This window comes from Schistocerca americana, chromosome 2 (genome assembly GCF_021461395.2).
Source record: "Schistocerca americana isolate TAMUIC-IGC-003095 chromosome 2, iqSchAmer2.1, whole genome shotgun sequence".
Taxonomy (NCBI): Eukaryota; Metazoa; Arthropoda; class Insecta; order Orthoptera; family Acrididae; genus Schistocerca; species Schistocerca americana.
In genome coordinates this window covers 645,296,179-645,514,450 of record NC_060120.1, presented here as the reverse complement: position 1 = coordinate 645,514,450, position 218,272 = coordinate 645,296,179, and the positions used below count along the sequence as shown (strand labels likewise).

The 218,272-nt window shown below is 43.6% G+C and overlaps 1 protein-coding gene and 1 non-coding gene across 2 annotated transcripts; both read right to left on the bottom strand.

The window, feature by feature from the left end:
- Positions 1 to 7,690: 7,690 nt before the first annotated feature.
- Trnat-ugu lies at positions 7,691 to 7,765 on the bottom strand. Its single transcript has one exon. It is a non-coding gene; the product is annotated as a tRNA-Thr (tRNA).
- A 48,558-nt stretch (positions 7,766 to 56,323) lies between these two features.
- On the bottom strand, positions 56,324 to 165,245 carry LOC124594269 (toll-like receptor 2 type-2). The gene is made up of 7 exons (XM_047132633.1): positions 165,144 to 165,245; positions 152,726 to 153,265; positions 127,285 to 127,616; positions 111,408 to 111,924; positions 92,608 to 93,117; positions 71,893 to 72,082; positions 56,324 to 58,343 (listed from the first exon to the last, which is right to left on the bottom strand). The coding sequence occupies exons 2-7, from the start codon at positions 153,124 to 153,126 to the stop codon at positions 58,089 to 58,091; spliced, it is 2,205 nt and encodes a 734-aa protein (XP_046988589.1). The 5' UTR covers positions 153,127 to 153,265; positions 165,144 to 165,245; the 3' UTR covers positions 56,324 to 58,088.
- Between the last annotated feature and the right edge of the window lie 53,027 nt (positions 165,246 to 218,272).

Genomic DNA, 218,272 nt, shown 5'->3' with positions numbered 1-218,272 from the left:
GGCGGCGCACAGCACAGGTTTCAGATGTGCCGTGCATTTGTGTACTGCCAAAGTGCTAAATAAAGATATCCTGCAAATCAACTGCACTATTGGTCATTCAAAATTGCAACACCATGAAAACTAGACGCAAAGGACATTCCATTTCGGAAATCGTTCCGGAATTCAATATTTCGCGATCCAGAGTGTCAAGGGTGTGCCGAGAATATCCAATTTCATGCATTACCACGGACAAAGCCATGGCCGACGACCTTCACTTAACGACCGAGACCAGCGGTGTTTGCGTGGAGTTGTCAATGTTAATAGACAAGCAACACTGCGTGAAATAACTGCATAACACAATGTGGGACGTGCGACGAACGTATCCGTTCAAATGGCTCTGTGCACTATGGGACTCAACTGCTGAGGTCATTAGTCCCCTAGAACTTAGAACTAGTTAAACCTAACTAACCTAAGGACATCACAAACATCCATGCCCGAGGCAGGATTCGAACCTGCGACCGTAGCGGTCTTGCGGTTCCAGGCTGCAGCGCCTTTAACCGCACGGCCACTTCGGCCGGCAAAAAAACGTATCCGTTAGGACGGTGTCGCAAAATTTTGCATTAATGGGCTATGACAGCAGACGAGCGGTTGGAGTGCCTTTGCTGACAGCACGACATCACCCGCAGCGCCATGTCGGTTGGAATCTAACACCGTCTTCAGACCACGAGTGGCCTACCGGGACCATCCGACCGCCGTGTCATCCTCAGAGGAGGATGCGGATAGGAGGGGCGTGGGGTCAGCGCACCGCTCTCCCAGTCGTTATGATGGTATTCTTGACCGAAGCCGCTACTATTCGGTCGAGTAGCTCCTCAATTGGCATCACGAGGCTGAATGCACCCCGAAAAATGGCAACAGCGCATGGCGGCTGGATGGTCACCCATCCAAGTGCCGGCCACGCCCAACAGCGCCTAACTTCGGTGATCTCACGGGAGCCGGTGTATCCACTGCGGCAAGGCCGTTTCCATGGTTGGGATCTAGACGACTGGAAAACCGTGGCCTACTCAGATGAGTTGCGATTTCATTTGGTAAGAGCTGATGGTAGGGTTCGAGTCTGGCACAGACCGCAGTATGCCATGCACCCAAGTTGTCAACAAGGCTTGTTCAAACTGGTGGTGACTCCAGAATGGTGTGTGCTGTGTTTACATGGAATATACTGGGTCCACTGGTCCAACTGAATAGATCAGTGACTGGAAATGGTCATGTTCGGCTACATGGAGACCATTTGCAGGCATTCATGGACTTCATGTTCCAAAACAACGATTTCATGTCACCAGTGTATGCGACTGGTTTGAAGAACATTCTGGGTAATTCAGTGAATATTTTGGCCACTCATATCACCCGACTTGAATCCCATCGAACATCTATGGCACATAATCGAGATGTCAGTTCGTGCGCAACATCGTACTACGTCAACATTTTCGCAGTTATGGACTACCATAGAGACAGTGTCGTTCGGTATTTCCGCAGGGAACTTCCAGCGACTTGTTGAGTCCATGTCGAGTTGCTGCATTACACTGGACAACGGAGGCCCGGCACTATTATAGGAGGTATCCCGTGACTTTTGTCACTTCAGGGTATAGTGTATATCGTCAAGTATATACTGTATGCTTGGATACGCTAATGACTAGCAAATCAGCGTGAATGCGCAAAGTAGGTAGGAGTAGAGCCATTCACGTTCTGTATATAAGGAAAGATTAGGGAGCCAGATTATCATTGAAAAAAAAAAACATTCGAATGAAAAAAACGCATTTGTATGTTTGTTATTTGCGAGGAGATCGCTTCACACACTGTGTAAAAAGAATAAATGTCTACTAGCACATGCTGGTATTCGTTAGAGGCAGGATTGAAACCTATCGAGATTGTGATTTAGCGTTTCCCTATATTGTTCCTCACATTGACTGTGATTTCCCGACTGTCACTTGAGTCGACGGCTTCCAGATGGCCATATTCAACCACGTGCAAGAGCTCAACGACCCCACGTGACCAGTGCCCGATAGGGCAAACATATGGTTAACTCGGACATGCAGGATCATACAGATACATCACGAACACTAAGTCAGGAAATGGACTGGTATCCACCGAGACACACATCAACATGGACAGTTCGACAAGATCTGGAGCACCATGTACTGTCACTTGAACTGATGGCCTCAGAAAGGCGATAGCCAACGCCATGCAGAAGCTCAACAGCCCCACGCATCAAGCGCCTGGGACAGACATATGCTTCACTCAGACATGCAGCATCATACAGATACATCACGAACACTGAGTCAGCAAAGGGACTGGTATACAGTGAGACAAGTATCAATATGAACAGTGCGACAATGTCTGGAGCACCGTGAACTGTTAGCACGACCACCATTGTTGTGGCTTGCCTTGATGCTGCTGCAAAGAGAGGTATTTGATAGTCGTCCATCTAACGACAGCACCAGCTGCAGGAGCGGCACTGCATCTTTTATCTAGGCGAGTACAACATCACAATGGATGTATCAGTGCTTAGAGGCTCCGACGAGAACGAAGGTTGCCACATGGCAATCAATAACTTCATACAGACCCAGCACCTGGCGTGATGGTTAGAGATGGGGGATCCGCTCTTGAACTAATTCATAGAGTTGAATCTTTCAAAGGAGTGAACAATCAGTGATTCAGAAAAAAAGAACGGTAGCTCCAAACGTTTCCCACGGCAGAGAGAGAGAGAGAGAGAGAGAGAGAGAGAGAGAGAGAGAGACGGAGCATATCAGCAGCGCCTCTGCTGGTCAGAGCACAGTGCACGCCACACAACACAGCCAGCGCCGGCCTCTGCCCTGCTTCTACCTTGGCTGCCTGCATTGTGCAGTGCCCCATTGGATTTTGTGTTTCACATATGCCGTGCCGTCTCTGTGCGTCGTCTGGTGCAGCTTAACTTCGCATCGCACTCTGTCGGCGATCGTTTCAGTCGCACGTCCTGCCCTCTGGGCAGTTGATGCGAGCAACAGGACAGAGAGCCACCTAGCGGATAACATAGGAACTACTTGCAACAACCTGCTCGCAAGGGAACGGACGATTTGTCTCGGAGCGGGTGAGTTCACCGCTCCCCCCACCCTCGGAACTCGCCCGCTCAACGCTCACCCCACCGTCTCGACTCTAGCCAGAGCGTTGAGCAAAGCGACTCAGGTGTCACTCTGGTCTCTGCGGTCTCGGCTCACGCAGTAATACAGCTCGCGGCTCGACCTGCTCGACTCAGCGCCTCTGCATCGGAGTTCGTCCCTACTGGATATTGTTCTTCGTAGTAATACCGCTATGTATATTACATTATTATGTTATGTATACATCAATTGTTTTTATTTTATTTTTATTTGTTTAAACTGATTAGATTAGGTTCCTGATGACTCCTCTTACTATAGGATTTTTATTATGGACACTCGAATTTACGCTTTAATTACGAGCGAACCGATAAACGTATCACAAAATGTGATACACCAATATTTTCCTTGTTTTATTCTGCGTAAGGCTATATGCAGCACTTTCGTTTTACAGTCAAATTTATATATATTTTTTTCTTATTCTGGTACGGATTTTGCGATTTTAGGCGTCTTCGGAAGGAAACGTTCACTTTAAAAATATATGGCTTGCGATGTATTTGTATGAGGTTAATGAAATTTTAATACATTATAGCCAAATATATTGTTAATGTAAATCTCAAGTTACAACATTTCCCGATCACCCAAAAAACCACGATAGTGCAAAATAAATCAATAATCAAAAACTTTGTCATATCGTGGAAATTTCAATAAACAATACAAAATTCTTACTCATTATCTGTGTTACTTCAAAATAGGATCAAATAAGATCAAAATACAGGTATAGTACTGGAATAAACCAAGTTTAAAGTGCAATGTGCCTTCCATTTATTTTCTATTGTAAATGAATGGTGAGTCATGAAAAAGAGCTAATTCATTTCAGGGAGTGAACAGTTCTGATCCAATCTCTGAAAAGAACAGTTTTGCCCATCTCTAGTGATGGTATGCGTTGCCACTTGCTGCACAACACGATCACCTTTTGTTCGCACGGTCGATAATGTGGAAAGCAAGCGTCACATTTCTAATGTTTTAAGACCGGTGGCTGCATTCAGTCTGCCAGGTTACTTGACTTTATTTTTCAACAAGATAATGCAAAACCGCACTTTGCCCTTACAATACTGACAGGATACCTTGACGTATAAGGTATTTAAGGAAAAGTTCGAAATACTGAGGCAAATACGAAAAAGCGACAGGGAAACATGGGTAATATACAACACGTACACGACCCAAGAAGGAACTGGAAGACTGGAAGATCAAGAACGAAAAGCTCGGATTAAAAATGATGTAAGATAGGGATGAAATCTTTCTGCCCTACTGTTCAGTCTATACACCGAAGAAGGAAAGACAGGAATAAAAATAAGGCTCAAGAGTGGAATTAAAACTCAAGGTGAAAGGATATCAGTGATAAGACTCGGTGATGAACATTATTATCTTCAGTGAATGCGAGGAAGAATTACAGGATCTGTTTACCTTGGAAGCAAAATGACCCATGGTGGACGAACCAAAGAGGACATAAAAAACAGGCTGGCACAGGCATAGAGGGCAGTCCTGGCCAAGAGGAGCCTATTGGTTTCAAATATAGGCATTAATTTTAGGAAGAAATTTCTCGTAATGTGCGTTTGGAGCACAGAATTGTACGGTAGTGAATCACAGGCAGTGGGAGAACGGGGGCAGAAGAGAATCGAAGCGTTTGAGATGAGGTGCTACAGAAGAATGTTGAAAATCGAGTGGATTGATACGGAATGAAGAGGTTCTGCACAGAATCGGCGAGGAAAGGAATATACGGAAAACAATGAGAAGAAGAAGGCAACGATATCCAAGGATGCCGACTTTCCAAAATTTCTGTGGGTGCATGACAGTGGCGGAATGTAGTTTTTTTTTTTTTTTACGTTGGAAATGCCGTGTGGCTAGGGCCTTCCGTCGGGTAGACTGTTCGCCTCGTGCAAGTCTTTCGAGTTGACACCACTGCGGCGACTTACGTGGCGATGGGGATGAAATGATGATGATAAGGACAACACAACACAGTCCCTGAGCGGAGAAAATCTCCCACCCAGCCGGGAATCGAACCCGGGCCATTAGGAATGACATTCCGTCGCGCTGACCACTCAGCTACCAGGGGCGGACACAAGTACGTTGAGACCGCCCTAGCTCAGTCTGCAACACAGCTGATTTAAAAGCAACAGAAGTGATATCAAAATCGGATTCAAATGTACTTGGACGAAGCCACAGACCCAGTGGCGCAAGGTACGCGATACGGGGCCAACCTCAAAAGTAAAAATCCTGGCGCTTTAACATAAAATGTATGACCTATCATTAACTAACGTAACTTTCATTGCAGCAGGTAGAAAAAGAAATTTAATGGAGTGTGTTGTAAAAACCCATGTAATATAAGTAGAGAGATCATCGCTTACAACACTCCTGGAAATGGAAAAAAGAACACATTGACACCGGTGTGTCAGACCCACCATACTTGCTCCGGACACTGCGAGAGGGCTGTACAAGCAATGATCACACACACGGCACAGCGGACACACCAGGAACCGCGGTGTTGGCCGTCGAATGGCGCTAGCTGCGCAGCATTTGTGCACCGCCGCCGTCAGTGTCAGCCAGTTTGCCGTGGCATACGGAGCTCCATCCCAGTCTTTAACACTGGTAGCATGCCGCGACAGCGTGGATGTGAACCGTATGTGCAGTTGACGGACTTTGAGCGAGGGCGTATAGTGGGCATGCGGGAGGCCGGGTGGACGTACCGCCGAATTGCTCAACACGTGGGGCGTGAGGTCTCCACAGTACATCGATGTTGTCGCCAGTGGTCGGCGGAAGGTGCACGTGCCCGTCGACCTGGGACCGGACCGCAGCGACGCACGGATGCACGCCAAGACCGTAGGATCCTACGCAGTGCCGTAGGGGACCGCACCGCCACTTCCCAGCAAATTAGGGGCACTGTTACTCCTGGGGTATCGGCGAGGACCATTCGCAACCGTCTCCATGAAGCTGGACTACGTTCCCGCACACCGTTAGGCCGTCTTCCGCTCACGCCCCAACATCGTGCAGCCCGCCTCCAGTGGTGTCGCGACAGGCGTGAATGGAGGGACGAATGGAGACGTGTCGTCTTCAGCGATGAGAGTCGCTTCTGCCTTGGTGCCAATGATGGTCGTATGCGTGTTTGGCGCCGTGCAGGTGAGCGCCACAATCAGGACTGCATACGACCGAGGCACACAGGGCCAACACCCGGCATCATGGTGTGGGGAGCGATCTCCTACACTGGCCGTACACCACTGGTGATCGTCGAGGGGACACTGAATAGTGCACGGTACATCCAAACCGTCATCGAACCCATCGTTCTACCATTCCTAGACCGGCAAGGGAACTTGCTGTTCCAACAGGACAATGCACGTCCGCATGTATCCCGTGCCACCCAACGTGCTCTAGAAGGTGTAAGTCAACTACCCTGGCCAGCAAGATCTCCGGATCTGTCCCCTATTGAGCATGTTTGGGACTGGATGAAGCGTCGTCTCACGCGGTCTGCACGTCCAGCACGAACGCTGGTCCAACTGAGGCGCCAGGTGGAAATGGCATGGCAAGCCGTTCCACAGGACTACATCCAGCATCTCTACGATCGTCTCCATGAGAGAATAGCAGCCTGCATTGCTGCGAAAGGTGGATATACACTGTACTAGTGCCGACATTGTGCATGCTCTGTTGCCTGTGTCTATGTGCCTGTGGTTCTGTCAGTGTGATCATGTGATGTATCTGACCCCAGGAATGTGTCAATAAAGTTTCCCCTTCCTGGGACAATGAATTCACGGTGTTCTTATTTCAATTTCCAGGAGTGTATATTCAAAGTATTAAACAAAAATTATTAATACCGATAAATGTTATTAAAAATTAAATACATTATAGTGATTCACAGTCAGTATCAATAAGCATAGGCCTGTAGTTCTATCTGTTGTTTAATTGATTTGTACTTATAATACCTCACTGCACTCACCTTGACATCTAGTGAACTAGACCATGCGGTGTATTTCTGTGTGATGGAAGTTATTGATTATTTCACTGGCACCAGTAGATCACTTTGGATGTTGTGGAGACTGGGTTCACTAACTCCGTCTTTGGTCACAAAATTTCACAGATAGTTCTTCATAGGAAGGAGCTTCAAACATAAGCTTCAGCCGAAGAAATAGCAACAGGCATAATCAAAAACAGGTAAAATTTTGTGCATTAATCGGGAACGCTACAGCTGCGGTTGAAGTCATTGTTACTAATAATTTGTTAATCTAGTGAGGCTACTCATATTCATCAATTGAAGACATAAAGTCTGAAAATGGGTCCATGATCATATTTTGGCGCTTTATTTTACGGGTCAGTCTTGATCACACAAACTTTTGCACTTGGCTATTATCAGTTTCGGATACTGCCATCTTCAGATCATAAAATATTCTTATGTAGTATCAAAGTCAAACTAAGCATGTATGGTACATAGTAAGGACACTTACTATGTACCCACATGTTTCGCTTGAAATTAGAATTATATTAATACTTCAACTGCTAACGGGCGTTGATATATATCAACGGGGACAGGTGAAAATGTGTGCCCCGACCGGGACTCGAACGCGGGATCTCCTGCTTACAGGGCAGACGCTCTATCCGTCTGAGCCACCGAGGGCACAGAGGACAGCTCGACTGCAGGGACTATTTCGCGCACGACTCCCGCGAGACCCACATTCTCACCTTGTATGCCCACACACTACATTCGTAGTGTCCCAAGGAGACTCAAGAAACATGACAGTTTCTTCCACGTATACCTCGCGAGATGAGCATGATGGAAAAAATCAGAGCTATGAGGTCATGCGGGGAGTTACCGACGTGGGTTCTTCACATACACCATCTGCGAACGGAACAGGAGAGAGAGGCAGCGTTAGTGGTATGCGGAATACCCCCAGCCACACTAAAGGCGGACCTCATCCAAATACACATGTAGGGTCTGTTCTGTATTTAGTGCTATTCCTTGGCCACTTGAGAACATTTTAGTTCCGCCGAAATCGATCCTGTTTCATACCATTGCGGTGCCGCAATGGGATTCATGATCTATGTTGCAATTGTCGCGTATCTGGTATACGGTTTATTTTTGTCGTAAAAACATCTTGCAATAGTGCAACTTCCGTTGTCCTATGGCGTAAGAAGTCCGCGAAGTCTTGAATTTTTAGTGATGTGCTCATTTTCTTTATTTTCACCGTGACAACTTTACAGGCTATATTTGCCTGCCTGCTCATTTATTTATCAGTCGGTACTGTAGTATGTTTCCATGTGGACATCTTTCTGGCTGTTGTCTCTTCGGTCCTGTGACAAGTTGGAGCTGTGTTTCTTTTTTTTCTTCGCAGTTTTGTCTATCATTTTCGTCGTTCGTGTCCGTTCGTCGTCTGTGTTTTGTCGCTTTCTCGGTTTTTCACTGCTTCCCCTGTTCGACGACTTTGCGATGACGTCGTTGTTCTGGTTCAGATTTGATACCTTTCTCAGGCGGTACGTTTCTCCTTTATCCAGTGCTCACAAGTCCGCGGCACGGTCGGGACAGAGCTCCCGCCCGCGGGATGCGTCGCGTCGATTTGCATGCTTTCCGCGGCCTGTTGCAGCTCCAGTTCCTCCTGCACCTGTTGCGGCGTGCGCGCGGTCATCAACTGACCTTGCTGCTCCGCCTCGCCCGAGCTTCCGTGGCTAATGTGCCTTTTTTTCTGCGTTTCGTGCCGGCTGGCCCCTGTCAGGGACCGGTTCACCCTCGGCCCAGGGAGAGGGAGAGGGCCTCGCGGCCGCCGCCGCTGGGCTGCCGTTGCTCACGTTTTCCTGCGGCTGTGTCCGCTCTGGCGCTTCCGCGTCCCTAATCGAGGGAAATTCGGCGACGAGATTCTGTGGTCCCCCAGAGTACGTATCTTCTCTGAGCAGCTGTACTAGTTTCTTTCGGGGGCATTCGTTTCTCATGTGTCGAGTAGCGTGACAGGTGGGGCAGGTCTGCCGCTGTCCAGTAGACAAGACGAGACCCCTGTGCCCGAAAACGTTTATGAAAGACGGGATATGTTTTCTAAGGTCGATTTTAACAGTTCGGACGCCCACCTGTAATCCGCAAGCACTCTCCCGTTTTTCTCCGGTGAGTCCAAAAACATTCCCATAAAGCCCACAGCTTTTTATGATTTCTTCGTGTGGTACTTCGAAAGGTAAATTGTAGATTCTGACATTCCGGATATCGTATCCAGAAGGGAACCCGGGCCCGCTGCATGGGGGCAAACACGTTAACAATCAGCTAAGCAGGTGGACACCAGTACTTGAAAAGGGAGTGAGACGGAACTACGGGCTTTCCGCTGTGTTACTGAAATGTGCACTGAGCACGCAGTAAAGGAAAGGAAGACGAGATTTAGAAAAAGAACTACAGTTCACGCAGATGAAAAACTTTATCGTTTCCAAGTAACATTTCTAATCCTGGCAGAGGCAACAAAGGACTTCGAAGAGTAGTTAAACGGAAAGGACGATATCTTGAAAAGAGGTTAAGCTAAAGCAAGGGTAATGAGGTGTATTCGAAGAGAGAATTACATTAGAAAATGAGACATTGAAAGTAGTAGACGTATTTTGCTATTTGGACAGTAAAATAACTAACGATTGCCGAAGCAGGTAGAATATATAATGCATACTGCCAATGGCGAGAAAAAAGTTTTTCTAACTAAGATTTATTTATTAACATCACATATGAATTTAAGAGCTAGAAGTTCTTTTCTGAAGAGATTTGTCTCAAATGTAAAGAAGTGAAACATGGAAGATGAACAGTTCAAACAGTAAGAGAATTGAAGCTTTTCAGATGAGGTATTACAGAAGAGAGCTGAAGATCAGACCGGAAGATCGATAACTAATGACGAAGTAGTGAATCGAATGGAACGGAAAGTAAAGTTTACAGCAGAACACGAATGATACCATTCTAGAAATTTCTTAGATCTCACAATTCTTAACAATAGGAAAACAACTTTTACATCTACGGTAAGCCAGCCTATACTGATAACCACATTACACAAATCGTCACACCATCCAAATATACACAAGTATGCTGTTTTTAGATCCTCGTTGAACAGGCAGTGCCGGTCGTTGTGGCCGAGCGGTTCTAGGCGCTTGAGTCTGGAACCGCGCGACCGCTACGGTCGCAGGTTCGAATCCTGTGATGTCCTTAGGTTTGTTAGGTTTAAGTAGTTCTAAGTTCTAGCGGACTGAGGACCTCAGATCTCAAGTCCCATAGTGCTCAGAGCCATTTGAACAGGCAGTACTACTAAAGGCCGTAAGCACCAACACAAGGAATTGACCCCATCAAAACAAGCGCATTGAAATACGGGTACAAAGCAAAATCAGTTGATACAATGTCCTACAAAATACAACAAAATACAATCCAATATCAGATGCCGTTCTCCTGCTCTGGAACAAGCTATCCTGCACCCCGCGCACAGTTAAATGTCGTGTTGCTTTTAAGAAGAAATTGAATCAGTTCCTTTTGTCACCCTCATAATGGTTCCCCAAAAATTAATCGCTAATGGCCAGTTTTGCCAAACAATAAACCAAATCCTTGCATCTTCTTCCACTAACGCTTCTTACTGTTTTTATTTCGCAGTCAGCCACGACACTTCCTTTTGCCATATCTTCATAGTAGTGTGTTTTATCACGTTCGTGTTTCTCTCTCTCTTCCACCGCCTTGTCTCATTTTCATTGTAGCTGCTCTCATACTTTTTAACTACCTCCCCTTAACTTACCTGTGTTGTTGTACTCAAGAACTAAAGTAAGCAGTGCTTATTTATTTCTGTTTCCACACTGTAGTATTTACTTTATGTTTTCTAATAATATAGGCTAGATATAACTTATATTTATGGTAATGAGTATAATGCAAAAAAGTTAGAATGGAGTATAATGCAAAAAAATTAGAATGCCAGTTTAGATATAACAGAATGGCTGACAGACGTAATGTCGACACACAAAAATGAGTTTAAGCATGTGTGTGTGTGTGTGTGTGTGTGTGTGTGTGTGTGTGTGTGTATGTGCATGTTCCATATCTCCTACCGCATCATGCATGACGTTTAAATTTATTACTTCTTTGCTACTAATTCTATTCGCAACACAGTTTGCAGACAGTATCCACATACATCGGTGACTGCACCTACAAAATTATATCATTGTATGCCGCATAGATACGGATATCTCTGGGTATCTGAGACTACACGGAAGTTCTGCAATCGTTGGCCATCTGTTGCCCACCTGCGTGACGCCTTTGTTAGAAACATAAGATCATAGGAAGCAGAATTTTTTAACATATGCTACTTTCGAACGTTATGAATTACCGCTAAGAAAACGAACTATTGACACAGAGTGAACACGGATTAAGAAAATATTGTTCTTGTGAAACACAATTAGCTCTTTATTCACAAGAAGTGCTATCGAAAGGGGATTCAAATTGATTCCGTATTTCAAAATTTCCAGAAGGCCTTGTAACGTTGCTCTTGGGGGGCGAAAAGGAAAAGAATTGTTATTTTATATTTTTTTTGAAAAATGTGGAAAAAGTCAATATTTCCATGGGCCACTTGGCAACAGAATTAGGGATTGATTACACTATTATAATAACATACGTTGAGCATTAAATACCTGAATAAGAGCAGCAGATTGATTTATTTGAGATCGCTCGGAAGACACATTATTATTTCTGTGCATTTTTATAGTCGCGATGTAGTCATACCCGGAACAACACTAAGGGACCAGAAGATTTATAGACTTTAAAAGAAATGCAACACTACACAATTAAAAAAAAGAATTGATTCAGAAATAATAGGAAAACGATAATGTTCCTTCTGCCTCATGCTGCGTTCGGCCCATCAGCGTGATCGTAATTTCTGGTGATGAACTAACACAAAATAATTATCATTCAAGTAAATGAGGAGACGGAAATTATCTAGGTTAATTTACTAAAATAAGCACACTTATCTTTAACACACATTTTCTAATGCTACATATCTTTTCATATTAAATTACAATAGATGACCATTGTGGTTAAATACTTTATACATAACAGTCAAAATGTCCTCTTGATGCTGTCTGTTCGTAATCAGTTACAAGAAACTACATGTTTTCTGATTGGGAAAATAACAATTAGCATATTTACTGAATATTTTCACATAAAATATAAAATACCGATGCGGAACGCAGCAAGTCCGCGTCCACCTTTCATGGAATACAAACAGTAAAAGGTGAGGCGCCCAATGCCTCATTTGTCTTGAAACAACAGAATTCTTTTTTGCATCATTAATCGATACATGTACATAGAGATTTACAGGCACCGCGCAAGAACGGCAAAGATAAAGAACAATAGATTCTGTCGCTGCTATGCGATGGTTCATTTCTTTTACTTTACAATTGTTCGATAACTTTAGGCCATCAGGCGTTTACTATTGAGCGTATATTAATGTTTGTGAGGCGAAAATTACTAATATTACAGCATTTAACACCGTTCCTCACAAGTGATTTCTAGTCGCATTGGGTGCCTATGGAATATCGTCTTAGTTGTGTGACTGGATTCGTCACTTCCCGTCTGAAAGGTAACTGACGAGAAGTCATCGACTAAAACAGGTGTGATGTCTGTCGTTTCAAAAGGAAGTGTTATAGGTCCTCTGCTGCTGCTACTCTGTACAAACAATTTAGGAGACATTCTGGGCAGACCTCTTAGATTGTTTGCATATGAAGTTGTCGCTTATCTTCTAGTAAAGTCATCATAATATCAAAACTATTTGCAAAATGATTTACACAAGATAGCTATATGAGTAGAAGGACAAGGTTCGCGTCAAGACACGCTGCATTGTTGCCAAATTTATTCAAGATGGCGGTGATGACGTCATGCAAGATGGCGGCATGTAGACTTGGCAACATCGCATGAAGTAATCCAAGATGGCGGATTTTGGCGGGAGAATAGTCCAATTGTGCTACATCCACTAACCTAACCTCGAGAAAAAATGGCGGGAATTTTGAATTTTGGCGGGAAAATAGTCCAGTTGTGCGATGTCCACTAACCTAAGCCTCCAGAAGAAAAAATGGCGGTAAGTTTCAATTCCAACAGGATAATGCATGCAAAAAAAACTTACTTTTCTTTATTATTATTGATTATCATTTATTGACATTCATTATTATTTATTATTATTTATTATCATTTATTATGATTTATTATTATTGACCTGCCTCCACTAGAAATTCCCTCCAAATTCAAATTCCAACACGAGAATGGCTGCAAAACCTTACCTTTGTTTATTATTATTCATTATTATTTATTAACATTCATTATCATTCATTGTCATTTACTATCATTCATTACCATTTATTATCATTCATTATCATTTATTATTATAGGCCTACCTTCACTAGAAAATTGCGCCAAATTCAAAATCCAACACGATATTCTCTCGAAAACTGAACTTATATTTATAATTATCATTTATTATTTATTCAAGATGTCCGATTTTCTCGGTGAGAAAGCCACTACAATTGTCTGCCTCGGAGCTGAATCACACAAAGGTCGACCGTTCGCTGCCACACTTTTACGCCTCGTCCAAACCTGTCGATGCCAACGCTCACCGTCCACCACGTGTCCCTGTGCGAGCGAGAACGCAGTGCTACACTGTTGGCGGAAAACTTTGCTCGACAGTGGAATCCGCCATGACTATATAACAGCACGTTTGGACCACACTAGAACGCCTGCTAATTGACTCGCTCTCGCGCGCGCGTAGTAACTGTACAATAGCTGCTCTGCCGCCCCGCTTACGTCATACACCCTCCATACACGCGACGGACATAGCCTTCTGTAAATACCTGGAAAATGACTCTTTATTTCAGACATTACGGTCATGCAGGTGTGTCCCAACTGACTTCTCCATGCTCACACAGCGGAACTCCAGAGCGCAGCTGACGTATACGCGACCGGCTGAGCCCGCTCCATCGGCAGCTCCCTGGCCGGCTGACGTCAAGCGACTACCGCACACCCTCACGGCCAGCGCGCCAGGTAGGTGGCGGTGAGCGGCGCCCAAGGGTCCCGCCACAAACGGTCAGCCACGCTAGCCTCAGAGTCCGACTACGTAAACATCTGTCCACGCCCGCGAGCACTTAACGCTGGACAGGATGCAACCTGTCGACCGCGTGCCGGACAAAGGATACATTTGGCGCCAGAGTTTGACTGACAGTGGAATCCACCATGACCGTATAACAGCGCATTTGCTCGTCGCGAGAACGCTCGCTAATTCACTCTCACCACCCCGCTATATTAAATAATTGAATTTACAATTTCATATACGTATGCAAACGTGTTCAACTCCCTAATTTCAACTACTTTTCGAGGACCAGACCGCCACCTCTTCCTCCTAGGAACCAGCGCCAAGTTTGAAATCTGCCAGTAAACAAAGCTCACTTGTGCTTCCGCTACCAACCTAAGAAAATTGTTTCAAACTAAGCCACCAGCACCCAACCTCTTCCTACACGTTTCTGGTAAATGGATTCACCCTGCACTAGGTCCATGGACCGAGGAACGAATTTACTTTATTTAGGAATGGAGTATATGTATCACACCGACATGTCCCACATAATACAGACCTGCAAAACACTCCTACATAACTCATTTATAATGTTCTAGACACACGCTTGCTAATTGTAAACAGTTAAAAATAACTCATAGCACAGCCTACAGACATGCGAACCGCTCGTAAATAATTCAAAACATTTACCACCAAATAGTCTACCAACTGCTAATTTTCGGAAGTAATTTCAGTGCATAGGCTGATGGAAGGAAGAACGAGTGTACTTTATTTAATTGCGACATATCTTTTTGAAACTTTTACTTCTCATAGGTTTCGATATGTAAGGCTGACATAAGGCTGTTTCTGAAATCCAGTAGTGCACTACACTTGGCAACACAACCACACCCATCAAGATATTCATTCCAATCCAGACCTGTAACTCCTCTACAGATAAATTTGTCCAGTTATTTGTCTACTCACTCACATTCTGACCAGATTGCCGTTATTGCGCAAAAACAGCTCAGACTGCGCTGTGCTGCTCGAGGAAGTAAGGAAGGGCTGCACTCTATTATTTGGAGCCCTTTTATTTAGAATACTGGAAAAAAATATACCTTCAGCAACTTGTCCTTCTCTAGAATAAATGAGCCAACGTTTGAATCGTACCTAGTTGCAGCTCTGTCTCAATCGATCATCTCGTACATCCTCTGTTATGATTTATCACAGATGTGAGTAAATTTAGGCGTGAATGATTCTCTGTCCTCCTGAAAAGCATCAAATACAGTATTCAACTCGCGTGTATCACTGCTACCTCAGTAGACATACACTATAATACGAACTCAACGAGAAAAATTGACTGCCTTCCTTATTCGGCTCGCTTCGAAGTCATCGTTTTCCTGCATTCCTCTTGTTGCCGCATACTTGACTCCATGTACAAATTCCTCCTTGTGAACCAGAAATTAAGCAAGTGCGTTCTCATTTTCACCGCATTTCGGTGTATATTAGGTTAGTTTATATCTATGCACTAATCAGTTTTCGCAGCGTGTATCACTGCTACCTCAGTAGACATACACTATAATACGAACTCAACAAGAAAAAATTGACTGCCTTCCTTATGCGGCTCGCTTCGAAGCCATAGTTTTCCTGCATTCCTCTTGTTGCCGCATACTTGACTCCATGTAGAAATTCCCCACTGCGAACCAGAAGATAAGCAAGTACGTTCTCATTTTCACCGCATTTCGGTGTATATTAGGTTAGTTTATATCTATGCGCTAATCAGTTTTCGCATTTCTTTCGATTTTATGTTAGATCCATCCATGCGACCGCGACGTAAGTTATCGTTCTGTGTTCTAAAATTGTCTCTAAATGTAACCAAGGCGTATCCAGTCACCTCCACATTCGGAGAGCGCTTGCTCTGTTTTCTGTTTCTCTTTGCACATGCACGCCTCGCGGAAGGCTACCAGGACCGGCGGTAGAGTAGTGTTAACGTTCGAATGAGGATCCTCCACGAGTTATATGGAGCGCGCTGTTCAGATGCGGATCCACAATACGCCGCGCACGGGGTAGTGTTTGAAGGTGGATCCGCCTCGCGCAAGGTAGGAAGATGTATTTGAATGCAGATCCACAGTATCCAATACCCGAGTTAGCGTTCGAGTGTGGATCTCCTGCGTACTATATATCCGGAGCTGTGTCTCAGAGGCGGATCCACCATATGCAGCATCCGTGATAGGGTTCGCGGGTGGACCAAGCAAGCGTTACGTCCGGACAAGTATTCTATGCTCGAAGTTTGGTCCACCAGCCGATGGGACTGGGTCCTGGGAGCCGCCTGTGAGGCGTGCATGTGCAAAGAGATACAGAAAACAGAGCAAGCGCTCTCCGAATGTGGAGGTGACTGGATACGCCTTGGTTACATTTAGAGACAATTTTAGAACACAGAACGATAACTTACGTCGCGGTCGCATGGATGGATCTGACATAAAATCGAAAGAAATGCGAAAACTGATTAGCGCATAGATTTAAACTAACCTAATATACACCGAAATGCGGTGAAAATGAGAACGTACTTGCTTAACTTCTGGTTCGCAGTGGGGAATTTGTACATGGAGTCAAGTATGCGGCAACAAGAGGAATGCAGGAGAACGATGACTTCGAAGCGAGCCGCATAAGGAAGGCAGTCAATTTTTTCTCGTTGAGTTCGTATTGTCGTGTATGTCTACTGAGGTAGCAGTGATAAACGCTAGTTGAATACTATATTTGATGCTTTTCAGGACAGAGAATCATTCACGTCTAAACTTACTCACATCTGTGTTAAATCATAACAGAGGGTGTACGGGATGATCGATTGAGACAGAGCTGCAACCAGGTACGATGCAAACGTTGACTCATTTATTCTAGAGAAGGACAAGTTGCTGAAGGTAGATTTTTTTTTCCCAGTATTCTATTTGGATGCTTTAGTCACGTGATATAGCCAGCGTTCTAGTCGTATGCGGCTACGTGTTCGGTATGTGGTTTAAAGCGCTGTCTATTTGCGATTGTTAACGGTGAACCCGTCGGTCATCAGAAGACTTCCATCTCATGTGTGATGAAGGTTGACACATTGCTCTAAATGCACTTTGATTTACGCGATACCCACCCTGTCGCATGCTTGGTGTAAAATCGAGACTTCAGCGTCATAACTAAGTTAGCTGTGGGTATTTGTGAGGGGCTGTAATCATTGTGTACACACTTACCCGACAGATGGGTGTTTACAGAGTCGGTGACGGGAGACTTTTAATTTTCACATGTTGGACGCTGCTGTTATACGTATCTGTTTGCTTGTAGGATGTACCGGGTGTAATAACTAACATTTTTTATATAGACCTGATGGAGTAATAGTATTATTTCTGACTCGTGATCTGGTGTGATCATTGGGTACTAGACGCTTGGGCTCGTATTATAGAAAGGAAAAGTTTTACGATTTGGGTAGAGATAGCTCAGCGTAAGGTGACCGGGGAGAGGGATTTATGTGTGACAGGACGGAAAAGTAAGCGATGTAAGGTTATTGCCCGTTCTAGTCTTAGGAGAGTGTGTGTGTTTATGTTCTCTCTCTCTCTCTCTCTCTCTCTCTCTCTCCCTCTCCTATCGGAACCTTCGATGCACCGATCATGGACTCTAGAACAATACTTTACACATGATAGATTGGATGATTTGCTTAAAAAACTATCGAACTACGTTGTGTATAAATATCGCTCCGTTCGTGTTCTTCTTAACTGTGTGCTATTAAATTAAGGCACTTTGAGATCTGTTACTGTAGATCGATATGGTGTGCTAAGCTCCAAGACTTGGTTACATTTCGAGAAATATGGTGCACTTGGATGGATTAGGACTAGGAAAGCTCTATTCAGTCAAGAGAGGTGGAGTGCAGCTGTATTCGTACGCTCGGTTGAGGAATAATTGGATAGCGATGTTGCGGGGCAGGTAGGTCAATGCCAAGATGAGGATGGTCTTTTAACGTAAGAGGACTAGATAGCTCTGTGACCGCCATACGCAGAGAGATTGATCGAGTACTATGCGCGAGGTCTTAGAAATACGAGTATGTACAGCGTTGTCTGGTATAATTTGATCGTCTTCATGTGTTCGAGAATTAAGTGTGAATGGACGTGCTGAGCATCTATGAGTGGCCGCAATGATACTCGCAAAGGAGAGGATGTATGGCTTAGCTATGATACTGAAATTAAGAAAACAAGCTGTCACATGATTGGCCAGTGTTGGACTTACTGTAAAATTTTTCACGATATCAGCTGTGATGGATAATATTACAGTAGATAGGTGGTGTCTTATCCATCGCATCTGTGCATTGGGTACAACAGAATGCTTGAGTTGGGGGACAGATTTTGGTTGATGGACCGCAACTTCCAGGGTTGCTAGCACCGAAAATGGTGATCCTGTACTTGTGTGCAAAAATGACCAATCACTAGAAATTGAATGCAGAGCTATAAAATATTCGGTCACTGCGACATATGGGTTTAAATGTAGAGGTGGTCAATCACTTTGGAAGGAAGTGGCTACAACGCCAGCAGGTTCTTCTATTTTCCTTGTGTTGTGGGTGTCCTTTATTTAAAATCATTCAATGTTATGCTATCAACTGTAAGAATATGATTTGTAAGGTGCAAGGTATAGTTTCCTGTGAGAGACCGTGCATCAGTCTGTGTTAATGTCTGTTTAGAATCAGACAATGACTTTGAAGTCGTGGCAGAAAGACGAAATGCTCGGCAGTGTGCAAAAAATGGTTCAAATGGCTCTGAGCACTATGGGACTCAACTTCTGAGGTCATTAGTCCCCTAGAACTTAGAACTAGTTAAACCTAACTAACCTAAGGACATCACAAACATCCATGCCCGAGGCAGGAGTCGAACCTGCGACCGTAGCGGTCTTGCGGTTCCAGACTGCAGCGCCTTTAACCGCACGGCCACTTCGGCCGGCGGCAGTGTGCAAAAGCGTGTTAGAAAACACTGAACAAGGGCCAGAGGCAGCTTCTCATTCGCTTAGAGTATGAGTGATCAAACTTTAAAGGTGTCTCTGAGTGTGTGTTTATTTAATATGATCTTGTTCATATGGGCATTTGTAGTTTGAGGTGTTGGATTTGGTGAGCTGTTAGGAATTCTTGGATGGTTGCACTCTGAGTTATTCGGGGGGAGTGGTGTGAATTCCGTTTGTCCGCGCTGGAGGTGGATACCATTGGTGCCTTCGTGACTTTTTCACTGTTTGATGGTAGAGGATAAAGATGATAGGGTATTGAGGATCTGTTGTACTTGTACCTAGTTTGAGGCGTACAACATTGCACGCATTTCCGGCGAATGGTCAAAACAAGGTCCTGTTGTAGTAAATGAGATCGTTCTGTTTATAGACAGGCTGCAGAAGGTAACAGATATGTATTTCTCCGACTTAAATTGCAGAGATCAGATGGGTGAAGATAAATGCATACTCATCTATGCTTAGAAAGGGAGAATGCTTTTTTATTATTAAGTGAGTTTTGGCAGGAGTGAATATGGTTTTATATATGCGAGTGGAAATTATCAGCGAAGGTTGAATGACGTCGGGTTCGCTGGCTGGGGAGACACTGTTTACATGTCCTGTTGGAGATGCAAGGGGGAGATAGAGATCTGCGCTATTCAGGAATCCATTTGTGCACTGTATGTCGTTAGACAATAGCTGGAGAACAGGTATAGGGAGAGCCCACTTCAGCAATATGGTCCTGGGGCTGAGTGGACGGCTGTTTAGATGGACAGCTATGTGGCTTTGACATGCCGCCGGCGGCGCTCGGACACTCACTTTGTAAGGCGCTATGGGATTAGTTTGTGCATTTAGTACTTGTTCCAGTGGTTACTGGATTAAGAACTGTTATATTGAAGGTCATGTCCTCAGCGAGACCGCTGTGTAATTGAGTAAGTATGTTTAGGTATTTGAAGATATGTTTCGCGAATGGTGATGTTAGGTTGATGGCGCAGTTTAGCTACCACTGTAAAAAAAATAGCTGTCTGCTGCTGAAAGAAGGAAAGAATGGAAGAAAGGGGTGACCTTGCCCCCAGACCTGATGGATGAGTTATTAGATAAGAGCAAGTGATAGTTGAATGATGCTATGTGTTCGGATATAGGAGTCTCTAAACGGCGGGGCGAGATTTTTTTAAATGTGGAAATTTATGCAATATATAGATAGTGATATTCGACCGTTAGTGACAACAGTTAAGAGCGGAAAAAATAGGTACAAATCGAGCGTTGGTAGAATGATGCGGCAATGGTAATAATATTTAATGGAAGGTGGAGGTGGTAAATATGGACCAGGCTTTGAATATTGGTGTGAGTGTCGTATGTGCTTGATGCTCTGTATAAAAGTTTGAGTCTTTAATTGCGTTTGGTATTTCTGGGTGTGTGTAAAATTAATTGTACTGTTGAAAGTGCGAGAAAGATGAGTTGATTGGTGTTTAGATAGAGGCCACGTTTGTAATTCGAAAAGATGGGATGAGAATGGTAAATTGATTGATGGGCATGGTTTGTGGGGTGATATATGAGTGTCAAGATAGGGTTGAGGACGTTTGCGTATGTTGATGGTGGGACGGGTGTGAGGTTATGTGCGGTGGGAGGTGTAAATTAGATCTTATTAAAAAAATGTTGTAAAGTAAGAATAATATTGAGAAGGTTTTTAGATGGCTGGTCACACGACGAGGCGAGAGCAGGGATGTGTAGTTATGTTTAGTTAACGGGCCGTGTAGTGTCGTGTGAGTTGCAACGTGCAGTGTGCTACAGTGTCATAGGAGGTAAAGACATCTGCTGCTATGATGTGTCTAGCGTATGGAGGCTGCGCTTTGGAATTATGCTACGTTGATATAAAGTTGACTTTCACCCGCGTTCGGTGGTCGCGTCTCGGGATCGCGGTCCTGGACGCACCTATGTCTGTGCTTTGACCACTGACGAGCGCGTTGACCGCGCCAACTCACGCTTGCCGAAGCTGAGCAGGGGCTGTGCGAGGTCTGAAATCAGACGGATGGGTCACTTCACGATCCTGTGGGCAGGGTGCAGAGTGGGGGTACCTGCGCACGTCTGCTGAGTTACTTTGCGAGTGAATCTGCAGGCTCTGCTATTCGTTATTAGGATAGTTTACGAGTACTGAGCGTATCTACACATCTATGTGATGTATTATTTAGTAGCAGTTTGCTATAGTGTGTACTGAAATTATGATTGGGTGCGTGTCTGTGGGCTGTGCAACATGGCCCAGAGCACATCTGGGATTGGTGTTTTGTGATAGCGTGATAGATATACTGTATGGTTAAATAGGTTGTTCGAAAATAAATAAATAGAGTGTTCTCAATGATTACACGCGCCTGCAGCGCAGATCAGAGTGATTGGTTTTCCGTCATGCGAGTAGTAAATGTTTTCCCGGCCGCGTTAATCGAGTGTGTCAATGAGGTATGAGCTATTCTGCCAATAGACGTGAAGGCAGGTCCAGACGTGAGACGCCGGCGGTATACATTAGAAGAACAATGAAGCTTTGAAATGCGTCGGCTGTCACGAGCGCTCGGAAGCTGAACTTGGCCGGAGACTCTGGAATCCCCTTCCCCGCCAACCGCACGCGCTCGCGGCCTGCCTAGGAGCGTAATCTAAGGCGCATAGGCGATAACAATTTCTCCGGTGATAGGTGCGAATGCGACTGTGTTGAGGTCATGTTTGGAGGAGACCGAACTGAGACTTTTGGTCGGTTTGGCAGCTGGTGGTGTTTGGGCGCGTCTGTTGCACTATTTTGCGAGCATGTCTGTGCATTGTGCGGTGCTTTACTTGGAGAGTTTAAGAGTACAGAGCTCGTCTGCTGATACTGTGTACTGCATTATTTAAGAGCTGTTTGCTATTGTGTGGTGAAATTAGGAGTTGTTTACGTGTTTGTGGCCTGTGTCAGATGACCACAGTCGGATCAGTGTGGGTGTTTTGTGACAAATATACCCCACAACTAAATAAAAGGACTCCGAATAATAGAGTGCAGCCCTTCCTTACTTCCCCGAGCAGCACAGCGCAGTCTGAGCTGTTTTTGCGCAATAACGGCAATCTGGTCAGAGTGTGAGTGAGTAGACAAATAACTGGACAAATTTATCTGTAGAGGAGTTACAGGTCTGGATTGGAATGAATATCTTGATGGGTGTGGTTGTGTTGCCAAGTGTAGTGCACTACTGAATTTCAGAAACTGCCCTATGCCACCCTTACATATCGAAACCTATGAGAAGTAAAAGTTTCAAAAAGATATATCGCAATTAAATAAAGTACACTCGTTCTTCCTTCCATCAGCCTATGCACTGAAATTATTTCCGAAAATTAGCAGTTGGTTGACTATTTGGAGGTAAATGTTTTGCATTATTTACGAGCGGTTCGCATGTCTGTAGGCTGTGCTATGAGTTATTTTTAACTGTTTACAATTAGCAAGCGTGTGTCTAGAACATTATAAATGAGTTATGTAGGAGTGTTTTGCAGGTCTGTATTATGTGGGACATGTCGGTGTGATACATATACTCCATTCCTAAATAAAGTAAATTCGTTCCTCGGTCCATGGACCTAGTGCAGGGTGAATCCATTTACCAGAAACGTGTAGGAAGAGGTTGGGTGCTGGTGGCTTAGTTTGAAACAATTTTCTTAGGTTGGTAGCGGAAGCACAAGTGAGCTTTGTTTACTGGCAGATTTCAAACTTGGCGCTGGTTCCTAGGAGGAAGAGGTGGCGGTCTGGTCCTCGAAAAGTAGTTGAAATTAGGGAGTTGCACACGTTTGCATACGTATATGAAATTGTAAATTCAATTATTTAATATAGCGGGGTGGTGAGAGTGAATTAGCGAGCGTTCTCGCGACGAGCAAATGCGCTGTTATACGGTCATGGTGGATTCCACTGTCAGTCAAACTCTGGCGCCAAATGTATCCTTTGTCCGGCACGCGGTCGACAGGTTGCATCCTGTCCAGCGTTAAGTGCTCGCGGGCGTGGACAGATGTTTACGTAGTCGGACTCTGAGGCTAGCGTGGCTGACCGTTTGTGGCGGGACCCTTGGGCGCCGCTCACCGCCACCTACCTGGCGCGCTGGCCGTGAGGGTGTGCGGTAGTCGCTTGACGTCAGCCGGCCAGGGAGCTGCCGATGGAGCGGGCTCAGCCGGTCGCGTATACGTCAGCTGCGCTCTGGAGTTCCGCTGTGTGAGCATGGAGAAGTCAGTTGGGACACACCTGCATGACCGTAATGTCTGAAATAAAGAGTCATTTTCCATGTATTTACAGAAAGCTATGTCCGTCGCGTGTATGGAGGGTGTATGACGTAAGCGGGGCGGCAGAGCAGCTATTGTACAGTTATTACGCGCGCGCGAGAGCGAGTCAATTAGCAGGCGTTCTAGTGTGGTCCAAACGTGCTGTTGTATAGTCATGGCGGATTCCACTGTCGAGCAAACTTTGCCGCCAAAAGTGTAGCACTGTGTTCTCGCTCGCACAGGGACACGTGGTGGACAGTGAGCGGTTGGCATCGACAGGTTTGAACGTGGCGCCAAAAATGTGGCAGCGAACGGTCGACCGTTCTGTGATTCAGCTCCAAGGCAGACAATTTTGGCGGGAGACGTGCGGAGGCGACGAATACACGTGGTGAGCGGACAAGGGGGCGCTGTGATGTCAAACACGACAAGTTCCAGTGTGTCCAGCGAAAACATGTTTACGACGTTGGAGCGATCGCTGGGCGCGCCCCCTGCGCTAGTGGCCAGCCGCCTCACGTGACAGGCGTAGACAGTGTCTCCGCGCGCTGGCCAGGGTGTGGCGAGGATTTGAACTAATTCAGTTGGAGCGCGGTGACTGTACTGCGATATCAAAGATGTGTGTCCGGACTGTGTTGGAGAACAAGTGATGACCGTACTGCTTGACATAAAGTCTTCAGTCCCTTCCCCCCTGCAAAATCAAAGGACTTGAATTACGTTACTATAAGAGCAGTTTATTATTTGACACGATTATGATAGGCTACCAGTGAAAAAAAGATAAGTGAGGGAGAAAGTTCGTACGTGTGATCAATTATGGTGTTGGGATTTGAACTTGTGATAGATTTTTGTTATGGATGTAAGGAAAATGGCTTTCTCACCGAGAAAATCCGACATCTTCAATAAATAATAAATGCTAATAATAAATATAAGTACAGTTTTCGAGAGAATATCGTGTTGAAATTTGAATTTGGTGCAATTTTCTAGTGGAGGTAGGCCTATAATAATAAATGATAATGAATGATAATAAATGATGATGAGTGATAATAAATGACAATGAATGATAATGAATGTTAATAAATAATGATGAATAATAATAAACAAAAGTAAGTTTTGCACCCATTATCATGTTGGAATTTGAATTTGGAGGGAATTTTCTAGTGGAGGCAGGTCAATAATAATAAATAATAATAAATGATAATAAATAATAATAAATGATAATAAATAATAATAAATGATAATAAATAATAATAAATAATAATGAATGTTAATAAATGATAATCAATAATAATAAAGAAAAGTAAGGTTTTTTTGCATGCATTATCCTGTTGGAATTGAAACTTACTGCCATTTTTCCTTCTGGAAGCTTAGGTTAGTGGACATAGCACAATTCAAAATTCCCGCCATTTTTTCTTGAGGTTAGGTTAGTGGACGTAGCACAATTGGACTATTCTCCCGCCAAAATCCGCCATCTTGGATGACGTCATGCGATGTTGCCAAGTCTACATTCAGCCATCTTGGATGACGTCATCGCCGCCATCTTGAAGAAATTTGACAACAATGCAGCGTGTCTTGACGTGAACCTTGTCCCTCCACTTGTATGATGCAAAATATGGCAATTAACTATAAATAACGAAAAATACGATGTGATCCACAGGGTTACTAAAAGGATTACATTAGATTTCGATACACGATAAATCACACAAATCTAAAGGCTGTCAATTCAACTATTTACCTAGGGATTACAATTATGAACAACTTAAACTGGAAAGATCATACAGATAATGTAGTGGGGTTAGGTGAACCAAAGACTGCCTTTTAATTGACAGAAGACTTACAAACGCAACAGATCTATTAGAGAGACTAATTGCACTATGCTTATCCATCCTCTTGTGTAGCAATGATTCCCCAACTTTTCCTCTGACAGAACACTTCCAGAATCCTGGTACTCCGGTGGAAGGCTTTGTTCATTTCGAAAGTTAATAACATTTTAAAAAGTTAGAAAAATTGGTTTTTTTCAGTGATTGCTTCAGTTTTAAATCATAATTAATAACAACATGTTGTTGTTGCCTTCAGTCCGAAGACTGGTTTGATGCAGCTCTCCATGCTACTCTGTCACGTGCAAGCCTCTTCATCTAAGAATATGTACTGGAAACAGTAACACAGAAATCATAATAAAATTAAAAAGTTAGTATCGTCAAAATGTCGAGAAGAAAAGGCCATTTTATTAGGAGTTTTATGCGGAGTACTTATTTATTTCCCTTGGAACTGAGTTTGGGAAAGCTTCTTATGGAGTATGATAATGAGGCTCACATTGACAATAAAACTTTGGCGCAATTTTTAGGCCAACATCCGGAGGCTGTACGTATTAATGCTGATGGTTCCAAAACCAGTCCACCTGTTGGAAGCGCATATTGGACACCATGTTTGCTGAATTCTGGGCTATTCAAATTACCAAATTACTGTGCGGTGTTGGATCCTTACCAGATAGGATTGACAGAGGACATCAAAAAAGTTCAAACAGGAGCAGTTCATTTTGTATTGTCGCGAAACAGGGAAGAGAGTATTATGGAAGGTGATTTTCGTTGCGGCGAGATATTTTCATGAAATTTCAATCGCCATCTTTCTTCTCTGGAAGTGAAAATATTTTAATGGTGACAACCTCATAGGGAAAAATGACCACTGTAATAAAATAAGAGAAATCAAGCACTTGAAAGTGAATTGTATAGTGTTCATGTAGACAGACTTTTCCACGCGATGTAGTCAATGGACTGCATGAAAGAGTTATATAAATCTCGATTATGCACTGGTTACACGATTCTGGTCTATTTGTAACTACATATGTTGTATCAATACCTGCATATTTTATGCAAATGTGTGCTTGTTGTATAGTGTAAGCTAATGGTCAACAAATTCGATAAAAAAAAAAGAAGCTGCCTATGTCCGAGGTGTCAAATTATGCCTACTATAGGGAAGATTTTCTTACAAGTTACTGGAGCTAGGAAGATGAAAATTTTATATTAAGTGAACAGATATGTAATAGTAGTACTGAAGAAAAACAGTTTTTAGTCAGACTTATTATATAAAGGACTCTAGAACTATCTAAATCTACATGGATACTCTGCAAATCATACTTAAGTGCCTGGCAAAGGGTTCATCAAATCATCTTTACAAAAATTGTCTGTTATTCCACTCTCGAATAGCACACGAAAAAAAAACAACACCTATATCTTTCCGTGCGAGCTCTGATTTCTTTTATTTTGTTATGATGGTCTTTTCTCCCTATGTAGATCGGCATGCACAAAATATTTTCGCATTTGGAGGAGAAAACTGGTGATTGGAATTTTGTGAGAAGATCCAGCCGCAACAAAAACCACCTTTGTTCTAATGATGTCCACCCCAAATCCTGTATCATGTCCGTTACACTCTCTAGTTACTCAGTGGTTTACAGTGTGGTCCACCTCGCTAAAGTTTCAGGTTTCTAGAGAAATAATTTCCAGTCCATATCTTCGGAACTATACTGTGCGAGCGATATTGCTGTGTGCTTTGATATTGAGAAGTATCACGTAAATGCTATAATATTTTGGCAAACCATGTCAAAATACATGTGTTCTTCTAAGTCCAGAGTCTGGAGATGGGTGCAGAAAGCAAGAAAGCAGGTTGGGGCCAGAAACACTAACGCCTTTGGGCCAAGGGGAAATGAGTCCGACTTCGGTCCGCTGAGTGCACTCTGGTCATGCATCGGGGCGGATGACTTGTGACCATTGGCTGCAGTGGATGATGGCCCAACCTTGCAGGAAAATATCTAGTGCTTATGGTGTCTGTCTTTGCAGTATATGTGCAAGTGTCTTGCGGTCGATAGCTATATGCATGATGCAAAACAGACGATTCGATATGGTGCAGGATACGAATTGTATGTTCACTACATCGACATGGTATGTGGTGATATATTGCTAGGCTGGAGATCGGTTTCACGCTCTAATTTTCAAGCTTCCGTCCTCAGTGACAGATCAGTGTAACTGAGCAAGAGTCTTTCTGTATTTGAAGATATGTAGGGCACTTTTGCAGAGTTAAACTGTCAGTGCAATATGCCGATCTGTACAAAATAGTTTTGCCGCTGAAAGACTTATCTGCAGAAAGAAAAAGGTGGACAGTGATTCCACACTGGCAGCATCCATAATTTGGTGGGTAAATTCAGTAAGAGCCAATCACAATGCTCCATTCATTCACAAGACATTCTTTGAGCTGGGACCTAGGAGCCTTTACACAGTGGTGAGAATGTTTGCGTTTGAGAGATATTTGTTGAAAGCTGGACTTAACGATTTCCTGGAAGGGTAACACGTGACGGATGGGGTGCCACATTAGGACCATCACAAGGGATGCATTCAGCATTATTCTGGGCTTTTTTCGTAAATGGGTTCTGTTAGGACAAGAATTTGCATGCAGACAAACTGAAGACATCACGAAAGCTCCTACAAAAGCGACCGTTAACTATTTCTGTGACATTTTACAATTTCTAAGAGGTAGACTTGGCTCTTATTTACATAGCCATATAATGTCAGTATAACATTGAGAACCTTTTAGATGCACCTGCATGGCTAAGCTGCTATTCAGACATCTCTCGCTTGACACTGGACTTGCAGGTAGACATCAGTCACAGTAAACACATGTGCAGATGGAGGCATCTCACATGTCCTGTTAGGATTGCTATTCCGGGAAGCATTGCAACTGATTTCTATATCGCAACCTGTTACGTCAGTAACCACATGTGGACGCTCTCAGTGTATACCCAAAAACTGATGCAACTTCCACCTGCTTGCTGTAGCTGATAGCGGCCTGAGAGCAATGGCTCGTGCTCCTGTGCTGGTCTGTCCAGTGGAGGTTTACAGTGGAATCGGCATGTGCACGTGTGCGCGTGTTGGAGGCTCTGATACATTGTGGTTGACGATAGTATGAAAGTGCTTTTTAAGTGCACTGAGTGTTTGTGCACTACATTATTTTCGCCTGTTTAATCGTTGTAAGCATGTTGGCAGAGCGTTATATATGCATTATATCGTCGATTTACGAATAGTTTGCAGGTCTGTAGGCTATGAACTGCATTACTTGGACAGTTAAGAATTAGTGAGTGTGTCTGCAGAGCGTTTTACACGCGTTAGTTTGATTATTTACGAGTTGTTTTCGTGTCTGCACATCAGTGTACTGCATTATTTCGGTGATTTACGAATAGTTTGCAGGTCTGTATGCTGTGTACTGCATTATTTCGGTAATTTTTTTAAATTTACGAGTTGTTCTCGTGTCTGCATATCAGTGTACTGCATTATTTTGATAATTTAGGAGTAGTTTGCAGGCCTATAGGCCTTGTGCTGTATCGCCAAGCATGCTAGAACGCGTGTTTTGTATCAATGTAAAAAATAAACTATGTGAAATCCATGAGTAAATAAAGTGTTCCAAAGTAAATAAAGTACACTCCTTCCTCTCCCCAGGAGCCCAGCACAGGCTGAGTCCTTCTCCCGCCAAACCCCCCCCCCCCCCAGACTGCCATCTTGGATTACGTCACAGAAGGAACGACAGCGCCCTCTGGTGGTGCTGTGAACTAGTTCAGTTGGACTCCAGACTTCATGGTGAACACACTGGATGGAGCTACTGCCTCAAATTGTTTAAATGTGCACTGAATGCAAAATAGACACTTACGTCGATCCTATGCAGCAGCTCAGGACAGGCTGAGTCCTTTCCCCACCAATTCCTAGGAAGAGGTGGTGGTCAGATGATTAGTTAGTTTACGTTAAATGTACAAATGTTGTTACAGCAATGCTGGAAACTGTTGTCAACCTTCCACATACAGTGTGAAAATTATTGAACTATATGCAAAAAAATCACAAATTCTGAATGGTGAAGACTTACTATGTGAGTAATATAACAGCCCAACCTGCGGCTCAAAGGAAGTTTGCGAACCGGCCGCAGTGGCCGAGCGGTTCTAGGTGCTACAGTCTGGAACCGCGTGACCGCTACGGTCGCAGGTTCGAATCCTGTCTCGGACATGGATGTTCGTAATGTCCTTAGGTTAGTTAGGTTTAAGTAGTTCTAAGTTCTAGGGGACTGATGACCTCAGAAGTTAAGTCCCATAGTGCTCAGAGCCATTTGAACCATTTTAAAGACAGGGTATACAGCAATAACGTCAAAACCATTGCTGAGCTGAAAACAGCCATTCAGGAGGTCATCGATAGCATTGATATTGCACTTCAGCGGGTCATGCAGAAGTTCGCTGTTCGTGTGTACATCATTTACAAGCATGGTCGACATATCTAACATGTCATAACCTAACTCTAAATATCTGTAGTGACGTTTACATGTTGAATAAAGATTGTGAACGCCGTAATTCGTATGTAATTTACGCTTTTTCATATAGTTCAATAATTGTCACCCTGTAAGTAACGAAGTTATTCAGTTCAACATTAGAATACGGTGTACAGAAAAGCCTTCATGTGCAACTGAACATAGGCATAACTCACCGAAAGTTAATGTGATATGTGCGATGTCAGCACTAAATTTGGAACACCCTCAAATTGTGATATGGAGGTTAGAACATTTTTAGATCCGCATCTTCCAAACCGTTAGATCTCCAAACCTCACACCCATGGATTTCTTTTAATGGGATTAAGTGAAAGACCTGTTGTATGTTCGTCCCTTGCCGGAAACAATATCAGTATCCTAAATGCGCATTTCTAATACACACGAGTCTGTGGAAATAAACTACGCCTATGAGGTATGTAAAAAAATGAACTTTCTTTTACATTCTCTGTAATTCTTATCGATGCATCGGTATGAATTAAATAGGTATAGCCATTCTCAATCGCTATATTAATTTTGAATTGCTCTGTAAGTACAAAATTTGAATTTCAGGTCAGAGAGGGTCTTCAAAAATAAAGGGAAGTAAAGCGCATGTGGCGGATGAACAAAGGACATTTTGGAGGAACAAAGAACCATTTATTTAGTAAATGAATCCAAAGCAGCCAACCAGTTGTAACAAAAAGTGGTTTTTTAAACTTTCGACCATGGTTTCGGTGGATGTAAACCCCGTATTCTTCAGGAATATATCTAATCTGAAGACAACGTAACAGCAATAATTACAAACTCGGAAACGTACATGTCCGAATTATATGTCATAAAGACATTAGATACCCACAAAGAGATGGGAATATCGCCTACATCATGAAACATAATCAAAACAAAAATAGCTAGTACTTACTAAAATTTCACATTGTAGAAACACCAAATAATGGAGCTATCTGTCATTTGTTCAAATATGTGTATGTGAATTCCTAAGGGACCAGACTGTTGAGGTCATCGGTCACTACACTTACACACTACTGAGCTTAACTTATGCTAAGAACAACACACACACACACACACACACACACACACACACATATATATATATATATATATATATATATATATAATTGTATATATATATATATATATATATATATATATATATATATATCCATGCCCGAGAGAGGACTCGAACCTCCGGCGGGACGGGCCGCGCAATCTGAGACATGGCGCCTCAAACCGCACGGCAACTCTGCGCGGCCCTGACATTTGTCCAATAACAATATGCTGTCAGCGCTTATCATTGTACACATTAATAAATCTGCTGGTCCCTACGATCAGGGATTGTCAAGTAAGAAATTAAAAGCCAGATACAAAATCAATCAAATAAAATAACAGGTCATGTTATGAGGTGTTTGCCGATTGATAAAAAGAAATGTCGTGTAGCTAGGGCGTCCTGTGGGGTAGATCGGTCGCTTCGTGCAAGTCTTTTGAGTTGACGCCAATTCGCCGACTTGCGTGTCGTTGGGGATGATATAATGATGAAGACAACATAACACCGAGTCCCTGAGCGGAGAAAATCTCCGATTCTGCCGGGAACCGAACCCGGGCCCCTTTGCACAGCATTCGACCGCGCTGATCACTCAGCGAATGCCGACTGATAGGAAACGCAGAGCGTGACCATCAGGAAAACAAGACAGATGGCGCATGCGCCAATATCGAACCACGTCTACGGCATAAACTGCCAATAAGTGAACAAACATTGAGGGGAAAGGGGGGGGGGCAGTAAGAGAACACTGAGAAATAAATAATGTTAAAGGAAGATGTTGTAAATTAAAATACGCAAACACTTATAAGACCACAAGCACATTATCGTACGAGCAGTAATAAATTTAATGCGTCAACACGCTGTGATAAACATAGGCGATGGTGAAATAGATTAGTAAATGGATCATCGTAATGAGAGTGGGTACATTCAGTGTCCTCACAAAATCTAAAACGGGGAAAAGGACATGGCTGCCGGTAGCTTTTGCGAAATGCTCATTCGTCAAGATTCTAATATACATTATTTGTGCATATGTGTTTGTTTCCCCTGTTTCATATCATTCTGTGTTTTTATTACAGAGCGTGGACGGTCTCCTGACCGAATACGTTGAACTACCGTGCCGACTACCACTGAGCTACGCGATCGGAGAGCGACTGTAATACTCTTTCCTATTCACGGTCGCTCCCATCAGCCACCGCACCAAGAATCAACTTAGTTTGCGCGGACAGTACTTAAAAACTACATTTAGGTTAGCACCTAAGAAACAACATGAGATATACAAGCACGATAACCCTTTTTAGACATGTAGCCTGTTTTTATGAAAGTAACAGTTTTAAAATAATCATTTCGTTTAGATACAGGCACACCCAACTTAAAAAAAAAAGGAAGCACGAACAGGAGTACAATGAAGCAATTCAGGATTTATTTCAGCGAAGTAGGACGCAGTGTGTGTGTGTGTGTGTGTGTGTGAAAGAGAGAGAGAGAGAGAGAGAGAGAGAGAGAGAGAGAGAGAGAGTACACACATGCGAGCGTTCGGGAAGAATTACACAAGTACAGCGAAACTTCCGCCCTGTCTTTCAAACTGTTGCTCTGTGATATCCACTAGCAGGGGAAGAACAGTTTTCATCAGCATGCTGAAATAAAACTAGGAAGGGTTACCCGGAGTATCATGAGAAGTCGATAAGGAATTATTTCATGTCCTGTTCAGGGACGTCAACATGAGAAGCTAGCAAACAGTTAGGAACTTCCACGGTCCACTTACAACTTCAGCGATTGCATCCTGATTACTGGCCACAGTTTCGAAGGAAGTCAAAGCGCACTCTGATGTTCGCCAGGTGACGTGGCATTCAACTGAACAGTGAATCACCCGCTTTTGTTATTTTACTTTTATTTAGTTTGTTTGTCATTGATTTGATATTCACATAAACTTATCACATATTATTCAATTACCACTGTTACCTACAGCATATATTCACGAAATAGTTATCCTACGACCATATTCTTCCTCAAATGCATTCCCCGCTCCCTCTCTCTCCCCCACCCTCTCTCTCTCTACACACACACACACACACACACACACACACACACACACACACACACACACATGCGCAAGAGCGCGTGCGAGCGCGTGTGCTCGCACGTGCTCGCGGCACGTATTCTCATAATTCTTAATCTTGCTCTTCTAGCGCATAGCTCACCACAGACTTCATTGAATTACACACAAACCTCCGTACCCTCTACAGTGGTGCTTTGTGGTCTCCTGTATTCCAAGGTCATCAACTGACAGAATCGTAATCTGTAGCGCGTTTCCGTCGTTGACTGGCGGACATAGTATCGTGGTTAGTGTCCTCTCGCTCTTCACCTACAATGAGGCGAGTCCACTTTCAAGCTTTTCACTGTAAGACAACATTAGCTTCCATAAGTTTCCGAATATCTCGTGCCTCTTCCGGTTCTCCTACTTAGATTTGCTCTTCTATTCTTGTCATTCAACTCTCTGAATTTTATGTAGCGCGGTGGAAGTTATTCGAGATTGTAGTCCCACTCAAACCTCTGGCGTCAGTGCAACGAAAAGAGTGCCAAAGAACGAGTCAAAAGTAAACCTCATGTTCACTGTCCTTTGATTACTTGTTTATTTTTACTGTAATGATTAGGAAGTTGTATAGACCAATCGAACAAACGGTGAGTGCATTATTTTACGTCCAGACACTCAATAGTTCCAGAAAAAAATTCTGGCGCTTTCAATCAGAAATCGAAAAGGCATGGGGTCTGCTCCATAATAACTCTTTGAACAGTACTGAGTAAATATGAATGAATTTTTGACTAATAAGAATATTTCAAGTATTTCCGAACGACTCTACTGTCTACATAATGTCCCATGTGATATTTTACTTCTCTTTCTTTGAAAATTATAAAAAAAAAAGGCGACAGAGTACAAGTTGAACTCTAAATGAATTCGGAAAGAACCATCCTGTCATTTACGTCAGGAGATTTAAGGAAACTATACATGCCATATTTACAGCCATAAAGGTTATAGAAAAGAAATGGGAATTTGGGAAAGACATCGTAGTTGTGTTCTAATATATAAAAAAGGCTTATGACACTGTCAGAAGGGAGGAGATATGCTGAGGTCTAAATAGACTGGAACTGTCAAAAGGAATGCAGCTGAGAATCAGTAACATGTACGAAAATACCTAAATTGTGTTATATTAGACGACAAAAAAATCAGAATTTTTTATAACAGACATAGAAGTTCGGTGAGGAAGTATGCTCTCACCAGTGCTTTTCAGTATACCAGGTGATCAAAAAGTCAGTATAAATTTGAAAACTGAATAAATCACGGGAAAATGTAGATAGAGAGGTACAAATTGACACACATGCTTGGAATGACACGGGGTTTTATTAGAACCAAAAAAATACAAAAGTTCTAAAAATGTCCGACAGATGGCGCTTCATCTGGCCTGAATAGTAATAATTGGCATAACAAAGTAAGACAAAGCAAAGATGATGTTCTTTACAGGAAATGCTCAATATGTCCACCATCATTCCTTAACAATACCTGTAGTCGAGGAATAATGTTGTGAACAGAATTGTAAAGCGCGTCCGGAGTTATGGTGAGGCGTTGGTGTCGGATGTTGTCTTTCAGAATCCCTAGAGATGTCGGTCGATCACGATACACTTGCGACTTCAGGTAACCCCAAAGCCAATAATCGCAATGACTGAGGTCTGGGAACCTGGGAGGCCAAGCATGACGAAAGTGGCGGCTGAGCACGCGATCATCACCAAACGACGCGCGCAAGAGACCTTTCACGCGTCTAGCAATATGGGGTGGAGCGGCATCCTGCATAAACATCGTACGTTCCAGCAAGTGTTTATCAGCGAGGCGGGGGTGATGCGATTCTGTAACATATCGGCGCACCACTCACTCGTCACGGTAGCAGTTTTGCTGTCCAGCGCCATCTGTCGGACATTTTGTGAACTTTTTTTTTTGTTCTAGTAAAACCCTATGTCATTCCAAGCACGTATGTCAATTTTTACCTCTCTATCTACATTATTCCATGGTTTATTAAGTTTTCAAATTTATACTGACTTTTTGATCACCCTATAGTTCAAATGGCTCTGAGCACTATGGGACTTAACATCTGATGTCACCAGTCCAATAGAACTTAAAACTACTTAAACCTGACTAATCTAAGGACATCACACACATCCATGCCCGAGGCAGGATTCGAACCTGGGACCGTAGCGGTCGCGCGGTTCCGGACTGCAGTGCCTAGAACCGCTCGGCCACTCCGGCCGCCTGTTCAGCGATGACATGAGTAATTAGGTTGATATCAATCGAAAGGAAACGCGATGGGAAAGAGATAGGAAGGAAATAATAACTTCCGGCCACACAGGGCATTGTGGCAATGCAACGGCGAGAAATGAAAATTTCTGCCGCACCGGGACTCGATCCCGGATGCTCCGCTGTTCTAGAACAGTTGCCTCAACCGCCTCGGAATTAGGACGCGCTTGCTGTAAAACTAAAATCCCCGTCTTCCTATTCGCCGCCCTTATGACGTTGTCCATGACTACATTGAAAAGCACTGGTGGGAGCAGATTTCCTTACCGAACTCCTCTGTCTTTTATAAAAAAAATTCTGATTTTTTGTCGACTAATACAACACAACTTCGCCGGCCGGAGTGGCCGAGCGGTTCTAGGCGCTTCAGTCTGGAACCGCGCGACTGTTACGGTCGCAGGTTCGAATCCTGCCTCGGGCATGGATGTGTGTGATGTCCTTAGGTTGGTTAGGTTTAAATAGTTCTAAGTTCTAGGGGATTGATGACCTAAGATGTTAAGTCCCATAGTGCTCAGAGGCATTTTTTGAACAACTTAACTTCGGTATTTTGTACCTCCACCTATTAACCCCCTACTCGCAAATTTCTGATTCCCGTAGTAGTTCGGACGTTGGTTGTCCGTCCCCACTGACACTTTTTCGTCAGACAGCCGTCGCGCCCGTAGAATTATAGAGATAAAATGTAAAATGTCGTGTGACTAGGGCCTCCCGTCGGGTAGACTGTTCGCCGGGTGCAAGTCTTTCGATTTGACGCCACTTCGGCGACCTGCGCGTCGATGGGGATGAAATGATGATGAGTAGGACAACACAACACCCAGTCCCTGAGCAGAGAAAATCTCCGACCCAGCCAGGAATCGAGCGCAGGTCTTTAGGATTGACAATCTGTCTCACTGATCGCTCACGTACCGGGGGTGGACATTATAGAGATGAGTGGTGCGTGCTCTGTGGGTCATGTTCGACAGAACAGACACCATTCATGTCTATAGTTAAGCGCTGAGTCTCTCTTCTGTTTGTGGCCGTCAGACCGACAACGCCAATGTGTTCCTTTGACGACGCGGTGGAGTGTCACAGGAACAGCGATTCGTGAGACCCGTACCTCTCCAGTTCCTGGCATCAGGTTGTGGGCAGTTACAGGATAGACGAGGGGCGTTCCATACATAATGCTATACTATTTTTTCTCCGGTGATTTCGGTTGAAAAAATGCGTGATTTGTTGTGGGACATCTTGGAATATCTGAAGTTCCAATAGTTGGCGGCACCATACGTAGCCTTCAAAATGGCGCCTATAAGGGATGTAAGTTCCAAGCAGAGAGCTGACGCTCAGTTTCTTTTGGCGGAAAACGATGGCGTCGCAGATATTCATAGGCGCTTGCAGAATGTCTACGAAGACCTGGCAGTGAAGAAACGGACGGTAAGTCGTTGGGCGGGGCGACTGTCGGAATGAGGTTCATCACTTCGAATTTGAAACAAAAAGGCAGTCGATAAAGTGGGCCGGCCAGAGTGGCCGAGCGGTTCTAGGCGCTACAGTTTGGAACCGCGCGACCGCTACGGTCGCAGGTTCGAATCCTGCCTCGGTCATGGATGTGTGTGATGTCCTTTAGTTAGTTAGGATTAAGTAGTTCTATGTTCTAGGGGACTGATGACCTCAGCTGTTAAGTCCCATAGTGCTCAGAGCCATTTCAACCATTTTTTTCGATGAAGTGGCGCCACCTCATCTCTTCTCTGAAGAAAACGTTCAAGATCACACGCTCAGCCGGTAAAGACATAGGCGAGGGTCTCCTGGGTCACTGAAGCGGTTATTCTGTTTGATGTCCTCCCACATGGTGCAACGATCAACCCAGAAGTGTACTGTGCTACCCTCCGGGAATTGAAGAAACGATTTGAGCGTGTTCATTACTACAAAAAATACAAACGAACTTCTCCTTCTTAATGACAACAAGGGCCTCACGCAAGTGGGAGACCGAACAGGTTTGCACGATTTGCCTCGCCCAACGACTCACAGTGCTTTTGTTCAATGCCAGGTCTTCGTAGATATTGTGCAAGCGCCTAAGAATATTGGCGATACCCTAGTTTTCCACTAAATAAAACTCAATGACGTTTCTCTGCTTGGAATGGACCTCCGTTACAGGGGCCATTTCGAAGGCTACCTATAGCGCCGCCACTTATCTGAACTTCATGAAACTAACTATAGGGGCAGAAGCGTGATTATTCCAATGTGTCGAACAACAAATTCCGCATTTTTGGCGGAAATTGGGCGAAAAAAAAACAAGTGTTGCATTACTTGCTGAACGCTCCTTGTAAATTGCGGAAAAGTCTGTACGGATTAAAGCAAGCCTCAAAATGCTGGTATGAATGTCATGTTAAATTTCGCAGTGAATATAATTTAAGGGAGAGCTGTCCAGATGCATTTATGATCTTGAGTGAAAATCTAATGCTGTTTTTTGTATGTTGATGACTGTTTGATTATTGTCTTTACTGACGTGGCTAATAAATTCATTGAACAACTGGATAAAAGTTTTCAGATCACCGAAGAAAATGTTGATTACTTCTTGAATTTATAAATCAAGGAAGTTGACAATACTACTCAAATAAATCAGTTTACATATGTGAAGAACATGTTGGAGAAATATGATGTGATGGCTGTATTTTTGATTCATTAAAGCCGGCCGCTGTGGCCGAGCGGTTCTAGGCGCTTCAGTCCGGAGCCGCGCTGCTGCTACGGTCGCAGGTTCGAATCCTGCCTCGGGCATGGATGTGTGTGATGTCCTTAGATTAGTTAGGTTTAAGTAGTTCTAAGTCAAGAGGACTGATGAGTTCAGATGTTAAGTCCCATACTGCTTAGAGCCATTTGATGCTTAAAATATATGTTCTTAACGGCCTGTATATGGTAACAGGAATATTGTGTTGAAGCATAATGTGTGGAACGATCGTAAAGGCTTAGTTGTATATAAGGCTTATCGTAGGCTACGACTCGTTAGTAGAATACTAAAAAACAACGGTTTATCTGCAATGGAGACTGCATACGAAACACTTGTACAATCTTACTCGAACACGGCAAATTACATGCGGCCCATGTTAGGACGTACAGAGAGGAGGGCGGAGCGAATGGTGACAGGCTTGTCTGAGTAGTGGGGGAGTGTAACAGGAATACCAAAACCACTTAACTGAGAGACACTCTAAGAAAGATGTCGTACATCTCGTGAAAACCTGCTTCCTGGATCTTCTTTCGGGGTAGATATTAGGAATGTTATTCTGATAAATAAGTATAGATCTGGTAGCCATCTTTCATGCCACACGCTGTTCATATACGGAGTGGGAACTAACGTTAATAAATGGTAAAAAAAAAGTATCATCTATAAAGCAGTTCCCAGCGATTGGCAGAATATAGATACTGAATCTCCGTTTACTGAACATGTGAAGTTACATTGCACAGTTTAGTACGTACATGAACAAGTGTGTGTTCAGTCATTGCCTGTTAAACGGTTATCACGTCAGTTCTTCTGGCGAAGATGAAACTCAGTGGAGATGCTGATGTGTCATGGGGCTTTTTATCCTGTTTTGTGATCGGATCATTAGTTTGGTTGTTAGAAATCCGAACACAAGCATATTGTAGACAGTGGATTGTTTTTCGGAACAGTTAAACATTACGTTTACCGGTATGATAATGGTACTGTTCTTTAAAGCGAGGACTAGTCGATCGTGGATTACTGGAAAGTGGATTCGCTGGTCTGGATAGCTCGCAGGTCCAACGTGAAAACCTTTTCACCACCTTTAAGAAGATGTAACGCTGCAAATGCGCGTATTCGTCCAAAAGCTAGGAACAACTGTTCGCCATGCTGAGCGAAGAATAGGAACAAATACCGCTTTGAGCGCATTAGAATGAAGTGGAAAGCCTTCCCCCAAGGTTGAACCTTCCAGTAACAGCAGCAGGAGTTGACACATGGCAGTAATTACGCCAATTGCTTGGCTGCTGCCTTCAGGGTGATAAGCAAGTGGGGGAGTTGTGGACATGTAATGAAAATAGCTGCTTCATGTTACTTAAAACCGCCGTGTACTGAAATAGGGAACTACTTTTCTGTAAGAAACTCACGTTTCAAAGCTGTGACTACTGTGGTACAATATTTATTGGTGCGGGCAATAGGTAAATATTCTATTGGGGGAACAGTGAACTTTGAATGAAAGAATATTGAGCAGACTTGCCATTATATTAATAGAGATTTAATAAAATAACTGTAAGTTTTAAAAGTTCAAGTTAAATAATTTATTTCGTTAACAATATGAGGAAGCATGTTGTTGCACATAATCTATATTTCCACATTTTTATTACTATGAGTAATTTGCATTATATATTAATATATTGTTTCTTTTCTTTTCTAGGTAAGTTATGTTGATAATACTCACACAAAAGCTGCGAACTGGCCTCATCCCTACTAAATGTGCGAGAGTTAAAAGCGTCAAAGGTAAGACTGGCACTTGCATACCGCAACGTAGATTCTACTGAACCGCAGAAGGCCACTACAACATGTTTGTGGCCAAGCAGCAGTGATCCACAACCACTTCCTTCCCGATGCCGACAGGACCTCTTCGCCGGCCGGTATGGCCGTGCGGTCTAGGCGCTTCAGTCTGGAACCGCGTGACCGCTACGGTCGCAGGTTCGAATCCTGCCTCGGGCATGGATGTGTGTGATGTCCTTAGGTTAGTTAGGTTCAAGTAGTTCTAAGTTCTAGGGGACTGATGACCACAGATGTTGAGTCCCATAGTGCTCAGAGCCATTTGAACCAGGACCTCTTCAAACCTACACGAAGTTATTCTCTTGATTTGCATTATCAGCTGATTTAATGTGTTCCTCGAAGCATGAAGTTTTGAAGTTCACACACTGATTAATACAGGAAGACCCATTCGCCAATGGCATTCCGTCCGATGGAGCGTCTAACAATACCACCACTTGCAAAGTAGGTTAGAAATCAGATTAATAATGTTGCTCACGCAGCATATGTTCGCTTTATCGGGCAACAACAAAGTTATTGACTGTGGATGGTATCGTCAGAATGGAAATATTGAAGTCACTGTAAAAAAGTAATTAATTTTGGCACTTATCTTGAATGGATTCCCACGTAGATTTCGTCGAAGTTGTTATGGCTCATCTTGTCGATTCTAGGGTGATTCCACTTTGACTGCTAGAAGGTCCAGATCTGTATTTTAGCAATATTTGAAGACCTAACAAATGCGTTTTCAGGAAATTCTTAATGATCAAACAATCCCAGATCAGAACAATGGTATGGCAGAAATAATTTTTGACTTGGTGTTCACTATCCACATTTTTATTAAACTTCTTGTAAATTCACATATACGTCTTAATTGTCACTACATCAAGAAAACAGTTTTGTATCAATCTTCATATATTTAATTTCCACTTTAACCAAAGACAAGACTTGACTGTTCTTTTACAGAGCGAAATAACAACTTAACTTCTGCAAAGTGAAACAAAGACTGCTCTGTGCGCATTCGCGCCAAAACGGTTACAACTAAGTCAAAGATTATGACAGTCTCACAGAAATGAATACACACAAGAACCATATCACTGTAATATATCGATACATCCGAGTACCTATACATCACTAAAACCAGATGTGAATATTATCACAAAAATATGTCTGTTACTTCGCAGAAAAATTGTACGATATTACTGGTATCGATAACTGGGTTGGAGTGCCGTAATGGTCACGTAAATAAAGAACCATTACAAGCGGAAAACGTGAATCTTCTGAGACGATGACTTGTCGCCACTCATTGGACGACCACTTGCGGTATTCTCATGAAATTTCCAGCCTTCGACGCCGATGAACAGCCGCAACAACACAGCAACGTTCACTGAACAGTCGTTGACGAGGCTCTGTTTGCAGTCCCTTGGTTCGTCTGGGCGGTGTGTTGCTCAACAGCTGGACGTCTTTCCGCCCGCACACATCTCCACAGCCGTCGCTGACCACTGTCATCTATGCCGCGGGGTGCATCGCAGTTGCCTCGTCCGCGGTTCTGGATAGCGCCATTTGTCATACACGGTATAGTTTAACCTCGGCGGCACGCGAATAATTTATAACCACGGCCCGAAAGCCAATGATTATCCCCTTTTGGACGTCAGATAAATTGCTCCGTTTCCGCATTGAGAGAACGACTGCACTTTTTTCCGCGTCCTCTCCTCTCCCCGACACGCTTTGCACACCTTCCGTTGCTAGTACTGCCACCTACCGTCTATGGGCTGACGCCGAAAATAGGCGATGGTCACACCAGATATTACAAGCATTAAATAACAAAATAGCAGCGGCAGGTAGTTTCTGTGACCTGTCCAACTCATTTTATTGTGTGAATCGCAGTATACTCCTAGATAAATTGATGTTTATGGGATTGGTGGTATAGCCAACGAATGGATCATGTCATAGCCAACCAAAAGAATGCAGGAAGCTGTATTTAGTAGTAATTCAACCAACAGAATCCACGGACATATTTCTGACAGGGAAGAAATTACGTAGGGGGCTCCCTAAGGCTCAATCTCAGGCCCACTACTGTTTCTCATATATGTAAATGATCTACCGTATAATGTACAATAAGCAGAATTAGTTCTTCTTGCAGACGACACCAGTATTGTAATCACTCCCAGTGTACATACATAAATGGAAGAAATGGTGAACAAAGTTCTCAAAAGTACCATTGACTGGTTTTCTGCGAATGGTCTCATCTTGACTTATCACGAACAGTTCTGCTCCTCTGGAGGTATTTCACCAGTGATAAGTGTAACACATGCTAATGATATAACACATTGGATGGAAACTTCTAAATTCTTAGGTGTCCATATTGATGAGAATTTAAATTGGAAAAAACACATTTTGGAACCCCTTAGTTCAGCCACACTAACAATTAGAATCATAGCAAATTTTGGGGAGAGCGAAATCAGTAAGCTGACATAACTATTTTGCTTATTTTCATTCAGTAATTCCATATGGAATAATGTTCTGGGGTAACTCATCTTTAAGAAAGGTCTTCATTGCCCAAAAACGTGCTAAAAGAATAATATGTGGTCCTCACCCGCAATCACCTTGTAGACATCTGTTTAAGGAGTTGGGCATTCTGACTACTGCTTCACAGTATATTTAGTCCCTCATGAAGTTTCTTGTAAATAATCCATTACAGTTCAAAAGGAATAATGAGGTATATAATTACAACACAAGAAGAAAAATGACATTCATTGCTCAACATTAAGGTTGTCTTTAGCACAGAAAGGGGTGCACAACCCTGCAACAAAAAATTTTGACCACTTACCCAGCGATATAAAATGTCTAACAGAAAGCAAGGTAAAATTTGAAGATAAACTGGAAAACTTTCTCGTTGACAAGTCCTTCTATTCCGTAAAAAAAAATTTCTGTGTTTGCAATTCGTAAAAGAATTTCCGTGTTTGTAATGTGTAGCAGGTGGTGGGTAGGATTTTCTAACTCAATCTGTACACCATCTTTTCATTTTGGGAAAAAATAATAATAATATGGTAGTGTTTAGAGTACAAATAGATGTACAAATTAATTTTCAATATGAATGTAAAATGATTCGTTCCACATCATGATGATTTATCAGGCAAAAATGATCCATCGAACATGGAAGTAACTAACTAACTAACATTAATGTGAATGGGCCATGCATTTCTCATGCTGGTAGCGACTTGAATATTGTTTACTGTCGGCACAAATGTAAAAAGTACACATTGTACAAAGTATTAACATTCTGTCCAATAAACTGATACCTACAGTTTGTGCAATAAACCCAAAAGCCGGCCGGAGTGGCCGAGCGGTTCTAGGCGCTACAGCTTGGAACCGCGCGACCGCTACGGTCGCAGGTTCGAATCCTGCCTCGGGCATGGATGTGTGTGATGTCCTTAGGTTAGTTAGGTTTAAGTAGTTCTAAGTTCTAGGGTACTGATGACCTGAGAAGTTAAGTCCCATAGTGCTCAGAGCCATTTAAACCAAACCCAAATCCTAATTTGAAAAGGCTTATTGTTGTTGTGTAACAACATGTATCTGCGAGCTCTTAGCTAAAATATCGATGCTCTTCAGAAAACAAATTCAGTAAACAATGAAGTATGACGATATGCACGCTCTCAAATAAAGACTTTTTCTCTTTCTTATATGCCGTTCAGTAAATGTGTGTGGTTACCACTGTTGTTATATGACTGTGGAGTCCCATGAAAACAATAAGAGTACGCTTGCATACTTCTAGAAAATTTCGCAGGATTCGTCAGTTCTTTTTAGTAAAGCGCTCTGTAGTAGTACCCAGATGTGGAAAATAAAGCGGATGGGAAAATATTGCTGCAACTGACGCGCAAATGAGCTTGGTTAATGACCTGGAGACCAGTCCACTGCAGAAAATGTTGGAAACCGTGATTTCGATGCAGAAATAAGTTGCTGTCACATGTCTGCCCTTGTGCATTTCCCGTATGCTCTGTACGGAATACATTACCGTGTCATTCCGTTTTTGAGTGATTGAGAGGAGTTAAGTGGCCACTTGAATGCAACATAAAATGGTGCTCACGATAAAAGAGCGCGAGCTTAAATTGTTCAAATGGCTCTAAGCACTATGGACTTAACATCTGAGGTCATCAGTCCCCTAGACTTAGAACTACTAAAACCTAACTAACCTAAGGACAGCACACACATCCATGCCCTAGGCGGGATTCAAACCTGCGATCGTAGCTGCCCCGTGGTTCCGGACTGAAGCGCCTAGAACCTCTCGGTCACACCGGCCGGCTGAGAGCGAGCTCATTGTCACGTTTTGTGCGAAGCACAATTAGAGGAAAACATGTGTGGAAGTGTTTGCACAAGAGGTTAAGTTTGGAGATGTTTTGGTAAATACTCCAGTAAGTCTGCAGTGCAGAACACAGTGGGAGAATGGCGCAAAACGGACTCTGCAGTGAACAAAAACCGTAACTGTCAGTAACGGGTTCGTAAACCAGACAACATCGCTAGAGTGAAGAGAAGCCTGGGATAAAGTCCGAACAAATCTCAGTATCGTTTATCTGTGCAAATGGAAATTAAGAGACCGTCGTGTGGAGACATTATCAAAAACGATCTACATCTGCATCCTTACAAATTTGCTATTTTACGTGAGTTACAGAGTCTAAACTGTCGCGTTTCATACTATATAGACCTGGATCAGTGTAACCTGAGGTAATAGTTTAGAGACCAAACGACTTGAGTTAGAGACAAGATGTTGTTATCCTATATAGCAGACCAGAGTTTTAACTCAGAAGCGAGGTTTTTCCTCCAGAACTAAAACCAAATAAGCAGTCATAGAATTACACTAAAAAAAATCGACTGCCGTGTCAGTTCTGCTTTTCACAAATATACACTATGTGATCAAAAGTGTCTGGACACCTAGCTGAAAATGACTTACAAGTTCGTAGCGCCCTTCATCGGTAATGCTGGAATTCAACATGGTGTTGGCCCACCTTTAGCCTTTATGACAGCTTCCACTCTCGCAGGCATACGTTCAGTCAGATGCTGGAAGGTTTCTTGGGGAATGGCAGCCCATTCTTGACGGAGTGCTGCACTGAGAAGAGGTATCGATGTCGGTCGGTGAGGCGTGGCACGAAGTCGGCGTTCCAAAACATCGAAAAGGTGTTCTATAGGATTCAGGTGAGGACTCTGTGCAGGCCAGTCCATTACAGGGATGTTATTGTCGTGTAACCACTCAGCTACAGGCCTGGCATTATGAACATGTGCTCGATCGTGTTGAAAGATGCAGTCGTCATCCCCGAATTGTTCTTCAACAGTGTGAAGCAAGAAGGTGCTTAAAACATCAGTGTAGGCCTGTGCTGTGATAGTGCCACGCAAAACAACAAGGTGTGCAAGCCCCCTCCATGAAAAACACGACCACACCATAACACGACCGCCTCTGAATTTTACTGCTGGCACTACACATGCTGGCAGATGACGTTCACTGGACATTCGCCATACTCACACACTACCGTCGGATCGCCAGATTCTGTGCCGTGATTCGTCACTCCACACAACGTTTTTCCAATGTTTACACTTCTTATACCAAGCGAGGTGTCGTTTGGCATTTACCGGTTTGATGTATGGCTTATAAGCAACCGCTCGACCATGAAAAAGTTTTCTCACTTCCCGCCTAACTGTCATAGCACTTGCAGTGGATCCTGATACAGTTTGGAATTCCTGTGTGATGGCTTGGATACATGTCTGCCTATTACACATTACGACCCCCTTCAACTGTCGGCGGTCTATGTCAGTCAACAGACGTGGTCGGCCTGTACGTTTTTGTGCTGTACGTGTCTCTTCACGTTTCCACTTCACTATCACATCGGAAACAGTGGACCTAGGGATGTTTAGGAGTGTGGAAATCTCGCGTACAGACGTATGACACAAGTGACACCCAGTCACCTGACCACGTTCGAAGTCCGTGAGTTCCGCGGAGCGCCCCATTCTGCTCTCTCACGATGTCTAATGACTACTGAGGTCGTTGATATGGAGTACCTGGCAGTAGGTGGCAGCATAATGCACCTAATATGAAAAACGTATGTTTTTGGCGATGTCCGGATACTTTTGATCACATAGTGTATAACACTTTGTGCTGGAGAGCTCCCGTGCATTCTCGTGGCATCTGAATTTAGATAGTACGATACAATATTACGCTAGAAACACATTACTTGTTTGCTCGCGATTGGAATGAAAAAGTCTACGTGCTTGATTCTGTACAATTGATGCGTTAGATCGTCAAAATCCCGAGCTGGCTGCAGAGCCCTGCCCATAATGCTCCAAACGCTCTCAGTCGGGGAGAGATCCGATGACCTTGCTGCCCAGGATAGGGTTTGGCAAGCACGAAGACAATAAACAATAGACACTCTCGTCGTCTTCGCCCTGGTATCTCATTGAGTGGAGTAGAAATCAGTGATGAGTGCCGCCCCGGACAGCAGTGGGATACCAACCTGCTTACCGCTCGCCATACGGCCTGGTGATGGTCTGTGGTGCCGTTGCTTTGAACAGCAGGACCCCTTTGGTTGTCATCCACGGCACAGCGGTACGTCGACGATATTCTACGCCCCGTTTAGTTGCCCTACATGGAAATCCATCCTGAGCTTACATTTTAGCAAGATAATGCCCGCCGGCACACGGTGAGAGTTTCTACTGCTTTTCTTCGCCTTTCTTGGCCCCATCTTGACCAGCGAGGTCGCGGATCCTTCTGCAGTTGGGTGGGGCCCTGCAACCAGCTCGGGATTTTGACGATCTAACTGCTCAATTGGACATAATTTTGCACGATATATCTCAGGAGGACATCCAACAATCAATGCCAAGCCGAATAACTGCTTGTATAAGGGACAAATGTTGACCAAAGCATTATTTTCCTGCTCAATTTGTGAAACTCATTCTCTTGAATAAATCATCCTATTTTTTAAAAATATATAATGAATCGCTTTCCGGCCAAATGTTCTTTTAACCAAGGGAACAGGTTATAGTCACTGGGCGCCAAGTCAGGACTATAGGGTGAGTGGGTGATTATATTCCACTGAAACTGTTGCAGAACAGCAACGGTTTGCTGAGTTACGTGTGGGGGAGCGTTGTCAGGAGAATGTGTACGCCCTCACTCAACATTCCTCTTCTCCGGTTGTGAATTGCCCGTTTGAGTTTTTCCGGAGTCTCACAGTACCTGTCAGCGTTAATTGTGGTCCCAGCGATTCAGCTCCGACGACGAGGTGAAAGAAGAGGTTAATAATTTTCTGAACAACATGGGCGTACAAAAACTGCAACAACGCCTACAGAAATGCATCGACAGAAATGGTGATTGTTTCGAAAAATTGCTAAATGTTCAAGCTGTAAACTGATGTAAACCATTGCAGAAATAAACAGGTCTATGTGCTTATAAAAAAAATTGGAGACCTTACTTTTGTGATTACCCTCGTAACTTACTTTTTGAAATGCTCTCGGAGACGCCAGCATACACAACAGTTTCGAAAATACTTCCGCAGACAACATGACTTTTTACAATAATTTCGATAATCTCAGCAGCTGACTTAACACAAAAAGTTAATGGTTAGAACTAAAATCCAGCCAGTTGACGAAGTGCGACTCGCAGTAATTGGTAATTAATGACAATGAGGATGACCTTAAAAGAGGGCGAAACTGGGTACAAAACAAGTGATCTAAATGGTGTTTTACTTTTTACTCAATGGAGGTGGTCACAGTGCTCTCTCATCACTACGTTTTCACTAATGAAAGTGTATCCAGTCCAGGAAAAGAGAGATGTGTGTAAAAATGTGTGTTGTGGATGCTAACGTAAAAGACGGACTGTTAAATTTATGTTCGGCAGGTTACACAGAAAAAGTACTACAGAGTACATTACGTGTGAACACAATTACGTGATCAACAGAAACACGCCGATGTACAGATCGAAAGTTTACCATATCAGTTAAACCATGTTGTGGCGTAACAAGCTAGCTACGCCACACTGAAAAGGGAGCCGAAAGGCACGCGTACACACACGCCGACTGGCGTCAAGTCTGGAACAGGATACGTTATGACTGCTATAAAGAAAATACGTAGCTTTGGAATATACTTAACTTTTAATCACTCCTTGTGATACATCTCTCTTGACTATACAAATGAGACTCGTAAGATACATGCACTGTTACAATTGGCGCCTTGCTAGGTCGTAGCCATTAACTTAGCTGAAGGCTATTCTAACTCTCTCGGCAAATGAGAGAAATGCTTCGTCAGTGTAGTCGCTAGCAAAGTCGTCGTACAACTGGGGCGAGTGCTCGTCCGTATCTCTAGACCTGCCTTGTGGTGGCGCTCGGTCTGCGATCACACAGTGGCGACACGCGGGTCCGACATGTACTAAATGGACCGCGGCCGATTTAAGCTACCACCTAGCAAGTGTGGTGTCTGGCGATGACACCACAAACCAAGTCAGAAGTTCGAAAATTTAGGGATCAAGATATGGTGGCTAAATGTTGATGTTGGTGCAGTCGTTAGAGGTGTTGGAGTGTGGAGGTATCAGAGGTCGTTTTGAGTGCACGACTAGGAAGACAGTACGGAGTTCACCCAAAGTCTGAGGGCTTTCCAGTCCTCCGTAACGGACGTATACCAGAACCATCACGTGAACCCCAGACACTAGTCATTCACTTTCTGTGCTTTCACAGAGTGTAGGGCACTGACACTTGGCAAAATGTTTTGTAAAACTTGGAAAAAACGGCACGAAAACATATGAAATTTTGTGACAAGCCAGCGAAAGAAACGCTGTGTCCTCTTCATAAATTCTTTCGATGACACAACGTCTTCTGGGGGAAAAAAGGAGATGCCTAAGACGATCAACTTCCGGATGCTGTTTAACGCACTTCTTAGTTTCCTAAGGATCATTCTTTCATTCGCTGTGTAAGATGAACGTTGTTTTCGTTCCTCTTTAAATTGATTCTACGATCGATTAATTTAACTTGGTATCATATTATGTTTTTCACCTGTGTTCATTGCTGTGGAGTAATATTGATACCCAAAGGAAGTGTCCGCTTAACCTGCGTTCTATTTTTAATTTTTTAGTGTCCCTTCGGATCAGCAAATCCCAGTTTGTCGGTTCACTGTAGTGCATGAGTGTGTACGTTTAGCTGAGTTTTTCTTATGCCTGCTCTGCCCTGGTGAGGGAACGCAGGGAGGTACTGTTAGGTTTCGTAACACAATAGCGAAATTTACAGGCGAGGCGTTTCATTGGTCCGTCCGATTCCTCGGGAGAAGTTTCTAGAAGTTCCTGTTAGCTTTCTCTCGGCAGAAGGGCGCCAAAGAAGATGTATCCCTATGAGCTCTTCTCGGGATCTGATAGGCCTGTACTGTCGCGCAGAAAAGCGTGACAGAGGATTGGTCGGTGTCGATTGCGAAAAAACGCGTGCAAGGTGGCATCTTGGCCGCTGTAGTAAAGACAGGTACCTTTGGCGACGCAAGGACGGCGGTCGTGTTAGCTTTGTGGGACGCTGAAAGTGCAGTGAAGATATCTGTGTAATTAAATCGGGAAATTATAGAAATTATGAAGAATAATTTCATTGCAATGTATGGTCAGATAAAAGCTGGGAGTTGATTCAATGCTAATGTTCTCAGAAAAAATTTGGTGTGCTTCACAAAGCAGATTCATGTCAAATGTAGTAGATGAGAGATGGAAGACCACAGGGGTCGCTGCCGTCCAAAGCTGTTCCAGCCAGCACGCTGAAATAGTAAGAAACAAGTACTTGCAAGTGTGGCTAGCTACGAGTTATGGACTGCGAAGTAATTGATAGCTTCAACAGCACTTTCACCTTTCCTCCTTTTGATGACAAATTATGAGAAGATTTAGAATCTTGGTTTCAGCTCGTGTGAGTGTACGGTTTGTTCTTTCAGAACTACTTTGTCCCAGAATAGTCCATCCTGTTATTAACTGCGGATGCTTTAATTAGCGGAGCTTCAACTCCTTTAGTTTGTTTCGTACATGCTCTGGAGTTTTAATTGCTAAAATATCAGTGTTCGCTTTCGTGTCTCATATTTTCCTTAAACGGAGCGAGTCTCGTATTTGCCTGATTAACATCCCCTCCAACATTATCCCCGTTCCCTCCGTGCACACAGTACACCCCATGCTGATTTTTCTCCCACTTCGTTTCACTCAGTTGTGAATGTGTACGGGACAATTAAATGAACTCACTTTACGTTCGTTTACTGTCAAAGTCCATGTCAATTGGACATGAAAATGTAAATAAACGCTTTATTTTGCAATGCTCCTTTAAAATTACCAGTTTCCCAGTACTAACGCGTATAGTTGGATTAAGATCTAGCCGGCTTGGGTGGCCGAGCGGTTCTAGGCGCTACAGTCTGGAACCGCGAGACCGCTACGGTCGCAGGTTCGAATCCTGCCTCGGGCATGGGCGTGCGTGATGTCCTTAGGTTAGTTAGGTTTAAGTAGTTCTAAGTTCTAAGGGACTGATGACCTCAGAAGTTAAGTCTCATAGTGCTCAGAGCCATTTGAACCTTTTTTTTTTATTATTAAGATCTCTCGGTTATGAATCAGGGCTTAAACACTTCATTGTCTGTAGATACAACTTGGTACGGCCATTGCACTTAGCTTTGACGAAGGATTTAAAATTATAACAGAATGGTTGGGATGCCTGATGAGGGAAGATATTGATATACTCACATAGGACAGGAACGATTACCTGCTAACTCTGCTCAAGTTTTCCCACTGATTACCCCCAGACATCTACGACAATCTGTACTACTGTCAATCGTAATAAAACAAGTACCTTTCACCTGCTTCCCTTTTATCTAACACCACACATGTTCACAGATATGCGTGCATTCCAACACGTTTTTGAGCAGTGTCGATGACAGCTTGAGCCATAATACCAGGATAGTTCTTTGAGGAATTGTGTCGACAACAGGCAGTGTCAGCTGATGATGTTAATTGAATGGAACCTGTAGTGACGCAATAAGTGTAACTTAATACAGGTGTGGTGATTTGTATTAATATTAACGTTAGGTGACAGCTTATGTCCATGAAACAATAACTGGCGAGCGGACACAGCTGCTCGATAGCGTGAAAACTGGTATGAATAATCTATAAGTTACACGTTAATAATAGTCATCAAATGTTCAACTTATTTAATCCCCGGTAACACTGCAAGTGCGTTGCTAGAACACTTTCTAAACGCGAAGTAGCTTCACACATTCCAGTCTGTAAGTTCAAAACACCGTGGTCAAATGTTTGTCTCAATGTGAATATTCAGAAATAAATCAAAGTCCATACGCGATAGCCTATGCTGCTGCAAAGGCTAAGACTTACCTGTAAATCCTGACCAGTTCCATACTAGTATCAGCGCCAAACAAAGAACTGTGTGCGGTGACTATCGATAGCGGGAATCATAAGATCGACCGCGATTCTGACGTGTGTTAGCGTACTCGAAGCTAATGACTGTTGTGCTTTCTGTAGACTATATCAAATGGCACATCACCGTGTTGACATCCGAACGAGTGAGTATATCGTGGTCCATCCAACGTTATGCCCAAAATGTCAGTTTTCTTTTTATTTATATAATGCATGCTCAGATTGGCTATTGAAAGATATACATCATGTTTCAATATTCTTTTAACATATTATTTCTTTTGTGTTGTGTTATTGGCTTATTTATTTGTTTATGTCGATCTTACTGTCTTGAAAGAAGGATATATGATGAACATCAACAAAAGCAAAACGAGGATAATGGAATGTAGTCGAATTAAGTCGGGTGACGTTGAGGGAATTAGATTAGGAAATGAGACACTTAAAGTAGTAAAGGAGTTTTGCTATTTGGGGAGCAAAATAACTGATGATGGTCGAAGTAGAGAAGATATAAAATGTAGACTGGCAATGGCAAGGAAAGGGTTTCTGAAGAAGAGAAATTTGTTAACATCGAGTATAGATGTGTCAGGAAGTCGTTTCTGAAAGTATTTGTATGGAGTGTAGCCATGTATGGAAGTGAAACATGGACGATAAATAGTTCGGACAGGAGGACAATAGAAGCTTTCGAAATGTGGTGCTACAGAAGAATGCTGAAGATTAGATGGGTAGATCACATAACTAATGAGGAGGTATTGAATAGAATTGGGGAGAAGAGGAGTTTGTGGCACAACTTGAAAAGAAGAAGGGACCGGTTGGTAGGACATGCTCTGAGGCATCAAGGGATCACAAATTTAGCATTGGAGGGCAGCGTGGAGGGTAAAAATCGTAGAGGGAGACCAAGAGATGAATACACTAAGCAGATTCAGAAGGATGTAGGTTGCAGTAGGTACTGAGAGATGAAGAAACTTGCACAGGATAGGGTTGCATGGAGAGCTGCATCAAACCAGTCTCAGGACTGAAGACCACAACAACAACTGTTGATGAATGTGTGGAAGGCATACGTGTCCTGTCTTAAATTTTTGGTCGAGAGGTAAGTAAGATGTTGATGTTTTCACCGGCCGGTGTGGCCATGCGGTTCTAGTTGCTTCAGTCCCTTAACCGCGCGACCGCTACGGTCGCAGGTTCGAATCGTGCCTCGGGCATGTGGGTGTGTGATGTCCTTAGGCTAGTTAGGTTTAAGTAGTTCTAAGTTCTAGGGAACTGATGACCTCAGATGTTAAGTCACATAGTGCTCAGAGACATTTGAACCATTTTTGTTGATGTTTTCCCGCATCGATCGACGCATGCGCTATATTAAGATAGAAATACTTGATTAGTTCGTAACCGTGAGTATTGCCTGGAAATACACCTGTTACAGAAGTAATACAGCTTGACTTTTGTTTTAAAACATTAAAATACATAACCAGATTACACAACGTGAAGCTAACAGGTGCACTTCATCGGCACTCAGACTCGCAAAGTTCCTCTAACCAACACTCGTTACACTGTTCTGTTCTATCTGATTCGTACAAACTCTTATGGAGGGCCTCTGTTCTTTTAACTGCACCAGTGAGCAGTTTATTTTACATAACTTAAGCTATAGAACTAATAGTATATCAAAATACACGAAAATAAGCACATTGATGTGTTAATAAGCCAACGGCCTTACCGCAGTGGCAACACCGGTTTCTGTCAGACCACCGAAGTTAAGCGCTGTCGTGCCCGGCTTGCACCATGATGGGTGACAGTTTGGTCTGCCGAGCGCTGTTGGCAGGCGGGTTGCACTCAGCCCTTGTGAGGCAAATCGAGGAGCTACTTAAATGAGAAGCAGCGGTTCCGGTCGTGAAAACTGACAACGACTGGGAGAGTAGTGTGCCGACCACATGCCCCTACATGACTGTATCCAGTGACACCTATAGGCTGAGGATGACACGGCGGTCGGTCGCCAGTACCGTTGGCTCTTCCGAGACCTGTCCGGACGGAGTTTAGTTTAGATGTGCTTATAAAAATGGTGTCAACAACATAATTTTCCCACACCAAATGATGTAAATTCTACGTGTTCTCATTAAACGTGATTTTTTTGAACTGTAAAAGAAACTTGTGTAAAACTGACAGCAGATATACTGAAAAGATTCTTCCTTGCCTTTTCTATGGTGCCTGTAATTAAATATTCGTCCTTATGTTCCATAAATGTGTAATTATCTCAAGAAAAGGTGACTCGATAAATATGAAGCTGTGTTCTTACTAGTGTGTGCTAATCTTATCAACTGCTGTAGCGTGTATTTGCGTCCCTGTACTTAATTGGTTGTAAATTATATATTCAATCTCATTACCCTTGTGCCACTTCCGACGGCTAATTTAGTTGCTGTATCGTAGACATCTCAAGAGGATTCGATAGCGCTCAAGGAGCGTCATTCATTGTCACAGCGGTGGCCGGTGTCAGTTTTAGTTTGACAGAAATTAATTTTGTAGCTCAACTCAACTAGTCCGATAGTGACTGCTGTTATTCTTAAGTCCAAAGACTGTCTTAATGCAGCTCTCCATGACAGTATGTCCTATGCAGTGTCTTCGGTTCTGCCTAACTACTGCAACCTATCTACGGTCACCTGAGCTTCCTACTGTGTTCAAGCCTTGGTCTCACTCTACAATTCACCCCTATCTTCCATCTTCTCCCCCCCCCCCCTTGTCAATCCACTCCTAACAAGCGCACAGACTTACTCACTCACTCTTCCCTCTTCCCCCCAGTGCCAAATTAACAATTCCTCGATGCTACTGGATATATCCTGATACATTGTACCTAACTTTAGTCAAGTGGCACCATAAAGCTCTTTAACACTCTACATCACATACCTGTTCTAACAATTTTCCGTAAGTGCATATTCCCAGAAATAACACTATGTACGTGTATTTTAGAAAATCTAACAACATGGGTGAACATTCTGACACTGCAGCTTCGATCTGAGGCCTTAAGTAAATAACTTTATTTAAATTAAAAAAAACAATAACCACAAAAAACCATCGCAGAAATGTTGCCTTCTGGAGAAACGTGTTTACAGGTGTGAAAGACGAACTCATCACCGAAATGTTGCTTATAGCGCTGGCCAATGCTGTGGATTGTATCCCGATACAGCACTCTACTCGAAAGTGATGACAGGCGTCCGAAAGCAGGTACGTGATGGCGGACCAAAATATATGATGATTCCCAACCCTGCTGAAATCGTGGAACTGCTTGCCTGAGGTGTGCCTATGCACCTGGCCACCTCTACACTTTTTTACAACGATCATCAGGGGTCTAACAAATCCTGCTCTCGTCACTGAAGGGAAACTGACACCACCGAGTCAGGTTACATTACAGTTATTGTTACCCATGTTCTTCACACAAGGTAGTAGGGCTTTTGAGTTGTTCTGTGTTATGGCCGCCTGGAGTACAGCGTATCGTGTGGAGACGCCTGCTTACTGGGTGGCTCTAAACAATCCCCACAGTTGACAGCAGAAAGAAAGTGCGCGCTACCGTCGCAATTTCGTCAGAGTGCATACGAACCATAATTTGTAACTAACACTCATGAGCTTGTGTTGTTGACTGTCGACGATTACTACGAGGCAGAATTTCGATCTTTCGCGGCTGATGATGGCAGCCGAATGTTCGAATGACGTGATTGTGGCGTATGCCAATTCGGTGACCGAATCTTCTTACTTCAGAAACAAAGCGCTGAGGATCTAAGAGTGAAATGAGCATTAGAGCAATGTCGATAGACAGCATGGTGTAACAAGTCGCATTGTCCGGTTCACGGCTAGAGACGCAGCTCGTTCCATCGAACCATACGGTAAATTCAGGTTTACTTTAATCTCCGTGACAGAGGTAGCTGGACGTAGTGGTCTCCAACGAGAAAAACGATTTCGTTAAGGAAAAAAGTATACAGACATGAGGATACTCCAAAACTTTTTGAGCATTTTTCCTGATTGATTTGTTGTGTATTGGAAAAGTCAGTATAGTCGCGAGCCTAGATTTCTGTAATTAAATTTAACTTAGGTAACTTCAGATAGCAAATTTCAGGAACATGTTGTGGTGGTACATGGTCACCTCTAGAGAATCAGAGAGGCATAGCTAATCACAGTGATCGTACTTCATTCCACATACCTCTTGAGAAGTTGCCATACAGCCGATTCAGAACATGGGTTGAAATATTTGCAGCACAGGATGACAGTCGCAAAAGCATTTTCAGTGGACTGGACAAAGACTAGACATAAATAGTAGACATGGTTCTGAAAGCCGGCAGGTGTGGCCGAGCGGTTCTAGGCGCTTCAGTCTGGAACTAGGCGATCGCTACGGTCGCAAGTTCGAATCCTGCCTCTGGCATCGATGTGTGTGATGTCCTTAGGTTAGTTAGGTTTAAGTAGTTCTAAGTTCTAGGGGACTGATGACCTTAGATGTTAAGTCCCATAGTGCTCAGAGCCATTTGAACCATTGGTTCTGAAAAAGTCACCATTGAAGATTTTCAGCGCTGTTGTGGCTAGTGAGAGTAAGTTGAGTACACTATATGTACTCGGAACGCTTGTACGGTCAAAACTGATTGCTGTATTTCGGAGGTTTGGTCGATTATGGAACAGAAAACAGTGTGCATAATGACACGATTGCTTCCAGACGAAAGCAGAATTTGGTTGCCTACTCGAACATATATAGTAAACATAGTGCATGTGCAGTACTTGAACTGGTCGTTTTTCATATGCAAACGTACAAGGCTATGAAATTAAAGAAACTGCAGCCCTTTCGTCTGAGTTACAAGCCCGGAACCGTGCCACGAGGCGCATTGGTTAAAACCTACGAGTCGCATCTGGAGTTTCATTACCCTTCCAGCGTATTCCACGATTACCTTAAAAAACTTAAGGCAAAATCTGGTATATTTCCTTTAAAAATAGCTCGGCCGATTTCCGTACCCAGTCCAAGCCGGTGCACCATCTGTAATGACTCTTCGGTGACGGACTTTTAAAACTCTTAAATTCTTACCGTGAGATCATGCCAAAAATAAATGTACCGATAAAACAGGGTGAGGGGGGAGTAAATGCGTGAACTCAGGTTCAGAGGCGTGAGCGCTAAAACCGACACGAATGTAAAAGGAAAACATTTAAGGGTTAGCATTTTTTTTCCTTTGTTGTTCTCCCGTCCTCGTCTCGTTACACAGGCTGAGTTAGCTGGTAGAGGTACAAAAGACATGCCATTCTCCCATGATATTTTATAAATAAGAACCCAATAATAGTATATAATACACATATTTTAAAAATGGTAAATACAAATGCGGTTACAAGTTTTATGATTTAATTTTAATGTCATGATTCATGGTGGTTTACAATAAAGTTTGACATAGTTTTGTCGGTTACGGAAGATGAAGACAATAGCGATTAGTGGTATCAATAGGAATATTTCTAGTGTGTCTCAGCAGCCAGTTTGGGAGATTTACGTGTAGATCTTAGGTGGAAGGTTTTGAAGTCAGACGGAAAACAGGTCACAGAAGTCATCATGTGGAAGAGGAGAAACGGCCAAGAGTTGGTAGGATGGACGGACAAAGGTATACATTTCGTGGGCTGCGAGGAGAAGGTGCTTGACACATTACAAAGAGAGGATGCCTGGTTTGTGTTGGTGAAAGGTTGCAAAGTTGAGTTGGGGAAGATGTGGGAATTGTACATTTATTAAGTTTATCGGAGGTGTGGAGTATTCAGAAGTGTTCAATGTGGGGAAGAAATAAATGTGATAAGTTGGTTAAGGACAGACGTTGGAGAAGGTAAACTAATCTGGAAGGGAAGGTGGAGCACTTGGTAGTCAGTGATATGGAGGTATCTGTAGAATTTCGAATCTGCAGAAAATTATGCTGCACTGACAAAAGAAACGATGGGATGGATTAGAGTTGTATGCGTGTAGAGTATGGTGGAAGAGTTCAATTCCAATATTCATCCAGTAACTGGTTTTACTCTTTTGTTGGTCCTCTTTACGTGATCAGTGATTGGTGGTTCAGGTCACTTTAGTGTTAACGGTTACTCTGAGAAGATTTAATATGTTACTGAGACAGGAATTATGGCAATAGGCGATCGGTAGAATGGATATGACTCTTTACAGTGTAATGAAGTGATTGTGATTTATTCGGTTTGTTAGTGCAGTCACCCCTGTTTCCGTGAAAATACCTTCACAGCGAAGCAATAAACACAACTGCAACACACAACACAGAGGTATGCATCAATCCTCAGAGAGATGAAACAGTACTGTGATGTGGTTTGCCGTCGCTGCGGGAACAGCCCACCACTGCGTCGTTGTGTCGCTCTTCCATTGCAATCAGTGAACCTATACACGAGGTGCCCGTCGGTCAATGTTTCATCAGCAAACCTATTCACAGTACTGCTGTTTTTCATTGTTAACGCTGTTGGAAAATAAAACCTTAGACGGAACCCAACAGTACTGAATGCAAGCCGAGTTGAAAAGGGCATCACGGTTGTCAAAATCAGGTAGAAATAAGATACACACACAGTGCATATCTTCGACATTGCACTGTTGTGCACTATTTTAGATACAAACCTATTTGGGCAAGAAACCGAACAAAATGCAATAGCTTTAACGAGCCGTCAGAGACCCTGGACCCCTTCTACCAAAATAGTGAAAAGGTATCCACGAACAGTAACAATGAAGTTCTGGTTCACCCTGTATAAGCGTAGTGTGCATGAGTTGTAGGAGTAGGAAGAAGATGGAGCCCTTAGGCATGAGGTGAAGGGACAGAAGGAAGAATAGTTGTTGGTCATAACAGAGGTAACGCAATAAGGCAGATATAGGAAACTGGAAGTGGAAATATTTGGAGCTTGAAAGTGAGACCAGAATACTATACATGGTCGTAGGCTTTCTGGACATCAAAGGGTACAAAGGTAATGGATTTTCAGTAGTTACGTTGATGGGAGAGCAGGTGCGTGGCCCAAAGGCTTTGTTCATCGGCAGATAATCCCTTCCGGATAGATTCTGGGTGGAATGCGCTAACCGCTGCCGTCCAGATGGCTCTGGCAGTGAGGTGACCGCTGACACAAATGCTGTCAGCAGCGGCTGACGTCAGAGCAGGTGAAGCAGCTGGCCCCCAGCGCCCTCTTGAGTCTGCGGAACGCCTGCTCCTCGTACTGGACGTCGCCCGCCTGATGCCACTCCACGTAAGTGCGGGTATCCATGAGGAAGCGCAGGTGCCGCGGCAGCGCCGAACGTTCCAGCGGTTCCAGCTCCAGCAGGATGATGAACTCGCGCTGCGACGGGTCCAGCGTACGGTGGTTCGCCAAATCCATCTCCCACAGGCACCACTGCAACAGCCGGCGTGCGCATGGCTCACGTTGTTCAGATCACTCTCCTCGGGTCAGTAAGTTTACAAAATCAGTCAAGGCATCGGGAAACATGCTGGCGACAGCTTCGAGCGACCTGCTGAGGTGGAAGATATGCTTTGGATAGTTTCCTGATTAGCTCCTTAGCATCACTGCACAGGGTGGCGATTTGTCTGGAAAACCAGGAAATTCTGGAAGTCTAAAGGGAACTTGACTAACTGGAAAATTTTGAGGAATTTTAGATAACTCTGAACGGCTCAGGAAATTCTAAGAGACCTAAGGTAAGTTAAGTTGTCATTTTATTACAATTTACTCTTAGATTCTGCTTCCAAATCTATCGATTGTAGACTTGTATAAGAAAAGATGAAAGAGAGCATTGAACTTATGTAACGTTGGTAAGCGATCGTGGCTACCTCCGGCATGTCCTTCGACATGAAGGATCTTCGTTATCATGTTCGCTCACCATTCCATGATTATGAATGCGAGTAAGAATTTCTGATGTAGCTGTAAATTTGTCCTTCACACAAAAACAAATGTAAATTCCTTGTTTGCACTAGACTGTTTTATAGATCAGTATTCAATATACATGTTTCAGTTCTTTTTTGCTAGTTTCCGTTGACAGTAGCACTTTCCGCGCTTTCTCACGTTTTCATGTTTCAAGTTAACAGTCAACGTAGTGAGAAAAGCGTTGCGTCCTTGCAATCAAACCCTATTGACATTAAATTTCAATGAGAACAGTTAGAAGTGTGTTCCTGAGGAGATTTGTTATCGCAGTATGGCATGGCACGCCAAGGAACGGTGACAGACGACGGCAACGAAAGAGTTTGCAGCGGCAGCAGTGCCCTGTAACTTACGAAAGTTCTGCTAAAACGGCAAATCCTAACTGAACTAGGAATGATCCATAATAAATAACGTGTCTACTAGAAAAATTTCGTTTGCGCCAATAAAATGTAGTAAAGTAGAACCTGCTCTTCCATAGAACAAAAATTGGTTCAGGGAAATTTGAAATTTCAAGCAGAAAAATCTGAAAATCACAGGGAAATCTTTTGATGAGACAAAATCACGAATTTGTCACGAGGAAAAGAAAAAAATGCTGTTATTACACTGATACGTCAGCTAGGCACATTAACTAGTCACATTACTAATACGTACGGCTTTGCTGACACAAAGAGACAAAAGCGTCTGGTACTAGTATTCATGCGGATACAAGTAACTGTGGGTCATTGTTCCATAAACGTAATGTAACGAATCTATGGAACGGCAACTCGTTCTAGTTTTGAAGCTGGACAGTAAACTGCTTTAGGTATCGCGGCTCGTTGGAAAACAGGAAACTCTAATTTATTAACTGCTGACTTGCAGACAGCTCGTGACGTTCTAGGAATATGGGGACAGTGTTGTTGACAAATAACCATCCTCCGTTCGTATGGGGGGCCAAATACAACTCACCTAGTCAGCAGTGTAAACAGCAACTGGGTCTGCAGATTGCTTAATCGTCCCTCTGTAGGTGGCATTTATGGATAAAGGGCCACGAGAACACGTCTAAAACGTCACAGAAGCACCTCCGTTTGAACTACATCCTCCATACTCTGCATTTTTTTTTTACTTTTTTATTTTTGCTTTGGACAGCAATGAACATACAACCAGCAGTAGTTACAATGGAGCCATGTTAACGTAACTAAAAATTTCACCGCAAAACAATAATGAGACTCTGACGTACTAACATAAGTTCGTAAAATCAAATAAAACCCACAGGGACGAACATCATACGGGCAGCAGTAGCTACATTAGTGCGAAGTTAACGGAATTGTAAAATTCACAACAGAACAATGACGAAAGCTTGACGAGCAAAGGTAAGTTCTGTTCGTAAAATGAAAACACACCCCAGTTTCCGGATCGGCCTGGTTTCAGGTGGGGATGAAATCTACTGCAACGTATAGTCTGAAGCTGGACACCGGCATCTTCTAAACAGTCCGCGAGCAAAGTCTATTAAATATACGGCCGCGAGGTGACCGGTGTTATAGTGCTGGGATATGTGCCACTTGCAGTTCCATAAGCAGCTTTCTGAATCGTAGATTTGAGATCCATATAAGGGATCGGTGTTGGGCCTAATTGTCCTTCCGTAATGCTCCTCTTGGTTAGACGGTCAACAATTTCATCATGGCGAATACCGTGGTGCACTTTTATCCAGAGGAAGCGAACGTCTGTGCTCAATGTCCGCGCGTCTGCTATGGACGCCAAGATATCCGAAGCATATTCGTTAGTCTTTTATCAAATACTGGATATTAGAGTTTCCGCAACGCACTTTGGGAAGCCCGTGAGGAGCAGTAGGAGCCCTAACGTCTGTTGTGTGCTGTGGCAAATGGCTTCCCTCATGACCAGTGACGCCGCCGTAAAGACAAACGATTCAGACGAAAGTGCAAACAATTGGCAGAAGCCGCTAGAGGGGCTGAAGAACGTATATGCCACAACCGCCTCAGTTCTAGAGCCACCCATGTGGATGCAAGCGTAATATGGCCAATGTCGGATAAGGAGATGCTCTAGGTCGAGGCTGACGTTCGTCTCCTTTCTGAAATCGGACGGCAAGTACGACGCGAGGGCTGGATTGAAGGAAATGCCAAACGAAGAGGGAAAGGAAGGGACTTTTGTGTTTTGTAGAATTAGTGGTAAGAGATGTCGCCATTTCTTATAGCTGCGGACTAGTAAGGGAGTTCGGTTCGTTTTTCTTCTGTCAGGTACCAGTGTGAGTCCACAGAATTGAACCACCGCCTTGAGAGTGGCACAATCAGGTATCGAAGACCGACTAAAGAGAAAAGTCACTCTGCTGTTTAAACGCCTCTTTGGAGTTTCGGTGCACGCGAAGCCTCGCATCACTTGAAAAGAAACAGAATCTCGACCCATCCAACCTCACTATATGCCTCCACTGGGATACTGTCCGGTTTCTGTGCTGTTTGGCCGACTGCAGAGGTGACCTGTGAGAACATTTTGAGAGGTACCTGTTTCTAAATGTCCGTTACTTGCAGTTCACTTCGCAATATTCGTCCGGAAACCGGCTGAGATGGAACTGCTTTCTCCAACAGCAACGATCTCTGTCTGATTTGAAACTACTGTCGTTGGCAAGACGTTCACTCTTTTTTGGTTCCTCTGGTTGTGACCTTTTTGCGGCTACTGTTCAAATGCCTTGTTAGATGACTGCGAGTGGTACATCATTCTTTGTATACATGTTGTGCTCGCGACTGTGAGAAATAAAGAGTTCTGGCAACTTCATTCACGGTTTCGTCATGGGCACGTCAAAATATGATAACACATTTCAGCCATTCTGTAACGTCCCCGAGAAACAAATTAATGCGCTGATTCCCTACAGCCAACTGGCGTCTAACACCACTCCACTCACACGATTTACGCCAGCGGTGGGTGATCATATAACCATCCTGTGCCAGTTTTACACCACCAACAGCCTCAGACAGAGACCAGTGTTCCCTTCTGAGGGGTGACTGTTTCACCACTGGATGGGTTCCACTATATAATGAGACACAATGTTAATTTCACAGTAATATCTCAGAAAATAATAAAGGCAAGAAATCCTTCCTGCTAACACCCATATTTCTAGCGACTAATACTCATAGCATTAGGTTGGTGCGTAAGTTCGTAGCGTTTTCTTTTGCATGTTGGCATCCTGGTTGCTGTGGGGCTATTTATCGAATGCCATCTTTTATTTGTAAACCACTGTCATTAGCTGAATTTACATTTGTCGTTTGGAGATAGTAAGTGAAGCTATGGACACTAGAAAATGGAGCGCATCGGAGCATTTCCGACCTATTCTTCTGTTTGAGTTCAGTAGAGGGGTGACAGCAGCGGAGGCAGCCCCAAACATTTGGGCCGTGTATGGGGATAGTGCCATTGGAAACAGCACGGCAAGAAAATGGTTTCCTTGTTTTAAGAAGTATTGTTTTGACATTGGTGATTCTCCACGTTCAGGAAGATGTTCGGGGTTTGATGAAGATCGTTTAAACGCTATAATCGACAATGATTCATGTCAGTGTACTCAAGAACTGGCAAATGTGTTGAACTGTGATCATTCCACCATCGTGCGACATTTTCGTTCAATGAGAAAGGTTAAAAAATCGGGTATATGGGTACCGCATGCTCTAAGCCAAAATTACGAAAGCCAGCGGGTGGTCAGGTCTGCATCTCTGCTTCCTCATCATCAATTGGCTCGTGAACAGCACCAACCATTCTTATCCTGTATCGTTACTGTTGGCGAAAAATTGTGTCTTTATGCTAACATACGGAGAAGAAAGGAGCGATTGAGTTTAATGAAAGCAGCAATTCCCCGTACAAAGACCTGCGTGCATCCGTGAATAACAGTGTTATGCTTCTGGTGGAAAAGCGACGGTGTGGTGTACTACGAATTGCTTCCCCGCGGTGTAACCATCACCGCTGATATTTATTGTTTTATTGTCAACAACTGAGACGGCTTGCAGACACAATCCGAGAACAACGAAATGGAAGACTGTGTGAAGTGATGCTACGCCACGATAGTACCCACATTCTGCTGAACTGAGAAAAACCACTACACAGGAGTTGGGTTTCGAAGTCTCTGCGCTCACTTTATTCACCTGATCTTGCACCCTCAGATTTTCACCTTGTCTGCTCTCTATCGAACAGACTTCAAGGAACTTTCCGGATGAAAAAGGGCTCTGAACACGGTTCGACGAGTGCTTCGCCTCCTGATTTCTACAGTTGTGAAATCGAAAAGTTACCCCAGCGTTGCCAGACTGTTATGTGATCTGTTGTGTTTTATAAACTTAATGGAAAAACGCTACGAACCTGTGCAGTAAACCAAAGAAGAGTGTGGAGGTGAACAGATACCAATATACTCCTACCACGGGTTCAGCAGGGATCTGGTCCATCCATGTTTTGGGATGGCATTGCGTACATATGTCGCTAGACTCCCATCGCTCTCGAGGGCGATTTGAGGGCTGCACCGTACTGGAACAAAATGAGCCATTCCTGTAGACAACATTTCGACGATGAGGTCCCACATCAGTGCATGACCCCACACTCATGAACGCCTCCCTCCAGCAGGCTGGAAGCATCCGAATGCTATGGCCAACGGAATGTGCTGACATGAACTCGACTGAGCACGTTTAGGGCCAGTTGACATCGGAGTGCTTCGTCACATTAGGGGAATCGCCGTTGTCGTGTAGTACGGCTTGAGCAGCAACGTTCGACCACATTTTGCACAGCATTCCCAGGAGGACTCAAGCTTGTTGCAAAGCACAGGGTGGAGGAATACGGTGTTGAATTTAGCTACCCACAGAACTTGATTTCGCATATGTGTATTAAGATGGGCTTTCTGGCCAGAGTGTCTTTAATCTGGTTACTGTTTTTGTTTTTACGCTTCTGGCTATTAACAGCGCAACATCAGGAAGGATAGTAAATAATGAAGTTTTACTTATGGTTAGTACACAGTATACTAGGAAGAACACACGATTTAATTTGTACGTGGTTTGGCGTATCCAGGTTGTGAAATTTACTATACAGAGCAACAGAGGCTCTCAGCTGCATGGGCATGGGTTCGAATGACAGACACGTTATGTCATTGGATGCTGCTTCAGCTCTATCCCAGAAGGTTATCTGATGTAGTGGCTAGCAGGTGATGTCGGTCTAGTCTCTCGGCAACCCATGAACAGATTTAGTGGGTAAGGCGTCTCATAACACCTTCTCTATCAAAGTAGGTCAGAAAACTGCAAACTAAATGCGGTCATGTGCTACCACGTTGAAATACAATGTTATAGTGGCCTCGAAGATGGGCAAAGCTACCGAACTTAACACTGAAGAAATATAAAGGCTGCTGCCCACATAACCGTAACGTGAACCACAGGTGATTATGTTGTGTTCTCAATGACATCCCATGCCATAACTTTAGCTACTGAGCCCATATAATGTTGTTGTTGTTGTTGTTGTTGTTGTTGTGGTCTTCAGTCCTGAGCTCTCCATGCTACCCTATCCTGTGCAAGTTTCTTCATCTCCCAGTACCTACTGCAACCTACATCCTTCTGAATCTGCTTAGTGTATTCATCTCTTGGTCTCCCTCTACGATTTTTACCCTCCACGCTGCCCTCCAATACTAAATTTGTGATCCCTTGATGCCTTAGAACATGTCCTACCAACCGGTCCCTTCCTCTCGTCAAGTTGTGCCACAAACTTCTCTTCTCCCCAAATCTATTCAATACATCCTCATTAGTTATGTGATCTATCCATCTAATCTTCAGCATTCTTCTGTAGCACCACATTTCGAAAGCTTCTATTCTCTTCCTGTCCAAACTATTTATCGTCCATGTTTCACTTCCATACAAGGCTACACTCCATACAAATACTTTCAGAAACGACTTCCTGACACTTAAATCTATACTCGATGTTAACAAGTTTCTCTTCTTCAGAAACGCTTTCCTTGCCATTGCCAGTCTACATTTTATATCCTCTCTACTTCGACCATCATCAGTTATTTTGCTCTCCAAGTAGCAAAACTCCTTTACTACATTAAGTGTCTCATTTCCTAATCTAATTCCCTCAGCATCACCCGACTTAATTTGACTACATTCCATTATCCTCGTTTTGCTTTTGTTGATGTTCATCTTATATCCTCTTTTCAAGACACTGTCCATTCCGTTCAACTGCTCTTGCAAGTCCTTTGCTGTCTCTGACAGAATTACAATGTCATCGGCGAACTTCAAAGTTTTTATTTCTTCTCCATGGATTTTAATACCTACTCCGAATTTTTCTTTTGTTTCCTTTACTGCTTGCTCAATATACAGATTGAATAACACTGGGAGAGGCTACAACCCTGTCTCACTCCCTTCCCAACCACTGCTTCCGTTTCATGCCCCTCGACTCTTATTACTGCCATCTGCTTTCTGTACAAATTGTAAATAGCCTTTCACTCCCTGTATTTTACCCCTGCCACCATCAGAATTTGAAAGAGAGTATTCCAATCAACATTGTCAAATCTTTCTCTAAGTCTACAAATGCTAGAAACGTAGGTTTGCCTTTCCTTAATGTTTCTTCTAAGATAAGTCGTAAGGTCAGTATTGCCTCACGTGTTCCAATATTTCTACGGAATCCAAACTGATCTTCACCGAGGTCGGCTTCTACCAGTTTTTCCATTCGTCTGTAAAATATTCGCGTTAGTATTTTGTAGGTGTGACTTATTAAACTGATAGTTCGGTAATTTTCGCATCTGTCAACACCTGTTTTTTTTGGAAATGGAATTATTATATTCTTCTTGAAGTCTGAGGGTATTTCGCCTGTCTCATACATCTTGCTCACCAGATGGTAGAGTTTTGTCAGAACTGGCTCTCCCAAGGCCGTCAGTAGTTCCAATGGAATGTTGTCTTCTCCCGGGGCCTTGTTTCGGCTCAGGTCCTTCAGTGCTCTGTCAAACTCTTCACGCAGTATCGTATCTCCCATTTCATCTTCATCTACATTCTCTTCCATTTCTATAATATTGTCCTCAAGTGCATCGCCCTTGTATAGACCCTCTATATATTCCTTCCATCTTTCTGCTTTCCCTTCTTTGGTTAAGACTGGGTTTCCATCTGAGCTCTTGATATTCATACAAGAGGTTCTCTTTTCTCCAAAGGTCTCTTTAATTTTCCTGTAGGCGGTATCTATCTTACCCCTAGTGAGATAAGCCTATACATCTTTACATTTGTCCTCTAACCATTCCTGCTTACCCATTTTGCGCTTCCTGTCGATCTCATTTTTGAGACGTTTGTATTCCTTTTTGCCTGCTTCATTTACTGCGTTTTTATGTTTCCTCCTTTCATCAATTAAATTCAATATTTCTTCTGTTACCCAAGGATTTCTACTAGCCCTTATCTTTTTACCTACTTGATCCCCTGCTGCCTTCACTACTTCATCCCTCAGAGCTATCAATTCTTCTTCTACTGTACTTCTTTCCCCCACTGCTGTCAATTGTTCCCTTATGCTATCCCTGAAACTCTGTACAACCTCTGGTTTAGTCAGTTTATCCAGGTCCCATCTCCTTAAGTTCTCACCTTTTTGCACTTTCTTCAGTTTTAATCTACAGTTCATAACCAATAGATTGTGGTCAGAGTCCACATCTGCCCCTGGAAATGTCTTACAATTTAAAACCTGGTTCCTAAATCTCTGTCTTACCATTATATAATCTATGTGATACCTTTTAGTATCTCCGGGATTCTTCCATGTATACAACCTTCTTTTATGATTCTTGAACCAAGTGGTAGCTATGATTAAGTTATGCTCTGTGCAAAATTCTACCAGACGGCTTCCTCTTTCATTTCTTACCCCCAATACATATTCACCTACTATGTTTCCTTCTCTCCCTTTTCCTACACTCGAATTCCAGTCACCCATGACTATTAAATTTTCATCACCCTTCACTACCTGAATAATTTCTTTTATCTCATCATACATTTCATCAATTTCTTCATCATCTGCAGAGCTAGTTGGCATATAAACTTGTACTACTGTAGTAGGCGTGGGCTTCGTGTCTATCTTGGCCACAATAATGCGTTTACTATGTTGTTTGTAGTAGCTTAGCCGCACTACTATTTTTTTTATTCATTATTAAACCTACTCCTGCATTACCCCTATTTGATTTTGTATTTATAACTCTGTATTTACCTGACCAAAAGTCTTTTTCCTCCTGCTACCGAACTTCACTAATTCCTACTATATCTAACTTTAGCCTATCCATTTCCCTTTTTAAATTTTCTAACCTACCTGCTCGATTAAGGGATCTGACAATCCACGCTCCGATCCGTAGAATGCCAGTTTTCTTTCTCCTGACAATAATGTCCTCTTGAGTAGTCCCCGCCCGGAGATCCGAATGGGGGACTATTTTACCTCCGGAATATTTTACCCAAGAGGACGCCATCATCATTTAACCATACAGTAAAGCTGCATGCCCTCGGGAAAAATTACGGCTGTAGTTTCCCCTTGCTTTCAGCCGTTCGCAGTGCCAGCACAGCAAGGCCGTTTTGGTTATTGTTACAAGGCGAGATCAGTCAATCATCCCCTGCAACTACTGAAAAGACTGCTGCCCCTCTTCAGGAACCACACGTTTGTCTGGCCTCTCAACAGATACCCCTCCGTTGTGGTTGCATCTACGGTACGGCCATTTGTATCGCTGAGGCACGCAAGCCTCCCCACCAGCGGTAAGGTCCATGGTTCATGGTGGGCATATAATGATAACGAATACATCTGGCAACGTTCGCATATAATGATAACGAATACATCTGGCAACGTTCGCTCTTCTCAGAGCTTCCATACACGGATGCGTCCATTGTGATGCCGTACGTAGGAGTGGGACTCGTCTGAAAAGACGACGTGCTGCCACCCATGCATCCAGTATTGTCGTTGGCCGCAACACACGCTGCTGCCATGTGAAGGGTACCGCAACACTGGTCGCTGTGCTGACAATCCATGTTTCCCCGAACACAGCCGCTCTGAACGTGTGGGCAGTTGTCTTGCTGGAGGCAAGCTCATTTCCTGACACAATACACGTGGCGTGGCTCTACAGTCCTGCATGGCCGAGTTAACAGTGTGTCTGTCCTCTCCGGCGCTAGCCGTGTGGGCGGTATAGATTCTGCATCCTATTGAGTATCGCCTTCGCAGACTCATGCATTACAGTCGTGGGATCCCAGACCATCGTGATCACTGATACCGTGGAACGAGAAACTACTCACTCAATAGGTCACAGTCCTGCTGCTGCTGAGTATCAACACACACTGGTGAGTGTTTCTGCTTATTACACGACGCATAATATGACCTTCCCATATTCTAATGCGTTTTCTGAATGAGAAGCACACTATTTTATTTCCTCCTCAATTGTAGGTTCTGTATATCCTAATGTACTGCTTTTCTTGTAGACCTGTCACCTGGTCTTTTCTCTTTTTCTGCTAGAAATTCTTCAAAATGCTTTTTCCTTTGTCCAATAGGTATAGATTGTATTGTGTGTGTGAGACTGCTAGTCGCTTTATTCTTGTTTATCATCTTCCGTGCCTCCATCAGTCTCCTATATCCGTTTCCCCACATACTTTTGCCCATGCCTCTTCCTTACACTTCCTTGTTAATTCGATAGCTTTCTTCTTTCAGTCCCATAGCTTAACCATATGTGATGTAGCTTCTTCTTTTCCTCAGCCATCTCCAACAACTCCATGGTCATCCATTCAGTTCTTACTCATCTATCCCGTTTCCTTACTAAAGTCTCCTCCGCTGCTTCCTTAATCAACTGTTTCAGAAAACCATACAACTCATTTGCACTCCAGTTCTCCTCCTCTGCTTCCAGGCATAGATTTAACATTTACTGAGACTAAATTTTCATACTTCCTTCCTGTAAGAGAAGTATCTTATATTTTGGCTCCACTATAATTATACTTCCAGAATCCTCCTCCTTCTCCTCCTCCTCCTCCTCCTCTGCTATCTTTGTCTTAATCGGAAAAGCATTTTTTGAAGTAACTATGTAATCATAGGAGCCACACTGTATTCCCCTTGTATTGTACCTAAACACCCGCTGTCTTTGCACTATTACATAGTCTATGACCGAGTTTAGGTCCCTTGGCGGGATAGCCCACGTTTATTTACGAAGTTCTTTACGCTGGAATTGAGCATTCATAACAGTACACTCCTGACTCTTACAGAATTCAACCAATCTCCTACCGTTATCATTCGTTACGTCGTCTCCTCAGGGTCCGGTAACGTCACCATTTAATCTTTTTCCAGTTCGACCATTTAAACCCCCATTATTAACAATTCACGTCCACCTAGACACTCGTCAGCCATTTCTTGTAGGTCATCGAAACAGTCTCCCTTGTTATCCTCAGGGGCATCTCTGCTATGGCCATATACATCAATGAATTTCTGTTTTATTCCATGAATTTTTATAGTTACACCGATTATTCTTTCATCCACCCTTCCTTCCAATCATTTATTCTCTGTTTCCGTTTCCTTTTTATAAGAACTCTTAACCCAGAATTTGCTCAAGTATTTTTTTTTTCATTCCATTCCAAAACAGAACATAAGCTCTAATCACTTCTTATCCAGTAAAAGAGATGATGTAAAGTGCAAGAAATGGGAAGTCAAGGTTGCTAGAAGCCAGGTGTTCTTTGAACACAATAATTTGCTCATCAGGTGCTCCGTGGGTATTCAGAGTAGACTGATGTTGATTCTATCTCCCCAGACCAATTAAAACGATAGATTATTCCAAGAAGTTAATAGGCTACCTGAAAAATCAACTGCTGAACGCATTGGGAACGTTATTTGATAAGATCCTGAACTCGTCAGGGGCCTCGTCTGCTGCTTTTGGTTGGAGGACCTGGACATTTGAATAGAATAATTTATCTTGTGGTTGCTGAATGATAGAATTTGATCTGGTAAACGTAAGATCTATCTAAACAATATGAAATTTACTCATAACACATTAACATCGTGATTACAAACAACTTGAGAATGAATTTTACATAAATAAAATAAACAGTGATCAGAAAAAGGAATGCTTATTACGGTCTCCGCCAGCATGATGCTGAACAGCCACGGATGAGATGGTGCACAGACACTCAAAGTACACGAAAAACTTTTTGAATCGTGATTTTAAAACTTTATTATTATATAAAAAGCAGAGCATGCATCAGACAGAGTGCACAAGAGATCAATGAATAAAGGAAAGAACAGAAAGAATCATAACCAGACAGGTGAACACTGAATTAACTCAATACCGAAACGACACATGAGTGTTTACGGAAGAAAATGCTCTTTGAAAAAGGACTTCTACTGCAGAAAACATGCATACTGGTACGTGAAGAGCTTAGGTTACATTATGAAAAGCGAGAGTGGAAAAACGAGAGTGGACTCGTCTCCTTTCATTCTATAGCGATGACCGAAGTCAGGAGAAGTGCACACTGCTGATCCGGCCCACCGTGACTACGGTCAAAATGGCTCCAGACGAATCACCGCGTGCTGTGGTGCAGAGGCTTCTAACCGTTGTTGGCGTGGGCCGATGTGCTGTGATCGTAAATGGTGTATCTCATCATCTTCCTGTTTACCGGTCGCAGATCCCAGTAAGTCCAAAGTAGAACTTTGAAAACTTGGCAGAGGGCCGTAGTAGAAGAAGATGTGTTCAAGTGCGGAATCCGAAACAGAATGAGCATCCTAATGAGAATCGCAAAAAGTATCACCTCTCTAAATTTTGATGACATCCCTTTATACCTCTGGAAGCACCCGTTCCACCGCCCATTGTTCGAAGTAATTCCAGAAAGGGGCTAAGTGCTCCTCCAATGAGGCGTCTGGAACTCCGCTCACTACCTTTCAGCATCACGTAATAGATGTATCCATCAGTGAGATTCGTGTTTATGGAAACGAGAACAAAATTTCGCCACGTTCCTACGGGCAGTCACATTTGTGGGAAATTCTGGAAATTTTGTAGAGCTTCGCAAAGAGCTCCCACAGAAACGGCAGAGTTTGTAAATTTCGTAGACCCATAGGCGAGCATATACATAGCTTGTGTTTGGAGACCACCGCAGAGGGCGATAACGGCAAGTGGACAACTGAGGACCCCGCCGAAAGTTTGCCGACAAGCGGAGTCCTCACCCCTTACACCATTGGTTTCCGGTTCTGTTATAGAGGACTCCAGTCGACCGTTTCACCGCCCATTGTTCGAGGTACCTCCAGGATAACTCCTGAAAGGCTTGCTTGACTACCCGTCCAGTCCCGCTAAGGTGAAACCTACACTTTGAGTGACAGAAGCTCCTCAAGAGCGTGCAAAACATTCCACCTCTTTCTGACCCCATAGGAGAGGAATTCCCTTGATCAAGTCCAGATACATTAAAGAGAGAAACTACTACAAGAATGAAATATTAGGTTAGGTGTAGGGAGATGAGTTATGTATATTTCTACAAGCTATGGCCTAAGCACTCATGTAGTCAGCACACAAAACAAGTGAGAAGTCGACAAATAAAAACAGAATCGGAAATTAAATGAAGCAAGAGACACTTGCATGTAAATTCAGTATGTAAATAGGATAAAATGTAATGAGAAGGCCTTAAACGTGCTGCAGCCTCACAAGTGGACCGTGTGGAGTTGTGACAGAATTGTGCAATTATGGGCCCCTTTAGATGGTGAGACTTAAATTTGAATTGTCCAGTCAGATTGTGGGGTGAGAGGAAATACAAAGAGAATGGTGTCATACATATCTGCTATGTTTAAAAACAAGGAAACAAGAAACACCCGAGCAATTATAGGGTGATTAATGTTATAGCATCTGTCAGCAGACTTTTTAGTACTATACTTTAAGTTTCCGGGAGTTTTTCCTGGATTATCAAGCGAATTCCGGAACTGCAAATCCCCTCTCTGTCAAATATTCTCAACTGGGAACCCTCCCGCCCTACCCCCAACCTACTGGGATGTGTGACCCAGAAGGACAACTTTCGGGAGTAGGGAAATAAAGATGTTCAAAAAAAGAAAATCATTGTTACTGCAGGTAACTCACCCTGCTGGAGAGGAAGCTCTTTGAGAGGACAACGATCGTGTGCCGGCTGTGATCCATGGACCTGGAGATATTCTGCACGATGACGGTGCCCAACTGGAAGTCGCGCTCGTGAAGGCAGACGCGGTAGCGCTGTGGTCCGTTCTCCAGCAATGGCACCAGCGTGCCCACCACCCAGGGGCGGTCGTTGCTGCTGTAACCAATCAGACGGAATCTGGGTGGAGGACCCATCTGAACTTGCCTATAACTGTTCATACAGGTCGTATCATTTACGGGTGGGAGAACGGTATTACCTAAAGGATTCCAAGCCGAAAGGTATTGTTAAGCGCTTGGGTTTTTTTTGGAAAACTAAAGGAACTGGACGCAAAGATAGATCAAGTAAAGCTCTATTTAAACACGTTGTAATTGTACTGATCTGAGAGCGAGGCTACGACTTTCAGGAGTGTAGAATGGAGAGCTAGCTGCAAGAGGCAGGCAGCGTGGAAGACGCAAATTTCCGCCTTCCACCCTTGGGAAAATATACACTGATGAGACAAACGTTGTGATCACTACCCACCTCGAGGTTGTATGCTGCCTGGTGGGGCTGAGGACACGTGACGCGGAAAAAGAATTATTTGAACGGAGCAGAGACGAATGTGGACTCATTCTTGCGGCAACAAATGGTGCAAATGCGGAAATCCACCGACTTCAGCGACTTTGACAAAAGTGTCCCAGTGCCTGGAAGCGAGAATCCCGTAAACGGTGGAACTGTTCGGCTGTTCGCTTTCTACTGTCGTGGGCATCTACGGGAAGTGGTTGATAAATGCTGAAATCACAAGTAGGCGACAAGAAGTTGGACGTCCGTACCTCATCACAGAACTTAGGGATCGAAGGCTTGCCCGCTGCCTAAAGCAATATAGGCGGCCATCTGTGGCAGATATGACGACAGAATGCAGTGGTGGCGCAGGCACAAGTGTTTTGGAGAATACCGTTCAACACACAGTGTTGAACATACAGTTCCGCAGCAGAGGACCCCTACGTGTTCCCATGTTTACCCAACAACATTCTCAGTTATGAATCTTCCTGGCAGATTGAAACTCTGTGCCGGACCGAGACTCTAAATCGGGCCTTTGCGTTTCGCGGACAAGTGCTCTACCAACTGAGCTACCCAAGCATTACTCACGACCCGTCCTCACAGCTTTACTTCCGCCAATACCTCGTCCCCTAGCTTCGAAACTTCAAAGAAGCTCTCCTGCGAATCTTGCAGAACTAGCACTCCTGTAAGAAAGGACTGTCAGTTATGATTGCAGTGGGCATGGGATAATAGTGACTGGACCGCGGATCAATAGAATCGTGTCACCCGGTAGGATGAATCCCGTTTATTGTTAAACCAGATCGATGGTCGTGTCCAGATATGCCGTTACCCAGGCGAACGGCTTGCTCTAAACATGCAGCGCGCCATGGACGCAGGCCGGTGGGAGGAATATTATGTTCCGGAGCATTCACCTGGGCTTCCATGGGACCTGCAATAGTAATCGGAGGCACCATGCCAGCTGTGAACTACGAGAACATTATTAGGGACCACCCGTAATCCCTTGTGCTTGATGTCTTCCTCAACAGCATCTTCCAGCAGGATAACTGTCCGTGTCACAAGGGCAGAATAGTGTTGCAGTGGTTTGAGGGGCATGATAGTGAACTCACGTTGATATGCTGACCATCAAATTCGGCTTGTCTTAACTGGATGAAATGCAACTGGGTCGCTGCCACGCGCCAGCTCTGCGCGCACAAACCAACCGCTCGTAAATTACTGGAGGTGTGTGAACTATGCCACAAACCTCTGGAAACCTATCAAGTACTTGTAGAATCCATGGCAAGCGGAATGACTATTGAACTGGGCTCCAAAAGTGGGCCAACACGATTTTAAGTAGGTGGTCATAATGTTTTGGCTCATCAGTGTATAGAGCGTTGAATTGTGAATTATGGACACAACAAACGGCAAGATCCGAGTTCTGAGGTAGGGTGGACCTTTGAAGGGACTATTAGGCAGGCAACAATCCAGTGTTAAGTTCTGGAGGGGGTCACAGCTCGTTACTGCCCTCCCCTCTCCCCTCCACTAATGGAACTTGCAGTCACTTCCAAAATTAATATGCCACAGGTACCTAGGATTTGCATAATAATAGCAATAAATAAATAAATAGAAATTTTCTGACATCAACGCTTAGTACATTGCTTGAGCATAAGTATCAAAAAATTTGAATTCAGAGAAACTCATCATTTAAAAAGTACTCGTCCGAAAATTACAAGTAGGGAAGTATTTTTTAAATACAGCTGATTTAAGAACAATAATAGGGACGAACTCTCATTACCTTGACGTCATGATTTACATGACGTACACTGATCAGTCAGAACATTATGAACACCTGACTATTAGCCGGTATGTCCACCTTTGGCACTGATAACAGCGGCGGCGCATTGTGGTATGGAAGTAGTGAGACCTTGGTAGATCGCTCGAGGGAGTTGGCACCACATCGGCAAGCACAGGTCACCTAATTCCCGTAAATTCCGAAGACGGGAGCGATCATCTCCGACGCCATGTTCAGTCACATCCCAGATGTGTTCCACTGGGCTCAGATCTGGCATGATGGGGGAGCCAGCACATGAACTGGAACTCGCCACTGTGTTCCTCGAACCATTCCATCACACTCCTGGACTTGTGACGAGCCATATTACCTTGCTGAAAAATTCCATTGCCGTTGGGGAACATGATCGTCACAAAGAGGTATCGGTGGACTTCAACCAGTATACGATACTCCTTGGCCGTTATGGTTCCTTGCACGAGCTCCCCTGGACCCATGGACGCCCATGTAAATGTTCCCCAGAGCATAATGGAGCAGCCACCAGCTTGTCTCCGTTCAGCAATACGGGTGTCAAGGAGCTATACCCCTGGAAGACTACGGATTCGCGCGCTCCCATCGGCATGATCAAGAAAGTATCGGAATTCATCAGACCATGCAACGCTTCGCCACTGCGCCAATGTCCAGTGCCGATGGTCACGTGCCCATTTCAGTAGTGCCGATGCCGTGGTATTAACATTGGCACATGCATACGTCGTCGGCTGCGGAGGCCCATCGTCAGGAGTGTTTGGTGTACCGTATGTTCAGACACACTTCTTCTCTGCCCAGCTATAAAATCTGATGTTAGTTCCGTCACAATTCGCCGCCTATCCTGTTTTACCAGTCTGACCAGCCTACGACGTCCGACATGTGGAATGAGGGGTGGTCGCCCAACCCCACGACATCTGGACGTGGTTTTACCTTGCCTTCGGCACCTGTTGAAGGCACACAGCACAGCATTCCTCGAACACCCGACAAATCATGCCGTTTCCGAAATGCTCTTGCCGAGCCTCCGGGCTATCACAATCTGTCCTCGGTCAAATTCAGATAGATCGCACGCTTCCCCCATTCTACACAAGAACAGCACGCTCGCTGATTCTACATGCACCGAGCTTGTGTCTGAGTAGCAGTCATTCCTCGCCAAGTGACACTGCTGTCGCCTGGACGGGTTTATATCGATAGTAGGTCGGTGGTCTTAATATTCTGGCTGATCAGTATAAAATCGATGAGTGTACTCACCAATGTGAATATTTCAATTAGCACCACGATTATAAATAGAGGCCTGCACAATATGTCTATAGGAGTGTGTATCTGGAGCTGGAGAGGATGTTGCTTTGCGATTTTTTTTTCAATGGTTGCAGCACGGCTTCAATGCTTGGCGGCCACGTTATCAGAAAACGTTACCGCGGCTGATACAAGAAACCTTAGAGAGATCATACAGACGGCAGTCAGTAAGACATACTTTCGCAAGAAGTTACAAGCGAATTTTGCTAACAGAGCGAGAACCACTGCCCCGGGACAAGTTACCACATGTCTAATTTCGACGAGAGCCGCCAGGGCTGCAGCAATGCTGCCACAGCAGATTTACGTAAGGAGACTGTAGTCTCGGCGTTCTGGATTACCTTACATCCAGGTCAGATAGGCTCTAAAATGCATACATTGAGAGTCATGTTTAATAGAAGACATGTGTTTCAGAGTAGCAAAGATGAACAGGTACGCACTTTAGATCCATCTTTACCCGGAAATTTTTTCTCGTTTTGGCCTATACTACCGCCTCCCAAAATATGGAAAGCAAAGAGATTAGAATAAAAGAGGTGGCCGACAATTTACGCTATAGCTTTGGACCCAGTCGTTTCTGGAGCAGTGTCCCATACCTCACATTGATACTTTTACTCCACCATCCCCGACAGTTTGTAACATCATCACGGAATTACCCAGTATTTCCGTCAGTACTACGAAAATGAAAAGAATATATATACAAGATAGTAATATGCCCGATATATTGATGGAAATATCAGGATCGTTTTCCTGGGATTTATTTATTGTTCTGAGACAGTGAGAACATCGCCAGACAAACTGTGATAGGATTGCTTAAACCGATTTCGATGAGTGATTTATATGCGACATTTCGATGGCTCTCAGTGCCAAAACAGACGAATCGTAACGATAGATTCATTTATCCTTTACAAAATACGATTATGAAACCGGGTGACTGTTTTCATCGGTAAGATGTAAACAAGAAACAATAACATGCCTGTTATACTGATGGAAATATCAGGGACGTTTTCCGGGGTTTTATTTATTGCTCTGAAACAGTCAGATTACAACTACATGGGCTTCCGCGACCGGTGTCATGATGTTTAACATTTTTCTAGGTTTTGTACAAAATACTTTAATTATAAACTGTAAGACCAACGTCTCTACCGTATTACAACAGCCTTCCTTAGTGGGTTTCGTGGAGAAAGGGTGCCTCTATTTGTTGCAGACGATCGGCATCAATACGTCATATTTGTGAAACTTTATTGACCCTGCCAACGTCCTTGCCGCAGTGGTAACACCGGTTCACGTCAGATCACCGAAGTTAAACGCTGTCGCGCTGGGCTAGCACTTGGATGGGTGACCATCCGGTCTGCCGAGAGCTGTTGGCAAGCGGGGTGCACTCAGCCCTTGTGAGGCAAACTGAGGAGCTACTTGATTGAAAAGTAGCGGCTCCGGTCTCAGAAACTGACATACGGTCGGAAGAGCGGTGTGCTGACCACATGCCCCTCCGCATCCGCATCCAGTGACGCCTATGAGCTGAGGATGACACGGCGGCCGGTCAGTACCGTTGGGCCTTCGTGGCCTGTTTCGGAGGAGGAGTTATTGACCCTAATATATAGCAGGCTACTCATGAAAAATTGGTTCAAATGGCTCTGAGCACTATGGGACTTAACATCTGAGGTCATCAGTCCCCTAGACTTAGAACTACGCAGGCTAGGCGCAAATTGAGACGCGTATAGCGCGTGTGGCGCGACGCAGCGCAGCACGTGTTTTCGTAACATCACAGGTTCAAGTGCGACCGCGCAAATTGCGACGCGACGCGACTGGGACGCGACACGCGCCTGCGCCAGGTCGCGCGGCGTTGTGGTTGGGGCACAGTTTCTCGCGCCGCGCGTCGCGCGTGCCTCGCTAGCATCGTGGGAAATTTGAGGAGGGGAGCGGAAAAGTAGCCCCGCCATATGCTCACACCGGAACGGCGCATATGAGCAGTGGTAGTATTTCCCATACGATAAATTTTGCTTTACTGTGTACTAAATTTTATTGCCTTTGGGTAGTGTTTCGTTTTTCGCCATTTAAACGCTCCAGCTTTCTTCGTTAGTACATTATACTTTTCTGTTATTTATATCTGTATAGTTTTGTTTTGTTTTTCTTCTGTCAAGAAAAATGCATACTTCAGTAACTGATGAGCCATTGGCTGTTGGAATTGTATCATATGGCTTCGCGATGTTTTCAGATCGCAAGGAGGGCCAGAGGGTAGTGAATAAGGAAGCAAGGAATATTATAAAATCACGTGATTAAGAACCAAGGCAGGAAAGTAAAACAAGGTTATCTTCTCGCTGCCTAGTATGCTGGCGTATCTGTACGATCTGTTACAAAACTTTAGAAAGGGATAATCTCCACAGGTATGATCCCTTTTCTGCTCCTGGTAAAAAGTGTCCAAGATCTGAAGCATAGAAGTCTCACTGTGATTACTTAGATATGCCTGCAATAATGTAATACGACACACTGTACTGCATGCATGTGAACATCACATTTCCACTGCAAGCTAGAAACAGTTGAAAAGCAGTCACAATTAACAATGTTTTAATTGGTTCGCCGTGATGAGAAAAAGCATTTCAATTGTTGCATGCACATTATCAGCATAAATAAACTAATTATACAACAGGCTACACAAATGAAGAAAATGGTCGGTATTATTACGAAAGTAGGAATATCCTAAAAGAGTGCTATGATTAGAGATATTTAATTTGTTGAAATGTACTGCTGACAAAGGCAGATCTACTTTCATGACAATGTTTTTCGAACTGCAACTCACAAGGCACACATGGCTAGCTTGTGCATTGCTGTCGCGCGCATTATCCTCCGCTGCTGACAATACACTGACCATTGTGTTGTGCAACAGATCAATTGTTTATTTTTCTCAATAACAACTATTTTATTCGCGATCACACATTGTCAGTTTGGCAAGCCGTAGGTGAGTAACCAGTATCTGTCATTTGCCTATCATTCCGCCTGAAGCAACGCTCGTCATTATTTTAATACTGCTCAGATCAAGAGAAGGAATAAAGTTCTTTGGTAACTTTCCATTCCAGTCGCTCAGCGATAAAAATACGATGGGTTACGGGGATTCCACAAAAATTCCAACAGAACTGGCAATCTATTTTTGTGTGATTTGTTAACCTTGTCTCATTCGAAGATGCATCACCGTTTGTGAGTAACGGCCACATTGCTCTTGGTGACTAGTTTAATTGTACTTACTTTGTCACAGTGTAATTCGCCAAACTCATCTCACAACAGCTCTTGAGACAGAATTCCGAAACGGAGTGCCTCATCAAACAAGTAACTGGCAATCACAGAGCTCAATAGCTTACGAAAAACCTCGTAGTATCGGTTTGCAGTAACATAAAAGAAGAAATTTCATGTTTATTTTCATACTAGGAAGCTGTTGTTCCGCTAGCTGTCGATAACTCTTAAAAAATTACAGTCACTGGAGTGAAATATATAAAAAGGGAAGTATAAGTAATGATATATCGCCATAGATAAGAAAGTTCTGTGTGTTTAAGAATTGGCAAAACACTTTCCTCCTTGTGTGCTATCATTCGCCGAACTTTCGTTTCGATGTTTCGAGCGGTTTAGCAGATATGAGAGATGTTGTATTTCATTCTCGCGGGCGTGAGATAGGAAGTGAGCGCGCTACATGGGATTCATTTTCTCGAGATCGGAGACAGAGACCTCCTTCCAAGTCTAAACAAAAATTCAGCATGTTAGCTAAATTTCATACGCAGCAACCTATTGTGTAATAGGCACCAAACGGAAAATCATAGCGACCCCTAATTTTCGTTGCAAACTTTTTGAGTTTTGCGTAGTGTCTTATTAAAATGTGTACATCACAGTAAGAACGGTCATTAGCGAGATGACGACCACAAAGCTGACATATAACGCTAGAAGTAAGGCAAAAATCATATGTTTTCAGTGAATAGTTTCTGTAAAATCGTTTGAGAAAGATAACAGGTTGCGCGCGCTTCGGTTCTGTCAGCGCAGAGCGTCGCCAGTCGGCGCGTGCGAAGTATGGTGTACGCGTCGCAATATGCGCTGCACCCGCGCGATTCGTGCGGCACGTGGGTGTCGCGCTGTAGCGTCGTGTCACGTCACACGTGCTATACGCGTCTCAATTTGCGCCTAGCCTTAAACCTAACTAACCTACGGACATCACACACATCTATGCCCTAGGCAGAATTCGAACCTGCGACCGTAGCAGCAGCGCAGCTCCGGATTGAAGCGCCTAGAACCGCTAGGCCACAACAGTCGGCTTATTCATTAAGAAAGGGAGAGAGTAGGAAAGTAGCTATCAGTGGGGTAGCCGGCTTTTCAGTGATTGGGGTCGGTCTTCATATCAGCGCTTGGTTTCTGGTGTGCGGGGAAATGCACTGACAGACCCTCTAAAGATGTTTGTCTAGGCTGTCGTATCCGTGTACGGTGTGGCCTTTGTCCCGCGACCGCTCGCGGCTCGCTGGACAGGGATAGCTGGCAATCAAGACGCCGGAAGTTTTTAGCCGTCCTCTCTACTGATCTCAGACTGCTTCATAATTTCTATCGCCTCTCGAATTTTGCGTCGGCTCGTGCACAAGTCTTTCGCTAGCACACAGGCTTCCTGGAGCAAGAGAGGCTGTCCACAGTGGAGGCGGTGTTCCCCTATCGCCGATTTATTATGCTGTGCTAATCGCACATAGCATTCATGTTCTGCTTCTCGTGTGCTATGATCTCCTTTGTGTGGGCAGTTCCGCACTTACAACGTAGTTAACATACCCCTGCAGTATTTACTTTCCGCCGGCTGGTTTGACCGAGCGGTTCTAGGCGCTGCAGTCTGGAACCGCGCGACCGCTACGGTCGCAGGTTCTAATCCTGCCTCGGGCATGGATGTGTGTGATGTCCTTAAGTTGGTTAGGTATAAGTAGTTCTAAGTTCTAGGGGACTGATGACCTCAGATGTTAAGTCCCATAGTGCTCAGAGCCATTTGAACCATCTACTTTCCTTTCGCAGCATTGGTTGAACCTGTCATGTTGTGGCTCCTGTGGCTGCTGCGGGAAATCGGTTTGAAACCTCGTCGGCGAAGGACATTGCCTAACCGTTGATGGACGCATTTAGTAAGTGCACTAGCGGAAGCTTCTCTTCCTTGCCTTCTTCTCATGTTTTATTTCGGTTGGCCTCGGTCGCGTTTCTTATAACACTGTTGTCATAAGCGTTGGCACCCTCAATTCTTCTTTGATGTTGGTGGTGTCACTCACACAGTAGGCACGGACAGTCGGACTGTGCAGAAATGAATACTTTTGAGGTGGGTCATGGTAGCTGTCTGAGTTTACGTACCGATTTGTGCGGGTTGGCTTCGGGTGCATTTTGTGTCCCAGTGTGCAGTCCGCAGTTCTATGCACCTCCACATCCAGAAATGGTAACACACCATTGTTTTCTGGCAAAAGAGTCGTGGAAGCGCCAACGGAAAATTCGAGAGGCGATAAAAATTATTAAGGAGCCTCATAATATCCATAGAGAGGATGACTCCAAACTTCCAGCGTCCTGGCTGCCGGCTCTCCCTATCCAACAGGCCGCGAGCGGTCGGTGGGCAGAAGCCACACCAGACATGGACGCGACAGGGTAAACAAACAGCTTTAAGGTAAGACCGCACTGAGCAGAAAACCGCCGTTCTATTTAGTGCACAGCATCTGGAATGCAACGGGCGTGACAATACATTGCGAATTTAGTATGTGAGTCGTTCTAAAAGTGACATGGATGTGGTAATAATTTCTTTTTTATGTGAGGCAGAAGGCTATAATCTTATTTATACGAACATTGGTGGTGACCTCTGAAAGAATAGTGATGCGGGGATCTTTTCTCGGTGAGATTTAGCCAAAGAAATACCAGGTCCAAAAGAATTATCAGGTACGAGACTTCGGCTGCCTCACATGTTTGTCGGAGAAGCTTTTCTATTAAAAATTTTCTGATGATATCTTATCTTGGTACGAAGTTAGATGACGCCCCAGACGTAACAGAGCAGAAAACGCTTTTGGAATACTGTGTCATAAAATTAATGATTTACTATCGCAAAATCTGTCTCAGTCTGGAACTACAGAGAATGTTATCCAAATGCGGGATGATTCACAGATTATTTCAGTTCCACGCAAGATAGTTTGGTCTGGCACAACGATATGATAAACAAGGGATATCGTCGAACAGACAATAAGCAGTGCAAAAATGTAATAATAGGCACGTGATACTAAATAATAGAGCACTAATCGTTCTTTTCTCAAAATAAAATAAAATTCGATTTGCAGGTACTCGTACGTTATGTTTACTCCCATTTCCTTGGCAATGTGTTTCCAAATGTTTCTTTTTTTGGTACTATTCTTATAACGCTCCTTTTAAAGGCCATATCACTCTGGATATTCGCTTGTACATACAATTAGCTTTTCCTCGTCTAACGCCGTTTTGGTAAACAGACTTCCGTTTGGCAAGCCAAAAGATATTCGATCTGAGTGACGTGCAGTGTTGCGACACTTGCTACTCCGCACTAGCAACAACGGAAGCACGCGACGCCGCACGGCGCGTCACTGTTGGCCAGTTGGTCAACTTTGCTTCGCAGTGCTGCGTGGGGCAGTTCCGCTGCTGCCTAGTGCATTCTGTTTCATACGATTATTTAGAAACAATATCTAATGGCGTTGTGCCGCGCCGCTCTGCTGAAGTGTAGTTTTGCTCAGTGCGGTCTCACGTTTAGAGGGACTGTCAAGTGTATTTCCGCGCACACCAGGAAGACATGCCAACCAGAAACCAAGCGCTGGCTTGCAGACTGTCGGGAATCACTTCAAAGCCGGCTGCCCCACGAATAGCTACTTTCCTATCCCCTCCCTTTGGTCATGATCAGTTTGGAGCCGAGTGGAAGGCTTAAACCAGAGGCTCAGACGATTCTGCGGAGATCTGGGGTGCAAATTTCTCGACCTCCGCTATCGGGTGGAGAAATGTAGGGTCCCCCTGAATAGGTCAGGCGTGCACTACACGCCGGAAGCGGCTACAAGGGTAGCGGAGTACGTGTGGAGTGCACATGGGGGTTTTTTAGGTTAGAGAATCCCCTCCCTAGGCCCGACAAGACGCCTCCTGAGACGCAGCAAGGTAGGAGTAGGCAAAATGCAACAGGGAATAACAATATTAATGTGCTAATAGTAAACTGCAGGAGCGTCTACAGAAAGGTCCCAGAACTGCTCTCATTTATAAACGGTCACAACGCTCATATAGTACTAGGGACAGAAAGTTGGCTGAAACCAGACGTAAATAGTAATGAAATCCTAAACTCAGATTGGAATGTATACCGCAGAGACAGGCTGGACAGTGAAGGGGGAGGCGTGTTTATAGCGATAAGAAGTGCAATAGTATCGAAGGAAATTGACGGAGATCCGAAATGTGAAATGATTTGGGTGAAGGTCACGGTTAAAGCAGGCTCAAACATGGTAATTGGATGTCTCTATAGGCCCCCTGGCTCAGCAGTTGTTGTGGCTGAGCACCTGAAGGATAATTTGGAAAATATTTCGAGTAGATTTCCCCACCATGTTATAGTTCTGGGTGGAGATTTTAATTTGCCGGATATAGACTGGGAGACTCAGACGTTCATAACGGGTGGCAGGGACAAAGAATCCAGTGAAATTTTTTTAAGTGCTTTATCTGAAAACTACCTTGAGCAGTTAAACAGAGAACCGACTCGTGGCGATAACATATTAGACCTTCTGGTGACAAACAGACCCGAACTATTTGAAAAAGTTAACGCAGAACAGGGAATCAGCGATCATAAAGCGGTTACGGCATCGATGATTTCAGCCGTAAATAGGAATATTAAAAAGGATAGGAAGATTTTTCTGTTTAGAAAGAGTGACAAAAAGCAGATTTCAGAGTACCTGTTGGCTCAACACAAAAGTTGTGTCTCAAGTACAGATAGTGTTGAGGATCAGTGGACAAAGTTCAAAACCGTCGTACATAATGCGTTAGATGAGTATGTGCCAAGCAAGATCGTAAGAGATGGAAAAGAGCCACCGTGGTACAACAACCGAGTTAGAAAACTGCTGCGGAAGCAAAGGGAACTTCACAGCAAACATAAACATAGCCAAAGCCTTGCAGACAAACAAAAATTACGCGAAGCGAAATGTAGTGTGAGGAGGGCTATGCGAGAGGCGTTCAATGAATTGGAAAGTAAAGTTTTATGTACTGACTTGGCAGAAAATCCTAAGAAATTTTGGTCTTATGTCAAAGCGGTAGGTGGATCAAAACAAAATGTCCAGACACTCTGTGACCAAAATGGTGCTGAAACAGAGGATGACAGACTAAAGGCCGAAATACTAAATGTCTTTTTCCAAAGTTGTTTCACAGAGGAAGATTGCACTGTAGTTCCTTCTCTAGATTGTCGCACAGATGACAAAATGGTAGATATCGAAATACACGACAGAGGGATAGAGAAACAATTAAAATCGCTCAAAAGAGGAAAGGCCTTTGGACCTGATGGGATACCAGTTCAATTTTACACAGAGTACGCGAAGGAACTTGCCCCCCTTCTTGCAGCGGTGTACCGTAGGTCTCTAGAAGAGCGTAGCGTTCCAAAGGATTGGAAAAGGGCACAGGTCATCGCCGTTTTCAAGAAGGGACGTCGAGCAGATGTGCAGAACTATGGACCTATATCTCTAACGTCGATCAGTTGTAGAATTTTGGAACACGTATTGTGTTCGAGTATAATGACTTTTCTGGAGACTAGAAATCTACTCTGTAGGAATCAGCATGGGTTTCGAAAAAGACGGTCATGTGAAACCCAGCTCGCGCTATTCGTCCACGAGACTCAGAGGGCCATAGACACGGGTTCACAGGTAGATGCCGTGTTTCTTGACTTCCGCAAGGCGTTCGATACATTTCCCCACAGTCGTTTAACGAACAAAGTAAAGGCATATGGACTATCAGACCAATTCTGTGATTGGATTGAGGAGTTCCTAGATAACAGGACGCAGCATGTCATTCTCAATGGAGAGAAGTCTTCCGAAGTAAGAGTGATTTCAGGTGTGCCGCAGGGGAGTGTCATAGGACCGTTGCTATTCACAATGTACATAAATGACCTTGTGGATGACATCGGAAGTTCACTGAGGCTTTTTGCAGATGATGCTGTGGTGTATCGAGAGGTTGTAACAATGGAAAATTGTACTGAAATGCAGGAGGATGTGCAGCGAATTGACGCATGGTGCAGGGAATGGCAATTGAATCTCAATGTAGACAAGTGTAATGTGCTGCGAATACACAGAAAGATACATCCTTTATCATTTAGCTACAAAATAGCAGGTCAGCAACTGGAAGCAGTTAATACCATAAATTATCTGGGAGTACGCATTAGGAGTGATTTAAAATGGAATGATCATATAATGTTGATCGTCGGTAAAGCAGATGCCAGACTGAGATTCATTGGAAGAATCCTAAGGAAATGCAATCCGAAAACAAAGGAAGTAGGTTACAGTACTCTTGTTCGCCCACTGCTTGAATACTGCTCAGCAGTGTGGGATCCGTACCAGATAGGGTTGATAGAAGATATAGAGAAGATCCAACGGAGAGCAGCGCGCTTCGTTACAGGATCATTTAGTAATCGCGAAAGCGTTACGGAGACGATAGATAAACTCCAGTGGAAGACTCTGCAGGAGAGACGCTCAGTAGCTCGGTACGGGCTTTTGTCAAAGTTTCGAGAACATACCTTCACCGAAGAGTCAAGCAGTATATTGCTCCCTCCTACGTATATCTCGCGAAGAGACCATGAGCATAAAATCAGAGAGATTAGAGCCCACACAGAGGCATACCGACAATCCTTCTTTCCACGAACAATATGAGACTGGAATAGAAGGGAGAACCGATAGAGGTACTCAAGGTACCCTCCGCCACACACCGTCAGGTGGCTTGCGGAGTATGGATGTAGATGTAGATGTAGATTATATTCTAGGGTCAGTAAAGTTTCACAAAAATGACGTACTGATCGTCTGCAATGCATAGAGGCACCTTTCCTCCACGAAAACCAGTCTTGTCCTACGGAAGGCCGCTGTAATACGGTCGAAACGTTGGTTTTACAGTTGATAATTAAAGTATTTTATATACTGACGGAAAAAAATCGCAACACGAAGGAGTTGCGTGACGTAAACGAAAGTTGGTAGGAGTGTCTGTATCAGAAAGATGCTGTCTATTTAGATTTCACACGAGTCGCATAAGAGTGGCGCCACCATGGGGTTCCAAATCAGTTTTGCTTTAAATATACGCTGTAACGTTCGTGAGCGTTAGTTATCTTTGAGACTGGACGTGGTAAGCTGATGTTCGTCAAGAATGCCTTTAAGGCGACAACGAGTCCAGTATCAATACCTCAGCGAAGACCATCGTGTTCCGTGTATGGCTCTGGTGCATCGTACTGTATCTGCAGCAGCAATTTGAGCAGCTGTTAGCACCACAGTCAGACAACGCACTGTCACAAATCGGCTACTTCAGTGACATCGAATAACAACGCCCTGTAGCGTGCATTTCACTTACCACAAACCACCGCCATTTGCGACTTCAGTGGTGTAAAGGAATAGCTCACTGGAGGGCAGGATGGAGGCCTGTTGTGTTTTCTGTTGAAAGCTGATTCTGCCTCGGTGCCAGTGATGGCCGTGTGTTGGTTAGAGGGAGGCCAGTTGAGGGCCTGCAGCAACCTGGCTGCGTGCTACACACACCGAACCTACATCTGGAGTTATGGTCTGGGGTGCGGTATCGTATTACAGCAGGAGCACCCACGTGGTTATCCTCGTGGCCGAGCGGTTCTAGGCGCTTCAGTCCGGAACCGCGCTGCTGCTACGGTCGCAGGTTCGAATCCTGCCTCGGGCATCGATGCGTGTGATGCACTTAGGTTAGTTAGGTTTAAGTAGTTCTAAGTCTAGGAGACTGATGAACTCAGATGTTAAGTTCGATAGTGCTTAGAGCCATTTGAACCATTTGTGGTTATCCCACGCAACCTGATTCGACCTGTTGTGGTGCCGTTCATGAACAGCATTGCAGGGGGCGTTTTCCAACAGGATAACGTTCGGCCACATACTGCTGTTGTAACAAAAAAAAAATGTATGTGAAATCTTATGGGACTTAACTGCTAAGGTCATCAGTCCCTTAGCTTACACACTACTCAACCTAAATTATCCTAAGGACAAACACACACACCCATGCCCGAGGGAGGACTCGAACCTCCGCCGGGACCAACCGGACACTCCACGACTGCAGCGCCTAAGAACGCTCGGCTAAACCCGCGCGGCCTGTTGTAACCCAACATGCTCTACAGCAGGGGTTCCCAAACTGGTGGTAATTATCCCCTAAGGGGTAAAACAGAATTTTTTAAGGTATAAAAATTGTAACGGCACAGTTGCGTTTTGGTCGCGAAGTTAAACAATCTTAAAGACCATTACTATTATCACTATTTCATAAGTCTGTAATTTTGATTACATAAGTTACCAATAATCATAATTTATTTTAAAATACTAGCATTTACAAAGGACACAGTGTGCCGGAGAGTATACATTGTCAAACGAATTTATCAACATTTTCCTAACCACATATTTTAGTCGAGTCATTGTCCCCGTTTCCATCATTGCGTTATTCCTTTGTTCCTTGTTTTTTCAGCGAGACATACCAGATGGAGAAGAATGGCGGTGGTTAGCGCCACTAACCACACGAAAACCCGTCTGTGAAGTATAGAAAATTCTGTTCGAATAAAAAGTAATATTACATGTAGATTTGTGGAATGTCAGTCGCTACAAAAAATAGACGTATAAAGAAGAGCTAGAGAAATGCAGGACACTTCCACTAACAACACCAACAAGACTTGAATATCAGCTCGTGTCATAAATACTCGGCGAAAGTACTGCACTGTGATTCTCGTGCCATCTACTGAAACTTTAGTCAACAATTAGATGGTTAGTTGACAGAATAAATGCCCCTGAGTGGTAGACTGAGAAAAATACGTGCTTAGCAGCACTGACCACTGCCCTTTTCATAGTGTCTGCCGGCCGGAGTGGCCGTGCGATTCTAGGCGCTACAGTCTGGAGCCGAGCGACCGCTACGGTCGCAGGTACGAATCCTGCCCCGGGCATGGATGTGCGTGATGTCCTTAGGTTAGTTTGGTTTAATTAGTTCTAAGTTCTAGGCGACTGATGACCTCAGAAGTTAAGTCGCATAGTGCTCAGAGCCATTTTTTTCATAGTGTCTACCTATGTGATAGGTTGTAATGATGCCCACCCTTCCAAGAGTTAAGTGCTCCCATCGCAGTCTGGTGACAGTGTTGTCACTATGATGATTAAAATTCTTCTGGGTTTTCTACCGCCTTATTATACACAGACGGAAAAAAAATCGCAACAACAAAAAGTAGTTAATGTAGAGTAACGAAATGTGGGGAACAAATTTGTCTAGGTGAGTGACATTTCGGCATCATAGGCGAGAAAAGCCAAGGCAAATGTGAAATACTAGTACATTAATAACCGCTGTAACCGCCAGAGTGTTGAATGCAAGCATGCAGACGTGCATGCATTGTGTTGTACGGTTTGTGGGATGAAGTTCTATGGCTGTTGCACTTGGCCCGTTAATACGGGGACGGTTAATGCTGTTCGTGGATGTCCCACATGTGCTTGACTGGAGACAGTCCTGGTCATTGAGCAGTAGCCCCAACCTTTCTGAGACCGTTATCCCTGAATTTAGTCAGGTATAAGCTAGTACATTTCCGTTTCTAAAATGTGAAATATAAATGATATTCCCTTTTAGTAGCTGTTTCTTTTAACCATGAACTACTGATCAATGAGACAATTGGAACCGCTTATTCCTAATAACCTTTTTTTATACTACAGTGTAGCAATTCTGGAACCGCTTATTCCTAATAACCCTTTTTATACTACAGTGAAGCAATTTTCAGAGCATAGTGAGTGCTACCAACAACTCCTTTTCGGAAGAGGAAGCTAACTATCCACATTGAGGGTAAACACTTGTCACAAAACGTGATTCCGCTCCACCATTCCTCTCCTTACTGACTCTTGCTTCACCCACACCCTACGTACAAATTTAAAATCAACCAAATTACAGTTTATGCACTTCATTTATCATTTGTAAATCACTTGATTGCTGGACTCCTTACTTCTGGACTGACAGAAACTGGAAGTCTTCAAGCTGCGAATACCACCACTGCCGCCAATAATAATAACGGTAGTAACGTGTAGGCTCTAATGCAGTGTAGTAGCCTTACGTACACTGAGTTGTCAAAGTCATGGGACACCCCCTAATATCATGTCGGTCCTTCTTTTGCCTCAGTGCAGCAACTCGACGTGTTATGGAACTCAACAAGTTGTTGGAAGTCCGCTGCAGAAATACTGAGGCATAGTACTTACATAGCCGTCCGTAATTGCTAAAGTATTGCCGTTGCAAAATCTTGTGCACGAACTGACCTCTCGATTACATCTTACAAATGTTCGCTCCGTGCGGCTCCTTCCGTCGGAGGTTCGAGTCCTTCCTCGGGCGTGGGTGTGTGTGTTGTCCTTAGCTTAAGTTAGTTTAAGTTAGATTAAGTAGTGCGTAAGCTTAGGGACCGATAACCTCAGCAGTTTGGTCCCATAAGACCTTAACACAAATTTCCATAAAATGTTCGATGGGATTCTTGTCGGGCGATCTGGGTGGCCAAATCATTCATTCGAATTGTCGAGAACGTTCTTCAAAACAGTCGCGAACATTTGTGGCGCAATGACATGGCGCATTGTCATCCAAAAAAATTCCATCATTGTTCGGGAACATGAAGTCCATGAATGGGTGCAAGCAGTCTCTGAGCAGCCGAACATAACCATTTCCAGTCAATGGTCGGTTCAGCTGGACCAGAGGAACCAGCACATTACATTGTAAACACTGACCACATCATTAAAGAGTCAGCACAAGCTTCCATAGTGACTTGTTGACAACTTGGATCCATGGCTTCGTTGTGGCTGCGCCACACTCGAACCTTACCTTCAGCTCTTACCAACTGAAATCGCGACTCATCTCTTACCAACTGAAATCGGGACTCATCTGACCAGGCTAGTCGTCTATGGTCACAAGCCAGGGAGAGGTGATGGAGGTTATGTCATGCTGTTAGCGAAAGCACTCGCGTCAGTCGCCTGCTGCCAGAGCGCATTAACGCCAAATTTCGCCGCACTGTCCTAACGGATTCGTTCATCGCACATTCTGCGCTTATTTCACGGAGTGTTGCTTTTCTGTTAGCCATGACTACGTTAACGCGTCTACTCTCGATCGTTAAGTGAAGGCCCTCGGCCACTGTTTTGTCCGTGGTGCGAGGTAATGCCGGAAATTTGGTTCACGGCACACTCTTGACGCTGTAGATCTCGAAAGATTGAATTCCCTAATGATTTCCGAAATGGGATGACCAATGCATTAGCACTAACTACCACTCTACATTCAAAGTCTATTAATTCCCGTCGTGCGGCCATAATCACGTCGGACATCTTTTCGCTTGAATTACCTGAGTGCAAATGATAGCTCTCTGCCGATGCATTGTCCTTTTATACCTTGTTTACGCGATACTACCGCCATTTGCATATCTGAGTATCGCCATCCGATGACTTTGACACCTCAGCGTTGTTGCTCTTGTGCTGTCAGTTAGTTCTTTTATTGTTGCGAAGTGCATAAAAAATCAATTTCTGGTCTGTTCTAGGAACTACCGCCAACTCTGAAGTGTGAAAAGCTTTTTGGCTCCAAAAATAGTTTCATTGGCTGCTGCTTCATCCTCTCTATACCAAAATAATTCACCATCTCAAATCAAGGCACACAAGCCACACGTAGACGAACGTATTTGGCACGAAAGCAGCGAACATCAGCTTATTCACTCATTATCTATAAGATGTGCAGTTTGCAATTCAGGAAAAAACCCTGGTCCGAACTGTGTGAATACGTTGAGTGTGCAAATAATTTTTTTTGTCTGGGAGCAGGCAAGAACTGTTTCAAGAGATACTACGAAAATTAAAAGGAAGTTATACCAATGTTGAACCACCGACTGTCAAACTTTTAGACTGATAAGGTGTAACGTAATGACCACTGCCCGCCGCGAAGTTGGATGCCAGCTGCTGGCGTTGTAGGAGCGTGACACGGTAAGGAATGAATGTTAGCGGAGCAAAGGGGGCTGGAGTACCATGCTAGAGACGAAACGGACCACAAATGGGAAAATCCACGGAGATCAGTGATTTGGACATAGGGCAGATTATTGCTACTCGGAGCCTGTGAACAAGTATGTCGAAAATAGCGAAGCTTGTCGAATGTTAACGAGCTACAGTCTACATCTACGTGATTACTCTGCTATTCACAATAAAGTGCCTGGCAGAGGGTTCATTGAACCTACTAATATAGGCAGCTGATAGTTATTTAATATTGAAACTGGATCGTCAATTTTCTTCTCAAGGCTGAGATTCAAACATCACCTTAAAATGAACATTCATTACCTGACAAATGAACTTGTGCCCTAGATGTGATGTCAGATGAAACCATTAAATGACAGTCTTATTCACCAATGCCACTTTTCACCACACTTTTAGACAGCAAATCATACCAAAACCGACATGTTTTGGAGAGGTCTTTAATGCAGTGCATCAACCAAACTGGTCATGTTTTTAGTCTGTGAGTATGAATACATAGACGAAAGACCGTACTTTACTTCTGCAAACACACAACACCAACACGGCACCCGCCCGGCTTGAACTATCACCAATCACACCACAGGACACATGACGTCATACACCACTAACCTCATATGATGCATGCATGCATCGTGATGATCTACAGAAAGTGAAGAAAAATGATTGAATGTCGACGATTCTTCACAGAATGTGGGGTTCGGATGCTTGCCTACTCTGTAAAGAAGGACAGGTGGCGATATGTGGCATCTGTGCCGAAAGAGTACAATATTGGTGCACGCACAAGAGTTTTGGTGTCCGCGTTTGAGCTCTGCATCAGGCGACCCCTGCGTGTTCCCATGCTGACCGAACGACATCGCCCATTACCGTTTCACTGGGTACGGGATGATCGAGATTAGACCGTGCATGGATGGAAACGTCTCGGCTCGCCGGATAAATCACGTTTTTGCTACACCAAGTCGATAGACGTTCCACAAATGCATCTTCCAGGTGAACAGTGGCTCGAAACGTGTATCGCGCCATTGTCACAGGCCATTGGGAATAGTATTGCGCTGTGAGAGACACTCTCTTGCTCCGTGGTAGCCAGCGAAGAGAAGGTGACAGCTGCTGACCATCTACATCGCTTCATGCTTGATCTTCCCGGATGCCTATATCATCTTTCAGCAGTGTAACTGTCTATGTCTCTGAGTCAGAACCGTACTCCTGGAGCCAAAACCGTGCTGCAGTAGTTTCAGCTGCACGATTATGAACTCACGTTGACGTGTCGGCGACCAAATTCGCTTGATATGAACCCATTGGAAGCCGTATGGACCATTAGCGGACGTCACAACCTTGTAAAAAATCAGCGGCCATTCATTTAAGGGGATCACATCACTTGTGCGTTGACGTTTGGTGCCACACACGTTTACAAATCTACCAACGACCTGTAGAATCGATGATACGCAGAAATGTTGCTCTATTGTGTTACAAAGATCGCACAACAAGCTATTAAGCAGATGGTCGTAATGTTTTGGCTCGTCAGTGTAAACTGTAAGGGGGTGTTGGTTAGCTGTGGTGACCACATTTAATACTAACATTTTGTTGTTCTTAAGGTAAATTTTTACAAACTGCTATAGAAAAAGTATCACAACAGTAAAATTAAACTGTTACTAGTGGATCAAATTTCAAATATGTGAATTATCGTTCATGATTGTCTAGGGTAGATTTTTTTGGCGTTTACCTTCCCCTCGGGTAATTAAATGGATTGAGACGCATGGTCTATGTCCTCCACATTGATGTAGCCTGTTGTCAATTCACACGAATGATTTCGCTCGGTTCATTGTTCTCAAAATTTCTTATCGACAAGCGACGGGATCTCGTACCTGTACAAGATAAAAGCGTCGAACACGAAGGGGGTGCCGGAGACGTCCTTGGCTCGGCGCCGACTGCTGCTAGCGCGCATGCGCATCCTGAGCAGGTGGGCTCCGTAGGCGACCTCGAAGCGGTAGCGGTAGCAGGCGGCGGCGAGCGCGGCCGTGCTGAGCGCGGCGGCGCCGGCCAGGGAGAGGCCGAGCGCGAGCCCCGCGCCCGCCGGGGGCGGCGGGGGCGGCCGGCACGAGGCGGGGTCCGCGGGCACCGCCGCCACCGACATGCCGGCCACGTTGCGCGGCGCGGCGCAGCGCAGCGCCTGGCCCGCCGACCCGCCGCCGGGGGCGCCGAGCACGCGCACCGCCGTGCCCACCAGCCACTGCTGCAGCCGCACCAGCGGGCAGCCCGCGCACCGCAGCGGGTTGTGCGCCAGCTCCACCTCGCTCACCGCGTCCAGAGTGCGCAGCATGGTCGCGCTCAGCTCCGACACCGTGTTGTTCGACAAGTGCAGCGCCGAGACGCACCTGAAAATCGTACGGAGACTACTACTTTTCAGCCGTGCACACGTTGCATCTTTTCGCATTATGTATGGTGAACGTTAATAAAACCGACGATCTGCAGGGACGGATTCGTGACTGGAAACGGAAGAAAAAGGGTCCTACGAATATATGTCCAGAAATGTATCGTTGCCACGATACATGGTGCTGGCGAATGGTAGTTCCTCTGACAACGTGCCGTGTATTCCTCGTGTGTTGCGGGCCGTGTGACTGACGTAGCGTACCATAAGCAACAGAATGGTCCGGTATTCGTGTCGGGAGCAGGACGAGATGATCTCTGTGCACGGCCCAGCAGCTGGGAATGGACGAGAGGCAGCATGGCTATACCAAAACAAGTCCCCTCACAGGCACCAACCAGCCACATCATTCAACATTTCAAGCCCTTTTTGGACGTTTCTGTGATCATGGGTCCTCTCAGACAGACGAACAGACAGGGAGGTGGCAGATTGTCCGTACACCAGATTTGCAGGACTGGATTCTCCAGGTTATTGACATTAACCCTATTATAAGCTCCATGCATGTTGCCCACCAACATGGTGTAAACCAAAGTACGCTTATGTGTATCCTCCGTGACAACTGCTACTATCCCTATCACATGCAATGAGTGCATGGATTATCAGCAGCAGATTTCCCTCTACAGGAAACATTTTTTCGATGGTTTTTACACAAGACCATCACAATTATGGGACTTGTGTCATCAGTCCTCTTTCAAATGGTTCAAATGGCTCTGAGCGCTATGGGACTCAACTGCTGTGGTCATTAGTCCCCTAGAACTTAGAACTACTTAAACCTGACTAACCTAAGGACATCACACACACCCATGCCCGAGGCAGGATTCGAACCTGCGACCGTAGCAGCAGCGCGGCTCCGGACTGGAGCGCCTAGAACCGCACGGCCACCGCGGCCGGCTCAGTCCTCTTTATCGACAAAGCAAGCTTTACCATAAGTTGCATCATCAATTGCATAATCGTCATCTATGGGCTACAGAAAAACTTCAGTAACTGGTTGACATATCTCATCAGCATCAGTGTGTGGGCAGAGATTTTTGGTGACCAAATAACTGGACCATTTACTATTCCACAGCATCTTGATGGAGGAACGTATCTGGACTTTCTGGGAAATACTGTGCCTGGACTGCTTCGGAATGTGCCTTTGGCAATATGACAAATCATTTGGTTTCTCCATGATGGGCCACGACCCCACTTCCGCATTACAGTTCACTGACACGTCAACATCATCTTACCCAGTCAGATGGGATGTGGATGCCCTGTAGCATGGCCTGCTGGATCAACAGACTTAAATCCCCTGATTTTTACCGCAGAGGCATCTAAAAAGCGCTGCGTATGCTGAACCAGTTCCTGATGTTCATACCCTTCAACAGCGTGTTCACAACGCCTCTGACATTATTAAGAGAGAGGGCAGAATGTGCGAAATAGTGCGGAAATCCATGATGCGAAGTCTGAATGAGAGCACTGCATCCCATGGAGGCCACTTTGAAGATCTGTTTTGACATGGACGCGATATAGCTCTGTACTGTGTTCTGGGACGGTCTGCTGTCATTGCACGCACACCGTCCATTTCCAGATACTTGTCCATAGACCTTTTTTCGTCCATTTTAAGGGATTAATCCGCCCCTACAGTTTGTCGATTTTATTAATGTTCGCCCATCAGAGCAGGTGTTCGCAACACGTCTACATGTCAAGTTCTAAGCAGCCGTTAAGCTTGAAATGAGCCTGCTTTTTGCCTTGTTTCATTAACACACTAAGGTGACGCTAATATGTCAACTCCCAAGAAGCAAGCATCTTTTTGTGAACATGATCTGGGGCGGCAAGAATACTTCACTTAGCTCGTTGGACTAGCCAGGTATACAGACGACTGACATGCCTTACGTGACACTCTTTGGATACATTAGGCCAATCAGACACTTTGTTGTAAGAATTGCATTTACAACAGTCAAAATTTAGCATCTTTACGCTCGTACTTGTCTCTGGTTAGTCGCACTGTCATCATCTACCTGTCGCTAAGCTATCTAAACTAATGTTGCTGTCACTGCCAGTGAGATCTCTACATACTTCTTGATTTAGGGAATGCACTGCAGTTTCAATCTGTTGCACTAAACTGAGATGAGCTCAGCTACGTGCGATAAATCATTTCATTCTTCTCTTGGGTTCCGATTGAAGCCAGACCTTAAGCTTTGTGAAGTGTGCCTACGTGAATCACATACTGCATCGCCGTTCTAGCCCAGAGTGTATATATGTATATAATTGCCCTCACCTAAGTGGCAGCAATTCAGTTCGACTCTTACAAAGTAGTATTTTGAATAATTTCTGTTAGTTAGCTACTTTTGTTCTTGTTTGAATATCGGTTTTAATTAACAACCCTCACTGTACAACTGCTTGTCTTGCAGAAAACGTTCTTTTTCTAACAGATCACATTTATAACAATTGCTTTTACAAGACGTCCTTTGTTTTCCCTCCACCATATGTTTAAATAATGTCATGTACTGTAGCTGGCGATGATATACTCCATATGCTCTGTTTAATCATACCAGTCTCTGCAAATATTTTGTGCATTCAGCAACATTGCTGGTATTGTCTTTATATTATGTGATTTTCAGCAGTGACAAGTAAGGCAAGTAGTGTCCAGTAGGCATTTCATATCACTCTGCATTGCTGCCACATTTCCTCCCCTCCCCTTCCTCCCTTCTTCCTTCCCCCTCATTCCTTCCCCCCTCTACCCCACCTACTTCTCTAGGCGAACTGGGTCGCTTAAAGATGGCAGGAAGATCAGAGGGCTACTGTCCTCTTGGCTGGAGAAACGAGCTCAGCTAACATGGTTCCCACTTCTCTTGAGGCCTCCTGTTGGTTCACTCTCTCCTTCCCCCTTCTTTAGGACAATTAGGTGGGCCTCGTCACTGGTCATCTGTATACCACAGTGAAAGGATCAAGCAATATCAAAAGCAGCCAGGCAGGGGAGGAAAACTAACAAGGAAGTATTAGATAACTGTTAAGGCTTTCATTGCCATTTTGTTGACAAACTGCCTGTTAGCTTCCCACTTGGTTCTTCAGCCAATATTTGTCTGATGATTTTTCTGACGTTTCGCCAGTACTAGTGGCTGGCGTTGTCGAAGCTGCTGGTGGACTGTAGCCCAGCTCTTGGCCACTGATTACATGTATCTGCCGTGCCAACGTCCAGGAACTTTTCCATGGTCGTTACTTCTGTTGTTCTCCCCTTCTTACCTGCAAAGATCGGTCACTGCAGCACGGGAATCGAGGATCCATTCACCTTGAGGCTTTCTCCTTTCGTGTGGAAGCTATTATCATGTTTCTGTATTTGTATAGCTTCCCTGAACAAGTGTATGTGACAGCTCTTGTCTACAGCAAGAACTTCGATATCGGCAAATTTTATTATGCCAGGTGCAGACTTTCTGCCATACATTCCCAGAGTGAAAGACTGAATCGGCCGTATATTGTGCAGACATGGTGTAAAGACTAAGAAGATCAAAGAGTATCCTCAATTATTTCCTTGACGTATTCCAATCTCTGTCTTCCTCTACAGTTTTTGCTCTCTACAGCTCCCTCTAGTACCGTGGAAGTCATTCCCTCATGTCTTAGCAGATGTCCTATCATCCTGTCCCTTCTCCTTATCAATGTTTTCCACATATTCCTTTCCTCTCCGATTTTGCGTAGAACCTCCTCGTTCCTTACCTTATCAGTCCACCTAATTTTCACCACAGCTCAAATGCTTCGATTCTCTTCTGTTTCGGTTTTCCCACAGTCCATGTTTCACTACCATACAATGCTGTACTCCAGACGTACATCCTCAGAAATTTCTTCCTCAAATTAAGGCCGGTATTTGATATTAGTAGATTTCTCTTGGCCAGAAATGCTTTTTGCCATAGCGAGTCTGCTTTTGATGTCCTCCTTGCTCCGTCCGTCATTGGTTATTTTACTGCCTAGGTAGCAGAATTCCTTAACTTCATTGAATTCGTGACCATCAATCCTGATGTTAAGTTTCTCGCTGTTCTCATTTCTACTACTTCTCATTACCTTCGTCTTTCTCCGATTTACTCTTAAACCATACTGTGTACTCATTAGACTGGCCATTCCGTTCAGCAGATCATTTAATTCTTCTTCACTTTCACTCAGGATAGCAATGTCATCAGCGAATCGTATCATTAATATCCTTTCACCTTGTATTTTAATTCCACTCCTGAACCTTTCTTTTATTTCCATTATTGCTTCCTCGATGTACAGATTGAAGAGTAGGGGCGAAAGGCTACAGCCTTGTCTTACACCCTACTTAATACGAGCACTTCGTTCTTGATCGTCCACTCTTATTATTCCCTCTTGGTTGTTGTTCATATTGTATATGACCCGTCTCTCCCTATAGCGTACCCCTACTTTTTTCAGAATCTCGAACAGCTTGCACCATTTTATATTGTCGAACGCTTTTTCCAGGTCGACAAATCCTATGAAAGTGTCTTGATTTTTCTTTAGCCTTGCTTCCATTATTAGCCGTAACGTCAGAATTGCCTTTCTCGTCCCTTTACTTTTCCTAAAGCCAAACTGATCGTCACCTAGCGCATTCTCAATTTTCTTTTCCACTCTTCTGTATATTATTCTTGTAAGCAGCTTCGATGCATGAGCTGTTAAGCTGATTGCGCGATAATTCTCGCACTTGTCAGCTCTTGCCGTCTTCGGAATTGTGTGGATGATACTTTTCCGAAAGTCATATGGTATATCGCCAGACTCATATATTCTACACACCAACGTGAATAGTCATTTTGTTGCCACTTCCCCCAATGATTTTAGAAATTCTGATGGAATGTTATCTATCCCTTCTGCCTTATTTGACCGTAAGTCCTCCAAAGCTCTTTTAAATTCCGATTCTAATACTGGATCCCCTATCTCTTCTAAATCGACTCCTGTTTCTTCTTGTATCACATCAGACAAATCTTCACCCTCATAGAGGCTTTCAATGTATTCTTTCCACCTATCTGCTCTCTCCTCTGCATTTAACAGTGGAATTCCCGTTGCACTCTTAATGTTACCACCGATGCTTTTAATGTCACCAAAGGTTGTTTTGACTTTCCTGTATGCTGAGTCTGTCCTTCCGACAATCATATCTTTTTCGATGTCTTCACATTTTTTCTGCAGCCATTTCGTCTTAGCTTCCCTGCACTTCCTGTTTATTTCATTCCTCAGCGACTTGTATTTCTGTATTCCTGATTTTCCCGTAACATGTTTGTACTTCCTCCTTTCATCAATCAACTGAAGTATTTCTTCTGTTACCCATGGTTTCTTCGCAGCTACCTTCTTTGTACCTATGTTTTCCTTCCCAACTTCTGTCATGGCCCTTTTTAGAGATGTCCATTCCTCTTCAACTTTACTGCCTACTGCGCTATTCCTTATTGCTGTATCTATAGCGTTAGAGAATTTCAAACGTATCTCGTCATTCCTTAGTACTTCCGTATCCCACTTCTTTGCGTATTGATCCTAATGTCTTGAACTTCAGCCTACTCTTCATCACTACTATATTGTGATCTGAGTCTATATCTACTCCTGGGTACGCCTTACAATCCAGTATCTGATTTCGGAATCTCTGTCTGACCATGATGTAATCTAATTGAAATCTTCCCGTATCTCCCGGCCTTTTCCAAGTATACCTCCTCCTCTTGTGATTCTTGAACAGGGTATTCGCTATTACTAGCTGAAACTTGTTACAGAACTCAATTAGTCTTTCTCCTCTTACATTCCTTGTCCCAAGCCCATATTCTCCTGCAACTTTTTCTTCTACTCCTTCCCCTACAACTGCATTCCAGTCGCCCATGACTATTATATTTCCGTCCCCCTTTACATACTGCATTACCCTTTCAATATCCTCATACACTTTCTCTGTCTGTTCATCTTCAGCTTGCGACGTCGGCATGTATACCTGAACTATCGTTGTCGGTGTTGGTCTGCTGTCGATTCTGATTAGAACAACCCGGTCACTGAACTGTTCACAGTAACACACCCTCTGTCCTACCTTCCTATTCATAACGAATCCTACACCTGTTATACCATTTTCTGCTGCTATTGATATTACCCGATACTCATCTGACCAGAAATCCTTGTCTTCCTTCCACTTCACTTCACTGACCCCTACTATATCTAGATTGAGCCTTTGCATTTCCCTTTTCAGATTTTCTAGTTTCCCTACCACGTTCAAGCTTCTGACATTCCACGCCCCGACTCGTAGAACGTTATCTTTTCGTTGATTATTCAATCTTTTTCTCATGGTAACCTCCCCCTTGGCAGTCCCCTCCCGGAGATCCGAATGGGGGACTATTCCGGAATCTTTTGCCAATGGAGAGATCATCATGACACTTCTTCAATTACAGGCCACATGTCCTGTGGATACACGTTACGTGTCTTTAATGCAGTGGTTTCCATTGCCTTCTGCATCCTCATGTCGTTGATCATTGCTGATTCTTTCGCCTTTAATGCAGTGGTTTCCATCGCCTTCTGCATCCTCATGTCGTTGATCATTGCTAAGTCTTCCGCCTTTAGGGGCAATTTCCCACCCATAGGACAAGAGAGTGCCCTGAACCTCTATCCGCTCCTCCGCCCTCTTTGGCAAGGCCGTTGGCAGAATGAGGCTGACTTCTTATGCCGGAAGTCTTCGGCCGCCAATGCTGATTATTTATCAAAATTTGAGCAGTGGCGGGGATGGAACCCGGGGCCGAAGATGTTTTGATTATGAATCAAAGACGCTACCCCTAGACCGCGGGTAGTTCCGTTTCATGCACATTTGGATAAGTGTATGTTCGAATGACTGGACAGTCAGTCAACACCAGGATCATCGAAAATAAATGGCACTGCAGGTTTGGCAGGTGAAACAGTCAGCCATGGCAAAGCATGTATTGTGTGAGACTGACCACATAGTACTTGTAAAATTTGCCAACATGGAAGTTCTTACTGTAGAGAAGGACTGTCAGACTCACTTATTCAGGGGAACTATAGAAATACAAAAACTTGTCAAGAGCTTCAACAGGAGGGAAGGAACCCTCAAGTTGAATGTATCTTGGATTCCTGTGGTGCAGCAAATGACTGTTGTTGGTAGCAACGTGAGATCCATGGCAAAGCCCTTGAACACTGGTGCGCCAGACACTTATAATCTTTGCTGCGAGCTCAAATCCACCACCAGCAATAGAGGGTGAAGCTTTGACAAAGCCAGACTCACTCTGGCAAAACGTCTGAAGAATCATCAGACGATCTGATGATGTTTCTGTGGAAAACCAGGATCAAATATGGAAATATTTCTATTTTGGTATCATGTGAGGGTTGATGTCAGATATATTCGAGGACTCTGAAACGATTAGTACGGGATGATTCCAATCTTATTATAGCTTTCACACTGGACAATATGAATTTGAAATACTTTTATCTAGTGCATATAGGAACTGACATTATATTTACAACTCTGTGAAGAGTTTCTTGGAATTGCAAGAAACAAGTTTCTGATAAAACAAGAGAATTAAATGACAGATTGTATAGACGAAACTTCCATGATTTTATTTTAAACTACTGTATACACTAAACAATGAAGTAAGTACATCAGCGACCATTACACCACAAACAAATCATATCCATGTCAGGCATTCAGTCTGGGAGGTGAGGGATACATAGATAGAATATTGATACATATGTGGGTGCAAAAGTTGAAACAGTATGCGTAGTATTAAATATCATGATTGGAAAATTGGAAAAGGTATTTAAAATATCAAGGCAAACTTGACTAGACTGGTTGACATGGTGCTTGTGATAACTAATCAGCAAATTGGTACACAGAAGACTGGCGAGCAACTTATCTCAAAATTCATGGACATGGGGAAGACAGTCAGTATGTTAGCTGCAAGGACTGTGTTAATTGGAAATCCGTTAGCAGATACAGAAAATTATATTAATGCTATTAGACCCATTTTGAAGTTAATCGAAACTGAAAAACTTCTGGATGTTAAGAATTAACAAAGACTGAATGAAAGAATAAATTGACAGGGACATCAGGTGAAGTAGTTAAAATAATTTTAAATTACGGTTGCTAAGGTTAGGGTATTTGGAATGTGATCAGTTTCTCAGAGAAATTTTTAAACCAGCTGCTAAATCTCTTGATCCCCTCTCGAAATGAAAGAAGAAGAAGAAAATGCCAATGCCGAAATCATTAATCGTCACAGCAATGCTAAGACAGATAAAATACATGGAGTCAGCAGGGAAAGCCACATATCTGGTAACACAAACTATAAATTTAACTGAGTACATAAGACAGGTTGTTGGAAGACAATTTGGAAAAACACCTAGCTTACTGAATCTAATATTCGTAAGAGCTTGAAGACTTGAGAATTATTTACTGAAATAGCTACAAATGTATGGTAAAATATTACTCTTGACTTCTGTGCATAAGAACACCAGTAGAGGGCCAAAATGTCCAATAGTGTGAAATACAAAACCATTACTAATCCGACACCAGATAATACACGTAACAGCATCGAAGGTAGATACTTTAAACACAAAAAGATGATCAATCGATCCCTACGGTATGTATACTATGATAACCCCAGCGAAAAAACAGAACAGGTACGACTGCTCACAGCATCAGCTGGGAATACAGCACACATGAATGAAATCAAATCAACCATTTCTGAGTTAAGAGAATGACACATCATTGAATAATTACAGAAATAGTAGTTTGAGAACTCCAAAACCTGACATGCAAAACATTCCCACAAACACATGTTACAATATGAGGATTGCACATCTTCTGGCAAGCACATATTGTAGATATGAAGCAATATTCAAACAGAAATAAAGGTTTCAAATATATATTAATGGCTATTGATACATAAATTTGCCTGAATGTAAGTGGTAAACAAAATGGGGAAACAACTTGCACAGATATTCGAACAATTGCTGCAGACAGGAACTTATCGTTGTCCAGGCAACCTTCAACCCGATCATGGAGGTGAGTTCTGTAATAGGTACTTCAAGACGGTAATGGGGTGGTATGGATTACACAATTACTTGACATTCTCCAACATGAAATCGATATCGTGGAATGTTTAAACAGAATGATAAAACACCAAATGTGGACGCACTGTACACTTTGAGGATCATACAGATGGCTAGATATTCTCCCACATATAATTTGACTGTATAAATGAAGTACACACCATGCAATAAAAATGAAACCAATTCAGTTATTATTATGAGCTTCTAAATACACTATAAAATCGATAAAAATGCTGGATACACATAAGCAGAAATTTAATGTAGATGATACAGCATGTATTCCAAAGTAAAAGATAGAATTCTAGGAATTGTACCTACCGAACAGGTTGCTGATGTATTTACAGTTCAACAAAAAACTCCTAGAACTTAAATCTCAAAGGACATTGAAGGTGAAGAAGTTGCCGGGAGTTTTCATACAGAAGAATTACAGAGAAACTCTAAACCAGATGTGTCTGTCACAGATCATGTCATAAAACGTCGAGGGAACAAGGCATTAATCGAAGTCCTTGGCTTCCTTGCTTTGCACAATAGTTGGTTGGATGCAAGTGTTACGACGTACAACAGGGTGCACAAACTTCAAACCTTGCTGTAGCACAGCATGAGCGGCAGGAGTCGCATCACCAGAGGCAGTGGCAGTTTTCTCAGTACTCTACCAGTGGAACTGCACATTCCCACATATAACTACTGTGGGGAGAACAAGGCTTCAAAAACAGCTGACACGTGTTCATTTCTTTTCTTGTCTACAGTCTCCTCACTCGTTTGATGCAACCCACAACGAATTCCTCTTCTGTGTCAAGCTCTTCATCTGAGAGCAGCACTTGCATCCTACGACCTCAATTATTTGTTGGATGTACTCCAATCTCTTCCTTCCTCTACAGTTTTCACCCTCTACAGCTCCCTCTAGTGCCGTCAGTATCAGGAATCAGGTAAAACATCACATCTTCGTCATCGCTGGGGACGCAAGAAGATCCTGCAAGTACGGGACCAACGACGACTGAAGCGAATCTTTCAACGTGGCAGAAGTGTAACCCTCCAGCAAACTGCTGCAGATGTCAAGGCTGGGCCATCAACAAGTGTCAGCGTGTGAATCAATCAATGAAACATTATCGATATAGGCTTTCGGAGCCGAAGGCCCACTCGTGTAACCTTGAGACTGCACGACACAAAGCTTTACGCCTCGCCTGGTCCCATCAACACTGACACTGGACTGTTGATGCCTGGAAACATGTTGCCTGGTGTGGCGAGTCTCGTTTCGAATTGTATCGAGCGGATGGACGTGTACGGTTATAGAGACAACCTCGTGAATCCAAGGACCCCGTATGTCAGCAGGGGACTGTTCAAGCTGGTGGAGGCTCTGTAATGGTGTGAGGTGTGTGCTGGTGGAATGGTATGGGACCTCTGATACGTTTAGATACGATTCTGACAAGTGACATGTACGTAAGCATTCTGTCTGATCACCTGCATCCATTCGTGCCCATTGTGCATTCCGACGGACTTTGGCAATTCCAGCAGGACAATGCGACATCCCACATGTCCAGACTTGCTACAGAGGGGCTCCAGCAACGCTCTTTGAGTTTAAACACTTCCACTGGCCACCAAACTGCCCCGACATGAACATTATTGAGCATATCTGGGATGCCTTGCAACGCGATGTTCAGAAGAGATCTCCACCATCTCGTACTCTTACGGATTTATGGACAGCCCTGCAGGATTCATGGTGTCAGTTCCCTCCAGCACTACTTCAGACATTAGTCGAGATCATGTCACGTCGTGCTGTGGCACTTCTGGGTGCTCGCGGGAGCACTACACGATTTTAGGCAGGTGTACCAGTTTGTTTGGCTCTTCAGTATATATGTGTGTGTGGTGGTTGCTCTGTCGGATATGTTCAACACAACAGATACTGCACTGTCGTTTAATACAGCGGACATAAATATAAAATTCTAAATGAGAGATCAGCTCCAGAAGAAATTGGCCATCAACGGACTAGGACTCGAACCCGGACCTACCGCTTAACGCGAACAATTGCTTTAACCGCCTCTGACATCCGCACATATTTTCGGTCCGACACAAATGGTCATCTTGTCATATGGTAGTAGCATCCATCGTCCATTCACCTACTTGCTCACACCGAGTCCTGTAGTCCCGCAAGACGATAACTTCAGTGCGGATGCACAACTGGGTTCGTGCCTCTTGCGAGAATATAGGACATGTTGCTAGCAAGTAGGTAAATGGATTGTGGACGGTACTAGCGTATCGCAAATCGAGAACTGGCGTCAGACGGGAAGCCTGCCCAGATGGTTGAAGCGGTAAAGGCAACCAACCGCTTGTGTTAAGTGGGAGATCCTGGTTTGAGTCCTGGTCTGGCACAAATATCAACTTTCATCATCGAATTAATTCGATGCCTGATTACGGCTGGAGTCAGTCTCTTCTTCGAAATGTGATATCTAAGGCCACTGTGTAAAACAATGTGGTGTCTGTTATCTCGGACACTTCCGACAGGATACCACAGACATTATATATATGTATATATGGTGTACCTGAGATGAATTTTGAAAATGATAGGGCCGGTAGAGTGTGTCATCAGTATATTTCATACAGAGCAACCCATGTTCACATGCTGTCCGAGCTGCCATGGTAGCAGGTCTGCAAGGCAACGTTTTCGATGAATTTGTGGCATCAAGGTAAATGAGAAATCAGGGTGAAGTTTTGTAACCTTTATGCCGAAATATTACAGAAAGCGCTCAAAATTACGTCCTCCTACTTGAATGCACGCCGTGCAACGCCGCTGGGATGACTTTTGCACTCTTTCAAACACTCCTGGCAAAGTGGAAATTGCATATGAGGCTGCCATAATGCGCGCTATCAGCTTTTCATCATTCTCAGTGGGTGTTCCATACACAAAAGATTTCAGAACAAAAAATCAATGGGCGTCAATTCGGGGGAATGTACAGGCCATGCCACCGCACCCTATGCAGTTCTCAACAAAGTTACCATACAAAGGCATCTGCACTGGATGCGCTAAGTGCGCAAGTGCACCATCGCGTTGGTGTCACATTCGCTGTCGCATGTTGAGTAGAACATGTTCCAACAACTCTGGCAGAGTTTCTCGTAAAAAGATTATTTGTTTGCATTCAGTCGCCAAGGGAACATCTACATCTACGTGATTACTCTCCTATTCACAATAAAGTGCCTGGCAGAGGGTTCAATGAACCACCTTCAAGCTGTCTCTCTACCGTTCCATTCTCGAACGGCACGCGGGAAAAACGAGCACTTAAATTTTTCTGTGCGAGCCCTGATTTCCCTTATTTTATCGTGATGACCATATCTCCCTATTTAGGTGGGTGGCAACATAATTGTTTCGCAATCGGAGGAGAAAACTTGTGATTGAAATTTCATGAGAAGATCCCGTCGCAACGAAAAACGCCTTTGTTTTAATGATTGCCACTCCAATTCACGTATCATGTCTGTGACACTATCTCCCCTATTTCGCGATAATACAAAACGAGCTGCTCTTCTTTGTACTTTTTTTATGTCATCCGTTAGTCCCATCTGATGCGGATCCCACACCGTACAGCAATACTTCAGAATAGTGCGGACAAGCGTGGTGAAAGCTGTCTCTTTAGTAGACCTGTTGCACCTCCTAAGTGTACTGCCAATGAATCGCAGTCTTTGGTTTGCTCTACCCACAATATTATCTATGTGATCGTTCCAATATAGGTTATTTGTAATTGTAATCCCTAAGTTCAAAAATGTTCATTTGTGTGTGTGAAATCTTATGGGACCTAACTGCTAAGGTCATCAGTCCCTATGCTTACACACTACTTAACCTAAATTGTCCTAAGGACAAACACACACACCCATGCCCGAGGGAGGACTCGAACCTCCGCCGGGACGAGCCCCACAGTCCATGACTGCAGCGCCCTGGACCGCTCGGCTAATCCCGCGCGGCGATCCCTAAGTATTTAGTTGAATTTATAGCCTTCAGATTTGTGTGACTTATCGCGTAATCGAAATTAAGCTGATTTCTTTTAGTACTCATGTGAATAACTTCACACTTTTCCTTATTCACAATTAATTGCCACTTTTCGCACCATACAGATGTCTTATCTAAATCATTTTGCAAGTCGTTTTGATCATCTGATGACTTTGCAATACGGTAAATGACAGCATCATCTGCAAAGAATCTAAGACGGCTACTCAGATTGTCTGCTATGTAGTTAATACAGATCAGGAACAATAGAGGGCCTAAAAACACTTCCTTGGGGAACGCCGGATATTACTTGTTTTACTTGATGACTTTCCGTCTATTACTACGAACCGTGACCTTTCTGACAGGAAATCACGAATCCAGTCGCACAACTGAGGCGATACTCCGTAGCCACGCAGTTTGGTTAGAACGGTGTCGAAAGCCTTCTGGAAATCTAAAAATATGGACTCAATTTGACATCCCTTGTCTATATCACTTATTACTTCATGAGTATAAAGAGCTAGTTGTGTTTCACAAGAAAGATATTTTCTGAAACCGTGGTGACTATGTGTCAATATATCTTTTTCTTGAGGTACTTCATGAGGTTCGAATACAGTATATTTTTCAAAACCCTACTGCAAATCGACTTTAGTGATATAGGCCTGCAAATCAGTGGATTACTCCTACTTCCCTTTTTGGGTATTGATGTGACTTGAGCAATTTTCTAGTCTTTAGGTCCGGATCTTCCTGTGAGCAAGTGGTTGTATATAACTGCGAAATATGGAGCTGTTTTATCAGCATACTCTGAGAGGAATGTGACTGGTATACAATCTGGACCGGAGGTCTTGCCTTTATTGAGTGATTTAAGTTGATTCGTTACTCCGAGGATATCTACTTCTATGTTTCTCATCTTGGCAGTTGTTCTTGATTGGAATTCAGGAATATTTACTTCGTCTTCTTTGGTGAAGGAGTTTCGGAAAACCGTGTTTAAGAAGTCTGCTTTAGTGACATTGTCATCAGTGACCTCACCGTTGTTATCGCACAGTGAAGCTATTGATTTCGTCTTACCACTGGTGTACTTTATGTATGACCAGAATCTCTTTGGGTTTTCTGCCAGATTTCAAGACACGTGTATGGACCGACCAGACTATCGCTTTCCAAGCCGGCTCAAATGTTGACAGAAAAGCGATCTTGGTGCGGATTTTCTCGTGCCCACATGTGTTGATTGCGGCTGTTAAAGAAACGCTCTCGTGTAAAGGATGTCTCATCCGTAAAAATAGTCGGTTCGTGAAGTCCGGCTGAATGGCACTCCTTTGCAAAAACCACTGGCAGAATTCAGTTCGACGTGGAAAAACCTCTGGGTTAAGATCGTGAACCTTCTGAAGGCTCTTCCTCTTGAAGTCCGGGTGTACGCACTGTGCATTGACGACCTCGTCCGTCGGGCTTTCACGCCTGTAACGCCAAAAGAATTCACCTGTTCCGAAGTAGGCCTTAAATGCTCATGCGTCATTACGAGAGTATGCCAGTGAAGAAAATGTTCCTCAAGTGAACCTGTCTGTCGTAGGGACCTGAGAATGACAGTAAATGTGCGTGGATCTGGCATTCGATGATTCGATAACCTCCGAACGTAGAAACGTCGCGCAGCGTGAGCAATTCCTTCCTCCGCCCCTTAAGCACAGTGTCTGTCCTCTCACGAGTCCTTCGTTTCCTGTCCGCTCAACACAGTAACAAACGAAAGAGTGACCTCATTCGATGGCAAACTGATGCAGGGCGAACCAGACCCTGCAGTGTGCACAGGTGCTACCCTCTGTGCAATAACTAGGAAACAGGCATTTGCACAGCCAAAAGCAACACGTTCACGTTCCAGTAAGAAAACTTGTAATGTTGTCCCGTCTGGAATGCCCACAGCTATGTCTACTACAGCGTTTGCAAATAAAGATCGTAAACCTTGAACCCAACCTCTCTTTTACCTTGATGTCACAAACACATTGAAATCGTTGGCCTGCAGACCTGCCACTATGACGGCTCGGATGGATATATATATGACAGGCTCCGACCAAGTAGGTGAGTGGTCAGTGAAGGCTGTAGGAGAGTGGTCAGTGGAAGCTACTAGCTCATGAAAAGTTAAGAACTGAGGTCAGGTGGGAAGTGTGTCCAGATGGGTGAGGCGGTTAAGACAACCGCTCACCTAAAGTGGAAGATCTAGTTTGGGGTCCCGGTCCAGCACAAATTTTGAGCTTTCGTCATCGATTATATTGATGCCCGACTGCGGCTAAAGTCCTTCAATCCTTCCAAATTTGGTATTTAGGCTGCTGTGTCAAACAACTGTATGATTTCTGATCTGTCAGACGGGACATTTCCGACAGAACAGATGCCCTTCGTCAAGGTCACATCAGTCTGTGGATTTCCCTATTTGTGATCCGTATCGTCGCTGAAAGGACTCCCCATTCATTTCTGCTTCACTTATTTTCCTTACCGCATCATCTACCCGCAACGACATAGGGCGGCACTCTGTCCTGTGGGTGGCAGTGGTCATAATGTTTTGGCTCATCTGTATACGTACATAGTTACGTATAGATATATTCAAAACATTAATTTGAATGTTGCTGTCTGAGTCTTAGGCAATTTTTATGATCTGACATAGTCCTACATAGGGGCGACAAAATAACACTGACCAGAAAGGCAGTATTGACCCTCTTTGATGACCATCACAGAAGATGCCTGAAGTGGCAACCATTGACGTCGATGCGGTGCTGTTCAAATGGCTCTGAGCACTATGGGACTCAACTGCTGAGGTCATTAGTCCCCTAGAACTTAGAACTAGTTAAACCTAACTAACCTAAGGACATCACAAACATCCATGCCCGAGGCAGGATTCGAACCTGCGACCGTAGCGGTCTTGCGGTTCCAGACTGCAGCGCCTTTAACCGCACGGCCACTTCGGCCGGCCGATGCGGTGCTGTGTTGGATTCTTAAGTCTTTGAGATAACTGTAGCTGCTTATAGCGGCAACGGCGTTTGCAGTGTTTTGCTACTCCTCTGCCAGTGGTTATTTGAGTACACCTGACCATTCTATTTGTCCCACCGGTAAAAATCACAGAGAGAGGTTTCAGGCGAACGAGATGGTCAGGAAACTTAACTGCACCTGTTGATTGTGCTCTCCTCACCAAATACTTCCCCTTGGCATAAACTCATGAGGTTGGCAAGGTGTTTTCACAGAATAAGTGAAGGTGAAAATCCAAAATTGTTACTTTATAATTATATCATGAGAAGAATTTTTCCTTTGTCACTTTTTAGCGGTCTTCAAACTTGATATTAAAACATTCCCGAAAGTCATGGAATCCCTGGGACCAGTACCTTGCCAGTATTACTGTCCACAAAGGGCAAAAAGCGTCAATATGCTCGCTTCCGCGAATGGACATACTTTCTGTACACATACATGGAACCACCAGTGCGCGAGTATTAATCACACCTGACCAATTTCTTAATAATTGTTCAAAATTTTGAGTGCATGAGTTGCTGATGCTGTTTATTTTCATCTGTTCGCAGTTGTGTGAGTGAATAGGAATTCCTTTCACTTTAAATCCTGATATTTTTTCTTAAAAGATCCTTATAGTCCTTTCATGGAGATGTTGAACAAGTAAAAAGATAATGAGTATCCTTGTCTTAGCCTATTTCTGACTTTGGCTTTGTAATGTTCTCGCCATATCTGTTTTTTTATATATATGTTTAGTATTGTTCATCTACCATATGTTTCCAGTGTAAATGTATATCTTCCAAGATCTTTAATAGTTTTTACAGGGAAAGTTATCGGGCGATCTAGATGGGCAAGAAACTTAACAGTATCTGTTGATTGTTCTCTCTTCACCAAAAACCCCATGCATTCCTGACGAGGCTGTCAAGCCAGTGTGTGCTGTTGCTCCGTCTTGGTGAAAATGTCGATACAGTCGTTCAACTTATGTGAGTAGATCCATGTTGTTGTTGTGGTCTTCAGTCCTGAGACTGGTTTGATGCAGCTCTCCATGCTACTCTATCCTGTCCAAGCTTCTTCATCTCCCAGTACCTACTGCAGCCTACGTCCTTCTGAATCTGCTTAGTGTATTCATCTCTTCGTCTTCCTCTACGATTTTTACCCTCCACGCTGCCCTACAGTACTAAATTGGTGATCCCTCGATGCCTCAGAACATGTCCTACTAACCGATCCCTTCTTCTAGTCAAGTTGTACCACAAACTCCTCTTCTCCCCAATTCTATTCAGTACCTCCTCATTAGTTATGTGATCTACCCATCTAATCTTCAGGATTCTTCTGTAGCACCAGATTTAAAGAGCCTTCTATTCTCTTCTTGTCCAAACTATTTATCGTCCACGTTTCACTTCCATACATGGCTACACTCCATACAAATACTTTCAGAAACGACTTCCTGTCACTTAAATCAATACTCGATGTTAACAGATTTATCTTCTTCAGAAACGCTTCACTTGCCATTGCCAGTGTACATTTTATATCCTCTCTACTTCGACCATCATCAGTTATTTTGCTCCCAAAATAGCAAAACTCCTTTACTACTTTAAGTGTCTCATTTCCTAATCTAATTCCCTCAGCATCACCCGACTTAATTCGACTACATTCGATTATCCTCGTTTTGCTTTTGTTGATGTTCATCTTATATCCTCCTTTCAAGACACTGCCCATTCCGTTCAACTGCTCTTCCAAGTCCTTTGCTGTCTCTGACAGAATTACAATGTCATCGGCGAACCTCAAAGTTTTTATTTCTTCTCCCTGGATTTTAATACCTACTCCGAACTTGTCTTTCGTTTCCTTTACTGCTTGTTCAATATACAGATTGAGTAGCATCGGGGAGAGGCTACAACCCTGTCGCACTCCCTTCCCAACCACTGCTTCCATTTCATGCTCCTCGACTCTTATAACTGCCATCTGTTTTCTGTACAAATTGTAAGTAGCCTTTCCCTCACTGTAATTTACCCGTCTCACCGGGTTGATCCATATATGGATTAAATAGTTGCCAGCTAATACTGTCAAATACCTTTTCTATAGCAATAAAAGTTGTTTAAGTATCCCTATTTGATTCCAACCTTCTCTCTAGTAAGCTTCTGGGCAGTAGATCCAGAAGTGTTTTAATGAAGTCCTTGGGTACGCAAGAGCTTCCTATGCGTGTTCTCGTAAATGACAGTAACATTATCATGTGTTTGGGTTAATACATTAGACATAAATGTCGTTACCTCAGCATGTCAGCACTGCCATCCCAGGAAGAAATTTGATTGTGTTCGACGTCAAGGAGCAGGACGTTACTGCTCTGGCAGAAGCTGTTGCAGTCTGGTAGCGTTCGCAGGTGATTGAACGCAAAGCTGAGAAGTCCCTCCCTGCAGTCCTGTATCGACAGCTGCGGATATTCGGTCAGTTGGTTTCTAGAGACGTCGAGGTACTGCAGCTGGCTGAGTCCACGCAGTGCCCCTCCCAGTGAGGTCAGCTGGTTCTGCGAGATGTCGAGCAGCTCGAGGTTGGGGACCCCCCGGAAGGCGTCCTGCTCCTGGTGCAGGCAGCACAGGCCAGTGTTGCGCAGGCTGAGCTCCCTCAAGCGCGGCAGCGGCGGCAGCTGCCCGGCCAGGCGGCGCAGCCTCGCCCCGCACATGTTCAGCTCCTCCAGCTTCCGCATGCTCGCAATGGCCGCCGGTATCGATGTCAGACGGTTGTCTCTCAGGTCCAGTCTTTCCAGCGCCGGCATCAGGACGTGCGCATCTGTCAAAAACAGTAATCAGACACTCGAACAAGACTGACTTTTTTATTTTCCTCAAACTAATTCAAGTTCCTTAATCTATCATATTTAGGGCAGTAATTATCTTATAAGAAAGATTAAGGAAAGGCAAACCTACGTTTATAGCATTTGTAGACTTAGAGAAAGCTTTTGACAATGTTCACTGCAGTACTTCTTTCAAATTCTAAAGGTGGCAGGAGTAAAATACAGGGAGCGAAAGTCTATTTACAATTTGTACAGAAACCAGATGGCAGTTATAAGAGTCTAGGGGCATGAAAGGGAAGCAGTGGTTGGGAAGGGAGTGAGACAGGGTTATAGCCTCTCGCCGATGTTATTCAATCTGTATATTGAGCAAGCAGTAAAGGAAACAAAAGAAAAATTCGGAGTAGGTATTAAAATCCATGGAAAAGAAATAAAAACTTCGTGCTTCGCCGATGACATAGTAATTCTGTCAGAGACAGCAAAGGACTTGGAAGAGCAGTTGAACGGAATGGACTGTGTATTGAAAGGAGGATATAAGATGAACATCAAAAAAAGCAAAACGAGGATAATCGAATGTAGTCGAATTAAGTCGGGTGATGCTGAGGGAATTAGATTAGGAAATGAGACACTTAAAATAGTAAAGCAGTTTTGCTATTTGGGGAGCAAAATAACTGATGATGGTCGAAGTAGAGAGGATATAAAATGTAGACTGGCAATGGCAAGCAAAGCGTTTCTGAAGAACAGAAATTTGCTAACATTGAATATACATTTAAGTGTCAGGAAGTCGTTTCTGAAAGTATTTTTATGGAGTGTAGCCATGTATGGAAGTGAAACGTGGACGATAAATTGTTTGGACAAGAAGAGAATAGAAGCTTTCGAAATGTGGTGTTACAGAAGAATGCTGAAGATTAGATGGGTAGATCACATAACTAATGATGAGGTATTGAATAGAATTGGGGAGAAGAGGAGTTTGTGGCACAACTTGAAAAGAAGAAGTGACCAGTTGGTAGGGCATGTTCTAAGGCATCAAGGGAACACAAATTTAGCATTGGAGAGCAGCGTGGAGGGTAAAAAGCGTAGAGGGAGACCAAGAGATGAATACACTAAGCAGATTCAGAAGGACGTAGGTTGCAGTAAGTACTGGGAGATGAAGAAGCTTGGACAGGATAGGGTAGCATGGAGAGCTGCATCAAACCAGTCTCAGGACTGAAGACCACAACAACAACAACAGGTTAGTAATATTGAACTACACTACTGTTTGGAGAGAGAGAAACATCAAGACCGACATATGTGATCACAATAAAATTTATTTCACCGACTAGGATCATGATTGGCATTACGGACCTGTACGTGCACTGTGACTACGGAAATTCAGTATGGAATAGCGCCACCATATGTTACAGTCAGAGCCACTACACGTCGTAGCATGGAATCTAGGAGCGCTTGAATATGCTGCTGGGGAATATTCTCCCATGCGGTTTGAATGTGCGTCCTAAAGCATCAACTGTGACTGGCGGAGGACCTGAATGAACGAGTTGCTGACTGACCATATCCTAGACATGTTCTATAGGCGACATGTCAGGTGAATGGGGAAGCCGTGGAAGCAGTGGTACCCGTCATTCGTCGAAGAGGGCTTGCACATTCCTCGTCATATGCGGCCGAGCGTTGTCCTGCTGAAATGTGACATGTGGAACGGCCTGCAGGAGGAGCAGTGCGGTAGCTATTCAGACTGCCCGCAAGGCATAGAAGGCGAGATCGTTTGTTACAGGCTATAGCGCACCAAACCATCACACTTGGCGTATGTCCACTATGCCGCTCAACAATACAGTCTGCCCGATTGCGTTCACCATGGCTGCGTCGAACGCGTGTGCGGCAATCATTGTAGGACAAGTTGAAGCAAGACTCCTCCGAAAACACTACACTTTGCCACTCACAAGGGAACCTCCCCATCGCATCCCCTTCAGATTTAGTTATAAGTTGCCACAGTGGATAGGCCTTGAAAATCTGAACACAGATCAATCGAGAAAACAGGAAGAAGTTGTGTGGAACTATGAAAAAAATAAGCTAAATATACAAATTGAGTAGCCCTTGTGGAAGATAGGCAACATCAAGGAGACTGTGAGTTCAGGAGCGCCATGGTCCCGTGGTTAGCGTGAGCAGCTGCGGAACGAGAGGTCCTTGGTTCAAGTCTTCCCTCGAGTGAAAAGTTCAATTTTTTATTTTCAGACAATTATTATCTGTCCGTCCGTCCGTCCGTCCGATGCGATCACTTTTTTGGGAGTGATTATCACATCCACAAGAGAACCTACATCGGAAAAGGTAGAAGAATCTTTTTACCCATTCGCCAAGTGTACAAGTTAGGTGGGTCGACAACATATTCCTGTCATGTGACGCACATGGCGTCACCAGTGTTGTATAGAATATATCAGACGTTTTTTCCTGTGGAGGAATCTACATCTACATCTACATCTACATTGATACTCCGCAAGCCACCCAACGGTGTGTGGCGGAGGGCACTTTACGTGCCACTGTCATTACCTCCCTTTCCTGTTCCAGTCGCGTATGGTTCGCGGGAAGAACGACTGTCTGAAAGCCTCCGTGCGCGCTCTAATCTCTCTAATTTTACATTCGTGATCTCCTCGGGAAGTATAAGTAGGGGGAAGCAATATATTCGATACCTCATCCAGAAACGCACCCTCTCGAAACCTGGCGAGCAAGCTACACCGCGATGCAGAGCGCCTCTCTTGCAGAGTCTGCCACTTGAGTTTATTAAACATCTCCGTAACGCTATCACGGTTACCAAATAACCCAGTGACGAAACGCGCCGCTCTTCTTTGGATCTTCTCTATCTCCTCCGTCAACCCGACCTGGTACGGATCCCACACTGATGAGCAACACTCAAGTATAGGTCGAACGAGTGTTTTGTAAGCCACCTCCTTTGTTGATGGACTACATTTTCTAAGCACTCTCCCAATGAATCTCAACCTGGTACCCGCCTTACCAACAATTAGTTTTATATGATCATTCCACTTCAAATCGTTCCGTACGCATACTCCCAGATATTTTACAGAAGTAACTGCTACCAGTGTTTGTTCCGCTATCATATAATCATACAATAAAGGATCCTTCTTTCTATGTATTCGCAATATATTACATTTGTCTATGTTAAGGGTCAGTTGCCACTCCCTGCACCAAGTGCCTATCCGCTGCAGATCTTCCTGTATTTCGCTACAATTTTCTAATGCAGCAACTTCTCTGTATACTACAGCATCATCCGCGAAAAGCCGCATGGAACTTCCGACACTATCTACTAAGTCATTTATATATATTGTGAAAAGCAATGGTCCCATAACACTCCCCTGTGGCACGCCAGAGGTTACTTTAACGTCTGTAGACGTCTCTCCATTGATAACAACATGCTGTGTTCTGTTTGCTAAAAACTCTTCAATCCAGCCACACAGCTGGTCTGATATTCCGTAGGCTCTTACTTTGTTTATCAGGCGACAGTGCGGAACTGTATCGAACGCCTTCCGGAAGTCAAGAAAAATAGCATCTACCTGGGAGCCTGTATCTAATATTTTCTGGGTCTCATGAACAAATAAGGCGAGTTGGGTCTCACACGATCGCTGTTTCCGGAATCCATGTTGATTCCTACATAGTAGATTCTGGGTTTCCAGAAATGACATGATACGCGAGCAAAAAACATGTTCTCAAATTCTACAAGAGATCGACGTAAGAGATATAGGTCTATAGTTTTGCGCATCTGCTCGACGACCCTTCTTGAAGACTGGGACTATCTGTGCTCTTTTCCAATCATTTGGAACCCTCCGTTCCTCTAGAGACTTGCGGTACACGGCTGTTAGAAGGGGGGCAAGTTCTTTCGCGTACTCTGTGTAGAATCGAATTGGTATCCCGTCAGGTCCAGTGGACTTTCCTCTATTGAGTGATTCCAGTTGCTTTTCTATTCCTTGGACACTTATTTCGATGTCAGCCATTTTTTCGTTTGTGCGAGGATTTAGAGAAGGAACTGCAGGGCGGCGTTCACGTGCCCATTCCAGTTTACGGCATTGGAGGGTTCTGATCAATGGAAGCCGACGGAGCGGCATGCGAGCCACGAATCCAGCCCGCACAAGACGGCTCGGACCGTCGACGCAGACATATCCACATCCGATGCAGTGCTCCAATGTCGCGCCAGCACTGTCGAAGAAGCTGTTCTGTCCGTTACGGCCAAGCGGTCAACATGACAGTCGTCTCACGCTGCAGTCGCATTATGTCGTCCAGTCCCTGTCAGTTCTGTGTACGGCCCTCTTCTCTCCACAGAATCCACATGCGCCTCACTGCTGAAGCAGCGTGCCCTGTACGAGTCGCAGAGTTATGGAACGACAGACCCGCCTCCCGTTCGAATGCACTCACGTGCCGATATTCCACACTATGATGCCGGCGGGACAAAGTGGAACTTTGTTTCACATTTCTGTTCTGCACGACAGTTCCGCATTGACTGAGCGTTGCGTCTGGCCACACAAAATAGAGCGCTATTGGGCCTACGTGCACACCACCTCTGCGCCATGTAAATCACTTATACTGGTTCTGCTGTTCTACATCCACTTACTGGGCGTGTCACAGGCCATTGATACATCTACATCTACATCTACATGATTACTCTGCAATTCACATTTAAGTGCTTGGCAGAGGGTTCATCGAACCACAATCATACCATCTCCCTACCATTCCACTCCCGAACAGCGCGCGAGAAAAACTAACACCTAAACCTTTCTGTTCGAGCTCTGATTTCTCTTATTTTATTTTGATGATCATTCCTACCTATGTAGGTTCGGTTCAACAAAATATTTTCGCATTCGGAAGAGAAAGTTGGTGACTGAAATTTCGTAAATAGATCTCGCCGCGACGAAAAACGTCTTTGCTTTAATGACTTCCATCCCAACTCGCGAATCATATCTGCCACACTCTCTCCCCTATTACGTGATAATACAAAACGAGCTGCCCTTTTTTGCAGCCTTTCGATGTCCTCCGTCAATCCCACCTAGTAAGGATCCCACACCGCGCAGCAATATTCTAACAGAGGACGAACGAGTGTAGTGTAAGCTGTCTCTTTAGTGGACTTGTTGTATCTTCTAAGTGTCCTGCCAATGAAACGCAACCTTTGGCTCGCCTTCCCCACAATATTATCTATGTGGTCTTTCCAACTGAAGTTGTTCGTAATTTTAACACCCAGGTACTTAGTTGAATTGACAGCCTTGAGAGTTGTACTATTTATCGAGTAATCGAATTCCAACGGATTTCTTTTGGAACTCATGTGGATCACCTCACAGGATGTCTTATCACGCCCACCACTTAGAAAACTGTAGTTTTCGCAATTACTCGTTGGATGGTTCAAATCACCAACGATGATTACCGTATGATGGGGGAACTTGCGTACAAGTGAACTGAGGTTTTCTCTAAAGTTCTCGGTTTCATCAGGAGATGAGTCTGGTGGGCGATAGAAGGATTCAATCTTCTTATGCCCACCTCTGATACTGAGTCTTGCCCAATCAATCTCTCATACAGTTTCAATTTCTATCTCGCTGGATCTGAGTTTCCTGTCTACTGCGACAAGCACATCACCCGTATTTCCTATTTACCTATCTTTCCGCTTCACACTTCAATTTTCCCCAAAAATCTCTCTGATATCAATTTCACGTTTCAACCAGCTCTCTGTAGCTAGTATTATGTGAGCTTCACTGCTTTTCATGAACTCTTCCCACTCTGGCACTTTGTTACGAATGCTTCGGCAGTTTACCATTAGGATTTTAATACTCTTACTTGTGGGAGGCATTTCTTTAGATCTTACACTGACACTTCTGTGTTTCCTACAGCTGTCGTTATCTGGATTGGATGGAGAGTCACCTAATCTAAAAAAACTGTTGTGTGCACCCCATATACAGTCAGTTACCTGAGTAATGTCTGATGTGTAGTGCACACCTGACCTATTTAGGGGGACCCTACAGATCTCAACCCTATGGCGCTAGTCAAGGAAATTGCAGCCTAACCTGTCACAGAACTTTCGATGTCTCTTCTGGTTCAATCCTTCCACTTGACTCAGAACCAAAGCGCCAGATTGTGAGCTTTATTGAAACTGCACGCGCTTGGCTGTCTTCTCATCCTTCTCCGTAAGTCGCTGGAATGTCATACTGGCTGCGTAAGAAAGTCTACCGTTATCATCATTAAAATTAGGAGATATTCAACGATAAGACATTTGATTGCGAACAATGCATCCCATAGGTTTCTTGGCGACAGGTTGTTGCTAATTGGTCAGTAATCATAAAGTGATTTTTAGGGATAAGAAATTGTTTTCAATCATTCGGCCTAATTGCAGACCCCAGTACAATTCTTTGGTCCTGCTGTCATTATCCATTCGTTTTTCGTGAGTCATTTCTGAAATATTTTTGTCAGTATTGTCTTGGTTGTTTCCTTCTGCCATGAACTGCTACCAAGAATGTATCTAAGGTCACTTTGCTTTCTGGCATCCACATTGCCTTTCTTGTGCAAATGACTATTCTCTATTTTGTTTTGCCGACAATTATGGGGTTTAAGATATTAACTCTTTTGTAGTTTTTTCTTCAACATTTTCCACTCTCGTGAGTAAATCTCTCTCAGAGAGCCAAGCATTTTCCTTAAAACGATCTGCCCGTAGGCAATAAATTTTATTTCTTATGCCTTCTTCTCGGCAGTTAGAGCTCCGTGTGAGTAGCAGATTACTGTTGTATAGTGGAGACGTGACAATCTGATTTCGATTCTTTTTAAAAGTGGCTGTTTTCATTAAATACGTGAGCGAAACTAAATATCGTTTGTGAAGTGGTGACTGTCTTAACTCAGTTTCACATTCAAAGCCACTGCATTTGTGAAAAATATTTCGCTAATATTTAAAGTTTTTTCCGCTTTTGAATAAGAGATTGTCTACTACTAGAGGCTCCCCTTCATTATCAACATAGTTAAGATCATGAAAACTATTTTTCCCTAAGCGGTTTGCAAACTTTATGTTAGTAGGCTACAATGTTTCTTTATTTGGTAGCCATGAAATTGAGGCCTTTTCCGTTCTTACTTCATAGAAGATCAGTATAGACAAGGCAGGATTGCTCTGCCTACAAGAGTTTGCGATTTTGAGATTCACTGAATTGCATCTTCTTGCATTCTATTCTCTGTAAAGTTTGTTGTAAATACAACACAATTCGCCGAATCAGCGTTGCGAGAAACGGTAATTCTCGTAACATGGTATGTACTAGACGTTACCTGTGTACACTGCTGGATTCGTTTGCCAAAATTTAAGAAGCGTTAAAGATAGAAGGTCGAGAGTATGCGTTTTTTTAGTCCTTTCCTAGTTTTCATGGCTATTGCCAGTGTTCGATTCAATAAACATTTGGCTCCAGATCCTTGCGAGAACTAGTCTTCATTCATCTATTCCACCTGATATGTGGGATACGTAAGATAGAAATGAAGGGCGTATGAAGAAACAGTGACACTACAACATATTTTAGGAAATAGGTAGACTGGAATTTATAGTATTTGTAAATTTAGAAAAAGATTTCTACGTTGTTGACTGGAATACACTCATTGGAACTGTGAAGTTATCAGGCATAAAATACAATGACCGAGAGATTATCTACAACTTGTAGAGTAACCAGACTCGAGGCACTAGAGTTCGAAGGGTGTGAAATGGAGACAGTGATAGAAAAAGAATTGAGACTTGCCTTTCACATTATGGAATCTTTACGCTGAGGAAGCAGTGAGGGAAATCGAACACTAACCCGAGAATGAATTAAAGTTTATGAAGAAAAAAAACTTAAAGATTTGCTGATGAAATTGTAAGTCCGTCAGACATGGCAATGGACTTAGACGATCAGGTGAAGGGGATGTACAGTGCCCTGAAAAGAGTTTATGAGATGAACATAACTAAAAGTAAAACAAGCGGTATGGAGAGTCTTAGAATCAGATCAGGTGATTTTGAAGTAACTACAGTAGAAACTGAGACACTGAAAGTAGTAACTGGCGACGGAGAGACCATAGAGAACGTAAAATATAGAAGAGAAATAAAAAAAGGGTTTTTGAAACTGAGAAACCAACTATCGAATACAATTTTAAGTGTTGAGCAGTCTTTCCTGGTGGTTCTTATTTGTAGGAAAGTGTAATGCGGACGATAAACAGTCCAGGTGACAATCTTTTGAAATATGCTGATATAAAAGAATTCTGAGGATTAGGTGAGTAAATGGTGTAACTTACGAACAGATGCGGAATCGAATTGGCGGGAAAGGGGGGGGGGGAAGTTTTTATGTACAACATGACTAGAAGAAGCATGGTAGGAGACATCCTGAGGTTTGAAGGAATAATTATTATGGTAATGGAGAGAATTGAGAGGCCGGGGGGGGGGGGGGGGCGGTAAGATTTGTAAAGGGTGTCAAATCTTTGAATGCAGTAAGCAGGTTCAAATGGATGTGGGATGCTAACTAGAGTTATGCAGATACGAAAAGATTTGCCCAGGATAGCAGGGAGAGCTGCGGCAAAACACTCTTCGAAGAGATTGCTAGAAAAACAAGAAGCAGCGAGTTTTACAGTTAATACCTAGTGCTGTTCTGAGAAGAAAAGCCGATAGTAAGTTTGAATATTAGTATTTACATTTCAGTAATATCACAAATATTTTGTGAAATGTATAAACTTTGTTGTTAGCATTTTATCACTTTCCGAGCCATGGCACCTCTAACTTATGAGATAGAAAGGTTTTTACTTTGTTCTTTTGTAAGCTTTCTTGAGGTAAGCTGGCCTATAGCTACTATAGCTGATCTTTGATACCCTTGACACTGGAATGGGATGGAGTTGCTGTACGAGTTGGACCGCCGGCCGAAGTGGTCGAGCGGTTCTAGGCGCTGCAATCTGGAACCGCGCGACCGCTAAGGTCGCAGGTTCGAATCCTGCCTCGGGCTTGGATGTGTGTGATGTCCTTATTTTAGTTAGGTTTAAGTAGTTCTAAGTTCTAGGGGACTGATGACCTCAGAAGTTGAGTCCCATAGTGCTCAGAGCCATTTGAGCCATTTGAGTTGGACCCCCATATGTTCCGTCAGGGACAGATTGGGGATCCTGTTCACAAGAGGACTATCTCAACATTACTCTAACAGTTTATAGAGACAAGTGCCATGTGTGGATGATCATTGTCCTGTTGCAAAATGACACCACAATTAGTCAAATGAGAGGTAATGCACTGAAGCACCAAAGAAACTGGTATAGGCCTGCGTATTCAAATACAGAGATATGTAAACAGGCAGAATAAGGCGCTGCGTTCGGCAACGCCTATATAAGACAATAAGTGTGTGGCGCAGTTGTTTTAACGGACGACCATTTCACGAGTGTACCGTGAGTAATAGGAAACCCGTAAAACATCAAATCTCCGACATCACTGCAGCCGGAAATACATCCTGCAAGAACGGGATCAACTACACTGATCAGAATCGTTCAACGTGGCAGAAGTGCAGCCCTTCCGCAAATCGCTGCAGATTTCAGTGCTGGGCCATCGGCAAGTGTCAGCGTGCAAACCATTCAACGAAATATCATCGATATCGGCTTTCAGAGCCGAAGGCCCACTCGTGTACCCTTGCTGACTGCACGACACAAAGCTTTACGTCTCACCTGGGCCCGTCAACACCGACGTTAGATAGTTGATGACTGGAAACATGTTGCCTGCTCGGACGATTCTCGTATAGATTTATCTAGCGGATGGACGTGTATGGTTATGGAGACAACCTCATGAATCCATGGACCCTGCATGTCAGCAGGGGACTGTTCAACCTGGTGGAGGCTTTTTAATAGTGTGAAATGTGTGCAGTTGGAATGATATGGGACCCCCGATAAGTCTAGATACGACTGACAAGTGACACGTACGTAAGCACCCTGTCTGATCATCTGCATTCATTCATGTCCATTGTGCATTCCGACGGACGTGGGAAATTCCAGGAGGACAATGCGACACCCCACACGTCCAAAATTGCTACAGAATGGCTCCAGGAACACTCTTCTGAGTTTAAACACTTCCGCTTGCCACCAGACTCCTCAGACATGAACATTATTGAGCATATCGGGGGTGTCTTGCAACGTGCTGTTCAGAAGAGATATCCACCCCCTCGTACCACGGATTTATGGACAGCCCTGCAGGGTTCAAGGTGTCAGTTCCCTCCAGCGCTACTTCAGACGTTAGTCGAGTCCATGCCAGGTCGGGGCCCTACACGATATTACGTAGATGTACAACTTTATTTGGCTCTTCAGTGTTTATGAGGACGCAGGATGTCCGTGGCGTATCACTTTGCAGTCACTACCAGTCGTGAGCCGATGTTACACCCGATGGCTCCCCACGTCAAAATTAACAACGCTGTGCCTCTACAAAATATTAGAAGATTTGCACCTCTCTCAAGGCCACCGCCTTACTCGCCGCGTATGGTAATCCGATTTAAAGCAGAACCGCGATTCATCGCTTACAGCGACGCCATTCATGTTCCCCGGTCACGGCAACACTTCAAAGGCAGTCGTTTGTGTTGTGGTATTAACGGCAGCCTACGCATGGGCTGACAATTCCCTAGTCCTACAGCAGCTAGTCTCTGAACAAAGACTCAGATTTTTGCAGGGTGTCCATTACTTCTTCTTGGATGGCAGGTGCAGATGAGAAGGGGTTACAATGTCGTTGGTGGTTTCATGTGACAGAATGAGACCTTGATGGCGAGTATGCCTGCTGTCACGTCCCATTCAGTCTAACTTCAGGACTCTGTCGTATCCCAGCGCCCCACAAATCTGGATATTGGACGTTTAAACCAGTTGGCCAAATGGAAACATGCAATGAGGTCATTTTCAAACTCTGGCAAGTGCTGATAACGCCGTGTCACACCAGTACGCGGCATCTCTATGTCCTTCACAGGAATGACTCAACATATGACGCTGTCCGAGCCGCTTGTATACATTACGAGTGCAGGTACCAAAACCAAAAGCGAGCAACACTAACTCCGCTGGCCATCCTACCGGTCATAGAGAATTTCCACTCTAAACATATACATACCCGCCGATGGTATGTACGTGTACGAAGTTACATTGGCATCCGACCATGTCTTCTGGGTACTTCACTTTTTTAATTAGACAATTGTGGTATGCGAAGTTCTAGAACATGCGGTCTACTTATAATATTTCGGGTTTCCGACGTGACGTTTCTCCTCAGAACCCCTCCACTGTGTCCTTAGCATTTGTTCCCTGCTCACTACACAGTGACTCTGCGCTCGTCGTTCATCTTCGCAAATTACTGTAAATGTGACAGTCAGTTCCCTATACGGCCTGATTTGCTCATTGGGCGTTATTGGGTTACTGGACGGCCACTAATCTGGTCTCTCATTTCCATCACTGAGTCAGTCTGAAGACTTTTAAAGCACCCTTGCGCGGTGTCCTTCGACTGGAGGCAGTCGACAGTGGTCCTGCTGGGGAAAGTAATTGTCGTCACCAGTGTTGATTTACAGTGTGCAGTTCATTAACCCCAGGGTGTGCGCTAATGCGCTGTGTTAAATCCCAAACTTCTCTACTCTGTCGCCTTTATTGCGTCCTTATCATGTTAATAATAACGAACCGTTCGTCAGATGAGGATGTTAAGCTGGATGTTCCTTTTTTTTTTTTCAAGAGAGGTTGCTTACTTGCCGGCAGCAGGTTTAACTCTCTTGGTATTTCATTCCACAATCACTCATATTGTCAGGAACATGGTATTACGAGGGGCGTCCGATAAGTAATGCATCACATTTTTTCCCGGCCAGTTACGGTCGGAAAGACGCGGAATTTGATGGGGGACATCGGGGAATATTCTCGCTTCATCTCCGATAGTTTCATGAAGTTCCAATAGGTGCCGGCCTATACATAGTCTTCAAAATGGCATCTGTACCGGAGGTGCGTTCCAAGTACACTAATGGCCATTAAAATTGCTACACCAAGAACAAATGCAGATGATAAACGGGTATTCATTGGACAAATATATTATACTAGAACTGACATGTGATTACATTTTCACGCAATTTGAGTGCATAGGTCCTGAGAAACCAGTACCCAGAACAACCACCTCTTGGCCGTAATAACGGCCTTGACACGCTTGGGCATTGAGTCAAACAGAGCTTGGATGGCGTGTACAGGTACAGCTGCCCATGCAGCTTCAACACGATACCACAGTTCATCAAGAGTAGTGACTGGCGTATTGTGACGAGCCAGTTACTCGGCCACCATTGACCAGACGTTTTGAATTGGTGAGAGATCTGGAGAATGTGCTGGCCAGGGCAGCAGTTGTACATTTTCTGTATCCAGAAAGGCCCGTACAGGACCTGCAACATGCGGTCGTGCATAATCCTGCTGAAATGTAGGGTTTCGCAGGGATCGAATGAAGGGTAGAGCCACGGGTCGTAACACATCTGAAATGTAACGTCCACTACTCAAAGTGCTGTCAATGCGAACAAGAGGTGACCGAGACATGTAACCAATGGCACTCCATACCACCACTCCGGGTGATACGCCAGTATGGCGATGACGCATACACGCTTCCAATATGGGTTCACCGCGATGTCGCCAAACACGGATGCGACCATCATGTTGCTGTAAACAGAACCTGGATTCACCCGAAAAAATGACGTTTTGCCATTCGTGCATCCAGGTTCGTCGTTGAGTACACCATCGCAGGCGCTCCTGTCTGTGATGCAGCGTCAGTGGTAACCGCAGCCATGGTCTCCGAGCTGATAGTCCACGCTGATGCAAACGTCGTCGAACTGTTCGTGCAGATGGTTGTTGTCTTGCAAACGTCCGCATCTGTCGGGACGTGGCTGCACGATCCGTTACAGGCATGCGGATAAGATGCCTGTCATCTCGACTGCTAGTAATACGAGACGGTTGGGATCCAGCACGGTGTTCCGTATTACCCTCCTGAACCCACCGATTCCGTATTGTGCTAACAGTCATTGGATCTCGACCAACGCGATCAGCAATGTCGTGATACGATAAACTGCAATCGCGATATGCTACAATCCGACCTTTATCAAAGTCCGAAACGTGATGGTACGCGTTTCTCCTCCTTACACGAGGCATCACAACAAAGTTTCACCAGGCAACGCCAGTCAACTGCTGTTTGTGTATGAGAAATTGGTTGGAAACTTTCCTCATGTCAGCACGTTGTAGGCGTTACCACCGGCGCCAACCTTGTGTGAATGCTCTGAAAAGCTAATCATTTGCGTATCACAGCATCTTCTTCCTGTCGGTTAAATTTCGCGTCTGTAGCACGTCACCTGCGAGGTGTAACAATTTTAATGGCCAGTAGTGTAGAAAGCTGTGACTGAGTTTCTTTTGATGGAAAGCCAGAGCATCGCAGATATTCGTAGGCGCTTGTGGAATGTGTACATTGACCTGACACTGAATAAAAGCAAGGTGAGTCGTCGTCTGTCATCATCGCAACGGATCTCCCGCGTGACGGCCGGCTGCACACAGCTGTGACTCCTGCAGTACTGAAGCGGGCGGACACTAATTTGAGGAGATCGACGCATCTCAAACATGTCGGCAGTGCTGACACACTGGTCCACCAGTTGGGGTACTCAAATGTGCGTTGCCGCTTTGTTTCTCACCGCCTAACAGGAGATCATGGACAGCAATATGTGCGGAATAGCTTGCGCGCTGTGAGGCTGATCGTTACAATTTCTTTGTCGACTACCACAGGCGATGAAACATGGGTTCATCACTTCGAACCGGAAACAAAACAGCAATCCATGGAGTGGAGCCACATCGCCTCTCCTCCGAAGAAAAAGTTCAAAGCTTCACCCTCAGCTGGTAAACTCGTGACCACGATCTTCTGAGCCTCTGAAGAGATTATTCTGTTCTAGGTCCTCCTTTCTGGTGCAACAATCAACTCTAGTGTGTATTGTACCACCCTCATAAAACTGAAATAACGACATCAGCACGTTCGTCGTCACAAAAATGGTAACGAACTGCTCCTTCCCCATGACAACCCAAGGCATCACCCAAGGATGCGCACCCGGCAGGAGCTCACAAAACTTGATTGGACAGTTTTCCCTCATCTAGCACCTTCCGACTTCTATCTTTGTGGTTCAATGAAGTATGTATTCCGCGGGTAGCAGTACGTGGATGATGGGGAGGTTATTTATGCTTCAAGACGCTGGCTCCAAAAATGGCTCTGAGCACTATAGGACTTAACTTCTGAGGTCATAAGTCCCCTAGAATTACTTAAACCTAACTAACCTAAGGACATGACACACATCCATACCCGAGGCAGGATTCGAACCTGCGACCGTAGCGGCCACGCGGTTCCAGACGCTGGCTCCGTGTCGAGCAGTAGAGTGGCGTAAGGCCGTTCCATTGAAGGGATATCTTGTTGAAAAATAGGGTTTTCTAGCCAAAAGAATGGGGAATGATATGATGAATGTCACTGCTGAGTTGCAATTCCCCTCAGTAATGTCCTGTAATCCCTATACTGATACAGATTTTTTCCTTTCGCCTTTATTTTATCATGTCGCACGTAATGCAGCAGCTAATCTTCAATACAGGAAAATGTAAGCACTAAAATACTCTGCGCCACTGTAGACTACAGAGGGACTGCTAAGTTTCAAGAGCTCTTAGTTGAGTGTAGGTATTTTATTGGATGCGTATAAGAGGGTGATACTGCTTGTCAACACACAGGCTACCCATCTCGAATAGCACCAAGGGGGCCACAAAACTCAACGTGCCAATCTGACCATCGGATCACCCATCAATGATATGTGCCTTCGCTCCATCAGACGGTGAGAAGATGTTTGGAATTTGATCCAGAACATTGGCACGAAGTCTAATGTTCAGGAATTTTAATCTAATATTTCTCCTTACCTTGCTGGTCAAATAATGAGCGTGAAAATTTTTTCCAGCACCAGCATTTGAACTATCGACCTGAGAGTTGAGCATCACCACTCCGGTGTACGTTGGTGACCATGGCTACGGAGGCAGTTGTCGACTGGAATAGTTTTGTCTGTTGTTTGGAACCCGTAACGTATCATCATGGCTGACTGTTTGGAAAATGCTGAAACACTGATGGACTACCAACTTTTGAGTTTACTTTGCGAAGAAAGTTGCTTGATATTCCTTGTGACTGATCTATTGAAATATTGAGATTTGTTCCTTCCATAGAGAGTAATATCGCCACCTTCCTGTGACCTGGGTGTACGCAGGACAGGAGCAAGGCAGAGAAGTGCGTAAATATTAGTTATGAAAGTGTGCATGCATGTGTTAGTGTTTCTCAGCACTAAGCAGAACTGCTCTAAGAAGAAGGTAATACGTACCCTCTGGGAAGTCTAGAATGGAGCTATTTGCGATTGTGAGCTGCTTTAACTTTGGCATCATTCCCAGTTTCAGATCTGTGCTGATATTGTCATTGTTGTAGAGCACCAATTTTTCGATGCTTGTCTTTCCCAAATTGTAGATGTTCGTTAAAGATATGGAACAGCGTGTATACCTCATGGTAATGCCATTGAAAGCTAAAGTGATAAAAAAAATTTCATGTTCTCGGAACACTGGGCTTGTGAAATTCCAAAACTCCGTCGAAGTACTGTTGTACTTTAGAGGACTCAGGGCTGCAACACTCTCGAGGATGTACACTTCAATCGGGCAGTCCCTGCAAATGATGTGGTAATACATAAACATTGTCATAATCCTACCGGAGCAAGCATGAGTTAATAAATGTAATAACTATAAACTAACGAATCTCACATCTCACGTTTGTAAATTGCCAAGTAAAAATATACAGGGTGGTCCATTGATCGTGACCGGGCCAAATATCTCATGAAATAAGCGTCAAACGAAAAAACTACAAAGAACGAAACTTGTCTAGCTTGAAGGGGGAAACCAGATGGCGCTATGGTTGGCCCGCTAGATGGCGCTGCCATAGGTCAAACGGATATCAACTGCGTTTTTTTAAATAGGGTTCCCCATTTTTATTGCATATTCGTGTAGTACGTAAAGAAATATGAATGTTTTAGTTGGACCACTTTTTTCGCTTTGTGATGGATGGCGCTGTAATAGTCACAAACATATGGCTCACAATTTTAGACGAACAGTTGGTAACAGGTAGGTTTTTTAAATTAAAATACAGAACGTAGGTACGTTTGAACATTTTATTTCGGTTGTTCCAATGTGACACATGTACCTTTGTGAACTTATCATTTCTGAGAACGCATGCTGTTACAGAGTGATTACCTGTAAATACCACATTAATGCAATAAATGCTCAAAATGACGTCCGTCAACCTCAATGCATTTGGCAATACGTGTAACGACATTCCTCTCAACAGCGAGTAGTTCGCCTTCCGTAATGTTCGCACATGCATTGACAATGCGCTGACGCATGTTGTCGGGCGTTGTCGGTGGATCACGATAGCAAATATCCTTCAACCTTACCCACAGAAAGAATCCAGGGACGTCAGATCCTGTGAACGTGCGGGCCATGGTACGGTGCTTCGACGACCAATCCACCTGCCATGAAATATGCTATTCAATACCGCTTCAACCGCACGCGAGCAATGTGCCGGACATCCATCATGTTGGAAGTTCATCGCCATTCTGTCATGCAGTGAAACATCTTGTAGTAACATCGGTAGAACATTACGTAGGAAATCAGCATACATTGCACCATTTAGATTGCCATCGATAAAATAGGGGCCAATTATCCTTCCTCCCATAATGCCGCACCATACGTTAACCCGCCAAGGTCGTTGATGTTCCACTTGTTGCAGCCATCGTGGATTTTCCGTTGCCCAATAGTGCATATTAGGCCGGTTTACGTTACCGCTGTTGGTGAATGACGCTTCGTCGCTAAATACAACGCGTCCAAAAAATCTGTCATCGTGCCGTAATTTCTCTTGAGCCCAGTGGCAGAACTGTACACGACGTTTAAAGTCGTCGCCATGCAATTCCTGGTGCATAGAAATATGGTACGGGTGCAATCAATGTTAATGTAGCATTCTCAAGACCGAGGTTTTTGAGATTCCCGATTCTCGCGCAATTTGTCTGCTACTGATGTGCGGATTAGCCGCGACAGCCGCTAAAACACCTACGTGGTCATCATCATTTGTTGCGGGTCGTGGTTGACATTTCACATGTGGCTGAACAGTTCCTGTTTCCTTAAATAACGTAACTATCCGGCGAACGGCCCGGACACTTGGATGATTTCGTCCAGGATACCGAGCAGCATATATAGCACACGCCCGTTGGGCATTTTGATCACAATAGCCATACATCAACACGATATTGACCTTTTCCGCAATTGGTAAATGGTCTATTTTAACACGGGTAATGTATCACGAAGCAAATACCGTTCGCGCGGGGGAATGTTACGTGATACCAAGTACTTACACGTTTGTGACTCTTACAGCGCCATCTATCACAAAGCGAAAAAAGTGGCCCAACTAAAACACTCATGGGCCGGGCACTGTCTATGGACCACCCTGCATATACGAGGTTTGTCTGATAATTCTGGTAAAAGATTAGATAAAGAACGCTCACTTTGCAAAAACGGTTTTTTTTCTCTTCACATAATCCCGCCAAGCTAAATATTTTAGCCAAGAGAGATTTCAAAATTTTCGTGTAGTACTTTCTTTCCATCTCGACCAGATAATTTATTACAAGTCATATAATTTCTTCATTTGATGAAAACCTCCAAACAGTGGGAACCTATGAGACCCAAAATGGAGTTACCTTCCCTCCCCCCCAAGCAAACCGTTTTCGTTCTCTGCGGTGCACCTTCACCCACTATTTTAGCTGCAACGTAATAGCATATGAAAAATTTCACCTACTTTTAAGTAACAATAGCAAAAAAATTTCTAACTACGTTACAAATAGCCGATTTCCGTTGAAACCCTTCTCCATTTTTGGTTTTTGCTCCGTCTCTAACGTCCCCGTCGTCAACGGCACGTTAATTACTAATTATCCTTTACTTCGGTCAGTTTTTCTCTGGACTGCTTTGAATAATAACGTATTATCACTGTAAGATACTATAACTGTCTTCTACCAAATGTTTGGCGCCTGTAAGACTTGGGACTGCTGTTCAGTAACTAGAACGTCGTGTTTCTCAGTCTATACGAGTAGAAAGCATTTCGTTAGCTCAGTGATGTTACGTTAGTGCCACTAAGGCAAGAACAAAGATCAGGGTCTAACTTCCCGTCGACGTCATTAGAGACGGTGACAAGCGCGGACTTTTTCAAAGGTGGGGAAGGAGAATCGTGCGTGCACTTTTAAAGGCCGAATGCCATTCCAGTGCGTTATCCACTGCATTGCGCCGCTTGGTCTGTTAAGTCAGGAAGTGCTGCAGCTATTCCATTGTTGCATACCATATGAGTAGCTAACAATTCGTTCTGAACGTTGTTTTAGTTCCGTATTTATTTACTTTTTATGTATAGATTTATTTAACCTGGCAACATTATGGTTCTCAGATCCTCTCTTACATCAAACCAGGCGTTCTACATACAAGGTCTATCCGGAACGCAGATTATGTTTCCGTATTGAAAAACAACATAATGCTGGGAAAAGTGCTGTTATATTCATTTGAAGTACTACTTTTCAAGAGACTCTGCACAAATTTAGGCGCTTATCATGGAGGCGAATAAGTTTTAAAATACCACTGTCATGTTGTTGTGCCGTCTGAGACTTCAGCCAGTTAGTCCCACATCGTCGTCAAAGCGCTGCGTTGCGAGCCGGGTCTTCATCGTTGGAAACAGATCGTAGTCACTGGCTGCAAGATCCTGAGTGTACGGCGGATGACGCAACTTCTCCCACACTAAACCATTGAGTACTTCTTAAATCCTTTTTGCCGTCTTTGGTCGAGCGTTGTCGTGCAAGAACAAAATTTTTGAGCTCGACTTTCCTCTGCGCTTATTCTGAACTGCTATTCCTAAGTAATCCAGAGTCTGCGAATACTTCGCAGAGTTTATTGTTATGGCACGCTCAAGAAAATCGACAAGGAGCACACCCTTCCTGGCTCAAACAACAGTCGCCGTGAGCATTCTTTCAGACAACGTTTGCGAGCATTCTCTTGTTCTTTTTTTGGGGGGGGGGGGGGGGGGGAGGGGGGGGAGGGGGGGGGGGAGAGGGGAGGAACTGCGTAGCCCCACTCCATAGACTGCAATTTAGTCTCGCAGTTCACATGGTTCACATAGGTCTCGTCTCCAGTTACGATTCGATCAAATAATTATTGACCACCTTTTTCGTAAGAGTCCAGAAATACTAAAGACCAGCCATTCGCTGGTTCTTGTGGTTTTCTGTTAAGATTTTTGGTACCCATGTTGCACAAAATTTGTGGCAGCCTCGCCTCTGAGCAACGATGTGATCCAACAAATTCCGTGAAATTTGCAGAAGACTAGACGAGAGCTCTGGGGTTGTGAACAGGCTAATTTCTTGACTTTCGCGACCAGTTCATCAACCACAATGCTTAGCCGCTCACCCCGCTCTAAACCTTAGTTCGGCCACTTTTAAACCTAATGCACCACTGGCGCACAACACCTTCAGTGATTAAGTTGTTTCCGTTCACTTCACACAGTTGCCGATAAATTTCAATCGGTTTGTGGTTTCTTGCCAACAGAAGCCTGATTACTGACATCGATTTAGAACTCCCGGGATTTTCAATTGCGGCATTTAAAACTTTTATTGCGAAATAGCGTGAAACGATACGGGCCTCACACTCTAATTTTTCCTGTTCCTCATGTGATTGCCTTGCCTTGTTATTTGAAGTTTTTAACTATTACTGTGCGCGGCTTGATGCCGACTGAACGGACAAGCACTCACTCAACAATGTGGCCACGCTAGCCCCGCCCATTCTTTTTGCAGCGGGTGAAAACCTTATCTACTTTCTGGATAGCCCTCGCATTTTATTTGGCATATGCTACGTTAAGCATGTTATATTATATTTACAAATTAATATTACATATAAATATAATATTACGTATAAAATACACACATGTTTCTAGTTACGAGTGCTAGCAGCAATGACCCTTAGAGAAAGAGATGAAGGAAGGAGGGAAAGATGAACATGGCCATACCCAGTTAAAGAACATAAGGGGGAAGAAAGTGGCGTGATTCACAGAGAAAGGAAAAGAGAAAGAAGCCTAACTGGGAGAAGATAAGAGCACTGCTTTTACTACATTACACTTTTATGTTAGCCAAAAGAGGCTTACTGTTCGACAGAAAGCTTACTCAAACACGTATTTGCACTTCTATTATTGTCTGCCCAAGTTTTAAAGTATCGTGAATAATACATCTATCTGCTGTAAACTGTATTAACCTAAAAGCCTTTCGATTTGGGTACACTGATTTACAACAAAAATAAGTATCTCGCTTTAGGAGAGGTCTTATTTTTATTTGTTTTAGGTCAATTGTAGATGACTCCACAACTTAGAGAAATCTGGGATATGAACAGTGGAAATTAAAACGGGGAAAACATTGACAATCAATCTCGAAAACAACCTATATCAGGAGCAAATGTATGAGAATCGTTGCAAGAAATTACCGTCGTTGGAGGGAAGATGGAGTAGCTGATGGAAAACCATCTCTAAAAAACAATGATTTGAACGAAATGGTAAGGCTCCTTCAAGGCCCTCTGATCCTGCAACACGGCAGCAACGAAACGAAGAGATGTTCAAAAAACAGGTGCGTCCACGTTGAGCTCCGCATAACAAAAGAAAGAAGTGGGCGGTGAACTCTAATTTGATAAAAGCACCTTAGTCTCTTGAGAGTCTTACTTTTTCCTTGATTAAGAGTACCCACCCCAGTTGCACCGTGGTTCAGAGGCCACGTGAAGTTTTTGGTCGCTTTATAGCTACCTCGGCAACTCAATCCAGAGACGGTAGGTACGCTTGGTCATAACTCCAATGCGAGCCAAGTACAGCACTGTGACGTTCAAACCATCTTCGGCTTTTAGTTATCAATGATTATCATCTCTATCTGCTAATATACTTCAAAAATTACAAGCACACGTGCACGTTGCTGAAAGTTTTTCCACAGCATTATTGAAGATGCAGTGGAAAAGTAGAGACGACTCTCTGAGCAAAACCTGTTTCTAATACTTTGGCCGAAAAGAAGTTTACTCAAACTTGCGACAAACATTGGTGTTTCAGACAATGATAACATGAATTCAAATAACGCACACATGTGTGGTCTTTGGGGCAATCAGAGAATGATAAGTGAAGGAACTTTCAGTACAGCAATGTAAAATTTTCGGTGCTTGATACTATATAATGGAAGGCATGGAGCAATAGACGTATGGATAATAAACTAGTTGATTTGCTGTAAGGCTGGAGGTATTTGTTGGCACCTTAGCTGTTTAGTGCAGCCTGATCCATATCTAGTGTCGTAAGACTAGATGTTTTCATAGATCGAATCAGCTCTGAAGCGCCAAAGAAACTGGTAAAGGCATGCGTATTCAAATACAGAGATATATAAACAGGCATAATACGGCGCAGCGGTCGGCAATGCCTGTATAAGACAGGTGTCTGGCGCAGTTGTTAGATCGGTTACTGCTGCTAAAATGGCGGGTTATCAAGATTTTAGTTAGTTCAAGATTTAAGTTAGTTTGAAGTGAAGTAATCGGCGCACAAGCGATGGGACACAGCATCTCTTGGAAGGTAGCGATGAAGTGGGGATTTTCCCGTACGACTATTTCACGAGCGTGAATATCAGAAATCCAGTAAAACATCAAATCTCCGACATCCCTGCAGCCGGGAAAAGATCCTGCAAGGGTGGGACCAACGACGACTGAAGAGAATCGTTCAGCGTGGCAGAAGTGCAACCCTTCCGCGAACTTCTGCAGATTTCAGTGCTGGGCCCTCGCCAAGTGTCAGCGTGTGAACCATTCAACGAAACATCATCGATATGGGCTTGCGGAGCCGAAGGCCCACTCGTGTACCCTTCATGACTGCACGACACAAAGCTTTACGCCTCGTTTGGGTCCGTCGACACCGACATCGGACTGTTGATGTCTGGTCACATGTTGCCTGGTCGGACGATTCCCGTTTCAAATAGTATCGAGCGTATGGACGTGTGCGGGTACGGAGACAATCTCATGAATCCGTGGACTCTGCATGTCAGTAGGTGACTGTTCAAACTGCCGGAGGCTCTGTAATGGTGTGCGGTGTGTGCAGTTGGAGTGATAAGGGACCCCTGATACGTCTAGGTACGACTCTGACAGGTGACACGTACGTAAGCATCCTGTCTGATCACCTGCATCCATTCGCGTCTGCCTCGTGATGACTGGGTGTTGTGTGCTGTCCTTAGGTTAGTTAGGTTTAAGAAGTTCTAAGTTAAGGAGACTGATGACTTCAGATGTTAAGTCCCATAGTGCTTAGAGCCATTTGAACCATTTTTGGGGGCCAACTGCGGGAAATGCTATCCGAAAAGATAAGGACGAAAAGCTGTCATACGGCCGGAAATGCGCTCAAAAGCAGGTGCAACAACTTGCAGGTGGAGATAAACAATCTTGGGCAGTGTATGTTTGAAATCACACCTGTGAAGACATCATGCAGGTGGGAGTGCTCTGCCCGTACCAGTGTAAAAATCTCCACATTTAAGAAGGCAACGAGCGCTGGAGCAGCATCATGCTGTAGCCACGTAACTCTCCGTACCACCAAAGGTACGGCTTCCAGCAGGAGAGGCAGGGTCACTCACAGGGTGTGCGTATATGCTTTGCGCGTGAGTTGCTGCGGCGATAATGACTTGTCTCATGAGGCAGTCGCCAATATTCGCCGCTCAAACATTGAAGCTGAACAGGTGCTGATGGTCCGCTGTTGCCATATCGTGAGTTTCTCCATAGCCCGCAGGCGGATAGTGTGAAGGATTTTTTTTTTTAATACATTTATTATAACAGCCTCAGCTGCGATTCAAAAATGGTTCAAATGGGTCTGAGCACTATGGGACTTAACATCTGAGGTCATCTGTCCGCCGGCCGGTGTGGCCGAGCGGTTCTAGGCGCTTCAGTCTGGAACCGCGCGACCGCTCCGGTCGCAGGTTCGAATCCTGCCTCGGGCATGGATGTGTGTGATGTCCTTAGGTTAGTTAGGTTTAAGTAGTTCTAAGTTCTAGGGGACACGACCACAGATGTTAAGTCCCATTGTGCTCAGAGCCATTTGAACCATTTTTGTCATCTGTCCCCTACAACTTAGAACTACTTAAACCTAACTAACCTAAGGACATCACACACATCCATGCCCGTGGCAGGATTCGAACCTGCGATAGTAGCGGTCGCGCGGTTCCAGACTGTAGCGCCTAAAACCGCTCGGCCACTTCGGCCGGCAGCTGCAATTAGCCTTACATTATAAGAAGTTTCGATCGCGTAATAATCAACTCCAGATCTAAACATAAAATTAAAAAAAGCCTTGAAAATTGACTATTTAAGTAGATAAAGCAGATTTAAAATATTTTGAATTTTAAATCCTTAAATTGTAACTAAATAAGTAGACAGCGTAGGCTGGTAGTATTTATCTTTTTAAAAGTTGCCTCCAGTTAATCAGAGCTATGAAAAGCCACATTTCTTTAAAAAGAACACAGCCATCAGCTATAAAATAAAAGGAAAGTCACTATAGTACACTTGTGACAACACTCAAAAGTATCCCGCATTTTATTAATCTCACTCTGCGTCATATAGATAACGTTAAAAGTGGAACATCTAGTGCAAAAATCTATATGTCTATAGACTGGAGAGTGAGGGTATCAGATAAAATAGCTCAAGAGTTTTGAACAGTCGGGTTAAGAATAGGCTTTTGCTCAAGTGAAATATTGATTTTAAGCTAAGTTCTCAATTTAGTGCATCAGATGTGTATAATATTAAATGCAACGACTGTCACAAGCAGCTACAGGATGATTCAGCTGCCCCTACCGATGTCGTTTTATGCTACCTGCAATTCTAAACTTGTGTTCAAATTTGAACAACACACGGAAATTTTGCAAGGTTGCATTTATTTTGTCACAAAAAAGTGTAAACGTGTGCTAGTAACGTAGAAACAATGTAAAGAATACAGAACGTAAACAACTGTAACATGCATAACGGAAGACAAAAATGTTCTTTGTTTTTTTTCTCAACTTAATGGATTTGCACACATTCCGACAGCTGATTAATGTGCTCAGTATGGGCTTTGACAATCTCTGGTATCAATAGAGGCCTGACAACCGTAGGCCACGCTGTGAATGATGTCACCAATCTCATGTTCAGGCAATAACACCCATTCTTCCCGCACAGCTGCTCACAACTTTTGCAGAGTAGTTGATCTGCAGGGACATAGTGCAACCCCTCTCGCAAGTGCTCCTCAGATGTCCTCTATGGGATTCAAATGTGGAGAGCGAGCAGGTCACATCATGCGGGCAATATCTTCCATATCCAAGAAACCGTCAACCACCCGTACTCTCTGACGTCGAACATTATCGTCCAGTAATACCAAGTCTGGGACTACAGCAACTCGCAGTAACCGCACATGAGGTCCCAAGTTCTCGCCACGATGCTTGACAGCAATTAAACCTTGCCGATTCGCCAGTACAATTTCATGACGACGTGCTCGAGTGACCAACATAATCTGTACCCACACCATTAGCGATCTTCCTGGATGTCGGTCTCTTTACATAATGTTTGGGTCCAGAAATCATGTTCCACGTTCCCTCCAGATGCGAATTCGTCGAGAACCACTCCCCAGACCAAGTCGGGACTCATCTGTGAGGAGAACATTGGCCAATTGCTCGACCGTCCAGGTGGAATGTGAACGACTCAACTTCAGACGATCCCTCCTGTGAAGACCCCTCAGAGATACACATACAGAAGGTCACCAACAACAAAGGCCACTCTGCCGAAGCCTTCTCTACACCGTTTACCTCGATACAACACGTGTAGTGGATGGTGTGGGCTCAGAGGCCAGTAGCCGTGCAGTGCTAAGAGAGTACTGTCCTGCCTTTACAGCCAAAAAACGGTCCTCTTTTTCTGTGTAACTCGTGGTCGGCTCTGCCCAGGTCTTCGGAATACAGTTTCGGTGTGTATAAACTGTCACCGCATCTGCGAAACAACAGAGCGATTCACATTAAGCCATCGGGCCACATAAATTTGCGACTGTTCTGCTTCCATTCTTCCCATGGCCATTCATCGCAGAGAGCCTGGTAGGCGTCTTCTCTGTGCCATACTGCATCGTCTGTGACTGGGTACACAGGCAACTGTGGATGTGGGACTACATGGCAAACACCACCCTGTTTGACAGGTTCCCTGTAGTCATCGTTGGTGCAGTTGTCCTATGACCGGAATGCACTCTTCCGTGCAGAAAGCGATCGTAGAGACATCTATTGACAGTTGAATGATTATATCGTGAATTAGACACAGGAAGGGGAAATAGTTGATTGTTGCCTTAATTCTGGACACCAATATATATCTGGCGACGCCTGAAAATTCATATTCTCTCACTCGCTATGCGCTACTATTAACCCTACAGAAAAAAAGTCAACAGGACCTTTTTGTAGAAAATTTAATGTAGTTAAATTTTGTACTTGAATACTTTTTCGATGGAGGCCACGGTTTTCCAGTTATCCAAGAAAAACGTACAAAACTGACCTGCAAACGCACCTCGACCACCAAACTCATCCATCAGCAGTCACGATTTCTAGTATGTTGTACGTGGCACTCCCTCCTATCATTGTTCAAGGATTTTCGGCTACACGAACTATTCAAGATATTCGACTTTTTCGATCTCCGTTGGTGGGGCTCTTGCGCCATCAGCATAATCGGCTATTTCGTTAACATTATTAATTTGAATGTCCCCGTCAGGGTAATGAAAGGCAGATGAATTTTGTGAACGTCACAGTAAAACTAATCACGTTGACTATTCGATCCAAACGTAACCCTTACAATCAGAAGGCCTGACGAACAGAATTATATAACTGTTTCTTGTATGCTGCTAAAATTCACAAAATTGTTAGGTAAAATTTACGCAAACGTCAGGTTTACAATTCTTAAGTGCTCGACTAAGCAGGTGGCGCAATAATGCCAGTCAGTGAAGATCAAAAAACGGTCGAATATGAGAAATAATTCCTACAGTCGAAAATTTTTGTACAATGGTAGGAGGATGTGCCACGAACAGCATACTAGAAATCCTGACCGGTGGGGGATCAGCGTGTGAGTAGGGGTGCGTCTGAAGGTCAATTTTGTACATTTTTCTAGAATAACTTGAAGACTACGGCCTCCAGCGAAAACGTATCTCAGTACAGAATTCAACTACATTACATTTCCTACAATAAGTTCCTGTTCATTTTTTTTTCTCTAGGACTAACAGTGTGACCGCAGCGAGCGAGGACGTACGTGGGTTTTAAAGAAAAGATACTGAATTGCGGTTTGCATATAACGATATCGGGAGGAGCAACTGAAACACCCTGTTCAGGTCGGACTGCCAGAACATTTCAGATTCGATTTAAAGTACACACTTCTCTTCGGGGACAGCATTTGGAGATCATGTAAATGATACTAAACAGTCGGCAGGACCATCAGAGACATATCTTGAAATTTTGAGTACGGCGTCTAAAGGAAAGTTTTTTGAACGTTCGGAAAAACTTGAGATCTATGGACATTATCTCCTGAAAGGACCAGATGAAATAGTCATTCGCCAAATGTAACTTCAAGAACTTTGACGACGTACTTTGACGGCTCGGTCAGCAGCCTGCACAGCTGCTGCCTCCTCTCTCGATTGAAAACGGCGTCAAGCCGTCGGCAAACGGACCGTGCTGTCGAACGTCAACGTTGAGCGTGCCGAGTTCAACGTGCTGCTGAACGCTCAGGAACGATGTGACTTGTCCATACTGTACATGGGCCCCAAAGTGGTTCACGCGATCGCGACGCACTCCAGCGGCAGTTGTGGGATGTTTCCATTCGTAAATCACTCTGTTGACTCAACGGGCGTGCTCAAAATTCCGACGTTAGGTCTATTAAAACGCATGTTTCCTCCATTGTCCATATCCTGGTCACGTTGCTCTGTATGTAATATACACAAAAAATTCAATATCGATGTACATGTTTTAAGACAAAAGGAAAATACCATGTCCAATCACTAAGGACACAGACTTATAAATGTTCCATTACAAACAGTGAGACATAAATTTGCAATAGTTCTCCACTTAAAATAAACGTTATTTTATTTTTGCTAAATTTTGGTAAAACCCTAAGGTCATTCATTCTTACTTGCTCAGTGTTCCTACCCAGTAGCAGAATCTTTAAAAGACGTAAATTACGAAACTCAAAAGAGAAAGGAACAAAATATCTTTATGCAAGTAGCGCAAGCTGTCCTGTAGATTAAGCCAATTGAAGACACTCACTCCTCAAAAAAAGGTGAACTTATATTTATGTAACATCAAGTATGTGGTATATACTGACATTAAACTAATAATAAAGCATCAGAACCCATTAAATACGCGAATGCTAGGAAAAATATTTAAACTTCGCGAGACTCGAAGCATTATTTTACCACCCATCTGGCTGTGAATCATTGGCGCTACCCACTACGCTTAAGTGACAACAATTTATCTATGGCCAATTCTAACATGTTACCACATGCTAACTGCTTTAATCGTAGCTATGTTACTACCTGAAATTTAATTATAACAAATTTTACCAAGAACAATGGAATTTTGATGGATCCTCAGTGTGTCGCTACCTTCAAATGACGTATCTCATAACGCGCAAGTTGCAATAATTCTTTTGCCACGAATATGACGTTTCTCATTATTTTATTGCAACGAATCACACAGTTAATCAAGGGGTTTTCGAGTGATTCTCAATTTGCTGGTGCTCAGAAACGGCATATATACTTATAGGCTTGAACTGAACGCCAATATGGCGCCTCACAGCTCTGTGCTGAAGGGAGATGTGCGTGTGACGTAGGTAGCATTGTGCCATCTGATTGGTCAACGCTCAGACGCACGCTGAGAATAACTCACATGCTAGATATTGCTCTGCACGTTCGGAATGACTCCCGAACGTGCTGTTCCACGCTATGACGTCAGAAACTCGGCACGCTCAACGCTCGGATGCACGGCGGTTCGTGTGCCGACGGCTTTATCAGCCCTCAGCACCAGCAGGCGGCGAGGTAGACAGCGCGACCGGGGGAGACTGATCCCAATGTAAACATGCAGCAAACGCACACCTCAGACGCCCTCTGGTGAAAACAGAGCGCACTCAACGTTTCTGATCATTGTCTGAATTTAATCATGAATTTTTAAAAAGTGTCATATATGAATATTAAGTGAGTTATCTAAATAGCGTCTTAGTTTAAAATTAATTGCTTTACATCTTTTCTTTGTAACAATTCATTATCACACAGTATTATTTGCCTATCCTCTCTCTCTCTCCCTCCCACCTCCTCCCCCCCCCAACACCACCCCCACCCCTCGTGCCCGGCCCCTAGCTCTCGTCTATAACGCCAGCATCTGTATGACACAGAGTAAGATTAATAAAACGCTAGATTCTCCTACATGTTGTCGCAAGTCTACTACCTATAGTCCTGTTTTTATTTTGTAGCGTACAACTGTGTTCTTTTTAAAGAAATTTATATTTTACATCTCGAACATAGATTACAATTTTAAGAATCTGAAATTTCAAATGTTTTTTATCTTCGTTATCTACTTAAGGAAGTATGCTATACATTTAGATTCGGAAAATTAATTTTCGGAAATATTTTTTCCTGATCTACGGAGTTTAATATATGTTGGGTACAAATTTTATCAAGATAACAGTATTAGAAACGCATTTAGAAAATTAAACTGTTTAACTCTGCATTCACAGCCACGCTCTCCTTTTCAGATAATTGTGAAATGGTGATAGTGGTGGGGATTCTTCGTCTTTCAAAGCTGCAAAAGATAATAAACCATATAATACTGCAATAGGAAATTTAGAATGAGTTGTGCGTATCCAAACAGGAGTTGGTAGTAGATTTCGTCGCTTGTTAAAGGAGAAGGCAGGTGAATCGCTTGAGGATGGAAAAACCGCTAGGAGGGAAACATAGGATTACTCTAAAAAAAAATGGATTTCCTTCGTGTGTTTTGTGGGAGAACTGTTGCGAGGTGCCAGGGCTAGCAGTGTATTTAACACTAAATTCTAGAATCTACATATGTAAATGATGCTCTAAGCCCCCCCTATTCTAACTCCGACTTTTGCTGTTACACAAGGATTAAAAAATATACGCGAACTGACTGTAATCAACCCTGCAAGCGGAGTAGAAAAGAGTTTGGCACCTGCAATAATTTAATTTGATAAATAAGTTAAATAAAGGAAGGTTTCATTAACGTAGTGAGAAATGATGGGTTGCTCTACCGATTAACAGAATGAAAGTTCTGTCCAAAATAACAATATGGTTTATTAAGACTAAACACAAAATAATAAACAAAAACACATGAAACATTTATAATACATCAAATTGGCTCAGATTGGATACTCAAACAAACGCTGTGAAGGTGAAGTTGTCCCTAAACTAGATTGTGAGGTTTATGACGAAGTGGTACGTGGAGCCAATTCCTTGCCACTCAAATCTTAAGAGAGACACACAGCTAACCCAACATTAATTGCTGCTACTCAAGACGGAACAAAGTTAGAAAAAGACGAACAGGCGCGCTCTGCTGAGCTCTGATTATCACCTAGGAAAATCCCTATCTGCCGGTGCTGCGGACATACATTACCAAACTGTCTTCTTAACTGCCAGAACATGATCTGACGTACCGGAGGCGATAGCTGGTTGCTTCGACGTCCTCGACCGAAAGGCGAGAGCCGACTACTTAGAGCACCCGTACAGGCCGAACACACAACATTCCCGCCCCCACGACAGTGGCCGTGGTTAAACGTTCCAATCAGCAACTCGAAAACCGGCGGAAAATTCCACTCCATTGCCGGAGCACTACCATTCCACCAATGGAGATTCTTGGCACCAATTTCTGCGCTGATTTTGCTACGTCACGGAGCTATGCCCTGAGCAAGCCAATCACAGTTATTATTTTGCAGAAAGCGCGGGAATTTTCCCGCCACAACTGCCTGGGTACACAAGTCATTCCCACGCCTCGCTGGTAGCCCACCAGAAAGTGTTTTCGCTAAGATTCTGCCAAGTAACGGAACCTCTAGCCCAGCCGCTACTTCAGACCCCTCCGGGCGTGTCTTTTGACAATGTCGGCGTCTGCAAAGCAGTCACTCGACTTCCTCACACCCGTCGGCTTAACCCTTTCCAGATGAGGAGAGCCCGCCTGTCACCGGACCACTCGGGTGACGAGAGCCGCTGCGTGGTAAGTCCGCGTGTGAAGGAATAGCGACTTTTCACTGCATGCAATTAGAGACGAAAATCGTAAGATAGAAATATGAGAGGGGGCTCATGCCACCTCTCACTATTACGAAAAATTCAGACGATTTAAAGGCAGTTAAGCGTATTGAGTGGACTATTTATTTTCTTAAACTATGCTCCTCTTATGATGGCAATTAAGCCTACCGGTACATTAAGAGTTTTTGGAAATCCCGATTTGTGACTTCGTTGGAACTTTCAGAATGTGAATGACAGACTCAATAACCTAATTTCGATTAGATGCTCAAAAACTGCATTCTATATACTTAATGTGCTAAAAACAGGTGTTGATGATGCAATTTTATGTTTCACTGACGGATACACTGGCGGAACTGAAGTGCTGCAGATAGCTGGTGAGGTCCAGGTGTGTTTATTGCAAAAGCATTTTGCATGATTGATCAGAGCGGGATCACCGCAGCTGTCAGAGTTCTGCCTGCTCTAAAAATACAAAATACAAGCCAGACAGAGTAGAAGCTGGACAATTTTAAAATACAGATGAACCTGTTATACGTTGAAACATAGGAACTACATCTTAAAACTCCATTTTCCCCGTTTTACATTTTTTGCATGATTAGGAGCATTTATAAAAAAGTGTATATAATGCCATGATATTTCAGGAACTGTTGACAACATGTAGCTGCCTCAGTGAAATTAAAAATATAACACCCTTTAACTAAATTCTCATTTACAGGATTGCACGTTAGCAAGAAATAATTAATTTTGATTTTCTAAAATTCAGAATTTTGTAAATAATGGAGTTTTAAATACAAATTAATGATCTTAATCTTACAACGTTCTTAGAGCCTACAATAAAATTTTCTTTTACCATCCTTTCTATTAAAACACAGTTCTTTTCCTTTACACATGTAAAATTTCAGATCTCTGTCTTACTATGCCCGTAAAGATTTGTTAAACTAACGTTCACATTTTCCGCTACATCTCCCCTTAACTAGCTACTTAATAAAGTTTTATTTAATTTTATTTTTAGATTTGAATCTGATCATTACATGATCGAAACTATTTATCATGTGTGACTAATTGCATCTGAGGCTGTAACAATAAATATTTTGAGCTAAAAGAATTCAAATACGACATGCTGGGAGAGCAATATCGTGCATCATTCGGTGTATCGTTTGGTTTTTTGTGCAGCTTAATTATGATCACATGAGGTTCCTCGATAGCAAATCGCTCTTAGCACTATGGGACTTAACATCTGAGGTCATCAGTCCCCTAGAACTTAGAACTACTTAAACCTAACTAACCTAAGGACATCACACACATCCATGCCCGAGGTAAGATTCGAACCTGCGACCATAGCGGTCGTGCGGTGCCAGACTGAAGCGCCTAGAACCGCACGGCCACCCAGGCCGGCTCCTCGAATAGCAGTTTAATACATTTGTAGCAGTTTTTCTATGCGTACAAGAATAAACGCTATTGTGTATTTACTTGTACTGTGCACTAACACGACTTCTGTTCCAAAATGTAAAGTACAGGGCAGTGAAGACGGTGGCTGTTGTTCCAAATAAGGAACATCCAAAGCGACAGGGATTGACTTTGTAATTGCAGATATTACACAATTTATAAAGTTTTTTTGTATAGTAAACATGCACGAAATCCAGAAACAAGTTTATTATAAAAAGGAAACGAGGTATCAGATGGATGAAGATAGCTCTGTGCCTAAGAGCGCAAGTATCAGACTACAATACGAAGGCTGGGGTTCAATCCTAGTCTTATATTTTTTTTCTTCTCTATCACCTATTGGTCCTTTGACCTCAGAAAACGACTGGTGAATGTGAAATATGACAATTTCAACCACAGTACGGTGCTCACGCTAAACTTGAAATCCCTCTCCAACGGGCTGGGTAACTCAATTGCAAGGTCGGATAAGGTAACGGCATATCAAATTGAGTAGTGCTATGTCCAGTAAAGCATTAAGGTGTCAAGAAGACGTGCGCAGGATGGACGATAGGTGCAAGAACTGACAGTTGACCTTCAACGTAAGTTTCGTATTGCACATTAACAGACGTAGAGATACACTACTGTTAGATTACACTAAGGGCGACAAATGACTGCAAAATACCCACTAGTAACCATCAGGAGCGACCTAAAATAAAATGCCTACGTAAAATAAATAGTAACAAAATCAGGTGCCGGACTGAGATTCATTGGGATAAACATAAGGAAATGTAATTCGTGCATGAAAGAAATGCTTAAAAAACACTCACTCGACCGATTCGTGAGTACTTTCACCAGTCTGATGCCTTTACCAGGTAGGATTAACAGAAGAGAAAAGATCCAATGAAGAGCGGAGCGTTTCGGCAGTGGATTGTTTACTCATCGTGAGAGCGTTACATATATTCCCAACAAAACTGAAGTGACAGAAGTCACAAAAGCAGAGTGAATCACGGAGACGTTTGCTACCGAAATTACGAGAAAATACATTCCAGAAAGCGTCGGACAACATACACTATGTGATCAAAAGTATCCGGACACCGCCAAAAACATATGTTTTTTATATTAGGTGCATTGTGCTGCCACCTGCTGCCAAGTACTCCATATCAGTGACCTCAGTAGTGATTAGACATCGTAAAAAAGCATAATGGGGCGCCCTGCGGAACCCATGGACTTGGAACGTGGTCAGATGATTGGGTCTCACTTGTGTCATACGTCTGTACGCGAATTTTCACACTCCTAAGCATCCCTAAATCCACTGTTTCCGATGTGATAGTGAAGTGGAAACGTGAAAGGACACGAACAGCACAAAAGCGTACAGGCCGACCTCGTCTGTTGGCTGACAGAGACCGCTGACAGTTGAAGAGGGTCGTAATGTGTAACAGGCAGACAGCCATCCAGACCATCACGCAGGAATTCCAAACTGCATCAGGATCCACTGCAAGTACTATGAACGTTAGGGGGAGGGGAGGAAACTTGGCTTTCATGGTCGAGCGGCTGCTCATAAGCTACACATCATGCCGGTAAATGCCATACGACGCCTCGCTTGGGAGCATAAACATTGCACTATTGAACAGTGGAAAAACGTTGTGTGAAGTGACAAATCACGGTACACAATGTGGGGATCCGATGGCAGGGTGTGGATATGGCGAATGCGCGGTGAACGTCATCTGCCAGTATGTGTGGGGCCGACAGTAAAATTCGGAGGCGGTAGTGTTATAGTGTGGTCGTGTTTTTCATGGAGGGGGCTGGCACTCCTTGTTTTGCGTGGCACTATCGCAGCACAGGCCTACATTGATGTTTTAAGCACCTTCTTGCATCCCACTTTGAAGAGCAATTCGGGGATGGCGACTGCATCTTTCAGCACGATCGAGCACCTGTTAACCTAATGCATGGCCTGTGGCGGTGTGGTTACATGACAATAACATCCCTGTAATGGACTGGCGTGCACAGAGTCCTGAAGTAAATCCTATAGAACACCTATGGAATGTTTTGGAACGCCGACTTTGTACCAGGCCTCATCGACCGACATCGATACCTCTCCTCAGTGCAGCACTCCGTGAAGAATGGGTTGCCATTCCCCAAGAAACCTTCCAGCACCTGATTAAACGTATGCCTGAGAGAGTGGAAGCTGTCATCAAGGGTATGGGTGGGCCGACACCATACTGTATTCCAGCTTTACCGATGGAGGGCGCCACGAATTTTTAAGTCATTTTCAGTCAGGTGTCCGGATACTTTTGATCACACAGTGTATTACTTCCTCCCACATACGTCTCACGAAATGACCATCACGAAAAAATGAAAGAAATAAGACCTCATACGGAAATTTGCCGACAGTCAGTCATCCCACGGGCCATTCGTGAATGGAATTTGGAACGGTGAAAAGGTAATGGTAGCAGAAATCCTGGGGCACACACCGTAAGGCTTACGGAATATACATAATGTGTCATAATTAATGGCGTAAATGCATACGGTTGAAAGTACATGTAATAAGAAGCAAAAAAGTGCCGGTAATCATAGGTCTGAAAACGAACCGTTTGCGTGATAACTGCAAGTTTTGAGATTACCACACACTACTGACATGATTCTGTGCAAACCCTACATGCCTGTCCGTGGTGTGTATTTGTTTATATTTTAGAGACGTGGAGTTGTAAACAGAATGGATACGGCAGTATTATCCCACCAGGATATTATTGCACTTGGCCTCCCGTGGCCATTATCGGAAACACGTGGTGGCTTTTACTGTAAGCAATTACAGTGGTGACTAACGAAAACGCATGTGAATTATTTCAAGGCAGTTGTGCACATGTTACTGTAAAAGTAAGATAATTGCTAAGTTCTAGAATTAGTCGGTGAAACCTAAGAGTAAAAGTCAGAAATTTCTCGTTATATGCATAGATTTCCAACTTTTACCGAGAGAAATTGGTAAATCTGAGGATTTACCAAAGCAAACTGGTAAAAGCTGGATCGAAGACTTCCGCCTCCGTCGTGCAGGTTCAGACAAGTTTCATTGTTGCCAATTTTGTGTTCAGATAAGTTTCTTTGTTGGCACTTATGAGTTCTCAGTCCGCTCACCGCTGCGTAATTTCAGTCAGAGTCGAGCACCGTCCGTACGGTCATCTTTGCGACTCGTTTTAATGGTGTTTCTTCTGCAGCTTTGCATCACAATGAGTTATGTTATGCGAAACAGATTTTACTAACTTTTAAGTGAATCAGTCAATAAGAAGGACAACTGCTGAGCGATATAATATTCTGTTAAGTAAAATGAAAAATGTAAAAATCGTTTCCAATCAAAAATCTGTTCACTACAGGCGTTTGAAGCGATATGATGTTCTCAACATCGGAGGTAAAGAGAAACTCATAGCATCGGTGTGTGCTGGAAAAGAAGAAATTCGTTATTACGATCGTTTCGATGAACTGTTTAACGTACTACATGAGACATACATTGCTATACCATGGCGGCCAAAAACGGTTGATTGTGGAACTCAATCGTAAGTACAAGAATGAGACTTTTGAATCACTCGTTACTTATTTGAGATTATGTGAACCATGGCAGACAAACCAAAAAACATTGAAAAGGGGTGTTGTTGTGAAACCTATCATACACAGTGAAATGAATTCACATGCCAAATTGACTTAATTGACATGCAGGCAAACCCAGACAGTAATTGTAAGCTCATACTTGTATACCAAGATCATTTGACAAAATTTGTTATCCTCTGTGCACTAACTTCGAAAAGGGTTGATGAAGTAAGCATATCACCATTTGGATGTTTTTACCATCTTTGATGCGCCAAGTATCCTTCATTGTGATAATGGTAGAGAGGTTTGTAACCAAGACATTCAAAGTATATGTGGGTTGTGAAGTGATATAAAGATAGTCCATGGAAGCTGAGGCACAGTCAGTCTCAGGGATCAGTCGAAAGAGCAAATCAAGATATCGAAAATATGTTATCAACTTGGATGAGAAACAAATTAAACTTCAAAATGGTCTGAAGGGCTGAGGTTTGTGGAAGCCATAAAAAATAGGGCTAACCATGAAGGGATCAGATGTTCACCATATGAAGCCATGTTTGGGATTCCAATGATAATGGGCATTGCGACCTCAGTTGTTCCACGTGATTTAATAAAAAATATAAACACTGAAGAAGACTTGGAAACAATGTTAAACACCACTCCCACTGACTCACAGGAAATTGAAAATGACAGCCAAGGAATTTATGCCTGTGAATCAAGCACTGGAACAGAAGGAACTTAGGTAGAAAAAGCGGCTGCAGCAGGTGAGGAAGCACCATGGACATAGGATTTGACGCCAGTTAACAACGAGACACCGGCATCAGCTGATTATTGTGACGAGACGCTGACAACTTCCAACAGTGTTCATAAAGTGAAACGGATTCAAGAAGCTGCCAAAGAAGGTCTTCAATTGCAGGTAAAGAAAATGGAAGCAGCCTCATGTAACAAAATTCCAAAACCTTCAGTTGGCTAGAATGTGAGAATTAAAGTACTAGGGCAAAAATTGATTCAAAATCTACAATAGCAGTAGTGATAAATATCCAGGATGACGAATATTATCAACTTGGTACCAAAGCTGGAAAACGGAAGTCATGGTACACTAGGAACCAATTTACATTATGCAAGGAAAATTTTATCAACATCGAAGAAGTAGCAAGAGAAGAAATTAGCCTATGGGACGTGGTTGCCAAACAATCTTTTGGTAGAGGACAAGGGTTCAAAAAGTGCAGTTGCTTAAAAAAAGTTTTCAGTTAAAAAATGCTTGTGTAAATCATCTTTCATATTATGTAATTCGAAATGCCACACTAGTCAGCCTTGTTGCAACAAAATTTAACGTTCACAAGGTAACATTTTTTACAACATTTTTCACTAATATGGAATGTTGCTCATTATAATCACATTGGAATGCAAGAATGTTTGGAATACATAAATTTATAATAAATACAAACTATTTCAATAAATTGCTAAGATGATTTTTAATGAATACGGTTTTATCAGTTTACATTCTGAGATTTACCAACATCTCTTGGTAAAAGTTCGAAATCTTCGCATATAACAAGAAATTTCGGACTTTTACCACACAGTGAGGGTAGGTCTTAAATTTCACCAGTTAATTCAAGGATTTACGGATCGTCTTACTTCCACAGTAACACATATACTATCAAGTATTTCAATGTATCTCGCGAGGTACAATGCGAAGCGACCTCACTTCCCAGGTGCAATAATATCGTAGTCGACTAATACAGTACACCGTCAATGCGCCACTCATGTGAACTGTTTGCGCAGCGTCACTTGTATTGTATGAGCGTTGCTGGTAACATGGAACATTATATTAACGAGGAATATGCGAAAAAGGATTTCATGTATGATAGGGCTAACGGCAATGCGCGGGTGACTACACACTTGTACCAAGAAACATACTGTGCCCGAGAGCACCCCGAGAGTTCGAGAGTTGAACGTTTACACTGGTGCATCAGAGCTTCCGGGAAACTGGGAGATTTGCATATGCTGCAAGAGCGGGTCGGCTTGCGGGAATTACACCTGTGCCTGAAGATGATGTGCTGAAAACAGTCGGCCGGCCTGTGTGGCCGTGCGGTTCTAAGCGCTTCAGTTTGGAACCGCGTGACCGCTACAGTCGCAGGTTCGAATCCTGCCTCGGGCATGGATGTGTGTGATGTCCTTAGGTTAGTTAGGTTTAAGTAGTTCTAAGTTCTAGGGGACTGATGACCTCAGAAGTTAAGTCCCATAGTGCTCAGAGCCATTTGAAAACAGTCGAACGCTCCCCAGGAATTTCGGCAAGGAGACTTGACACACAAATTCCTGGAAGGAGCCACAGTAGTGTTTGGAGAATAACGCATCACAGTGCAATGTACCCGTACCACGCCCAAAGAGTTCGATGTCTTCGTGAGGTGGACTTGTGTCTTAGACTAGTGTTTTGTCAGGGGATGCAACAGTAAGCTGCTGACAAACGTACGTTTGGCTGTAACAGATGATCGTCTTATTGGGCTGTACATGCTAGCAAACTCAATGGACGGAATTACTTGAGGTTTCTGCGGTGTCAACATGCAGGAATGCTTGAGGATGTTCCCTTAGAACAGCGATAGTCCCAACCGGGTCCTTACCGTCCAGTAGATGGAGTTCCAGCTTTCTTGGAGGGTGGCAGGCGGTAAGAGCTTTAGAAACATTTTCGTTAGGTTTTCATAAATACGAGGGCTGTCCAGAAAGTAAGTTACGATCGGTCGCGAAATGGAAACGACTATGAAAATCCGATAAAGCTTTGCAGAGATGTGTTGGACAGTGTCTCTAGTATGACTCTAGGTAGAAGTATGTCGCTCTTTTCATTCCTAAGCTCTTAGTGAGCGCGTAAAGATGTTATAGAAAATAGTGTCTCCCGCCAAGTACGAGGGCCTGGTGAGAATTTTCCCCTGAAGCTATGCAACCAACATTACATAACTGTCGCGGTTTCCTCTTCAACACAATTCTCAGCCTCATTCTGCAGGGGCAATGAAGATGTTCCTGCATCGTTTCAATTGGAAATGTTTGGTTACCCACAATACAGCCCGTAATTGTCTCCCACTGAGTTTCATCTCTGCTCAAACGAACCGCTGGCTATGAAGACAACATTTTGGCACAGACAACGAGCTTTAGGCCAGCGTAGAGAATTGGCGGAAAGCACTGGCAGCTGCCTCCTATGATGAGGGTATTGGAAAGTTGGTACAACGCTGCGACGAATGTCTGAGTCAGAACGGCGGCTACGTAGAGAAGTAGCTGAAAGGTGTAGCTAACTGTTACAAATGAAACATTTCTGATTTTCACTGTGATTTTCATTTCGCGATCAATCGTAACTTACTTTCTGTCTCGGGTTCTTCGGCCGACGTTCGTCTCATGATTTTACTGACGTCTCGCCAGCACGAGTGGCTGGCATTGTTAAAGCTTCACCCTCCATTGCTGGAGGTGAAGTGGAGCCGAACTCGCGAACGCAGACTGTATGTACCTGGCGCGCCAATGTCCGAGGGACCTCGGGCGAGACGTCAGTAAAATCATTCAGACGAACGTCGGCCGAAGAACCCGAGACAGAAGCCAATAGGCAGTTTGTTTACATCTACATCTACATTTATACTCCGCAAGCCACCCAACGGTGTGTGGCGGAGGGCACTTTACGTGCCACTGTCATTACCTGCCTTTCCTGTTCCAGTCGCGTATGGTTCGCGGGAAGAACGACTGCCGGAAAGCCTCCGTGCGCGCTCGTATCTCTCTAATTTTGCATTCGTGATCTCCTCGGGAGGTATACGTAGGGGGAAGCAATATATTCGATACCTCATCCACCCTCTCGAAACCTGGACAGCAAGCTACATCGCGATGCAGAGCGCCTCTCTTGCAGAGTCTGCCACTTGAGTTTGCTAAATATCTCCGTAACGCTATCAAAAATGGTTCAAATGGCTCTGAGCACTATGGGACTCAACTGCTGAGGCCATAAGTCCTCTAGAACTTACAACTACTTGAACCTAACTAACCTAAGGACAACACACACATCCATGCCCGAGGCAGGATTCGAACCTGCGACCGTAGCGGTCGCGCGGTTCCAGACTGTAGCGCCAGAACCGCTCAGCCACCAGCGGCGTAACGCTATCACGCTTACCAAATAACCCTGTGACGAAACGCGCCGCTCTTCTTTGGATCTTCTCTATCTCCTCTGTCAACCCGACCTGGTTGTTGAGTGTAACCTCCACCCATAATAATTCACAAGAACTATCCACTTCTACTTTACTACAGGATAAACTACTGCTAACAGCGACAAACAGGCCACCACCCGTTGCTTGCAATCTATCCTTTCTAAACACCGTCTGTGCCTTTCTAAAAATTTCGGCAGAATTTATCTCTGGCTTCAGCCAGCTTTCCGTACCCATAACGATTTCAGCTTCGGTGCTTTCCACCAGCGCTTGAAGTTTCGGTACTTTACCAATGCAGCTTCGACAGTTTACAATTACAATACCAATTGCTGCCTGGTCCCCGCACCCTTTGAGGCTGTTGCCCTTTCTGTACTTGCCCGAGGCCATCTAATCTAAAAAACCGCCCAGTCCACGCCACACAACCCCTGCTACCCGTGTAGCCGCCCTTTGTGTTAGTGGACTCCTGACCTATCCAGCGGAACCCGTAAACCCACCACCATATGGCGCAAGTCGAGGAATCTGCAGCCCAAACGGTCGCAGAACCGCCTCAGTTTCTGATTCAGCCCCTCCACTCGGCTCTGTACCAAAGGTCCGCTGTCAGTCCTGTCGACGATGCTGCAGGTGGTGAGCTCTGCTTTCATCCAGCTAGCGAGACAGGCCGTCTTCACCAAATCAGATAGCCGCCGGAAGCCAGAGAGGATTTCCTCCGATCCATAGCGACATACATCATTGGTGCCGACATAATCGACCACCTGCAGATGGGTGCACCCTGTACCCTTCTTGTCATCCGGAAGGACCTTTTCCACATGTGGAATGGCTCCCCCAGGTATGCACATGGAGTGCACATTGGTTTTCTTCCCCTTCCTTGCAGCCATATCCCTAAGGGGCCCCATTATGCGCCTGACGTTGGAGCTCCCAACTACCAGTAAGCCCACCCTCTGCGACCGCCCGGATCTTGCAGCCTGAGGGGCAACCTCTGGAACAGGACAAGCAGCCATGTCTGGCCGAAGATCAGTATCAGCCGGAGACAGAACCTGAAACCGGTTCGTCTGACAAACTGGAGAGGCCTTCCGTTCAGCCCTCCGGAATGTCTTTCGCCCCCTGCCACACCAACAAGTGGCGACGAAAGCCTTAACAATTTTGGAACAAATCTTTACAAGATACACACTTACCAACACACGCACACATTGCTTTAAAAATCTGCCACATTTTCATAGAAATTTACTGGATTCATCAATATACCCTTGCAGAAGGCTGAGCCGCCACACTCACCTTTCCGTGCACCGGGGGCCAATTACAGCCCAGCCCACGGTGAAGTTCCGGAATTCGAGGCTCTCGAAGCAGGTGTCGCAGCTGTTTCTCTGAAAGCGTGTCAGTGTGACGCAGACGGCTGACCTCGAGTCGACAGAGTTGCCGCCTCCAACATCTAGGCTCAGTTTGGCGCGACCGGGAGCGGGCGCGTCAGGCGGGAACTTTGAGCACTCCACGAGGGGCGAGTGTTGTCGCCAGGAGCATCCGGGGACAGCCACCGTTGCTGCCCCCGGAGGGATGCACCGGAGTTCGGCAGGCTGAGCAGCAGCTGCTTTCGCTGTTGTGGACAGCGGCGGCAGCAGTAATATCATCGCCAGCAACAACGCCACAGGCTGGTGCAGCGCCGGCGGCCGAGCTGCCATGGCCGCCGCGACTGGAGCACTGGGTGCGGACGGCCGCAGGAAGCGCTCGTTATCGCCTCGCGCCGGTTTGCGTCGTCATTCGCCCCGACGCCGCTTCTTATCGCCACAGAAGCGCTGACTGTCAGCTCTGCGGTATCATCTGTAACACCAGTTGTGTGATTCCAAATGAAAATTTGTCTGCATGACTATTAGAAAGCACACTTAAAATTCTATGCAAGGGGGTCTGGAAGTCTGGGAAGCTTGTAAGGATGTTACAGGGTAGGTTTTGTTGAGAAATAATTGTTAAGCAAAAAATCGATACTTTGCGCCGTTTCCGAGTTAATTAGCAGTGAACCTAGCCAGTCGGGCCGTTGCACGCTCAAATTCAAGCGACCCGCCAGAGACGGCGTCACCAAATGCGTTCTTCTTTTTGCTTCCTAAAGCCGAACAAAAAAGCGACAAAAAATGGGACATTGGACGGTAATAAGGATCGACGCCGATACAAATGCTGGGCAGTCTCGTGCGCTATCATTTCTGCTATGAGAACAACTGACATTAATTGTATTTGGCGCGCCACTTGGATTTGCGCGCCCACCGACCTGATTGGCTAACTCCACTTTATTGCGATCTTAAAGGTGATTATAGGTGTTTACGACTTGCTGTACTCTGGCTGATTAGTAAAATTAGGCATCAAACATTACTAAGCAGGCAGTTGTAGAGGGCGAACTGACTTCCAAGGTACATGCGCCAACAACTAAATTTCTGCCCGTGAGCCTACGATGCACGCCCTATCTATGCTCCGACACTCTTGTATGATTATATACCTTGACACTGGAGACGTTATATGTGACCATTTTTTTACGGTACAGTTACTTACATCTAGGTGACGAAAGTGATGGGGTACGCCTCAGTATCGTGTCGGGCCTCCTTCTGCCTGGCGTAGTGCAGCAACCCCACATTGCATAGACTCAACAAGTCGTTTGTAGCCATGTTGCGTCTCTAGCCGTCCATAATTGCGAAAGTGTTGCCGGTGCAGGATGTTTTACACGAGCTGACCTCTCGATTATGTCCCACAAATGTTCATGGGATCCGTGTCGGGCGATTTGGGTGGCCAAATCATCCACTCTAATTGTCCAGAATATTCTTCGAACCAATGAAGTCCATGAATGGCTGCAAATGGTCTGCAAATAGCGGACCATAACCATTTCCAGTCAATGATCCGTTCAATTCGACCAGACAACCCAGTCCATTTCATGTAAACACAGCCCACACAATTATGGAGTCACCGCCAACTTGCACAGTATCCTGTTGACAACCTGGACCTATGGGTTTGTGGGGTCTGCGCCACACTCGATCCCTACGATCAGTCCTTATCGACTGAAATCGGGACTCATCTGATCAGACCATAAGTTTTCCAGTCGTCTAGGGCATAACCGATACGGTTACAAGCCCGGAAGAGGCGCTGCAGACGATGTCCTGCTGTTAGCAAAGACACTCGCGTCGGTCGTCTGTTGCCTCAATCCATTAACGCAACGTTTCGCCGCACTTTCCTAACGGATATGATCGTCGTACGTCCCTCATTGATTTCTGCGCTTACTTCACGCAGTGTTGCTTGTCTGTCAGCATTGACAAATCTACGCAAACACCGCTGCTCTCGGTCATTATGTGAATCGCCTATGGTGAAAGGTAATGCCTGAAATTTGGTTGGTTGGTTGATTGGTTTTGGGGAAGGAGACCAGACAGCGAGGTCATCGGTCTCATCGGATTAGGGAACCATCCCGGCATTTGCCTGGAGCGATTTAGGGAAATCACGGAAAACCTAAATCAGGATGGCCGGACGCGGGATTGAACCGTCGTCCTCCCGAACTGAAATTTGGTATTCTCGGCACGCTCTTAACTCTGTGGACCTCGGAATACTGAGTTCCCTAACGATTTCCTAAATGTAATGTACCATGCGTTTATCTCCAATCATTCCTCGTTCTAAGTTTGTAAACCCCTTAGCTTACAATGTCGTGTGAATGACGTTGCGTGCCGACCTGGCCAAACATCAACTAGACGTATCAGAGACGTGGTACATTTACTGCGCCAAACAAGCGCATGTTGTGTGTGAGACGCGCCAAATGTAAGCAGAACGTCTCTGACACGTTGCGCAGCTTATCGAGTACACACGGCATACATGAAATGTTCTTCGCCGCATTCGGACCTGCCGACATTACAAAAATACTTTCACAATGTTCCCGACGTGTAGCAAACGTGTTCACGAGGAAAGGGAGACACGTGTTGGCACAGCCAACAATGATTTTGCAGGATATTTTGACAGCGGCAGTGACAGTGATAGCGACGTTTTACTTCCTGTACGAAAACAGTGTAAGCGGCTGGTGATTGAAGATGATACTGGCGAAGAAGAGCAAACCTACCAGCAACAATCAGAGACGTGGATGTGGCAAAAGGAAGACAATGAACCAACCACCTGGTCGTACACGGAAATTCCGGGAATAAAGGAAGCAGCTTTACAGCACGTGAGCACAAGCGTAACAGAATTGGATGTTTTCTGTGTAATATTTAATAGTACATTTTGGAAAAACATCGTACCTGAGACGAAGAATAGACATGCACAAGACGCACTCAACAATGAACAGAAGAGACGAAAAATAGACCAAAAGTGGTCTCCTTTTTTTTTTTTTTTTTTTTTTTTTTTTTTTTTTGTCATCAGTCTTCTGATTGGTTTGATGCGGCCCGCCACGAATTCCTTTCCTGTGCTAACCTCTTCATCTCAGAGTAGCACTTGCAACCTGCGTCCTCAATTATTTGCTTGACGTATTCCAATCTCTGTCTTCCTCTACAGTTTTTGCCCTCTACAGCTCCCTCTAGTACCATGGAAGTCATTCCCTCATGTCTTAGCAGATGTCCTATCATCCTTACTTGGGCTGCCATTATAATGTGTAATTTACTTTTTCAAGTCCACTCGTTTGCTGTACTTACTAGAGTACAATTATAAGCACACCTCTTTGTGAAGAAAATGGGTAATGTGAGTCGCACAACAATATCAATGATTTTTCACAAAAATACAACAATGACATTTTACGGTTCGAAAGACAGAACTGAGCTCCAGAAAGAGCTCGTTTGGAACGCACTATTCAAGTTTTGGACTGTGTAGAGACTGTCATGTTGACAGTCCACTCAGAGATATGCACTGTATGCAAATAAGAACACTGGCCCAGAAAGTAAATTACTGAATGGTTTTACACAACATACTTTCACAAAAACATCATTATTGATGGTGTTGAGACCGCAACCAGCCACAAATTTATTTTACGTTCTTTTATTCAAAAGGTACAATTACCGGTTCCCAATCATTACAATTCATCGTCAGTCGGCTTTCATGCTTTCATTAGAAAACTCAAATTATGAAAGCAAATATTTTAGATCAACATTTCACGACAACTAATCAATAAAAAACGCACCACAAGTTCTAATGAAATCATGAAAGCTGTCTGGCGATGAATTGTAATGATTGGGAACCGGTAATTATACCTTTTGAATAAAAGAACGTAAAATAAATTTGTGGCTGGTTGCTGTCTCAACACCATCAACATTTGTTTTCAAATAACATCGAACGTCTCCAACCATGTCATCATATGACAAAATTGCATAAAACGTCATTTATTACTTTCTCTGTTGATGCTTCTTTGCTCGGCTTCACAATAACGCTCGTCACATCTGCAGGCAGATTTCCTGATTCTAACAAAACGGCAATTCCTTAACATAAAGCAAGAACAGTAGTGGGCTAATGATACGAGCCTGTGGGACTCCCATTATAATTTCTCTCGATGCAGATGATGTGGCGTCCCTCATTGTCTTACTAGAATAGCCTAAGTCACTTTCTGCACTCCGTTTCTAAAATGAGAACTATGTCACGCACATTCCATAAAAACTTAATTGCTCTGATAGAATTTTATGACTCACACAAACAAATACCTTTGATACGTCACGAAAGATCCCAGCTGGTGATTTATCATTCAAAGATCTTACTATGTACTCAGTAAATATAAAATTCGCTGACTTAATAGAACTCTTGAAATCCAAACTGATTGACTAAGTATCCTATTACTACACAGACAGGTGTACATCACCTGCTCAGAAATGTTAGAAAATTATGTAGTAGTGTTGACTTGACATCTGTGGAGTCACCCTTCTTATAGCGATGCCTAACAATGGCAATTTTCAGTATTTCAGGGAAAGCACCCTGAATTAATGATAAGTGACTAACAACGTTAATTGTTATGGGACCACAACTTTTTATTGTGTTGTTAGTGATATTATATACCGCATCACACTTCCTACCACTTTGCTGCAACATACTACTCTAAAAACATGTTATGGAGAGATATTTAATGCAACGTTTCATTGAAACTGCATAATTTCGTAATACGCAGATATAAATACCAAATCAACCAAATACAGCACCTTAACTTCGGAAACAGTGAAACCGAGATTGCGATGCACGATATGCTTTTGTCAGCTCTCTCAGAACAGGACAATTGATCTCGTCAGCCAATCGCAGCACAGAGTCAAAGCACAGAACACAAGGTCTAATCAGCCAATAGCAACATTACTTTTTTGTCACACGAACACACAAATAGGGATGGTTAATGTTTTAAATTACTATACATACTTTGTAGTAACAGACAAAATTATACCAACACATGTAATCTACAATGAAACCCCAAAGAAACTGTTACAGATTTGCGTATTCAAATACAGAGATATGTAAACAGGCAGAATACGGCGCTGCGGTCGGCAACGCCTATATAAAACAACAAGTATCTGGCGCAGTTGTTAGATTGTTTACTACTGCTACAAAGGCAGGTTATCAAAAATTAAGTGAGTTTGAACGTGGTGTTATAGCCGGCGCACGAACGATGGGAGACAGTGGGGACTTTCCCTTAACGACCATTTCACGAGTGTACCGTGAAAATCAGGAATCCAGTAAAACATCAGATCTCCGACATCGCTGCGGACGGAAAAAGATCCTGCAAGAACGGGACCAACGACGACTGAAGAGAATTTTTGAACGTGACAGAAGTGCAACCCTTCTGTAAATTGTTGCAGATTTCAATGTTGGACCGTCAAGAAGTGTCAGCGTGCGAAACATTCAACGAAACATCATCGATATAGGCTTTCGGAGCCGATGGCCCACTCGTGTGCCCTTGATAACTACACTACACTACGCGTCGCCTGGGCCTGTCAATACAGACATTGGACTGTTGATGACTGGAAACATGTTGCCCGATAGGACGAGCCTCGGTTGAAATTGTATCGAGCGGATGGACGTGTACGGGTATGGAGACAACCTCAGGAATCCATGGACTTTGCATAGGGGACTGTTCAAGCTGGTGCAGGCTCTGTAATTGTGTGGGTCGTGTGCAGTTGGAGTGATATGGGACCCCTGATACGTGTAGATACGACTCTGACAGATGACACGTACGTAAGCATCCTGTCTGATCACCTACACTCCTGGAAATGGAAAAAAGAACACATTGACACCGGTGTGTCAGACCCACCATACTTGCTCCGGACACTGCGAGAGGGCTGTACAAGCAATGATCACACGCACGGCACAGCGGACACACCAGGAACCGCGGTTTTGGCCGTCGAATGGCGCTAGCTGCGCAGCATTTGTGCACCGCCGCCGTCAGTGTCAGCCAGTTTGCCGTGGCATACGGAGCTCCATCGCAGTCTTTAACACTGGTAGCATGCCGCGACAGCGTGGACGTGAACCGTATGTGCAGTTGACGGACTTTGAGCGAGGGCGTATAGTGGGCATGCGGGAGGCCGGGTGGACGTACCGCCGAATTGCTCAACACGTGGGGCGTGAGGTCTCCACAGTACATCGATGTTGTCGCCAGTGGTCGGCGGAAGGTGCACGTGCCCGTCGACCTGGGACCGGACCGCAGCGACGCACGGATGCACGCCAAGACCGTAGGATCCTACGCAGTGCCGTAGGGGACCGCACCGCCACTTCCCAGCAAATTAGGGACACTTTTGCTCCTGGGGTATCGGCGAGGACCATTCGCAACCGTCTCCATGAAGCTGGGTTACGGTCCCGCACACCGTTAGGCCGTCTTCCGCTCACGCCCCAACATCGTGCAGCCCGCCTCCAGTGGTGTCGCGACAGGCGTGAATGGAGGGACGAATGGAGACGTGTCGTCTTCAGCGATGAGAGTCGCTTCTGCCTTGGTGCCAATGATGGTCGTATGCGTGTTTGGCGCCGTGCAGGTGAGCGCCACAATCAGGACTGCATACGACCGAGGCACACAGGGCCAACACCCGGCATCATGGTGTGGGGAGCGATCTCCTACACTGGCCGTACACCACTGGTGATCGTCGAGGGGACACTGAATAGTGCACGGTACATCCAAACCGTCATCGAACCCATCGTTCTACCATTCCTAGACCGGCAAGGGAACTTGCTGTTCCAACAGGACAATGCACGTCCGCATGTATCCCGTGCCACCCAACGTGCTCTAGAAGGTGTAAGTCAACTACCCTGGCCAGCAAGATCTCCGGATCTGTCCCCCATTGAGCATGTTTGGGACTGGATGAAGCGTCGTCTCACGCGGTCTGCACGTCCAGCACGAACGCTGGTCCAACTGAGGCGCCAGGTGGAAATGGCATGGCAAGCCGTTCCACAGGACTACATCCAGCATCTCTACGATCGTCTCCATGGGAGAATAGCAGCCTGCATTGCTGCGAAAGGTGGATATACACTGTACTAGTGCCGACATTGTGCATGCTCTGTTGCCTGTGTCTATGTGGCTGTGGTTCTGTCAGTGTGATCATGTGATGTATCTGACCCCAGGAATGTGTCAATAAAGTTTCCCCTTCCTGGGACAATGAATTCACGGTGTTCTTATTTCAATTTACAGGAGTGTACATCCATTCATGTCCATTGTGCATTCCGACGGACCTGGGCAATTCCAGCATGACAATGCGACACCTCACACCTCCAGAACACTCTTATGAGTTTAAAAACTTCCGCTGGCCATCATACTCCTCAGACATGAGCATTACCGAGCATATCTGGGGTGCCTTGCAACGTCTGTTCAGAAAAGATCTCCACCTCCTCATGCTCATAGGGATTTACGGACAGTCCTGCAGGACGCATGATGTCAGTTCCCTCCAGTATTACTTCAGTCATTAGCCGAATCCATGCCACGTCGTGTTGCCGCACTTCTACGTGCTCGCGGGGGTCTTATACGCTATTTGGCAGGTGTACCAGTTTCTTTGGCTCTTCAGTGTAGGTTGTCACAAATATTTGGCTCCTTCTCTTCCGAGGGTGTCGTCAGGTAGGAACCAAAGAACACAGCCCAAATTGGTGCGACTGGAACGAGCAGCAGTGACATTCATATTCTGCCTTGAAAAGTATTTGGCTGTTTTCTCTTATTTCCGAATATGCCGTGATTTCCATGGGTGTGGTTAGGCAGGCCGCAACGGCATACGTTAATTTTTCGGAATATGTCACTGTTTTGGTGCGTTCTTTTTTTACTTGACTCATCTGTAAGTTTGTTAGCACTGTTCGGCTTTAACATAGTTTTCTCTTCATCTATATGAGGCTCTTACTACTCTAATTCCGATAGCAAGCGAAATATACTGCCAAACAGAATTTCGAATTTGCTAATTTGCTACCTCTTCCACAGCACCCCTTCTCTTTTTCCGCCTTTAGCTGTTGTAATTCAAATTTCGTGTTTTCTAACTCTGCCTGAAGGGCACCAATCTTCGCCTCCTGTTCCTCGATTTTCCGGTCTTTGTGGCGTAACCTACAATTATTCCATGGAAGAGCCTCACTGGTTACCCAATTCCCTTTTTCCTGAGTCCATAACTTGCAATTTTCGCAAACCATTCCCTGTTTAAGTAATCTGCGGCAACATCCACACTTATCACACAAGGCTGGTTGGTTTTAACGCTATATACAATGAAAGAAATGAAAAGGAAATTTATGTTATTCTTTTCGTACGATTCTCGCGTATAAACCTTAGGCCTAAAAATCCAATTGTAAGCGCAATAGGAAAATACAGGTCGCAATATACATTGAGTCTCAGTCTTATTGTGGATGACGCAGGATTTGAGGTAATCCGTCTTAGGCACGTGAGAAGCTAAGTACAAGAAGAGAGACAAACGTGGATCAAGCTGAGATTTTCCAGGTTCTATGGTTGGAGACGGTACAGTATACCTCCGATGTCAGACTAAGGAAGTAGATACGGTGGTAATAAGGAAATGAGACTGGACTGGCTTTTTGGGGACAGTTGAGTCCTAGACCCACTTAATATACTTGTGAAACAGAGGACGAGTGTATCCTCCAGTCACGCTTCAACCTATTACGAAAACAAATGGTATTCCAGGCCATGAATCATGAAGGCAGCCAGTTACTCTGCTGTAAGCGAACCCTTATCTTCAGTTTCACATCACAAATGGAAGAAAAAACATTCAGCTACATGTAGACAAATGTACAAAAGGAAACCAATAACATACAGGATAGTTGTTAAAAGTCTTTTTTAGTATACAATGTTAATCTGAGTATAGCTCTCAATCTCATGATTCCTGCTGTCGGCTGGTGATAATTCGAGGCGGTGGTTTGGAGGGACGTAGCGGTTGAACTTTCCTTCTGGCTGGAACTTTGCTCTGGTTGTTATGTTGTGGCGGCTGTTATACGGCATAATTACGACACTGTTCGCTTACAGATAGTGTGTGACCGCGACGCCTTTTCCATCGAATTCGTAATCAGTGACAGCGAAATCAGCGGTTTCTTTATGGTTATGACCTCATACTGAACTGGCGACAGCGATTGGTACTGTATGTCTCCATCTAAGTTACGAAGCACTATTGTTAATATTCATACGTGGAAGTACTTTTATTGGTGACTGAGGACAGTATACTGAATAACATTACATCAGTATTTACTTCATTTAGAGACTAATAATTGTAGTTGGTTAGTACCTCCAAGTAAATGTGCCAAGAGCAAGACATTAATGCTTATTTTCCCTGGGTAGAAGGTCAGGTACTGAAGTGTGGATACGTAGACGCAAAACGGCTAGTCTACACTGACAGGTAATGTCCACTGAGTGGTACAGTTACGATCGTGCAGAAACCATATGGTAGTCAATTATGTGACATGTTTGGGGGAAGACCGTTAGACGCACAGAAGATACAACACACTTAAGCGGGTACATATTAAAGTACCAATTATCACAATTCTGCACTTATACTCCTAAGAACCTGCATATCAATTTCAAAATTTCTCAGTTAACTTTCATAGAATAAATTAACATGGAAACTAAACAACTGTATTGCAAGCTCTATTTAGTTGCTTGCTTGAGAACCACCCCACATGGATGACCTGGTGGGCTGACTGGCCAAACATTCCAGCAAGGAAAATGTGCCTTTTCATAAGCTGTGAACAACATATCCGACACTGCCGCCGCGTCCACAGGTAGAACCATGAAACCGGATGGTGATGAGTAAGACAAAGCAGAATGGTAAATACCTTCAACTGAGGAAAAAAATTACAGGAGGGCTGAGTTCCCTGAAAGTAGGGGAAAATGAACTTAAAGAAACAGCAATACTCACATTTATACGCAAGCATAACGATAGTGAAATGGTGCAGCAAGCGAAAATCTGGAAGTGGTTAGTTGCTAGAAGATAACGTTAATGTTTGTACCAAAATACACAATTTTTAAGGTCCAAATACCTAATTGTATTATTAACGTTGCCATAAACAATTCTAAGAATGTCAGTGATACCAATTTGCAGCAAACTCAAAAGAGACCTTACACACTGAACTGTCTGAATTATAAAACCACCTAAAAACTATAAAAGAATATGTAAACACGAAAGGTATCTTTCACTCAGAGCCCTTTGAATTATATGAACACTAAGAATTAAAACAGAAGGGAAAGGGTAATTAACAAGATGCCAAGAACCCAACTAATGTAAATGGAAACCTAATAATTTTTCAGATGTGGTAATTATAAGTCATGAGAAAAGTGGGCAAAGACCAACACACATGAATTACAATACAGCAATGACGCATTGTTAATTGAACAATACATATAACGGGCAGTAATGATTGAACACCAAATAATCTGCTACTAGTAATTAACAGGCTCAAAATATCACATGTGCACGCTTCAGCAATCAGTCCGGTGTCGTGTCTTACTTTTCCGATCAATAGCCTGAGATGAAAGAGTCCATAAATTCTGCGTTCTTGATTCGAAATAAACAAAACGCCCCAGTGGGCTCACTTAAGAGGAATCAGTTCTCGCCCCGAGAAGACGTCACACTCTCACTTATTTTTAATCCTGATTTACGAGATATGACACTGCGTGAAGAGTCTGACAGAGCACTGAAAGACCTAAGTCGAAACAAGGCCCCGGGAGTAGACAACATTCCATTAGAACTACTGACAGCCTTGGGAGAGCCAGCCCTGACAAAACTGTACCATCTGGTGCGCAATATGTATGAGACAGGCGAAATATCTTCAGACTTCAAGAAGAATATAATAATTCCAATCATAAAGAAAGAAGGTGTTCACAAATGTGAAAATTACCGAACTATCAGTTTAATAAGCCACGGCTGCAAAATACTAACACGAATTATTTACAGACGAATGGAAAAAACAGATAGAAGCTGACCTCGGGGAAGATCAGTATGGATTCCGTAGAAATGGTGGAACACGTGAGGCAATACTGACCCAACGACTTATCTTAGAAAATAGATTAAGGAAAGGCAAACCTACGTTTCTAGCGTTTGTAGACTTAGAGAAAGCTTTTGACAATGTTGACTGGAATACTCTCTTTCAAATTCTGAAGGTGGCAGGGGTAAAATACATGGAGCGAAAGGCTATTTACAATTTGTACAGAAACCAGATGGCAGTTATAAGAGTCGAGGGGCATGAAAGGGAAGCAGAGGTTGGGAAGGGAGTGAGAAAGGGTTGTAGCCTATCCCCGACGTTATTCAGTCTGTATATTGAGCAAGCACAGAAAGACACAAAAGAAAAATTTTGAGTAGGAATTAAAATCCATGAAGAAGGAATAAAAACTTTGAAGTTCGCCGATGACATTGTAATTCTGTCAGAGACAGCAAAGGACTTGGAAGAGCAGTTGAACGGAAAGGGCAGTGTCTTGAAAGGAGGATATAAGATGAACATCAACAAAAGCAAAACGAGAATAATGGAATGTAGTCAAGTTAAATCAGGTGATGCTGCGGAAATTAGATTAAGAAATGAGACGCTTAAAGTAGTAAATGAGTTTTGCTGTTCGTGGAGCAAAATAACTGGTGATGGTCGAAGTAGAGAGGATATAAAATGTAGACTGGCAATGGCAAGGAAAGCGTTACTGAAGAAGAGAAATTTGTTAACATGGAGTATAGATTTAAGTGTCAGGAAGTCGTTTCTGAAAGTATTTGCATGGAGTGTAGCCATGTATGGAAGTGAAACGTGGACGATAAGTTGTTTGGCCAAGAAGAGAATAGAAGCTTTCGAAATGTGGTGCTACAGAAGAATGCTGAAGATTAGATGGGTAGATCACATAACTAATGAGGAGGTATTGAATAGAATTGGGGAGAAGAGAAATTTGTGGCACAACTTGACTAGAAGAAGGGATCGGTTGGTACGACATATTCTGAGGCATCATGAGATCAGCAGTTTAGTATCGGAGGGCAGCGTCGAGGGTAAAAATCGTAGAGGGATACCAAGAGATGAATACACTGAGCAGATTCAGAAGGATGTAGGTTGCAGTAGGTACTGGGAGATGAAGAAGCTCGCACAGGATAGAATAGCATGGAGAGCTGCATCAAACCAGTCTCTGGACTGACGACACAACAACAACATGCGTAACTCACGGAGGTCACATCCACCGCCGCTCTATAACCACTGGCTGAATTCAGATTCACGAATGTATCCACGGGCGAAATCTGTCTTAATCTAGGGGATTTGTACCACGGGTTAAAATCAGTTTCGCAGCACTGAATGCGATGCTTACCAGATACGTCCTCGTGTTTGCACCGCCCTGCCGTGGTGGCGTTGCTGCAGGCAACCAATCTCTCGGGCTACTGCCGACGTCTACATAGGCCAAGCTCCGCGACCCGACTTGCATAACGGACGCAGCCCCGTCGCTGAAGGGCGCTACTCCTCCCCACCCAGCTGCTGCTCTTCGAGGAACTGCCTTCTCCTAGACGTAAGCGGGGACTCCCCCTCAGCCAACGTAGAGAGACGCAGGCCAGCGCGGCAGGCACGCCCGCGCCATCTTGCGCCGTATGTCGCGAGGCCGGCGCCAAATACACTCCTGGAAATGGAAAAAAGAACACATTGACACCGGTGTGTCAGACCCACCATACTTGCTCCGGACACTGCGAGAGGGCTGTACAAGCAATGATCACACGCACGGCACAGCGGACACACCAGGAACCGCGGTGTTGGCCGTCGAATGGCGCTAGCTGCGCAGCATTTGTGCACCGCCGCCGTCAGTGTCAGCCAGTTTGCCGTGGCATACGGAGCTCCATCGCAGTCTTTAACACTGGTAGCATGCCGCGACAGCGTGGACGTGAACCGTATGTGCAGTTGACGGACTTTGAGCGAGGGCGTATAGTGAGCATGCGGGAGGCTGGGTGGACGTACCGCCGAATTGCTCAACACGTGGGGCGTGAGGTCTCCACAGTACATCGATGTTGTCGCCAGTGGTCGGCGGAAGTGTGCACGTGCCCGTCGACCTGGGACCGGACCGCAGCGACGCACGGATGCACGCCAAGACCGTAGGATCCTACGCAGTGCCGTAGGGGACCGCACCGCCACTTCCCAGCAAATTAGGGACACTTTTGCTCCTGGGGTATCGGCGAGGACCATTCGCAACCGTCTGCATGAAGCTGGGCTACGGTCCCGCACACCGTTAGGCCGTCTTCCGCTCACGCCCCAACATCGTGCAGCCCGCCTCCAGTGGTGTCGCGACAGGCGTGAATGGAGGGACGAATGGAGACGTGTCGTCTTCTGCGATGAGAGTCGCTTCTGCCTTGGTGCCAATGATGGTCGTATGCGTGTTTGGCGCCGTGCAGGTGAGCGCCACAATCAGGACTGCATACGACCGAGGCACACAGGGCCAACACCCGGCATCATGGTGTGGGGAGCGATCTCCTACACTGGCTGTACACCACTGGTGATCGTCGAGGGGACACTGAATAGTGCACGGTACATCCAAACCGGCATCGAACCCATCGTTCTACCATTCCTAGACCGGCAAGGGAACTTGCTGTTCCAACAGGACGATGCACGTCCGCATGTATCCCGTGCCACCCAACGTGCTCTAGAAGGTGTAAGTCAACTACCCTGGCCAGCAATATCTCCGGATCTGTCCCCCATTGAGCATGTTTGGGACTGGATGAAGCGTCGTCTCACGCGGTCTGCACGTCCAGCACGAACGCTGGTCCAACTGAGGCGCCAGGTGGAAATGGCATGGCAAGCCGTTCCACAGGACTACATCCAGCATCTCTACGATCGTCTCCATGGGAGAATAGCAGCCTGCATTGCTGCGAAAGGTGGATATACACTGTACTAGTGCCGACATTGTGCATGCTCTGTTGCCTGTGTCTATGTGCCTGTGGTTCTGTCAGTGTGATCATGTGATGTATCTGACCCCAGGAATGTGTCAATAAAGTTTCCCCTTCCTGGGACAATGAATTCACGGTGTTCTTATTTCAATTTCCAGGAGTGTAAGTTACCTGGTACTTTGACTTCGCGAAGGTGCGTACGGTTCATATAGCCTGCAGATCTGTGTTCACAATCACACATCTGAGTGAAATACAGGTTGCAGTCGGTGCACACTTCGGTGTTACATCACGTATATGAATACGCTGTTTAACTTTTGAAAGTCTGCTGCTATTGCAAAACTCAAATCAACTGTGTAACGCATACTCTTCTCAAATTACCGGATGAAATTATATATGAAGATGGTATCTGTTCTTTCGGGCATGTGCGAAAGAATAGATACGATCTTCATTTAGTTAAGGCTCGTCAGCCATTAAACCATCTTCTTCTGTGCGGATGCACAACAGTGCTCAGGCACTTACGGAAATCGACAAAAAGCCGCGAGTAATGAGTATAATGCGCAGGGGCACTATGAATATAGTGCGGGACAATAAGTTGGGTATGTGGGTCTCACGGGAGGCGTGCCAGAGATAAGTCCCTGCAGTCGCACTATCCTCTGTGTCCTCGGTGGCTTATATGGATAGAGCGTCTGCCATATAAGCAGGAGATCCCGGGTTCGAGTGACGGTCGGGGCATACATTTTCAACTGTTCCCGTTGACTTATATCAACGCCTGTATGCAGCTAGGGGTATTCATTTCATTGTAATACCGGATGAAAGCTTTGCAAGAGATGTATTTCACTGAACTGCAGTTCTTGGAAGTTATGCTTAAGGTACGAGGGCAGTTCAATAAATAATGCAACACATTTTTTTTCTCGGCCACTTTTGGTTGAAAAAACCGGAAATTTCTTGTGGAATATTTTCAAACATTCCCGCTTCGTCTCATATAGTTTCATTGACTTCCGACAGGTGGCAGCGCTGTACGGAGCTGTTAAAATGGCGTCTGTAACGGATGTGCGTTGCAAACAACGGGCAGTGATCGAGTTTCTTTTGGCGGAAAACCAGGGCATCTCAGATATTCATAGGCGCTTGCAGAATGTCTACGGTGATCTGGCAGTGGACAAAAGCACGGTGAGTCGTTGGGCAAAGCGTGTGTCATCATCGCCGCGAGGTCAAGCAAGACTGTCTGATCTCCCGCGTGCGGGCCGGCCGTGCACAGCTGTGACTCCTGCAATGGCGGAGCGTGCGAACACACTCGTTCGAGATGATCGACGGATCACCATCAAACAACTCAGTGCTCAACTTGACATCTCTGTTGGTAGTGCTGTCACAATTGTTCACCAGTTGGGATATTCAAAGGTTTGTTCCCGCTGGGTCCCTCGTTGTCTAACCGAACACCATAAAGAGCAAAGGAGAACCATCTGTGCGGAATTGCTTGCTCGTCATGTGGCTGGGGGTGACAATTTCTTGTCAAAGATTGTTACAGGCGATGAAACATGGGTTCATCACTTCGAACCTGAAACAAAACGGCAATCAATGGAGTGGCGCCACACCCACTCCCCTACCAAGAAAAAGTTTAAAGCCATACCCTCAGCCGGTAAAGTCATGGTTACAGTCTTCTGGGACGCTGAAGGGGTTATTCTGTTCGATGTCCTTCCCCATGGTGAAACGATCAACTCTGAAGTGTATTGTGCTACTCTTCAGAAATTGAGGAATCGACTTCAGCGTGTTAGTAGGCACAAAAATCTGAACGAACTTCTCCTTCTTCATGACAACGCAAGACCTCACACAAGTCTTCGCACCCGAGAGGAGCTCACAAAACTTCAGTGGACTGTTCTTCCTCATGCACCCTACAGCCCCGATCTCGCACCGTCGGATTTCCATATGTTTGGCCCAATGAAGGACGCCATCCGTGGGAGGCACTACGCAGATGATGAAGAAGTTATTGATGCAATACGACGTTGGCTCCGACATCGACCAGTGGAATGGTACCGTGCAGGCATACAGGCCCTCATTTCAAGGTGGCGTAAGGCCGTAGCATTGAATGGAGATTACGTTGAAAAATAGTGTTGTGTAGCTAAAATATTGGGGAATAACCTGGTGTATTTCAATGCTGAATAAAACAACCCCTGTTTCAGAAAAAAATGTGTTGCATTACTTATTGAACTGCCCTCGTATATATGAAGGTAGTATCTATTCCCGAAAGAACAGATACCACTGATGACCGTCCAGCTTCTCTAGAACGAAATGATAATTAAATCGACACCGTAGCTGCAAACAGGTGTTGATATACGGTGTTGATATACATCATTGGGGACATGTTGAAAATGTGTGTCCCGACCGGGACGCGAACCCGGGATCTCTTGCTTACTATCCTCTGTGCCCTCGGTGGCTCAGATTGGATAGAGCGTCTGCCATGTGAGCAGGAGATCCCAGGTTCGAGTCCCGGTCGGTGCACACATTTTCAACATGTCGCCAATGATGTATATCAACGCTTGTTTGCAGCTAGGGTGTCGATTTAACTATTATTATGCTTAAGGGGCGATGTAAACAAATTAATATTCTTATTATATTAAAACAATTTATATTATTATTATTATTATTAATATCCTAAGCAAGTTGTGATGCGAAAGGGGAAGGAAACAGCACCGGATTGCTCCCCTCCCCGATCTCCCCCACTCTCCGGAATCGCACCCCGGATCCACGTTTGCAATCTGGTTCATTGAAGTAGGTAATTCCACGAATACCAGAACTCCGGAACTGGAGTTTTCGCTGAGATCAAGCCACAGGGGAGGAAGTTCCGCCGGCCGCTGGTGGCCGAGCGGTTCTGGCGCTACAGTCTGGAACCGCGCGACCGCTACGGTCGCAGGTTCGAATCCTGCCTCGGGCATGGATGTGTGTGTTGTCCTTAGGTTAGTTAGGTTTAAGTAGTTCTAAGTTCTAGGGGACTTATGACCTCAGCAGTTGAGTCCCATAGTGCTCAGAGCCATTTGAACCATTTTGAGGAAGTTCCGTAATACTCTTGAGAAAGTAGGAAGACAAAGCGCAACAGCTTTTTGGAATCGACAACAGCCTCGATGTTACACGTCTTTCCAGGCCTGAATGTCTGGATGTATGTCTTTGAGTTCTTGTGGTCAAATAAACATAGCACGTAGGCAGGTGCCTCTGAGGAATTAATGCATTGCGTAAACAAGACGTCGACCACTCTAGTCGAAGAGTGCGGGTGAGCGTTTATGACCACCCACTGCACCGAGCGAGGTGGCGCAATGGTTAGCACACTGGACTCGTGTTCGGGAGGACGATGGTTCTAACCCACGTCCGGACGTCCTGATTTAGGTTTCCCGTGATTTCCCTAGACTGTTTCAGGAGAATGCCGGGATAGTAAACGGCGCGGCCGACTTCCTTCCCCGTCCTTCCCTAATCCGAACTTGTACTCCGTCTCTAATGACCTCGTTGTCGACGGGATGTTACACACTTATCTCCTCCTCCACCCACTGCACTTCCGGCTGCTTAATACTTAAATGAACCTTGTACTTAAAGTTCCCTGTTGCGTGGGAGAGGTGTGTACTCTGAAGAATAAATGAAATACGTGGAATGTAGGTGCAGTTGTAACCGAAATACCAGTGCTCTGTACTTACAGCAATGACGACAAGAAGTAAACACTAGGTTAAGGTTAAATAAATATAAAATTTGCCTGAATGGAAGTCAGTAGTTAGTTAAATTTGGAAAATGTTACAAGTTTAGCTAATGAATTACAGGGAATTAACGGCCGCCAGCTCAGTACGTGAGCAAAATTTCTGACTTTACAATCACTGTCCGGTAATGGTGAGAAACTTGCTTAAGAATGCCTGGGTTTGCTGCAAGGCGAAAACAGCAGAAAATTGGTTCGTTTTTTGTAGCTTGAACATTTATTATTATTTCTTAACAATTACTGCCAATCACTTTGTGCAATTACTACTATTACTAGGCAAAGATGTTAACACACATTTCTGACTGCGTAAAATTGAAAACTTATTTGTCCATGAAAAAGTACAACAAAAAATCTTTTACTAAATTTTACTTTCTTAAGCACTGTCTTTCAAATTGCTGTTTACTATACTGAAGCACCTGCGCTTATTGTTGTTTCGCAAATTATTGGAATTTCACTATTATTTCTTTGATAAAAACACCGTAACAGTTTCTCAATCATTAGGACTCTCGCAGATCATCAATAATGGATAGGATGGATCCTACTTAGGAATTTTGTCTTAGGTAAAAGTGAAGGTCAACATTTTGGTATAACTCGCTATTATTCCAACACAAAATGAACTAACACGCTGGCTAACCGTATACAAGTCTGACCAAGTAATTAGTCGGATCATACTTCAGAGTGAAATGTTGTCGGTGCAATGTAAGGCATTGTTCGCTGATAAGGTGTGGCACCGGCTTTCCTTCTTGTAGTTCCGTAACAAACGAAGTTGGGCCCACAGTACTCTCCATGTTTATTCTCATCCGCTTGCGGTAATCATACAATTAATGCCACATACTCCGCCTGTCCACCAAATGGACTCCGAGTCATTACATACTTTAGCACCACTGCTTTGCGACCACTTCTCAGCAAAAAATGTTTCATCATGCAAATGTTAGTACACTTATTTCCAAACTATGAATCACAGAAAAAATTCATCGAAAAGTAAGACAGCAAGGAAAAAATTTGGTAGCTCACAGTGTTGTTGTGTTACTCGTTGTCGTGCAGCCGCCTCCAGTTCTGTACAAATCTACCGAAACACGCCAAATGAGACAGTGCAGTTATGTATTCTATACAGGTACAGAATGCAGAATGATTTTTCCCACCGTGTACAAACTCTAGGGATTGATCGATGAGAGGATACGGAACAAAAAACGTCTAATGAACTTACGTTCTGAAATGTATGGTTTCCATGCTAGAGACCATATATTCAGTCATACGTAGTTACAGTGCCTGCGGCCTTATACGCGCTGTACCATGAAGTCACAGTTAACAGTATGCGTTGAAAACGGTTTACATGTTCCTCAGCGTATGCGTCTACGCGCCGTAGCATGTCCTGCCTCACACGTTCACATCGGGCAGGCTGCATCCGAGCAGTGTCAAAGTCAGCACGAATACGCTGCTCCAGTGTCTCCACATCTGGAATGGGCTCTGCACACACAATAGTTCTGAGATGGCCCCATAACGAGAGATCGCGCGGGTTGAGATCCGGTGAATGAGCACGCCATGCAACAGGATCCCCTCGTCCGATCCATCGACCAGGAAGGCACGATTGAGATGCGTTAACGGCTAAGTGGGCTGGAAGACTATCATGTAGCAGCCATATAACCCTTCGAATCATCAATGGAACTTCATCCAGGAGGGGAGACAAAGTCACCCACAAGAAACGCCGATAGTTCCGGCCTGTTAGGCGCCGCTGACAGAAGACTGGTCCCAAAATACGGTCGTCAATTGTCCCGCCCCACACATTCCGGCTGCACCGACGCTGAGGATTCGCTGTCACCATACCATGGGGGTTCTGCATATTATCCCACAGATGATTGTTATGAAACTTAAAGACACCACTCCGCGTAAAGGTGACCTCATCTGTGAGTAGGATGGATGACACAGATGCCAGAATCATGGTTGCCTGGTGAAGAAACCAGTGACAAAACTGCTCCCGATGTGGAAAGTCTGTCGCTAGTAAGCCCTGCACACGCTGTAAGTGATAAGGGTAGTAACAATTGTCATGGAGAATGTTCCACACTGTCGTCTGGCTTACCCTGTACTTGCGGGCCAACTGTCTGGTGCTGACACGGCGGCCGCCCTCCACAGTGTTGATCACGTGATCCTCCAAGTCTGGAGTCCGAACATTTCGGGTACGTCCTTCATCATTTCCTGCTTCCTGAAACGACCTTGTCTCAGACAAACGGCGAAGCACCGTTGCAAACACCGACTGCTGTGGTTGTCGGCAAGGATAGGTCTCCTGATACAAGCTTGCTGCCCGCCTCCCGTTGCCATTTGCCTTTCCGTTAGTAAACACCATGTCGGCAAACTGTCGATTCAAATGCGGGACCATTATGTACAACGCTGTATCACATCCACTACAAAGGTGAGTCAGAGAAGTGAACCGGGCACAACATTACCAATCCCTACGACAGGAGAGGGCGCTAGGATATGACGTATGAGGAACAGTACCATACTCTAGTAGGAAACCACCATACTGCAACTGTGGCTGCATGGTACAGCGCGTCTTAGACCACAGTCTCTGTGACAAAGTATGAATAAATGGTCTCTAGCATGAAAACGATGCATACTAGACATAAGTTCATTAGACCTTTTTTTCTGCATCCTCTCATCGCTTAATTCCTAGAGTTTGTACACAGCGTAAAAAAATCATCCTGTGTATGAAAAGTAAGGGAAGCAAGACAACAGGTCGAAAGTCGAAAAACTGAATTCCACGTTCGAAATTAGATTCACGCCAAACGATAGTTCTACCATACCACCATTTCATCGTAGCTCGAAGCGGATGGTATTGAAATGGGGCCTCCATGTATCGAACACATGTCGAACACATGTTATATAAAGTTGAGGAGAACAAGGCACCTATGCTCGTGGCATTGCTTCTGGACGTTAGAAGTACGGTACATTGAATACGCCGTGGAATCAGCCTCTTTCAACTCACAAATATCGAGGATCACTTGGTCAACGAACGATCCCACGTGATTTGAAGGGAGGCCGGTTCATTACCGTTTGTAAGAAGAATACAAGACCACATTCACAGTCTGCGGATCAATATTCCTGTTATCCTTATTCTGCAGAACATCCCAGGTTCGAATGTATCTAAAGTTTCAAGAAACACCGTCAATTTAAGAAAAATCTCTTTTTGTTTTCACGCGATGTCTTTCAAATAGCTGACACAGGTCAACAGATGCTTCCGTCTTCCAACAGTACTGAAAAGCATTCAGCTATGTACTGTACTATCGATAGGTGACGGAGATGCGAGCGTATGGAGTACTATCCCAGATATGATATAGACTCAAGGACTTTTTGAATTTCAGAAGCCTGTGCGTCGAATGTTCATCAGACACGAGAGTCATGATGGGTGAGTCCCGAGAAAGTCTAATCGCAGCGTTAATGATATGAACATCGATAAATGATTTATCACGTAAGACCAACAGCGCCAGTAGATTGCTCGATGGCGACGGTGCTGTCGACAGGGGAGTATGGTCATTGGATGGCTGTATGGAAATGTAGAACACTTTAGACACAACTTTGACTTTAAGCGGACAACATGGTCTGACAATGAAAATCGATTTATTTTCAAAACACAAATTTATTAAGACATATTTCTAGTTTAACTAAATCATAAACCTTATATTTAATTGCATAGTATTAGCTTTCCATCATTTTACTAAAACTAGCCTTAGTAAGTTTTGCAACAAAGTCGTGTGACCACTGCCTAACGCCTTGTGTCGTTGCGGTCACGTGACAAAGGAAGGGAAGTCTGCAAGCGGAGAAGTGACGGATGGGGAACAATTCTAGCGACGGTATGGACTACAAATAGGGAAATCCACTGATCCAAGCGACTGTGACAAAGGGCAGATTGTTACCGCCCGGCGCTGGTAACGAGCGCTATTCGCGAGCTGCAGTCGTGAGCAGCTATGGTAAGTGTTTGAAGGATGGTGTTGGACGTCCACGACTCATCACAAACCACGAAGGTCGGAGACTTGCCCGCTCTATAAAGCAGGATCGGCGGCGATCTATGGCGCTTCTGACGACAGAGTACAATGCTGGTGAGGCAAAAGTGTTTCGGAGCACACTGTTCAGCGGACATTATTGAACGTGGAGCTTCACACCTGACGATCGACAACCATTGCGTGTTACCATATTGACTCATCTATATCGTCAGTTACGGTTTGCCAAGGGCACCGAATCATGGAGACTGGGTCGTGTATCAATGGAAACATATCGCCGGATCGGGTGAATCATATTTCTCGCTACATGTGCAGCAGTATGTCGATAGTTGTGTCCGTGTATGCCCTCATCCAGGCGAAGGGCTGCCAAAACATGCAACACACGGAACATTCACCTAGACTTCCTCAGGACCTGTAGTAGTCATAGATGGCTTTATAGCTGTGGAACACGTGAATATTAATATGGACCATATCCGCCCTTTCATGCTTGATGTCATCCCCGACAGCAATGGCATCTTCTGTCAGGATATCTGATAATGTCGCAGGACATTCTACACACCACTGTGAATAGTCGTTTTGTTTTTAATATTTCCCCCCATTGATTTTAAAAATTTTGATGGAATGTTATCCATCCTGTCTGCCTTATTTGATCTTAAGTCCTCCAAAGCTCTCTTAAATTCTGATTGTAGTAGCCGATCCACTACTCTTCTAAATCGACTGCTGTTTCTTCTATCACATCAGACAAATCTTCCCCCTGATAGAGGCCTTCAAAGTACTCTTTCCACCTATCCGCTCTCTCCACTGCATTTAACAGTTGAATTCCCGTTACACTCTTAATCTTATCACCCTTACTTTTAAGTTCACCGAAGGTTACTTTGACTTTCCTATATGCTGTATGTTGAGTCAGTCCTGCCGACAATAATTTCTTTTTCGATTTTTTCAGATTTTAATGCATAAAAAAAATGTTCAAATGTGTTTGAAATCTTATGGGACTTAACTGCTAAGGTCCCTAAGCTTACACACTACTTAACCTAAATCACCCTAAGGACAAACACACACACCCATGCCCGAGGGAGGACTCGAACCTCCGCCGGGATCAGCCGCACAGTCCATGACCGCAGCGCCTTAGACCGCTTTCATGCATCCATTTCGTCTTAGCTTACCTGCTCTTTTTATTTATTTCATTCCTCAGTGACTTGTATTTCTGTATTCCTGAATTTCCCTGAAAATTTTTGTACTTCCTTCTTTCATCGATCGACTGAAGTATTTCTTCTGTTACCCATGGTTTCTTCGCAGTTACCTGCTTTGTATCTATGTCTTCTTCCCCGCTGCTGTGATTGCCCTTTTTGGAGAAGTCCATTCATCTTCAACTGTACTGGCTACTGAGATATTCCTTACTGCTGTATCTACAGCCTTAGAGAAATTCAATCGTATCTCCTCATTCCTTAGTACTTCTGTATCCCTCTTCTTTGAGTACTGATTCTTTCTGACTGATCTCTTAAACTTTAGCCTAATCTTCATCACTACCACATTGTTATCTGAGTCTATATCTGCTCCTGGGTGCACCTTACAATCCAGAATCTGATTTCAGAATCCCTGGCCTTTTGCAAGTGTACCTCCTTCTCTTGTGATTCTTGAATAGAGTATTAACTGTTACTAGCTGAAATTTGTTACATAACTCAATTAATCTTTCTCCCCTCTCATTCATTGTCTCAAGCCCATACTTTCCCGTAACCTTTTCTTCTGTTCCTTCTCCGACTACTGCATTCTAGTCCCCTATCACTATTAGATTTTCCTATCCCTTTACGTACTGTAATTGGAATATCCTCATATACTGTCTCTAGCTCTTCATCTTCAGCTTATGACGTCGGCACGTATACCTAAACTATCCCTAGATTGAGCCTTTGCATTTCCCTTTTCAGATTTTCTAGCTTCCCTACTATGACAAAATTAGAGGCTTAATATCATACAGAGCTTTACTGATAATCGCTTTTCTCATAAGCCATTTGTGAATGATCTAGGAAAGGAGGGGGAAAGATGATGGTACTAAAAGTACTCTGTCCCACACGCTGTAAGGTGGCTTGTGAAGTGCAGATGTATATTTAGATGTAATTGTTGAATGCTTCAGTCTTCGACGTCACCCCCTACTTGTGGATTTTTGTTCCATAATTTTTCGGCAGGTGACTATAAAATCCAGTACAATACTTGGCTATCATTCGACGACTTCCTCCGACTGTCACAGATCGACCTCACTGTAGACTGCTGACTCATTTTGATCCCAGAGATGCTTAACCGCCCCCTTGTAACAACCTAACAGATTGCATTTGTTCCACTATCGATCAAGACGCAGCAATGATGACCTCACAACTGTATAACAAAATAAGTCACGTAAGATACACACAATCATTTAATATCGACCACTTCTATGTGGTACATCCGGCAAATTCAATGTAACCTTGGGAGATCCAAAGCACAGGGCACATAGCACAAAAATAGAGTCACTTCCAAAGCATTCCACGCATAAAATTCTGCACGTACCAGAAAACAAAACCACCCAGAAGGCTCCAGTCGATACTGTCCAGTTGGTGCCACTTCTTCTGGGTTATGCTCCCAGCTCGACCGCAATAGAGCTACCCCTTTGTTCGCCCACCCAAACAAGATGTCACCAACTGTGAGAAAAATGTTCAAATGTGTGTGAAATCTTACGAGACTTAACTGCAAAGGTTATCAGTCCCTAAGCTTACACACTACTTAACCTAAATTATCCTAAGGACAAACACATACACCCATGCCCGAGGGAGGACTCGAACCCCGCCGGTATCAGCCGCACAGTCCATGACTGCAGCGCCTGAGACCGCTCGGCTAATCCCGCGCGGCACCAACTGTGAGGTGTCTACATCTACATCTACTATTATACTCCGCAAGCCACCCAACGATGTGTGGCGGAGGGCACTTTACGTGCCACTGTCATTACCTCCCTTTCCTGTTCCAGTCGCGTATGGTTTGCGGGAAGAACGACTGTCTGAAAGACTCCGTGCGCGCTCGAATCTCTCTAATTTTACATTCGTGATCTCCTCGGGAGGTATAAGTAGGGGGCAGCAATATATTCGATACCTCATCCAGAAACGCACCCTCTCGAAACCTGGCGAGCAAGCTACACCGCGATGCAGAGCGCCTCTCTTGCAGAGTCTGCCACTTGAGTTTGTTAAACATCTCCGTAACGCTATCACGGTTACCAAATAACCCAGTGACGAAACGCGCCGCTCTTCTTTGGATCTTCTCTATCTCCTCCGTCAACCCGATCTGGTACGGATCCCACACTGATGAGCAATACTCAAGTATAGGTCGAACGAGTGTTTTGTAAGCCACCTCCTTTGTTGATGGACTACATTTTCTAAGGACTCTCCCAATGAATCTCAACCTGATACCCGCCTTACCAACAATTAATTTTATATGATCATTCCACTTCAAATCGTTCCGCACGGATACTCCCAGATATTTTACAGAAGTAACTGCTACCAGTGCTTGTTCCGCTATCATATAATCATACAACAAAGGATCCTTCTTTCTATGTATTCGCAATACATTACATTTGTCTATGTTAAGGGTCAGTTGCCACTCCCTGCACCAAGTGCCTATCCGCTGCAGATCTTCCTGCATTTCGCTACAATTTTCTAATGCTGCAACTTCTCTGTATACTACAGCATCATCCGCGAAAAGCCGCATGGAACTTCCGACACTATCTACTAGGTCATTTATATATATTGTCAAAAGCAATGGTCCCATAACACTCCCCCGTGGCATGCCAGAGGTTACTTTAACGTCTGTAGACGTCTCTCCATTGATAGCAACATGCTGTGTTCTGTTTGCTAAAAGCTCTTCAATCCAGCCACACAGCTGCTCTGATATTCCGTAGGCTCTTACTTTGTTTATCAGGCGACAGTGCGGAACTGTATCGAACGCCTTCCGGAAGTCAAGAAAAATAGCATCTACCTGGGAGCCTGTATCTAATATTTTCTGGGTCTCATGAACAAATAAGGCGAGTTGGGTCTCACACGATCGCTGTTTCCGGAATCCATGTTGATTCCTACAGAGTAGATTCTGGGTTTCCAAAAACGACATGATACGCGAGCAATAAACATGTTCTAAAATTCTACAACAGATCGACGTCAGAGATATAGGTCTATAGTTTTGCGCATCTGCTCGACGACTCTTCTTGAAGACTGGGACTACCTGTGCTCTTTTCCAATCATTTGGAACCTTCCGTTCCTCTAGAGACTTGCGGTACACGGCTGTTAGAAGGGGGGCAAGTTCTTTCGCGTACTCTGTGTAGAATCGAATTGGTATCCCGTCAGGTCCAGTGGACTTTCCTCTGTTGAGTGATTCCAGTTGCTTTTCTATTCCTTCTACTTTGTGCCATTGCCCAGGTGTCCAGTTTGTGCACCTGAACCAGCTTCCCAGCTAGTTCTACTGTCCAGTTGTTCAAATCATTCCACTGCTCAAGTGTCAAAATGATTCCACAGCCCAGGTGCCCAATTCATCCCACTAATCATGCATCCATTCCATCCACTGCCAAAGCATAAAAATCGTGCCGCTGAACTGGTGTAAAGATCATTCCACTACCCATGTGTCCAGTTCGTTCCACTGCCCATGCATCCAGCCCATAACACTGCCCAAGTATCCAACTCGTTTCACTGATCAGGTACCACGTTTGTTCCACTGCACAGATGTTCAGCTTGTTCCACTGCCCAGAGGTCCAGTTTACTGCACTACCCACACATTCTGCACATTCCATTGCCCACGTTTCTAGCTCGTTCCACTGCCCACTTGTCAAACCAGTTCCGCTGCCCAGGCATCTGACTTGTTCCATTATTAAGGTCTCCAGCCCATTCCATTGCCTAGACATCCAGCTTCTTCCGTGGTACAGACATCCAGCTAATTCCACTGCCTAGGCATCCAGCCTTTGTCACTGTCCAAATGTGAATTTTGTTCCACTACCTGGCATGCAGTTTGTTCCACAGCCTAGGCGTCCAATTCATTCCATTGCTTCGATGTCCAGTTTGTTCCACAGCCTAGGTTTCCAATCTGTTCCACTGCCGAGGCATCAAACTCATTCCACAGCCCAGGTGTCCAACTTCTAGCCCGTTCCACTTTCCAGATGTCCAGCTCGTCCACTTTTCAGGTGTCCAACTCATTCCACTGCCTAGCCATCAAAAACATTCCTCTGCACAGTTGTCGACCTCATTCTAGTGGACACTCATCCAGCTTGTTCCTACTCCAGCTCGTACCACTTTCCAGGTGTCCAACGTGTGTCACTGTCCAGCTGTTCCATTCATACCACTGCCCTCGAATCCAGCTCGTTACAAATAATTAGATCCTGTATTGCCCACACCGGCAGTGGCAGATAAAACCAGCCAATCCAGACGGCTAAAGAAGTCATTTGAATCGACCTGACTCAGCTGCAACGTTTCCGCAGCAGCTGAAAATGGAGCGCCAATTTAGTTGGCTCCTTTAGCAGCGTGCTAAGTTATAATGGTGCAACGATTTTCAGTGTGCACCGTAACTGTAGACTTATATTCGTAAACAACCAAACAGTTGATTATGTTTTCTCGAGGTGATAACAAAAACTTTATTACTACACCTTGTATAGACATAGAGAAAAATCAGTGCTAACCAACTATTTGTATGTGATGAGTGTATCCAGAAGTGAATAAAGCTCAGCGCAGATACGAATGATATGAATGCTTTAATAGTTATGGCAACCTAACATCTATTCAAAAAGAAACTTTTCCGGTGAACATTTGTACTGTCCAGTAATGATTTCGTGCAAAATAAGTTTGTATGTACAAATGAGCTGTAAGACACAACGCCCTTTCTACGACGCCTGAAGTGATCTAAAACAATTAGTTTATTTGCCTTTCAAGACTTACAGGAAGATTTTTAATGTCAAAAACCACTGTATTCTTATATTTTACTTCAACCATATATTGAAGATTTTCATGCGTAAACAACTTTAATCGTGTACTAAATAATGCTGGATGTAACTTATTTTTGCTTTAAGAACAATAAAAATACAGTGCAGAAATGATCGCGTCGCTAGCACTCTTTTCCGCACCAGTATGTAAACCAAGTCCTGGACGATCTGTCTGATACACATTTATTACAATTATTGTTTTGCTGGGGCAATATAAGACCACGTTAAGTATTGTTACATTTGCCAGTGAACATTGCTTTCTTTGAACCCCACATGTCCTTTATGAGACAGATTGCTTACGCTCGTCGGTCCAAGGGGCCCCGCATCCTCTTACTGGTTGCTCGTCTCAGACTAACCCGTTCGTCACCATCTTCTTACGGAAGAGATCACGGTCACAGAGGACTTCGGATTTGATTTGTAAGAGTTGGAGGTGTTCTTTGATATTCCTAAACCAGAGAATTGTGTTTTGGGGTTTGAATAAAAAAGTGGAAGATACTTTTGGTCATCCTGTTCCCGCCCATTCAGCTGAGGTGACCTTAAAATTGTACGTATTTCCTCGGATTGAATCTGTAATTTCTTCCTTGTTGGATATTTTTTAGTGAATGCCATTCTTTTAACTGGATCCCAGGGTTGCCCTAATGATTCGGCGCTTTTTTTCTCCAGTTCTTCGAGAGGCCTTTATTTGCATTTATGGACAGGGTTTCGGCTCTGTACATATCCAATGGTACTTCTTGTTGTAGAACGTGCGCAACATTTGGCAGCCTGTTTCAAGCTCACGTAATCGTTCATTAAGCGATTCCTTGTCCAGTCCGTTTTTCATAACGAACTCTCCCAAGTCTTAAATTTTTCTACGCTGTTAAAGTCCCCTTGGAAATGAGCGTACGGCATTGTGGGCCGGGAGTCCCCCATTCGGGGAAGTTCGGCCGCCGAGGGCAAGTACTTATTGCATTCGACGCCACGTTGGGCGACTTGGGCGTCGGAGATGGGGATGAACTAATGATGAGGACAATGCAGCACTCAGTCCCTGAGCGGAGAAAATCTCCTGCCCCAGCCGGGAACCGAACCTGGCCCCTTTGGCGTGGCATTGCGCCGTGCTGACCACTCAGCTAATGGGGGCAGACTCAAGTCCCCTTATTTAGTCTGGACTATTCCTGAGGCATCTTTGACGTTACTCTTCTGTTTTTTCAAATGATATCTGCGGGCCAACTCAAGAATCATACACATTAATTGTTATTATTGCTGTTATTATTCTCATGAACAGCTACTATCCAGAACATTCATACGACTTCCACATCACATGGATTCATCCAGAATTACTACATGTACCACTTTACGGACTATAAAGCCACAACACTGAGAGTTAAGAATTTCCATTTCGCAGTAGCAAGTACACTTGATGGCAAAACGCGGTGGCTGAAACTTCAATTGCCTGCCACGTTATACAGGAGTCAGTCACGTAACACAGTGTATATTACCGCTCACCTGAATTATGGGTGTAATTGAGGTAGTTATTAATTGTCAGCACGAAGCAAACATCTAAGAACACAGAAGAAAATCTGCTTTGTGTCACTCCCAGGATTTCAGATGTGGAAAAGGCACTTGAAGTCATGACGTGGAGTCAAGGGCGGATTAAAATTAACGTATACCTGAATAACACTATAGTGAGCAAAGTGCCTTTACAGTTTGATGGCTTAGTCGACAGAGTAATAAGGAATCCCACAATGGCACGATTGATGTCGAATTTTACTGTCCACGGTTATTTTTGTTTATATTCCACTGGATTAATTTATTTAAGCTATAGAAACATGACATTAACAGCACGTACAGCTCTCGGTTATTAATAAGATTTTTTCAGCATTCAAAGTGGTTTCCTTAGCACTCAGTACCCCTTCAGAGGCCTCCCACTTCAGTGGTCTTCTACCACTGAAGTTTGTTAAGTGACTAATAAATCTTTCATTTTCTCCATTTCATCCTAGGCAGCTAAAGCGACGTTCCAAAGGACACAGCTGGTTCTTTGCATGGGAACACCACATCAGTTTCCTCACATAGTCCGTTTTGTCTCCGGCCATACGTTTGCAGTGGGGGTGAAGTCTTGAGCAGGAGGAGGTCAGTCGAGAAGAGAAATCACAGTCTGTTCTCCAAACACCTCCTGCGGCAAAACGGATTTTCGTATTATATCCCCCCGCTGGACACAGGTTAATCCGCCAGTATGTAGTTGACGCATTGATGAGATCATAACATTAGCCATAACATGAGCGTACTGTGCATCATGAAGTCGCCCGTGTACCCTGTCAAGCATCTCAAGTCCACGGGAACACAAATCAGCCCCGAACTCCCACAGATAAACGTCCACTGCGATGCGATTCACGGCTAAAGTTTGGGTTGAACCACAGTCTCGTGCTGGACCACCATTCGCAGTGGAAACTACTGATTCCACAGAAAATGTTGCAGTCCGTCATTTAAGATGGATACTTTGCTCAGAGGCGATGATAATGACGAAGCTTCCCCTTCAAGGCCGCAATTCGCCTTGAAACCCAGTCTCCCGAAGCCGGTGACGAACCATGTCAACCTACCCGTGAAACAGTAGGATATTTCAAATGCATCGCGTTTAAAGGGATACACCAGAGTATAAATCTTTTAGTAGAACAATTTTTATCAGCTTAAAATGTTCCTTAGAGTTGCTTTTCTTTAAGATCCTTTCATCTATAGTGTGCCATAAGTGTTAAAATATGTTAAAACCACGATTTACTGCATGGGCGTCTGGCACATGCGAGCGATCGAATGTAATTGATGTAATGAATACTATAATGGTTACCGAAGGAATATGGGTCCTGTTTCGTTTACGGTAAACAGTCTGAAAGCACGTGCTTGTCTCGCGTCTTCTTATTTTGCCATTTCGCTTGTTTTTATACAAAGTAAAAGGTGATTGCTTGAAATTGGCAAACAAAGGGTTGAAAATATTCGAAAAGTAATCCAAGAGGGGCAAAAAACGCTTCCATTGGTAACCGGCAGCCAGTTAATCGCTATAATTTATTCAAAATGAGATTAAATCTTTTTTCAGATTCGATATTAAAAAACACAAGTTGAAACTTTAAAAGCTTGGTTTTTCAAAATAATATTTTGTAAGATGATATGTGCAATACATCATGAAATACACATGCAGTTACATTATACCTATTTGTAACTTGTGAGACGGCGTTTTTTCACTGTAGTACCCAGGATTTTTGCGATACATTTTAATTTCGATTTTTGGTGCACGTTTCTATAACGAAGTTTTTGTCGAAAATATCGACTTTATTTCGTAGTACCACCATTTTGTTAAAAACCATTTTTTAATATACCTACGTACTATATATTAAATAATTTCATCAGTTTCAAAACATTTTTTTAACTTTTGTCCTAGGTTGGAAATTGTGGCTTTCAGAGGTCCCACTAACCACTCTCGCACTCAGCGAAGGCCTTGAGTCATGTCGTGTAGTGTCCACACATTTTTACTTAAAAATACATAATACAATCTTAGTGATGTACAATAGAGATCTGAGGTCGATTTTATAATTTGTTCGTTATTTTCATGAAAAAAACCACGAATACCGCTTAAAAAATCGAGCGTATCGAGCGTCACCCTGGTCTTGCCCCTTAAGAAAGGGTTTGCCGTGATCTGTCAAGAAGTTCATTATTCTGGACTGGTGTGACATGCCATCGTCCAGTTCCCTCTCGCCAATTGGATTCTCTACTATCACGATTTTATTTCCTCAATCTTTGTGCATTCAGGAACACTACACCTTACCCCAGTCTCCGACGTTGTTAAATTCCCTTTCTCCACCAGAGCAATGACGGGGTCACGAACAGCCTATTGACGATTAGTCACGCCTGATGAATGAAATAGCCGGACTCAAAGCGAGATAGTTCAAGTATCCAACCTCGAATCGTCACTGCCACTGCCACGGCCACTACCACTGGCTATTATAAAATGAACGGTGCGACGACAGACATATCACGCCGAGTGAGACTGTCAGACAATCCAACAGAACTGTACCAGCAATTTGGCGTGTAGCGCCTATACATTTGCTGTAAATGCTTGAGTTGTTCCAGATTTGTGATGCCTTGGAGGCGATTATATCGTACAGCCGCCACTCTTCGTGGCCAGTTTAATTTAGAGAAAAGATAGGGTACGGTTGATCAAAATGTACTTATATCTCGGATACTGTTTCCTATGATTTCACGTATAACTGTAAAATTGCATGTCACCATGATCGGCAGCATCAGATATCGCAAACGAAAACAGGTATTTCATGCACATCGTGATTAAGATTATTAGGGACAGGTGAAGAGCCAGAAAAGTAACTGAGATGCTGCAAATTGAATTAAAATCGGTGTATTGCTCCAAGGCAATACAAGAAAAATGAGATGACGTTCACTATACAGGAACAGTCGATAATCCATAACTCTGGACTACAAATGGCTCCAGGACCCTAACCACGGAAAATTAGTGCAAGAATTAGGGAAGTAATTAACAGGGTCAGTTGGTCCAACGTTTCGAAAAAAAACGTACGTAGTATTTGGAAGGAATAAATCTAGAAAAGATACATACACTCAGTGAGCCACGAGCTTTAGATGACAAAGCGAGAACATGAGCACGTCACCTCTTTACTTACTTTAACAGTGCAGTGTAGTACTTATTATGTTATGGTACAATGCCTGTGCACACAATTCAGATACACGCCTTCGGCTGTCAGAACACGCCTCCGGTACCGATCCAAACTTGTCCACATCTTCTAATGCTCACACACACATTATGCGATTCTGAAAAGAGAGGAACATTTATGTAATCGTCGTGTTAACCCGTTGAGGAATGTAACACTTATTATGTAATTGTACATTGTCATATGTTGACAATTCACGTTACACGATGTTTCTTCAGACATGCAAAACAAACACTGCATGACGATCCACAGCTGCTCGTCAAATACGTGTGGTTAAAGTGACTGCTCATGTTAAGTGGGAAATTCGGGGTCGACACCAGGCCCGGTACAAATTTTCGTGTCGTTGATAAAAAGTGCAGCTCAAGTCAATTTAGATTCTCAATTTATGAATCAAATTTCGTTATATTTAAGCAGCAGCTGTGGATGGTCAGGCATATGAATGCACGTCTGAAGAAGCTTTGTATGACGTGACTTATCAAAACAGACATTGTACAACCACATTCATATCGATTGTCGCCCTCTGGCGCGAATTACATATTGTGTGTGTGCGGGCATTAGAAGATGTGGACAAGTGTGACATATGAAAGTTTGGGACGGTCCTGGAGGCATGCACGGATAGCCGAAGTGGTTAAGACGACCACTCACATTAAGAAGGAAATCCGGGTTCGAGTCCCAGTCCAGCACAAATTCTCATGTGTCACCGTTAAATAGTTAAGCTGAAATCGATTTAGTTTCGCAATTTGCGAATCACATTTCGTAATCATCAGTGCACTGTAGTGTCGTCGATGGACCGCCCGCAGGTCCAGAAATGAGCTCGTGTTTGCGCCGCGACCGCCATCCTGGCGCGCATTATCGAGAAATGTAATCGGATCTTACTCGCATCTTTACCGAACACGTCTAGCTTCAGTATATTGATATCCAGAAAATGTTTCGACTAAGATGGCTGCTGACTTGGATGCCAGTATCTCGATAAACTATAACCAATCGGTAGCGACCGGGAACTGCTTGAGAGTGGAGCACCGGAGCGTGCGTCCCCCGGTTTCATCACCTCTCCTACGACACACTAGTGTCGCTATACTCGTAAAAAATAGTCCTATACTGCCACCCTGACTAGGGAGATAGCGTTTTCCTCCTGTGGTGAGTCAGACGTATAGCTTGGGCGACTCCTGAAGCTTTCACGTTGGTCATTCTGAAGAGGCTCCAGACCCACGCCAAAAACAGTGTCAATATCCGCCGTACCATTACTGAGAACTGAGTTTGAATGCAACGGCTAACATCTGTCTTTTCAAAGCAGCCGCCGTCTTGGAATTATATTACTAATTTGGCATTCAGGAAGCTGAAACTTTTGCGGATCTTCTCCTCCGGTAGTTCCCTGTCTTGGTCGCTACAGAATTGCAAAGAAAATCATTTATCAGGGTCAAAATTATCAATCGAATTTATTAGCTCATTAATTATGCATTATGATTAACGGCATTTGATCCTGCTCTCTCTCTCTCTCTCTCTCTCTCTCTCTCTCTCTCTCTTATATTCGGAATATATATTGGGAATTTAAATCAGTCAAATATTTCGTATCTCTCTCTTTGTCATGATGGATAAATGGTTCTTGGGACCTTCCACAAGGGTTGCTTGTGTGTGCTAGAAAAGAAAATATGGACATAGCATGGGGAGAGTTGGGGACTGATGGAGGACGTGTAAGGGCTTCCCAAACAAACTTCTGCAGCGTACTCGAAACAACATTAGCAACATAATGGCTCTTACACATTCTCCATAAGTCCCGATTTCTTCCGATGCGATTTCCATATTTTTGGAACCATGAAGGAAGACAGTCGTGGCCGTCGCTTTGCTTCGAACGAAAACATTCACTCTGCGTACAACAATGGTTCCGTATGCAACCGCCAATATTTTTCCATGATGGTATTGAACGTCTTGTCTCACAGTTGGATAAATGTATTAACAGTTATTGCGATTACTTTTCACGTAATACACAGTTCACCTACTTTTCTCCATCTGTCTCGTTTTCACTTGACTGGCGCTTATACTGTACTTTCAACTGGATAACTAGTGCAGCGATTAGATCTGCTGCTTGCCGAACAGGACGTGTTGGGTTCAAATCCTCGCCTGAAACTTTTTAATATGTTATGTGGGCAGTTCAAATATTTAAAATTTAGGAGTAAGTTTACGTTGTGCAGTAATTACAGAATAAGCTAACATACGTAATAACAATACAGTTTACGGCTGTAGTTAATCATAATACTGCCTGAACGATAATACGATGTTATATGCGTTAAGATTCTCTATTCTTTTCGAAAACTGCGGCTTGCTTATCTGAAGCCATTTCGACGAATTACTTTTGAATCGTTCCCAATCCGAGTGTTAAAGCGCATCGACGCTGATGAGTCATGCAGTGTGGCCTCCCGTTGCTGGAATCATTAATACAATCATCAGAAAAACCTCAATGTACGCTTCTTCTGTAGCATAGACTGAATAACCAGCAGTGAGAATAATCTCATATGGGTGGACTTGCAACGTACGGGGGTATAATGTACATTAAACAACCTTACTTATTTAGTGCTATCCGACTTTGGCTCTGTTTAACTGCGCGAATAATACCCCCAATACCGTTTCCATCAATTTTGAATGATAATTTCTGTTAATAAAACTTTTATTCTCAGTAAGTGGTTTGCTACCTACGGAAATGATAATAAATTATTGTATGTAATTAAATAACAAATTTAGTAATTAAACGCAGGATGAGCAATGTTACTAACCTAAGACATTACAACAACAATCAAATTAACTCCCTAAACTAACTACCCCACCATTGGCACAATGGAAACTCTATTCCTCATCGCGCCACTTTCCCTAACTTATGTTGGTTGATACTGCTCACGCAAGTCGCTGTTCTAATGAAGCTCTACCTAGACAGACAAAAATTCAAAGAGCTCAGGCAAAGAGCTAGTGTAACACGTACTCATTTACAATTACAGTGCCCTACTTTGCCAGCTATTTGCGCTAATATCACCACAATTCAGTGCGAAGATTACGACGGTCGTTCCAGGCACCGGCGTGATGCCGTCGTTCCCCTGTGAAAGCTCGACTTTGTCTAAAAACATAGACGTGATTTCCGTCCGAAAACTCCTGACCGTAAGTTGGTTAGTTGCGGAGTCCGTCACGAGTCGATAGACAATCTACTTGCACAAATGACAGGAGTAGTTAGTAGACTCAAGTGCGCGGTAGCAAAGGAACACTTAATGTTGGCCGGCCAGGGTGGCCGAGCGGTTCTAGGCGCTACAGTCTGGAGCCGCGCGACCGTTACAGTCGCAGGTTCGAATCTTACCTCGGGCATGGATGTGTGTGATGTCTTTAGGTTAGTTAGGTTTAAGTAGTTATAATTTCTAGAGGACTGATGACCTCAGATGTTAAGTCCCATAGTGCTCAGAGCCATTTGAACACTTAATGTTGCATTCGAATGCCACAAGTGAGCACAAATCTCTCTTCTCAGAGCAACAGATGATTCTGCTTTTGTAGAGGCGTATGCACCAACTCTGAACAACTGGAGAAGGATCACTGGTCGCAGTGCCAGCAATATCTCCAAACCTATGTCTAGGCCTCCACTCGCTGACCAGACTTCCAGTTCCTCTCACATGTGTTCTTACGCGTTTTCGGCCAATCAGGACTCTGAAATTTCACGCGGTTCTCCCACCATTCATGGGCGCGCCGTATTTGAGTCCCGTTCCAACCGTTGTGTAGCCGCAGCGGCGAGAAACAGTAACCCTCTGTCTCGCATGCACGCTGTCTCTCTTCTCTCCTTCCACCTGTGTGGTCTCAGGTTCGCCAGATGTCCCCTGCGGCCACTGATGCCACTCTGCCGCCAAAGCAGCCGCCGTGTGAAGCTCCGGCCAGCCGCCGGCCACCTCGCTTGTTCCACAGTTCAAAACAGCTCTTTCCAGAGTCCGTTCAAACCACCTCCCCAACGATAATATACACACTTGCGTACGTATGAACGTTCGTTTGTTGGTATTAGTATTGTTCTGTTTAACGGCTATACCTGTCCGCGTGGTATTTGTCATTTATTTTCTGAATAAATCTCATGTAAGGTGCTACAATCTGCAACCTTACAGGCTAACAGCAGATTTTGCGGCCAGCTTGGTCACATTTGCCACCACAAATGATCCTCGTTGACTTGTCACATCTACTGTGGAAAATTAACTGCACATCATCGGAAGAGAACGCTATTTTTAGGATTCCGTACCTAATTAGGTAAAGACGAAACCCCTATAGGATCAGTTTATTGTCTGTCTATATTTTCAGAGCTCTTTTTCTCCGGAACGGGGAAGACATATCAAGTTGTAATTTGTGTGGGATGTTAAACTCTGCGTTCCCTTGACGGTGTCAAAAAGTGAAGCTTCTAAGTCAATGCAATCAAAGTTACAGCCATTCATGTCATATACTTTTATAGTGGCAAACTCACTCATCTTAATCTATGGGGTACTTACCGTTGACCTACAGTCATGAAATGTGCCAAGAAACAAAGTTTCACACTGACACCAAAGGAAAAAGTCCGAAAACTGCTAATTTGTATTTATATAACACGAAAAAAACCTTTTTAGCATTTATTATAAAACTTTGTCTGTCCGTCAGTCTCTTAAGACCGTTTTCTCTCAGGAATGCGTAGATGTATCAAGTTTTAAATTTTAGTCGCATACTGAGGTCTGTGGTGGCTTGGCTGTATAATAAGCGTAAGCTTCGAAGTCAACGGAGTCAAAAGATATGGCCATTTATGTCACATGTTTTCACACTCGCAAACGCAATCGTGAAAACTTATAGGATACTTACACTTAGTCTAGAAGCATGAAATTTGGAAAGAAGCAACGTTTTAGTGTACAAGTAAAGTAAAAAACCTGAAGTTGAGAATTTGTAATTATTTCACAAGAAAAAAAAAGTCTGTCCGTCCGTCTGTTGAGCCCTCTTTTTTTCTCAGCACAGGAAGGACGCATCAAGTTGGAATTAAAGTCAAATACTAAGGTACATAGTCACTCGGCGGTGTAATAAAAGCAAGCTTCGAAGTCAATGCATCCAAACGATACGGCCGTTGGCACATATTTTGACACTCGCAACCTTAGTCATCAAAACCTACTGGGTAGTTCTTGTTGACATAGAATCACGAAATTTTCGAAGGAGCGAGGTTTCACAATAGAACCAAAGAAAAAAATCAGAAAATTATTAATTTGTAATTATATCAGACGAAAAAAAAATTATAATTTGATGAGAATGGGCAGATGTATCGAGTTAAAATTTATGTCCCATACTGAGGTCTATAGTCCTATAGTGGTTTAACAAGTCATTACAACTAAAAGATACGGCCATTTATCTCACACACTTTGATAGTTGCAAAGTCACTCTTAAAACCTACAGCGTTCTTCCCCTAACATACAAACATAAAATTTGACAAGAAGAAAGATTTCACAGTACAAGTAAAGGAAAAAAGTAATTTGTAATTGTATAACACGAAAAAAGTTTCTTCTGTCATTTGTTATCGAAACATTCTCGAAAGTCGTAGAATCCCTGGGATCGATCTTTTTCCGGTATCAGCGTCGATAACAGGCAAAAATCGTCGAGTCTCTCGACTGCCAGTGTGGATGAACTGTGTTTACACATAAACTTGTTTGTACAGAACCCCCAGTTCGCGAGTCCTACCCGCAACTGGACCTTTTTTTTATATAGCACGTGTCTGGTACTGAGGGAGAGAAAAAAAAAGAACTGGTGAAACTTAACACGGAATCGAATCTCTGCTCCTTTTCATGGAAAGTATGCAGGTTGACCTTTCAGTTACAGTGACGTCTTGCAAAAATAACCCTGTTTAGGATCTATTTGGTGTATCCAAGGCTGATAACAGCGTATTTTATTTGCAGAAAAGCTTGTGTGTCTTCTTGGGATGGGTCTAGCAAACAAAAAGGGCAATTTTTCAGTAAAGTTTCGAATAATAATTGCTCTTCGGCATATGCTCAGCTCCATACAAAAAAACAGCATGTCGCATTTCATTAGCGTCAGTGCTGTGCCAGAAAATGCCTCTGGAACGATTTTTCGCAGCCACTTTCTGTGCTCCAAAGGATACAAGAGCAGCTCACAGCTGTATACCATGCCGTCACTCCGCTGAGAACGCTGCGTCAAGACAGGCTACGTCAGACTGTGCGCCCAGGCGTGTGAAAGGAAAGGCGTAAAGTGTTAACGGCATGGGTGCGTCTTCTGTTGTCAGGATGAGTCAGCGGAGAGGACTGAGTGAATCTGAATGCAGAACAAGTGTAGAGAACACCACAAAGGGAAATTACGTCTGACAAAGAGAGATTTCACAAATTATGAATTGCACAGGATAGCTGCGTTAGTCTTCTCCTTTTCCTTCAGTGTCTTTTCCCATATGTGGCAAGGTATCGTAGTAACGGGAATAGACGATGTGTGTGTGTGTGTGTGTGTGTGTGTGTGTGTGTGTGTGTGTATGCGCGCGAGCGTGTAGGTCGATCGCTCCATGGATTCCCTCGTTAGAGGTACAAAGCGTCACTTATCCCAAGAGAGGAATGTTGTGGGTACCGTCTCCCAACGATGCGTGCTAAGTTTCGTTGCAGGCCTATCTGTATTCGGTTTCAACAGATACAGAAGAGAGAATGGAGAATCATCTGGACATTTGTCTAGAGCCTAATCGAAAACACTTAAAAACCACATAAAGGCTTATCGAACCAACGATAGTGTAACCACAGAGCTGATCTGAGTCACAGTGGTCTGCACAGCAGGTGAACTTCCCGGATGGCTAAACGTTAAACTTGGCTAAGACACAGTAGGGAGAAAAACCAGACGAGAGGGAGTAGGACTCGCGTACAAACTTAGTTGTGTAGACTGATGATAATAATACCACTAATAATAATTTTTGTTATTTCGTGTGGCGCAGTGGCCTGGTGCAAGTCTGGAATTATTTTGTATCGTGGAATCCGAACCAAGTTTTGTTTCTGGCGACACCACACATCGTTAAGATGTTAAGGGTAGGTTGAAAAAGCAATGCTCCTACCGGGATTCGACTTCGCGACCTCAGTTTCCACGCTCGCTGTTTACTGCTGGACCACGAGGACCGAGACATACAAATATGTAGACAGTTCATCTACACATCTGGATGAATGAATTTGCGAGTATCAAAATGGGTGTCACATTGGCCGTATCTTTTGATTGCTTTGACTTAGAACTTTCAATTATTTACAGCGCCACGGGACTGTCGACATTAGTATTTGACATAAATTTCAACTTGGTACCTCTACCCGTTCCTGAGAAGAAGGGGTCTTAACATACGGACAGATGGATAGACAACAAAATGGTCTTACAGGGGTTCCTTTTTTTACCGAATGAGCTACGGAATCCCAAAAAGGATGGGTTTTTCTGACACATAGAATAGGTCAAGTAGGAAGAATCAAGAAAGATATAGTAGCAATGATTACACAAGGTGTCAGGATTTTCGTATAAAGAAACAGTACTAATATCCAAAAATTGTCGTTGAGAAAACAATGCCTCATAATTGACTGTCCCAATTTTCTGCATTTAGATCAAATGGCAACTGATGAAATGATGAATTTTCACCTTTTGCAATGAAAACTTAGCTGAAAGAACATCATGTAAGCCAAACACAGTACAAAAAGATGTAAATTCTGCGTAATTGTTAACATGCAGAACCGCCTAAGTGGAATTTCGGAAGCTCCGCAAGGCTGTTCGCGGAGGATGCTGTTGCCTTCAGTGACCCTGCCACGCCAGAAAGGCCGTAGGACAATGAAGCTAGGCCTTCAGAGGCTCTCGGAACGGTGCAGCGACTGGCAACTGAAAGTGCCTCTTAAAAACAAATCATCAACTTTCATGCGCCTTTTTCAACGACTTTGTTCTCGGTAAAAAAATCGTTTCCTGATAAGCCTTTCATTTCCATCAATTGAAGTGTTGACTCGAGAACTGCTTCCCAACACGAAGAGATACCTAACAAACAACAACAACGTGCTATTGTTGCGCATTCTTCTGCTTTTACGCGACAAATCGATATAGAATCAGTTACGTGGTGTTGTCTCTTAGTCTATTAGTACCATCCGCTGAAGTAATATCTGATGTGCCGATAGGTAATACAAGAGAACCGTTGTCATCCGAATTGTAAAATGATGACTCAGCGAGTAGTTATCAAGGGCCAAATTCTGTCCCATAATAATAACGGTAATATCCTGTAAAAAATCGACAAAAAATCAGGTTAGTGCAATCACTGATAAGCAGCTCTTAATGGAGAAAAATACAAAGCAGTAAACTTCGCGGAACGTAGAAACGCGATGTCCTCTGACTATTGTTTTTATGTGTCGCAACCGGTGGTGGTGGTGGTTGGTTGTGGGAAGAGACCAAACAGCGAGGTCATCGGTCTCATCGGATTAGGGAAGGATGGGGAAGGAAGTCGGCCGTGCCCTTTCAAAGGAACCATCCCAGCATTTGCCTGGAGCGATTTAGGGTTGGCTCTGAGCACTATGGGACTTAACATCTGAGGTCATCAGTCCCCTAGAACTTAGAACTACTTAAACCTAACTAACATCACACACATCCATGCCCGAGGCAGGATTCGAACCTGCGACCGTAGCAGTCGCGCGGTTCCGGACTGAGCGCCTAGAACCGCTAGACCACCGCGGCCGGCAGCGATTTAGAGAAATCACGGAAAACCTAAATCAGGATGGCCGGACGCCGTCTTCAGGATAAACCGTCCGATTGTCCCATTTTCTTCGCCAGTCAGTTTTTCAATGGCACTTTACAGGAAAAAGTTACTTGTATCGGCGAGAGGGCTCTGGTGACGGTGCAGTACTTGTACGCTAACTGCGGAAGAATCCGTACTGTACAAAACAACCCTCAAAATACAGGTATGAATGACTTGTTAAATTTCTCAGTAAATGTAATCTACGGGAGAGTTGTTCAGATCCATCTATAGTTAAAACCTCATACTGTTTTTTTATGTTGATGACTGCTTGGCTATGGTTTCCATTGATGCAACAACTAAATTTATTGAACAGTTGGGTAAATGTTTTCAGATAACTGTAGAAAATGTTGATTATTAACTGAGTTTACAAATCAAGAAACGCGACGACGGCGTTAAAATAAAATCATTTTATTTTAGAGCAATAAAATGAACCACGATGGATACGGGGTGAGTCACCTCCTTTTAATGACACTCTGCCCTATGGAGAAATTTTGGTGTATTTAACGATGGGTACAAGAGCAGATATCAGACGATGTTTACGTTGCATCGGAAATTCAAGACTCACCAGCACAGACACATTCTGCATTCAGCACAGACACATTCTGCATTATATGAATACGCGGTGTCTCTTCTTTCGGACATTCTACATTGCTCATACGAATAGTCAGAGATCTTCAATCAACTATTTGAGAGGGCATTAAAATTGAGAATAATGAAGAGTGTAGCATGAAAGCTTACAGTGGTGCTGATTGTGGTGGGGACAAATGCGCAAGACGATCAACTAGTGGCTTTCTCCTCGAGTTCCATGGCGGTCAAGTTATATGGAAAAGTAAATTACAGCACTGTGGCGCTTTTTCAATGGCGGCAGAATATGTGGCTGTGGGTGAAGCTTCCAAATCACTGACCAGATAAACTTCTGAAAGAAACTGCAGCTGTTGTTGGGTCCTCAGCACCTGTTTTACAAATACAGGGTGTCCCATAAAGAGGTTTACACTGTTTGCACTGTAATAACTGAGGGGATGCTAATGATAACCTGATCCAGTTGTCACGACTTAAGGTAAATGCACATCACAGCGGCATTTGGCAATAGAATTAAATCCAACGGCGACAAGTTAAAATTTGTGCCGGACCGTGCGAAGAAAATGACTCGTAGTGTAACGAAATTAAGTCATAACATGCTGTATTATCTAGTCGTTTCACGAACTGAGCCATATACGAAGAAAATTATTTTCACAGATCTACTGTGTAATTTTCACTGTGAATTTCAATTACTTAACAAGAAAAAAAACTTTCACTTTTAAGCTTAACGAAAATAACCATGTCAGAGTTTGGAAGCAAACACCAAAAGAACATTACAAACCAAAACTCTGTAGATTAATTCGAAAACAATTAAGAAAATGGCTATAATTTTGTTCAGTTATAATTGTAACAGCCAAATAAACTCGTACTTTGTTATGAGTATGTTGTAATATGACGTTTTACCAACTGTAAACCCAGTTTATATAGTTGACAGCTGTCAGATTCAAAATTCCCATTATAGCGTGGCTTATACCAGTAGCGGACAAGCCGCCTAATTGTGATTGGGACTGATGACCTCAGATGTTAAGTCCCATAGTGCTCAGAGCGCTCAGAGCCATTTGAACTTGTTCCACAACACTTCCCGCATACGAGCCGTCATTTTGACGTCAGACGTAATATCGACGATAGTTCAGCTGTTTAGCGACTTTGTGATAAGGAAGAATATGAATGTTATTTCTCCTCGATTCACTCGCAGCCATTTAAGCTGCCCTCTTAGGATCTTGCCTAACCACACAATCTGAAATCGCTACGTAATCGGAAATAAATAGCGAAATTTTTGTGACGAGGAGAATGTGAATGTTATTGCTCCTCGTTTCACTCGCGGAAGTTGACGTTGTCCTGTTAGGTTCGTGCCTAACCATATACTTGGAAATCCCTAAATATTTATTTCATCCTTTCTTCTCCAAACAGTCAAAAATGCAAATAACATACAATATTGCAGAACATATTTGTATTACATTCATAATAAAGTCCCGGATATGTTAACAACGCTGACATGAGATAAAAATGATTCCAGAAACCGCGACGTTGTCCATTACGCTAGCACTCACTCATGCGGTGCATGTTTCATGTCTTGATTATCATGGTATCTCTTGAAGGCTTGTATAATTAATGCATTATTAACTGAAATTTAATGGTCATGGCGACGCGTCTGTCATAAATTTTCAGTGCTCCGTTACCTTGAGGCGATATACTGCAGATTATAATACAAGCGTGTTTCGTGCTTAATTTGTAAAATATTGACGATAACAATTCACTCCTGAGACAGCACTGTTATATGGACACATTAACCGTTGACAAATCATTATGTGACACTTAATTATAGCAATAATTATAATGAATCATACCAAGAAAGACGTGTTTTTATAAAATCGATAAGCGTGCATTTAATGTTGTTATCGGTCTGTATCGAACGCTAACAAAAGTCGTTAGCAGGTCCTGCGATCGTCGATATTGCGCGTGACGTCAACATGGCGTCACATATGCGGATAGTGTTGTCCAATGTGTTATCCCAACAAAAACACGTAAATGTGCTGGATAAAATAACTACACACATTCATAAAAACACATCCCTCCAAAAGAACACGTAATCACATGCAATAATAACTACAATAAAATAAATAAATAAGACAGAGAAAGCAAATAGTAATAACAACCACTAAGAGTGGACTTAACAATGTCAACGCTGGTAGTAAACACGCTTTACAGGAATTCCATTTATTTCTCGGGAAAACAAATGTTGAGAAAACTTTGTCGTAAAAGAGAAAGAAATCACATTTGATACTGTACGAAACTCCTTGAGTCTTCAAGGTGAGAGGACGCTTAGCGTTGCAGCTTATCTTTTTGTCGAGATGCATTGCGACGTCAGCAGCGACTTGGTGATGCTGGCAGCGTAATTATTGTGACTCCATCAGCCATGAAATTACAACTGATGCTTCCTCTTCCTCAATGAATTATTTTCCAGACGATAATATTATCTACCGTTGCACTCTTTTAATCACAAGCTGGTCGAACGTAATCGTTGTTGTGTAGATCCAGTTTCGTATGCGCGCGATTACAATGCTCCATACACATGCGTTTTGTTCCTAACGACCCGTACACAGTTTTAAAACAGTACAGTACACTTTTACTCGTCGATCGCGAAGTTACAGTCGGTCTGTTTTAAGCAATGAAGATCGCGAATTCACAGTTCTGGCGAAAATGGTATCACACGTCATAAACATTTCAAAAGTCTTGTTGGCAACTGTCATGTTCTAACGTGCGCGGCGGTTCATTAATTTACACACAAAACAAGAAGTTCAAAGGAGCTTAGTTCGTGCAACTCAGTTACGTGCGAACAAATTCGGATCTAACCTCGATAATCATAGTCCACTCGAGTAAGCATTGTCACTGTTTCTTATAGTACTCAAAACAATGGTTCAAATGGCTCTGAGCACTATGGGACTTAACTTCTGTGGTCATCAGTCCCCTAGAACTTAGAACTACTTAAACCTAACTAACCTAAGGACATCACACACATCCATGCCCGAAGCAGGATTCGAACCTGCGACCGTAGCGGTCTCGCGGTTCCAGACTGAAGCGCCTTTAACAGTACGGCCACACAGGCCGGCAGTACTCAATGAAGCTCACAGTATTCACATTCTTCCACTCAATACCACGACGTGCACGTCGAAATTTAGTTTTTACGGTGACCAAAAAATAAGAACGCAACCATTAAATTTTGTATGTTTCTGTCTAGCATGGTTACACAACACAACGGCGCACGTCACGAAGCTGCACACCCGCTGACCCGCCAAATCTTTCTGTTCGACTGCTGATATCGATATCGCTCTGGCGTCACAGTTCATACAATAGTGTTGAATATTACAATTTATTTCACACAGCGCATTTCACAAAAGAATTACAAAGAAGATCATAAGTACACTGGCACTTCTGCATACTCAATTAAAACAATCCATGTATTAATATTAATACAGCAAAAAAAGTTGAATTCCACAATATAGAACAAAACAACCAATATTCTAAACCATCAAAGACATGTGAGCAGAGTAAATGAAGCAGAAGAAAAGAAAGAAGAAGAAAAATTATCTTTCATAATTATCTACATCTTCACAACAGGGAGTCGAAGCCCGATTTCTCGCTTTACGCGAGGAGCCGCTTTAACAGCTTCGGCTATCCTGACACGCTTTCGTCCTAACGCTGATTCTCAACTAGTCGCACACTACACACGTAGCGTCCACCGTCCATTATCCTCACTGCTCGTAGCTTTACCTGATTCCTGCGAGAATTTGGGCAGAATGTGCATTCGCACTGAATTTACCATTACCCCTATTGCGCATATATATTATTATATGTGTTGTGTCTATTCTGAGGAACAAGGTCGACAGAACAGACGTCACATGTATAACAATATGATCCAATTTCGCCTATGCAGAATGGTAGTCTCATCACTAGCGTGGGTAGACGTTCATATGTTGCTCTTTTGGTTATTTTCTGGTTCCACTAACTACACGTAAATAACAAGAGGGCTAGAAACTTCTTGGAGCAAATAAAGTGCTTTTTTAAGTGTAGTTGGATATGTAAACATTAAGGAAGAGCAGGGACGACGGCAGGCAGAGTTCGACACTGCGCCGTCGCCACGTATAACAATAAAGAAATTACCCAACAGCTCTGAGAGGGGAGCAGAGTTGCCAAACGTACGAGTTTCCTTGTACAAATACGAGATTTGTAGCCTGCTTACGAAGCATGAGGGCACGATCAGGCTCGTACAGTTATGTGCGAGATTACGACCTAGGAAATTTTATAACATGATCTTTTATTGTGGGCAACAATTTATAGCGTAAATGGCTCTTTACACTTTGGCTATATTGGCTGTGCTATATGAAAAGAAGACGCATTGGGTATGTTCGCGGATTTTTTTCATTTTAATGTACCTTTTAAAGTTTTGCTAGTTCCCTTAGCTCCCTCAGATTTCCTCGGAGCTCGTGGTTTTACGCACTGATGCCAACGAATGTGATCTGCAACGTGCGGCGCTACAATGAAGAGAAGTTCAGTGTCCAGGGGACACGATAGTGTTAATGATTATTATAGTGATGATGACGACGACAATGAAATCTAGAGTCCAGAAGAATGGAGTGCCCGCGACTGACTTGTTAATGACTATATCCGTTCTGAGTACTAAAATAAGTTTTCACATGGTTTTCAATGTAATTCATGTCTCACTCAATAAATAACTATGTCTTATCATGATTTACTTTTTTTCATATTTCATATTCATTGATATAAATAAGTACCGTAACTTAATAAAAACCTGCAAAAATACGCTCTTTCAGCAAATGTGTTTGCTGCTTACATTACAATGAGCGAGGACTGCCTGGCCGTTGGCAATACCGCGAAGAAGCCATTCTGCTGTTACGCATTGGCTTTTGCTTTTGTTCCTCCTTGCCGCGCTTCCCCCTCATCCCAGGAAACTAGGAAATCTTTACAAGGAATAGCGTCCCATTCCCATGCATATTATAAGTTATACTTCTAATTTTCATGGAAATGACAGATACGCGACAGATTGTTACTGAGCAATTCAAAAACTGTTAAATGTAACACTCAAGGAGAATAGATCTGTTCTCCATGGTAATATGTTAGACTCGTTCATTTCCTAAATATGGAGCAATGTTCTCTAAAATTAGCGCTTCTGTTGGTAGATTTTTGTGCTTTTTTAGTTACAATTTAAATTTCTAAAATTTTGACATAACGCAACATGCCTGTGAGTTTCCTATTGCTAAAGAAATTAAATGTTTTATTTTAATAATGACATTAATCAACATTTATTTATTTGCAATTCATAAAAAAGTAATTCGTTGATAAATTCTATCTCTAGAATTCATTTTAACTAAGTTTCGTATTTTGCGCACTAGACTTGCAATCGTATACTGCAAGTCTAGTGTAAGCTACCCCTAAATAAACTTTTTATCGTTTAAAGGAGAAAGCAGTCTACTCTATGGTTAGTTAGCCGGAAAACGGCAAGGAACAAACTCCCTTCTTCGTATTTGTCGTGTCTGACTATCACAAAAGCGGAAGTACTACTCAGCCAAGAATAGATGGCCCCTTCCTCCGACGCTTACCGACAATTACCGAACAGAAATCGTAGCGCTGCCAATATATGCAGTCTGACAACGCGTGGTGCGGTATTATTTCAGTAGGTATTTCATAATGAAGTAGCCACACATTTGAACATGAACACGTATGCAACGAAATCAGGCGATCGTTAAGGCACATCTGAGCTCACATTGCATCAATAGTTTAGCGCAGGTGTGTTCCCGGAACTGACAATAAACCGCCTTGCTGTATGCTGTATCAACTTTTCTCTCTTCCATACGTATAATATTGTGCCTCCTCTTGTGTAGTTGTTTGCGCTACCTATTTACCTATAGTTATGAGTGGTTGTGAGGAAGACAGTGACCGTTCGTGTACTCTTACTCCACCAAGAAAAATACCCAGAACAGACGACTGGACAAGAAAAAAGGAAGGTAACGCAGCATCGCTCGCAAAATTTTCGACGTCAGAGGTTATACGATCCGGCTTTTAAGGACCGGCTTTTAAGGACCGGCTTTTGCCAGACGCCAATGATTCAACTACAGCAAGTGTGCATTTCGTCCGAGATCATCGATGGTAGCTGAACTATCTAATTTTAAAACTCACGCCACTACCAAAAAACATATAAATACCAACCTGGTTCTAGTGTAAAAACGCTAACATCAACATCGTTTGGATTCCAAAAAAGTGTAACTCCACAAAATAAAGAAAAAGTTCGTGCAGAAATTAAAATTTCTGCTATTTTTGCAGAGCATAACATTGCATGTTCGGTTGCCTATCATTTGATAGCTTTATTAAAAAGAAGTTGTGACGGATTCTAAATTAATGAAGGAAAGAGAGCTCAAACGAACTGAAGTAACAGCAGTGGTAAAGAACGTTCTTGGAGAAGGTCAGAAAGCAGAATTAGTCCAAAAACTACAACAACAAAAAAATTCATTCATGACGGACGAGACAACCGAAATTTCAACGGTCAAAACTGCTTGCGTTGTGGTAAGCTGTTTTGATCAAGAAGATCAAAAAATATGTAGCACATTTTGGGAGTTGCAAAAAGTTTTTAAGGAAAGAACCGATGCTGATGATGTTCCTACAGCCAGTGCCGAGATTTTGTATAGATCTCTTATCGATTTATTCGCCAGCTGTAATGTCCCACTGAAAAATGTTATAGGCTTTGACTCAGACGGGTGTAAGGTAATGATGGATGAAAACGACTCCGTAAAAACTAGATTTTTCAACATGATTTTAAAGGAATCACAATAGTGAAATGTGTTTGTCACTCAGCCCATTCGTGTGCCAGCGAAGCATGTAAACAGTTACCTGAAAGTGTAGAGCAACTAGCTAGTGATATTTATAACTTTTACAAACACAGTGATAAACGCCAGTTTGCTTTTCGTAACTTCCAGCCGTTGGTTGAAGTGGAGCCCCACAAAATTCTTAAGCCATCTCAGGCAAGATGGCTTTCATTGTCAGCAGTGGCTGAAAGGAAGTCAAGAGCAATGGGAAGCCCTAAGTCTATTTTTTATCCATTTCACGACAAATCGTGCACATAATGCCAAAGCAGACGTACGAAATCGGGCAGTATTTATTTCTGAAAAACTCGGCAATCCATTCTACAAATTTTATTTTTGTTTCCTTGAATGGTCGCTCCCCTTATTTAATAAATTCAACCTGGAATTTCAAAGCGAGAAAGTAGTTATTCACAATCTACATGAGAAAATACGTGAACTCTAACAAAAAATCCTATTGCGTTATTTACAACGCGAATATGTCATGAGACCAAACCTAGGTGAAATAGACCCTGAAAGTCAGCGAGCCGCGCAGGATTAGCCGAGCGGGGTCTCAGGCGCTGCAGTCATGGACTGTGCGGCTGGTACCGGCGGAGGTTCGAATCCTCCTTCGGACATGGGTGTGTGTGTTTGTCCTTAGGATAATTTAGGTTAAGTAGTGTTTAAGCTTAGGGACTGATGACCTTAGCAGTTAAGTCCCATAAGATTTCACACACATTTGAACATTTTTTTGAAAGTCAGCGATATCAACTCCATAACACTGAACCGTATCTTGTCTTCAAAGATGTGGTCAGAAATCCTGCAGATATTGAACAATTCTTCTTATGTTGCAAAACTTTCTAAAAAGTTGCAGCCGCAGAAAAAAAAGATACAGCATGCAGGACCCTGTCTCGTCAAAGTTACAAGTTTTCAAACCAGAATCAGCGCTCTCTCACAATTTGAGGAGCCGTTTTCCAACATCAGTGCCTCTTATTGAAGTGGTTCGGCTTATAATTGCACCATATGATCACGCGAAAAAACTAGTAATAGACGATCAGTGGAGACGGCTGCCAAACACACTAGCTCGGTATCCTGAAGGATTGGATGAAATTAGTGTGCAGATAAGTTTTGGGACCTTTTACTGAAAACTGAAGATTTTTCTGAGCTGGCTCTTTTTGCTCTAACTACATTGTCCCTACCTCATAAAAATGCTGACAGCGAGAGAGTTTTCAGTAAGGTTAACTCGATAAAAACAGACATAAGAAACCGGCTAACTGTGGAAACTGTGAACGGTACACTTCTTGCTGCAGAGAGCGTAGAAGGACCAACACGTACTGGAAATTGCGTCAATTTTGAACTGACAAAAGACAAATATAGCCATATGACTAGGGAAAAATTATACGGTAACATAAATAAGAACGATGTCAGTGAGACTGAGGACGTACCTGATATTATATTTGGAGACAAACGAAGACTAGAAAATACCACAAACAATTTCATAGTTGTATGCAAATGTAAGTTAGATGGCGCCACAGATGAGTAATGTGTGGCGGTGTCGTGGCCTAAGTCGCACCTCTAATGGCAGACCAGGAACGAAAAACGCTTCAACGTCAGAAAACATTTGCCAAAGCAACAAGAGGTTTTTCCCGCCAATGAGAGGGGAAAAGATTCCAGTCAGCCAGCAACATAGGTAACCGAAGTGCCTTAAAGATCGTCTAAATAGTAATATCATGTACCTGTGTAATTTTATGAACTAATAAATTATCATCTAATTGTTATATCTCTTGGTGAAATTATTTATTAATGTGCATTCTCATTTAACCTCAATGTATAATGCGCATTTGCGAATCCTTGTTACTTCCTAGTGTGAAATAAAATTATATCATAGTTGTTAATCAATATTAAGCATTCACGCATTCCAGTACGTCTCATCTCACCGTCTCTAGCCCCCCCCCCTCCCCCCTCCCTCCCCCCCTGGCGCAAACAACCGAGACGAGTAATGTGTCCAAAAATTGGGTCTATAAAATATGGCTACCGTAACATTTTATTTGTTTAATTCAAAATTTGTAAATTAACAAATGCCTGATAAATTCACAGTCATTTAATATGTGTTATTTTTGGTTTTATAACCTTTTAAATGCTTGATAAATGTACGAGGTTTGAAAGCCAAAGTACGAGATATTTAGTTGTTTATGTACGACGAAAAAAGTTGTATGGTTGGCAACCCTGGAAGGAAGCAAGTATGCGTGATTTGAAGAAGAAACGGTGTGGCAGGAAGAAATCAGTAGCGGACGAAACAATGGTGGACGCAGTGATGAAAGGTTTCACAAGATCCCCAAGATGCCCATTCGGCAAGCTGTGCGCCAATGAGTTGTAAGCAAATCAAATGTTCACTGCATTTTAAAGAAATGGAGTGGGAACCCTACATTCTCATGTTGCTTCACGCGTTGAATATCGACTATCCGTATAGGCGCCTCAAATTTTGTGAGTGGATTTGCAACAGTGAGCGATTGATTGTTGTCATTGTTTGGTCTGGTGAGGCAACGTTTAAATGAAATGGAACCATCTATCGCCATAACTGAGTATAATGGACAAGATGTAATTCCCATGCTACAGAAGGATGAACATTTAATCTTCCTGGGTTATCAGAGTAGTATGGTATGACTGTAAGAGAAATTGTAGGACCATTATTGTTTAAAGGGACACTGACGTGTGTAAAGCACCTTAACTTGTTGCAGAAATGAATTGTACGTTGATGAAGTTTTTTTAATATTTTTTTTTTCAAGAAGATGGTGCACAGTCACGTTACGATCGTAATGTGCTGCAATTGCTGTATGAAACATTTCTTGAGAGGTGGACAGGTCGATGGAAAGTGTTGAGTTTCCAGGCAGGCGTCCCGTTTTAACGCCGTTAGACTTCTTTCTGTGGGAAACGCCACAAAGCCGCGTACGCAGGATGGCATTAGAGAGGCGATAGTGACTGCCTGTGAATATCCCTTCCAAAGGCAGCCAGTGGCACATGCGTGTCGATCTGTTCCCCCCCGTTGCAGACACTGTATTCCTGACGACTGAGGCCGTTTTGAACATCTTCAACAGTAAAACACTATCAATAATGTCGTGACCACCAATGTGACTTAAAAATTCATAGTTTTTGTTATTTTTGTTCGAGTTATTTACGTTAAAACAGAGTAAACCCCTTTGGAAATAACCTGTAGGTAACCAAAGCGCTATCAAATTTATTAATGGATCAGGATTTTATTAACGATCAAAACACAATGAGACAACATATCATTACATTCGACAACTAGTTAATGATAACAAGATTAAGTGAACTACATACCAACCAGGAGACAGGCAGCAGACATTCTGATCACAGGGTTACCATCTGCAAAATTGCATATGATGATGAAAGTTGTTGGTATTTTGTCTTGCTAGAGTGTGTGAAAGTATTTGTGTTTTCAATGTCATTATATATAACAACACTCTTTCACGGTTGCGACTTACGTTATAATTTCTTTGTTAGTTGTTGTTCTTGACGTATAATGATGTCAGATATGCTTTTACTTACTCTCGTAGTTTTCATGCTTAAAACAAAAATTTTTAACATTCTGTGATATTGTAACAGCAACGTGTGTAGAGGCATGATGTGGAATAACCCTAAAGACATAGTTATACGTAAGGATAATTTCAGGCTATGATTCATTGGTACAATGCTAAAAATCTACAATTTGGCCTACAAAGAAGATTGTATACAAAACACACGTACAATCGTTACATAACCCACTGCGAAGTGAATGGAACCCATTTCAGATCGGACTAACAGAGGACATTGAGCGTACTCAAAGAAGGGTGGAGCAAATGGTCACGGGCGAGTACTGGGAGAGTGTAACAGGAACACCGAAACAACTTAACTGGCAGACAGTCGAAGAAAGACGTCGTACAAATCGGGAGAAGCTACTTCTGAACCATCTTTCATGGTAGAAATTAGGAATGTTATTCTAGAAAATACACTACTGACCATTAAAATTGCTACACCAAGAAAAAAATGCAGATGATAAACGGGTATTCATTGGACAAATATATTATACTAGAACTGACATGTGATTACATGTTCACGCAATTTGGGTGCATAGATCCTGAGAAATCAGTACCCAGAACAACCACTTACGGCCGTAATAACGGCCTTGACACGCCTGGGCATTAAGTCAAACAGGGCTTGGATGGCGTGTACAGGTACAGCTGCCCATGCAGCTTCAATACGATACCACAGTTCAACAAGAGTAGTGACTGGCGTATAGTGACGAGCCAGTTGCTCGGCCACCATTGACCAGACGTTTACAATAGGTGAGAGACCTGGAGAATGTGCTGGCCAGGGCAGCAGCCGAACATTTTCTGTATCCAGAAAGGCCAGTACAGGAGCTGAAACATGCGGTGGCGCATTATCCTACTGAAATGTAGGGTTTCGCAGGGATCGAATGAAGGGTAGAGCCATGGGTCACAATACATCTGAAATGTAACGCCACTGTTCAAAGTGCCGTCAATACGAACAAGAGGTGACCGAGACCTGTGGCACCCCATACCATCACGCCGGGTGATATGCCAGTATGGCGATGTCGAATACACGCTTCCAATGTGCGTTCACCGAGATGTCGCCAAACACGGATGCGACCATCATGATGCTGTAAACAGAACCTGTATTCATCCGAAAAAATGATGTTTTGCCATTCGTGCACCCAGGTTCGTCGTTGAGTACACCATCGCAGGCGCTCATGACTGTGATGCAGCGTCAAGGGTAACCGCAACCACGGTCTCTGAGCTGATAGTCCATGCTGCTGCAAACGTCGTCGAACAGTTCGTGCAGATGGTTGTTGTGTTGCAAACGTCCCCATCTGTTGACTCAGTGATGGAGACGTGGCTGCACGACCCGTTACAACCGTGCGGATAAGATGCCTGTCATCTCGACTGCTAGTGATACGAGGCCGTTGGGATGCAGAACGGCGTTCCGTATTACCCTCCTGAACCCATCGATTCCATATTCTGCTAACAGTCACTGGATCTCGACCAACGCGAGCAGCAATGTCGCGATTCGATAAACCGCAATCGCGATTGGCTACAACCCGACCTTTATCAAAGTCGGAAACGTGATAGTACGCATTTCTCCTCCTTACACGAGGAATCACAACAACATTTCACCAGGCAACGCCGGTCAACTGCTGTTTGCGTTGAGAGGCACCCACATGCCTTGCTCATACTGTGGTATCAAGCAGTCAGGCCTGCAAGATGAGTGGTCTGCCAGGCGAGTGCATTCATTCTTATTTGTCGAGTAACATGAACTCTAGTACTCACAATTAAGTTACAAATTATTCTCCTGTATGAATATTACGCAACGGAAACGCACTTTGACTATTAGTAATTTGCACTACTCTGACTGTTCACTACGCACTGGCAATATCACATTTTCTTTTTTTTTATTTAACGGCTTTTATCAACACGTGGCCATCGCACTGAATATGAATGGCGCACACATTATAAATTCTGGATATCATGACAACGTACAATTCGAAGAAAAAGGCCACCAATCTTTTTCTTTTCACTGTCTTATTTATTCCGATAAATTCTATAACCTAAACACACAAATTCTATAACCTACAACAATAACACATGAGAAATTCCGCCCAGTGGGCATGGCTTTACATTGGTGATTCTCTATCTTATGGTCTCGTAATTATTTAATGCTACAGTGCACTTTCTGGATAGGATGGTGGATTTTTTTTTCTTATATCTCACACTTCGACTCTCACAACTATCATCACGAAACATTCCTCCAGACCGAGCGGTACAAAAGGAACATGCATAACCCACTACCTATGAAACTACCTTGCTACTCTCCCATGCTAACCACACACACTTAAATTACATGACATACACCACACTGCAACATGGAATACAACACAAGCAATAGTCACAACATTATCACTTTCAGCTTTCCCACTTCAATTCGTATTCATCCCAGTTTCACACGACACTGCCCCATTTCGTAACTTTTCTTTCCTACTACGAACTCTGGAGGATATATGCACGTCTTCCTGTGCAATGCAAGCCAAGTGGCGTTGCTGGATAGACGGCTGACTCACCTTGCTTCTCTCTCAGAGTATTATAGTTTGAATCAAGCGTCACACGGAAACATAACACGCAAAGTAATATTAAGAACATATTCATCACACACGCGAGTCCTCAACTGATACCATGGACGAGTACTTCTCTTTATCCTTTGTCTCATACACAGATTGAGACTCACACAGTACTCACCACGTGGAAGTACTCGTCTCTAATTTCAAGTCCTGCACACGCCATTTCTTAAATATTTCCAACTTATAGTACACACGCTAGTAATTCAGCTTAACTTAAGCACTCGGAAGTATTTCAACTTATTGCTACACTGGTTTCATTGTGACCGTTGGTCACTTCCGAAGATTACTATGATCCCCTTAATATTACCTGCCTGACATTAGTTCTCCCCACAAAAGTTCCTGAAATAGAGAAATTATTATTCTAAACTACTCTTAAGTATTTCACATGTATACCACGCCTCCACTCTTTTGTCCTTACGGAGCACGCCTAAGACAGGTCTTACCAACACTAGATCCAGCAGCAGAGTGCTGAAACATGGCCGTTCTTCAGGTTCTCTCGCACCTCTGCCGAAGTGGGGGAGCACCTTGCTACCGTATTGGTCAGCCACATTTCAGGCACTCAAAGCTCCGGTAAATTTCATCTCTTTGGTTCCACCAAAGGTGGCCAAAGGATCGTCTCAAAGATGATCATATATTCACATTCACTATCTGCAGTTAGCAGACGACCATACATTCATTCATTTCACAGATCTCACCAAACTGGATGTAGGGATTTATTTTGTGGGAGTGCACATGTGATCAATTAAATAAATAAATTGTCATTCTTTCCCACACTGGTATCCGGCTTCGCTGTATTAATTGAAACTGAGTTATTATTAGAAAAAGTATGTTGTTCTGACAAGAATAACGAAGAATGTTGTACCTATTTTCAATGTCGGGCGGTACTGTACCCTTTCACCACCGGCTACCCATGCAGAAAAAAATGGCACGGTACTATCCTTGCAATGAGAGGGTAGTTCCGAACATTTTTTTTTAAGGAAACTGTATTTGACCAAACGTAGCAAGTCATCATAATAACCAGGAGGAGACCGTAGCCCCTGGTGACCTCAGATGGACGACCAAATGCTGTTAAATTACCAGATTATTGACCCAGTTATTGCATCATTGTACTCTCCACAATCCGGAGTAACGTACACATACAAATTTACAACAATCCACATAACAAATAAGACATTACATCGTACAAATAAAAAATAATGTTGAGATAAAAATTTGCTTAGTTACTGGGATCTTCGTTATTTTTATGAATAATCCAAACTTCACTAATTCTATAACAAATAAAAACAAATACTAATTGTACTCATGAAATTTTAAATAGCTCACCGTCCAAACACAGAGCAAGTAATCTGACATTCATAAATTGCGGGGTAAAAACCTTTACACAGCAAAGTCTAAATACAAAACAAAATCAACAAAAGAAAAACATTGTGTACACTAGTTACATGTAGAATGTCAGGCTCCATACCATTACTCTAAAATATACATCAAACCTACAAAGAAATAAAAGTGAGAAAAAAACAATGAAATATACCACAAGCTACGTACTGGTTACCTAATATAGTCAATCTGAGACATCATGTCATACCTCATTAACTATCATCATTTAAGCAATTTGCACCACTACTCGACCGTGAGTTTAACCTTATCCTTGTCCACCAGTACAAATACCTACTGCTGAGCTAGTCAGTCCATCAACTTTGATCAATACATGGAGTAAATAGTTAGCAATAAGTGCTTGAATCCACCAGTAACTCTCGTATTTTACTCTACTGCTCATTTCTCTGTTGTTACATATTTAGACGACTAGCCTTCGTTGCACTTCAGTGTGAGATATCACCACTGTGATAATGAAAATAAGTGGCTTCAGTCAACACACCAACAAGATTATTACAGTCCACGACATCAAAATGCATCAGTTAATTCCGATATTTGTTGTGCAATGCAAGCTCTTGTCCCCTGTGGCAACCTTACTGACCAATGCAACAAGAGCCGCTACGTTACTATTACACCACTGGCTAATAATTAAAGCATCATTGTACCAAATATTCTAATAAACATGCTACGTGAACTTGATAACCCAGAACAAACAAAAAAAAAAGACTAACTATTCTAAACACGAATGTTAATGAAATGTAATTACACTTGCTGTCCCTTCAGGAATGAAATATATAAAAAAATTTACACCGTTACAAGTACAAATACATTATTCCCTATCTTGCGAGTCACACGGAATCATTTCATTCTGTGATTTTCTTGGGGTCAAAAAAGTTGCTGACAGGTTCCCTAGAAACACTGTCTCGGTGTCAAAGCTCTCCCATGGTTACCTAGACGAAGGTCTTTAAGTCACTCAAATCGGCATTTTGAACACATTAAACACAAATGTCATAGTCACTCTCAGAGTACCATCCACACGAATGTGGTCGTCCAGAAATGGCCCTACAACTACTATTACCCACGGTTCTGTCCTTTCAGTTCATGGTGTAATTAAAAGTCGTAAGTTCCAACCACCAGCACTTATTCCCGCACCAATTAAAGAAATGTCTCCTACTACAAATGCAAATGTCAATGTCCCACTTTAGTTTCTTTCGTTCATACAATAATTAGTCACCAAACGACAACTGTCCTCTTTAAGTATACCAAGCGTCCCACATGCAATTCACAAAGCACACTTAATAAGTCACTGCCAAAAGTTTATGGATCCCACCGTTCAGTGGTCAAGACAAAACAAAACAATCGTCCTGCCTGCTAAAGACAAAATCTTTTCCACCACTCACAACGTGGAAACACCAGTCCTTCACTTTCCACCTTATGGAGACATAACGAGCAGTCATCTTGTTTCACAGCTCCACAGTCCAGTACTAGTTAATAGTTGCTGTTAAAAAATGCCCGCCGGACTCGTCCGTGCGTCGTTCATTCTGCCGTCGCGCCGCCACCGCGTGAGCCGTTTAGCAGAAAAAAAACCACCCGCTGTTGCCTCCGCGGGATACTGTCTCCAGTCGTAAGGGTGGCGGAACTTATGGATGGCCAGTGGTACGTGCATGTCCCCCCAGGCCGTTGATCTGCTGCAGTGGGCGCGTGGAGTGGGGAGTGCCGCGGCTCTGTCGCCTCTCCCATGGCGATGTCGGCTTGGCCTCCCGCTAGCGGTATGGGCGCGTTCTGCGCAGCACCTCAGTGCTACGACACCCAACCAGTCAGACCCTTCCGTGCATCTCGCAACATTACAGACAAAAGGATATTCTTACAGTATTTAAATACTCATTGATTACATGTATGATCTATTAGATACATTGATAATAAAAGAATCTTTGTTCTAAAAAACATAAAATCATACACCCTAGTTTTCTACACATACAACATCAACATTTACCTCTTTTCTATATACAGCCCACACTTGTGCTATTGATTGTACCTGTCGTCCCTCATACAAGACATGAAAGTGTCAAAAAAACAAAACAAAAGGAATAAGAAACTATCTATACAGCTCATAATTACAATATCAAATAGTAGACTACTCTAACATCCTATCACAGTGAAAATATTCGAAACTGTTGATTCTAAAACTACAATATACAATGAACCTTTGTGCTTGTGACAGACTGAAATTGATACCCCTTGAAAGTGTTCTAACAAAAAAATTAGAAATAATCTACACAGCTCACAATTACCTACCACATGTTGTTAAATAGTAAACTACTTTAACATCCTAACACAATAAATATTTTAGAAACTGATGACTCTAAATCTACAACACACAATGCACCTTTGTGCTTGTGACAGACTGAAATTAGTATCTTTGTGCATAGTTTACCTTTTTATTATATATAACAAAATTTCTAGGACATGTATGTACCATCCACATGATGTCAGATCCTGACCTGCCATCGAAGTTCATCCAAATCAAACAATAAAGCACAATAATGTTTTAGTTATGGATCGGTAGCATCCCCTTTACAGGAGTGTGCGCATTGATCACACTACTCTACGACTCTCACTCACCAGACATCACATTTTCCTTCTCATTCAATCCATTAATACACTAACAGAATAGGTCTAGAAGTTAGCTAACCTTAACACCACCACACTCACGACAACATACCATACCTTTGCTCCCTTATACTCAACCACATAACACATGAAGCTGTTTCGGAGATAGCATTCCAGTCTCCGAATTCGTCCTTCCACTCTGGCATCTCTCTCCATCGGCTTACCTCTGCATTCACTTTACCGATTATTCATCCTACTAAATATCACTTTAGAATTGCGACATTTCGTCTAAGAACAAAAAAATACACAAATTATTCATCCTGCAAAATAACTGTACACATTCTTAGTACCGTTTTGATTAGTTATACTGGTACCAGGCTTCAACAACAACAACAACAAAAATTATTTTTTTTCATATTGCAAATGTTATGGTAAGAATTAGACTTACACTTATATTACATCTTACGTCAGTACTCCACAACGTTCACCATCCGGATCTCATACTCCCTTCATGTCCTTTCACGTTGTGAAGTTGTCCTCATCTCTTCATTCGTATTTCGGCTCTCCGTCCGTCCATTACTCCATCATTTCCTGGTCTTCCTTCGCCATTCGTATCAATCTCGATTGCAGCATACACAGGCCTCTCTGTAACATACATCTAAGACATCTCCACATTATTAATTCTAATCACCTTCATTTACCACTGTTTCATCACGTCGAATCTCTCTTTATTAATCACACTGCTTCACGTCGCTTCTCTCCTTAAATATCACCTTTATCCACTACTATTTATCACGTCGCTTCTCTCTCTATCTACCATCTTTATCCACTCATTAATCATCACGTCGTTTCTGCTTGATCCTTATTCATATGACAAAAATACGTCGACTCCTGTTCATGGCTCATTCGACCAGTCTATTCCGTCATACTTCCTGACATCCCGCCTGAAAATTCTTATGTTCGATTTGACCCTGCACAACGTTACACACCACAAATAAATACACTGACTATCTACCATAAATTGCCTACTTTCGATCTATCCTTAACTTTTCCATAATTTAATGTTAGAAATGTGATGAAGCCCACGCAATTGTTTTCCCTTGATCGCCTCAATCAGTACAGCATTTTCATGGACAATACGCCTCACTCTGAATGGTCCACTGTACACAGTAAAGAATTTGCTAGTTAGGAATCTGTGCTTACATGAAAATTAAATGTGTGCAGAGAATATACAAGCTGGGAGAAATGGGACAGCCCAAGTGTTAGAAACTTTGGTGCTAGTGGCCTCTTTCCCTAACACCAGATTCCGAACAACCATATGTAGCACCTCATAACTGTCACTACGACAATGACATACTGCATGGGGGCTTAATTAATATTATTGAAAATACTTTTTATTTTTCGTAGCTGTATGTCCGATTACGCTGTGTCTCGTAAACGGTTGGCCCTGACTAGTATTTGTACGCAATCTGACTGCATAGAATAACAACAAACAATTAAAGAAAATTTTCGTTAACACAATTAATTAATTAAGTCCCCAGCAACTATGAAACCTACGAAACCAAAGCACAAATGTAATTGTTCTGTGTGTGGGAGTGTGACTCAACGTACACATCTGGCACGGTTCTTCTTCAACAAGACAAGAAATTTCAAATACCATTTATACTGACGTGATAAAAAAAAATAGAAATACTATAATTGCTCAAGGAAAGCAGAATTACACTCTAATACAAGAACACACGCCACATGCTTTGTTGACTGAACCTGTAATAACGCATTATTTAGGACACTGAAATAAAAAGAAACGGAGTTTATTACCTCATTTATATTGAATAAATCACTCTAATCCTTACAATATATCTCCACACCGATTCTCTGCTACCACATCTCAACAAGACTCTCCAATATCACATCTCAGCAAGCACTGCCTGCTAGCTCATCTCAACAAACACTCTTCACTACAACATCTCAGCACAGACTACCCCGAGTCCTCGACAGGCACTGACTACTACGAGGTCTCGACAAGCACTGTGTAGGCGGCTTCTAGTCTGCTATCTTCATCCTCCTTGTTCCATATAGTCCAACAAAAAAAATATGCACCTCACTTACTTCACCTCTTATACACCAAAATTCCAATAATCATCAGTGGCTCAGTGTAGCCACCTTTCATATGCCCCTTCTCCACAGGCCAGAATTTGATGGTATTTTTGCCAGCATTGGTGGTGAAAATACCACCAAATTCGTCCAGAAAAATACAGACAAAAATAAAAGATAATATTAATACCTAAATATCACATAATTAGTTAAAATTTTGGCTTTGCACTGACCTTTCAATAACCTAATACATATAAGACAGTAAGCAATACAAATTCTTTTCATACATGTGACTTTACATAATAGTTCACACAATACACAAAAAATCAGTTTATACAAATGTTCACATAAAATGCTTTCAATGATTAGTTCCAGTAGTAGCACCCAGCGATGGTCAACAGGTGTAGACACCAACAAGTGACATCATTTCAGTAGAAGCAATCCATCAGTGGCACCCAGCAATGTTGAGTAGGTGCAGTCAGCAAGAAGTAACATCATTTCAGTAGAAACAGTTCTAACAGTGGCACCCAGCAATGTTGAGTAGGTGCAGACACCGGCAAGTGACATCATTTCCATAAAAGTAGCTTCATCTGTGCACCCAGTAATGTTGAGCAGGTGCAGACACCAACAAGTGACATCATTTCAGCAGAAGCAGTTCATCAGTGGCACCCAGTAAAGTTGGGCAGGTGCAGACACCGACAAGTGACATCATTTCCATAGAAGTAGCTCCATCTGTGCACCCAGTAATGTTGAGCAGGTGCAGACACCAACAAGTGACATCATTTCAGCAGAAGCAGTTCATCAGTGGCACCCAGCAATGTTGAGCAGGTGCAGACACCGACAAGTGACATCATTTCCATAGAAGTAGCTCCATCTGTGCACCCAGTAATGTTGAGCAGGTGCAGACACCAACAAGTGACATCATTTCAGCAGAAGCAGTCCATCAGTTGCACCTATCAATGATGAGCAGGTCCAGAGAGCAGTCCATAATATTCACTATCACTGATCACACTGTTCATCAGAGTTTATTAGCAGAAATTAAACATGTCCTAGTGGCACCAATCATGTAAAAAAAGTACATGTAACAGTCCATAATATTCACTATCACTAATCAGACAGTTCAAGCATGAACAATAGTTTGAATACACATACAAATGCTTTTACAATGCTCTTACACTAAACATACAAATTCTAATAAACACAAAAATGATATCAGATAATTGTTGTATTAACTATTACAAATACACAAACATCAGTAAACCTATAATATTTATGGGTGTCAGTGCAAGCCACAACAAACAAGTAAAATAATATTTAGGAAATAGGTGGGTAGGATTAGGAAAGGAAAACACACAAAACACACTCACTCATCTTTCATCCACAGTAAGTGCTACTGTGTAATCGAATAGTGTTAACTGTGTAAATGCAATTCTGTCAAAATTTGATGTTCATCATGTGTATCAAGTAGTAGTGGCAGCAATGTATAACAGTCAATAATAGTTAGTCAACGTCATAGTCATCATGTCAAGACCAATGTTTGCCAAGCCATATCAAAATGTACTGTTGCTGAACAACTGTCAGTGTGCCAAGATATGCAATTACTTCCTCTCTCCAAAAAAAAGTATATACTGCTTAGTGATTTAACAAAGTGTGTGCATAGACAATCTTCCTTCTACTTCAGTGTTCTAGTCTGCTATCTTCATCCTCCTTGTTCCATATAGTCCAACAAAAAAAATATGCACCTCACTTACTTCACCTCTTATACACCAAAATTCCAATAATCATTAGCATCACATAATCTCAATACTTCAATAATACCTCTTACGTCGATACATATAAACCTTATCATTAATAGCATTTACCTTACCTCTTGTCCACCAGAACTCCAATAATCATCAACTTCACATAATCTCAATAATACCTCAATAATACCTCTTCAATACGTCGATACATATAAACCTTATTACCAATATCATTTCACTTCCATAACAACTCTCTCCTCTAGTCAGTCTCCTCGAACAAGTACAGATGAAATCCTAATGCAAACCTCATCATCCCATACAATCCGAAGACACATTGTCAACACACAACCTCTGTGCAATCCATCTGACCCAAATCTTCTACTCATTATGAATTATAAACGAAAGAAATGCATACATGACCTCTAACAGACTTAGTTCGAATAACTCTCAGTAATTAAGTACGATTACGGAGTGTGAATGATCATAATATTTCACAGTGTGTACACCACTTCAAGAATTATGGCAAACAGAAGCAACCATGTGGAGTATTTCTTGTGTCAAGTGTCACTTCCTATTTCAATTGCTCACGAAAAATGCAGTGTAATGACTGTCAATGGTCTAAACCTAGTGTTGGTACGTCATGTCGTTAGCTTCCTTCCTATTAGCATAAATTTATACAGCTTCCATAAAACCTCCAGCTCATGTGACTTCTATGAAGTTTCTTGTACTAATGTTGTTCGTCGAATTATAGCAGTTCATTTTCTTATCTTAAAATATAAGGCACTGAGCGTAAGCAAAACATGCAGTAGCGAGTAAATACACCAGTAGAGAACAGAATGTCAACAAGTGGATGCAGCACAATTCTTACAACGAGGCTCTGCCAAGCGAACAATCTGTAATTAATACCATAGTGTGACCTAAACTCTATGTTTGTACACCTTATATCAGCATTTCTATATACCAAATTAAAGAGTAGTTATGACAACAAACAGAATTGTATAAATATGCAATCCATACGCATAGCAGCAAACAGGTCATTAGCATCATATCAGCATAAGCAAATAAATATTCATATGTAATCTTAATAAGTAAACATGAAGGCGCAAGCAGATAAATGACAAAGTGTAACCTACATACATAACCACAGTCAGCACAATTAATCAGGTGACAATTATAATTTAAATAAATAAGCACAGCAGGCACATAATTAAAAAATATGACATCAGTGAAAAAGCAGTGCAGCGAAGCGATGCATAATATACACAAGTTTCTCGATAGCAAGTCGTCTTAACATCGGACACGCACAGAATTTACCTGAACTTCTTAAATATTTTATAGAACCGTATCCTGAAAAATACTGAACGTTAATAACATAATTCATCAAGTCACTATAGCTTTATACTGAATTTAATCGGAGAAATTAAACTGTGTATTTGTTTACGGCTGTCAGTGCATTCGCACTGAGCGCTCGATCAGCTGTAGGCGCGTGACGTAGGAAGCAATTGTTTGCGGTCAACGACTGCCTTGTGCGGCGCGCAGACTTGACTGTTGCTTTGAATATATGCCGCCGCCAAAACACAGCGCGGTATCCTTGTACTCTCTGCGTGTTTACATGTAGCTGTTAGTTTCTCGAAAGTATGTCATTCCACAAAAATTTTTCAAAAGTATATCATTCCACAAAAATTTCAACGTTAGATATATGATGTATTCCCTTAGAGCGTCGAGATTTAAGAGTTTCTACTTCAACAGTGTTATCATGAATGACTTTGCGAACCCTATATGGACCGTTATAAAGCAGAAAAAATTTGCGACACAAGCCCTTACCTTTGTGAGACAAACGGCGAGACTTAATTAACACTTTGTGACCAACTGACAAGATTTTTAAACGACCAGGACGCTTAGCTGATTTCTCTCTTCTAGCAGCCGCAGATGCAATATTTTGCAGAGCCATGTTCACAACTTCAGAATGCCGCAGTTTCCGTGTAGGCGGAAAAGGAACGATTTCAGATATGCGATTTGTCGGTGCTTTGTTTTTTAATATCAATATAGGCGGTAAAGAAGTTGAATCATTAGGGAATTCATTCAGAATGTTTTGAAAAATATGAAGATACTGATCCCACGTTCTGTGATTCTGATGACAATAAAGACGACACAATTTATTGATTTCCTTCATCCATCTCTCTGAAGCGTTAGATTGAGGGTGAAAAAGTGAAATGAAAATTGGTTTAATTTTACGACGCCGTAGAGTACGAAGCCAAATTTTAGAAAGAAACTGTGATCCATTATCTGATATAACCTTATCAACATGACCAACTTCTTTAAGAAAATGTTTGATGAGAGCATTAGATACTGAAAGAGCTGTTGCTTTGCGTAACGGTGTAAAACACACATATTTTGATGTCAACTCCACTGCTACGAAAATGTACGCAAAACCATTAGTAGAACGAACCACTGGACCGAACAAATCAACTGCAGCCATGTCCTTTAATTTCGCTGGAATGGTAGGAAACAACGGTGCTCTGTGAGAAATTGTTGGTGGTTTAGCCTTTTGACATAATTTGCATTTGGCCAGAACAGATCGAATACGTTTTTCCATATTACTGAAATAACAATTTTCTCGTAATTTATGAAAGCATTTTCTGGGACCAAAGTGTGCATAACTGAAATGCGTATACCAAATCAGCTTATTAACCCACTCATCAGGAATACAAACTAACCAAACAGAGTTGTCGACCGATTTTCGTTTAAAAAGAATGTCATTGCGAACTAAATAATGCTGTCTAATCGCTACGCTTTCCTTTCTCCTCCACTTCTCCTTGATGTCCTTCCAGATTGGATCCTTATTTTGCTCCTTAGCGATGTCCTGGAGCGAAGACGAAATAAAGTTCTCAAACGCAACACCTTGAATATACATCAAACAATAATTGTTTTCTATGCAGTCCTCTTCAGCACTTTGTTTCAAACCCATAGGTGCACGTGATAAAGC

What these genes read in the sequence shown, in the direction of transcription:
- LOC124594269 (XM_047132633.1), bottom strand. Translation starts at nt 153,126, where the DNA reads ATGGCAGCTCGGCCGCCGGCGCTGCACCAGCCTGTGGCGTTGTTGCTG. An exon ending in GGCAGTGCTGACATGCTGAG is followed by an intron (nt 93,118 to 111,407) that starts GTAACGACATTT and finishes TACGATTTTCAG; the next exon opens with GTGCGTCTCGGCGCTGCACT. An exon ending in GACGCTTTTATCTTGTACAG is followed by an intron (nt 72,083 to 92,607) that starts GTACGAGATCCC and finishes GATTGGTTACAG; the next exon opens with CAGCAACGACCGCCCCTGGG.